The sequence below is a fragment of the Hemitrygon akajei genome, chromosome 10, assembly GCF_048418815.1.
Source record: "Hemitrygon akajei chromosome 10, sHemAka1.3, whole genome shotgun sequence".
NCBI lineage: Eukaryota > Metazoa > Chordata > Chondrichthyes > Myliobatiformes > Dasyatidae > Hemitrygon > Hemitrygon akajei.
Genome location: NC_133133.1, coordinates 101,238,948 through 101,527,305, shown reverse-complemented (window position 1 = coordinate 101,527,305; position 288,358 = coordinate 101,238,948). Strand labels below are relative to the sequence as shown.

At 42.0% G+C, this 288,358-nt stretch overlaps 2 protein-coding genes across 4 annotated transcripts; both read left to right on the top strand.

Moving 5' to 3' along the window:
* The first annotated feature begins 84,106 nt into the window (after positions 1 to 84,106).
* Positions 84,107 to 104,375, top strand: slc38a2 (solute carrier family 38 member 2). 2 transcript variants are annotated; one of them, XM_073058704.1, is made up of 16 exons: positions 84,107 to 84,445; positions 85,130 to 85,359; positions 85,578 to 85,656; positions 85,797 to 85,912; positions 88,196 to 88,269; positions 88,366 to 88,458; positions 88,627 to 88,708; positions 91,059 to 91,141; positions 92,033 to 92,091; positions 92,754 to 92,954; positions 93,894 to 93,973; positions 94,486 to 94,586; positions 95,348 to 95,472; positions 99,729 to 99,873; positions 99,979 to 100,076; positions 101,064 to 104,375. In XM_073058704.1, the coding sequence occupies exons 2-16, from the start codon at positions 85,256 to 85,258 to the stop codon at positions 101,163 to 101,165; spliced, it is 1,542 nt and encodes a 513-aa protein (XP_072914805.1). In that variant the 5' UTR covers positions 84,107 to 84,445; positions 85,130 to 85,255; the 3' UTR covers positions 101,166 to 104,375. The 2 variants fall into 2 exon arrangements, with proteins under 2 accessions (XP_072914805.1, XP_072914804.1); XM_073058703.1 differs by having other exon boundaries at positions 85,125 to 85,359.
* Positions 104,376 to 114,341: 9,966 nt separating this feature from the next.
* Positions 114,342 to 232,038, top strand: LOC140734560 (sodium-coupled neutral amino acid symporter 1-like). 2 transcript variants are annotated; one of them, XM_073058700.1, is made up of 16 exons: positions 114,342 to 114,575; positions 138,937 to 139,079; positions 144,220 to 144,277; positions 146,528 to 146,643; positions 163,968 to 164,041; positions 175,555 to 175,647; positions 177,928 to 178,006; positions 196,365 to 196,447; positions 205,566 to 205,624; positions 206,071 to 206,178; positions 211,319 to 211,398; positions 211,506 to 211,606; positions 223,293 to 223,411; positions 224,171 to 224,312; positions 224,427 to 224,524; positions 228,488 to 232,038. In XM_073058700.1, exons 2-16 carry the CDS (start codon positions 139,003 to 139,005, stop codon positions 228,602 to 228,604), a joined length of 1,404 nt encoding a protein of 467 aa, XP_072914801.1. In that variant the 5' UTR covers positions 114,342 to 114,575; positions 138,937 to 139,002; the 3' UTR covers positions 228,605 to 232,038. The 2 variants fall into 2 exon arrangements, with proteins under 2 accessions (XP_072914801.1, XP_072914802.1); XM_073058701.1 differs by lacking the exon at positions 114,342 to 114,575 and adding an exon at positions 137,474 to 137,552.
* The last annotated feature ends 56,320 nt before the right edge of the window (positions 232,039 to 288,358 follow it).

The window sequence follows — 288,358 nt, the reverse complement described above, 5'->3', positions numbered from 1 at the left end:
GAGTTGGCCAGAATTGATTGGGAAACAACACTGGCGGGGATGATGGCAGAGCAGCAATGGCTGGAAATTCTGGAAACAATTCAGAAGGCACAAAATATATACATCCCAAAGAGGAAGAAGTATTCTAAAGGATAAATGTCACAACAAGAAGAAAAAATGCTAACAAGAAAAGACGAATCCAACATAAAAGCCAAAGAGAGAGCATATTATAGGAAAGATTATGGCATGGATAAAGTAGTGCCTGATTGACAGGAAGCAAAGAGTGGGAATAAAGGGAGCCTTTTCTGGCTGGCTGCAGGTGATTAGTAGTGTTCCACTGGGGTCTGTGTTGGGCCTGCTTCTTTTTACGTTATATGTCAATGATTTGGATGATGGAATTGATTGCTTTGTTGCAAAGTTTGCAGATTATATGAAGATAGGTGGAGAGGCAGGTAGTTTTGAGGCTAAGAAACATAGAAACAAGAAATCGACAGCACATTACAGGCTGCGGAAGGACTTAGACAGATTAAGATAATGAGCATTGAAATGGCAGATGGAATTCAGAGTCAGGAAGTGTATGGTCATGTATGGTAGAAGTGAAAAGGTTAATTATTTTCTAAATGGAGAGAAAATACCAAAAAAAAACTGAAGTGCAAAGGTACTTGGGACTCTGTGCAGTTTTTCATAAGGGTTACTTTGCAGGTTGAGTCTGTGGTGAGGAAAGCAAATGCAATGTTAGGATTCATTTCAAGAGGACTAGCATATGGATGTAATACTGAGACTTTATAAAGTACTGGTGATGTCTCACTTGGTGTATTGTGAGCAGATTTGGGTCCCTTATCATAGAAAAGATGTGCCATTGGGTAGGAGATACAGAAACCTCAGGACACACACCACAAGGTTCAGGAACTGTTATTACTCCTCAACCATCAGGCTTCTGAACCAGTGTAGATAACTTCACTCACTTCAACACTGAACACAACCTATCACTCACTTTCAAGGATTCATGTTCTCAGTATTATTTATTTATTATTGTTGGCACAGTTTGGCTTCATTTGCACATTGTTTCTGTGTAGTTTTTCATTGATTCTATTATATTTATTTGTTCTTTTGTAAATGCCTAGAAGAAAATGAATCTCAGTGTTGTATATGTTGTCATACTTTGACATCAAATTTATTTTGAACTTTTACATGTACAAACAAGCTGAATGAACTCAGCAGCTTCCGTTGAAATGAGTAGTCAACAAATGCTGCCCGAACTGCTGAGTTCATCCAACTTGTTTGTGCGTGTTGATTTGACCACAGCATCTGGAGTGTACTTTGTGTTTATTTCGAACTTTGAACTTTGAAAAAGCAGGAAAATGGTTTTGTGACATTCAATCTTGCCAATCAGGATGATGTTACCAAGGTAACATTGTGTTCTTGGGATATTTTTGAGCACTTGGTCCATTGCTCTTTGCCAAATTGCTGAAGCTGATGTGACACCAAAGACAAGATGATTATACTGGAACAGTCCCCTTGTGAGTGTTGATTCTGAGGAACTTCCTGCTTGACTCCTCAATCTTCATTTGTAGATAGGCTTGTAACAAGTCAGTCTTCGAAAAACAAAGAAATACTCAAATGACAATATAGTGCAATGTGGCTAGTGAGGGAAATCAAAGCTAATGTAAAAGCAAAAGAGATGGCATATAATAAAGCAAAAATTAGTGAGAATACAGAGGATTAGGAAGCTCTTAAAACCCTACAGAGAGCAACTAAAAGAATCATTAGAAAGGAAAGATGAAATATGAAAGCAAGCTAGCAAATAATATCAAAGCTTTTACAAGAATATAAAACATAAGAGAGATGAGAGTGGATATAGGAGCTCTAGAAAATGAGGCCAGAGAAATAATAATGGGACCAAGGAGATGGCAGATGAACTAAGTGAGTATTTTGCATTGGTCTTCACTGTGGAAGACACTAGCAGTGTGCCAGACGTTGATGGGTGTGAGGGAAGAGAAGCGAGTACAGTGACTATTATAAGGGAGAAGATGCTCAAAAAGCTGCAAGACCAGAGGGTACATAGGTCACCCGGACCAGATGAACTGCACCCAAGGGTTCTTAAAGAGGTAGTGATAGAGAATGTGGAGGCGTTAGAAATGATCTAACAAAAATCATTGGACTCCAGCATGGTGCCAGAGGACTGGAACATTGCAAATATCACTCCACTCTTTAAGAAAGGATGAAGGTAGCAGAAAAGAAATTGTAGACTAGTTAGCCTGACCTCAGTCGTTGGGAAGATGTGAAGGATGAGGTTATGGAGTACTTGGTGACACAGGCCAAGATAGAACAAAGTCAGCATGGTTTCCTTAAGGAATAATCTGGCCTGACAAACCTGTTGGAATTCTTTGAGGAGATTACATGTAGGATAGATAAAGAGGATGCAGTGGATGTTGTATATTTGGACTTTCAACCCGGAGAAGTGTGAGGTGGTACAGTTTGGAAGGACAAACTCCAAGGCAGAGTACAAAGTAAATGGCAGGATACTTGTAGTGTGGAGGAGCAGAGGGTTTTGTGAGTACATGTCCACAGATCCCTGAAAGTTGCCTCACAGGTAGATAGGGTAGTTAAGAAAGCTTCTGGAGTGTTAGCTTTCATAAGTTCAGGGATAGAGTTTAAGAGTCGCGAGGTAATGATGCAGCTCTATAAAACTCTAGTTAGGCCACACTTGGAGTACTGTTTTCAATTCTGGTTGCCTCACTATAACAAGGATGTGGAAGCACTGGAAAGGGTACAGAAGAGATTTACCAGGATGCTGCCTGGTTTAGAGAGTATGGATTATGATCAGAGATTAAGGGAGCTAGGACTTTTCTCGCTGGAGAGAAGGAGGATGAGAGGAGACACGATAGAGATGTACAAGATATTAAGAGGAATAGATAGAGTGGACAGCCAGTGCCTCTTCCCCAGGGCACCACTGCTCAATACAAGAGGACATGGTTTTAAGGTAAGGGGTGGGAAGTTCAAGGGGGATATTAGAGGAAGGTTTTTTACTCTGAGAGTGGTTGGTGCATGGAATACACTGCTTGAGTCAGATACACTAGTGAAATTTAAGAGACTACTGGACAAGTTTATGGAGGAATTTAAGGTGCATATGGGATGCAGAGTTTAAGGGTCGACACAACATTGTGGGCCGAAGGGCCTGTACTGTGCTGTACTATTCTATGTTCTATGTTCTAATGTTAAATTGGAGTTTGATTAACCATTTCCCTTTTAACCAGTTGGAATAAGAACATCAGGAATTGCCTGAATTTTTGCCTTATTAAATGGAGGAACCAATTTAACCCCTGACTAGCAATGAACGGTTCCCTAGAACCAGAGGACTGATTCTCAGACCGTAACTTTGCTATCGCTAGCTCAAATTCCCTTTGTTTTTCTGCAGCTTCCAATCGACTTCATTCCAAATCAGCTTCTAATTGTTTTAGTTTTAACACAGCTTTGACTCTAAGTTTTTCTAATGCTACCTGTTCCAAGTGCAACTGGATCACCTCTTTACTGATAGGGAACTCTGCTTCAACAAAACATCCCACAGTTGTAAAGTGTTCCATGATTTTCCTCTGAAGTACTAGCTTTGTTTTAACCGTTAGTATTCCTTTAAGGTCCAACCTTCTAGCAATTTCCCGCACCTCATCCATTACTGCATACATTAATGCCGCAGGGGTTGGCAATGTCAGAAAGTCGTCAATATTCATTGTTGCCGAATTCCACCCACAAACCAATCAAACAAAAGGAATCGAGTATCTCCCTTTCCCAAATCAGATCGATAATTAGCCAAGCAATTAAGCTTAAAATGGGTTCAAATTTGGACGAGCCCCCACATTTGTTACGACTGCAGCAGCAATGAATATGAAACTGAGCCAGGATTTATAAACAAATCCCGAGATTTATTAACCTCTGCTCAAAACTTAGAAAAGTAAACAAACAACTAACTTAACCAGAAGTTAATATTTAGGCAACAATATCTAACAAGCAGTCAAATGTAGAAACTGTTTTTAATGAGTTCTCATCCAAATACAGATTTAAAGTGGTAAATTCAAAAGTCCATGTGATTTATACAGTCATTAAGTATTAATTAATTAATTAATTAAGTATTAAGACTTACCCGAAACAATGATTCCTTCGAAGTAACGACGATTCTGCTGATCCCACAGCCGAGAGTTGCCTTGTTCAAAGAAATCACGAGGAAATAAAAGGAGCTGACCTTTTGACTGGAGGGTGGTCACTGCACAAACCTTCCCGACCTTGCAGGGGTTTAACTCAAATGTGCATGCCACAACTCCTGAACGAAGTCTATCATTCCCAAGTCACTGAACGACATTAACTTTATCCAATCCTTTGAACTCGGATAACTCCGGTAATGCCTTCATTCTCCGATACTGGACTGTTAGGGAAAAATAAACGTGCAACAAGCAAAACCAGTGGAGTCTCCACATCTCCAACCGGCAACAACAACATTGCACAAAAATAAAAATGAGAACTGCGTCACAGTCCCATGCTTTGGTTTACATACCATTTGGAACATGCCATCACGCGACATAACATCACCCCACGGTCATGAGACAATTACATCATCCCACTCACAAGACCATTACATCATCCCACTGTCCCATGTTCAAACTATGAGTATGTAACACAACCAACACAATTTAGTGGATACACTGGGGGCAGCCCACAAGTGTTGCTACATATACCAACGCCAGCGTAGCATGCACACAGTGTTCAACACAAGGACACGTGTAACAAAACAATTTATGTCCCTTTCCTCCCTTTCAGCCACCCACTCACACATACATGCAGGTCTCCAAGCCCTGAACAGGCCACATTTAAGCTTCCAACCTACAGTCCCCAGCCCTGACTTACAGACATTGGACCTCTGACTTCCTGGCATGCCAACCCCAGAGGCCTCGACTTCCTGACACGACAACACCAGAGGCCTTGACTTCCTGACAAGCCAACACAAGAGGCCTAACTTCCGGGTACACCAACCCTAGAAGCCTTGACTTCCTGACACGCCAACCCTAGAGGCCTCAACTATCAGGCCTCTGACTTCCAGACTAGCTGACTTTGGTCTTGCTGATCATGAGCCTTTGACTCCAAACTTGCATAGGCCTTTGAATCTGGAACTCGGCAATCCAGGAGGTTGTTCCTGGCCCAAACTTGCAAACGTTGGGCCTCTGACTATCAGACACTCCAAGTTCGGTCTTCGAGGTTCAGGATTCAATTTTTGGTATTGACCACAGGATGTTTTATTTCAATAAATCTGACAATTCATGTCAATGTGCCTTTGCACTAAAACATACTTAGATATTATATCAATTAGATTATTTGCTCATTATGAAAGATAGCTCAGGTAGCCGAGTTCTAATCTCACCCAGATGAATTAATTGAAATTACTAAATATAATTATCTTATAGTCATATTATAGGAAGAGTGTGCCTTGATAATTTGCAACAGATTTATGTAAGTGTGCTGAGCCATTATTTATTTATTTGGTAATACAACAACTTTGAAGGTTGACCCTTCAAACCACACCACCCCAGCAACCCCCAACAACTCCAATTAACCATAACCTAATCACAAGACAATTTACAATGACCAATGAATCTAGCCAGTATGTCTTTGGACTATAGGCGGAAACCCAGAGAAAACTCACACATTCCACAGGAAGGACATGCAGAAACTCCTTAGGGACAGTGCCTGAATTGAACTCTGAACTTTGATGTGCCAAGCTGTAATAGCATCACACTAACCACAATGTTACTGTGGTGCACAAGTTAGTTAACTGTGAGTTCTGTTAATAAACATGCAAAACCACCTCACAGAACACTTTGATCCCTTGTGCCCTAGCATACCTTTGTCTGTTTTGGAAGATCTTCATTTAAGGCAGAGATTAGAAGCTGGGACAACTATGCCCACGTGGCAGGTTTTTGTGTCAGAGAAGCCAAGCCCTATATTTGTATTTGAGCAGAAGCAAAGGGCACCTGAGCACAATATTAGGCAGTATCAATTCTGCCTAACTTTAGTCCACTCAAACTATTTAATTAGAATTTCTTCTCAAAACAACACGCAAATTCAAAAGTCAAGTCACTTTTATTGTCATTTCAACCATAACTGCTGGTACAGTACATAGTAAAAATGAGACAACGTTTTGATGAGACAATGAGACAAAAAGAAGAGCTTGCAGCACAAAACTTCACAGCACTGTTAGGATGTAAACTGGCTGATTTCCCTTTGAACTTATTTATCTAACATGGAGTCAGATAACACAGTGACAGACCCTTCAGCCTGCTGAATGCATGCAGACCTCCAAGCACCCTTTTACACTAATTCCATTATGCTTAATTCCTCTCCCTTTTCTACTAATGCTGGATAGGCAATGATCTTCAGTCTGGCAGTATCCAGTATTTCATTCCTCAGTCAGATAACTACCCTGCCAAAGTTCTGATCAGAATTTCCAGCACTTACATCACTAAGCTCTGAGGATTGTCACGATCATTTAGCACTCCAACCTCTCTATATCCATGGCCCTTTTAATTGAAACTAATCTCCTGAATAACTGAACACCATGTTATTCAGCGGTTGTCTTTCATGTTTTAGGTTCTGCAGTTAAGGAAATTAAATGATCTTGAATTATATGATTTTTATTTTAAATGAGAAATTCTATTCTCTTATAGAAATAAATTTTGAGTGGCTTCATTCTTGATCTTTGATACTGGGAGTAAATTGCCCTCACTAAATGATTATTCCTACAAAGGGCAATTCAGCTTTCTCTCTATAGCTAGCTCAGTACCTCTATCTTTGTACTAATCTGATCTGGTTAGGCATGTCTATATTTTAGTCACATCAACATGTAACCAGGCAGCCTTGTTTTAATGTTTTACAATGTTTTGCCACAGTGATGAGTGTCCTCTTGTTATAGTTGTAAATGCAGGAATAGAGTTTAAAAACCCTTTGAATAATGGTCACAGGTAGAAAGCATAAGGTCAAGGAAGAGCAAGTTCACCAATATCATCTCTCTCTTAAACTACATCACTCTGCTCGCATCCTAAATGCCCCCAGTAGATCCACCCTTCTTGTTTTTTTTATCAGTTTGTTTTAAGTGTTTATTGCTTTGATGTTTTTAGCACATGTTACAATGTTGAACTTTCTTTCTATGCTTTACTGTACCCTCTGTCTCATTAATCTTTAAGTTCTACTTGGGCAGCATTATCCACATTGTTTAATATTTATGCGAACTAATGAAGCCACATCCTAGTCACTTTTTTTTGCCAGTGTAAATTCTTTCATCCCTTGTCATAGCCCCTCGCTTTATGGGCAGCACAGTAGCACAGCTGTGAGGCTAACACTGTCACAGTGCCAGTGACCTGAGTTCAATTTCCACCACTGTCTGTAAGGAGTTCCTATGTTCTCCCCGTGACTGCATGGGTTTCCTCCCACAGTTCAAAGATGTACAGGTTAGTAAGTTAACTGGACTTGTGGGTGTAATTGGGTGGCACGGACTCATTGGGCCAAAAGGGCCTGTTACCGTGCTGTATCTGTAAAGAAAATTAAATTAAGTTAAAATAGCTGTCTTTTTATCTACTTATTCTTCAACAATTCAGCTAGGATTTATTTTCATAATGTGGAACCCAATCTTGTTTGCGGTACTCCAGGACTATGTTCTCTTAAAAACTGGAATCAGAGGATGACATTCAGAAAGAGGGAGAAAGTATTGAAGGATTGAAGAGATATTTGCTTCATAGAGCACAAAAGTCAATAAAATAGGAACTGGAGTCAGCCATTCTAATATCCTCCTATGTTCTGTAAGATCATATCTGATCTTATACACTCAATGGCTACTTTATTACATATCTGCTGTACCTAACAAAGTGGCCACCGAGTATATGTTCATGGTCTTCTGCTGCTATAGCCTATACAAGGTTTGACATGTTGTGTGTTCAGAGCTCCTCTACAGTCCACTATAGTAACGTGTGGTTATTTCAGTTTCTATCGCCTTCCTGTCAACTTGAACCAGTCTGGCCAATCTGCTTTGACCTCTCTCATTAACAAGGCTAACTGGATTTTTTTTTTTGTTTTTCACACCATTGACTGTAAACTCTAGAGACTGTTGTGTGTGAAAATCCCAGGAGATCAGCATTTTCTAAGATACTCAAACAACATTGTCTGACACCAACAATCATTTTATGGTCAAAGTCACCTAGATCACATTTTTCCCCATTCTGATGTTTGGTCAGTACAACAGCTGAGCCTCTTGACCATATCTGCATGCTTTTATGCATTGAATTGCTGCCACATAATTGGCTGATTGGATACTTGCATTAACGACCAGATATACAGGTGTACCTAATAAAGTAGCCATTGAGTAAGAGATAGTCAAAAACCACAACTGTCCTCATAGAGACTGAAACAGTAATAGTATGAGAATCAAAAGGAAGAGAAGTGTTTGACATGTACTAAGGAAAACCTAACTGCTGAGTAGTTTATCACCTGGCAACGAAGCACAACTTGTTGAAATTTGTCCTGAGGATTTGCGCACCAATATCATTGGGAAAACTTTGAGAAAAAAAAGCAAAGTTTGAAGTATATTTATTATCAATGTCCTGGAATATAGTAATTGAAGAAGTTGCCACGTTCACCTTGGACACAGGTATGATTGAAGCCTGTTTGAAGCAGGTGGGCACCATAGACTGTTGGAATAAGAGGTTAAAGATCTCAGTAAACACTCCTGCCAGTTGATTCGTCAAGAAAAGGATGTAGACCAGTCCAAGGTGAAAACTGAAGAAGTGTGAGTTTAGATAGATGAGAAGAGATCTGATGTATGTTGAAGTCAGAGATTTGCAGGCAAAATGTTAAAAAAACGGGAGGCTTTTGAGGTGGAGATGTTTAAGCTACAACCATGAGGAACAAGAGTAGGGGAAGTGAAGCCAGGTGTGCTGAATGATCTATATTATAAGAAATAAAGCAGAGTAAAATTGATGAGCCCATGGCAGGTACCAACTTATTGACAAAGGTGAGAACTAGGCTTATTACAAAAAGTTCAAAAGAGGAACTGGAGTATTGGAGTATAGCTAGAAGTTGTGGGCCCATTATCTAAGAAAGGATATGAGGCGTTGGAGAAGGTCCAAAGAAGGTTTACGAAAATAATCTCAGGAACGAAAGGATTCTGGTATGAGGAGTGTTTAATGGCTCTGGACCTGTACACATTGGAATTTAGAAGAATGGGGGGGGGGGATCTTATTCAAACCTATCAAATATTGAAAGGCCTAGATAGAGAGGATGTGGTGAAGATATTTCCTTTAATGGGGGAGTCTCAGACCACAGGGCACAGCCTCAAAATACAAGGACATCCCTTTATAACAGATGTGAGAAGTAAGTTCTTTAGCAAGAAGTGGTGAATATGTGGAATTCATTGCCATAGGCCAAATCATTGGATTTATTTAAAACAAAAGTTGATGGTTAGTAAGGGTTCAAAGGTTCAATAGTTCAAAACACATTTCTTATCAAAGTATGTATACAGAATATGACCTACGATTTGTCCTGATGCAGGCAGCCACAAAAGAAAGAAACAACATGGAAAACACCCAACATAGGTAAACAAGAAAATCACGCAAAGAGCAAAAAGCAAGCAAATAGCACACAGAATATTAAACCACAAGTCCCTGAAAACAATCCACCAGTGACGGCTCTCAAATCAGTGAGTTTACTGCTGTGTCAATGACTGCAGGCCTCAGCTACAGAACCAATTCCACATTGATGCGTCTCCATCAAATCACACAAATAGCAAAAATGAATAACCAGAAACACATGGAGCATGAACAAAGGAGCCTTCCAAAAACAAGTAAATGGAGTGCATTCAGCTCTGAGAACACAAAACATCAAACCACAGATTCCCTCAAAAAAGAGACCTACAGCCAGGCCGGCATGGCGATCGAACCCAAGATTCCTGCACCTTCCTCTGGCAGGGACGAGAGGGAGACCAATCAAAAACAGGCAGCTGGCACTGAACACACGCTTGTCCTCTGCTCTTGTCCTCATTGATTTTAACCTCAGTCAATGTTTTAATCGCTGAGGAGTAATGGAGTTGGCTCCGGGTTCACGTTCCACCGTCAAGAAACGATGGATGCAGCCTACGCGCTCAACCTTGCCAAATTTCACAGTAGATAGCAAAGGCTCAGTCAACCCAAAAATACACCATCAAACTGAAGATTACAGATGGCAATCAATCGCAGTTCAGAAAAAGAAGCATGCTTAAAATAAAAAGATGAAGTAGTTTCATGAGCTGTTAGCAGGATGTCGCTGTTGGTCATGTTGGTCACTGAATTCGAATTTATTTAAATCTTACATCTGTCCCACAATGTGAGGGAGTAAAGATCTTTGTGTTACGACTCCATCGCAATGTACAGACATGTGAATTTATAGTCTAATGGCTTATAGAAAGCCGTCCTTAGCCTGTTGGTCCAGGCTTTAAAGCTGTGGTACCATTTGCCAGATGAAAGCAGCTGAAGCAGTTTACGTTTGGGGTGAATGGTGTCCCTGACGATCATCCAAGCCTTTTTTTCTGCACCTGTTGTTATAAATGTCCTCAGTGGAGGAAAGTTCCTGTCCACAGATGCGCTGGCCTGTCTGTACTACACTCTGCAGCGCCCAGTGATCAAGGTTGGTGCAGATCCCATATCAGGCAGTGATACAGCCAGTCAGTATGCTCTCAATGGTACCCCTGTAGAAGGTCTTGTAGATTTGGGGGCCCATGCCGAACTTCTTCGGTCACCTGAGGTGGAAGAGATGCTGTTGTGCGTTTTTTGCCAGAAAGCCGGTGTGTACAGTCCAGGTGAGATCATCGGTGATGTGTATACCGAAGAACTTTAAACTACTCACCCTCTCAACTGCAGACTCATTGATGTTGATTGGGTCGAGCCTGTCTCCATTCCTCCTGTAATCCGCAATCAACTCTTTAGTTTTTTGGACATTGAAGGAGAGGTTGTTATCCTGGCACCACTGTATCAGGGTGTTAACTTCTCCTCTGTAGGCTGACTCATTACCTAAATAAGGCCGGTCAAAGTCATGTCACCTGCAAATATGATCAGCAGATTGGAGCTGTGTATGGCAGTACTGTCATCGGTGTAAAGGTAGTAAAGGAGAGGACTCAGGACACAACCCTGGAGGGCACCAGTGCTGAGAATCAGAGGGGCAGGGGTGCCATCTTGCAGAGATTTTGCAGTATGTCAAAGGTCACTGGGAAAAGGCAAGAGCTTGGGATTGAGAGGGAGAGATAATAAATCAGTTATGATGCACTGGGGAGCTTCCATGATGGACCAGATAGCCTAATTCTGATCCTATGTCTTATTGTCTTATAATCTTATGAAAACAAGTGAGGCCAGGGGAAACCATGAGAAAGACTGGCAACAAAAATAAAAGGGAATCCAGAATTATCCCATAGGCAGGCGAATAAGAACAAAAATTGTAAGAGAAGGGAGGCTGATCAGGGACAAAAAAAATTACTCATTGAGATAGAGAGCATAGCTCAAGTATCAAATGAATAGCTTTTGTCAGTCTTTAACATGAAGAAGGATGCTGTTGGATTCTCAGCAAAAAAAGGTGTAATTCAGATTCTAGATAGGTTAAAAATTGATGAAGCAGACATATTAGAAAGGCCGCAATAAAAACAGAAAATGGTGCAAACACATAGTCAGTCACTTTTCATCTGTGGGAACATAGATTGAAAACTCTTCATCAGAAAGCTCTTCAGCCAGGGGTTGGCGAATCAGTGGAATTTGTCATCACAGAGGGCTATGAAGGCCAATTCATTGGTCCATGCCATTTGCCTTTGAGATTTTAGTTGCTTATGCACTGGAATACAGTAGCTAGATCTTTCAGTACTTCACTCAGTCGGAGACTCTTCTCTCTCTTTAGATAATATTCTTACTTACTGAAATGTATGACCTCACTCTTCCAAATATTAAGCTCCACTTGCCAGTCTTTTGCCCACTAGTTCAAATCATATATAGCTTGTTGCATCATCTCAGTATCCCTATTACAGCCTGCTCTTCCACCTAGTCCATCATCAACAAGTTTGAACATTTTATGCACTGTTGCTTCCTCCAGGTCATTAATGTAAATAGTGAACAACCACAGGAAGAGAATCGATCTACTACTTCCCTCCTTCCAGCCTTAACAAGAGTCAATTATTCCAACATAAATGAAATGCAAGGGGAACACAGCAGGTCAGACAGCATCTATGGAAAAAAGTATAGCTGAAGGGTTTTGGCCTGAAACATAGACTGGACTTTTTTTCCATAAATGCTGCCTGGCCTGTTGAGTTCCTCCAGAATTTTGTGTGTGTTTCTCAGAATTTCTCTTTTTGTGAATTATTCCTTACTCTCTGTTTTCTTTGTGTAATCAGGTGACCATAGGATATTCAAAAACAAACACGAGGAAATCTGCAGATGCTGGAAATTCAAGCAACACACACAAAATGCTGGTGGAACACAGCAGGCCAGGCAGCTTCTATAAGGAGAAGCACTGTCGACGTTTCAGGCTGAGACCCTTCGTCAGGACTGAGTCTTGGCCGGAAATGTCGACAGTGCTTCTCCTTATAGATGCTGCCTGGCCTGCTGTGTTCCACCAGCATTTTGTGTGTGTTGACCGTAGGATATAATTTTTATTGTAAAAGTGCACTTACCCATATGGCTGTCCACCTTAACATAAAGTACTCCTGCTTGAGTAATGTTGGGAGGGGATGGCCTACCTGGGGGAAGCAACAGTGGTTGTGCCTCTGGCACAGAGTCTGGTCCTGTGGCTCAGAAGGGTAGGGAAAGGAAGAAGATGGCAGCAGTGATAGGAGACTCCATAGTTAGGGGTCAAACAGGCGATTCTGTGGATGCAGGAAAGAAATCCCAGGTGCCAGGGTCTGGGATGTTTCTGATAGTGTCCACAATTTCCTGAAGTGGGAAGGTGAACAACCAGAGGTCGTGGTACATATTGGTACCAATGACATAGATAGGAAACAGAAGGAGGTCCTGAAAACAGACTACAGGGAGTTAGGAAGGAAGTTGAGAAGCAGGACCACAAAGCTGGTAATCTCAAGAGGATAAATGCATGGCTGAGGGATTGGAGCGGGAGCAAGGATTCAGATTTCTGGATCATTGGGACCTCTTTTGGGGCAGGTGTGACCTGTACAAAAAGGACAGGTTGCACTTGAATCCCAGAGGGACCAATATCCTGGCGGGGAGGTTTGCAAAGGACATTGGGGAGAGTTTAAACCAGAATTGCTGGGGTGTGGGAACCAAACTGAAGAGATGGAGGAAGAGACGTTGGCTCCCAAATAGAGAAAGCTTGGAGACAGTGCAAGAGGGAAGACAGGCAAGTGATAGAGCAGGGACACGCTCAGAGTGGTGGTTTGTGATGTGTCAATTTTAATGCAAGGAGTATTGTGAACAAAGCATGGATTAGTACTTGGAGCTATGATGTTGTGGCCATTACAGAGATTTGGATGCCTCAGGGGCAGGAATGTTACTTCGAGTGCCAGGCTTTAGATGTTTCAGAAAGGACAGGGAGGGAGGCAAAAGAGGTGGGGGTGTGGCACTGTTGATCAAAGATAGTGTCATGGCTGCAGAAAAGGAGGAAGTCATGGAGGGATTGTCTACTGAGTCTCTGTGGGTGGAAGTTAGGAAAAGGAAAGGGTCAATAACCCAACAGACCACCTAATAGTAACAGGGACATCGAGGAGCAGGTAGGGAGACAAGTTCTGGAAAGGTGTAATAATAATAGCATTGTTGTGGTGGGAGATATTAATTTTCCAAATATCGATTGGCACCTCCCTAGAGCGAGGGGTTTAGATGGGGTGGAGTTTGTTAGGTGCGTTCAGGAAGGTTCCCTGACACAATATGTTGTTATGAAGGATGAACAACTCTGATGGGCAGAAGGGTACAGAGTTGCCCATGTCCCCCTCCCCTGGGAGAATCACAAACTGTTACTGTTACCATGATGCTCATGAGAGAGAATGAGAGAGAGACACAGATAAGAGGAAAACAAGTTGGAACATCTGAGGCTGATAAGAGAGAGGAGAGGAGCCATTGATTTACTGTTATGTCTTTTGGAGAGGGCTGTTTACTTGGTACCATTCTGTTCATTAAAATTCCTCAGCGGACAGCCAGAGTGGGCTGGTTTGATGGGCTAAGCCATTCAAAACTGATTGACACCTGAGACCCCGTGAGTAGGGATAAAAGTGAGGTCTGGGGAGACACCCCTGAGACGCACCAAGAGACACACTAGTGAGCACTGCTTAAGTGTTGGAACCCACGAGAAAAGTGTGGGGCATCGAAGACCGAACGAAGGATTGGTCAATTTTAACTCACAGTGTTTATAGCGAGGCCGGTGGGGGCTTGTGTGTGTGTCCACCCTTGCCTGGGTGACGAATCCACCATAGAAGAACGGTCTAGCTAAAAGACAGAGGGGTCATACCTGAATGGCCATAACAACACATCGACGGATCAAGAATGTAAAGGAAGGTTTGACTGGCTGTCACTGTTCTCTCTCTCTCTCTCTCTCTCTCTCTCTCTCTCTCCAACAATTACAACACATCGACCAACAACTACCTCAGCCTGTATGAACTGAACTGAACTTTATATTCACATATGACAATTCATTATCCCCTAGACATCGATAGAGCTTGTTTATTATTGATTATTATTATACCCACACTTCTAGGTTTAGTATTGCTAATGTGTATTATCTGTATAGTCGCATTGTTGATATTGATTTGTATATTTTACTAATAAACACTGTTTTGAAAATAGTACCAGACTCCAACGGACACTTCTATCTTTGCTGGTAAGACACCCAGTTACGGGGTATGTAACAATGTAGATAAGCCTACAAGAGGAGAGGTTGTACTTGATCTGGTATTGGGAAATGAACCTGGTCAGGTGTCAGATCTCTCAGTGGGAGAGCAGTTTGGAGATAGTGATCACAATTCTATCTCCTTTACCATAGCATTAGAGAGGAATAGAAACAGACAAGTTAGGAAAGCGTTTAACTGGAGTAAGGGGAAATATGAGGCTATCAAGCAGGAACTTGGAAGCATAAATTGAAAACAGATGTTTTTGGGGAAACATACGGAAGAAATGTGGCAAATGTTCAGGGGATATTTGCATGGAGCTCTGCATAGATATGTTCCAATGAGACAGGGAAAGGATGGTAAGGTACAGGAACCATGGTGTACAAAGGCTGTTGTAATTCTAGACAAGAAGGAAAAAAGAGCTTATGAAAGGTTCAAAAAACTAGATAATGATAGAGATCTAGAAGATTATAAGGCTAGCAGGAAGAAGCTTAAGAAGGAAATTAGGGGCACCAGAAGGAGCCATGAGAAGGCCTTGGCGAGCAGGATTAAGGAAAACCCCAAGGCATTCTACAAGTATGTGAAGAGCAAAAGGATAAGACGTGAGGGAATAGGACCTATCAAGTGTGGCAGTGGAAAAGTGTGTATGGAACCAGAGGAGATAGCAGAGGTACTTAATGAGTACTTTACTTCAGTATTCACTATGGAAAAGGATCTTGGCGATTGTAGGGATGACTTACAGTGAACTGAAAACCTTGAGCATGTAGATTTTAAGGAAGAGGATATGCTTGAGCTTTTGGAAAGCATCAAGTTGGATAAGTCACTGGGACTGGATGAGATGTACCCCAGGCTACTGTGGGAGGCAAGGGAAAACATTGCTGAGCCTCTGGCGATGATCTTTGAATCATCAATTGGGACAGCAGAGGTTCCGAAGGATTGAACAGTTGTGGGTGTTATTCAAGAAAGAGAGTAGAGATGGCCCATGAAATTATAGACCAGTGAGTCTTACTTCAGTAGTTGGTACGTTAATGGAGAAGATCCTGAGAGGCAGGATTTATGAACATTTGGATGTGACTAAACACATTGATGATGATAGAGCAGTAGAAGTAGTGTATATGGATTTGAGAAGACATTTGATAAGGTACCCCATGCAAGGCTTATTGAGAAAGAAAGGAGGCATGGGATCCAAGGGGACATTGCTTTGTGGATTCAGAACTGGCTTGCTCACAGAAGGCAAAGAGTGGTTGTAGATGGGTCATATTCTGCATGAAGGTCGGTGACCTGTTGTGTGCCTCAGGGATCTGTTGTGGGACCCCTACTCTTCGTGATTTTTATAAATGACCTAGATGAGGAAGTGACGGGATGGGTTAGTAAATTTTCTGATGACATAAAGGTTGGGGGTGTTGTGGATAGTGTGGAGGGATGTCAGAGGTTACAGCAGGACTTTTGATAGAATGCATAACTGGGCTGAGAAGTGGCAGATGGAGTTCAACCCAGATAAGTGTGAGTTGGTTTATTTTGGAAGGTCAAATATAATGGCAGAATATAGTATTAATGGTAAGATTCTTGGTAGTGTGGTGGATCAGAGGGATCTTGTGGTCCGATTCCATAGGACACTCAAAGCTGCTGTGCAGGTTGGCTCTGTGGTTAAGAAGGCATACGGTGCATTGGCCTTCATCAATTGTGGGACTGAGTTTAGGAGCTGAGAGGTAATGTTACAGCTATATAGGAACCTGGTGAGACCCCACTTGGAGTACTGTGCTCAGTTCTGGTCGCCTCACTACAGGAAGGATGTGGAACCATAGAAAGGTTTCAGAGGAGATTTACAAGGATGTTGCCTAGATTGGGGAGCATGCCTTATGAGAATAGTTTGAGTGAAGATGGCCTTTTCTCCTTGGAGCAACAGAGGATGAGAGGTGATCTGATAGAGGTGTATAGGATGATGAGAGGCATAGATCGTGTGGATAGTTAGAGGTTTTTTTCCCCAAGGCTGAAATGGCTAGCATGAGAGGACACAGTTTTAAGGTGCTTGGAAGTAGGTACAGAGGAGATGTCAGGGGTAAGTTTATTTTACACAGAGAGTGGTGAGTGCTTGGAATGGGCTGCCAGTGACAGCGGTGGAGGTGAATGCAAAAGAGTCTTTTAAGAGACTTTTGGATAGATACATGGAGCTTAGAAAAATGGAGGGCTATGGGTAACTCTAGGTAAATTCTAAGGTACGGACATGTTCAGTACAGCTTTGTGGACTGAAGGGCCTGCATTGTGCTGTAGGTCTTCTCTGTTTCTATGTTTTTATGGTAATGCTAAAATAGCTGCCTGTCTCTTTAAGAGAAAGCGGTGTCGTTATTATGCGCATGTGGAGTAGAAAGAGTTGCCATGTTCTAGAAATGACGTCGAATGCTAGTGATGTGGTGAAGAAAGGTGAATAATAATTATTAATATTCATGTAGATTTGTTTATGCTGTTTGTAAATCTAGAATATCGGTAATTTGGCATGTTTTACTCGTAGATGCTTTAGATTTTCATGAGTAAATTGATCAGAGCTGCATAGCTTGGTTGTGCAAAGTTCCTTATCGACCTAGTAAGTTAGTCTTTTTAGTAATTTAAACTCCAAGGCAATATGTTGTAAAAGTTTTTGTAAAAGTTTATTTTGTCTTTCGTTATTGTTTCATGAGCGAATGTGAATGTAAGGGAATAATGTGAATATGTTAATCCCTGTTAACATAGTGTGAGCGAGGAAAACTCGTTTCAGGGTCTGAGCAAATGTGTGCCAAAGGTAAGATGTACTTATTCTTATTTTTGATGTTGTGGATAAAGTACAGGGTTGGTGGGATTCTAATGTTGTTTGTATTTTTTTTAGAATTGCCACTACCATATTGGATTTGTCCATTTTGTTTTCATATTACATACGTAACAGACAGACAGACATACTTTATTGATCCCGAGGGAAATTGGGTTTCGTTACAGCCGCACCAACCAAGAATAGTGAAGAAATATAGCAATATAAAACCATAAATAATTAAATAATAATAAGTTAATCATGCCAAGTGGAAATAAGTCCAGGACCAGCCTATTGGCTCAGGGTGTCTGACTCTCCAAAGGAGGAGTTGTAAAGTTTGATGGCCACAGGTAGGAATGACTTCCTATGACGCTCAGTGTTACATCTCGGTGGAATGAGTCTTTGGCTGAATGGACTCCTGTGCCTAACCAGTACATTATGGAGTGGATGGGAGTTATTGTCCAAGATGGCATGCAACTTGGACAGCATCCTCTTTTCAGACACCACCGTCAGAGAGTCCAGTTCCACCCCCACAACATCACTGGCCTTACGAATGAGTTTGTTGATTCTGTTGGTGTCTGCTACCCTCAGCCTGCTGCCCCAGCACACAACAGCAAGCATGATAGCATTGGCCACCACAGCCTTGTAGAACATCCTCAGCATCATCCGGCAGATGTTAAAGGACCTCAGGAAATAGAGACAGCTCTGACCCTTCTTGTAGACAGCCTCAGTGTTCTTTGATCAGTCCAGTTTATTGTCCATTCATATCCCCAGGTATTTGTAATCCTCCACCATGTCCACAGTGACCCCTTGGATGGAAACAGGGGTCACCAGTGCCTTAGCCCTCCTCAGGTCCACCACCAGCTCCTTAGTCTTTTTCACATTAAGCTGCAGATGATTCTACTCGCACCATGCGACAAAGTTTCCCACCATAGCCCTGTACTCAGCCTCAACTCCCTTGCTGATGCATCCAACTAAGGCAGAGTCATCAGAAAACTTCTGACGATGGCAAGACTCTGTGTTGTAGTTGAAGTCTGAGGTGTAGATAGTGAAGAGAAAGGGAGACAGGACAGTCCCCTGTGGAGCCCCAGTGCTGCTGACCACTCTGTCTGACACACAGTGTTGCAAGCGCATGTACTGTGGTCTGCCAGTCAAAATAATCCATGACACCAGGGAAGTATCCACCTGCATCACTGTCAGCTTCTCACCCAGCAGAGCAGGGCGGTAACAAGGGTGTGGTCAGAAAGTAGACTGAGACTGCAACAGCGGGAACTTTTTTTAAATTCATTTTGTCACTTTTATTTTGATATCCTCTTTCTGCATTAAAACATCTAACACATATAGCGGAATTAAAGACACGAAAAAGTATTTGTTGTCTGGCGTGTGTATTTTTCCTCAGGCTCCAAAATATGAGACAGCAGGTTTTCAGTCCATTCCTCCAATACCATGATTTTTTTTATTTTATGCAGCACGTGCCAACTGTTAGGAAATCTAAATGCACTCCCTCTACAATCTCTTACATGTACAAAGAATTAAAGCTAATTTGTAAAACACTATTTACCTTTCATAAAACCACATTGACTATGTTTAATTAGATTCAACATTCCTAAATGATGAGTGATTTCCTCTATGATTATTGACTTTAGCAAATTGACATTAATAACTGTTAAGACAGCTGGCTTGTAGTTTCCTGCTTTTTGCCCATGTCGGTTTTTTTTGTATAAGGGGTCTCATTAACTGTTTGCCAATCTCCTGGAGTTTAGCAATTGTGAAGATTGTTGACCAACCTTTACATTAACTTGTAGGCATTTTCTTTAAAACCCTGAATTGTAGTCCTGGTGACTTGTCCAACTCTCATAATTCAGGATTGTTTATTGCCATTCTTCAGTACAGAAGTGTAAAGGAGAACAAACTGATTGTTGTTCCCAGGAACCATCCTCCAACACCATCTCATAAACATAACCTAGGATCACTTTATGTACATACAATCATTCTACAAGTGTAATAGTTATATGGTGTTTCATAGGATTGCTTTTATATTTATTGTATTTATCTGTGTTTTTTTATTTGAATGGGACATCATGGTAGTGGAGCAATTAGCACAAAGCACCAGCGACCTAGGTTGAATTCCACCACTGTCTGTAAGGAGTTTGTACTTTTTCTCCATGACCACACAGGTTTTCTCTGTGTGCTCTGGTTTCCTCCCACAGTCCAAAGATGGACAGATCAGAAGGTTAATTTGGACACATGGCTGTAATTGGGCGCACAGGTTCGTTAGGGCAGAAGGGTCATTTACCATGCTGTATCTCCAAGCGAACAAATATTTGAAAGAGCCTCCAACACTTTATTCCTTCTAATTTGAATGATTGTAAGTTGTAACATGTTATTTGAAGTTTGCCTGTTTGATGACTTAGGGATATTTGCAATGTCTTCTATGGTGAACAATAATTCAAAAGTTTTATTTAACATTTTGCCATTTCTTTGTTTCCTACTTATTAAATTGACTGGCATTAGTCTCTGCTTGTATTTGTTATAGATGGAAGTTTTCTCTTTCTCCCAGCAACCTTTGCCACTTTGCATTCCCCACTCTTCAACTTAACATAATACTTTATCTCTTGTTTGCCACAGACTGTGCATCTTTCTCATGGAATCCCTCTTTTTAATCGGGATAAATTGCTGAACCTAGGCCAACCATTTGAATATCAGTCACTTACCTTGTTTACCCACTTCACCTCAGAATCAGTGTAGAAGACAGAGAGGTTAGAACAGGAGAGGGTGCAGAATTAAAGTGACAGGCAACTAGAAACTGGTAGTTAGTCCTTAGAACTTTGCACATATACAGGTTCTTACAAACTTGGGTACATACAGTACTTATTACCAGTTGAATATATTTACATTTTAGTATCTTATTGCTTATCAAATGAAACAAAGACTTGATCATTATTATCAAATGTTTCCAACACATCTTCGATTATCAGTCAAAGCAAAATAGTCTAACAAACCAATCACGTCTATCATTGACAGAAATGGTGTTAACATATCATGTGCATAATCCGAACAACTGAGGCATACAAGACAAATTGTCCTTTTTTTTTAAACATTGAGGATGCCAACCAAATCTCAAGGTTGTAGAATTTATGCATTCTTTAATCATAAAAGAACCTTGAATCTAGGAGACAGGTTGGAGGCAGAAAATAATTTCTTGAAATCACAAATGTATCATTCCTGCCAAATTTTAAAACTGTTATTATATTGATGGAAGATGCTTGGTAACCAGTCATAACAAAAGTAAAGGTGATAAAGATTAGCTTTGTTTGTCATGTGCTCATCGAAACATACAGTGAAATATGTCACTTGCATCGAGGTTGTGCTAGGGGCAACCTGCAAATGTCACCATATCAGTTTTGCTCAAGCTATTGGGGAGGGGTTAAATTAAATTGGCAGGAGGATGGGAACCAGAGTGATCAGCTGAGGATGGGGCAGCTAAGTACACAAGCAGATGTAGTGTGTAGTGAGAAAAATTGCAATCAGTGGAATGAGTTATAGTGTAACATGGTCAAAATTGAAAGGGGTGATGTATAGAGGACTAAAGGTTACATTTGGATGTACGCAGTATACAGAATAAGGTAGATGATCTTGCAGTGCAGTTAGAGATTGGCAGTTATGACGTTCTGGGTATTGCTGAGTCATGGCTAAAAGAAGATCATAGTTAAGAGCTTAAGATCCAAGACAGGCAGGTAGGCAGAAGGAGCAGTATAACTCTTGGTAAAAATGAAATCAAATCCTTAGAAAGAGGTGACATGAGATCGGAAAATGTCGTATCATTGTGAGTAGAGTTAAGGAACCGCAAGGGTAAAAAGATGTTGATGGGAGTTGTACACAGGCGTCCAAACAGCAGCCAGGATGAGGGTTACCAATTACAAAGGGAGATAGAAAAGACAAGTCAAAAGGGCAAATAAGGTGCCCAAAATACTCTCAAAACTCCAGGTGCAGCCTCACCAGTGCCTTATAAAGTCTCAGCATTACATCCTTGCTCTTATATTCTAGTCTTCTCAAAATAAATGCTAATATTGCATTTGTCTTCCTTACCATCAACTCAACTTGCAAATTAACCTTTAGGGAATCCTGCATGTGGACTTCCAAGTCCCTTTGCATCTAATAGTCACTTATAAGTGGCTAATACACTCAATTTCATTTCTAAAAGGGTTTATCTAACGAATTTAATATTAAACACACTGCGCATATTTGCCTTGCATGAATATAGTGATAAGTCAATTATCACTCACTTATAAGTCAATAGCATCATAACATTTTAAGTAACGTTTGGATATTAAACACACAATGCATATTTTCCTTGTATGAACATATAAAATCCTTGCAATACACTGGTGAGAGGACAAGGTAAAGGGTGGAGGTCCCCGTGCCGGGGCCGCGGCGGTCGCAGTCCGGAGAGAGCGATCGACCGAGCAAGGAGTGAGACATGGCGTGTGCCCGCCCTCCTTGTAGGTAGGTAGGATCTATCGGTCAACAAAACTTTGGCTTGGGGGATGACTTTCAGTAGATCGCAGCGAGGTAGCTGCTCTGCTACTTATGAAACCCTGAGCCCAAATTGGGTTGCCTGCGAATATTTTAGCACTGAGTTCCTCACAAACATTCAGTGTGCTAAACAGGTTTAGAGGTGGCGCCCATCTGTCTGCGCTCCACGTCAGTAGCATTGGCACTTCTCGCCGGCTGCGCAAGGCGGCCAGTTTTCTGACGCCAACCAGTGATCCCTGGCATGAGGGTATCACTGCATTTAGGTGATTGATGACCTCGCATAGGTAATGACTTCGCGTGAGTAATTACCTCGTTCAAGTTCAGCAGTGGGCATGACAGGGAATGAGGAAAGGTACAGCTGACTCATATCACTTCATATCGCCAAATCATATCATTTCCTCGCAGTCCAGTAGCACATACTTTGCGGCCCAGTACTGATCCGCGGCCCAGTGGTTGGGGACCACTGGTCTGAAAGATAATTTGATTTGATTTAGAACAGTGATGAATTATTGTCAAACTTCATAACCGAACACATGGTTTGGCCTATTAAGAAAACAAATAGCTCCTAGAGATTGGCTGTGTATTACAGGGTCACCAATCAATGTACTGATAAGCAACCATGCTAATGATCGACACATCAACCATTCTCAAAGCATTGAAATCATTTCACAAGTGGTTATTGCCACTTCAGGCTCTGTCCTGAACCACTGATGCCTGATTGTCAGCCAAGGTGAATGGAGAGCAATAGCAGTGGACAAGATTGTCACAAGGGTCCCACAACAGTCCAACTATATGACTCTAAGTCAGCTTCTGAGAGAACTTTGGATTGAAAAGCTTGAGCATATAGATAGATAGATAGATAGATAGATAGATACTTTATTCATCCCCATGGGGAAATTCAACTTTTTTCCAATGTCCCATACACTTGTTGTAGCAAAACTAATTACATACAATACTTAACTCAGTAAAAAATATGATATGCATCTAAATCACTATCTCAAAAAGCATTAATAATAGCTTTTAAAAAGTTCTTAAGTCCTGGTGGTAGAATTGTAAAGCCTAATGGCATTGGGGAGTATTGACCCCAATTAAGATTAAGAAAGAGGATGTGCTGGAGCTTTTGGAAGGCATCAATTTGGATAAGTGTCTGGGACCATAGGAGATGTACCCCAGGCTAGTGTGGGAGGCGAGGGAGGAGATTGTTGAGCCTCTGGCAATGATCTTTGCATCATCAATGGGTATGGGAGAGGTTCCAGAGGATTAGGTTGCAGATGTTGTTCCCTTATTCAAGAAAGGGAGCAGAGATAGCCCAGGAAATTATAGACCAGTGAGTCTTACTTCAGTGGTTGGTAAGTTGATGGAAAAGATCTTGAGAGACAGAACATTTGGAGAGACATAATATGATTAGGAGTAGTCAGCATGGCTTTTCAAAGGCAGGTCGTGCCTCACGAGCCTGATTGATTTTTTTGAGCATGTGACTAACACATTCATGAGGGTAGAGAGGTAGATGTAGAGTATATGGATTTCAGCAAAGCATTTGACAAGGTACGGTACCCCATGCAAGGCTTATTGAGAAAGTAAGGAGACATGGGATCCATGGAGACTTTGCTTTGTGGACCCAGAATTTGCTTGCCCACAGAAGGCAAGGGTCATATTCTGTATGGAGGTCAGTGACCAGCGGTGTGCCTCAGGGATCTGTTCGTGATTTTTATAAACGACCTGGATGAGGAAGTGGAGGGATGGGTTAGTAAATCTGCAGATGACACAATGGTTGGGGGTGTTGTGGATAGTGTGGAGGGATGTCAGAGGTTACAGCGGTACATCAATAGGATACAAAACTGGGCTGAGAAGTGGCAGATTGAGTTCCACCTAGATAAGTGTGAGGTGGTTCTTTTTGGTAGGTCAAATATGATGGCAGAATATAGTATTAATAGTAAGACTCTTGGCAGTGTGGAGGATCAGAGGGATCTTGAGGTCTGAGTCCATAGGACACTCAAAGCTGATGTGCAGGTTGACTCTGTGGTTAAGCAGGTATATGGTGCATTGGCATTCATCAACCATGGGATTGAGTTTAAGAGTCAAGAGGAAATATAACAGCTATATAGGACCCTGGTCAGACCCCTCTTGGAGTTCTGTGCTCAGTTCTGGTCACCTCACTACAGGAAGGATGTGGAAGTCATAGAAAGAGTGCTGAGGAGATTTACAAGGATGTTGCCTGGATTGGGGAGCATGCCATATGAGAATAGGATGAGTGAACTTGGTCTTTTCCTTCTTGGAGCAACGGAGGATGAGAGGTGACCTGATAGAGGTGTATAATATGATGAGAGGCATTGATCATGTGGATAATCAAAGGCTTTTTCCCAGGACTGAAATGGCTAATACAAGAGGGCATAGTTTTAAGGTGCTTGGAAGTAGGTACAGAGGAGATGTCAGGGATAAGTTTTTTTAAGTAGAGAGTGGTGAGTGTGTGGAATAAGCTGCCAGCGACGGTGGTGGAGGTGGATACGATAGGGTCTTTTAAGAGATTCCTGGATGGGTTCATGGAGCTTAGAAAAATAGAGGGCTATGGGTAACCCTAGGTAAGTTCTGAAATAAGTACATGTTCAGCACAGCATTCTGGGCTGAAGGGCCTATGTTGTACTGTAGGTTTTCTATGTTTCTAACTACCAACTATTGACTTAACCATCATCCAATATGTGGGTGATATCCTGTTTACGTGTGACACTACAAACCAACATAAACACAACAAATTTTCCTTACTCAATGATCTATCCTCCAAAGGCCACAATTCAAGTCTGGACTAAGCACAATGCAATAAGAGGAAGTAATTTATTTGGAACAAATAATTTCCCAAGTTAAGTGGGAAACCACCGAGGCTCATACACATGCTACCAAATAAACAAAACTGTCTGCAACAGTCCTGCAGCTTTGATCATTTCTGAGTTTGAATAAGTGCACTAGAGCATGGGTTGATTTATATTCTTAAATCGCACTAACACTCAACAATCTGCTGAAAGGTAGCAAATGCTCAGACAACTCCTTGACTATCAGTGATGAACAATTGATGGCATTTCAAACATGACAGGCAGGACATACATTAGGAATTCCTGGCACAGGTAAAGCATTTATCCCACATATCAGGGAGATTTGACATAAAAGGTTACAGGGAGAGGGCAGTAGAATGAGATTGAGAGGCAAAATACATCTGCCATAATTGAAAGGCAGAGTAGATTAGATGGGCTGAATAGCCCAATGCTGCTCTTATGTCAAATGGTGTAGTTCTTTATCACAAGCACTCAAACAAGGATATTTGAGAATTGAAACTCAGTGCTCTAATGAAGAGCATTCTTCCTTATCTGGCGCAGCAGATACACTCCCTTGGACATATTGGAGTGGAAAAGATGACCTGCAGGTTCTTCCAGTGGTGGTGGAATTCAATGTTCAGTACACAAGCCCAAGAAATATTGGATAGATGCATGTCAAGCCAGAAAATAAACCCTGAGCTACAGAGAAGCTAAGTGCTCAAAACCTACCTGCACCATTATCGCATCTACCAGTGGATCACATTACATTATGAAAGTGTCAAGATTACTCAGATCATCTGGTAATATTGGACAAGTTCTCAGAGTGGGTAGAGGCTTTTCCAACAAGGACAGCCATTGCCACAATGGACAGAAAGGTTCAAATGATGCTAAATGGCAACTCTTTTGCTTGCATCTTCAGAAACAGCTCTATACTATCTTTGATATCTCATTTTTTTTCCTTTTCAAGGTTCTTCTGAAGACCCTGACCTGGAGTTACACTTTGACTTTGGTTCTCTGTGGGAATGGGACCTGCTCTCAGGGCCTCCCGACCAGTAGCTTTTTGATGACTCAAGGTCATGGCCTGGAAGGCGAACATGCCTTCAGGGTTTCAGATTTTCGTTGCTCTGGAGTCATGACGATTCAAGGCCGGTGCCCCTGCAGAACACGGAGCAGCCAGTTAGCTGCTGGGGATTGTGTGTCCAGAGACCTGCACCTTTTTGGTGCCGACTCTCTGGGCATAGAGCTCAGCAAAAGCAACACAACAGACTTTTAACATTGTAAATCAGCAAGTTGTGAAACAGTGGACACCTCTTTTTTCCTAATTGGGCAGAGAGAGAGAAAGAGAGCCTATGATATGTTGAATTAGCAGGTGAATGACTAGTCTTTGGGGTACTGCAAGTCTGTGTCTTTATTGATACTTTGCTGCATGCTTGAGTACTCGGTGGAGGGCACATGTTTATTTTGTTAGTGGGGTGGGGGTCATTGCTGCTTGTGAATGTGAGGGGGAGTTGGGGGGCTTTGGGATTCTAATGGTTTAACTGCCATTTATTCTTTGGACACTCATCTGTTTTCGTGAATGTTTGCGAAGAAAAAGAATTTCAGGATGTATGGTGTATACATTTCTCTGACAATTGAACCTATTAAAATGGAGTAAAACCACAGATCATGAACCATATCCTTAGATGAGATTGCCACAAGGGACATAGTCAGCTGATTTTGTTCCATCGTTCAAGAGGGTAGCAGGACAAGCCAGTGAGCCTGACTTCAGTTGTAGAGAAGTTACGAGAAGGAATTCTGAGAGACAAGATCTACTATCACTTGGAAAGTCAAGACATCATTAGGACCAGTAGTTACGGTTTTATGTGTCAGAGGTCATGTCTGACAAATCTTCTTTGGAGTTTTTAAAGAAGTAATGAAGGGGACGGTGGGACTTTCGTAAGGCAGTGGATGTTCTCTATGTGGACTTCAGTGAGACCTTTGGCAAAGACCCACATGGCAGGCTGATCTGGAAGGTTTGGTTGCATGGGATTCAGGCGAAACCATTCAGGTAGACTCAGAAATGTTTTGATGATAGGTGATGGTTGAAGGTCTAATTCTATGACTGGAGGCCTGTGTTTAGTGGTGTTCCCCAGGGGTCAGTGTTAGGACCTATTTTAATCAAGATGGTAACAGGACCACCTATATCATTACCTGGAGCTATCAACCTCAGAGAAGCTGATAAATACATTATGACAGACAGCTTAGTGGACTATTGTGCAAAACTAAGCTAACCTGTTCAAACTGCTTCAGAGATTTCTGCTATCTGGAGTGATCCAGTGGAAGGAGGACATGTCTTTATTCGTGGTGAGTGAGTCCTGACCAAGAAACTACATAAAGAACCTGTTATGGTGAGCTGAAACAACCAAAGCCTGTTGGTCAGCTGACAATCAATCCAAAGCAGACTTTCACTAATTGGGTATTCCTAGCAAGGTCTTGCATGTTCTTGAGTAAACTACCTAAATAGTTGTGCTTTAGGATGTACAGTTGACTTGAGATTTTTGGTAGTTGCGTAGTTTTACGGAGTGACGGTTTGCAAGTTCTGCCATTGTTCTATCTCCTGGCTTCAGATTTCATCAATAGTTAATAGGCAAGTGAACCCAACAGCATTACTGGGTGTGAAGGATCTTATTAGGTGCTATTGATTACCAATTCAACAGTAAAGGTCAAAGGAAAAAAATAGGTGGATACACGCTAGCCACAGCAAATGAACTAATGTGGCACCAAGAAGTGTAGATGAAGACAGCAAGCACTGAGGTTAATATGATGATAACCTATACCACTGGGCAATGGTGAGTAAGTTGCTAACTAACCAGAAGATGTCGAGAAAAGTCATTAAGGATTGGACAGGACAAAACTCATCCTGATGTTGCTTGCTGTTGTACTTTTACCAATCTTGTCCATTCATAATCTGCCAATTGAAATGATTCATAGCCTATTCTTACAAGTTTGCAGATGGTGTCACTGCTTCTAGCTGTTGGATGTGCCAACACATACTGTACCACATACCTTACAATAATGAGGAGAGTGGCATTTGGTCTTTGTGTGACAGACTTCTCAGTCACTGCTCCAGAGCTTCTGCTTTCAAGTGGTCTCTCGCTCTCTCTCTCGCTCTCTCTCTCCGTTGGTGCTGTCAAAGGATGTTACCAAAGTTCTGGTCCTGCAATTTCAAATTGACCGTAGTTCAAATTGGACTCTTTCTCTTTGATGTTCTTTATATTCTGTGTTTTTGTCCACTCTTTCTTGTTGCTGCGGTGCGATTCATTCAGGTTTTTTGTGTAGGAAGTTTGGGGTTTGATGTTCTTGCTGTTTGCTCTATTTGTTTATCTGTGTGGAGGGGGTTGCTATTCTTCTTGCCGTTAGCACTATTTTCTTTCACATGGGAGGGGGTGGTTGATGATCATTTTGCCATTTGTGAGATTTGTTTTATGTACGGGGGGGTTTGAACAACATGAGTTTTTCTTTTGCAGCTGTCTGGAAAAGGTGAATCTCAGAGTTTTATACTGCATGCATACCTTGATAACAAATGAAGCTTTGAACTATCAACCATGATGGAATGATGGAACAGATTTGCTGGGCTAAATGGCCTAATTCTGTTCCTATGTCATATGGTCTATTTCTCTTCAATAAGCATTCCTGTAGACAGTGTACTCTTTTCCCTAACGTTCAATATAATGATCTAGCAATGACAATGTTGTATCCATCATACAACATGGAGAAGGAAGTCGGAGAATCAGAACAGGGGTGCGGCAGGAGCCATCTTGAATTTTTCTTATTCTCATTGGAGTTAAGAGAGGCAGGACTGCGCAGGCGTGTGACGGCGGACAGTGAAGCGGGGAAGATTTATAAAGGACACAGCCTTATACAGTGTCGTTTGCGGGCAGTGGAGTGAGCCGGGAGCAGAGTGAAGGCTTAAGGGCTTGGGCTCAACGGGCTTAGGTGGAAGCGGGCAGTAGTAATAGGGGACTTGATAATTAGGGGGTCAGATAGGCGATTCTGTGGATGCGATCAGGAGACCCAGATGGTAGTTTGCCTCCCTGCTGCCAGGGTTCGGGATGCTTCTGATCGCGTCCAAGATATCCTGAAGTGGGAGGGTGAGGAGCCAGAGGTCGTGGTACATATAGGTACCAATGACATAGGTAGGAAAAGGGAAGAGGTCCTGAAAGGAGAATATAGGGAGTTAGGAAGGCAGTTGAGAAGAAGGACCACAAAGGTAGTAATCTCGGGATTACTGCCTGTGCCAAGTGACAGTGAGAGTAGGAATGGAATGAGGTGGAGGATAAATGCATGGCTGAGGGACTGGAGCAGGGGGCAGGGATTCAAGTTTGTGGATCATTGGGACCTCTTTTGGGGCAGGTGTGACCTGTACAAAAAGGACAGGTTGCACTTGAATCCTAGGGGGACCAATATCCTGGTGGGGATATTTGCTAAGGCTACTGGGGAGACTTTAAACTAGAATGGTTGGGGGCTGGGAAACAATTTGAAGAGACTATGGGAAAGGAGGTTAGTTCACAAATAGAGAAAGCTAGTAGACAGTGTGAGGGAGGATAGACAGGTGATAGAGAAGGGGACCGCTCAGACCGAAGATGTAGGGGAGAATGAAGAAAAAGATAATGAAGTTGATCACATCGTTAGGGATAAACAAAGAGGAAGAGGTGGAAAGTTTCTTAAATGCATCTATTTTAATGCTAGGAGCATTGTAAGAAAGGTGGATGAGCTTAGAGCATGGATTGATACCTGCAAATATGATGTTGTAGGTATCAGTATATGATCAGTGAAACATGGTTGCAGGAGGGGTGTGACTGGCAACTAAATATTCCTGGATTTCTTTGCTTCAGGTGTGATAGAATCGGAGGGGCAAGAGGAGGAGGTGTTGCATTGCTTGTCCGAGAAAATATTACAGCGGTGCTTTGGCAGGATAGATTAGAATGCTCATCTAGGGAGACTATTTGGGTGGAATTGAGGAATGGGATAGGTGTAGTAACACTTATAGGACTGTATTATAGACCACCTAATGGGGAGCGAGAATTGGAGGAGCAAATTTGTAAGGCGATAGCAGATATTTGTAGTAAGCACAAGGTTGTGATTGTGAGAGATTTTAATTTTCCACACATGGACTGGGAAACCTATTCTGTAAAAGGGCTGGATGGTTTGGAATTTGTAAAGTTTGTGTGCAGGATAGTTTTTGGCAGCAATACATAGAGGTACCGACTAGAGAAGGGGCAGTGTTGGATCTCCTGTTAGGGAATGAGATAGGTCAGGTGACGGAGGTATGTGTTGGGGAGCACTTCGGGTCCAGTGATCACAATACCATTAGTTTCAATATAATTATGGAGAAGGATAGGACTGGATCCAGGGTTGAGATTTTTGATTAGAGAAAGGCTAACATTGAGGAGATGCAAAAGGATTTAGAAGGAGTGGATTGGGACAATTTGTTTTATGGGAAGGATGTAATAGAGAAATGGAGGTCATTAAAAGGTGAAATTTTGAGGGTACAGAATATTTATCTTCCTGTTAGGTTGAAAGGAAAGGTTAAAAGTTTGAGAGTGCCATGGTTTTCAAGGGATATTGGAAACTTGGTTCGGAAAAACAGGGAGATCTATAATAAATATAGGCTGCATGGAGTAAATGAGGTGGTCGAGGAATATAAAGAATGTAAAAAGAATCTTAAGAAAGAAATCATTTTCTTCATTGGTAATCATTTTCCAATGTTCCTTAAATTCAGGATCAGTTCCTGAGGATTGGAGAATGGCTAATGTTATTCCACTTTTTAAGAAAGGAGGGGGGGAGAAAACAGAGAACTATCGTCCTGTCAGCCTAACATCAGTAGTGGGGAAGATGCTAGTGTCCATTATTAAAGATGAAATAGTGGCATATCTAGATAGCAGTGATAGGATTGGGCCGAGCCAGCATGGATTTACCAAGGGCAAATCATGCTTGACTAATCTATTGGAGTTTTTCGAAGATGTAACCAGGAAGTTAGACAAGGGAGATCCAGTGGATGTAGTGTACCTCGATTTTCAGAAGGCATTTGATAAGGTCCCACATAGGAGATTGGTGGGTAAAATCAGAGCTCACGGCATTGGGGGGAAGATATTGACATGGATAGAAAACTGGTTGGCAGATAGAAAGCAAAGGGTAGCAGTGAATGGGTGTTTCTCGGAATGGCAGGTGGTGACTAGTGGTGTGCCACAGGGCTCGGTATTGGGACCACAGATGTTTACGATTTACATCAATGATTTAGATGAAGGCATTGAGAATAACATCAGCAAGTTTGCTGATGATACTAAGCTGGGTGGCAGTGTGACATGTGATGAGGATGTTAGGAGAATTCAGGGAGACTTGGATAGGCTGGGTGAGTGGGCAGATACTTGGCAGATGAAGTTTAGTGTGAATAAGTGTGAGGTTATCCACTTTGGGAGTAAGAACAGGAAAGCAGATTATTATCTGAGTGGTGTAGAGTTAGGTAAGGGAGAAATACAAAGAGATCTAGGAGTCCTTGTTCATCAGTCACTGAAGGTGAATGAGCAAGTGCAGCAGGCAGTGAAGAAGGCTAATATAATGTTGGCCTTTATTACAAAGGGAATTGAGTACAAGAGCAAGGAAATCCTTTTGCATTTGTACAGGGCCTGGTGAGACCATGCCTGGAGTATTGTGTACAGTTTTGGTCTCCAGGGTTAAGGAAGGACATCCTGGTTATAGAGGAAGTGCAGCGTAGATTCACGAGGTTAATTCCTGGGATGTCTGGACTGTCTTACACAGAGAGGTTAGAGAGACTGGGCTTGTACACGCTGGACTTAAGGAGATTGAGAGGGGATCTGATTGCAACTTATAAGATTATTAAGGGATTGGACAAGATAGAGGCAGGAAATATGTTCCAGATGCTGGGAGAGTCCAGTACCAGAGGACATGGTTTGAGAATAAGGGGTAGGTCATTTAGGACAGAGTTAAGGAAAAACTTCTCCCAGAGAGTTGTGGGGGTCTGGAATGCACAGCCTCGGAAGGCAGTGGAGGCCAATTCTCTGGATGCTTTCATGAAGGAGCTAGATAGGTATCTTATGCATAGGGAAATCAAGGGATATGGGGACAAGGCAGAAACCGGGTATTGATAGTAGATGATCAGCCATGATCTCAGAATGGCGGTGCAGGCTCAAAGGGCCGAATGGTCTACTTCTGCACCTATTGTCTATTGTCTATTGAAATTAGAAAAGCTAGAAGAAGATACGAGGTTGCTTTGGCAAGTAAGGTGAAAATAAATCCAAAGAGTTTCTACCGTTATATTAATAGCAAAAGGATAGTGAGGGATAAAATTGGTCCTTTAGAGAATCAGAGTGGACAGCTATATGTGGAGCCGAAAGAGATGGGGGAGATTTTGAACAATTTCTTTTCTTCGGTATTCACTAAGGAGAAGGATATTGAATTGTCTAAGGTAAGGGAAACAAGTAGGGAAGTTATGGAAACTATGACGATTAAAGAGGAGGAAGTACTGGCACTTTTAAGGAATATAAAAGTGGATAAATCTCCAGTCCTGACAGGATATTCCCTAGGACCTTGAGGGAAGTTAGTGTAGAAATAGCAGGTGCTCTGACAGAAATATTTCAAATGTCATTAGAAACGGGGATGGTGCTGGAGGATGGGCATATTGCTCATGTGGTTCAATTGTTTAAAAAGGGTTCTAAGAGTAAACCTAGCAATTATAGGCTTGTCAGTTTGACGTCAGTGGTGGGTAAATTAATGGAAAGTATTCTTAAAGATGGTATTGTGGTGACTCACTTCCCAGCGCACTCGAACCGGCTCACAACGCAGCGCGCGCCGGCATAGAGGCCGGTCCCAAATAGGGCGCCAAGCCTGCTTCACCAGCAAAGGGAAATGCCCACGCACAGGACGAGACTGTGAATACGCGCCCTCTACAGCATTCCCGCCCGGGAAGGGCAGGATCAGGAAGGCTTTAAAGCGAGGCCGCAAAGTTTGAATAAAGCTCTTTTGCAACTGCAGCTCACCGACTCCGTGTCATTATTGCAGTGCTGCGTGCAGCACACCGCTACAATTGGTGACCCCGACGGCCCAAACGATATTTGGGCCGAAGATGAACGACACCGCATCTGTTCATACAGTTTCGTTAAAACTGCCAAGCTTCTGAATGCTGCGACCTCACCTATGGTTCCAACATGCAAAAGCCCAATTCCACATTCAGCAGATAACCTCGGATGACACACGTTACTACTACGTGGTGAGCTCCCTCGAACAGGAAACAGCGGACGGCAAATACACAGAATTCAAAGCATTGCTCATAAGGACTTTTGAACTCTCACGGTGCGAGCGAGCTGCCCGCTTACTGCACCGGATGGTTTGGGAGACAAGCCGCCGTCGGCTTTGATGAACGAGATGCTCTCCCTGGCCAGAGGTCACAAGCCCTGCCTTATGTTTGAGCAGGCGTTCCTGGAGCAGCTGCCCGAGGACATACGCCTGCTGCTGTCCGATGCGGATTTCAGCGACCCCCGGAGGGTGGCGGCCCGGGCGGACGTGCTGTGGAAAGCCAAGAAGGAGAGTGGGGCGTCCATCGCACAGATCACCAGGCCACGCTCCCAGCAGCAAACCAGACCAGGCCCGGCCACAGAGGCAGGGGTGAGGAGCCCAAAGAACAATGGTGCTTCTACCACCAGCGGTGGGGCGCAGAAGCCTGCCGCTGTAGCCCGCCCTGCAAGTTCCCAGGAAACGCCAGGGCCAGCCGCCGCTGATGGCTACGGTGGCTGGCCATCGGGATAGCCTCCTGTATGTCTGGGACAAGCGGTCAGGACGCCGCTTTTTGGTCGACACCGGAGCCGAGCTCAGCGTCTTACCTCCGACGAGTTACGACACCCACAACAGGGCACCGGGTCTCACCCTGAGGGCCACGAACGGCAGCACAGTAAGGACCTACGGCACCCGTACGGTGCGGCTACAGTTCGGCTCCAGCCAGTTCACGTGGGACTTCACACTGGCTGCCGTAGCCCAACCGCTCCTGAGCGCGGATTTTTTGCAGGCTCACAGCTTACTGGTCGACCTGCAAGGGAAGAGACTGGTCCACGCCGAGATCTTTCAAACGTTCTCCCTGGGTGAAGCCCAGTTGCCGGTCCCACACCTAGACTCCATCACGCTGTCTGACAACGACTTCACCAGAGTCCTGGCGGATCTCCCATCGGTTCTGGCACCGCAGTTCACAGCAGCCATGCCCAGACATGGCGTACAGCACCACATCCTGACACAGGGACCACCCCTCCACGCCCGTGCTCGAAGGCTTCCCCCGGACAAGCTCCAACTGGTGAAGGAGGAGTTCAAGAGGATGGAGGAATTGGGGATCATACGACGGTCCGACAGCCCATGGGCCTCCCCCCTGCACATGGTGCCCAAAGCAACAGGGGGCTGGAGACCACGTGGTGACTACCGCAGGCTGAACGAGGCTACAACACCGGACTGCTACCCTATGCCGCACATTCAGGACTTTGCAGCAAACCTGCATGGCGCACGTATCTTCTCCAAGGTAGACCTCGTCCGGGGACACCATCAAATCCCGATGCATCCGGACGACATCCCCAAAACGGCACTCATCACCCCTTTCAGCCTTTTCGAGTTCCTCCGCATGCTGTTCGGCCTAAAGAATGCCGCACATACGTTTCAGCAGTTAATGGACGCGGTGGGACGCAACCTGGACTTCGCTTTCATCTATTTGGATGACATCCTCATAGCCAGCAGCAGTTGTCAGGAGCATCTGTCCCACCTCCGTCAACTCTACGCCTGACTGAGTGAATACGGCCTGACAATCAACCCGGCCAAATGCCAGTTTGGGCTTGACACCATCAACTTCCTGAGCCACAGGATTACTAAAGACGGGGCAACCCCTCTGCCCGCTAAGGTAGATGCGGTCTGCCATTTCCCCCGACCCAACACAATCAAAGGCCTTCAGGAATTCGTGGGTATGGTAAATTTCTACCACCACTTCCTCCCTTCAGCTGCCCGAATCATGCCCCCCCGTTCGCCCTGATGTCAGGTCCGGGCAAGGACATTACCTGGGACGAGGAGTCTGTCGCCGCTTTCATTAAAACCAAAGAAGCCTTAGCAAACGCCGCGATGCTAGTGCACCCCAGAATGGATGTCCCTACCGCCCTCACAGTGGACGCATCTAACACGGCAGTCAGTGGGGTGCTGGAACAACTCATCGAGGGTCGCTGGCAACTCCTGGTGTTTTTCAGCAAACACCTACGACCACCCGAACTCAAATACAGTGCTTTCGACTGGGAACTGTTGGCGCTATACCTGGCAATCCGGCATTTCAGGTACTTCTTGGAAGGTAGGCCCTTCACCGCGTTCACGGACCACAAACCGCTTACCTTTGCGTTCATGAAGGCATCCGACCCCTGGTCATCCCGCCAGCAGCGACATCTGTCCTACATCTCCGAATACACGACGGATGTCCGGCATGTCTCGGGAAAGGACAATGTCGTGGCAGACGCCCTCTCCCACCCTAACATCCAAGCCCTGTCCCAGGGGGTAGACTATGAAGCGCTGACAGAGGTGCAGCAGGCAGATGAGGAGATCCCTAGTTACAGAACCGCAATCTCCGGTTTGCAGCTCCAGGACCTCCCCATAGGCCCAGGTGAGAGGACCCTACTCTGCAACATCACCACCGGCCAATCCCCTCCCGTCGTCCTGACAGCCTGGCGGCGGCGCGTTTTCGACTCCATTCACAACTTAGCACACCCCTCCATCAGGACAACCGTCCGGATGGTAGCCAGCAGGTTCGTTTGGCACGGACTCCGCAAGCAGGTTAGTGAATGGGCCAAAACGTGCATGCACTGCCAAACAGCCAAGGTGCAGCGGCACACCAAAGCTCTGCCATAGTAGTTCCACCCCACCCGCCGGCATTTCGACCACATTCATGTGGATATCGTGGGCCCCCTGCCAGTGTCGCGAGGAGCGCAGCACCTCCTGACTATCGTGGACCGGTTCACAAGGTGGCCAGAGGCAGTCCCACTCACCGACACTACCTCCGAATCTTGAGCCCGGGCTCTGATTGCCACCTGGGTATCTCACTTTGGTGTACTGGGTGGTCAGCTATGGCCAGCCTTTTGGGGACACAGCTGCACCACACAACTGCCTACGACCCACAATCGAATGGACTAGTGGAGTGTTTCCACCGTCACCTGAAGTTGGCTCTCATTGCCCGCTTCAAAGGGCCTAACTGGTTGGATGAGCTTCCCTGGGTCCTGCTCGGAATCCGCACAGCGCCCAAAGAAGATCTGCACACCTCGTCGGCCAAGTTGGTGTACGGCGCACCCCTGGTCATCCCAGGGGAGTTCATACCAGCCCCAAGGGTGCAAGAGGAAGAACCCGCAGCAGTCCTGGGTAAACTACACGAGAGGCTCGGTAACCTGGCCCCCATACCCACTTCGCAGCATGGGCAGAACCTGACCTGCGTACCCAAAGACCTGCAAAACTGTAAGTTCGTTTTTGTACGACGGGGCGGACATCGGGCACCGCTACAGCGGCCCTACGAGGGGCTGTTTACGGTGATCAGAAACAACGGGTCCTCATTCGTGCTGGACATTGGGGGGGAAAGAGGAGGTTTTCACAGTGGACCAACTCAAACCGGCCCATGCGGACGTGGCACAGCCGATCGAGATTCCGGCACCGCGGCGCAGAGGCAGGCCTCCAAACAGAGTCCGACCCAGACTGTGAACATTGGGGGGTGTATCGCCGGTTCTAGGGGAGTGGGTTATGTGGCGACCTACTTCCCAGCACACTCAAACTAGCTCACAAAGCGGCGCGCGCCGGCATAGATGCCGGTCCCAAAAAGGGTGCCAAGCCTGCTTCACCAGCAAGGGAAAAAGCCCGCGCACGGGACGGGACTGTGAATACTACAGCATTCCCACCTGGGGAGGGCGGGATCAGGAAGGCTTTAAAGCGAGGCCGTGAAGTTTGAATAAAGCTCTTTTGCAACTGCAGCTCACCGACTCTGCGTCGTTATTGCAGCGCTGCGTGTAGCACACCGCTACAGTATATATAATTATCTGGATAGACAGGGTCTGATTAGGAATAGACAGCATGGATTTGTGCATGGAAGGTCATGTTATGAGGAAAGTTGATGAGGGTAAAGCAGTGGATGTTGTCTATATGGACTTCAGTAAGACCTTTGACAAGGTTCCGCACGGAAGGTTAGTTAGGAAGGTTCAATCGTTAGGTATTAATATTGAAGTAGTAAAATGGATTCAACAGTGGCTAGATGGGAGATGCCAGAGAGTAGTGGTGGATAACTGTTTGTCAGGTTGGAGGCCGGTGACTAGTGGTGTGCCTCAGAGATCTGTATTGGGTCCAATGTTGTTTGTCATATACATTAATGATCTGGATGATGGGGTGGTAAATTGGATTAGTTAATATGCAGATGATACTAAGGTAGGTGGCGTTGTAGATAATGAAGTAGGTTTTCAAAGCTTGCAGAGAGATTTAGGCCAGTTAGAAGAGTGGGCTGAATGATGGCAGATAGAGTTTAATGCTGATAAGTGTGAGGTGCTACATTTTGGTAGGAATAATCCAAATAGAACATACATGGTAGATGGTAGGGCATTGAAGAATGCAGTAGAACAGAGTGATCTAGGAATAATGGTGCATAGTTCTCTGAAGGTAGAATCTCATTTGGATAGGGTGGTGAAGAAAGCTTTTGGTATGCTGGCCTTTATAAATCAGAGCATTGAGTATAGGAGTTGAGATGTAATGTGAATATTGTACAAGGCATAGGTAAGGCTGAATTTGGAGTATTGTGTACAGTTCTGGTCACCAAATTATAGGAAAGATATCAACAAAATAGAGAGAGTACAGAGAAGACTTATTAGAATGTTACCTGAGTTTAGGTACCTAAGTTACAGGGAAAGGCTGAACAAGTTAGGTCTTTATTCTTTGGAGCATAGAAGGTTGAGGGGGGACTTGATAGAGGTATTTAAAATAATGAGGGGGATAGATTGAGATGACTTGGATAGGCTTTTTCCATTCAACAAGAGGACATGATTTGAGAGTTAGGGGACAAAAGTTTAAGGGTAACACGAGGGGGAATTTCTTTACTCAGAGAGTGGTAGCTGTGTGGAATGAGCTTCCAGTAGAAGTGGTAGAGGCAGGTTTGGTATTGTCATTTAAAGTAAAATTGGATAGGTATATGGACAGGAAAGGAATGGAGGGTTATGGGTTGAGTGCAGGCCAGTGGGACTAGGTGAATGTAAGCATTAACGTGGACTAGAAAGGCCAAGATAGCCTGTTTCCGTGCTGTAATTGTTATATGGTTATATGGTTATATCATTTACACTTTCAAAGGGAAACATAGACATACAGTGACCACGTGTGTGACACATCTTAGTCTAGATTGTTAGTTCTGGCAATATCTGTCTAACCAATTAAATTATATTGAGGCTACCTGGAGTAACTCTATACCAGAGGTCTCTGACACATTACCAAGTCCTTCCAGGTGTTCACTATAAAGGCTGCCTTTTGTCTGAGTTCAGAGGATACCCTTCCAGTAGAATATAACTTATGTTGATAAAGTATGTAAAGGGTTAACATGGTCAGTTAAACAATAGTAGTCTGTTTTTCTGTAAGAAACTGCTGATGATCAACAGATGTGCTAAGCCATGCTGACCCATATTTCTTCTTGGAGTTAAACAGTGTTTCAAGGTCCTTGTCTCCTTGTGCAGTCATGCACATAGTTAAGACCACTCCAGCCTGTTCTGTGTATGTGAGCCATTATGTCTATTATGTAATTTGTCTCTCAGTACTGTCATGCACATAGGTAAGTCTGGCTCCAGCCTGTCTTGTGTTGGGGATTTCTGAACAACAATGTCTATTCTGTAAGAAGAACTGCCAGTTAGTTGGTGGACTGAGTAGGAACAGTTACAAACTGTTCCTGTTTGAGCAACTAACTGAAGTGCCCCGGAGGCTCTGAACAAAGGGTATATACTTACATGGTCTCTGAGTGAGTTTATCCAGATTCGACTTCCATAATGTAGCTATGTATTATATTATCCTAAATGGAATAATGATTCTGGAACTTTTATTGACAGGGTCCATCACAATCAAATGAAGTTCTTGTCAGTTAGCAAGAAATAGTTTGAATTCATGAAACAATATGACCTTCTGTGTGGAGGTAGAGCTCATCTCACCTTAACAATAATTGGTTAGGCAGCTGTTATTTGGGTTATGTCTTTCCCGTTATGAGACACATAAAAACCTTATCATACAATCCTGAATTCCAATATAAACATGACATCTTAGAAGGAAGTCGTTTTACAACAATTCAATTCCCAATGTATGCTGTTGCAGTATCTATAAGGGAAATTAAAAATGTTCTGCAGCTCTACAAAGAGTTACCAGTGGCACGGCTGCTGTCTTACAGAAAATAGCAGAAATGGTAGCAATGCATAATATGGTTTTCCAAAATAGAATGGCATCAGATCTTCTCTTAGATATTAATGGGAAAATGTGCAGTCATACACTCAGTGGCCACTTTATTAGGTACATCCCTGACCTGAATGCTCATTAATGCAGATATCTAATCAGCCAAGCATATGACAACAACTCAATGCATAAAAGCATGCTGACATTGACAAGAAGTTTAGTTGTTGTTCAGACCAAACATCAGAAAAGAGAAGAAATGTGATCTAAGTGACTTTGACCATGGAGTACATGTTGGTGCCAGATGGGGTGGTTTGAGTATCTCAGAAACTGTTGATTTCCTGGGCTTTTCGCACATAACAGTCTCTAGAGTTTACAGAAAATGGTGTTTGAAAGAAAAAAAAACTAATGAGCAGCAGTCAATGGGTGAAAACACCTTTTAATGAGAAGGGTCAGAGGAGAATGGCCAGTCTAGTTCAAGCTGACAGGAAGGTGACAGTAACTCAAATGACCATGTGTTACAACAGTGACATGCAGAATTCTGTCTCTGAATGCACAATACATCAAACCTTGAAGTAGATGGGTTACACCAGCAGAAGACCATGAACGTACACTCAGTGGCTACTTTATTCGATATATAAGGTGGCCACTGGGTGTACAGAGTATTATGCCTGATGAATCTGGAGACGTACCTAATTTGGCTGATCATATCCATAAAGAAGCAGTGATAATAGATCAATCCAATGGGTAATTTCTTTGAGTGGAACATATTTGCCCATGGAGGTGAGGAGACTCGATGGAGTTGAATGCTTACTCCGGTGTGTCTAATTTACAACTTAACTACTTGTATAAGGAGCAAAAATAAACTTAATAAATGAAAAATTATCAAGAATAAAGATGCTGGTTTATTTTCCCAGCATTGTTAAAATTATTTGATAGTTATAAGATATATTGTGTATTGCAAAACTACGAAATACAACAATCTAGCCAGGGCATAAAATGGAACCCTAATCCTATACACTTACTCTACAATGGTGGTAGCACTCAGCAGATCAGGCTGCATTAGTGGAATGAGAAACAAAGTTAAAATATAAAATCAATGATCATTTATCAGGAAAAGTTAGAAAAGTAAGTTTCAAGTTTAAACCATGTTTTCACTTAAAATGTTGAACCAATTTTTCTTCCCACATGTACTGCCTGGCCTAAAGATATTGGAGCAGAGTTAGACCATTTGGTCCATTGAGTCTGCTCTTCCATTCAATGGTGGCTGATTTGCTGAGTATTTCCAAATGTTGCTTTTGTGCAAATTTCCAACATCTGCATTGCCTTTCAATTCCAGATCTGCATCTCATTCCCCAGCATTACTGTTATCTGTTTTCATCACTTTGGATTTTAGTCATAATTTGCCCGATTCACTTTCTTCAGTCATTCTGTTCTTTAATCTCCAGCCTATCGCAGCACTCCCCTTCTGTACTTCCTGTCACTTCCACATTCTCAGTATTAAAATCAGTTTTCATCTCTAGTGGTCCTGTCTGTAAGTGTTGTCTCCTTGTTCTACTCCCAGTCCTTAGTTATTATGCTTTATGTATTTCTAGAACCCAACATATATCTGGCAAGTTATCTCTGAGACCCCTTTGCTCCTGCTAAGCTTTTTTTCTCCATTTGAGATCACAGACAGCAAGCACAACTTTATGACATTTCTTATGCTGGTTCATGCATTAGAATTACTCTCATTTCATAGCAACCAAGACAGGATAGAAGCTGACAAAACTAACAGCAATGTTTAATCTCAGCTCACACTGACTAATATTGTTTTGGCTACATAGTTTAGATATCTGTTGGGTTTATTGACTTTGATTTGGATGGCTGATTTAGCACAGTATTTCATAAATCTCCCATGTCTTTTCCTATTACTGACTGTTCATTTCTATGGACAAAACATCACAGGTCATCAACTTCAGCAATTACATATTTTTGGTCTCAGAAGTGGTAGTAATGCCAACACAGAGAACGGAGACCATTTCAAGATATACAAAGATTTTAAGAGAGTTGTTTCAGAGATTCTAGCAGGTATAATGCAGTTTAGGACTATAGACCTAATCTGAATTACATTCAGTGGCCACTCTATTTGATAAACCTATACACCTCATTAATGCAAGTATGTATCAGCCATTCATGTGGCAGAAACTCAATGCATAAAAGTATGTAGACATGGTTGGAAATTTCAGTTGCTGTTCAGATAAAACATTATAATAGGGAAGAAATGTGATCTAAGTAACTTTGCCTGTGGAATGGCTATTGGTGCCAGACAGGATGGTTTGAGTATCTCAAAACCTGCTTCACACACAACTGTCTGTAGAGTTTACAGAGAATGGTACAAAAAACATCCAATGAGTGGCAGTTCTGTGGGCAAAAATTCCTTGTTAATAAGAGAAATCAGAGGAGATTCGCAATTATAGTTCAAGCTGACAGGAAGCTGACAGTAACTCAAATAACCACATCTAACAACAATGATGTGCAGAAGAGCATCTCTGAATGCACAACATGTCGAACTTTGAAGTGGATGGGAGCAGAAGGACAGGAACATACACTCAGTTGCCACTTTATCAGGTACGGGGGTTACATAATAAAGTAGCCACTGAGTTTAAACTCTGATACTGAATAAAGAGACAGTTTCATAATGATTGCAATTAAACTTTTCCATTTTCTTCTAACTCTGTAATCCTTGTCATTATTTCCAACAATTCAATTTCTTCAATATTGCCAATGGGAAGTAGCATAAGTTGTCCAAGAGATAAATATAACAAGGTGGTGAGCAGGCAGTAGGAGTCATGTTTACATAGCCAGTAATAATATGCGGCTGAGATTAATCCAGTTCATGGATTACATTGAGAACACGAGATCTCTGCACAGTTTCTAATGTAAGGTACTTCTCACCTGAGTCAGGCTGAAACAGTGCTCATCAGCAGAAGGTCACATGCACAACATTATGGGGCAGTCTAGACATAGCCAGTTTCTGTATGTCTTTGAAGTCCTGTAAGTGCATAGCACCATGAAATGCTGTGATTGTTCTTAATGGAATTATGCCACTTTAAATAAGGCTCAGGATACTGACTAGCTGTGATCATAATGGAACCCTGAAAAAGGATTAATTTGCAATAAACTAAAATGTGAGTGATCTATAGCATTCCAAAAAGCAAACATTATCTCTGGGGTGTTCAGCATCAGTTTTCTATCTCCATTTGCTCTGCAACCACTGGTGTAACACTTACTCTTTTCCTTGTTTCCTTCACATGTTCCAATGTCCTCACTATTCTTTCCACATTTAGCGATGCTTCTGTTGACAATCTGGTTCCTTTACACTTGAGGCAAGTGGGTTACTGTTTGACAGTTCAATTTGATATTAGAGAATGTATGTAGTATACAGAATCAGGTTTATTATCACCCGCATGTGACGTGAAGTTTGTGAACTTAGCAGCAGCAGTTTAATGTAATACATAATCTAGCAGAGAGAAAAAATAAATAAATAAAATAATAATAATAATAAATAAACAAGTAAATCAGTTATGTGTATTGAATAGATTTTTTAAAAACATGCAAAACAGAGAAACTTTTTTTTAAAGTGAGGCAGTGTCCAAAGATTCAATGCCCATTTAGGAATCAGATGGCAGAGGGGAAGAAGCTGTTCCTGAATCACTGAGTATGTGCTCTCAGGTTTCTGTACCTCCTACCTGATGGTAACAGTGAGAAAAGGGCATGCCCTGGCTGCTGGAGGTCATTTATAATGGATGCTGCCTCTCTGAGACACCGCTCCCTAAAGATGTCCTGGGTAGTACCCAGATGAAGCTGACTAGACCTTCTGCAGCTTCTTTCGGACCTGTGCAGTAACCCCTCCATACCAGACAGTGATGCAACCTTTCAGAATGCTCTCAATGGTACAACTATTGAAGTTCTTGAGTGGATTTGCTGATATGCCAAATCTCTTCAAACTCCTAATAAAGAATAGCCACTGTCTTGCCTTCTTTATAACTACAATATGTTGGGACCAGGTTAGATCCTCAGAGGTCTTGACACCCAAGAACTTGAAGCTGCTCACTCTCTCCACTTCTGATCTCTCTATGAGGATTGGTATGTGTTCCTTCATCTTACCCTTCCTGAAGTCCACAATCAGCTCTTTCGTCTTACTGACATTGAGTGCCAGGTTGTTGCTATGGCACCACTCCACTAGTTGGCATATCTCACTCCTGTAGGCCCTCTTGTCGCCACCTGAGATTCTACCAACAATGGTTGTATTGTCAGCAAATTTATAGATTGTATTTGAGCTATGTCTAGCCACACAGTCATGTGTATATAGCGAGTAGAGCAGTGGACTAATCACAGACCTCTGATGTGTACCAGTGTTGATCATCAGTGAGGAGGATATGTTGTTGAAGCAGGGGCATCCATTGTCGACAGAATTGTCACAATTTCAGCTCTCTGAGTGGGGGAGATGTGTTGAGTCATGTGAACAATAGAATCCATGGCATCTTCAGGATTGGCCTGCACCAGACTCCGTATCTGCTTGAGAATATAATCTCTGCTAATGTATTTGATGTTCTCATCAATGACCGACCGAGTGGCTTCCTCCTCCAGCAGCTGTTTTTCCAGCCATTCCACAACATCCTTGTTGTCATCCCATAGATAGGCCTTTACGGTGTCTTCGGCCTCCGCTAACCAGAGCGTCAGCATGGCCTGAATCTGCCCATCAGTCCATTCAGAGTTAGCATCCAGGATCTTTTTCTTCACTGTATCTTCCAGCAGCAGCAGGCGTAGATGCCAGTAGAAGAACGTACGTGATGTTGGCCAATCCAAGATGTTAACACCCATCCGCATAGATTGTGGTTTTCCGGTCGAGGATCCAATTGCAGAGGGAAGTACAGAGGTCCAGGTTCTGCAGCTTCTCTGTCAGGATTGTGGGAATGATGGTATTAAATGCTGAGTTATAGTGAATGAACAGCATCTTGACATAGGTGTTTATGTTGTCCAGGTGGTCTAAAGCTGTGTGGAGAGCCATTGAGATTGTGGCAATAGGCAAGTTGAAATGGGTCCAGGTCCTTGTTGAGGCAGTTCAATCTAGTCACGACCAACCTCAAAGCATTTCATCACTTTAGATATGAGTGCTGCCGGGCGAAAGTCATTAAGGCAGTTCACATTATTCTTGGGTACCAGTATAATTGTTGCCTTTTTGAAGTGTAGGAACTTCCGTCCTTAGCAGTGAGAGGTTGAAAATGTCCTTGAATACTCCTGCTAGTTGATTGGCACAGGTTTTCAGAGCCTTACCATATACTCCGTCAGGACACTCCTTGCAAGTGTTCACTCTCTAAAGACAATCTAACATCAGCCTCTGAGATGAAGATCACAGGGCCATCAGGTGCAGCAGGGATCTTCACAACTGTAGTTATATTGTCCCTTTCGAAGCGTGCATCTGGTAGTGAAGCATCGCTGCTATTCATGCTATTTGTATTTGCATTTGTATTTGATGCTCTTGCAGACCTTGCCAGAGTTGCTGTGCATCTGATGTCACCTCCAACCTCATTCAAAAATGTCTCTTTGCCATTGAAATAGGGATGAAATGTGATTCTAAGTGACTTTGACCATGGATGATTGTTGGTGCCAGACAGAGTGGTTTGAATATCTCAGAAATTTGGTGATCTCCTGGGACTTACACACACAACAATCTTGAGAGTTTACAAAGAGTAGAGCAGAAAAAAATCCAATGAGTGGTAGTTCTATGGGCAAAAAATTCCTTTTATAATGAGAGAGGTCAAAGGAGAATGGCCACTTTTGTCTTTTCATCCTTCCTGCCTTCTATTTTCTTTTAACTCACACATTTTGTTTCCTTCATCTATATTTGATGGTAACTTCAGGGTAGGGGAATCCAAAACTAGGGTGCATAGATTTAGGGTGAGAAGGCAAGATTTAAAATGGATTGAAAGGCAACTTTTTTGCCAAGAGGGTGCTGAATATATAGAAGGAGCTGCAGAAGTTGTTGATCAGGTTTAATTTCATTGAAGAAGTACATGAAGGGAAAGAGCCTGAAGAGGTATGTTGACTGGATATGGAACTAGCCAGGTATACAACGTAATTGGCAAGGATTCATTGGGCCAAAGGGCCTGTGGCCATGTTGTATTGCTATATGATTAGATAACACCCTGGATCTGAAAACTTAATCTTTCAATTTCCCCTATCCAGATCTACTTCTTCCTCAGTGTTTCCCACTTACTCATATCTTCAGCTACTTAAGCTTTATCAAATTTTGAAGGATCTGACACAAAGTGTAATTTGATTATTAAGAATTGCTTTTGGACTCAAGAGAATCATGACAAAATGTGTAAAAACTCTGCTAATATTGTCCACATTATTTTTCCACCATCCAGCACAAAAAAATTAAAGCATGAAAACAGGGACACAAGGTTCAGCAGATGCTGGAAATCTTGAACAACACACACAAAATGTTGGAGGAACTCAGCAGGTCAGGCAGCATCTATGGAGAGGACTAAACGCTGATGTTTCAGGCCATGGCACTTCACTGCCAAATCACAGTGTAATGTCCTAGTTATTGGTGACAAATTGGCTTGAATCTGGTAGGCTTTTGCTTTCGCATAGCTGAGAGTTGAAGTTATAAAATTCAGTAATTAGGATGGGCAATTATGGTACAGTTCTGAGTGAATTGCCAGATCTCATCCAACTTTAATTTATACCCAAGCCGTGCTTGAACTTTCCTCACAGTAGTTCATCCCTCTATGCCTATGACCCAAAGGATTTTTAGTACATCATTTAGTAAATAGCACTAAGTCAGGTTGTTTTTGTTGTAACTGCTAAAACAGTAGCAAATGAATTTTAAACAGGAATGATTTTAAGTGTACAATGCAGGTATTTATTTTAACACAGTCACCATTTCCTTTCACATCAACACCTTAATTTTTCAATAGATCCATCCAAAACTTGGCTATAGAATTGTGCTCCAGCTCCAGTGTTAAAATATGTTGGGTGTTTGCAACGATCTTTAATGTTTTCCATCACAAGCTTGGGAATAGAATAGTCAATGAATGTTACACCAGGATTTATCTACACTTCAGGTCTTATTTCTAAAATGCTTTATACTTCTGATATCCCTCAACTTAGAAATTCAGATTAGCTGAGGTTAAACTCTTCATTAAAATAGCACATTTTGTTTCTTGTTTTATTCCCAACTAGTAAAGCTTACCAGCTTTAAAGAAAATTATAAGACAGAACTTTCCCAAAAGCACGATTACGTGATTAAAATGGTCTTAACATAACTGATGTCTTCATCAATTTTGAGGATTTGGTTTCTCAGTCAGAGTTGCATGTTGTAACACCTACCCCGTCGTGTCTGTATTGTTTCTATGTTAGTATAACACAGACCCTGTCATGTCTGTACTATTTCTATGTGAGTGTAACACCGACCCTGTCATGTCTGTACTATTTCTATGTGAGTGTAGCTCTGACCCCGTAGTGTCTGTACTGTTTATATATGAGTGTAACTCTGACCCCGTCGTTTTTGTACTGTTTCTACATGAGTGTAACACCGATGCTGTCATCTCTGTACAGGTCTGTATCAGTGTAGCTTTGACCACGTCATGTCTGTATTACAAACGTGTATTGCTATGTGAGTGTACACCGACCCCATCGTGTCTGTACTGTTTATGTGTCTGTGTATAACAGTGACTCCATCGTGTCTGTACTGGTATCTCTGAGTGTAACACCGACCCCGTCATGTCTCTACTGATCTGTGTGAGTGTAGCTCTGACCCCGTCGTATCTGTAGTATTTTTATGTGAGTGTAACACCAACCCCATCATGCCTGTAATTGATTCTGATTCTGACATAAATGGCTGATTAAATGTTTGCATTGACGGACAGATGAACCTAAAATAGTGCCAACTGGCTGGGCTGTATGTTTTCTCCTTCAGTTCATGGTTTTCTTCCTGATGATCTGGTTTTCTCACACATTTTAAAGATGTACAGGTTAGTTGGTTGATTGGTCACATAGATGTAGTTGGATGATGGAGGTTCATTGAGGCAGAAGGACCTATTACCCTGCTGTATCTCTAAATTTCACTCCAAACTCCTGCCCTGGATTAGACATGAACAAATATTTGAACTCCAGAGATTATCATGCCTTTGATGTCAAGGCCTCACTTGAATGAGTGCAACATCAAAGGATCCTGTTAAAACTGGTTAATGAGCTTCAGGAAGAAAACTCCAATAGCTGCAATCACATCTAGCTTGAAATAGTTCTGATAATTTAAGGTTAATCTCCTTGATTCAGGAAGGTTACTGAATGGCTTGTCCATTTACAACTCAACATCAACTGAAGTACTACATATTTGCACAGATAGAGTAAATAACAGGCATTGGTTGATAAATTGCAAATAAGATTCCTGTCGCAGGCAACATCTATATCCGAAGAAGAAGAATAACCACCTACCTTTGACATTCTGAGGCATTAGCATACCTGTGCCTTAAAAAAACAACCTCCTGGTAAATTATCATTGATTGGGAGCTCAAAGAACAAACCATATAAACACAAGAGATTTTGCAGTTGCTGAAAATACAGAGTAACACACACAAAATGCCGGAATCACTCAGCAGATCAAGCTGAATATATGGAAGTGAATAAATGGTATATGTTCTGGGCCAAGACCCTTCATTAAAATTGTCAGAGGGTAGAAGCTGGAATTAGAATTTGGGGGGGGGGGAGAAGGAGTCAAAGCTGCCAGGTAAAGGGAGGGGGAGGTTGGGGGAGGGGGGATGAATTAAGAAACTGAGAGGGCATAGGTGGAAGAGATAAATGGACAAAGAAGGAGGAACCTAATAAGAGACAATATCTATGTAATGCTAATCCAAGAGGTGTGGAGTGATATTTACAGACACACACAGTAATAGGCCCTTCTGGCCCAATTAGCCTGTCCCGCCCAATCTTGTTGAGCTATTCGCTCAACCGCATAAAAACTGCCAAGAATAACAGTTCAGAGAGTGGGTTTCCTGCAGTGACTGACTCAATTCTCATTTCATGACACTTCAAACCTTTCCATAATCCACAAGACACAAGCCTGGAATGTGAAGGAAAATTCTTCACTGCCCTGGATTAGGGCAGGAATGATTGGGGTTCATTTGGAGGGTCACGAGTAGGTTCATTGGAGCTGATGGGACCTCAGTTGTTGTGATTGGGTTCTCTGGAGAAGAGTGGGACCTGGGTTGGTGGGTCACAAATGGGTTGTTTGGAGAGGGGTGGGACCTCTGCTGGAGGGTCACAAGTGGGTTCTTTGAAGAGAGGTTGGACCTCAGTTAGAGGCTCATGATTGTGTTCATTGGAGAGGAGTGCAACCTCGGTTGGAGGGTCATAGCTGGATTCTTTGGAGAGGCTTTGGATCTCATTTGGAGGATCATAATTCTGTTCATTGGAGAAGGGTGGGTCCTTGATTGGAGGGTTGTGACTGGGGGGTTATTTGGAGGGGGATGGGTCCTCAGTTGGAGGTTCATGATTGGGTTCATTGGTGAGGGCTGCTGTGATCAAAGATGGGAGATGGTCAGCCATACTCAGGATCAGGGAAAAGACCATGTTTTGGGGAAAGCCTGAGACCAACTGTCATGAGAAGCAACTTCTTAACTTAAAGCAAGATCCCAGATGTTGAATTCTGACCTATGATTTTTCTTTCAGGTGGGCTCCTGAATGTTAGGTGTTATTCATGAAAATAACATCTGGACAATGGACCTTCCAGAACATGGCCATTGAGAAATGCATAGTTTTCACCATTTACCGCAAAATTATATCAAATAAAAGTTGTGCAATATGACACAATTTCTAGATCAGTGTCTTTAGAAAGAGTAGAACAAATAAAGGAAATGTAGAGAAATAATGGAACAAATTAGAAAGATCAAAGTGTAAAATGTGACAATTGTTGGTCAAATAGATGCCATTGTTATCAGTTTTGTCCATTTCCTTCCCTGTCTGTCCCTGGTCACAAGCTCCTGTTTTCTGCTCTTCCTGCATGTGTCTATGCTTATTGAGAGTGGTGGGTTATGACAACTACATTATATCCTGTTTTCATCTACTTTGTATTTCCTTTCCAACAGCATAGTTGAATCATAAGGAAACATTCCTCTCTGCATTTCCCAGAGTGAAGTTACCTCCTTTACTAACAGGTTTCACTGTGTCGACAATTGCTCAAATACCCTAGTTTGCTCTGGGTACTCAAATTTTCCAGTTCACTCTGGAGGCTCAAATACCCCAGTTCACTCTGGGTGTTCAAATGGTCCCATTCACTCTGGGTGCTCAAATAGCCCAGTTCCCTCTGGGTGCTCAAATAGCCCAGTCCACTCTGGGTGCTCAAATGGTCCAGTTCACTCTGGATGCTATGGTAACATTATCACTGTGAATCCGTATGGGTGCTCAAAACACAAGGATGTCACACCTCACTTTGTACTGTCAAGTCATTGTTAACTGATGCAATTGTGTTGATGCAAAAGATTTACATATGATCTCCTATGATCGTGTCTGTTTCCTCCCACATTCCAACAATATATGGTTAGGTTAAGGTTAGGGACTGTGGGCATGCTATGCAGCTGATGCAAAATTTCAACACTTGTAAGCTGCCCCTAGCACAATCCTGGGACTGTGTTCATGCAAAACATCACATTTCACTATATGTTTTGATATACATGTGACAAAGATTTTCTTTCTACAAAAGTTATGTATAACATGTTTTATGTTTCTACAACAGTTAGACAGACTGGTTGGCCCTCACAACAGAAGCAGTTTCGGAGTAACATCTGCCGGTCTCAGTAGCTCTAGGTCATCACCTGCAGTCATGGCAATTTATTGTCACATTCACAGTTCATGCCTGCATAAGCACAATGAAAAAATTATCAGCAACAGGTTACAAGCTGCTTCATGGATTTTCAAATGCAAAGTCCATCTTTGCAGGAAGCACTGCTGTCAAAACCAGCTGCAGTTGATCATCTGCTTACTAATGCTGTCCATCAGCAGGTCAGTGCAGTGCTCATCATGCAGGTGTTTCTGGACAGTGAGGAAGAGGGAGAGCTGGGTTAGGATTTAAAGAGACCAAATTGCAGTGACACAAAGATTTACCAAGAATTCTGTAGAACTTGCTTAAATAAACCCAGCAGCATGTGTATGGAATTTCTTTTTCTAGTTATCAATCCTAGAAGGGGTATGAGAAGAGAGTGACTGAGGGATATATTTCCTGTGACAAGGTAGGTTGGGAAAGTGGTTTAAAAGACACAAATCCATCATTACGATGGATTCTACAGATGATAGAAATAAATCTTGGAGGAACTCACCAGATCAGGCAGCATCAATGGAGAGGAATGAAGAGCCAATATTTTGGGTGTGATGAAGGCTCTCAGTCTGAAACAGCAACTGTTTATTCCCCTTCATAGATGCTGCCTGCCATTTTGAATACCCCCAGCAATTTCTGTCTGTTGCAAAAGAGATCTTGAGTTTGAACAACAGAAATTTAAAAATCCAGTTTATTTAAAAAATAGACAATAAATATAATCAAGGCTTGCTTTCTCTCAACAACACTGTACCATTAATTCAATATACAACATAGATATCTACAGCACATTACAGGCCCTTCAGCCCACAATGTAGCGCCGACCATGTAACTTAGTCTAAAATCAACCTAGAGTTAGCCATCTGCATAGCCCTTTGTTTTTCTAAACTCCATGTACCTATCTAAGAGTCTCTTCAAATACTGTATTCTATCTCCCTCCATCAACATCACCGGCAGTGCATTCCACAAACTCACCACACTGTGTGAAAAACTTGACCAACGTCCCCCTTTTACCTACTTCCAGGCACCTTAAAACAAGCCCCCTCGTGTTAGCCATTTCAGCCCTGGGAGAAAGCCTCTGGCTATATTGTGTACAGTTCTGGTCACCGAATTATAGGAAAGATATCAATAAATTAGAGAGAGTGCAGAGACGATTTACTAGGATGTTACCTGGGTTTCAGCACTTAAGTTACAGAGAAAGGTTGAACAAGTTAGGTCTCTATTCATTGGAGCGTAGAAGGTTGAGGGGGGATTTGATCGAGGTATTTAAAATGTTGAGAGGGATAGATAGAGTTGACGTGAATAGGCTGTTTCCATTGAGAGTAGGGGAGATTCAAACGAGAGGACATGATTTGAGAGTTAGGGGGCAAAAGTTTAAGGGAAACACGAGGGGGTATTTCTTTACTCAGAGAGTGATAGCTGTGTGGAATGAGCTTCCTGTAGAAGTAGTAGAGGCCAGTTCAGTTGTGTCATTTAAGGTAAAATTGGATAGGTATATGGATAGGAAAGGAGTGGAGGGTTATGGGCTGAGTGCGGGTAGGTGGGACTAGGTGAGATTAAGAGTTCGGCACGGACTAGGAGGGCCGGAATGGCCTGTTTCCGTGCTGTGATTGTTATATGGTTATATGGTTATATGGTTATATCCATCTGATAAATTCCTCTCCTACACATCTCCTACAAAGAAACAACAGTGCTCAATTTCACTTAAGTATCATTCCCCAGAAAGAAAGTCACGATAAACCTTCATCAGATGGAGTATTTGTGTCCAGTTCTCAGTGCTACTCGTAAAAAGAATTTGCAAACTGAGTATAGAGCAGCTTTAAGAAAGTACTAACTCCAGACAAGACACAATCAGAGATGCAGTCAGCCAGGAACACAAGACATGATGAGCTCAGTGATACACTCATGGAACTAGCACAGTCACAAAGCAGTCAACGTTACAGTCACAAATCCCAGGACAGAAACAAAGAAGTCAGTTTTACACTCACATAGAAACAGTACAGACACAACAGGGTCTGTGTTATGCTCGCGTAGAAACAGTGCAGACACGATGGGGTCTGTGTTACACTCGCATAGAAAGAGAACAGATGGGGTCGCTGTAAAACTCACATATAAACAGTACAGATACAACGGGGTCTGTGTTACAAACACATAGAATCAGTACAGACACAATGGCTCTGTGATACATTGGATCAGTGTATGGGTACACCGATACTGGGTCAGTGTTACACTCACAGAGAGACAGTAGACACAGGATGAGGTCAGTGTTACACTCACATAAAAACAGTACAGACACGACGGGGTCTGTGTTACAAACACATAGAATCAGTACAGACACAATGGCTCTGTGATACAGTCACATAGACAGTACAGAAAAGACAGGGTCGGTGTTACATTCACATAGAAACAGTACAGACCCGACATAGTCAGTGTTACACTCAACTAGAATCAGTACAGACACAATGTGTTCGGTCTGACACTCACATAAAACAGTACAGATACAACGGGGTCCATGTTACACTCACATATAAATGGTACAGAGATGACGGCATCAGTGTTACACTGAAATAGAAACAGCAGACACAATGGGGTCCATGTTACACTCACATAGAAACAGTACTGACACGACTGGGTTGGTGTTACTCGCAGAAGAGACAGTAGAAACATGACTGGTTGGGTGTTACACTCACATAGAAATAGTACAGACACGATGGGGTATGTGTTACACACACATAAAATCAGTACAGACACAATGGTTCAGTGTTACAGTCTCATAGACAAAGTACAGAAAAGACGGGGTCGGTGTTACATTCACATAGAATCATTACAGGCATGATAGGGTCGGTGTTACATTCAAATGGAAACAGTACAAACACAAGGGAGTCAGTGTTATCCTTACATAGAATCAGTAAAGACATGACGGGGTTGGTGCTACACTCAAATGGGAACAGTACAAATACAGCGGGGTCGCTGTTACACTCGCATAAAACAGTACAAAAACGACAGGGTCTGTGTTATACTCACATATAAACAGTACAGAGATGACGGTGTCAGTGTTACACTGAAATAGCAACAGCAGACATGATGGAGTCGGTGTTACACTCACATAGAAAAAGTACAGACACAATGGGGTCAGTGTTACTCTCAGAAGAGACAGTAAAAACATGACTGGTTGGGTGTTACACTCACGTAGAAATGGTACAGACACGACGGGGTCTGTGTTACACACACATAGAATCAGTACAGACACAATGGTTCAGTGTTACAGTCACATAGACACAATACAGAAAAGACGGGGTCGGAGTCACACTCAAATGGAAAAAGTACAAACACAACGGAGTCCGTGTTACACTCACACAGAAACAGTAAAGACATGACAGGATCTGTGTTACACTCACACAGAGACAGTACAGACAAGACGGAGTCGGTGTTACACTCACATAGAGACAGTACAGACATGACATAGTCAGTGTTGCACTCAGATAAAATCAGTACAGACACAACGTGTTCGGCTTTACACTCACATAGAAACAGTACAGACATGACGGGGTCGGTGCTACCCTCAAATGCAAACAGTACAAACAAAATGGGGACGGTGTTACATACACATAGTATAGAATAGACACAAAGGGTTCGGTGTTACTCTCAGAAGATACAGTAGAAATATGACTGGTTGTGTGTTACACTCGCATAGAAACAGTACAGACACGACGGGGTCTGTGTTACACGCACATAGAATCTGTACAGCCATAATAGTTCAGTGTTAGAGTCACATAGACACAGTACAGAAATGACTGGGTTGATGTTACACTCACAAAGAATCATTACAGACACGACAGGGTTGGTGTTATACTCACACAAAAAGAGTAAAGACACAACGGTGTTGGTGTTACATTCACATAGAGACAGTACAGACACGACATATTCAGTGTTACACTCAGATAGAATCAGTACAGACAGGACGTGTTCGGTCTTACACTCACATAGAAACAGTACAGACACAACAGGTCAAATGGCTACAGTCAAATGGAAACAGTACAAACACTGACATAGAAACATGACAGACACAACATGGTCAGTTTTACACTCACATAGAATCAGTACAGACACAACGTGTTCAGTCTAACACTCACATAAAACAGTACAGATACAAAGGGGTCCATGTTACACTCACATATAAGTGGTACAGAGATGCACTGAAATAGAAACAGCAGACATGATGGGGTCCGTGTTACACTGACATAGAAACAGTACTGACCTGACTGGGTTGGGGTAACTCGCTGAGCAGACAGTAGAAACATGACTGGTTGGGTGTTACACTCGCATAGAAATAGTACAGACATGATGGGGTATGTGTTACACACACATAGAATCAGTACAGACACAATGGTTCAGTGTTACAGTCTCATAGACAAAGTACAGAAAAGACGAGGTCGGTGTTACACGCACATAGAAACAGTACAGACACAACGGTGCTGGTGTTACATTCACATAGAATCGTTACAGGCACGATAGAGTTGGTGTTACATTCAAATGGAAACAGTACAAACACAACGGAGTAAGTTTTACCCTCACATAGAATCAGTAAAGACATGATGGGGTCGGTGCTACACTCAAATGTACAAACACAGCGGGGTTGGTGTAACACTCGCATAAAACAGTACAGAAATGACAGGATCCGTGTTATACTCACATATAAACTGTACAGATATGACAGCGTCAATGTTATACTGAAATAGAAACAGCAGGCACGATGGGGTCCATGTTACACTCACATAGAAACAGTACTGACACCACTGGGTCAGTGTTACTCTCAGAAGAGATGGTAGAAACATGACTGGTTGGGTGTTACACTCACATGGAAATGGTACAGACACGACAGGGTCTGTGTTACACGCACATAGAATCAGTACAGGAAAAATGGTTCAGTGTTACAGTCTCATAGACTCAGTACAGAGAAGACGGAGTCGATGTTACAATCAAACGGAAACAGTACAAAAAGAACGGAGTCCGTGTTACACTCACACAGAAACAGTACAGACCGACGGGGTCTGTGTTACAAACATGTAGAATCAGTACAAACACAATGGTTGAGTGTTACAGTCACATAGACACAGTACAGAAAAGACGGGGTCGGTGTTACACTCACATAGAAACAGTATAGACATGACTGGTTCGGTGTTACATTCACATAAAAACAGTAGAGACACGACATAGTCAGTATTACACTCAGATAGAATCAGTGCAGACATAACGTGTTCGGTCTTACACTCACATAGAAACAGTACAGACATGACGGGTTCGGTGTTACACTCACATAGAAACAGTAGAGACACGACATAGTATTACACTCAGATAGAATCAGTGCAGACATAACGTGTTCGGTCTTACATAGAAACAGTACAGACACGACAGGGTCGGTGCTGCACTCAAATGGGTCGGTGTTACACTCACATAGAAACAGTACAGACATGACGGGGTCTGTGTTATACTCATATATAAACAGTACAGAGATGGTGGCGTCAGTGTTACACTGAAATAGAAACAGCAGACACGACGGACTCGGTGTTACTCTCAGAAGAGACAGAGGGCAAACACCAGAGGGCATAGGTATAAAATTAAGGGAGGGAACTTTAGGGGAGACATCAGGGGTAAGTTTTATACACAGAGGGCTGTGAGTGCCTGGAATGACTTGCCAGGGATGGTGGTGGAGGCTAAAACATTAGGGGCATTTAAGAGCCTTTTGGACAGGCACATGGATTAAAGAAAAATGGAAGGTTATGGGGTAGTGTGGGTTTAGTACTTTTTTTTAAGGATTATATGGGTCGGCACAACATGGAGGGCTGAAGGACCTGTCCTGTGCCGTAGTGTTCTATGGCTCTATGGTTCTATGGTGTTACACTCACATAAAACAGTACAGACACGATGGGGTCCATGTTATACTCACATATAAACAGTACAGAGATGACGGTGTCAGTGTTACACTGAAATAGAAACAGCAGACACGATGGGGTCAGACAGACAGACATACTTTATTGATCCCGAGGGAAATTGGGTATCGTTACAGCCCCACCAACCAAGAATAGTGAAGAACTATAGCAATATAGAAATATAGACCGTGTTACACTCACATAGAAATAGCACAGACACGACGGGGTCTGTGTTACATGCACATAGAATCAGCACAGACACAATGGTTCAGTGTTACTTTCACATAGACAGTACAGAAAAGACAGGGTCGGTGTTACACTCACACAGAAACAGTAAAGATACAATTTGTGTTGGTGTTACATTCACATAGAATCAGTACAGACACAACGTGGGGGAGCAATATCCTTGCAGGTAGGTTTGCTAGCATAGTTCAGGAGGGTTTAAACTAATTTGCAAGGGGGATGGGACCCAGAGCAGTGAAAGAAGAGTAAAGCCAGATGTAACATATAGAGAGGCTTTGATGAAAAAAAAGCAGAATAAAGGGTTTTAAGGTAGTAAGGTAGAAGGGCTAAAGTGTGTGTACTTCAATGCAAGAAGCATCAGGAACAAAGGTGATGAACTGAGAGCTTGGATACATACATGGAATTATGATGTAGTGGCCATTACGGAGACTTGGCTGGCACTAGGGCAGGAATGGATTCTCAATATTCCTGGATTTCAGTGCTTTAAACGGGATAGAGAGGGGGGAAAAGGGGAGGAGGGGTGGCATTTCTAGTCAGGATACTATTACAGCTGCAGAAAGGGTGGATAATGTAGCAGGATCCTCTTTTGAGTCAGTATGAGTAGAAGTCAGGAACAGGAAGGGAGCAGTAACTCTATGGGGGTATTCTATAGGCTCCCTGGTAGCAGCAGAGATACCGAGGAGCAGATTGGGAGGCAGATTTTGGAAAGGTGCAAAAATAACAGGGTTGTTATCATGGGTGACTTTAACTTCCCTGATATTGATTGGCACTTGTTTAGTTCCAAGGGTTTAGATGGGGCAGAGTTTGTTAATTGTGTCCAGGATGGATTTCTGTCACAGTATGTTGACAGGCCGACTAGGAAGAATGCCATACTAGATCTAGTATCAGGTAACGAACCGGGTCAGGTCACAGATCTGTCAGTGGGTGAGCATCTGGGGGACAGTGATCACCGCTCCCTGGCCTTTAGCATTATCACGGAAAAGGATAGAATCAGAGAGGACAGAAAAATTTTTAATTGGGGAAATTATGAGGCTATAAGGCTGAAACTTGCAAGTGTGAATTGGGATGATGTTTTCGCAGGGAAATGTACTACGGACATGTGGTTGATGTTTAGGGATCTCTTGCAGGATGTTAGGGATAAATTTGTCCTGGTGAGGAAGATAAAGAATGATAGGGTGAAGGAACCATGGGTGACAAGTGAAGTGAAAAATCTAGTCAGGTGGAAGAAGGCAGCATACATGAGGTTTAGGAAGCAAGGATCAGATGGGTCTATTGAGAAATATAAGGTAGCAAGCAAGGAGCTTAAGAAGGGGCTGAGGAGAGCAAGAAGGGAGCATGAGAAGGCCTTGGCGAGTAGGGTAAAGTAAAACCCCAAGGCATTCTTCAATTATGTGAAGAACAAAAGGATGACAGGAGTAAAGGTAGGGCCGATTAGAGATCAAAGTGGGAAGATGTGCCTGAAGGCTGTGGAAGTGAGCGAGGTCCTCAATGAATACTTCTCTTCGGTATTCACCAATGAGAGGGAACTTGATGATGGTGAGGACAATATGAGTGAGGTTGATGTTCTGGAGCATGTTGATATTAAGGGAGAGAAGGTGTTGGAGTTGTTAAAATACATTAGGACGGATAAGTCCCCAGGGCCTGACGAAATATTCCCCGGGCTGCTCCACGAGGCGAGGGAAGAGATTGCTGAGCCTCTGGCTAGGATCTTTATGTCCTCGTTGTCCACAGGAATTATACCAGAGGACTGGAGGGAGGCGAATATTGTCCCCTTGTTCAAAAAAGGTAGTAGGGATAGTCCGGGTAATTATAGACCAGTGAGCCTTACGTCTGTGGTGGGAAAGCTGTTGGAAAAGATTCTTAGAGATAGGATCTATGGGCATTTAGAGTATCATGGTCTGATCAGGGAGAGTCATCATGGCTTTGTGAAGGGCAGATTGTGCCTAACAAGCCTGATAGAGTTCTTTGAGGAGGTGACCACGCATATAGATGAAGGTAGTGCAGTGGATGTGATCTACATGGATTTTAGTAAGGCATTTGACAAGGTTCCACACGGTAGGCTTATTCAGAAAGTCAGAAGGCATGGGATCCAGGGAAGTTTGGCCAGGTGGATTCAGAGTTGGCTTACCTGCAGAAGGCAGAGGGTCGTGGTGGAGTGAGTACATTCAGATTGGAGGGTTGTGACTAGTGGTGTCCCACAAGGATCTGTTCTGGGACCCCTACTTTTCGTGATTTTTATTAACAACCTGGATGTGGGGGTAGAAGGGTGGGTTGGCAAGTTTGCAGACGACACAAAGGTTGGTGGTGTTGTAGATAGTGTAGAGGATTGTCAAAGATTACAGAGAGACATTGATAGGATGCAGAAGTGGGCTGAGCAGTGGCAGATAGAGTTCAACCCGGAGAAGTGTGAGGTGGGACACTTCGGAAGGACAAACTCCAAGGCAGAGTACAAAGTAAATGGCAGGATACTTGGTAGTGTGGAGGAGCAGAGGGATCTGGGGGTACATGTCCACAGATCCCTGAAAGTTGCCTCACAGGTAGATAGGGTAGTAAAGAAAGCTTATGGGGTGTTAGCTTTCAGAAGTCAAGGGATAGAGTTTAGGAGACACGATGTAATGATTCAGATCTATAAAACTCTAGTTAGGCCACATTTGGAGTACTGTGTCCAGTTCTGGTCGCCTCACTATAGGAAGGATGTGGAAGCATTGGAAAGGGTACAGAGGAGATTTACCAGGATGCTGCCTTGTTTAGAGAATATGGATTATGATCAGAGATTAAGGGAGCTTTACTCTTTGGAGAGAAGGAGGATGAGAGGAGACATGATAGAGCTGTACAAGATATAAAGAGGAATAGATAGAGTGGACAGCCACTGCTCAGTACAAGAGGACATGGCTTTAAGGTAAGGGGAGAGAAGTTCAAGGGGGATATTTAAGGAAGGTTTTTCACTCAGAGAGTGGTTGGTGCGTGGAATGCACTGCCTGAGTCAGTGGTGGAGGCAGACACACTAGTGAAGTTTAAGAGACTACTAGACAGGTATATGGAGGAATTTAAGGTGGGGGGTTATATGGGAGGCAGGGTTTGAGGGTCGGCACAACATTGTGGGCCAAAGGGCCTGTAATGTGCTGTACTATTCTATGTTCTATGTGGTTCCATTGTTTAAAAAGGGTTCTAAGAGTAAACCAAGCAATTATTGGCCTGTCAGTTTGATGTCAGTGATGGGTAAATTAATGGAAAGTACTCTTAGAGATGGTATATATAATTATCTGCATAGACAGGGTCTGATTAGGAATAATCAGCATGGATTTGTGCGTGGAAGGTCGTGTTTGACAAATTTTATTGAATTTTTTGAAGAGGTTACGAGGAAAGTTGACGAGGGTAAAGCAGTGGATGTTGTCTATACGGACTTCAGCAAGGCCTTTGACAAGGTTCTGCATGGAAGGTTAGTTAGGAAGGTTCAGTCGTTAGGTATTAATATTGAAGTAGTAAAATGGATTCAAAAGTGGCTGGATGGGAGATGCCAGAGAGTAGTGGTGGATAACTATTTGTCAAGTTGGAGGCCGGTGACTAGTGGTGTGCCTCAGGGATTTGTATTGGGTCCAATGTTGTTTGTCATATACATTAATGATCTGGATGATGGGGTGGTAAATTGGATTAGTAATTATGCAGATGATACTAAGGTAGGTGGCGTTGTGGATAATGAAGTAGATTTTCAAAGCTTGCAGAGAGATTTAGGCCAGTTAGAAGAGTGGGCTGAATGATGGCAGATGGAGATAAATGCTGATAAGTGTGAGGTGCTACATTTTGGTAGGAATAATCCAAATAGGACATACATGGTAAATGGTAGGGCATTGAAGAATGCAGTAGAACAGAATGATCTAGGAATAATGGTGCATAGTTCCCTAAAGGTGGAATCTCATGTGGATAGGGTGGTGAAGAAAGCTTTTGGTATGCTGGCCTTTTAAAATCAGAGCATTGAGTATAGGAGTTGGAATGTAAGGTTAAAATTGTACAAGGCATTGGTAAGGCCGAATTTGGAGTATTGTGTACAGTTCTGGTCACCGAATTATAGGAAAGATATCAACAAAATAGAGTGAGTACAGAGAAGATTTACTAGAATGTTACCTGGGTTTCAGCACCTAAGTTACAGGGAAATGCTGAACAAGTTAGGTCTTTATTCTTTGGAGCATAGAAGGTTGAGGGGGGACTTGATAGAGGTATTTAAAATAATGAGGGGGATAGATCGAGTTGACATGGATAGGCTATTTCCATTGAGAATAGGGGAGATTCAAGCAAGAGGACATGATTTGAGAGTTAGGGGGCAAAAGTTTAAGGGTAACATGAGGGGGAATTTCTTTACTCAGAGAGTGGTAGCTGTGTGAAATGAGCTTCCAGTAGAAGAGGTAGAGGCAGGTTTGGTATTGACATTTAAAGTAAAATTGGATAGGTATATGGACAGTAAAGTAATGGAGTGTTATGGGTTGAGTCCGTGACAGTGGGACTAGTTGAGTGTAAGCGTCAGCACGGACTAGAAGGGCTGAGGTGGCCTGTTTCCATGCTGTAATTATTATATGGTATCGGTGTCACACTCACATAGAAACAGTACAGACACAACGGGGTTGGTGTTACACTCACATAGGAATGGGACAGAGATGACGGGGTCGGAGGCACACACACATGGAAACAGGACAGACACAACGGGGTCGGTGTCACACTCACATAGAAACAGTACAGACACAACGGGGTTGGTGTTACACTCACATAGGAATGGGACAGAGATGACGGGGTCAGAGGCACACACACATGGAAACAGTACAGAAACGACGATGTCAGTGTCACACTCACATAGAAACAGGACAGACACAACGGGGTCGGTGTCACATTCACATAGAAACAGTTCAGATACAACGAGGTCAGTGTTACCCTCACAGAAAAACAGAACACGTACAACAGGGTCAGTGTTACACTCACACAGACCAGTACAGGGATCTGTGTTACACTCACATCGCAACAGTACAGACACAACAGGATTGTTGTTACACTCACGTAGCAAGACTACAGAAACGATGTGGTCGGTGTTACACTCATATCAAAACAGTACAGACATGACGGGGTTGGTTTTACATTCACATTGAAAAAGTACAGACATGACAGGGTCAGTGTTACACTCACAAAGAAATAGTTCTGATACAATGGGGTCGGTGCTACAGTCACACAGACCAGTACAAATATGACATGGTTTGTATTACCCTCACATAGAAACAGTACTGACTCGACGGGGTCAGTGTTACACTCATAGAGAGACAGTATAGACATGACGAGGTCAGTGTTACAGACACATTGACCAGTACTGACATGTCGGTGTTATACGCACATCAAAACAGTACAGTCACAATGGGGTCGGTGTTTTACTCACATATACCAGTACAGATAGGATGGGGTTGGTGTTACACTCACACAGAAACAGTACAGACACCATGGTATCGGAGCACCACTCACATAGAAACAGTACAGGCACTCACATGGAAAGAATAGACACGGGGGGGGGGGGTCAATGTTACACTCACATAAAAACAGAACACACAAGTCAGGGTCACTGTTATACTCTCATAGAAACAGTACAGACACGACAGGTTCAGAGTTACACTTACACAGTTACAGTTACAGTTAAAGGGGGTCGATATTACAGTCTCACAGACCAGTACAGAACACAACGGGGTTGTTGTTACACCCACATAGAAACAGTACAGACATGATGGGTTTGGTGTTACACTCACAGAAAAACAGTACAGACCCAACGTGGGTCGGTGTTTACACTGACGTAGAGACAGTACAGACACGACACAGTCAGTGTTACAAACACATAGACCAGTACAGACATGACAGGGTCTGTGTTCCCCTCACACACAAATAGTACAGACACGACGGGGTTGGTGTTACACTCACATAGAAACAGTACAGACACGACGGGGTCAGTGTTACATTCTAATAGAAACAGTAAAAAAAATGGCATGAGTGTTACACTCACACAGCAACAGTACAGGCATGACCGGGTCTGTGTTACCCTCACATAGAAACAGTACAGACACTACAGGGTCTGTTTTACACTCCTGTACACTAGTACAAACATGACGGGGTCGGTGTTATACACACATCGAAACAGTACTATCACAATGGGGTCGGTGTTTTACTCACATAGCCCAGTACAGACAGGAGGGTGTCTGTGTTACACTCATGCACAAACAGTACAGGCACGGCGGTGTTGGTGTTACACTCATATGGAAACAATACAGAGATGTTGGGGTCGGTGCTACACTCACATAGAAAGAGTACCGACCTGCTGAGTTCCTCCAGCGTGTTGTACGTGTTGCTTTAACCACAGCATCTGCAGTGTACTTTGTGTTCACTACAAAGTGCACCGTCTTGGAGAACCGGTCTTACACAGTGAGGACAACGGTGTTTCTGTGGGAAGGGGGTAGACCAGGTAGGGGGAACATGCCGAGACATAAGAACGGGTATCCGCCTCCATGGAAGGCCACCAAAGGTGTCTTTTCAGGAGAGCCAGGGTCCGATCACTCCCGGGGTGGCAGGCGAACTGAGATGTGTGCCCCACAAGAGAACCTGAGATCTGATGGAATCAGGCACATACAGGCGATTGCCGGGTCCATTGCCGGGGTCAGGGTCATCCCGTTGGACTTCCTTTACTTTGGACTCAATCTCCCAAGTGAGGGTTGTCACCACGCAGGATGGTGGAAGGATAGTCTCTGGGCTGGAAGTGTCCTCCTTGGAGTCGTATTGGCGGGAGAACGTGTCCGGCTTCCTGTTCTTGGACCCTGGATGGTATGTGAAGGAAAACTTGAACAGTCCAAAAAATAATGCCCAACAGGCCTGGCGGGAGTTCAAACGTTTGGCGGTCCGAATATAACCCAGGTTCTTCTGATCAGTCCACACAACAAATGGGTGCTCCAGCCAGCCAGTGCCTCCATTCTTCCAATACTAATTTGACCGCCAGTAGTTCCCGATTCCCCGTGTCGTAATTCTGCTCAGCGGGGGACAGTCGGCAAGAAAAGAAGACACAGTGGTGAAGCTTTTCTTCTGAACTTGATTGTTGCGACAAGACTGCTCCTATCCTGGAGTCAGAGGCGTCCACCTCAACAATGAATTGGCGGGAAGCGTCTGGATGGATCAGGATGGGAGCAGTTGTGAAACACCTCTTCAGGCCAGTGAACACTGAGTCAGCTTCAGAGTCCCAACAAAAAGGTGTGGTAGGCGAGGTAAGCCGGGTAAGCCACTCAACTGTAGTCCCTGATAAATCAGTAGTAGAAGTTCGCAAACCCCAGGAACCGCTGAAGTTGCTTGTGGGTCGTGGGTCTGGGCCATTCTTCCACTGTCCGAATCTTCTCGGGATCTGCCCTCACCTGCCCGCTCTCGATGATGTAGCCCAGGAAGCTGACTGAAGGAACATGGAACTCGCATTTTTCCGCCTTCACAAATAACTGGTTTTCCCACAATCTCTGGAGGACTCGACAGACATGGTGAATGTGTTCCCAGGGGCTGCTAGAAAATATCAAGATATCATCGAGGTAAACGAATACAAAGCGAATAATAAAATCCCTTAGCACATCATTGATTAGGGCTTGAAAAATGGCGGGAGCATTGGTGAGACCAAATAGCATGACCAAATATTCAAAGTGGACCACAGGTGTATTAAAGGCCATCTTCCACTCGTCCCCCTCCCTCATCCTGACTAGATGGTGTGTATTACGAAGGTCCAACTCAAGAAGATGGTGGCTCCGTGCAGTGGTTCAAATGCCGAACTAATGAGGGGTAGTGGGTACTTATTCTTAACTGTTATATTGTTTAGGCCTCGGTAATCAATAAAAAGATGAAGCAACCCGTCCTTCTTTTCTACAAAGAAGAGAGCAGTGCCTACCGGGGAGGATGAAAGTCTAATAATGCCCACCGCGAGGGACTCGCTAATATAGTTCTCCATGGCCTCTCTCTCTGGTCGGGATAGGTTATAAAGAAGACTGGTGGGTAGTGAGGCCACAGGGAGAAGGTCGACAGCACGATGATACAAGCAGTGCGGAGGCAGGGAAAGAGCCCTTTGTTTACAGAATACCTGTCCCAGGTCATGGTATTCTGTGGGGACTCTGGACAAGTCGAGGGGTTCCAAGACAGGCGGGGTCGCGGTAGTCTCCCTGGGAGATGAGACTGACTGCAGACAGTTGGCATGGCAAAATGGGCTCCAGCTGGCTATCCTCCTGGTAGACCCATCGATGTGGAGATTGTGGTGGTTCAGCCATGGGTATTCTAGAACTACAGGGGCTTGAGGCAAATGGATGAGATTGAACTGTACTTCCTCCCGATGGTTTACGGACAGAATCAAGGTCAGGGGTGGCGTATCCTGGGTCATTTGAGCCAGCAGTTTTCCGTCCAGTGCCCAGGCCTCCAAAGGGGTATTTAACGGCTCTTGAGTTATTCTGGCCTGGGAGACTACGTCTTCGTCCAGCAGATTGCCCTTGACACCGGAATCCACTAAGGCGGATAGGGACAGGAACTGTTGTTGATCATTCACGGTAGCTGGGATCTGCATTCAGGTTTGGGGAACAGAAGGGAGTGTCGTCTGACTCACCAGAACAGCAGGAGCGGGAACTCTGCAAGGAACAGAGGGGAAAGAGAGATAAGTGCTGGTAGAAGATGGTAAGGTGGGACATGGGCTGACCCGAGGACTGGCCTTTTCTCTCAGACGCTCTCGAAGTCGATTATCTAGCCTGGTGGCTAGAGAGATCAGAGTCCAGGCTGTCCGTGTCATCCCTCGCTACCAGTTCATCTTTTATCTTATCCGAGAGGCCCTGTTGGAACACCTCCTGTATTCCACCTGAGTGGGCCACTAAGGTTCAAAACTCGATGGAGTACTTTGCTACATTCCAAGAACCCTGACAAAGAGTCAGCAAGCGCCTTGCGGCATCCTTACCATGAATGCCGCATTTCAGAGACAAAGGAGGGGAAGGAGGAACAAACCTCTGGTCGGTTATCCCATATCGCGGTGGCCCATGTCAAGGCATCCCCTCGTAACTGCGTCATGATGTATGTGATCTTTGATCTATCTAAAGTGTACGTACATGGCTGTAGCTCAAAGACCAAGAGGCATTGCAATAAGGAAGTCCGGCACCTCCATAGGTCCCCAGCATAGGGTTCCGGCTTGGATACGTACTGCTCTCGAGGGGATTGTGCTGCCGATCCGAGGGGCGTAACAATATTGGGCTGTGCGGCTTGTGCATTCAGGATTCTTGGAGGGGACAGAGTAAGGGAAGCAAATAGCTGGTCCACTTGTTCAATGACCTTCCTCACAATCGTGGATAGCATACAAAGGTTTTCCGTGACCTCCCTGAACAGTTGGTCATGGGTACCCAGTAAGTAGCCCTGGATGGCAAGGGCCTGTTGCACGGGGTCCGTGTCCGCTGCATTCATTCTTGGCTAGTTCGTTCTGTTACAAGGACATGGCTGCAGGGGGAACGCAAATGCTGGACAAAGGCACAGAGGCAGGATCTAGAGGCGTTAGTACAGTCACAAGCATGGAATAGGTATCCAGGAGAGCCTTGCCATGGAGACAAGGTTCATGTAGAGAATCCAGGAAAACGATACGGAACTTAGAACTGACTGTCCTAAGGAACCATGAAACAAGGTTACTCATACAAGAGTCGACCAATGAACTGGCAGCTGCTTCTTCTTCTTCTTCTTCTTCTTCTTCTTCTTCTTCTTCTTCCTCTTCTTCTTCTTCTTCTTCTTCTTCTTCCTCTTCTTCTTCTTCCTCTTCTTCTTCTTCTTCTTCTTCTTCTTCTTCTTCTTCCCTCCACAGGATGTACAATTAATTACAGAATTTCAGGAAACTCAAATTCTCAAATATAACTAGTCGCACGTAGAAACAGAATAATAAACTTTTTAACAGAATAATAAACTTTTCTGGTCACCGAATTATAGGAAAGATATCAATAAATTAGAGAGAGTGCAGAGACGATTTACTAGGATGTTACCTGGGTTTCAGCACTTAAGTTACAGAGAAAGGTTGAACAAGTTAGGTCTCTATTCATTGGAGCGTAGAAGGTTGAGGGGGGATTTGATCGAGGTATTTAAAATGTTGAGAGGGATAGATAGAGTTGACGTGAATAGGCTGTTTCCATTGAGAGTAGGGGAGATTCAAACAAGAGGACATGATTTGAGAGTTAGGGGGCAAAAGTTTAAGGGAAACACGAGGGGGTATTTCTTTACTCAGAGAGTGATAGCTGTGTGGAATGAGCTTCCTGTAGAAGTAGTAGAGGCCAGTTCAGTTGTGTCATTTAAGGTAAAATTGGATAGGTATATGGACAGGAAAGGAGTGGAGGGTTATGGGCTGAGTGCGGGTAGGTGGGACTAGGTGAGATTAAGAGTTCGGCATGGACTAGGAGGGCCGGAATGGTCTGTTTCCGTGCTGTGATTGTTATATGGTTATATGTTATGTGGTTAATCGGATAGTCTCCTATTAGGAAACAGGACAGGTGACGGAAGTGTGTGTAGGGGAACACTTTGGTTCCAGTGATCATAACACCATTAGTTTCAACTTGATCATGGATAAAGATAGATCTGGTCCTCGGGTTGAAGTTCTAAACTGGAAAAAGGCCAAATTTGAGGAAATGAGAAAGGATCTAAAAAGCATGGATTGGGACAGGTTGTTCTCTGGCAAGGATGTCATTGTTAAGTGGGAGGCCTTCAAAGGAGAAATTTTGAGAGTTCAGAGTTTGTATGTTTCTGTCAGGATTAAAGGCAAAGTGAATAAGAATAAGGAACCTTGGTTCTCGAGGGCTATTGGAACTCTGACAAAGAAGAAGAGCGAGATGTATGACATGTATAGGAAACAGGGAGCAAGTAAGTTACTTGAGGAGTATAAAAAGTGCAAAAAAAAATTAAGAAAGAAATCAGGAGGGCTAAAAGAAGACATGAGGTAGCTTTGGCTGTCAAGGTGAAGGATAATCCAAAGAGCTTCTACAGGTATATCAATAGTAAAAGGATAGGAAGGGATAAAATTGGTCCTCTTGAAGATCAGAGTGGTCAGTTAAGTATGGAACCAAAAGAAATGGGGGAGATCTTAAATGGTTTTTTTGCATCTGTATTTACTAATCTGTATCTGGCATGGAGTCAGTGGAAATAAGGCAAACAGGTAGTGAGGTCATGGAACCTATACAGATTGAAGAGGAGCAGGTGCTTGTTATCTTGAGGCAAATCGGAGTAGATAAATCCCCAGGACCTGACAGGGTAAGACTAGTGTTGAAATTGCAGGGGCCCTGGCAGATATATTTAAAATGTCAGTATATACGGTTGAGGTGCCGGAGGATTGGAGGATAGCTCATGTTGTTCCATTGTTTTAAAAAGGCTCTAAAAGTAATCCAGGAAATTATTAGCTGGTAAGTTTGACGTCGGTAGTAGGTAAATTATTGGAAGGAGTACTAAGAGATAGGATTTACAATTATTTAGATAGGCAGGGACTTATTAGGGAGAGTCAACACGGCTTTATGCATGGTAGGTCATGTTCAACAAATCTATTAGAGTTTTTTGAGGAGGTTACAAGGAAAGTGAATAAAGGGATGGCAGTGGATGTTGTCTACATGGACTTCAGTAAGGCCTTTGACAAGGCCCTGCATGGGAGGTTAGTTAGGAAGATTCAGTCACTATGTATACATGGTGAGATAGTAAATTGGATTAGACATTGGCTCAATGGGAGAAGTCAGAGAGTGGTAGTGGAGGATTGCTTCTCTGAATGGAGGCCTGTGACTTAGTGGTGTGCCACAGGGATCAGTACTGGGTCCATTGTTATTTGTCATCTATATCAATGATCTGGATGATAATGTGGTAAATTGGATCAGCAAATTTGCTGATGATACAAAGACTGGAGGTGTAGTGGACAGTGAAGAAGGTTTTCAAAGCTTGCAGAGGGATCTGGACCAGCTGGAAAAATGGGCTGAAAAATGGCAGATGGAGTTTAATGCAGACAAGTGTGAGGTATTGCACTTTGGAAGGAAAAACCAAAGTAGAACATACAAGGTAAATGTTAGGGCACTGAGGAGTGCAGTAGAGCAGAGGGATCTAGGAATACAGATATAAAATTCTCTAAAAGTGGCATCACAGGTAGATAGGGTGGTAAAGAAAGTTTTTGCTACATTGGCCTTTATAAATCAAAGTATTGAGTATAAGAGTAAGAATGTTATGGTGAGGTTGTATAAGGCATTGGTGAGGCCGAATTTGGAGTATTGCGTGCAGTTTTGGTCACCAAATTACAGGACAGATAGTAATAAGGTTGAAAGAGTGCAGAGAATATTTACAAGGATGTTGCTGGGACTTGAGAAACTGAGTTACAGAAAAAGATTGAATAGGTTAGGACTTTATTGCCTGGAGAGTAGAAGAATGAGGGGAGACTTGATAGAGGTATATTATGATGGGTATAGATAGAGTGAATGCAAGCAGGCTTTTTCCACCGAGGCTAGGGGAGAAAAAAACCAGAGGTCTAAGGGTGAAGGGGTGAAGGGGGAAAAGTTTAAAGGGAACATTGGGGGGACTTCTTCACACAGAGATTGATGGGAGTCTGGAATGAGCTGCCAGATGAAGTGGTAAATGCGGGCTCACTTTTAACATTTAAGAAAGACTTGGACAGGTACATGGATGAGAGGTGTATGGAGGGATATGGGTCAAGTGCAGGTCAGTGGGACTAGGCAGAAAAATGGTTCGGCACAGCCAAAAAGGGCCAAAAAGCCTGTTTCTGTGCTGTAATGTTCTATGGTTCTATCACAAGACCCTGTTGGATTGACTGCTGTAGGCCTTATTTGGTGCTGAAACCTGCAATTAGGCAGCAATGTCGCCTTGGTTGTAGTGAGGGCTAGGCCTCAAGCCATGGGCTTGCGTTGCTGCGTAGCATCTGGGTTTGGTTGGGGGTGGCCTCTCCCAAATGGTGCTGCCCTCCAGTGTTGGATTGGTGGAATTACATGCTGGACTGCTGGGAACCATCACTTTGGCAGACTTCTCACTCAGAGTCTTAGACTTCAAATGTATTTCCTTACATGACTATATTCCTTTTTCCTTTCTTGTTGTTTTGAATGCTCATGCATGTTTTTGCATCTAAGCATTAAAGGTTCATTCTATCCATGTACGATTTAAATTACAATTAAGTTTGATTTGACTTGATCCATCAGGCCCCCTTTCAAATGATTGCTTTCAAAATTGACATTTTTTTCTACACTATCTTAATTTTAAAGCTGAGTGTCCTCTCTACTGCGTCCTCCCAATTTTCTTCTCTTGGTTCTGGTAAGCAAGATTATCCAAAACTTTAAATCTTCTCAAATGGTTTTATTAAACTTAACAGAATACCTATATTGATAGAAAGAAACACACAATCTTAAAATTTGTTCTATATTTTTAAAATCAGAAGGCCTGTTACGTTCTCCTAGTGCACACTAAATGGTTCATTTCCTGTAGAGAAGAGGTCAACAGTTGTTGTTAAACATGGTCTGTTCATTGATCACTGGTTAGTCTCCTTTTCTCATTTAGCTCATAGTCACATCCTTTCAGTAAGTTTCCACTGCCTTTTTCCCATGTCACACATGGTAAAACATCACCAAACTGTGTCTACTGTGTATGGTAGCTTTAAATAGTCTTTCCCTGGCAGCCTTGATCTGTAGTTTTCCAGACCATGAGTAACGTAGTCCTGAAGTTTGCTCAGCATGTGCTCTTTATTTTAAAATTACTTTTAATCAAACTCCATTCCTTAATAAGTAATTAATCCAAGTAAAGTTCACTTTCCTGCATTTCACTGGATCTCAGTAAACTGGAATGTTACTAAGTGTTAAGGATCATTCTAATCAGTACCAAGTCACCACAGTAGCATAGCAATTAGCGCATTGCTAATACAGCTCACTGCATCAGAGTTCAGAGTTCATTTCCAGTGTCCTCTGTAAGAAGTTTGCACCTCCTTTCCATCAGCGCAAGGGTTTCCTCTGGGTGCCCCAGTTTTCTCCCACTTTCCAAGGGACATACCAATTAGTAGGTTAATTGGTTATTATAAATTGTTCCATGTTCAGATTAGTATTAAGTATGTGGGTTGTTGGGCTGGAGGGACCTGTTTCATGCTATATTTCTAAATAAATAAACAATCAAACAAACAAATAAATACATTGGGTGCCATGGTAGAGAAGGGATTAATGCAGCTTCATCTGTCTGTACATCCTCCCTGTGGAACAAGTGGGTTTTCTACAGGTACTCTGGTTTCCTCCCACAGTCCAAAGACTACTGGATAGGTTACACAAAGTACACTGCAGATGCAACGCGTACAACAGCTGGAGGAACTCAGCAGGTCAGGCAGTATCTGTGGAAACAAGCAGTCAATATTTCGGGCCGAGACCCTTCATCAGGACTGAAGAGGGAGGGGGCAGGGCCCTAAGGATAGGTTAATTGGTCATTATCAATTGTCCTATAATTAGAGTAGGATTAAATCAGGTCTGTCGGGGTTTGCGGGGCGGCGGGGCTCGAAGGGCCAAAGGGTCTCATCCACACTGCATGTCTAAATTAATTAATGGCATTAGGTAAAGACTGCTGTAAATAGCTACAGACTTGGGAGGCCAAAGGGATTGTTTCTATGTTGTGTGACTCCCTGAATTAAACTGGTGGGAGTGACTGAATTACTTTACTTGGAGCCACAATTATTTCAGAAGATCAAATGACCTTTGTCAAAATGCTATGATCCCAGTCCAGCATTCTGTTTGAGGTACTGAATATTTCCAGTACTTCAGGCAATAATCTCCTAGACACTGCTGAAAATAACAGTAAGTCATAATGGTCATTAAGCTAATTTGCCTTGGTTCCTATTTCTGCAAATTTATTAATTATGCCAAAACCATTGGACAAGAAGGTTTCCACTAAGGTTTGCCCTTACTGGATGGTTGGAGATAGGAGATCATCTCCTGGTATATACCTTACAGAGTCATAGAACACTACGGCACAGAAACAGGCCCTACGGCCCAACCAGTCCATGTTGAACTATCAAGCTGCCTGAACCCGGACTATGGCCCTACATACCCTTCCCATCCATGTACCTATCCAAATTTGAAATCAAGCCCACATCCACTACTTGCACTGGCAGTTTGTTCCACACTCTCATCACCCCCTGAGTGAAAACGTTCCCCTAAAACATTTCATCTTTCACCCTTAACCCATGACCTCTAGTTCTAGTCTTACCCGACCTCAGTGGAAAAAGCTTGCTTGCATTAACCCTATCTATACCTCTCATAGTTTTGTGTATCTCTATCAAATCTCCTCTCAATCTTCTATATTCCAAGGGATAAAGTCCCAAACTATTCAACCTTTCCTTATAACTCATGTCCTCCAGACTCAGCACATCCTTGTAAATTTTCTCTTACTCTTTCAACCTTATTTACATCTTTTCTGGAGGTAGGTGACCAAAACTGCACACAATATTCCAAATTAGGCTTCACCAGTTTCAACATAACATCCCAATTCATGTACTTCATATTTTGATTTAAGAAGGCCAACATGCCAAAAGTTTTCTTTATAACCCTATCTACCTGTGACACCACTTTCAAGGAATAATAGATCTATATTCCTTCAGCCCTCTGTTCTACAGCACTCCACAGTGCCCTATGGTTAACTGTGTAAGACCTACCCTAGATGGTCCTCCAAAAGTGCAATACTTCATCCTTGTCCGAATTGAATTTCATCAACCATTTTTCCAGCTGATGCAGATCCCTCTGCAAGCTCTGATGGCCTTCCTCACTATCCACTACAGCCCCAATCTTGGTGTCATCCACACATTTGCTGATCCAGCTAACCACATCATCATCCAGATCATTGATATAGATGACAAACAACAATGGACCCAGCACTGATCCCTGTGGCACACCACTAGTCACAGGCCTCCAGTCAGAGAGGCAACCATCTACTACCACTCTCTGGCTTCCTTCACTAAACAAATGTTCACCAATTTACTTGAATGCCAAACGACTGAATATTCTTGACCAGTCTCACATGCAGGACTTTGTCAAAGGCCTTGTTAATGTTTAGACACAACTTACCATACACAAAGCCATGTTGAGTTACCCCTAATCAGTCCCTGTCTACTTATATACCTGGTCCGTTAGAATACCTTCCAATAAGTTTCCCACTGCTGATGTCAGTAATTTCCTGGCTTATTCTTAGAAACTTTCTTAAATGACAGAACATTAGCTTCCTTCAATCCTCCAGCACCTTACCTGTGGCTTACGATATTTTAAATATCTCTGCTAGGACTCCTGCAATTTCTACATTTGCCACCCACAGGGAACACATTGTCAGGCTTTGGGGATTTACTCCTTTAATTTGCCTCCAGGCAACAAACATTTCCTCCTTTGTAATCTGTATAGGGTCCATGTCATCATGGCTGCATTGCCTCATATCTATAGACTCTGTGTCATTTCCCAATTAAATACAAATGCAAAAAAATCCATTTAAAGACTCCCACCATCTCTTCCAACTCCATGCATAGATTACCACTGTGATCCTCCAGAGGACTAATTTTGTCCCTTGCAATCCTTTTGCTCATAATCTGTCAGTAGAAGCCCTTAGGATTTCACTTGCCTGTTCAAGCAACCTTATGTCTTTTTTCAGCCCCCTGATTTCTTTCCTAAGTGTTCTCTTGCATTTTCTCCTAAAAGTTGGACATCTCTGGTCCACTGTGTGGCCCAAGTAACTGCACCAGATCCTAAGTTGATGGTTTCCACTTGGTGCATATGTCTATAATATAAATATGGCAAAGGAAATCAAATAGTCCATTACCTCCATGATTTTCTCCTCAAAATTGAAAACAAAGTCAACTCCTCCAAATAGAAATATTTGAAAGAATGTTTTGCAAGACCTGCTTTTAAAGAAATATGTTGTTAAACCTGTCATATCACTCTGAATTGGAGTAAGAGTCTTCGCTCTCCCCGTGTTAGTGGATTTGCATGTTGCAATGGGCTTCACAATGAATTTCATTTGATTTCACGACTGACATTTCCCTGATAGATTCATTCTAGTTCGTAAGAACAAAACTAGAATGCTGAAATGAAGGCAGTTGATATTTCCTGCTGAGAGTCCGGAACATGAATGATCAGACAGTATATCAGGCCTGGGTGATAAGTGTCACCTTAAGGGGAGGAGATAATGGGTAGATGGAATCAGGTGGATGAGGGGACAGGGGAAATGAATAGAAGGAGAAAACAACTTTGTGGACATGTGTGTGTGTGTGTGTGTGTGTGTGTGTGTGTGTGTGTGTGTGTGTGTGTGTGTGTGTGTGTGTGTGTGTGTGTGTGTGTGTGTGTGTGTGTGTGTGTGTGTGTGTGTGAGAGAAAGAGAGAGAGTGTCAGTATGTGCATGAGCATGTGTGTGTGAGCATGCATTTGTGAGTGTGTCTGTATGACCATGTGTGCGTGTGTGTGTGTGAACAACACTAGGGTTGTGGATTGCATGCCATAGGATTGCCCAGCTCTCTAATATATACTGGCAATCTATCTTGTTCCCTCTCAATCCACTTCACTCCACTCTTTATGAAAGGAGGAAGGCAGCACAAAGGAAATTATAAAACAGTTAGCCTTACCATAAGACCATATGACATAGATGCAGAATTAAGCCATCTGGTCCATCGAGTCTGCTCCACCATTCAATCATAGCTGATAATTTTTTCTCCTCCTCAACCCCAGTTCCCAGCCTTCTCCCCGTAACCTTTGATGCCATGTCCAATCAAGAACCTATCAGTCTCTGCCTTAAATACGCCCAACAACCTGGCCTCCACAGCTGCATATAGCAACAAATTCCACAAATTCACCACCTTTTTGCTAAAGATATTTCTCCAATTCTCTGTTTTGAAAGGGCGCCCCTCAATCCTGAGTCTGTACCTTCTTGTCCTAAACTCTCCCACCATGGGAAACATCCTTTCCACATCTACTCTGTCTAGCCCTTTCAACATTCGAAATGTTTCAATGAGATGTCCCCTCATTCTTCTGAATTCCAGCGAGTACAGACCCAGAGCCATCAAACATTCCTTGCATGATATCCCTTTCATTCCCGGAATCATTTCTGTGAACATCCTCTGGACCCTCTCCAATGCCAGCACATATTTTCTAAGATGAGGGGCCCAAAACTGTTCACAATACTCAAGGTGAGGCCTCACCAATGCCTTATAAAGCCTCAGCATCACGTCCTTGCTCTTATATTCTAGACCTCTTGAAATGAATGCTAACATTGCATTTACCTTCCTCACCACTGACTCAACCTGCAAGTTAACCTTCAGGGTGCTCTGCACAAGGACTCCCAAGTCCCTTTGTATCTCAGAGTTTTGGATTTTCTTCCTGTTTAGAATATAGTCATCACATTTATTTCTACTACCAAAGTGCATAACCATGCATTTTCCAACATTGTATTTCATTTGCCACTTTCTTGCCCATTCTCCTAATCTGTTTAATTCCTTCTGCATCCTACCTGTTTCCTCAACACTACCAGCCCCTCCACCAATCTTCATATCATCTGCAAACTTGGCAACAAGTTGGCAACAAAGCAACTATACCATCATCTAAATCATTTATATACAGTATAAAAATAAGTGGTCCCAACATCAAACCCTGCAGAACACCACTAGTCATTGGCAGCCAACCAGAAAAGGATCCTTTTATTCCCACTTGCTGTCTCCTACCAATCAACCAAGGCTCTAACCATGTCAGTAACTTTCCTGTAATACCATGGACTCTAAACTTGGTAAGCAGTCTCATGTTAAAGGCCTTCTGAAAGTCCAAATATACAATGTGCGCTGCATCCTCTTTATCTATCTTATATGTAATCTCCTCAAAGAATTCCAACAGGTTCATCAGGCAGGATTTTCCCTGAAGGAACTTTGTCCTGCGTCACCAAGTACTCCATCGCCTTATCCTTAACATTTGACTCTAATGTCTTCCCAACCACTGAGGTCTATAATTTACTTTCTGCTGCCTTCCTCCTTTCTTAAAGAGTGGAGTAACTTTTGTGATTTTCTATTCCTCTGGCACCATACCAGAGTCCAATGATTTTTGAAAGATCATTTCTACTGCCACCACAATCTCTACCTCTTTCAGAACCCTAGAGTGCAGTTCATCTGGTCCAGGTGACTTATGTACCTTTAGGTCTTACAGCTTTTTGAGCACCTTCTCTCTTGTAATAGTAATTGCACCCACTTCTCTTCCTTTACGCACTACAACATCAGGCATACTGCTATTTTCTTCCACAGTGAAGACTGATGCAAAGTACTTGTTTAGTTCATCAGCCATCTCCTTGTCCCCTCATTTTCTAGCAGTCCTATATCCACTCTCATTTCTCTTTTATTTTTAACATACATGAAAAGAACTCCACTTTGATATTATTTGCTAGCTTGCTTTCATATTTCATCTTTTCCCTTCTAATTATTTTTTTAGTAGCTCTCTGTGGATTTTTAAAAACCTCCCAATCCTCTATCTTTGCACTAATTTTTGCTTTGTTGAATGCCCTTTCTTTTGCTTTTACAATAGCTGTGGTACTATTTTATCATTTGAGTACTTCTTTATTTTTGGAATACATATGTCCTGCACCTTCCTCATTTTTCCCAGAAATACACACCACTGCTGCTCTGCTGACATCCATGCCAGCAGCTCCTTCCAATTTACATTGGCAAACTCCTCTCTCATGCCACTGTAATTTCCCTTACTCTACTGAAACACTGCTACATCAGACCTTACTTTCTCCCTATCAATTTTCAAGTTGAACTCAGTCATACTGTGATCACTGATTCCTAAGGGTTCTTTTACCTTAAGCTCACTAATCACCTTTGGTTCATTATCTAACACCCAATCCAGTATAGTTGATCCCCGGCAGGTTCAATGACAAACTGCTCTAAAAAGCCATCTCGTAGGCATTAACAAACTCACTCTCTTGAGATCCATTACCATTCTAATTTTCCCAATTAACCTGCGTGTTAAAATCTCCTATGACTACCATAACATTGCCTTTTTGACACGCCTTTTCTATTTCCTGTTTTAATCTGTGGTACATCTCTCAGCTACTGTTGAAGGTCTGTATATAACTGCTGTTAATGTCCTTTTAACCTTGCAGCTTCATAACTCAACCCACAAAGATTCAAAATCTTCCGATCCTATGTCACATCTTTCTATTGATTTGTTGCCATTCTTTACCAGTGGACTCATACTACCCCCTCTGTCTACCTTCCTATCCCTCCAATACAACATGTAACCTTGGACATTCAGCTCCAACTACAACCATCGTTCATCCATGATTCAGTGATGTCCACAACATCACACCTGACAATCTTTAATCGTGCAACAAGATCATTCACCTTATTTCCTATACTGTGCACATTTAGATCCATCTTGAGTACTGTATTTGCTATCTTTTCTGATTCTGCATCCCTAATGATTTGATACTCAGCCTGCTGGCTGTAACTAAATCCCATCACCTGCCTGCCCTTCCTGACAGTCTGACAGCACACTATCTTTACTTCTTTACCATCCCTCTTATCCTGAGTGCCTTCACTCCGATTCCCACTGCCCTGCCAAATTAGTTTAAACTCTCTCCAAAAGCTGTAACAAACCTGCCTGCAAGAATATTAGTCCTCCTTGGGTTCAGGTGCAACCTGTTACTTCTGAACAGGTCATACCTCCCCCAGAAGAGATCCCAATGATCCAAGAACCTGAAGCCCTGCCCCCTGCACAAGCTTTACAGCCACGCATTTATCAGCCAAGTCGTCCTGTTTCTACCTTCAGGCAGGCAGCAATCCAGAAAGGTCCTGCTTCTCAACTTTCTACCTAACTCTCTAAATTCCCTTTTCAGGACCTCTGAACCACTTACCTCAGTGGTTGGGAAGATGTTGGAGTCAATTGTTAAGGATGAGGTTATGAAGTACTTGGTGACACAAGACAAGATAGGACAATGTCAGCATGGTTTCCTTGAGGGAAAGTCTTGCCTGACGAACCTGTTGGAATTCTTTGAGGAGATAACACATAGGATAGATAAAGGGAATGCAGTGGATGTTCTATATTTGGACTTTCAGAAGAGTTTTGACAAGGTGCCACACATGAGACTGCTTACCAAGTTAAATGCCATGGTATTACAGGGAAGTTACTAACGTGGTTAGAGCTTTGGCTGATTGGTAGGAGGAAGCAAGTGGGAATAAAAGGATCCTTGTCTGATTGGCTGCCAGTGAATAGTGGTGGCTGCAAGGGCCAGTGTTGGGATGACTTCTTTTTAAGCTGTATATAAATTATTTAAATGTTGGAATGGATGGCTTTGTTGCCAAGTTCGTAGATAATACAGAGATTGGTGGAGGGTACGTACAGAGAACAGGTAGCACAGAGAAGGACTTACATAGATTAGGAGAATGGGCAAGAGTGGCAAATGAAATACAATGTTGGAAAATGCATGGTCATGTGCTTTTGATATGAATGTGTTGATTATTTTTGAAATCCAAAAATCTGGGATGCAAAGGGACTGAGAGTCCTTGTGCAGAACACCCTAAAGGTTATCTTCAGATAGAATCAGTGGTGAGGAAGGCAAATGCAATGTTAGCATTCATTTCAAGAGGTTCAGAATATAGGAGCAGGGATGCGATGCTGAGACTTTAAAAGGCACCAGTGAGGCCTCACCTTGAGTTTTGTGAACAGTTCTGGGCTCCTCATCTAAGAAAGGATGTGCTGGCATTGGAGAGGGTCCAGAGGAGGTTCACAGGGATGATTTTGAGAATGAAAGGTTATCATACAAAGAGTGTTTGATAGCTGTGGGTCTGTATTCACTGGAATTTAGAAGAATGAAGTGGGATCTTATTAAAACCTTTTGAATGTTGAAAGGGCTACACAGAGTAGATGTAGAAAGGATGTTTCCCATGGTGGGGAGTCTAGGACAAGAGGACACAGCCTCAGGTTGGCTGGTGAACTTGTGGAATTTATTACTACAGGCAGCTGTGGAGGCCAGGTCCTTGTGTGCTTTAAAGCAGATTGATAGGTTCAGGATTGGACACAGCATCAAAGGTTATGGGTGGGGCAGGAGGCTGGAGAGTGGGGCAGAGGAGTGGAGAAAAGAATCAGCTAGGATTGAATAGTGGAGCAGAGTCAATGGGTCAAATGGCCTAATTCTACTCCTATGTTTTATGGTCTAATCCTAATTCAGTGTCTCCACTTCCACTTTTTTACCCCCAAAGATCCTGATCGACCTGCTGAGTTCTTCCAACTTTCTTTTCTGAGATTGTAACAACTACAGTCTCTTTTGTTTAACACCCGGATACATGGCATCGTGTACGTAAGATGACGCACACGCACATATATAAATGTTCACACCTTCCGGTGGAGTTTGGCTCGGTTTCCAGTAACAAGAACAGGCAGGTCGGATACCAGGGTAACGCGATGACACATTAGTCAAGGAAATGATGTCAGCGGGTTTCTTTTGTGTGCTGACTTACATTGCAGGAATTCATATTTCTGATAGCAGATAAATTTATATAAAAACTTTAAGATTCAATCCCATTTCTCCCAAGCAAAATAAAATTAATTCTAACTCAAAATCCGCGCATCAAAACGAAATGTTACGCTTGTGATAGAATTTTTTCTAGTTTCAGTGTTACACTAGAAATGTTGTTTTATCAAGTAACGAGCAGTTTCTTCACCCCTGTTACAAATTGATGTGAATTTCAGGCAGTTGAACGCCGTCGCTCGCTGACTACGGGCGTTTTTTTTAAAAAGGAAAACCCTTTTCAGCTCGAGTATTTTTAAAGATTTTCACATCTAACCAGATGTGCACGCTCTATGCCGACTTTGTGTAATTTGCATCATTTCTTCCAATTAAAGATTTACTCACATCCAGATCATACTTTCGATGTTTCGTGATGAACCTCCTTAGTCCCTGGCTTGTGATCCCATCAGTTGAAGATTAAACGTCAATTTCCGCACGTACTCTCCGTAAGGGTATATAGACAATAGACAATAGGTGCAGATGTAGACCATTCGGCTCTTTGAGCCTGCACCGCCATTCTGAGATCATGGCTGATCATCTACTATCAATACCCGGTTCCTGCCTTGTCCCCATATCCCTTGATTCCCCTATCCATAAGATACCTATCTAGCTCCTTCTTGAAAGCATCCAGAGAATTGGCCTCCACTGCCTTCCGAGGCAGTGCATTCCAGACCCCCACAACTCTCTGGGAGAAGAAGTTTTTCCTTAACGCTGTCCTAAATGACCTACCCCTTATTCTCAAACCATGCCCTCTGGTACTGAACTCTCCCAGCATCTGGAACATATTTCCTGCCTCTATCTTGTCCAATCCCTTAATAATCTTATAAGTTGCAATCAGATCCCCTCTCAATCTCCTTAATTCCAGCGTGTACAAGCCCAGTCTCTCTAACCTCTCTGCATAAGACAGTCCGGACATCCCAGGAATTAACCTTGTGAATCTACGCTGCACTTCCTCTATAGCCAGGATGTCCTTCCTTAACCCTGGAGACCAGAACTGTACACAATACTCCAGGTGTGGTCTCACCAGGGCCCTGTACAAATGCAAAAGGATTTCCTTGCTCTAGTACTCAATTCCCTTTGTAATAAAGGCCAACATTCCATTAGCCTTCTTCACTGACTGCTGCACTTGCTCATTCACCTTCAGTGACTGATGAACAAGGACTCCTAGATCTCTTTGTATTTCTCCCTTACCTAACTCTACACCATTCAGATAATAGTCTGCCTTCCTGTTCTTGCTCCCAAAGTGGATAACCTCACACTTATTCACATTAAACGTCATCTGCCAAGTATCTGCCCACTCACCCAGCCTATCCAAGTCTCCCTGAATTCTCCTAACATCTTCATCACATGTCACACTGCCACCCAGCTTAGTATCATCAGCAAACTTGCTGATGTTATTCTCAATGCCTTCATTTAAATCATTGATGTAAATCGTAAACAGCTGTGGTCCCAATACCGAGCCCTGTGGCACACCACTAGTCACCACCTGCCATTCCGAGAAACACCCATTCACCGCTACCCTTTGCTTTCTATCTGCCAACCAGTTTTCTATCCATGTCAATATCTTCCCCCCAATGCCGTGAGCTCTGATTTTACTCACCAATCTCCTATGTGGGACCTTATCAAATGCCTTCTGAAAATCGAGGTACACTACATCCACTGGATCTCCCTTGTCTAACTTCCTGGTTACATCTTCGAAAAACTCCAATAGATTAGTCAAGCATAATTTACCCTTGGTAAATCCATGCTGGCTCGGCCCAATCCTGTCACTGCTTTCTAGATATGCCACTATTTCATCTTTAATAATGGACTCTAGCATCTTCCCCAGTACTGATGTTAGGCTAACAGAGATAGTTCTCTGTTTTCTCCCTCCCTCCTTTCTGAAAAAGTGGTATAACATTAGCCATTCTCCAATCCTCAGGAACTGATCCTGAATCTAAGGAACATTGGAAAATGATTACCAATGCATCCGCAATTTCCAGAACCATCTCCTTCAGTACCCTAGGATGCAGACCATCTGGACCTGGGAATCTGTCAGCCTTCAGTCCCATCAGTCTACTCATCACCGTTTCCTTCCTAATTTCAATCTGTTTCATTTCCTCTGTTACCCTATGTCCTTGGCCCATCCATACATCTGGGAGATTGCTTGTGTCTTCCTTAGTGAAGACAGATCTAAAGTACTTATTAAATTCTTCTGCCATTTCTCTGTTTCCCATAACAATTTCACCCAATTCATTCTTCAAGGGCCCAACATTGTTCTTAACTATCTTCTTTCTCTTCACATACCTAAAAAAGCCTTTGCTATCCTCCTTTATATTCCTGGCTAGCTTGCGTTCGTACCTCATTTTTTCTCCCCGTATTGCCTTTTTAGTTAAGTTCTGTTGTTCCTTAAAAATTTCCCAATCATCTGTCTTCCCACTCAACTTAGCTCTGTCATACTTTTTTTTTTAATGCTATGCAATCTCTGACTTCCTTTGTCAACAACTGTGGCCCCTTTCCCCCCTTTGAATCCTTCCTTCTCCGGGGGATGAACTGATTTTGCACCTTGTGCATTATTCCCAAGAATACTTGCCATTGCTGTTCCACTGTCTTTTCTGCTAGGATATCCATCCATTTAACTTTGGCCAGCTCCTCCCTCATGGCTCCATAGAGTCCTTTGTTCAACTGCAACACTGACACCTCTGATCTGCCCTTATCCCTCTCAAATTGCAGATAAAAACTTACCATATTATGGTCACTACCTCCTAATGGCTCCTTTACTTCAAGATCGCTTATCAAATCCTGTTCATTACATAACACTAAATCCAGAATAGCCTTGTCCCTGGTCGGCTCTCGTACAAGCTGTTCCAAGTATGCATCCCTTAGGCACTGTACAAACTCCCTCTCCTGGGGTCCAGCACCAACCTGATTCTCCCAGTTCACCTGCATGTTGAAATCCCCCATAACTACTGCGACATTACCTTGGCCACATGCCAATGTTAACTCCCTATTCAACTTGCACCCAATATCCATGCTACTGTTTGGGGGCCTGTAGACAATACCCATTAGGATCTTTTTGCCCTTACTGTTCCTCAGTTCTATCCACACAGACTCTACTTCTCCTGATCCTATGTCCCCCCTTGCAAAGGACTGAATCTCATTCCTCACCAACAGGGCCACCCCACCCCCTCTGCCCACATTTCTGTCCCTACGGTAGCACGTATACCCTTGTACATTCATTTCCCAGGTCTGATCCCCCTGCAGCCATGTCTCCGTTATCCCAACAACATCATAGTTACCCATTCGCACCTGAGCTTCAAGCTCATCCGCCTTATTTCTGACACTTCGTGCATTCAGATATAGAATTTTTAGCCCATTTCTCCTCTCTCTGTTTAAATCGCTGCCTATTGTGCTTAACCCAGTTCCCTGAACTCCCCTCGGGCTATACGCCCCTAGAATTTTGTTGTCCTTCCTAAATTTACTTATACTTTCTGCACATTTAACTCCATGCTCTGTCAGACCATCCCTCTGTACATGTGTCCTCCTTATCACTTGTTTCGCCTCACCTTTCTCTACTACACACTTAATATTCCGGAACCGTGTAGTCCCCACCTGTCCTTTATTCTTCATCTCGCTATCCTCTCTCGCATTCTGGATCCCTGCCCCTGCAAATTTAGTTTAACCCCCCGCCCCCCCCCAGCAGCACTAGCAATCTTTCCTGCAAGAATGTTAGTACCGCTCCAGTTCAGGTGTAAACCGTCCCGTCGGAACATATCCCACCTTCCCTGGAAGAAAGCCCAATTATCTAAAAACCTGAAGCCCTCCCTCCTGCACCATCCTCTCAGCCATGTATTAATCTGTATAATCCTTCTCTTCCTTGCCTCACTCGCACGTGGCACAGGTAGCAATCCTGAGATTGTTACCCTGGAGGTCCTGCCCTTCAGCTTTGCACCTAACTCCCTGAACTCACTACGCAGGACCCCCTCACTCATCCTACCCACGTCGTTGGTCCCTACATGGACCACAACATCTGGGTTCTTGCCCTCCCTCTCGAGAATAACCTGCACCCGATCTGAGATGTCCCGGACCCCGGCACCAGGGAGGTAACATACCATCCGAGTCTCCCGATCTTCCCCACAAAATCTCCTATCTGCCCCCCTGACTATAGAATCCCCTATCACTACCGCTCTCTTCTCTTCCCTCCTCCCCTTCCTAGTCGAGGGTCCAACCTCAGTGCCAGAGACAGGATCACTGCAACTTGTTCCTGGTAGGTCATCCCCACCAACAGTATCCAAAACGGTATACTTATTTTTGATGGGAATGGCCACAGGGGTGCTCTGCTCTCTCTGTCTGCTCCCCCTGCCTCTCTTGACAGTCACCCAGTTGCCTACCTCCTGTCTATTTGGTGTGACTACCTCCCGATAACTCTTATCTATCTCTGTCTCTGCCTCCCGAATGATCCGTAGTTCATCCAGCTCCTGCTCCAATTCCCTAACTCGGTCTGATAGGAGCTGCAGCTGGATGCACCTTTTGCAGGTGTGGTCATCAGGGACAACTGTGTTGACCCTGACCTCCCACAATACCGCATACGGAGCACACCACTGCACTAACTGTCTCCCCCATTACCTGATCCCAGATTAGTCAGAATAAATGAAAAAAAAGTACCTACCAACCTTACCTGTTTACCTCAGCTAGCACGTACTCAGTACGTGTATAGTAAAGACACCAAAGTAACTCCGTTCTAAGACTTAAAACTGTCCCTTCAATAACTCAAATGACCATACATTCAGATGAAACTGATCACGGAAAACCCTGAAACACAGCTTGCATCAGATATTAGCATAAGGATTCTGATTTAAGAAGTGATGTAGAATAATTACATAAATTTTATCTTCGAACGTTTATCTTTCTAGTTGCAACCTATACCTATCACATTTAATATACAAAATATAGGACGGATTTGTTTACAAACATTGAAATTAGATACAATACACCCAAACACAATGGGGGAGTGGCGGTGGCAGTTCCCGCTCTGACGGATTTAGAAGGCTCCTCCCCCTCCCTTCCGCTTTCTGATGCAATTTCAAACACTCTTTATTAGTGGGAATTCGGAAACACCCATTACATTGAATTGACATACACACAGGAGAGGGTCGAGTTATCCTGTGAATGACTGGGATATAATCTGTTTAGTAAAAATAATTATACACACACATATATGTGTGTGTTTGTATATTTCAGTTGAACTAATATTCAAAGAGGCTCCTTTAGAGATAGTCTTCACAGAACAAGCCGCTTGAAATACATCGACCTTTGCTGAATTCTGCACTCTCTTATACTCGACATTTTTGGATGTAAATAACCATCTGTTTTTTTAAACGTCGGCTTGAATTACAACAGAAGAGCAGAAGTAAACCGCGTCCGAAGACTGTCGTATTGGAGGAGGTGAGCGATAGATTAAAACTACCTGCGTAGTTTTATTGTAGAAATGATTTCGTACATTTTCCAACCGTTCATGTAGGTACTTAATTTGTACTGTATTTTATTCAGAGATTTCTCTGTGACGTGTATTGCGGTAGCCGGCAGAGGAGGATGATGCAACTGGCCCAGTGCCGCCGATGCGTTATCCGGAAATTAGAATCTCCTTTCAACGATCACATCGTTTTAAATTGCGATATTTACTTTTCGTACATAATGTATGAGCACATAGCCCGATTTTACATTATTCTATCCATCCATTGTCTAAAATAAACTGGAGCTTTAATCAGCCATGTAGAGAAATTCGTGTTATTATCTCAGCCTTCCCCTGACGAGATGAATGGGACACGGTAGAGGGAGAGGCGACGTGTTTTGGTCGCAATTATTAGTTATTCCCCCTTCCCCTCACATTAGAAATTAACAGTAATGTGTAGAATAGTATATTTTAATGTTTAATGCGGGCTTCTCTCTTTGTTTGAATGGATTCAGGGCTTTGCTGATGATCGTGCAGACAATGGCATGTTGCTGTTCTTCAGTGTTTTTCCATTTGGGATCAGTGGGTGGCTGATACCTACCACAGGTCACGTGAAGAGAGACTATTAAGTCGCATATTGCAACGTTATTGACATTTCACTATTTCCCCCAGGATAGCCCGGACAAAGCTGAGAGAAAAGGCGTGTCACTGGCCGAAAGCACCCGAAACACACATTGCTGGCTGGCTGCACCAGAAAAGCAACAAACTTAAAATTGGAAGTGTTTCACTAAAGCCGTCTAACCATGACCATCACGGAGATGAACAGATTTAACATTACGCCTGATGATGACACTAGCAGCACTAACAGTAATGACTATCCTCCCACTAAAAAGATACCCATCAATAGGTAAGGGATATCTGCCGATTTCTGATCATGAGAAATATTCGTTTAACTGAATAAAATGATTAATTAATAGAAATGTTCTTACTGCATTATACGCGTCACGTGGCTTAATGAATAATTCAAACTCAACTCGTGATCTGAGCCGTTAAAAATTAATGATTTGCATTTAGTGTAGAACTCTATACCAGGAATAATACCACCATTTTGTTTTCCTTTTCCAGTCAATATGCCGATAATGATCCAGAAAGCCAGAATTTTCTGCCAAATGTAAACATTGGGAAAAAGAAATTTGAAGAATATGTGAGTACTCTATACTCTTATGCTGTTTATTGTCCTCATTTGGAATGTGCTCCAGCAGCCGTGACTTTCTAAATATGTTTATTATTCTCCCTCTCTCCCTCTCTCTCTCTCTCTCTCTCTCTCTCTCTCTCTCTCCCCAGAGGACTGGCAATACCTCGTTTGGAATATCTGCATTTAACCTCAGCAATGCTATCATGGGCAGTGGTATTCTTGGATTGGCATATGCCATGGCTAACACTGGCATTATACTTTTTGTGTAAGTGTTTGGAAGATGGCAAAACAAACGGCACATGCTTTGTAAGATGCAGTTGCTAACCTGCTGACACTGCAGTGCAGTACTGACTGCAGCAGAAGCCAATGCGGTCCTTTGCTATACGACTTCCCCACTGTTTAATCATGTGCCAAGGAAGGAGGAGCTATGACAGGGGTTTAAACTGTACATTTTTTCGAAAATAATTCTGCACTTTACACATCCTATTATTGCAGATAATTTCACTAGCAACACCAAATATGGGAGTTAATTAATCGTTGGTAGCTGGATATAAAACAGCTTTGGAGATAGTGAAGTAATAATTTAATTAAGGCTACAAATGAATGTAGAAAATGAATTTTTAACCTTAGTACATTAGAAAGTTCAGAGATAAATTTTATTCATTCTTTGACTCTGATCTCAGTGGGTAACTTAAATCTATTATTTTATCCCAAACTGGCACCTTAACCATAATAGAGTAAGCTACATGTGCAAATATTTGAAGAATAGGTTGAGTGATCATGGGACAGTTCTATTTATTCTGGCTTTGTATATTTTGTGAAGGAGAGGCTGAGTTCCATTTGGATTGCTTATCCAATCTTTTAAAGATGAGTCATTTTGGGAATAGCTTTCTCCTGTCACAGTCACTGGTGAAGATGACCTTCAGTAATGTATGCTGAGAGAGGCCTTGTAATGTTCTCCTAGTGTGGGAGGGAGTTAAATGTATTTTTACAAACAAAGGAGTTTGTGGCAACCAGTTGGATTCAGTTTTTAAGCTTAAGGAGTTTAGATTCATACAATGTCCAATGGTCATACAGGAGACACTACTGTAAACATGGGTTTATCATGTGACACAGAACAGCCAGCATAATGGCCCATGTGATTTACTTGATGCCTTTCCAAATCTAATTCATATACCTCTTGCTAACAAGTGAGATTATTGACCAATTCTCAATTGAGGTATTTAAAATATTTGTCGAGGCGGCTACCTGTTTAGAAAGGCTGTATTTCTTTGATGACTCAAGAGATAAAAATAAGGGCACTCCTAAACTTCCATATGAAAGCAAAGAATTTGGTGATTAACTGAATGCATAGGATTGTCTCTCCCATAGTGACAAAGATGTTGATACAGTGAGTCATCAATGAGAGGAATTGGTTTCTTGTGAGAATGATGTACATCTGAGTTCAATTAAAAAAAAGTTTAGAAACTATTGAGGAAGTTGCTATGTCAATGTACTGATTGATTGTAACATTAGCTTTGTACAAGTTCAAGAAAAGTGCTGCCCTTGTAATGGGAGGATAAAAATACAACAAAAAGATGAATTAATTTACCTCATATCATTAATTTACATATGCATTTTACCTTGTACATCTAGGGTTTTCTTTACATTTAATAATGCAGAGTTGTACAGTTCTATTGTTTATTCCAGGGTAACAGCAGAGAATGTTAATGTAGACTTAAAATGGAATCATTCGTCAGTGAGGGAAATGGGTAGCTAGTGTGCATCTCTGCAATGGTTTGATAACATAATGAGTGGTTGTACTAATGATCATTTGCTGAAATGTTATTCCTACAAAACCTCTGAGTAATCTTGGTATGACTTATGATGTTGCCATACCAACAGGAAAAAATGAAATTTCAGTATAAAATTGGATAAAGGCATAATGGGGTTATAGGGCATGATATTTCCGAAAATACATACTTACTGTTCATGAGTTAAGTTAGAAGCTGCTCTGAGGAACTGATCTTGCATTGTTTAAGTAGCAGAGACAGGGAAAGAATTGTGAAGGAAGTATCTTTTGAAATTGAGAAAGAAGACTATGTGAAAATTCAGTGTGACCTGAAATTCATTTGATGCTCATCATGGTGCAATAATGGAAATCAAACATAAAGATCACTTCAGAGTGTTAGAAATAACCAAGTTTCAAATGGGGAAAAATCTGCTAAAGTCTGATATTTCTTACAAAGTAAATTTCACTGTAAAATGTCCCGGTGTCAGTGGCATTCTAATAATTTAGAGAAAAGAAAGCTAAAACTTGTTTTCAACCCATAAATTTAACCTTCTAAATTAATTCTAAACTTTGATGCCAGCCAGCCAATGTGTTTTAAAGTGAAATGGTAACATTTCACACTCACTTTAGTTTCTTACAACCAAAGGCTTAATTTGATAATGTTGCTGTGAGGTACTTAGATGTTAATGTAAATTATATTTCAAACATTATTGAACAACATATGATCCCTTGTAAAGCTTCACGTAAGAGCAATGTTACCACTTTTCTATTTTCCAGTATCCTTCTGAGTGCTGTATCAGTCTTCTCGCTGTATTCTATACATCTTTTACTGAAGACTTCAAAAGAAGGAGGTAATTAATAAGCTTATTTGTTTAAAAGCATGGATCTATTGACTGGAATTAAACATATAAACAGAAACATTAATTTAACTTTTCTTTTTGTTCTAGGTTCACTGGTCTATGAACAGCTTGGCCTGAAAGCATTTGGATTGCCTGGTAAATTGGCAGCATCATTGTCAATCACAATGCAGAACTTTGGAGGTAAGGTTCCAGTAGTTCTGTAAAGTATTCTTTCATTTAAAAATAATTTCATCTTTAAGGTCTTCCTGTTTTAATCTGAAGACTTTTAAATGAAGCATTAAAGTGTAGAGAGTCCAAGTTAGTTTTATTTCTTATTACTCTTTATTTTTGCCCTGTTTCTTACTACAGCTACATCAAGCTACCTCTACATAGTGAAATATGAGCTACCAATTGTCATTCAAGCTTTCCTCGGACTTGAGGAAAAAACTGGGTATGTTGAATTGCAAGCTTAGTTTTCAGCACACTGTGTTAAACTGTGCACCAGAACATTTCAAAACTTTTCCAGAAACCTTTTCAATAAATACCTCAGTGATGATTATCACTGCAGTTAAAAGTCCAGCATGACACATAATGATAGAAAAATGCACAGGTTTGGATTAGTATGCAAAGGCTCAAGCTTGATTAATGTCATTTCCAGGACACAAGTGTAAAGGAGAGCAAAATGGGATATGTCCCATATCAAGGGATATGGGGACAAGGCAGGAACCGGGTATTGATAGTAGATGATCAGCCATGATCTCAAAATGGCAGTGCAGGCTCGAAGGGCCAAATGGTCTACTTCTGCACCTATTGTCTATTGTCAAAATAATAGTTACTCTGTTAATCGTTAAGTAGTAGTGGTGGTTGTTGGTGTGGAGCAGTGGGTGGAGGTGCTGATCAGCCTTACTACTTGGGGAAAGTAACTGTTTATGAGTCTGGTTTTTAAGGTAGTATTTAAGGATGTTTAAAATCCTTTACAGAAGCTGTCTTTCTAACAGTTGCAAGGCAAAGTAGAATGTTACATTTCGCTAAAGATAATTATGTTCTTGATGCCTTGTATTCTGCTGGAGATCACTATTCTAAGCACATCAATCCATTAGAACGTTCCTGAAGCACTGAGTTTTTCCAGTAAAGTCCCATTTCATATCTTATAAAACTCGTGTTTTTTGCAGGCTAATTTTAACATGTTTGAGGATTTCCAGCTGCAATGTGCACCCTTGCAACTCAATGATTAGTTTCCATGGAAAACTGTTAGTCAGCCTAAACACACAAGTGGTATAGTAGGAGGCCATGACATGTTTGTTTTCATGTGATACTTTGCATGTGCAGTGCCACACACATTGTTTTGTTCTTTTTGCAGGAAGTGGGAGAGGACAGTGTGTCTGTATGCCTGGCATATCAAAACAGAGCACTGAGATCATTCTGTGTAGTGGACAGCCTCTACAGATTGAGCAAATACATTTACACTTGAGCTGTGAAGTTTTCATAATATTCCCAATGAGGTCATTTAATGATTTTGTCCCACATCCTGACAAGTTAATTGTCCCAAGTAAATTATCAGTAATATATCTCTGAGTTATTTGATGTACAGTGATGACCTAGTGTGTTGACACAAAACCTCAACAAACAAGCTCACATGAATATAAATTCCCTCAAATCAAATAAAATGATATATTTGATAATCTTTAAAAAATAATGAGTTGCCTCAATAGAATAAAATGCTTGTTTCACTTTAGGAATTCTGTACTTTATCTGAGAACCTGCATTGTCATATCACACAGAGGCAAAATAATTCAAAATTAAAATCAGAATACAAAAATTTCAACTTTTTAAGTAATTTCAGTGGAAGGATTAGTGTACAATTATACATATATGAACAATACCAGTAATTGATAATATATTAAAAATAACATACTAGACAGTGTAATTGTCTATACAATAATTAATATGTTGCACAGATAAACAAACATGGAAGACCTCAAGCAGAACCTATGGATATATTGTGACCATTACTTATCTTGTGGCCACCAATGACGAGTGCCCTTCACCACTGGTAATGAACCAGTTAACTTGAATCAGTGAAATGATTGTCACATTCCTCTCAGCTTGAACCAGTCTGGCTATTCCTCTCTGACTCTCTCATTAACAAGGGTGTTTTTGTTCATGGAACTGCCACTCACTACTTGTTTTTGTTTTTTGCACCATTCTCTGTAAACTCTAAGAGACTTGTGTGTGAAAATCCCAGGGGATCAGCAGGTCAGTTCCTGAGGTACATGAACCACCACCTCTGGCACCAACAAGGTCATAGTCACTTGGGTCACATTTTTTCTCCCCTATTCTGATGTTTGCTGTGAACAACAACTGAACCTCTTGACCACGACTGCACACTTTTATGCGTGGAGTTGCTGCACATGATCGGCTGATTAGATAATTGCATTAATGAGCAGGTGTGCATGTGTACCTGGTTACAACTTGTTTTGCCAGTTTGTTGGAGTAGGTCTCAGGTGTCATGTGGTTAATGAATGTTTTGGATGGGTTTTATCTAGTACCATGTTGTGTGTGAGTTTGTTTGGTGTAAACCTACAATCTGCTTAGAACTGGTCCCATGTTTTTGATGTTTTTGCTTTCGTGGAATTTAGAGAAATCTAATGCAGCTGGGTGTTAACATGAAATTTAAATTGCAAAATCAACTAAGCAATTCATCCTACCATGTCTGTAATTGAGATGTTCAATACTAAAGTGAAAAATTCTCAGTCATAATGTTCAAAATAAGACTAATAATATTTGTTTTTCATTTTCAGACATTGGTATCTGAATGGTGACTACTTGGTCCTTATGGTGTCTATAATTATAATTCTTCCTTTATCCCTGCTGAAGAATTTAGGTAAGTTGTTTACTCTGAAAGAAGAGGGCAATAAGAATATACTTCTATAAATCTAGCACTTCATATAGGCATCACCTATTCAGTTTGGAAGTAGCCAGTTTGGTTTTGTGCAAGTCATTTGCCTAGGAATATCAAAGCTTGATCTTCACACCAAACTTACAGTCTTGTATACCAAATGCATCGTTTTCCTTTTACTTCAACATGTTGTGATATGCAGAACTTAGTTATCATAAAGACAAGAGATTCTGCAGATGCTGGAAATCCAGAGCAGCACACAAAATGCTGGAGGAACTCAGCAGGTCAGGCAGCATTTTTGGGAAGGAATAAACAGTCAACATTTTAAGCTGAGACCCTTCACCAGGTCCTGATGAAGTATCCTTCCCAAAATGATGATTGTTTATTCCTCTCCATAGATCCTGCCTGACAGAGTTGTCTCAGATGATTTAGGAGCAGCAGAATTCACGTCATATCCATCCACTTCTTACATGGCACATATTTTCGTGCATATACTGTAAATTTGGTCTTGATGCAAGACTGTCATTGAATGTCGCACAACTTTGGCTGCAAAATTGCACAAAGTTGAGGACTAATGTATTTAATTTATCAGATTTTTCAGGCAACTTTCCATCAGCTCAGATGAAGGGTCTCAGCCTGAAATGTTGATTATTTACTCTTTTCCATAGATGCTGCCTGTCCTGCTGAGTTCCTCCAGCATTTTGTGTGTGTTGCTTTCTATCTATGTATCTAACTACTTGAATGTTTATATATTTTAAGACCAATTGAAAATACCTTTATGAAGAATACACTTCCAATTTAATTGTTTAAATTATCCATTCAAAAATAATTGAAGTTTACTATTGTCACTTACAAATTTTTTCACTTATTTTTCAGGTTACTTGGGCTACACAAGTGGGCTGTCCCTTCTCTGTATGCTTTTCTTCCTAATAGTTGTAAGTATTGTTTGAAAAGTCTAGAAATAGTATAAAATATTGAATGACAGAATTATAATTTCAAAGAGTGTTATTGCCTTTAATTTTATGCTATTGTCCCTAATTTTAGTCCCTAATTGCCCTTGAGAATTTGTTGGTGAGACACCATCTCTGTCAGCTGCAAAGTTCTGAGATTTAAACCCAATGAAAACAAGTATAGACTGGTCCCATAAGAACCTGAAGAACGAGCTTTTCATGTCTATTTTCCTATGGAAATTGCATTATTCTCATAAGATTTTCAACATTTAAATCTATAAAATCATAATTGAGTATCACAACACTTTGATAATTATTTGGTAGCTTTGGTAGCCAAATTCAACATCAAAAGACTTTGGTAGTTATTTTATTTCCCCCAGGTAACCTCAATGTTGGTAGAAATCCTCTGGTTCACTTTTGAGGTATATTGACACAAAACATGCATTGAACTTGGACTCTTTCTGTTGTAGGTCACATTAAAACTGTCATCTGAGATTGTGAGGGGCAGGAGAATTTATAAAGTCGATAATAATGTATCTTTTGATGTCAAGGATAGGTGTTTACAATTTAACAGCACTCTCACCTTCTCTGCTGTGGTTTATTTTTATTTATCTGTATTTTAATTTTCACTTTCTAAATACTTGCAGGTAATTCTCAAACACTCTCAGATCCCTTGTCCATTGCCCCTTCTGGACCAGGAACTAGGGAACGCAACTTTGAATTTAACTATAATGATGACAGCAACATCTGCATATGAAGCAGTTGCCAGTGTATCAGAACCCAGCTTAGCACACAACACAACAGATGAAAACATCTGTAAACCACAGTATTTTGTCTTCAATTCACAGGTAAGGATAAGTCAATTGTAAAAATGTACTTTCACATTGATACAAAGGACAATAGTTTATTTTCTATGGGATTTATTATGTATTTATGACATCATTAAAAAAGTAAGTTTATTATTAACGTACATATATGTCACTATATACAACTCTGAGATACATTTTCTTGTGGGCATTCACAGTAAATACAAGAATAGAATCTATAAAAAGACAACATACAATACATCAACCAGTGTGCAAAAGACAACAAACTATGCAAATGCAACATACATAATGATAAAAATAATAATAAATAAGCGATAAATATTGAGAACATGAGATGAAGTGTCCTTGAAAGTGAGTCCGTAGTTGGTGGGTGAATAAAGCTAATCCCTCTGGTTCAAGAGACTGGTGGTTAAAGGGTAATAACTGTTCCAGAACTTGGTGGTGTGGGTCCTGAGGCTCCTGAACCTCCTTCCTGATAGTTGAGAGGTAATAACTGTTTTTGAACCTGCTGGTGTGTGTACAGTTCAGTGTTAGGGTGAGTGAAGTTATTTTCTCTGGTTCAAGAACCTGTTAGTTGGGGGGTGATAGCTGTTCCTGAACATGGTGATGTGGGTCCTAAGGCTTCTATACCTCCTTACAGATGGTTGAGGGGTGACACTGTTCCTGAGGATTCATGGGTGACGCCTTGTTACTGAGGGTTGAGGGGTGATGACTGTCCCTGAGGGTTAAGGGGTGATGCCCTGACCCTGAGGGTTGAAGGTTGACGTCCTGTCCCTGAGGGTTGAGGGGTAATGCCTGTCATGTGATTCATCATGGTACAATGATTTTACTATCAAGAGACAAAGTAAATATCACCGACGCCCGATTTTTATTTTGATAGCTCCTGTCTTGAATAGTTCTGCTATGATATAGTTTATCAAATAAATCTTACTGATCTTTCCATTTTCCTTTCTATTTCAGACCGTCTATGCTGTGCCAATTCTGACATTTGCCTTTGTGTGTCATCCGGCTGTACTTCCCATCTATGAAGAACTCAAAGAGTAAGAACCTTTTTATTGATACTGCACATGCCATGGGTTCCCAGGGATAAGGGATCTTTTCTCATTCAGTAGACAAGTTCTCCATTAAATCCGATCTATTTCATAGACTGCAGTTGTCTGCAGGTAAACTGGACACTGAGGCGAGAACTGAGGAAAGTCATAATCTGTGGTTGCAGTTGCTATTAAAGCATATTGGACAGATTAGGGTGGATCTTTCCCCTGTTTGCATTAAAATGTGCAATATCTGATGCTAACATTAGATTCTATGAGTGAAAAAAACATTCTGTTCTCCTGCAGGATGTTACTCATCGAAAGCACCAATAAAATTTGTCTGAAATGTCATGCTTCTGTTGATTTTCTAGATTAAATATTCAGTATCATATTTTGAAGCAGAAACTTGATAATAGGTTATTGAAATTGACTGTTAGCGATTTGTAAATATGTATCGCTCAAATTAATTGTTAATTACACTGGAATGAATTAATCAAAACAATATTTTCTTTCTCTCTTAGCCGATCCCGCAAGAAAATGCAAAGAGTTTCCAATGTTTCATTTTTTTTTATATTTGTTATGTACCTGTTGGCTGCACTTTTCGGTTACATGACCTTCCTTGGTAAGTCCCATATAACACTATCTTCTAATCTGTTAAACCAGCATCCGTTGCTCAACTAAAGTTCCCCTGGCAGTAGAGTATTATTGAGGTTAAGTAGCCATTCTCACATAAAGCATTTCAGCTGTGTAATCATGGAAAGTGTATTTGATGTGAGAAGAGTCAGGATATAGCTTCAGAAAAATTAAATTTTCACATTTGGATAGTCTGAAAGTCTGAATCATAAAATTTAATAATGGTATCTGTTGTAGTTTCACTACTGCTTTCCATTTGAGCCATGTCTAGTTGCAAGCACTTTTACCTCTGAATCAGAAAGCTATGGATTAATAGATTGGCGCACAGGCTGATACCAGTATGGTATCAAGACAGTGCATACTGTGTCATCTTTTTATTTGATGCTGCCTTAAAATCAAACAAATCTGGTGTCTCTGGTTGATGCAAAAGATTTTTGTAATATTTTGACAGCTGGGGGAATTTTCTCTAATTGAAATGGAAAAAAAAAGATGACAAATGCTGGTATTAAGTAAAAACAGGAAATGCAGGGAAAGCTCAGCAGCATATATGGTGAGAGAAACAGAGTTAATGTTTCAGTTTATTAACCCTTAGTCACAGGTATTTCTCTGAATATTTGCAAAGTATTTCAATTTAATATAACAAACTCACTAGAGACCTTTAAGAATTTTGGCTTGCGGTGTTATCTTTCATTATAGAATTAAAAAGAAAATCAAGTTTTAAATGAAACCTCATGATCTTCTCTTCCACAGGTGAAGTGGAGCCTGAGTTACTTCACACATACTCGAAAGTGCACCGATTTGACACGGTGCTGCTTGTTGTTCGTCTGGCAGTTCTTGTAGCTGTTATTTTTACAGTTCCAGTCGTTCTTTTTCCAGTAAGTACACTCCATAGGAAGAGATTGATACCAGACTAAAAATTGGCGTTCAATTACATATACTGGAAACATGACTTTCACTCGTATGAATTGCTCGCAGCTTCTGAAATTTAGTTTTAGGGAAGTGCACAGATCCAAATTTCAGAAGCAAAATACAACATATGCTACACACAATCAAGAAATAAGTTCTATCAATAATTTATCCTTTTTTTTACTTAAGTGCAGTTGTAAATTAATGTTAGTTCAGTAGTTTGTTCGCACTACAATGAATTATACATAATTTAAGTAAATCAAAAATGTATAAACCTGTTTGATTTAGAGTTAAAATTATACAACAGTTAAGCAGATAAAACTTTGTTATCTGATTTTTATCCCCTGGTATGAATTGAAGGCTGGTTAAAACTTGCGTCCAGTTTTGCACCCTATATCTCAGAAAGGATGTGTAGTCATTGGAGAGAGTCCAGAGGAGGTGCACAAGGGTGATTCTGGGAATGAAGGGGCATTTGGCAGCTTTTGTGCCTGTACTCACGGGAATTTAGAAGAATGCGTGGGGATCTCATTGAAACTTACCAAATGTTGAAAGGACTAGATAGGGTGGCTGTGGAGAAGATATTTCCTATGGTGGGGGTATCCAGAACTAGAAGGCACAGCCTCAGAATTGAAGGATGACCTTTTAGAACAAACATAAAGAGGAATATTTTTACTAAGAGAGTAGTGAGTCTGTGGAATGCTCTGCCACAGACTGCAGTGGAGGCCAAGTCTAAGGGTATGTTTAAGGCAGAAGTTGCTAGTTTCCTCATCAGTTAGGGAATCAAAGGATGTGCAGCTGTATGGGGCTGAGTGGGATCCAGGATCAGCCATGATGGAATGGTAGAGCAGACTTGATGGGCTGAATGGCTTAATTCTGCTCCAATGTCTTATGGTGTATCTCTTGCAGAGAATCTTTATTTTGGTTCACACTCAATGAACTCTGTGCTTTGTTCTCAAATTGCCATCATTCACAGAAATAAAAGGCAAATGTTTTTAATATAACTATAAAATGATTGTCCAAAGAGTACAGATTCCGTTTCTTTAGACTTCAGGAAGACCTCTTATTCTAGGAGTTAGCCTAGTGAATCCAATGTTAGAGTATCTTTTCCCAAGAAAAAGGAACAAACTGCATGGTATTCCAGGTGTAACCTCACCACCACCCATAACACCATAAGACATTGAAGCAGAATTAAGCCATTCAGCCCATCAAGTCTGCTCCACCTTTTTATCATGGCTGATTCACTTCCTTCTCAACCCCATTCTCCTGCCTTCTCCCGGTAACTTTTCACACCCTGACTAATCAAGAACCTACCAACCTCTGCCTTAACTACACCCAATGATCTGACTTCCACAGTCACATGTGGCAATGAATTCTACAGATTCACCACCCTCTGGCTGAAGAAATTCCTCATTATCTCCATTCTAAATGGACATTCCTCTATTCTGAGGCTGTGCCCTCTGGTCCTAGATTCCCGCCCACTCTCAACATCCACTCTGTCTAGGCCTTTCAACATTTGATAGGTTTCAATGAGATTCCCCGCCCCCCCTTCTAAATTCCAGCAAGCAGAGGTGCAGAGCCATCAAACGGTACTCATATTAACCCTTTCATTCCCAGAATTATGTACTTCCTCTGGACCCTCTCCACTGCCAGCACATTACTTCTTAGATACAAAACCCAAAACTGTTTACAATACAGTGTGGTCTGACCAATGCCTTATAAATCTCAGTATTACATTTTTGTTTTTATATTCCAGTCCTCTTGAAATGAATGCTAACATTGCATTTGCATTCCTCACCACCAACTCAGCCTGCGAGTAAAACTTTAGGGAATCCTGAATGAGAATTTGCACCTCTAATTTTTGAATAGTCTATGGCTTTATTCCTTCTTCCAAAGTGCATGACAATAAACTACCTGACACTATATTCCATCTGCCACTTCTTTGCGCATTCTGCTAATCTGTCAAAGTCCTTTGCAGCTTCCCTGATTCTTTAACACTATCTGCCCCTCTACTTATCTTTGTATCATCTGCAAACTTGGCCACAAAGCCATCAATTCCATCTCGTATGAGTTCTCTCTTTTGGGATCCAGCACCAACCTGCCTGCATATTGAAATCCCCCATGGAACCATAACATTGTCCTTATTGCGAGCCTTTTCTGCCTCCTGTTGTAATTTAAATCCCACTTCCTGGCTGCAGTCAAAAGCCTGTATATAATTCCCATCAGGGTCCTTTAACCCCTGCAGTTTCTTACCTCTTTGCAGAAGAATTCTACATCTTCCAATCCTATGTCACGTATTTCAAAGGATTTGATTTCATTTTTCATCAACAGAACCCCTCCACCCCCTCTGCCTACCTGGTTGCCCTTTTGAAGCAGTGTGTATCCCTGGATGTTAAGCTCTCAACTATGTTCCTCTCTCAGCCATGACTCAGAGATGCCCACAACATCATACCTGCCAATCTGTAAGGGTGCTACAAACTTATCTTCCTTATTCCATATCCTACATGCATTCAAATATAACACTTTAAGTTCTGTATTCATCACCCTTTTCAATTTTGTCCCCCTTTTAGACAGCAACTCATCTCACTGACTGCAATTTTTCCCTATCAACAGTCTGTCCTTGCCAGGAATCTCCCTACACATTGCCTCTGTTTGTAAACCAACTACCACATTCAGCCCTATCACCCTGGTTCCCACCTGCTTGCCAAATTAGTTTAAACCCTCCCCAGCAGCTCTAGTAAACCTGCCCTCAAGGATATTGGACACCCTCGGGTTCAGTTGCCACCTGTCCTTTTTGTATAGGCCATACCTTTCCCAGAAGGGATCCATTGATCCAGAAATCTGAATTCCTGACTCCTGCACCAGTTCTTCAGCCATGCATTCATCTGCCAAATCATCCCATTTTTACCTGCACAGACAGCAATCCAGAGATTACTACTCTGGAGGCCTTGCTTCTCAGCTTTTACCTAGCTCCCTGAATTCTCTCTTCAGGACCTCCTCGCTTATGATATTGGTTCAACTATGTACCAAGGCACTTCCACTTTGGAATGTCATGGGCACAATCTGAGACATCCCTGCCCCTGGCACCTGAGAGGCCTGGGTGGCAATATGTCATCCAGGTGTTTCTATCGCACCCACAGAATCTGGTCTCTGTTCTTCCGACTATGGAATCTCCTATCACCACTGCAATCCTCTTCACCTCTTTTTTCCCCTCTGAGCCACAGCACCAGATTCACTACAGTGTCTACTCCCACACCCCCTGGTAGGTCATCCCTGGCAACAGTATCCAACATCATATTGAGGGGAATGGCCACAAGTGTACTGTACTGGCTGTCTAGTTCCCTTCCTTTTCCATTTACCTACCTCCTTCAACTTAGGGGTGACCATCTCTTGTAGCTGCAATCTATCATCTCGACAATTTTCCATGAGTCGAAGGTCATCAAGCTGCAGCTCCAGTACCTTAGTACATTCTCTGAGGAGCTTCAGCTCGGTGCACCTGGTGCAGATGTGGTTATCCGGGAGGCTGCAAGTCTCCCAGATTTCCCACATATCACACAAGGAGCACAACACAACCCCCAGAGTCATTCTCAATGCTCTAACTATGCACTAAGAATGAAGAAGAAGAAGAAACTCGCCAAATACTTAACCTCGCTCAAGCCTATTCTTGCCAAAGCCTGATGAACCAAAACCTCTCCACTGTAATACTGGTCCACTCCAACAATGGCTGCTCCAAAAAATGGAACTCCACTTGTCCCTGTCTTATTTTTATTTGCCCTTGTTAATGAATTGCGACTGCCCCGCCAAAAACAGCCAAAAATCCTGCCAAGGCTCCTTATTTAAATCTCTCATTCATGGACCTCTTTCCCACCCTACACAATTTTAACAATATTTTTACTTCAAAACTCTAAATCCTTTCCAATAAAGACCAAAAATACCATTTACCTTCTTAACTACTTGCTGCATCTGCTTGCAAACTTACTGCAACTCATAAAGATCTTCTATGTGGTCACATAAGGGTCAACTCTGATAACACGTCTGATAAAAGGCATAACTTGTTAAGTCCCATGTTGAGAAGGAAAACACATTGCATCATCATGATGCTTTTACTGTTAAAGCTGTCTTTCTTTGTGACCTGCCATCAGTTCTTGGTGGCATAAAATTGTTAGTGTTTTAACAAAGGTGGTGTTGCATCAACAACGTGAAGTAATATTACCTTTTTTTTCTATAGATTCGCACCTCTGTTCAGCAGCTACTTTTCCCCAGCAAAAAGTTTAACTGGATACGTCACACTATAATCACTGTTATAATTCTGACTGCCATTAATGCCCTGGTTATCTTTGTTCCGACCATCCGAGATATCTTTGGGTTCATAGGTAAGTGTATGCATAAAATAATGTTTCCTATAATGCCTGCACTTGTTAAGCAAATAGATGGGACTTGATACAATATGACCTCTCTCCTTTCCATACTTCTTCTAGGTTCCTCTGCCGCGGCTATGCTAATCTTTATCCTGCCTTCTGCATTTTACCTCAGACTTGTAAAGAAAGAGTCAATGAAATCAATACAGAAGATTGGGGTATGTTAATAATCTAATTTTAAAGTGTAGTAAATAACAATAAGGATAAACTTCTATCATTTCAGCTTGTATTTAGAGATGTGTAGATCTGCTTAAGTTTACTTCTTGTTTTATTTTATATCAACTTACTTACTTCCTGACCGTTACATCACTGGCATTTTGGGCAGCAATGAAAATCCTCCATCTCCATCTGTCCTTGGAAATCAAAGCCAATTTTGGTCTTGATCTTAGCAGTGTTCACGGCTTCCTTCATCATGCTAGTAACTTTCTCTCGGTTTTCACTACTGTCAGTCATGCAAGACCTGGGTGGAGACTCAGGAATACCGTCACACTCAGATATAGAAGGATTCTTTATTGCTGTCTCCATAGCAATTTTATTTTACTAGTCATGGTTATTAGAGCTGAGCTGAACTACACCCCCCCCCCCCCAGCCTGGAGGACCGGTGGGCCACACTTAGTCTGGTCTCTACCCTTTTACCTGTTTGGCATGGGTGATCTTACCAAGAGTCAAAAGCACAAGGCCTGACTGCAGCCATCATAGCTCTCTGGGTCATTGAGGCACACAAGCCTCCAAAACCAATGATAACGATGGGTCCTCTTGGAAGTTGATATATAATTCTGCAGTAATAATTTAGATGAAAAATATGTCCTCACATTTTTCAATATACAAAGAGTCCAGTGGATTTTATAGCAGTTCTTAGAATATATAAAAATGTATGGCAAAAATAACACTTCTTCTTAGGCAGGCTACATAGTGGAGTGCTATTTATACTCCCCTGCCAAGATTAAATCTCTTCAGCCAACTTCACAAGTACATATGGAAAGAAATTTTCAAAAGCTGGGAAACTTATTGTATTCAAGCACACTGAAGTGATGTAATATGTAAAAAATGAACCCTTTTTAACTGGTTCTGAATTGGAGCAGTATACATTTATATAAAACTTGTAAAAGGAAGTACCATATTAACTATCTTTTTTCTTCTCTCAGGCATTAATATTCCTGATCAGCGGTATATTTGTTATGTTTGGAAGCATGACACTCATTGTTCTTGACTGGACCCATAATGCATCGATGAGTGATGGCCACTAAACTGTTACTGAAGAAAACTACATGTTCAATTAAATTATCACTCTTCAGAAGATTGATAATTATATTTATTTTCTCTGCCTTCAAATTCCTAAGAAGTTGGAAAGGCATTCATATTTACTGTCTTCCTAGAAGTTAGGAATAGTTGTCCAAAAAATTAAACCATTTATATTGGGATTGATTATTAAGAAACTGGTTCAGACAGTAATGATACCATTCGTAGAGAATGGTGTAATTGGTGTACAATATGTATTTATAAGGCCACATAAATGTTGGAACAAAATATTATAAGCCCTTAGAAAACTGATTCTTGTAGATACTGAAGCTAAATTCCCCAGGATGTGGCCATAGATTTTACTGTATGTTAGTAGATTTAAACAATAGCACGTAAGCATTCAGTATTTTTGACCATTTTTAAACAAAACTGTCTTGTGGACATAGACTTGAGTATTTAATTTCAAGGCAGCAGCCTGAATTTTTAGTTCAGAGTTTTAAATACTATTGTTTAAAATGTAGTGTTGATAAAAACAGCAGATTGACAGACAAGACACAGTGGAAAGTTTCTATTCTAGGGTAGCCTAGCTTGCCTTACAAAAGAACAGCACCATGATCAGCATGGACAAGGTGGGCCAGAAGGGCCTAATACTCTTTATTTTTGCCTGGCTTTTCAAATATTCCGTCTGTTCTGGATAATAGGTCCTTGGATAAAGAAATCATGTAGAACTGGAGTTAGTGTAACTCAATAGGATATCACTTGAGAGTTCTGGTTGTTCTTCACGTCCCCAAGCCAGTGGAACTAGAAAAGCCCAGCTTCCATCTGGGGTGTTAGATGAGTGATTTGGCTCTGATTTACCTTACCCCAATGCTATCTAGAAAGAAATGGTTATATTGGAGATATTTAAGTGTGGGTTTGATTGTTGTATATCTGTATAAAATGACAGTCTGTACCTTTCATACGAGAGGAATAAGGAGTGATTATCGTCTCTATGGAGTTTGCACGTTCTTTCTATGACCACGTGGGTTTCCTCCATGTGCTCCAGTTTCCCCCCCCCCACTTCCTAAGGATGTGCAGATCGGAAGGTTAGTTGGTCATTGTAGATTGTTGCTAGTGAATAGGTGAGACATAGAATTATGAAAATGGGAGGAATGTAGTGTCTGTGTAGATGGCCAGCATAGACACAGCAGGCAAAAGGGCCTAATTTCAATATGTATCTCTTTCATTGTAACATCATATGACTGCCTAATTACAGCATATTGGAGATTTAGGAAATTTAACACTTGCAACTATGTCTTGTCAAAGAATTTAGCATGTTTAAAGCATTTATTTGAAACCAAGCTTTCTTGTATAATAATGCTATTTATAGTGATGCATAATAATTGAGAATATTGCATCATGAATCCATTTCATAGTTAATGAGCTGATTGAAGTAGTTTTACAACTTCAGGTACGTTTTTACCATGTGGTGATGCATTTCTTCACATCTGTCACCTGTTCCACTTCCTGAAGGCCAATCTGTGAATGTCAATTGTAGACTGGAGAGAAGAGCCAATTTTGTTTTGCAGAGCCTACTTCTCTGCTAAATAAACATCAATAGTGCACTTTGTAGTGATGGAATTGAGCTGTTCACAAAGTGCACTCATGATGATTCATGGGCAGGAAACAAAGGAACATTGCATTCCTTCTGTATCACATGATGGAAGTCAAGCAGCAATTGTTGGGAGTTGATTGTAATGAATAATATGGTACTTAGAGCTAAAGCTAAAAAACACCACTAAAGCACTTCCTTTGTCTCCCTTTGCCACCTGTTGCCACTACAGAGAACAGCTATTGTTATCTAATTGACAGCAAGTAGTGGAATATGACAATGACAGAATTCAGTAGAGGAAAATGTGACATTGCTTTAAAAGTAATGCATAGTCAGTATTTACCTTTCAAATGTTAATAATCTTCTGCCTCCTGGAATTGAAGTGTTATTTTCTGCTGTTCCTATTTGGTTACTTGAAAGAAAACTTAACTATTGTGCTTCCTATGACAGTCCAACCTACTGCAATTTTTTTTAATTTGCTATTTGTCATAGAATATTTATAAAATTGAAGTAAATCAGTATAATTTAACATATTTATGACTGTAAATAAATGTACATAATTATTTGTAAATATGTTGTCAATATTTAAGAGGTATTATTGTTCCTTTTAAGTTTTCCTGAAAAAATTACTGGACTTTCTTCAAAGTCACAGGTGAAAGCTGCGCAGTGGCTGAAGAATTTCTGCTAACGACTGGTAGTAAAAATTCTGTTTCAGTGCTTTGTTTTTATTTTGTTCAACATAACACAGTCTTGAGTGCTAAAACAGTGTGACATTTAATGCTAGTAAATGGAAAGGCATAATATCATTCTTTGTACTGAGTTGACTGAACATCCGTTCTGTATTACTGGTTGTTGCTGTCAAACATAACCTCAGTTGTTCACCACGAAGTCATATCTAATTTTAATGCAAGTTTTAAATACAACACAGTCTACAAATGCTGGAAGTCCAGAGTAATACCATTCCTTTATGGAAATGAATAAGCAGTCAATGTTTGATCAGTCTTCATGAAGGTTCCAAAGCATCGACAATTTATTAATTTCCATAGATGCTGGCTGATCTGCTGAGTTCCTCCTGCATTTTGTGTCTATTCTTGATGAAATTTTGGTAATTAATAAAAGATGAATAATATTTTAAAGTTCACTGTTAGAGGAAGCTTGAATCATTACCGTTTGCAAAATTGCAGAACAATTATAAATTTGAATTTGCTTTTTCATAACATTTTTACAAAGTATGATGGTGAACTGTGACCTACAACTGAAGTTTATGTTTCACAGACAATCACTTGCAGACGAAGCTTGTGTATTAATAATACTTGTGTAATTCACTCTATTTGTACCAGTACAGACAGTACAGACAACTAACAAAGCATGACTGCTGACTTTGGCATATTCTTTTAATTGAATAACTGTTTGATGTATTTTCGGACACAATTAAAAAGGCTTTCCCTGACATTATCTAGGTTATCCTGTATGTATATTTCTATACCGTTAACTGTGAAAGGCCTCCATTTGAATGGGGGAATTTTGGTTGTTAGCAAAGAGAGTGCATTATGAACAATGCTACACTCTTGTTTCAGTGAAACACCTGTTGTATTGTACATATTGTAAATAAAGTTATACTCTTAAACACTTGTGTTTCAATATTGCTACAAATGCCTGTCTTAATTATTAATTATTTGCAATATTTTTATATGAGATACCAAGGGGTGTAGGAGTGTTGCAGGTAATGGCTTGTACTAAGTAGCACTTAGATTTTTCAAACTATGCAAAGGCTGAGCTAGCAAAGCAAATGTGATGCAAATCATGAAGATAATTTAGCTGTATTTCATTGGAAACGTGCAAGGAAAACTGGAACTTTGAGTCATAAATGATCATCTGTTTCAGTAAAAATCTATTGCCTCTTTCCTAAAAATGTTAAATGACTTGACCCTACTGCCTTCTGTGACAGAGAATTCCATGGTTCATCTCCTCTGAGATAAGGCATTTCTTCTGATTGCAGTAGTAAGTCTTGCCCTGTGACTCCTTGTAGAGCTCTCAGCCAAGGGAAGCATATTTCTCCTCTTGTTTTTTTTATTAAATTCCTTTTCATTCTTCTGAGGCAAGGCACCTAACCTGGGGTCTAATGGCTCCTCAGGGCTCCATTTGCAACAACGTATTTTTGCAAATCAGGATTTTCAACACCTGTAATCATTAAAACAAAAAGTTGAAATCCATGTGTGTGCTTTTGTCAAGACCATCCTGCAGTATAATGTTCTTATTCTAGCTAAGCAACACCTTGCCTATATTTTAAATGTAGTCTTATTATTGAATGTGTTAATAAAGAACATATTACAATTTTTTACTATTTTGATAACTTTCAATATAATTGGTTTCTTTTGTAATACTATGTATTCTATTTTATATATTTAAATATGTTATCCTGAGGAAGGGTCCATAGGCTTTACTTGTCTGCCAGAGAAGTCCATGGTATAAAAATAAGATTGAGAGCCCCTGATCTAAGGTCGGGTGAATAAAGATCTAGTTAACTTCAATATTATTGTGATCCTTCACAACATTCCCTCTTTGGTTATTGTACTGGTTTATTATTTTCACATGTACAGAGAAGCAGTGAAAAGCTTGTTTTGTTCATACAGATCAGATCATTCCACAGTGCATTGAGCTAGAATAAGGTAAAACAATAACAATGCAGAATAAAGTGTAACAAGCTGAGAAAAGTCCATCACCCACCATCCATCCTCACTGCATTTTACAGAGGATGTATCGAGAGTACCCTGAGCAGCTGTATTACTGCCTGGTTCAGAAATTGCACCGTCTCAGATCGTAAGACCCTGCAGCGGATAGTGAGATCAGCTGAAGGGATCATCGGGGTCTCTCTTCCTGCCATTACAGACATTTACACCACACACTCCATGCGCAAGGCTAACAGCATTGTGAAGGACCTACGCACCCCTCATACAAACTCTTCTCCCTCCTGCCATCTGACAAAAGGTACCGAAGCATTCAGGCTGTCATGACCAGACTATGCAACAGTTCCTTCCCCCAAGCCATTATAGACTCCTCAATTCCCAGAGTCGTATACTTGTTTGTTTATTTATAAGAATTATTCACAAAGTTTAATGAGATCGAACTTCAATTTTAAGGAAATGATATAAATCTTACCAAAGTCAAAACAGTCAACTCCTCATTTCTGTCCAAGTCACCGCTGTTTAAGCGCAACAATGGTCATCGTGACCTTCTACAATTGCCAAGACTTTCTGCGTTGAAAGGGAAAGAAGGAATACAGATGATGGTCTTCAAGCATACTGTGCTCACCTGGGTGAGCTGCAGAAAGACATGTCAGAGAGATTTCGGGATCTTCTCTGGATCCCAAATCCCAGATTAGGTAATAAATCCATTCCTGAACATGTAATGAGGAATTAACAGGAATGATGGAGGAAGTGCAGCAGCCATCGTCTGAGTGGACATAGAGTGGTGATCCTAAGTCTTTGGTTCTGAGGGTTCAGCAAAGATAGGCTTCACTCAGAGAAAGCGAAAAAAAAGAAAAGCATTTTTTTTGTTCTCTTCATTGCATCTGCTCAGCTAGGGCAGGAGAGTGAAATACTCCTCTTGCATGATGTGGGAAGTCAGAGAAACCTCCAGAGAAGTGTGAGAAGAGCATTCAGCTGCAGTTTTTAATAATCTACGATAAGGAGTTGGAGCTGGAACTGGATGGACTCCAGATCATTTGGGAGGCTGAGGGGATGATAGATAGGACATATAGAGAGGTAGTTACACCCAAGGTGCAGGACACAGGAAACTGGGTGACAGTCAGGAAAGGGAAAGGGATTAAGGAATCAGTGCAGAGAACTCCTGTAGCTTCCCCATCAACAACAGGTATATCACTTTTGATACTATCGGTGACGAAAGTTGTAGCTGGCAAGTCTCTGGCACTGTTTGCCTTTATGACTCAGAAGGAACAGAGAAGGAGAGGCACTCTGCGCTGATAGGGGATTCATTAGTCAGGAGAATGGGCAAAGTCAGGGTACTGTGGGTGAGAATGAGGTTCCCAGATGGTATGTTATCTCCTGGGTTCCAGGGTCTGGGATATCTCGTATCGAGTGGGAGGGTCAACAGCCAGAAGTCGTGGTCCCTGTAGATGCCAATAAAAAGTGTAGGATGAGGTTCTGCAGAGGGAGTTCAATAGGTTATAGAAACATAGAAAACCTACAGCACAATACAGGCCCTTTGGCCCACAAAGTTGTGCCGAATATGTCCCTACTCAGAAATTACTAGGCTTACCTATAGCCCTCTATTTTACTATGCTCCATGTACTTATCTAAAAGCCCCTTAAAAGACCACCGTTGCTGGCAGCTCAGTAAAAAAACTTACACCTGACATCTCCTCTGTACCTACTCCCCAGCACCTTAAACCTGTGTCCTCTTGTGGCAACCGTTTCAGCCCTGGGAAAAAGCCTCTGACTATCCACATGATCAATGCCTCTCATCATCTTGTGAACTCTATCAGGTCGCCTCTCATCCTCCTTTGCTCCAAGGAGAAAAGGCCAAGTTCACTCAACCTATTCTCATAAGGCATGCTCCCCAATCCAGGCAACATCCTTGTAAATCTGCTCTGCATCCTTTCTATGGCTTCCACGTCCATCCTGTAGTGAGGCAACCAGAACTGAACACAGTACTCCAAGTGGGATCTGACCAGGGTCCTTCATAGCTGCAACATTACCTCTCGGCTCCTAAATTCAGTTCCACGATTGATGAAGGCCAATACACCAAACGTTTTCTTAACCACAGAGTCAACCTGTGCAGCTGCTTTGGGTTATGTGCTCAGTTAAAGAGCAGGACCTCCAGAGTTGTGACCTCAGGATTACTACCCACGCCATGGGTGAGTGAGGCCTGAACTAGAAAGATTATACAGTTTAATAAGTGGCTAAGGAGTTGGTGTAGGAAGGAGGGCATAAGATCTTTGGATTATTGGGCTCTCTTCTAGGGAAGGTGGGACCTGTACAGAAGGGACAGTTTGCACCTAAACTGGAGGGGAACTAATATCCTAGTGAAAAAGCTTGTTAGTGCTGCATGGTGGGGTTTAAACTAGAGTTGCAGGGGAATGGGAACCAGAGTGCCAGAAGAGTTAGTGGAGAGGTTGTGGAGGTAGATGTTGGTTAGACCTCAGACAAGTTAGGAATCAAAGGCTCAGCATTATGTAACTCTAGACCTGAGCTGCCTGTATTCCAATCCAACAGGTATCACAGGCTTTGGTGATAATTTACCAGAAGTCTCTGGACTCTGGGCAGGTCCTGGCAGATTGGTAGAAGGCGAAAGTCATGTCACTGTTCAAAAAAAAGATGTAGGCAAAAGGCAGGTAACTATAGGCCAGTTAGTTTAACATTGATTGTCGGGAAAATGCTAGAAACTATCATTAACAAAGAAATTACAAGGCATCTGGAAAGAAATGGATCTCTCAGGCAGATGCAACATGGATCCAGCAAAGGCAGGTCCTGTCAGACAAACACTAAAGTACTTTGAGGACAGATGAGTACAGTGGATAGAGGGGAACAGATGGACATTATTTACTGTGATTTCCAAAAGGTGTTCAATCAAAGACTTATCCATAAGATAAGGATGAATTGAGGGTGATCTATTAGCATGGATAGTGGATTGGTTAACTAATAGAAAGCAGAGAGTTGGCATACATGGGTGTTACTCTGGTTGGCAATCAGTGCTCAGCATTATGTAACTGGTGTCCTGAGCTGCCTATATTCCAAATGTTATATTAACACTCTGGAAGAGGGAACCAAGTGTAGTGTATCTAAGTTTGTTGATGATACCAAATCGATTGGAAAAGCAAAGTATGCAGAAGATACGGAGAGTTTGCAGAGAGATATAGACAGGGTAAGTGGGTGGGAAAGGGTCTGGCAGTAGAGTACAATGTCGGTAACATGAGGTCATCCACTTTAGAAGGAAAAATGGAAGATCAGATTATTATTTAAATGGTAAAATATTGCAGCATGCTGCTGTGCAGAAGGACTTGGGAGTACTTGTGAATGAATTGCAAAAGGTTTGCAGGTGCAGTAAGCTATCAAGAAAGCAAATGGAATGCTGGCCTACATAGCTAGAGGGATTGAATTTAAGAGCAGGGAGGTTATGCTGCAACTGTACAGGGTACTGGTGAGGCTGCACCTGGAGTACTGTGTGCAGTTCTGGTCTCCTTACTTGAGGAAGGATATATCAGCTTTAGAAGTGGTGCAGAGAAGGTTTGCTAGATTGATTCCAGAGATGAGGGGGTTAAACTATGGGGAGAGATTGAGTCGCCTGGGACTGTACTCGCTGGAATTCAGAAGATTGAGAGGCGATCTTATAAAAACATATAAAATCATGAAAGGGATAGATAAGATAGAGGCAAGAGGCAGGCAAGATGTTTCCACTACTCGGTGAGACTAGAACTAGGGGACATAGCCTCATGATTCGGGAGAGTAAGTTTAGGACATGGATGAGGAGGAACTGCTTTTCCCAAAGAGTGGTAAATCTGGAAATCTCTACCCAATGAAGCAGTGGAGGCTGCCTCAGTAAATATATTTAAGGCACTGTTGGATAGTTTTTTGCATAGTAGGGGAATTAAGGTTTAAGGGGAAAAGGCAGGTAGGTGGAGATGAGTCCATGACCAGATCAGCTATGATCTTATTGAATGGTGAAGCGGGCTTGACTGACTCACTCACTGACTGACCAGATGACTGACTCCTGATCCTATTTCTTATCTTCTTATGTCTCATGATTCTTATTCTCTTTAAGAAGGGAGGGAGGCAGAAGAAAGGTACTTAAAGGCAGTTAACCTGATTTCAGTGGTTGGGAAGATTTTGGAGTCCACAATTAAGGATGAGATTTCAGGGTACTTGGAGGCACAAGTACATTCCTAACCTTTGTTATGCCATGGAGCCTTACCATGGAGCATAGACCCTAAGTAGGGAACCCCTGCCCTGAAGGGAAATCTTGCCTGAGATATCTGTTGGAATTCTTTGTGGAAATAATAGGCAGGATAGACAAAGGAGAGTCAGTGGATGTTCTTTATTTGCATTATCAGAAGGCCTTTGACAAAGTGCCACACATGAGGCTGTTTAACAGGGTAAGAACCCATGGTATTACAGAAAGGATACTAGCATGGATAGAGATTTGGCTGACTGGCAGGAGGCAAAGAGTGGGAATGGAAGGAGGTTTTTTGCTTGGCTGCCAGTAACAAGTGGTGTTCCACAGGGTCGGTATTGGGACAGCTTCTTTTCACACCATATGTCCCTGTTCAGGATTCCCTAAAGGTTAACTTGCAGGTTGACTTAATGGTGAGGAAGGCAAATGTAATGTTAGGATTCATTTCAAGAGGACTACAATATAAAAGAAAGGATATAATGCTGAGAATTTTATGAGTCATTGTTCAAAACACACTTGGAGTATTGGGCCCCTTATCTAAGAAAAGATGTGCTGGCATTGGAGAGAGTCTAAAGGAGGTACACAAGAATAATTCTGGGAGTGAATGGGTTAGAATGAGGGGGATCTAATTGAAAACAATCAAATATTGAAAGGCCTCAATAGAGTGGATGTAGTGAGAATGTTTTCTATAGTGGGGGAGTCTAGGACTAGAGGGGGAGTCTAGGACTAGAGGGCACAGCCTCAGAACAGAGGGATACTTATTTAGAACAGAGATGAAGAAGAAATTCTTAACCAGAGGGTAGTGGATTTGTGGAATTCATTGCCACAGACAGCTGTGGAGGCCAAGTCACTGGGTACATTTAAAGTGAAAGTTGATAGGTTCTTGATTAGTCAGGACATCAAAGGTCATGGGGAAAAAGCAGGGGAATGCGTTTGAGAAGGAAAATAAATCAGCCACATTGGAATGGTTAGCTGGCTGGTGTTATAGTGGTATCCACTGGACTTCCAAGAGAGCGGTCCTGGGTTTCAACCCCATTGGCTTCTTGTACGCTTTCCATGCATGCTGGGAATGGCACAGAAAGGAGCAGCAATATCATGGAATGGTGAAGCAGACTCGATGGGCTGAATGGTCTAACTCTTCTCCTATGACTTAAAGTCTCATGGTCTTATGCATTCAGAACTGAGATGAATAGAAATTTCTTCACTTAGTCGATAACGAACCAGTGGAATTTTCTATTACAGAAGCAATGGAGTCCAAGTTGCTGAATATATTTCAGAAGGCTGTACAGATTTTTGGACACATGACATTATGGATAACAGTAAGAGAGAATATATGATCAGAAGATGTAGGATAAGAATTAAGCTATTCAGCCCATTGAGTCTCTTCTGTCATTCACTCATTGCTAATTTTTAAATTCAATCTCCCACCCTTTCCATGTAACCCTTAACCCTTCACCAATCGAGAACCTATCAATCTCTTCCATTTATGCACCTAATGACTTGGTCTTCACAGTCCTCTGCAGCAAAGAATCCTACTGATTCTGCACACCACTGGCTGAGAAAACTCCTTTCAATTCAGTTTTAAAGGGATAAACTGAAGTATGAAACTGTGCCCTCAGATCTTACACTTTCCTACTAACTGTAAATCCTCTCAATGTCTACACTATCTAAGCCTTTCAGTATCTGCGGGAATATGGTTTGTTGTTATTGTTGCTCTGTGTGGCATTTACACTTATAGTTGAAGTGTGGCCCAGGAAAAGCAGACGTGAGTCTGTCCATTCGGGAGCTGCAGTTGGTTCGAACTTCATCTGACCATTCCAACATGTGTGGTCCTGAGTTGGCATCACCTGATGGAGTCCTTGAAGCACGCAAGCCTTTGCATGATGTCAACTTGTTGATCCAGGTCATGGAGGGAGAATATGGTAATAAAATACAAGATCAGTCATGATGGTATTCAACGGTAGAGCAGCATTCAGAGATAAATAGCTTATTCCTCCCCCTATTATCTATCTTTCTAAAAAAAAATCTCTGATAAAGAATTGAAGGAGCTGGGGGCGGTCATTAATAAATACTTTGCTTCAGTATTCACTCATGAGAGGGATATTAATAAATGTGTAGAAGGCATAGGTTTACATGCTCGAACATGTTGACGTTAAGAAAGAGGATATGCTGAAAGTTATTAAAAACATTAGGATAGAAGGGCTAGATGAAATATAACTCAGGTTACTGCAGGAAGAGAGGGAAGAGATTGATGTGCCTTTGGCAATGATTGTTGCCTTTATCACTAGCCACAGGAATGTTACAAGAAGATTGGAGAGTGGCAAACGTTATTCCTTTGTTCCAAAAAGATAATATGGATAACTCTGGAAAATATAGACCAGCGAGTCTTATGTCAGTGGTGGGCAAACTATTGAAGAGCTTTGTTAGAGACAGGATGTATGAGCATTTGGAGAAGCGTAGTCTGATTATGGATAGCCAACATGGCTCTGTGAGGGGCAGATCATGCCTCATGAGCCTGATTGAAGTCTTTGAAGATTTAACAAAACAAATTGATGAAGGTACAGCAGTAGATATAGTGTATACGGATTTTACTATGGTGTTTGACAAGGTTCTCCATGGTAGGCTCATTCAGAAAGCGAGCAGGTATGGACCCAGTGAAAATTGGCTGTGTGTATTCAGAAATAGCTTGGCCAATGAAGGTAGAAGGTGGTAAAGATTGAAAATATTGTGCTTGGAAGTCAGAGACTAGTGGTGTTCCACAGGGATCTTTCTGCGACCCCTGCTGTTTGTGATTTTTAAAAATAACTTAGATGAGCAGAAACAACACATACAAAATGCTGGAGGAACTCAGCAGGCCAGGCAGCATTTTTGGAAAAAGTACAGTTGATGTTTTAGGCTGAGACACTTCTCCATTTCTGAGGAAGGGTCTCGGCCCGGAACATCTACTGTACTTTTTCCACAGATGCTGTCTGGCCTGCTGAGTTTCACCAACACTTTGTGTGTCTTGCTTGGATTTCCACTATCTGCAGATTTTCTCTTGTCTGTGATTGGATGAGTGGAAGGATAAGTTAGTAAGTTTGCAAATGACACAAAGGTTTGTGGTGTCGTGAATAGTGCAGAAGGTTGTGGTAGGTTGCAATAGGACATTGATTGCATATAGAACAGGGATGAGAAGTGGCAGATTGAGTTCGATCTGGAAAAGTGTAAAGTGATACACTTTGGAAGGTCAAAATTGAAGGCAGTGAACAAGGTTAAATGCAGGATTTTTAGTGGTGTCGAGGAACAGAAGGATCTTGGGGTCCACAACATTTGATCACTCAGAATTGCTGTTCAAGTTGATAAGAAGGAATATGGGGTGTTAGTCTTCACTAGTTATGAGATTGAGTTCAAGAGCTGCAAGGTAATGTTGCAGTTATGAAACTCTGGTTATGAAACTTGGAGTGCCGTTGATACCTCTGCCCCCCCCCCCCCCTTACCACCATCCCTATCTATTGTTTTAGTCTGGTTCTCTTTCTCTCTTTTTTCCCCCCTCACTATAATCTCCCCCAGCCCTACCTTTCTTTCTCTTTTATTTCCCATAATTCTCCACCTTCCCCCTAGCCTATTTCCCTCCAGCCTATCACTTCCTAGCTCTCTACTTTATCCCTCCCCCCACTTCTTATCCCCCCTTGACCATCCCATCTTACTTTACCCCGATGAAGGGTTTCAGCCCGAAATGTCGTCACTACCTCCTCTCATAGATGCTGTCTGGCCTGCTGAGTTCTGCCAGTATTTTGTGATTTTATTTATTTCCAGCATCTGCAGATTCACTTGTGTTGCCCTTGGAGTTTTGTATTCAGTTCTGGTTGCCTCAGTATCGGAAGGATGTGGAAGCTTTAACAAGGGTGCAGAGGAGCTTTCCCCAGCTGCTGCCTGGATTAGAGAGCATGTGTTATAAGGAAAGATTCAGCAAACCTGGGCTTTTCTCTTTGGAGTGAAGAAGGATGAGTGCTGAATTGATAGAGGTGTTCAAGATGATAAGTGGCATAGAGTGGCCAACCAATAGTTTTTTTCCCAAGCCAGAAATGGCTAATAAAAGAAGGCTTAAGATTAATGAAAGCATGATGGGGATGTCAGAGGTTGAGTTTTTACACAGAGCAGGTGTGTTGAACACACTGTCAGGGATGTTGGTAAATGCAGATACACTCACTACAGACATTTAAGAGACTCTTAAGTAGGCATGTGGATAAAAGAAAAATTGAGGTCTATGAGAGAGAGAGAGCAGGGTTAGATTGATCTTCGAGTAGGTTAAAATGTTGGCACAACATGGTGGGCGGAAGACCCTGTACTGCTAATTTAGTTTGCTTAGTCTATCTATTGATTAAAGTGCTGCAAGATTATTGCATCATCCTTGTTCCAAACACCTCTAATTTTCTGTCTGGAAGTCTATATAAAACTGTCATAAATATCTCTCCACCCCTCGATAATTCTTAGCTCCACCCCAGATGATTAAATTTTATTTTCCAAACTAAAATTGTTTTGCTCAACTGCATTAATCTCGTTGATAAAATCACATCGCTCCCACATCCCCTCACTTTTCAGTTTGCCTCCTTTCTCCTTCCCAACCTTAGTCACAGTTCGCCAATGTGCGCTGAGGAGTTCCGCTGTTGACTACCGTGACAATCATTTTGCTCTGCCACATGTGATTCTGTTCTCACGAGTTCTATTGAGGTAGCTGCAGCAGGAAACTTGAAAAAAAAACACGACGGAAACTTCTATTCAACCGCACAATCTAACGGCACAAATTAAAAATTACCTTTCAGCAGCATCTAATTGGAATTTCATTCCCTTCATTGCTTTGGACGGAGTCCCACAATCATTCTACCTCGTGATCGCACCCATCAAAAAGCCTTCTGAAGAAGATTCCTTCACTCTTCCAGGTAGTTTTTAACTTTTTACATGCTATATGTCCGAGTGTTTGATTGTATCTTGCATTTTATACAGAATCAGAATCCGGTTTAATATCACCGGCATACATATGCGTGCAATGATAGATTGTGAATTTAATTATTGTTTTTAAATGGAAATCTACAACTCGGAGAAAATCATATCATTTAAAAAAATAGTTACACATTGGCTTTTACCAAATAAAATAAAGTTTATTTTATGAATACATTTGGATAACGAACAGTAAATCTAAAATTCAATATACAGTATTAAGGAAATATTCTTTGTAAAAGATGGGATTTTTTTTTCTGAATAGCGATAAACTAGCTCCTTCCTGTAGTGGATTTGAGGGTCTAAGTGTAGCAGCTTTCATGCATGGTTTGGTTGAAGTAAATCGTTTGTATAGTTGACTGTTTTAACACAACTGTTTTAACGAGACTGGGGGAACTTTTGTTCATCAGTCAGGTGCTGTTGGTTAGGCAATTCCAATTACTCATAGATTCTTTATCAAGTTCTCTCGAAGACGATTTTTTTGTGTAAGCAGATCGTCATTTGATATACACTGGTGCAAATGAAAGATTACTTTCGAACCTGAATCAGTCTCGCGACGTTTATGCATTAAAAACTTTTGCAATAGACTTTCTGTTACCTCTTTTTTCAAACTTCCTCTTTGGCTCCCTGTATTGAAGAGATTTACTACAACGAGGAGGAAACGTCTTCACTCAGAGGTTTGTGAGGGTGTGGGAGGAGCTGCCAGCACAAGTGGTGCATGTGCGCTTGATTTCAACGTTTAAGAGTCAGTGGATGTTGTTTATTTGGATTATCAGAAGGCCTTTGACAAAGTGCCGCACATGAGGCTACTTAACAGGGTAAGAACCCATGGTATTACAGAAAGGATTTGGTCCCGGTGAAGGTCCATAGGAGTAGCTGTTTAAATGGCACGGACAGTTTCTGACCTGTCCTTTGACTCAATGACTCTAAGAAGCAGTAGATGTGGACAACAATGCCCCCCTCTCCCATTCAGTTAGAACATGGCTGATCTAGAGCGAGCCTCAAAACTACTTTCCACAATTGCGCCATAAGCTTTTGCTCAATTGTCTGTCAATCTCTTCCTTAAATATATTCATCTATTCCAATACCACAGGAAGAGAATTCCAGCGTTGACTTAGGAGACAATAATTCTCCCTTATATCCATCATACATCAGCAGCCCCTTATTGTGAAACAGCACTGGTAGTTCTAGAAACCCCTTAGGGAGAAGTTTTCACTTTGTTAGTCCTCCTCAGAATCTCTTTGTTTCAATAAGATTACCTCTCATTCTTCTAAAATCTGCTGAGTACAACTTCTCTTCATAAGTCATCTCAAGAACCAAGTAAACCTTCTCTGCATTCTCTCCACTGCAGGTGCTTTCTTCCTCAAGAGTGGAGAGCACAGTACAGGAGTACACAGCTCTCTAATTCTAGCCTATCTAACACACTGACATTGCATCAAAACTTCCCAAATTTAATGTGCTTGTGCCCCTTTTAATAAAATACACCATTTTATTGGCCTTATTAATTGCTATCTGCACCCTACCTTTTAATATTACATGTACAAGGACACCCATATCTCTTTTGACTGTATGTCACTAATAACTTTCCTTTCATTTTTCCCCAAATTTCCCCACATCATCCTCCACCTACACACTTCTTGACCTCTCAGTTATCGATTTGTGGGTTCTTTTCTGTGCTTCCACATTTTATAAAACCGCCATCTGTATATGGTATTTGTGTGCACAGCTCCTTTTTTTTAATGCTTTTCGCTGATGTAGATTGTAAATAATTAATGCCTCAACTCTGATCCCTATGGCACCTCAGTAGTTAACAATGTCCAATTCTTTCTTCTGTTAGTCGGCTAATATCTTACCCATTCCAATATATTATCTCCATTCTTATTAATTAACCTTCTATGAAGGTGGTTTTTCAAACACCATCTAGGGATCTGAATATATGACATCTGCCTTTATCCACCCTGTTTGCTACATTCTAGATAGGTGATTTCCCAATGTCCGTTAATGAATCATTAATGAATCATCTCAACTCTATGAAGAAATTGTAGAACATCTCGGCGATAAAGAAAATGCCATTTTTACCGAATGGGTTGAGTAATCTCTCTCCATGCCGCTTTATTCAGTGATGAGATAGTCAGCAGCCAGTAATCTTTTTGATTTGCATCGACTAGGAATTAGACTTCATTTGAAATGTGTTGCAGTGCGCTGTATCAGAAGGCAGGCGTTTAAGTCATGTTTTGGGGGTGTTTTAGTATCGATGGCCCCCACCGAACAGTCGGTTGCTTTAGACTTCATTATAGCGAATTGCACAACGTTTCTTTCTTAACTGTGAAAAAGATGCAAAGTTACCCGGATATTCCTCCTTGTGCGAATTTCCGGAACCGCTGATTAACATCTTTGGCCGGCATCTGAGCCATATTCCCGCTCTGTCAGAGACTGTATGCTTTCCAATCTTGAACATGTTCAATATATTAAAAAATCCGGAATACTTGAACACACGAATAAAAGGTGTACATTGGTTGGTTAATCACTCAGTCCAACCTGGAGATAACCCACAGTAAATGGCAGGTACAGACGTGGTAGAAAGTTTATGAACCCCGTAGAATTTCTCTATTTCTGCATAAATATAGCCTAAAATGTGACCAGATCTTCATGTAAGTACTAAGACTAGGTAAAAAGAACCCAATTAAATAAATACGTACTTGGAAAAAGTATGCGAACCTTTGCTTTTAAAAACTGGTGTAACCCCCTTGTACAGCAATAACTTAAAACCAAATATTTGTGCTAACCATTGATCAATCCTGCACATAGGCTTGGAGGAACTTCAGGCCATTCCTCCTTGCAAAACTGCTTTAACCCTGGGATGTTGTTGGGCTTCCTTGCATGAAGGGCTTCCACAACATTTCTATAGGATTAAGGTCAGGACTTTGACTTGGCCATTCCGACACACAGATTTTCTTCTTTTTAAACCATTCTGCTGTAGTTTTGGATCATTGTTGCATTATCCAACTTCTATTAAGCTTCAGGTGAGGGATTGCTATCCTGATATTTTTTTGTAAAATGTCTTGATACAATTTTGAATTCATTGTTCCCTCAACAATTGCAAGCTGTCCAGTCCTGAGACAGCAAAGCAACACAAAGCACCATGCTTCACAGTTGGGACAAGGTTTTGGTGTTGGTGTGCAGTGTCCTTTTTCCTCCAAACATAGAAATATGCATTTCTGCCAAAAACTTCAACTTGTGTCTCATCTGTCCATAGAACATCGGTGCAGAAGCATTATAGAACATCCAGGTTTTCTTTTGCAAACTTGAGGCATGCAGCAGTGTTTTTTTTTGAAGAGCAGTGGTTTCCTTAATGGTGTCCTTCCATGAACACCATTCTTGGTGTTTTTCTTATATAGTAGTGGACACATGAATAGAGACTTTAGCAAGTTCTAGAGATTTTTACAGGTCTTTTGCTGTTAGCCTTTTTCACCTCCTTCTGCATTGCACATTGTGCTCTTGGTGTGATCTTTGCAGGATGCCCACTCCTAGGGAGAGTAGCAACAGTACTGAATTTCCTCCATTTGTAGACGATGTATCTTACCGTGGACTGATGAACTCTTACATCTTTAGGAATGCTTTTTTTTTTACCTTTTCCAGCTTCATGCATCTCTACAATTCTTCTATGGTCCTCTGAAAGTTGTTTTGAACAAGGCATGGTGCGCATAAACAGATCTTTCTTGTGAAGAACAGGCTCTGTCAGTAACCTCTATTTATGTGCCTTTTTTATAGGGCAGGTCACCTCTATACACCTCCAATCTCATCTCATTGATTGGAAGGACTGACTCCAAATAGCTGTTGTAGAAGGTATTATCCCAGAGGTTCACATACTTTTTCCAACAAATACATGTAATATTGGATCATTACTCCCAATAAATAAACAAGTATAATGTTCTGTGTTATTTATTTAATTGGGTTCTCTTTATTTAGTTTTAGGAATTGTGTGAAGATCTGATCATATTTTCAGTCATATTTATGCAGAAATAGAAATTCTACAGGGCTCACAAACTTTCTAGCACTACTGTAGCCTATGCACCAACACTAAGCTCTGGAGATTTCAGCATCTGAGGTAAACCAAGTGTGTTCAGTTGTGTTCACCCTGCAATAGGAAAGATGTCATTAAGCTGGAAATGTTGCAGAAAAAAATTGAAGATATTGCCAGAAGTCATATGGAATAGGTTATAGGATGGGTCGTTTCTTGGAATGCAGAATTCTGAGGAGTGATCTTGAGGTACCCAGAAAAGGTGAATGCACATAATCATTTCCCAAGGTTGGGGAACTGAGAACTAAGGGGCATAGGTTTAAGATGAGAGGGAAAGGATTTAAGTGGAACCCGAAGGACAATTTTTTTTTTAAGAGGGTTGTACTTTTACAATAGACAATAGACAAGAGGTGCAGAAGTAGCCCATTCGGCCCTTCGAGCCTGCACCACCATTCTAGGATCATGGCTGATCATCTACTATCAATACCCAGTTCCTGCCTTGTCCCCATATCCCTTGATTCCCCTATCCATAAGATACCTATCTGGCTCCTTCTTGAAAGCATCCAGAGAATTGGCCTCCACTGCCTTCCGAGGCAGTGCATTCCAGACCCCCACAACTCTCTGGGAGAAGAAGTTTTTCCTTAACTCTGTCCTAAATGACCTACCCCTTATTCTCAAACCATGTCCTCTGGTACTGGACTCTCCCAGCATCTGGAACATATAAAGAGCTTTTCTATAAAGAGCTGTCAAAAGTGACAACAATTTAAAAGACATTTGAACAGATACATAAATAGGAGATGTTTAGATGAATAAGGATCAAATGCAGTCAAGTTGAATTAAGACGGGAGGTATAGGTATAGGAGTTATCTGAGGTATAGGAGACATAAGACATAGGAGTATCTTTGTCCATAGGAGCAGTTAGGCTATTCAGCCCATTGAGTCTACTCCACTATTCCATTATTGCTGACTTATTTTCCCTCTCAATCCCATTTTCCTGCCTTCTCCCCCATAACCTTTGACGTTCTTACTAATCAAGGATCTATCAGCCTCTGTTTTGTAGCTACCTAGTGGCTTGGCCTCCAGAGCCAAGCCAAGCACTGTGTGTGTGTGTGTGTGTGTGTGTGTGTGTGTGTGTGTGTGTGTGTGTGTGTGTGTGTGTGTGTGTGTGTGTGTGTGTGTGTGTGTGTGTGTGTGTGTGTGTGTGTGTGTGTGTGTGTGTGTGTGTGTGTGTGTGTGTGTACACGCACACCCTTAACTCCTGGTGGAATCATCGGGGTGCAGTCATGACAAGCTTTTTTCACCAATCTTTTTGGTGATTGCTCATCATATGGCATGTCTTGGGCATGTGAAACCTGGTGGAGCCCATCCCTCTCCAGGTTTTTGGAGCCGGCTGGATTCGAACTCGGGAACCTTCGCTCCAAAATCCAGCTGATGCCACTACACCATGAGCCGGCCTTCTAATTCTATGACTTAGTGTAAACTGCTGACAGAACCTCCCAGTCCCAGAGACTAAGATTTGATGGAAAACATGAGTTAGCACTGACAGGTTTGCCGAACTTTCATTCAACAGTTATGTCATAAGGTGAGTGTTGAGAGTGGACCCAAAAGCAAGACACAGACACTGAACTACCAGGAACAGGACTAGGCTTGAGAAGGAAGCAAGGAAAGTGGGGAGGAAAGGACACTGGACATGACACCGGCCCCGGATGAGACAAGGACTCCAGGCCTGGGCTAGGACCTGACTAAGATAGGGAACTAGGACATGGAACTGGGGACAAGGAGCCTGGGCTTGGACTCCGAGCCAGAGACTTGACAAGGACCCAAAACCTGGGTCTTGACTCGGGCTCAGACTCCAGAACCAGGTGAGGACAAGACGAGGCTACAGAACAAAAAGAGGCACAGGACAGGACGAGAGACTCCTGGACGGGACAAGGTAACCCCAGCACAGGACAAGGGAATCCCAGCACTGGGCTGGGCAAGGTACTCCTGTGCTGGGCGAGGCACATGGACATGATGAGAACCCAGAACCCTGGTCGAGGGAGAGACATGAAGAGGGAGATCGGTGGGAAGGGATGGGGGGTGACGAGTGGACAAGGGAGTCACGTAGGGAATGATCCCTGTGAAAAACAGAAGGAGGGGGGAGGGAAAAATGTGCTTGATAGTGGGATCCCATTGGAGGTGGCAGAAGTTATGGAGAATTATACTTTGGACCCGGAGGGTGGTGGGTTTTTTGGGATCCTCAAAAGGTCCAAATTGAGAAGCTCGAAAAAGGATCCTGAAGCTTTTTGGGATCCTCAGAAAGGCCCTTCAACTTTTTGATCATATTTTGACCCAGACCCGCTATTACAGCCATATATTCTTTCTTGGAACATGTCTCCACTGCCAACTGACTCCAGTTGGCTTCACGATCTGTTTTCGAAGGGATCGCTCCCTACGCAACTCCCTTGTCCACTTGTTCCCCCCCCCCCCCCCCATTGCTTCCCACCGATCTCCCTCCTGGCACTTATCCTTGTAAACGGAACAGGTGCTACACCTGCCCTTACACTTCCTCCCTCACCACCATTCAGGGCCCCAGACCGTCCTTCCAGGTGAGGCAACACTTCACCTATGAGTCGGCTGGTGTGGTATACTGCGTCCGGTGCTCCCGGTGTGGCCTTTTATATATTGGTGAGACCCGGCGCAGACTGGGAGACCATTTCACTGAACACCTACACTTGGTCTGCCAGAAAAAGCAGGATCTCCCAGTGGCCACTCACTTCAACTCTCCCTCTCATTCCCATTCGGATATGTCCATATATGGCCTGCTCTACTGCCATGATTAGGCCAAACCGGTTGGAGGAACAACATCTCATATACGTCCCATTCCAAGTCCCATTCCTATTCTGATATGTCTATCCATGGCCTCCTCTTCTGTCAAAATGAATCCAAACTCAGGTTGGAGGAACAGCACCTTGTATACCGGCTGGGTAGCCTCCAACCTGATGGCATGAACATTGACTTCTCTAACTTCTGTTAATGCCCCTCCTCCCCTTCTTACCCCATCCCTGACATATTTAGTTGTTTGCCTGTTCTCCATCTCCCTCTGGTGTTCCCCCCCTCCTTTCTGTCTCCCAAGGCCTCCCGTCTCATGATCCTTTCCCTTCTCCAGCTCTGTATCACTTTTGCCAATTACCTTTCCAGCTCTTAGCTTCATCCCACCCCCTCCGGTCTTCTCCTATCATTTCACATTTCCCCCTCCTACTTTCAAATCTCTTACTATCTTTCCTTTCGGTTAGTCCTGACGAAGTGTCTCGGCCCGAAACGTCGACAGCGCTTCTCCCTATAGATGCTGCCTGGCCTGCTGTGTTCCACCAGCATTTTGTGTGTATTGTTGTTCGAATTTCCAGCATCTGCAGATTTCCTCGTGTTTGCTCTTTCCTTAAGAATTGTGGTTTCCCTTCTGCTGTCATCAATGATGCCCTCACTCGCATCTCATCCATTTCCCACACTTCAGCCCTCACCCCATCCTCCCGTCACCACAACAGGGACCGTGTCCGCCTTGTCCTCACCTATCACCCCACCAGCCTCCGGATCCAGCATATTATCCTCCACAACTTCCGCCACCTTCAACAGGACCCCACCACTAAGGACATCTTTCCCTCTCTACCCCTCTCTGCTTTTCGCAGGGATCGTTCCCTCCATGACTGCCTGGTCCACAGGTTCCTCCCCACAGATCTCCCACCTGGCACTTATTCCTGCAAGCGTAAGTGCTACACCTGTCCCTACACCTCATCTCTTACCACCATTCAGGGCCCCAAACAGTCCTTCCAGGTGAGGCAACACTTCACTTGTGAGTCTGTTGGGGTAATCTATTGCATCCAGTGCTCCCGGTGCAGCCTCCTCTACATCGGCGAGACCTGACGCAGATTGGGGGACCGCTTCATCGAGCACCTACTGTCCGCCACAACAGACAGGATCTCCCGGTTGCCACTCACTTCAACTCTCCCTCTCATTCCCATTCGGATATGTCCATATATGGCCTCCTCTACTGCCATGATGAGGTCAAACTTTGGTTGGAGGAACAACATCTCATATACCATCTGGGTAGTCTCCAGCCCCTTGGTATGAACATTCAATTCTCCAACTTCTGGTAATTCTCTCCCTCTCCCTTCCCCATCCCACCGCTACTCTGTCTCTTCTCCTAGCTGCCTATCACCTCTCATGATTCTGCCTTCTACTACCCATAGTGCTTTCCCCTTAGATTCCTTCTTCACCTCTCCTGCCTCTCCTCCCTGCTTCCCCTCCCCCACCCCTTGGTCTTTCCTCTGATTGGTTTTCCACCCTCCCCCTGCCTTCTTTATAGGGCCCCTGCCCCCTCCTTCTTTAGTCCTGACGAAGGGTTTTGACCCGAAACTTTGACTGCTTCTTTCCACGGATGCTGCTCGACCTGCTGAGTTCATCCAGCTTTTTTGTTCGTCTTGATTTGACCACAGCATCTGCGTGCACTTTGTGTTTACCATTTTATCCTTGCCTTCTTTCGGTATAACTGAGATTATCGCCTCCTTCCAGCTGTATGGTATTTATGCCTTTCTTAGAGCCCAGTTCAGTGTGGGGAGTAAAACAGGAATTAACTCATTTCTAAATTCTTTATAGTACTCTGCCGTATACCCATCTGATCCTGGTGACTTGCTTAATTTAAGCCTACTAATTGCAGTTTTTAGTTCAGCTTTAGTTATGTCAGCAGTCATTGTTCTATTTTGTTCTTTGCTTAAAGTGGGCAACTCTAAAGAATTCAGGAAGGTGTCAATCTGGGTTATGCTTACCCCTGGAACTCTGGAATATAGAGTTTTGTAAAACATTTCAAACACTTCTTGAATTTCACTTAGCTTTTTTTTAAATCACTTTTGTTCTTGGATCCCTAACTCTATGAATTGTATTTTCTGCTATCTTTTTTTTTCAGTTTCCACACCAGTATTTTCATAGATTTAGATCCACTTTCATAGTGTCTCTGTTTCAGAAACATTATATTTTTTTCTAATTTCTTGTGTAGCCAAACTATTAATTTCATTCTTAATTTTTAAAATTTCCTCTAGTGCATCCTGTGCCAAACTCAATTTGTGTTTCTTTTTCTAGTTCCTTCAGCTTATTTTGTAATTCCTCTAATGTTTTATTCCTTATTTTTTTCTTATATGAAGGTATCGCTATAATTTTCTGTCTTAAAACAGCCTTCAGAGTATCCCATAGAATGGGAGGTGAAACCTCTCCATTATCATTGAATTCTAAGTAAAGACCAATTTCTTTTTAAATTTGTTTTAAGTATTTAAGTAAGATTTCCAAAAATATTAGATACAGAGGAGATGTCAGGCGTAAGTTTTTTACACAGAGAGTGGTGAGCGCATGGAATGGGCTACCGGCGACAGTGGTGGAAGTGGATACAATAGGGTCTTTTAAGAGATTCCTGGATAGGTACATGGAGCTTAGAAAAATAGAGGGCTAAGGGTAACCCTAGGTAATTTATAAAGTAAGTACATGTTCGGCACAGCATTTTGGGCCGAAGGGCCTGTATTGTGCTGTAGGTTTTCTATATCTCTATACCCACAGTCTTGGCCTACACAGCTGTCTGTAGTAGGGCATTCCGCAGATTTACCACTCGCAGGCTAAAAAAATCATTCTTACCTCTGTTTTAAAGAATTGCCCATCAATTTTGAGGCTGTACCCTCTAGTTCCATCCATAGGAATCATCCTCTCCCCATACACCTTATCTAGTCCTCTCAACATTCAGTAGGTTTCGATGAGATCCTCACACATTCCTCTAAATTCTAGTAAGTACAGGCCCAAAGCTACCAAATGCTCCTGATATGTGAACCCCTTCATTCCTGGAATCATTCTCGTAAATCTCCTCTGAATTCTCTCCATGACAACACATCCTTCCTGAGATACAGGGCCCAAAACCGTTGGCAATACTCCATGCGGCCTCAGCATTATCTGCTTGCTTTTATACTCTAATCCCCTTGAAATGAATGCAAACATTACATTAGCCTTCTTTACCCCAAACTCAACCTGTAAATTAACCTTTTGGGAGCCTTGCACAAGGACTCCTAAGTCCCGCACAAGGACTCCTAATACCCTTTGCACTTCAGATGTTAGAATTTTCTCCCCATTTAGATAATAGTCCACACTATTGTTCCTTTTACCAAAATGCATCATCATACATTTCCCAACACTGTATTCCATCTGCCACTTTTTTGCTCATTCTTCCAATTGCCTAAGTCCTGTTGCAATCACACTTCTTCCTCAGCACTATCTTGCCCTCCACCTATCTTTGTTTCTTCTGCAAACTTTGCCAGAAAGCCTTCAATTCCATTATCTAAATCATTGACAAACAATGTGAAAAGTAGTGGTCCCAATACTGACCCCTGATGGACACTAGTCACTGGCAGCCAACTAGAAAAGGTCCCCTTTATTCCCACTTGTTGCCTCCTGCCTGTCAGCCATTCTTCTATCTATGCCAGTATCTTTCTTGTAACACCATAGGATTTTTTCTTGTTAGGCAGCCTCATGTGTCGCACTTCATCAAATGCCTTCTAAAAATCCAAGTAAATGACATCCACTGCTTCTCCTTTGTCCATCCTGCTTGTTACTTCCTGGAAGAACTCTTAACAGATTTGTCAGGTAAGATCTCTCTTTACAGGAGCCATGCTGACTTTGACTTATTTTATCAATTGTCTCCAAGTACCCCAAAACCTCATCCTTAATAATGAACTCCAATACTTCCCCAACCACTGAAGTCAGGCCAACTGCCCTATAATTTCCTTTCTCTTGCCTTCCACCATTCTTAAAGAGTGCAGTGACATTTGCAATTTTCCAGTCCTCTGGAACCATGCCAGAATCAAATGATTCCTGAAAGATCATGACCAATGCAGCTGCTATCTCTTCAGCAACGTTTTTCAGAACTCCAGGATATAGTCCATCTGGTTCAGGTGACTTATCCACTTTAAGACCTTACAGTTTGCCTAATGCTTTTCCCTTTGTAATAGCAATGGCACTCACTCCTGCTCCCTGACACTCACGGACCTCTGGCACAATGTTAGTGTCTTCCACAGTGAAGACTGATGCATAGTACTTATTAAGTTCTTCGCTATTTCTTTGCCCCAATTACTACCTCACCAGCATCATTTTCCAGTGGTCCAATATCAACCCTCACCTCCCTTTTACTCTTTATATAACTGAAAAAGCTTTCAGTTTTCTGTGTTGTATTATTGGCTAGTTTGCCCTCATATTTAATCTTATCCTTTCTTATGACTTTTTTTAGCTTATTGTCTTCTGCTGCTGTAGCCCATCCACTCCAAGGTTCGATGTGTTGTACACTCAGAGATGCTCTTCTGCATGGCATTGTTGTAATGTGTGGTTATTTGAGTTACTGTCACCTTCCTGTCAACTTGAACCAGTCTGGCCATTCTCCTCTGACCTCTCTCATGAACAAGGCATTTTTCACCACAGAACACCCACTGGATGTTTTTTTTTTTGTTTTTCACACCATTCTCTATAAACTCTAGAGATGGTTGTGCATGAAAATCCCAGGGATCAGCAGTTTCTGAGATACTCAAACCACCCCATGTGACACCAACAATCATTCTACAATCACTTGGAACACTTTTCTTCCCCATTCTGATGTTTGGTCTGAGCAACAACTGAACTTCTTGATCATGTCTCATGCTTTTTGACATTGAGTTGACATTGTTGACTGTACATTAATATCATTGATATGTGCTTTAATGAGCAGGTGTACAGGTGTACCTAATAAAGTGGTCACTGAGTATATTGCCCAATAGCATCACTGAGGTTATTTCTCCTGCTTCTCTGTTATTTCTGTACTGTCAATATGCATAGCAATTCACTCCTCGTTGCCTTCTTGAGTTTGTTTTGTTACCTGCAGACCTCCTTCTAGGTCTTTTCTGGGCACATGAAGCTTAGAAAAATAGAGGGCTATGTGGTATGGTAATTCAAGACAGTTTCTAGAGTAGGTTACATGGTCGGCACAACATTGTGGACCAAAGGGCCTGTAATGTACTGCAGATTTCTTTGTCCTATGTTCTATGTTCTCATCTGAAGCCTGATCTAATCCCACCACATCTACTGTACCCAGATCAGGCAAAGGGTTTTTAACCGGAAACATTAACTTATTTTCCTTTCCACAGTTGTTGCTGAACAATAAATGCAATGCTGAATCCTTTTTGCCTGTTTGAAAGGAACTCTTGATTGTGTTAGAAAGCAAAATTATAATATGCAATAGAGCCAATTAATTTTTGGTGTTAATAATGGAAAATCAAACATAAAAGGTTAATCCAATTCAGATACACAAGATTAAAGAGCAGGCTGCATGGAATTCAGCTGTGAGCAAACAGTGAAACATTGGTCCCATGGCAACACTCGCTTTAACTGTGGATTGGAGAGCTTCCATCCTACTGCTGGATTTTTTATGAATATCTAAAATGAGGAGACTGTCATTTCCCTTGCCGCCCATGTTGTATGTATGTATAAGTTAAGGAATTGCCTGCATCTGCAAAATTCATTTGTATTTTGTGTCTCATGAGTCAGAATTTTCCATGCCAACATGGTTGTGATGACACTTTACCTAAGTGGCAATGTGAAAGAAATTTTCAACTCTGCTAATAGCTTGAAAAATGTCAATGAACCACACACTAGCAGTCACATTTAAATGCTACATTCATATTTGGAACTGCTGTACTTCTGTCTCTGTATTTAATATGACAGATAATTCAAGAATAAGTGTTTGCTATACTCATGTATGGGCTGGTCAGTGGTGTAGTGACATCAGCACTGGACTTTGAGGTAGATGGAGCTGAGTTCGAATCCATTTGGACCCCAACCTGGGCAGCAGCAGTATCTACACAGAAGAAAGTCCTGGTAATCTACTTCTGTATCTTGCCACGAAAACGCCATGCCATGAATTGACAATGACTTGACAGCGCTCGACAACAACAATATTTATGGATGCTAAATAAGCAAGTGCATATTCATGTATTATAAATAAGTGAGCATATATTTATACATAGTGCTTTATTTCATCGCCGACAAGCCCAGCAATGCAGACAAACATGACTGAACCAATATTCTACATAAAGCTAGATGCTGATGAGACAGAGCAATGCTTTACAGGCAGCAAACAAAACCACTGACTTTTGCTGGACTAAGATCTCTGCAATTCATAGCCTGAAATTTCCCTTTAGTAGTTGTTGCTTTGAACTGTCTGCACAACCTGGTATCAGTTAACTGGACTCTGGAGAATGCAGAGCTGCCACGGCTGCCATTGCTGGAGTGCAGACATGTTAACTGGCCCACACAGTACATGTTGATGATGATGCTCCACATGTCTAAAGGTTCAGTTGAAGATAAGAACCTTAGATGTTGTCCGCTTGTGCCTACATTTTTAACTGAAGTGTTATACATGTATGCACTGACCAGCAAACCTGAAAAGCTCACCATTTACCAATTCTCAAAGACTCTGTCTTAGCTTGGAAGTGGACTCCCAGTTCATTGGCAAGGCTTAGCTAGCATAGCGTTGCTCTAATTTTAACTGTCAGGCTTCACCCAATGGATTGGCTTGACAAAAAATCAGGTCCCTTTCAAGCTCACTGATTATCAGAATCAGGTTTGATATCATCAACATATGTTGTAAAATTTGTTGTTATGCGATTGTATGTTTGCAAATGCCTTTGATAATGGCAGACATTTGGAAGCACAGATAATACCATTAATAAATCAGTAAGTGATTTAAATCAATTAATATCTCTAGACCACAATTAAAACACTTAAATACTCTTTGAATTGATTCAGCAAGATTGCCTAGGTGAAGTGCGGGGTATCTTGAGAAAGTTTGTACTCCCCTTTTTAGAGTCTCCATGCAACCAATAGGTCAACGAGTTGTAAACTCAAGAGAGTCTGTAAATGCTGAAAATCCAGAATAACACACACAAAATGCTGAAAACTCAACAAGGCAGGCAGAATAAATGGAAATTAATTAAGAGCTAACATTTCAGGCTGAGACCCTTCCTCAGGATTGGATAGGAATGGGGAAGAAGCCAGAAAACAAAGATGGAGTACAAGTTAGAAGGGAATAGGTGAAGCCAAGTTGGTGAAGGAGGGGAATGAAGTAAAAACTTGGGAGAGAAGAAATCTGATAGGAAAATAGAGTGGACAATGGGAGAAGGGGCACCAGAGGGAGGTGTTAGGAAGGTGAGGACAAGAGAAGTGGTGAGAGGGGAGCCAGAATAGGGAATGGAAAAAGAGAGAAGGGGGAGGGAAGAAATAAATGGAAGTTGGAGAAATTGATGTTGTTCTGGTATTAGTGATCAGCTGAGCAGAAGTGTAGCGCTTCCTCTTTATCTGAGAGTTCCACATTTCTCCTAGGGATAGAACAGTACAGTACAGCACAGCACAGGCCCTTCAGCCCATGATGTCCCTTTAACCTACTCCAAGCTTAATCTAACCCTTTTCTTCTACTTAGCCTTCCATTTTTCTTTCATACATGTGCCTAAGAGTCTTGTAAAAGTTTCTAATGTATCTGCCTCTACCACTATCCCTGGCACCACCCTCCAGGCATCTATCACTCTCTATGTAAAATCTCTGCCCTACTTCTGACATCCTTCCCCCATATTTTCCTCCAGTGTTACAATAGCACATACGGTCACAAAATAATAGTAGCTCAAGGTACTGAATGGCATGGCCTGAAGATTGATGATGCATAGGCTATTATCCTGGAGCCATGTTTCTGTAGGAATAAGCACACAGTAGTTCCTCATCTCCCGCTGGATCAGCCACAGATGAAGGCATTCCAGCTTGTCTTCCAGAGAGCGAACACTGCAGAGCAGGAATGATGGGAGAGTGGGCCTGCAGGGACTAGTTTCCAACTTAGCACTGATTCCAGCATGCCCACAGTGCCTCTGTTATCTCCCATACCACCTCTGGTGTCATCTTCACTATGCAGCATCAGGGCCTGGTCCGCACAACAACCGCCATGCAGCTCCTCTGCCATTGGTCTTTCCAATGAACTAATCAACTGCACTTACAGTATTTTGTAGTACCAAACCCCAACAGGGTTTTGCGATCACAAGAAAAATGTTTAAGACAAACATTGTTTGTTGGACATGGAGAGCCTGCTGCAACTAAGTGCGCCGCCATCTTACCGAAAGTCCACTCAATCTATGTCTCTTATCATCTTGTACAATTCTATCAAGTCCCCTGTCATCCTCCTTCGCTCCAAAGAGAAAAGACCAAAGATCAAGCTCATTCAACCTATCCTCATAAGACATGCTCTCTAATCCAGGCAGCATCCTGGTAAATCTCCTCTGCACCCTCTGTAAAGCTTCCACATCCTTCTTACAATGAGTGACCAGAGCTGAGCACAATACTCCAAGTGTGGCCATGTAAGAAGGGAAGATCTATCTCTTCAGTGTTATGAGACAACAGGTTTTGTTCACTGTGGACTGTCACTTTAAGAGACACTTGGATGAGGCAGATCTATGATGTCAGTATGACAAGCTATGACGGACTGCTGAGATTTTCAGTAAGGAGAGAGAGAGAGAGACAGAAACAGGCTGTTGGAACTTCAGCTTGTCACTACTATGGTTTGGATCTCTCCCATGCCCAAAAGATTGGATTGATTATCGGCACGCAGTGCACAACGGACGTGTAACTTTCACTTCGTATAATGTGTGGATTTGTTGGAGTATCCTGTGGTATCACTTTTGTTGGCCCTTACCTGGAATCAGGGTGTTCTGTGGTAACCACTTGAAGACGATATTCCTGTGAATGTCACCTAGTGATATTTCTAAGTGGATTTCAGAATGACTCAATGGATAAGATCTTCAGCGATTGTTATTTTGTTTACCCAGCATGGAATCTGTGATATTTTTCGTAATTGCCTTCTCTTTACATTTTCGTGTGGATTTATAAATCTCTCCCCTCACTCACTTATTCTGTGGATTACTGAACTTTTCTACTTTACCATTTTAAGACTGTAAGCATTGTTTCCCAAGCTTGATAATTTGGGAGCTATATATACACACATATATATGCATAAAACTGTTAACTTCTGTTTATTTTGTTTAATCTTTTATATTTGCAGTAGATACTAATTGTAACGTTCTCGCTCGGGTGTGAAGTAACGCCGAGGTAAACGTCGAGATAAACCAGAATCAATGCAAACGAGACCGCAGTAAGATTAACCATTTACTGTTCATTCTTCACATTAACGCATGGTGAAAACTGTTGAAAAACAATACAAGATTGGTACAGTGTTTGTTCCCTTCTAAATATCACATTTACATTGTGAATACTTGCAAAGGTAAAACTACGATAACTACATTACATTAAAGTGCAGCATACAGTCAGAATCTAGCTGCTCCATTGGCTGCTTTAGATACACTTCAATACAAACTATCCCGACTCTTTAACTGACGAAAAGGTAAACCTTACCGACCGTCGTTACTTTTAACAGAATCGGCGTTAACATTTTAACTCAAAATACCGATTATCTAATGACTTACAGCGTTGCTTTCACTGTGTCTTTGGTGCATAGAGAGACCCTAGTCAGCGTTATGGTGGCACATGTGAGTGACCCCCACCCTTGCGTGAATTTCAAACCGGTAATTTCCCACAAGACGCGGCGAACCCGGATGTGACGTCGTCGCAGCCGCGATGTATTACAGACAAATCAATTGATTTAAACAATCCTAACTTTAACTAAAAAAATGCTAACAAATTACTACGCGAAAATATTATAAACTAAATAACTGCCATAAAGGCAGCACACTCCCCGCTTGACCTTCGTAAGGTCACAATGAACATAATACAAACTTCAGTCTCTAAATCAGTCATTAGGTAGAAGTAGAATGACTTCTGTAACGGGCCTTTGGTAAATTGTCACATTGCCTTGGTCGGTAGTTTTCAATTCAACCTTCCTGACATGTCCATCCCTACTAGGGAATGTGGCAGTGATCCTGGCCATTGGCCAGCAGTTGCGGGCGATTTGCTTGTCCCGGAGCAGGACTAAATCTCCAACTTGAAGGTTCCTGTGGGGTTCTGACCACTTTTGTCTGTGTTGCAACAAAGGTAGATATTCCTGTCTCCAACGAGACCAGAATCGATTTGCCAGGGCCTGGACCTGTCTCCATTGCTTTGTGTACAGATCCTTATCGGAGAAGTCCCCCGGTGGAGGGGCAGCTCCTGCCTTCTGCGTAAGGAGCATTGATGGCGAGAGTATGAAGGGGTTTTCCGGGTCAGAAGACACGGGTAGGAGTGGTCGTGCATTCATAATGGCTGTGACCTCTGCCATTAGTGTGCACAGTACCTCGTGGGTCAGTCGGGTGCTTTGCTGCAGAAACATTGAATCAAGAATTCTTCTGGCGATACCAATCATCCGCTCCCATGCGCCTCCCATGTGAGAGGCGTGTGGTGTGTTGAACTCCCAGTTGCATCCCTGCTGACTGAGGTATTGTTGCACCGTTTTGTCCATCCCCAGCTCCTTTGATGCTCCAACAAAGTTCGTGCCGCGGTCAGACCTTAACTGTTTTGCAGGGCCTCTTAGTGCGAAGAAGCGCCTGAGAGCGTTAATGCAGCTGGAGGCATCCAAAGATTCGATGACCTCAATGTGTACCGCTCTCGAACTCATGCAGCTAAACATAATGGCCCACCGCTTGCTCTCTGCCTGTCCCCCTCTGGTACGCCTCGTAGTGATAGTCCAGGGACCAAACACGTCGAGCCCCACATATGTAAAAGGAGGACAGACCTCGAGGCGTTCAGGTGGGAGGTCTGCCATACGTTGAACTTCCAAACCGCCTCGCAGTTTCCTGCAGGTTACGCATTTATGAAGTACTGAATTGATCAGTGTTTTACCTCCCAAGATCCACAGTCCTGCTGCCCTTATTGCTCCTTCCGTCAGGTGACGGCCCTGATGCCTTACCTGTTCATGGTGATGGCGAGTGAGCAGTAAAGACACGTGGCTGTCTTTGGGCAGGATTACCGGACACTTTTCTGCAGCTGGAAGTTGGGAGTGGATTAACCGACCTCCGATGCAGATGATATCGTTCCTCAGGATCGGGCTGAATTTCCTCAGGGGGCTGTCCTTAGGTATTGGTTTATTAGCTTGGAGAGCTGAAAACTCCTCTGCGAAAGCCGCTCTTTGAGTTGCTTTAGAGATGACGTCCTTTGCCTGGGCCAATTCGTCCGCAGTGCGGGCTAGGTTACATTTGTGCCATCCCCTACATTTACTGTTTCGGGATGAACGTTTGTGTGATCTGGCCATGTGAATGAGGAACGCAAGTCCTCTCACTAAAGAACGCCAAGTGGAGAACCGTTGAAAGCGTTCGTTAGTACGTGTCAATTCTTCGAGGTAGGTGGCTCCTGTTTGTATTTGCGGGCGAATTTCCGAGTCCCTTTCGGGTTCGATCAGTTCAAATGTCTCACTCGTTTGAGTCTTACCCGTTGGTGACTGATACAAAAAGGGGGGTCCGGTGAACCAGGATGTCTGCGCCAGACGGGATGCAGGTAAGGATCTCGATGCATGGTCTGCAGGGTTATCCTCAGTATGTACATAATGCCAATGTTCGGGCTTTGAAGACAGGCGGATACGTTGAACTCTATTATGAACGTACGCGTAGAAGCGTTTTGATTCGTTATAAATATACCCAAGCACTACTTTGCTATCTGTGTAGAACTTGATCTCGTCGAACCCTAGGTCTAGCTCGTCCTGGATAAGATCTGCCATTTCCACGGCCAGGACAGCTGCGCACAGTTCAAGTCTTGGGATTGTCGGCTCGGGCTGGGGAGTGAGCTTCGCCTTACCGGTTACAAATCCTATTTCGACTTGACCACCCTGCTTGACCACCTTCAAGTAAGCCACAGCACCGATGGCCTTGGTAGACGCGTCCGAGAAAACACACAATTCTGTGTGCACTGCCGCGGTAGGTGAGGTCACGGTGTACCTACGTTGGATATGAAGCTGTTTTAGGTCTTGAAGTGAATCTCTCCAAGCCTCCCATTTACTGAGCTTGTCTTCTGGTAGGGGAGTATCCCAGTCAGAGAGCCCAGAGGTAAGTTCTCTGAGAAGGACTCTTCCTTGGATTGTAACTGGTGCCAGTAGACCCAAGGGATCGAAAACACTGTTAACAGTGGAGGGAACTCCACGGCGGGTAAATGGCTTGATCGCGGTCGGCACGGAGAAGGTGAAGGAGTCAGTCATAATCTCCCAGAGGAGACCCAAGCTCCTTTGCGTGGGTATGGTTTCTCCGTCTAAATCTAGGTCTTTGATTGCTGGAGCACAGTCGTCGTGTGGAAAGGCCTCCATTACTGCCTGACAGTTTGATGCAAACTTATGCAAGCGGAGGTTTGACTCGGCAAGAGAGGCTTGTGTACGTCGGAGCAGATCGATTGCTTCGTCTTCTTTCTGTAGTGATATCAAGCCGTCGTCGACATAGAAGTGTCTTTCTACAAACCGAACGGTGTCGTCGCCGTGCTCCCGTGCGCCCTCTCTGATGGCTCTTCGCAGCCCGTAGATGGCCACAGCGGGCGATGGACTATTGCCGAAAACGTGGACTTTCATCCGGTACTCGATGACTTCCTTGTTAATGTCGTTGTCCTTGTACCATAAGAAACGGAGGAAATCGCGGTAGTCCTCCTTTACTAAGAAACAATGAAACATCTGCTGGATGTCCGCTAAGATTGCGACCTTCTCCTTCCGGAAGCGTAGCAGGACCCCGAAAAGGGTATTGTTTAAGTCGGGGCCTGTAAGGAGGACGTCGTTAAGGGAGATGCCAGCGCACTGAGCACTGGAGTCGAAGACCACCCTGATCTGATTGGGCTTTTGTGGGTGGTAAACCCCAAACGTTGGGAGGTACCAGCGCTCCCCGCCCTCCCTCAGTGGCGGTGCCACTTCGGCATGTCCATTAGTGAAGATCTTCTCCATAAATGCTACGTATTGTTGCTGCATCTCGGGTTTCCTTTTCAGGGTTTTTTGCAAGGATGTGAACCGCTTGACCGCCTGCTCTTTGTTGTTTGGCAAGCACTGGCGTGGTTCTCTGAAGGGTAGTGGGGCAACCCAATTATTTGCTTCATCCTGGAAGACCTCGGTGTCCATTATTTTTAAGAAAATGGTGTCTTGAGCTGATGGAGCGAGTTTATTATCGTGCTCAGTTTGAGCGAAGACTGACTGACCCAGCGTCTTGTCGGTTACTTTACATTTGTTAAAGCCTTGTCGTGCTTCCTTTATACACATGAAACTTGTGCAGGGTTGAAAAATTGAATGGCGGCCACTCTCTAGCACATTGGTCTTGAGTGTATTAACTGTTGGTTTGTGTACGTCGCCGAGGCACACCTCTCCTATCACCACCCAGCCCAGATCCAGGCGTTGCGCAAAGGGGGCGTCGTGTGGTCCATTGACCTGCTGCCTAACCTTGTGCACCTGGAGAACATCTCTTCCTAATAGCAGGAGTATTTCTGCTTCTGGATCCAGCTCTGGGATGTGTTTGGCAATGTGGTGGAGATGGGGCTGGTGTAGCACCGCACTTGGCGTCGGGATCTCGGTGCGGTTGTTCAAGATTTCATTGCACTCTAAGAGCGGAGGGAGACGGATGACGACTTTACCATCCAGGGACTCGATCTGGAAGCCTTCGGCCTTCCTTCCGTAAGTTTCCATGTTGCCTGAGCAAGTTCTAAGGTAGTATGGGAACTGCTCGCTCTCGATGTTGAACAAGTCAAAGAACTCTGGACGGGCTAGCGAGCGATTGCTCTGATCATCCAGAATTACGTAGGCTTTGGTGGCCTTGTCTTTGGCTCCCTTAGGGTACACCTTAGTGAGACAGATCTTTGAACAAGAACGGCTTGCCTGAGCTTGACCGCAAACTTCCGTACAGCTCGAGCTGACAACAGGTGTCCTGGAGTGAGCTTCTCCCTCCCCGCCGTCCTGTTGTGGGGGTGAAGGAGCTTCGTCGGTTTGCGGTAACGGGCCAGGATGCATGGCCCAGTCGTGATTAGTGCTATCACATTCCAGGCACTTCACGGCGATCGTACACTCTCTCGCACAGTGAGAGGTCGAGGAACAGCATCTAAAACATATTCCTTTCTCCTTGAGAAGGGCCTTCCTCTCTTCGAGGGGTTTTTCCCTAAACGTTCTGCATCTTTTGAGAGGGTGGGGTTTGTTATGCAATGGACAATTCTTGCTAGGGTCGTTGTTAGTTGTAAGGACTTGAGTCTTAAGCGCTGAGACTGGTTTAGTAATGTTGGAATTATTCGAAGTGGATTTATCTGGCTTGGTGTAAATTGTACTGCTTCCTGGACCTATGAGGCTAGGATCGTTTCGCTTCTTCGCCTCCTTGCACACAAACCTGGTGAAATACTCGAAGGGAGGAAATCGACCTTCGTGTTCTTCCTTGTAATCTGAGGCAACGGACAACCACCTGTCCTGCAGCCCAAATGGAAGTTTGTCCACGAGTTGTCTAATCCCGGTTGGAGTGTCTAGGTATACTAGACCAGCTGAGTGGCCATCTTCTTTGGTGCCTTGAATCTCCATGAGTAAATCTCCGAATTCTCTTAGCTTGGTGTGTTCCTTGGCTGACACCTTAGGAAAATTTCCCAAATGTTGGCATAGCGCCGCCTCAATAATTTCGGGGGCTCCGTAGCCCTCCTGAAGTCTCTCCCATGCTTTCTTCAATGCTAGCTCGGGTTTGTTGATGTACACTGAACGCATGCGTCTTACCTGTTCGCATGATTCTTTTCCCAGCCATTTTGCCATAAGATCCAACTCCTGGGTTGCTCTGAGCTGGACTCCGTCGATAGCGTTGGTGAAAGTGGAGTGCCATGCACGGTAATTTTCAGGTTTATCGTCGAACTGGTATAGTCCTGAAGTGACGAGATCCCGTCGTGCGAAATACCGTGCTACGGATTCGTCTGCAAGTGGCGTGCGGGCTGAGGGAACATGTCTGCAGGTACACGACTGAGGGCGTACATCTGTTATGGAATTTGCTGGTCTGGACTCAGTCTTTGCCTCTCTTCTCCCCAAATCCGGTAAGTTCGGTGTCGAGAAGTACTTGTCGTGAGCCCTTGCATTCCTGGGTTCATCGCGGAGTTGCGAGGGTAAATTATCTTCCTCGGATGGACGTGATGCCGTCGGGCCTCTCCAAGACTCCTCATGAAGTGGGACGTTATCGAATAAGTAAGGAGAGGAAGAAAGAGTCTTCCATTCCATTTGAGATTGGACATAGTCCCTTGTACGTTCCAATCCGATCTTTTCTGAGGTAGATTTTCCGTCCTTCGGATCATGCATTTCTTCGGCGTCTTCTATTAACTCTGCTTCCACCTCGGCAGCTGCTGCTTCTCGTTCTAGCTTCAGCGCTTCTAACCGTGCCTCTACCCTTTTCCTTTCCAATTCGTTTTCGGCTTCTCTGGCAGCCGCTTCCTTCTGGTTTTCGGCTTCTCTGGCAGCCGCTTCGGCTTCTCTGGCAGCCTTTTCCTTCTGGTTTTCGGCTTCTCTGGCAGCCTTTTCCTTCTGGTTTTCGGCTTCTCTGGCAGCCGCTTCGGCTTCTCTGGCAGCCTTTTCCTTCTGGTTTTCGGCTTCTCTGGCAGCCGCTTTCATCTTTACTTCTAATTCTTCTTTGGCAAAGCGCGCTCGCACCTTGGCGGCTTCTGCTTTCGCTCTTGCTTGGGTGGCCTTACTTGATGCCCTACTGCCCCTGTCGCAGGATGACGACGACTTTGACAACGACTTGATGCTGGATCGGGTTGACATGGCTGCACTTTAAACACCTGATAATGCCGCTTTTTCACTGTAATGTTCTCGCTCGGGTGTGAAGTAACGCCGAGGTAAACGTCGAGATAAACCAGAATCAATGCAAACGAGACCGCAGTAAGATTAACCATTTACTGTTCACTCTTCACATTAACGCATGGTGAAAACTGTTGAAAAACAATACAAGATTGGTACAGTGTTTGTTCCCTTCTAAATATCACATTTACATTGTGAATACTTGCAAAGGTAAAACTACGATAACTACATTACATTAAAGTGCAGCATACAGTCAGAATCTAGCTGCTCCATTGGCTGCTTTAGATACACTTCAATACAAACTATCCCGACTCTTTAACTGACGAAAAGGTAAACCTTACCGACCGTCGTTACTTTTAACAGAATCGGCGTTAACATTTTAACTCAAAATACCGATTATCTAATGACTTACAGCGTTGCTTTCACTGTGTCTTTGGTGCATAGAGAGACCCTAGTCAGCGTTATGGTGGCACATGTGAGTGACCCCCACCCTTGCGTGAATTTCAAACCGGTAATTTCCCACAAGACGCGGCGAACCCGGATGTGACGTCGTCGCAGCCGCGATGTATTACAGACAAATCAATTGATTTAAACAATCCTAACTTTAACTAAAAAAATGCTAACAAATTACTACGCGAAAATATTATAAACTAAATAACTGCCATAAAGGCAGCACACTAATAAAGGTAGTGGTTTTAATATCGAAACCAGACTCCATTTGTGATCTATTGCTGCTGGTATGAAAGATCAGTCATTGTTGGCTGCTTTTGCTGAATTCACTTTTCCATCTCTATTTCATAATCAAAATCTAAAAACCAATTTACTTTACCATAGAACCATAGAACACTACAGCACAGTACAGACCCTTCAGCCCTCCATGTTGTGCCGACCCATATAATCCTTAAAAAAAGTACTAAACCCACACTACCCCATAACCTTCCATTTTTCTTTCATCCATGTGCCTGTCCAAGAGGCTCTTAAATACCCCTAATGTTTTAGCTTCCACCACCATCCCTGGCAAGTCATTCCAGGCACTCACAACCCTCTGTGTAAAAAACTTATCCCTGATGTCTCCCCTAAACTTTGCCCCCTTAATTTTGTACATATGCCCTTTGTTGCAGTCTCTGCCCTTAATGCTTCGATCACTTGTTTTTTCAAATGCCATCAGAAAAAAGGAATGAAGGAAAATAGTCTTGAAACCAGAAAATCATATGAACTGCATCTCACACCAAAATAATTCTGTGCTTCAAAGAACCTTCATTATGTTGCATGGCCAGAAATCTTGGTACAGTGTTAACGAATAATTTTATACTTTAGAATGCCTGTTTTCCTAGGTGAAATTATACAAGCAAGTTACTCAGAGGCCAAAGTCAGTATGACCAAGCAGACGTTTTAACAGTCTTTCTCTTCTAAGTGTTTCATTTCTGTTTTCAATGATTAAACCTAGTCTTTTGGTTTCTTATAGATAAACTAACATCTGACACATCATTGAAGAATTTTTCTGAATACTCCTGTCAATCACTGAACTGGAATGGCAAGTTTGGAACATAAGGCCAGCACCAAATGTAATGCAGTTGAATTAGACACTTTAGAAGATGGAGTGAAAAGGTATTGTACGTAGAAAATAGCAATTCCAAAATGTCCACATTTTAGAGTATCATTAGAGCTTTATCCTGATGAACTTAAATTAAAACTCAGTATCAATTAATACTTTGTAAGGAATATTTTGGATTCCCAGAAACATAGAAATCCAGGTTTGATTTTCAGGAAAATGAGGTTTACAAATTGTAAAATTTAATGGAATGGCTTTGTTACAAGATCTGGAGATTATTCATGTTAAGTACCACCCCTGTCAAACACATTGGGTCAGAATGCACATCTACATTCTGTAGCTGATCTTTCTATTGGGAGCTGGCTGCTAGCTGCACTGGATGCATTAAAATGGCAGAGTGGTGCAACAGTTAGTGCCACTGCTCCTGCCGACTCACATCTCCAGCAACTGAGGTTCGATTCTGACGTCTGCTCCAGTCTGTGGAGAGCTCATATTCAAGATTTAAGTTTGTTTATTGTCAATCTTTCTTACACAATTGTAAAAGAAAATTGCTACTCCAGACACGATGCAGCATAAAAAAGCAATAAGCATTAAGAAGACAATGAATAAACATAACAAAAATAAGGTTACATAGACTAATTGTATCAAAATTGAAAGACTTAAAGATTTCAAGATCAAAATCTCGCTGTGATTTTTATAAATGACAAGGATGAGGAAGTGAAGGGATGGGTTAGTAAATTTGCTGATGACACAACGATTGGGGATGTTGTGGATAGTGTGGAGGGCTGTCAAAGCTTACAGTGGGACATTGAAAGGAGGCAAAAATTGGGCTGAGAAGTGGCAGATGGAGTTCAACCCAGATAATTGTGAGGTGGTTCATTTTGGTAGGTCAAATATGATGGCAGAATACAGTATTAGTGGTAAGACTTGGCAATGTAGAGGATCAGAGGGATCTTGGGGTCTGAGTCTATAGGACACTCAAAGCTGATGTGCAGTTGACTCTGTGGTTAAGAAGGCGTACGGTTCATTGTCCTTCATCAACTGTGGGATTGAGTTTAAGAGCAGAGAGGTAATGTTGCAGCTACATAGGACCCTGATCAGACCCCACTTGGAGTACTGTGCTCAGTTCTGGTTCCCTCACTACAGGAAGGATGTGGAAGCCATAAAAAGGGGTACAGAGGAGATTTACAAGGATGTTGCCTGGATTGGGGAGCATTCCTTATGAGAATAGGTTGAGTGAACTCGACCTTTTCTCCTTGGAGCGAAGGAGAATGAGAGGTGATCTGATAGAGGATGATGAGAGGCCTTGATTGTGTGGATAGTCAGAGGCTTTTTCCCAGGGCTGAAATGGCTAACATGAGAGGGCACAGTTTTAAGGTGCTTGGAAGTAGGTACAGAGGAGATGTCAGGAGTGAGTTTTTTTTACGCAGAGAATGGTGAGTACCTGGAATGGTCTGCTGGCAACAGTAGTGGAGGCGGATACGATAGAGTCTTTTAAGAGACTCCTCAATAGGTACATGGAGCTTAGAAAAATAGAGAGCTATGGGTAATCCTATGTAATTTCTAAAGTAAGTACGTTTGGCACGGCATTGTGGGCTGAAGGGCCTGTATTGTGCTGTAGGTTTTCTATGTTTCTATGTTTCTAAAATAATTGTTACTCAGGATTCAATGCAGCCCGAAAATGTACAATACAATAAAGAACACAATGGTGGAAAAAAACACAATAAATAAAAATACCTAAGATAGCTTCTATACCGATTGATTGTATGTAAGGATTACATACAGTATGTACGTAAAGTGATGCTAGGCACAGGAGTGTCTGTACGTAAGGTAACTGACAGGCAATGATAAAGAGGTGGCGGTTGGGGATGTGGTGGGATGGGTTAGTCAGTGGAGCTGTTGATCAGCCTTACTGCTTGGGGCAAGTCATGATATTGCTGGCTTTTTCCAACACCCTTCTGGATATGTTTTTGATGGTGGTTAGGTTGATACCAGTTTGAACTACCCATGTAGAGCCATGTAGAGTCTGCTGCAGTGCAGCTTCTGTACCATCTTGTCAATATGTGGGTTTCACCTGGGTGCTGCACTGTGTGATAGGTTAATTGGCCACTGTAAATTACCACTAGTGTAAAGGAGAATGGGAGACTTGTCCTGTGGAAGAATACATTAGAGTGAAATGTGAGTCTTGGGGAGATGGTATTGTTTACAGAGCTACATATACTCCAGCCAAATCGTTGTCACCCACTGTATGTTGCAGAGGAGTCTGAGAAAGCTGACCTCTGGAGGTACACAACAATTCACTGCACCTTAGTATTATGAAGTGCATTAAAGGTCACATCAATCCTTTCACTCCACGAGAGAACTCAAGGTATTCCATAACTTACAAGGTGGAGATGGCAGACTTGATTTGCATCTGCTCTCTTGGTTTTATGCCAGTGATTGCTAGCACCTCCATCCTTCATTTAAAAGATGTTTTGATTTAATTGTACTGTGATGCTCTGGGGTGGGACATCCCTGCATTTCTAATAACCAGTACTGTTTATTGATTCTTGTGTTAAAATGATTTTGTGGGATTATGGTGGGAATTTCCAGTTCATTTATTGTTGCATTTTGGCTTGGGTTGTACAGTTATTTGCTTGCGTATTTGTGGGTCACCCTGACTGTAACTGGGATGTGTGATTGTCACCTCCCCCGTCGGTGTGAGACTGGTTGAGTTCACTCTGTGGGTCAGGGTGCCTGGTCTGTTTTGTGTCTATTACAGTAAAACAGTTGTTGAGTTAAAGAGCTTCTTTGTCTGTTATTATGGACCAAATGCTCGCCACATTGGTGTCAGGAGTGGGATGGGAGATCGACAATGAGACTGAAGAGCTACAACGTCGGATAGAGTGCCTTAAGACCCAGGAATAAGACGAGGGACCGAGCAGTATGCCTCCCTCACACTTACAGGCAGGGCTCATGAAGATGAGATTTGGAGGGAGGACCTGGGAACTGAACATTGTGCCTTCCCAGGGAGCCCCGACTGAGCGAGCATACCTGGGTTCCCAAACCCAGGGGGCAGAGCGGAGCGCATCAATTGCCTCTGTAGTGACCCACACCGGAGAACCCAAGACGCTGTAGCCATGGGAGGATGGGCACCATGGCAGACACCACTCAAGCAACAGGAAGATCAAAGGGCCTCAATGACTTGCACCTCAGGGTCCACCCTGAAGCTCCCCAGATATAATAATACCAGCTGCCTGAAGCCTTATCTGGCGCAGGTCAAACTTGCCACATGGCACAATGTGTCCCACCGAGACAGCAGTGCACTTTGACCTGGCACTGGAGGGAAATGCCCTGTAGACCTAACGCCGATGGAGAAGTGTGACTACAGGGCCCTCGTAGTGACACTGGAGTGGCATTTTGAGTGAGGCCATTGGCAGAAGCAATGAGGGAAGATGGCATCATTTGGGAGAAAGCTTGGGGGCACTTGCAACAGATTTCTGCCACTGTGCTCGGCATGGCTACCCCCACTTTCCTCCCGTCGCCCAGGAAGAGCTTGCCATCCATGCTTTTGTAAAGCTGCTGATGCTGGAGTGCCTTCGGCAGTATGTTTGCCTGATGTCACCATCATCGCTGGCCAAGGCGCTGGCTGAGGCAGAGAGGGCAGAAGCAACTTGAGCCCCTAAGTTGTTCCAGCGTTGCCCCGCATGCCATGGGCCCAGGCTTGTGTCACTAAGGGTGAAGAGGAAACTGACGAGGAGGAGCCCATGAGACAGGCCCGACCCCGCCGTGGGCTATGAAATGACCTCTGCTACCAGTACAGGAAGGTCATTTGGCCCAGGAATGCCCCGCCACAGCTCAGTGCAGCCATCGGGAAATGCTGAGCAGGCAGTGCCACCCAAGACTTCCAGCACATCCCAGAAGGGTCCAGGCTGCCAGTCTAGCATGCTAATGCAGCAGTACATGGTGGTGGCCCCAGTATGGGTCTACTGCCCCTCCTGGAAGAGGGGACTATCCCCCAAGATGGGTAGCCACTGGAAGAGGTGCTCGACCACATCTCTGATGTGGTATATTGGGTGTGATTGCCTGAGCAGAGGAAGGCAGTCGTGCTGTACTGGACCTGTTGGTACTGCGTTGGCCCTTGGCCACCACTAACCCAGCGAGGCTGAAGGAAGGTAGTGGCACTCCGGGTGACCTACCTCATGCAAACTGGGCCTTCCCTGGAGTGGGCAGCAGCATCCACACCCATTGGGACTTTTGGACTTTGCTATGGACACTGGAGTTGCCAGAGATGGCTGACCCCTCGGGTGGGGAAGTGTGACGCTCTGGGATGGCCGTGGTTGACAGCCCCGCTCCTACATTTATAATAACCAGCACTGTTTATTGTTCTTGTGTTAAAATGCTTTTGTGGGATAATGGTGGGAAGTTCTAGTTCATTTATTGTTACATTTTAGCTTGGGTTATGCAATTATTCACTTGTGTATTTTTGGATCATCCTGACTGTAACCAGGGTGTATGATGGTCACCTCCCCTGTCTGTATTAGACTGGTTGGGTTCACTCTCCAGGTCATGGTGCTAAGTCTGTTTTGTGTCTACCATAATCAAATGGTCGTTGAGTTTAACGAGCTTCCTCATCTGTCGTTATGGACCAAATGCTTGCCACAGTATATTTGTGACTTTGATGAAGGGTGGGCTGGATGACTTAATTATGTTGCTATGTCTTCTGGTCTTTTTGGTAGTTTACAATGATTTATATCTTTCTGTTTTTTATTTTTTTCTTTCATAATAAAATATTCAAATTGATTTCAGTTGTTTTGACCATCATCAGGCAGGTGTCAGAGCTGATAAGGGTGGAAGCCTCAGTTGTGTTAACTACTTGGGACTTCTTCCACATGAAGAATAGTGAGGGAACTGGAGCACAATAGGCCCAATAGTTTAATTGATGTTAAGAGGATTAGAAAAAGGTCTACAAGTTGAAAGATGCTTTACACTATTTCAAAGACAGTTTTACCTTAGTGATAAAGAATATTTACATTGATTGGTCATATAAATATGTTTATGAGAATTGACAATTTTCAAGTAAATAATATTACTTATTTCTTATTTGTCATTTAAATATAACAGATATTCATTTTTAAAGATGTGAAATAAAGCAAAGAATAATTCAAATAAATTTATAAAATAGTTTTAAATAATTCTTACATTATTGTTTTGCAGAAAAAGAATTCATAATGATACTGCTGAAAGCACAAGTTCCCTTCCAAACGAGGGGGAAGTAAGTTGTTGCTAGTTTAATGATGTCGACTATCAGAATGTATATAGAACCTTTGAAAGAAGAGATAAGATGCAAATATTGGTTAGAAAACTGTTGATATGTGTGATTATATGGCCCAGAAATAAGTAAGGTTGGGGTAGGGGAGTAGGAGATGAACCCACTAGTTGTGACGGTGAATGAACTGTAGGTGTTAAGAAATCTTTGCTCAGCACAAGTTAACCATTGGGAGGAGGCCTGGTGAGTGAATTGCCTGGAAGAATCTTTCTGTGCTCAGAATACCCCAAGGCTTTATACTCTTGATGCAAGAAGGTAGTAGAAGATGATTAAATATAGTTTCAATAATTATAGTTACTCAGTTTATTTCAATTTTAAGGTGTAGACAAATGGTTCCATAAAATAATACATTAATAACCAGAGCACAGCTCAATTGTCAGGATACCTCAGAATAATCAAACACTTGATGGGAATCCAGACACCCAAAACAACTTCTTTCAAAGTTATTTATTATCAAAGTACATATTGTCGCCATTTACAACCCTGAGATTTGTTTTCTTGCGGGCACACTCAACAAATCCAATAACCACAATTGAATCAGTGAAAGAACATACCAGCAGGGCAGATACCAGTATGCAAAAGGCAACAAACTCTGCAAATAGAAAAAGAACAAATAATAATAATAAATAAGCAATAAATATGGAGAACATGAGATGAAAGTGAGTCCATAGATTGTGGGAACAGTACAGTGATAGGGTGAGTGAAGTTATCCCTTCTAGTTCAAGAGCCTGATAGTTGAGGGGTATAACTGTTCCTGGACTTGGTGATGTGTATTCTGAGGCTCCTGCATCTTCTTCCTGATGGCAACATTGAGAAGAGAGCATGACTTCGCCAGTGTGCGGCCTTGATGATGGATGCTGCTTTCCTGCGACAGCTCTCCATATAGATGTGCTCATTGGTGGGGAGGGCTTTCCTCGTGATGGACTGGGCTGTATCCACTACTTTTTGTAGCAATTTCCATTCAAGGGCATTAGTGTTTCCATACCAGGCCATGATGCTGCCAATCAATATAAATTCCATCACACATCTATAGAAGTTTGTCATAGTTTTAGATGTTATGTTCATTTGGACTTCACAAAAATATCCTGATGAATGGTCTCAGCCGGAAATGTTGACTGTTTCATCCTCTCCAAAGATGCTGCCTGACCTGCTGAGCTCCTTTATTGTTTTTTGTGTGTTAAGTCTGGATTTCCAGCATCTGCCAAATCTATTGTGTTAACAGTCCCTCACACCAGGACTCCTCTACTGATCATAACTGGAAGGCATCAGTTAAATAAAAACATCCCAGTCTACATTTGGTCAGATTGACAGACGGTCATGGATGAGAGGCCATAGCAAACGGTAGTTAGTGGGAGACTATAACAGGGCAGAATTGAACTACAAACAAGCTCTGTACAGGTTTAAAAGTCCAGGATGCTTTGTGTATAGTAGGAAGGAATAGAGAAATCTTTCACACTAGTAGAGTGGGAGGCTCTCTACACAGTCTTGGAATTGCATAATGGAGGGAAGGGAGGATCTGTGAGTGGTCAAGGCAATGAAGGAGCCTGTGTATCTGATTGGGGAGGAAGATGTTTTCTACACAATCCTGGGCTGGAGGGAGCCAAAACTTACCCATGGGAGAGATAACTCTGAATCCCATAAGGGAAGGTAGATTAAGAATGTAACCTATCTCTTTAACATTATTTAGTTCTGTTATATTAAGTGTTTAGCTATTTAAATTTCTGATGATCACCAGGGGAAGAGTTTGATAGAAGTATACAAAATTTTGACGGGTATAGATTGGGTAAATGCAAGCAGGCTTTTTCCACTGAGGTCAGGTGAGACTAGAACTAGAGGTCATAGGTTAAGGGTGACAGATGAAAAGTTTAAGGGGAACCTAAGGGGGAACTTCTTCCCTCAGTTGGTGGTGAGAAGTTGGAATGAGCTGCCAGTGGAAGTGGTGGAAGCGGGTTCAATTTCAACATTCAAAAGACATTTGGATGAGAACCTGCTCCAAATTCAGGTCAATGGGGCCAGGCAGATTAATAGTTTGCAATGGTCTAGTTGGGATGACAGGCCTGTTTTTGAGCTGTAGTGTTCAATGACTCACTCATAAGCCTTGTACGCAAAATGACATAATTTAGCTAGACATAAAATAATTCCAACTATCTGTTATGCTTGATTGTCAAAGTAACATTATATCTCTGTTTTATTCAGCAGTCTGGATCTACCTCCATGAAAATGTCCATCTTTAACCTGAGCAATGCCATCATGGGCAGTGGGCTCTTGGGCTTATCATATGCCATGGCCAACACAGGGATTATACCATTTATGTAAGTTTGGAAGGTGGATATGACAGTAATGTTATGTTTCATTGCTTTCTACAGTGAGGGTCATCAAAATTGAAATCATCTTCAAATATAATATTTGGTAGTCTGGTGCAGGGAAGAGGTAATTGTTTAGAAGAAAGGATTTGCAAATTTACTAAATAAGATTGCATTTGCCTTTCTTACCACCAACTCAAGCATGCAAGTAAAACTCTAGAGAGTCCTGAATGAGGTCTCCCAAGTCCCTTTGCACCTCTGATTTCTGAATTTTCTCCCTAGTTAGAAAATTGTCCACATTTTTATTCCTTCTGACAAAGTGCATGACCATATACTTCCCTACATGATATTCCATCTGCCACTTCTTTGCCCATTCTCCTAATGTGCCTCCACAATCTCTTCAGCTACCTCATTCAGTACCCTGGGATGTAGTGCATCTAGTCCATGTGATTTCTCTACTGTCAGACATTTCAACTTCCCAAATATATTCTCCTTAGTAATATCAATTAAACTCTCTTCTGCCCTGACACTCTCAAATTATTGGCATACTGCTATTGTCTTCCACAGTGAAGACAATCGAACTTAAGTTCTTCCACAATTTCTTTGTCTCCCATTACTACCTCTCCAGTATCATTTTCTAGCAGTCCAACATCCACTCTCACCTCTCTTTTACTCTTTATTTATCAAAAAAACATATTGTATCCCCATTTATATTATTGTTAACTTACCTTCATATTTCATCTTTTCTCATCTTATTGCTTTTTTAGTTGCTTTCTGTTGGTTTTTAACAACTTCATGGTCCTCTAACTTCCCACAAATGTGTGCAATATTACATGCCTCTCTGTTGTTTTTCTGCTGTCTTTGACTTCTCTTATATTTAAAGTGATACAATGATTAACAGTCTCCTTCTATTGCATTTGAGTTTACTGAAGAAACATTGTGCGATGATAAGAACAATCAACATGTTGGTCAGCACCTGTAGAGGGAGAAGCATGGTTAATATTTCAGATCAGGACAGGAAGAGAGAAAATATGACTGTGTTTAAAGTTGCAGAAGAGAAGGAGTGGGGACAGCTAAGCTGACAGATAGATAAGCTGCTTAAAAGTCTTCAGTTAATAGATGAATGAGGATAGTTAGGGAAAGAAAACCGAACATGACAGATCTTCACTTAGTTGGCACTTCCTGTTCATGGTCTTCTGCTGTTGTAGCCCATCAACTTCAAAGATTGATATGCTTTCAGTTCCCAGCACCTTCTCTGCTCCTCACTGTTGGTAACACATGATAATGTGAGTTTTCATCCATAGAACTGCCGCTCACTGATTTTTAAATTTTTTTTTGCATTATTTGTTATAAATTGTAGAGACTGTTATGGGTAAAAATCCCAGGAGATCAGCAGTTGCTGAGATACTCAAACCATCCTGTCTGGCCACAACAATCATTCCATGGACAAAGTCACTTGGATCACATTTCTTCCCCAATTTGATCTTTGGTCTGAACAACAGCTGAACCTCTAGACCATGTCTGCATGCTTTTATGCATTGAGTTGCTGCCACATGATTGGCTGATTATATATTTGCATTAACAAGCAGGTGTATGGATGTACCTAATAAAATGAGCACTGGGTTTATGAGCTGCAGAACACAGCAGTTTCTGAAAATCTGAAACAAAACGGAAAGTGAGGAATACCCAGCAGTCATTCAGCATCGGTGGGTTGAGACAAACCAAGTTACTTTTTCAGGTGGACAGTTTTAAATCAGAAGAGTGATTGGACTCTATTTCGAGCTCCATTGCAGCTGTCTGACCTGCTTAGAATCTCCATTATTTTATTTCCAATTTCCAACGTCTGCAACATTTTTAGTAATTCTATATACATAGGAATATTGAACAATTCTTACTGTGAGCATATACTGTTTCTGTAAAGGGTAAAAAGGCATTTTTCTGTGTATTACACAGTACATCAGCTATCTTGCTAAAAAGAGGTAATTAAATTCATTTTTAAAAATCAAATTACAGTCGTCCCTTCTTATCCGCAAATTCAACCAGCCGTGAATCGAGAAAACATGGAAGTGCTCTTCCAGCAGTTGTTGTTTGAGCAAGTGCAGACTTTTTTTCTTGTTATTATTCCCTAAGCAATGCAGTATAACACCTATTTTACATAGCATTTACATTGTATTAGGTATTACAAGTAATCTAGAGATGATTTAAAGTATACAGGAGGATGTGCATGGGTTATCGTGGATCAGGATCGAAAAAAATCGGAAATTCTCTTACTAAGTAAGTTGGAACAGGTACATCCAGTATTATTTAGCGCCAGTTAGTCAAATGTTTTTCTTAGTATACAGTATATATTTTACCTTTCTATGCATATAAAACACTTAAGAACGTATGTTTCAGCGCCAGGCTCGGGAGCCAGTGACAGACCGCTTTTGAGTGCGCTCTCCATCCGTGCCGGTTTGATGTGGAGGATCAAAAACTCAGAACCCCAAAACCCAATAATTAAACCATTGCATTGCTTAGTAATAATTGTAGCTATCATCGGGGCAGGGCCTTTCTCACTTTATTCTTTAAAATTGTTCTGATCATTGACCGACGTAGCTTAACGCTTTTCCAATGACCAATGACGTTTCACCTTTTTCCGATCGCTTTATTATTTCCACTTTATTTTCAACCGTGATCGTGATTATTTTCGTGAACAGAAACACTGCGGATTCAGAGCTCCGCCACCAGGTCCTAATGTCCACCGCACTGAGACAGGTTAAATAAGGTCTGGGTTTCCACTGGGACGTAAGGTCCACGGCATTGAGACAGGTTGAATAAGGGACTCGAGCATCCGTGTTTTTTGGTATCCGCAAGAGGTCCCGGTACCAATCCCTCACGAAAAAGGAGGGCCGACTGTATACTGAATTGAAGATACACATTTTGATTTGCATGTTGCGTGATTCAATCAAAATGATATTTGTAATTTATCTCGATGGTGGTGGTTTCCTTCATAAAATGTTAATTGAATTTATAAAGGATTGTCTGATTGCTCAAAAGAATCAAATAGAGATTAACTGACACTGAATTAGATGAATGGCTCATTATGTAACACTCAACCCAAGACCAGACAATCCATTCAAGCTCTCAAATTCAGTAAAACGGAATTGAGAGTGAAATCAATATTTGCCATATGTGCAAACAATTATTGTTCAGTGTTCTTAACCAATAACTTGATATTTTTGTTTCAAGAATTATAGAACTCTAATTGAGAGTTTACTATCTCTTCATTTCATGAATTGTTTAATCTCCTATTGGAACTAATCCCGTAAAGTAACTGCAGGGTTGTTGTTTTAACAGACAGTAGAAGGACTATTTAACTATTTGGGCCTGAACAATAATTTGATTTTTAATCATCCATATCAGAGTATCCCACTATTTTGAAAAACTTAAAGGTAACACCACTTTCCTTTCATTATTAAATGATAGAATCAAAATCAAAAATTATTTCAGTAATTTCTATTCATGATCAGTTTGCCCATTATAATGTTCTACCAGAACCACTTTTGCTCACTCTCAAGAGGGGGGATAGGCAGGTGATAAGGAAGGAACGTGCTCAGACCGATGGTTTGAGATGTGACTATTTTAATGAAAGGAGTATTATGGACAAAGTGGATGTGCTCAGAGCGTGGATCAGCACTTGGAGCTATGATGTGGTGGCCATTATAGAGACTTGGATGGCTCAGGGACAGGAATGGTTACTCTGAGGGCCAGGTTTTAGATGTTTCAGAAAGGACAGAGAGGGAGGCAAAAGAGGTGGGGGTGTGGTACTGCTGATCAGAGATAGAGGCACAGCTACAGAAAAGGAGGAAGTCATGGAGGGATTGTCTACGGAGTCTCTGTGGGTGGAAGTTAGGAACAGGAAGGGGTCAATAATTCTACTGGGTGTTTTTTACAGACCACCCGATAGTAACAGGGATTTCGAGGAGCAGATAGGGAGACAGATCCTGGAAAGGTGTAATAGTAACAGAGTTGTCATGGTGGAAGATTTTAATTTCCCAAATATCGATTGGCATCTCCCTAGAGCAAGGGGTTTAGATGGGGTGGAGTTTGTTAGGTGTGTTCAGGAAGGTTTCCTTACACAATATGTAGATAAGCCTATAAGAGGAGAGGCTGTACTTGATCTGGTATTCAGAAATGAACCCGGTCAGGTGTCAGATCTCTCAGTGGGAGTGCATTTTGGAGATAGTGATCACAATTCTATCTCCTTTACCATAGCATTGGAGAGGGATAGGAACAGACTAGTTAGGAAAGCATTTAATTGACGTAAGGGGAAATATGAGGTTACAGATGTTCTCCGGGATGTCGCAAATGTTCAGGGGATATTTGCGTGGAGTTCAGCATAGGTGGCAAATGTTCAGGGGATATATGTATGGAGTTCCAATGAGACAGGGAAAGGATGGTAAGGTAAAGGAACTGGGGTGTACAAAAGCTGTTGTAAATCTAGTCAAGAAGAAAAGAAGAGCTTACGAAAGGTTCAAAAAACGATAGGTAATGATAGAGATCATAAGATTATAAGGCTAGCAGGAAGGAGGTTAAGAATGAAATTAGGAGAGCCAGAAGGGGCCATGAGAAGGCCTTGTTGGACAGGATTAAGGAAAATCCCAAGGCATTCTACAGTTATGCGAAGAGCAAGAGGATAAGATGTGAGAGAACAGGACCAATCAAGTGTGACAATGGAAAAGTGTGTATGGAACCAGAGGAGATAGCAGAGGTACTTAATGGGTACTTTGCTTCAGTATTCACTACAAAAAAGGATCTTGGCGATTATAGGGATGACTTACAGTGGACTGAAAAGCTTGAGCATATAAATTTTAAGGAAGGATGTGCTGGAGCTTTTGGAAAGCATCAAGTTGGATAAGTCACCGTGACCGGACAAGATTTACCCCCAGGCTACAGTGGGAGGCAAGGGAGGAGATTGCTGAGCCTCTGGCGATGATCTTTACATCATCAATGGGGATGGGAGAGGTTCCAGAGGATTGGAGGGTTGCAGATGAAGAGAAGTATTCATTGAGGACTTCACTCACTTCCATAGCCTCCAGGCACATCTTCCCACCTTTATCTCTATTTGGTCCTATCTTCACTCCTGTCAACCTTTTGTTCTTCACATAATTGAAGAATGCCTTGGGGTTTTCCTTTACCCTACTCACCAAGGCCTTCTCATGCCCCCTTCTTGCTCTCCTCAGTCCCTTCTTAAGCTCCTTTCTTGCTTCTCTATGTTCCTCAATAGACTCATCTGATCCTTGCTTCCTTTTTTTTTGTAATTTTTTTTATTGAAGTTCATCATCAAACAAACATTTCCATAAGATGCATTTCAGACATTGTACATATATATCATATAATCATATATATCACAAATCTCCACAAAGTATTTATCTGAGGTATACACTTATAGAAAAGAGTGGAAAGAAAAAAACAAGCAAAATGAAAGAACTATGTACTAGTAGCAAGTGATTTTTTTTTTACAACATATTCATTGATTTGTGAGAATAAAATCAGGCCTATGAGGCATTATGTAGTTAAACCATTTTTCCCAGTATGAATCAAATTGTTCCAGCTTAATTAACAGATGCTGTTATCTTCACCATTTTGTAAATGTCCATTGTAATTTCCATCCATGATAACCATTTCCTAGTAAGAGTCTTTTTACCATAAATAAATATTCATTAAATATTTATCTCTTTTCAACCATTCTTGAGGTATATATCCAAAATATATGGTCTTACTCTCTAAGGGTATTTCACATTTAAAGATGTCTTGTAGGGCATTGTGTATCCCTCTCCAATAGTTTTTGATAACAGGGCAGTCCAAAAAATATGATAATGATATGCATTTTGATTTCCACAATTTCTCCAGCAAACAGGGAGGTTACTATCATAATGGGATTTCTGAGAGGCTGTAATAAAATATCTTATCAAGTTTTTCCATCCAAACTCCCTCCATTTCTGTGAACTGGTACACTTCCATTGATACCTCCATATTGTTGTCCATTCTTCCTCAGATATAATTATCCCTCCTTCCTTCTCCCATTTTGTTTTAAAGTATGAAGTTGAATGTGTTTTAAGATTTGACAACCCCTTATATATGCTTGAAATGATTCTACTACCATTATCTGAATTATATGCTTTTCTAAATAGCTCTATCAAGCATGTACTTGCCTTGGTTACATTTTTAAGCATCTTATTAACATATTGTCACATCTGTAAATACCGATAAAAATCTTGTTTTTCTAATAAGTGTTTCTCTTTAAACATTTCAAAACTGAACAGTGTTCCTTCTTTCATTATGTTGCAAAGAACTGTTATTCCTTTGCTGTCCAGTCCTTAAATCTAGCATCCAATTTATTTGGTGTAAAATCCGAGTCATATGCACACCATTTAATAATTGCAATATCTCCCTACAGATTATATTCTTTTATAGTAGTTTTCCATATTTTAAGAGTCAATTTCACCCATGGGTTATCAATAGTATTTATGTACCTTTGCAGGTTGTTATCAGCCAAAATTGCTTGTTTGGGGATGGGAAGTACCCGCTCCTCAATGTTTCTCCATTGAGCGTCATATGATGGGTTGCACCAACATATCACAGCTCTCAACTGAGCTGCAAAATAATAATCTCTAAGAGAAGGTAGGCCCCACCCACCTTTTCTTCTGCTAATTGCAAAGTTTTGAGATGAACTCTAGGCCTTTTACCCTGCCAAATATACCTTGATAACATCTTGTTCCATTCATTGAATTGATTTTGATTAATATCTATTGGTAGGGTCTGAAAGAGATTTAATAGTCTGGACAGTATGTTCATTTTAATAGACTCAATCCTTGAACTGAGACTGAAAAAAAGGGATCAGGTTCCATCTTGCCACATCTTCCTTAATTTTTTTATATAAAGGCTAATAATTACATGCTGATAATTTTGCCAAATCTTTTGGCATAATGATGCCCAGATATTTGAAAGACTCAGTGTGCCATGCCCAAGGGTATCTACTTTCAATTTCTCTTGATAGGCTATAGTAATATGAAAGTAATTGGGTTTTATCTATGTTGATCTTGTATCCTGATAATTGACCATATTGTTCAAAGGATTGCATCAATTTAGGTAAAGAGTATGTTGGTTGCCCTAGATAGATCAAAATGTCATCTGCATAACAAGCCAATTTATGCTCTGTCCCTTTAATAATAATTCCCCTGATATCTTCATTTTGTCTGATGTATTGAGCTAATGGTTCCAGATATAATGTGAAGAGTTGCAGTGGCCATGCACAACCCTGTCTCGTGCCCCTTTCTAGGGTAACACTATTTCATAAATATCCATTGATTTTAATCCTAGCAGTAGGATTGTCATAAAGTGTCTGTATAGTTTTAATAATTGTGTCTTGGAAACCAAATCTATGTAAAACTCTGTAAAGAAAATTCCAATTAACCGAATCAAATGCTTTTTCAGAGTCCACACTTATCACTATTGCTTCGATTTTATTTTTTTGTATATGATCCATAATATGAAGTGTCCTTCATATATTGTCTTGTGTCTGGCATTGTTGTATAAAACCTGTCTGATTGTTACGTATCAGTATGGGTAGAAACTCCTCTAATCGTTTGGCCATGATGGAAGTAAGTAATCTATAATCTACATTAAGAATGGATATTGGTCTAAATGACCCGCATTCCATTTTATCCTTGCCTTCTTTCGGTATAGCTGAGATTATTGCTTCCTTCCAACTGGGTGGCATTTGTGCCTGTTTTAGAGCCCAGTTCAATGTGGGGAGTAAAACAGGAATTAACTCATTTTAAAATTCTTTGTACCACTCTGCCATATACCCATCTGATCCTGGTGACTTGCTTAATTTAAGCCTACTAATTGCAGCTTTTAATTCAACTTCAGTTATGTCAGCAGTCATCGTTCTATTTTGTTCTTCACTTAAAGTGAGTAACTCTAGAGAATTCAAGAAGATGTCAATTTGGGTTATGCTTCCCCCTGGAACTTTGGAATATAGAGTTTTGTAAAACACTTCAAAAGCTTCTTGAATTTCACTTAGCTTATTTTTTATCATTTTCATTCTTGGGTCCCTAAGTCTATGAATTGTATTTTCTGCTTTTTTTTTCATTTTCCATGCCAGTATTTTCATAGATTTCGATCCACTTTCATAATGTCTCTGTTTCAGAAACATTAAATTTTTCCTGATTTCTTGCGTAGCCAAACTATTAATTTCATTCCTAATTCTTTTAATTTCCCCTAATGCATCCTGTGCCAAATTCAATTTGTGTATTTCTCTAGTTCCTTCAGCCTATTTTGTAATTCCTCTAATGTTTTATTCCTTATTTCTTTCTTATATGAAGATATCGCTATAATTTTCCCTCTTAAGACCGCCTTCAGAGTATCCCATAAAATGAGAGGTGAAACCTCTCCATTATCATTAAATTCTAAGTAGAGACCAATTTCTTTTTTAATTTGTTCCTAAAAGTACGGATCATTGAGCAGACTTGAATTTAGTTTCCAAATAGTATTCTTTGGTTGTAGGTCAAAATCAACAGCTAAATATATAGGGGCATGGTAACTTACATCTATTGTCCCAATTCCACAAGTGTTTATTTTGTCTTTGTCTTTTCCAAATGTTATGAAATAGTCTATTCTTGTATATACAGAATGGAGGGCAGAATAATGAGTGTAATCCCTTCTGTCGGGGAAAAGGTCCCTCCGTATATCAATTAAACCAACATCCTCAAAACGTGTATTAACTTTCTTATGTAAAGATTTTGTTTCATAGGTTTTTCTATTGGAAGAGTCTCTTACAACATTTGGTTGTAATTGTAAATTTAAGTCTCCCCCACATATCAGGAGACCTTCTGTTTCCGCTACCATAATATCAGTAATTTTCTGAAAGAAACCAATATCACATCCCGGGGGTGCGTATATATTCAATAGAGTAACTGAATTGCCATCTATATTCCCCCTTACCAGAATATATCTGCCCTCTTTATCTCCCATTTTGAATACTGTTTTCAAAATTCAGTTTACTTGAGATAAGAATAGCAACTCCTCTCCTATGTCCTGATTTATATGAGGAGAAAAACAAATTAGTGAAGCCCATTCTCTTTAGTTTTTTATGCTCATTATCACTTAACTGAGTTTCCTGTGAATATACTACATGGACTTGTTCTTTTTTCATTTTGAATAAAATTCTATTACGTTTGATTGGATTTAATAGCCCATTGACATAAAAAGAAATTAATTTTACCTTGTCCTTAGCCATCTGTATTTATCTGTCAATGTATCATTGAAATTAGAATAAAACTTAATCGATCTACTCCCTGAACAAATAAGAACCAAGAAACGCAAGTAATAACAAAAATGGCAATGAACGTGTTATTCCAAGGCTGAGGTCTCTAGTAGATGACCCTGCGTTGAGCTAGAGGAAATGTCTAGCTGTGGGGGATAACTCCTCCTACTTGTGAGTTGAGGGCCCCCATTGCAGTATTCATAAAAGTCAGTGAACAAATCCATTACACAGAAAAGATTTCTCTGTGTACTCCTATATATACATATATATATGTGTGTGTGTGTGTGTGTATTCTTCTTACCCCAGGTAAGAAGAATCTCCGCCTTGGTGCTGTACCGAAGGAATTTAATTATTATTGAATGTGGTTTATCTTGGGTAGACTTCAGGACTAATGCGCGATACGTCCTCTCGACTTCCTGCTCCATAGTTGAGGGAAGCTCCAGTGATTTTCCACTTCACTTGTCACCCATGGTTCCTTCACCCTACCATTCTTTATCTTCCTCACCGGGACAAATTTATCCCTAACATCCTGCAAGAGATCCTTAAACATCGACCTCATGTCCATAGTGTACACACACACACACACACACACACACACACACACACACACACACACACACACACACACACACACACACACACACACACACACACACACACACACACACACACACACACACACACACACACACACACACACACACCTTCTCAACATTTTTAAAGTTAGCCAAACCTTATAGCTCTTCTAGAGGGGGTGAGGGCTGTCTTTGGGAAACTCCCAGTCACTTCCTGATATACTTCTCTCGCCCTCCTCCCATCTCCTGCCTTCTCGATTCTCACACTATTTCCCAAGCTGAGCGGGATAATTCCTCTTCCAGGCTTTCCCTCAGTTTGATCATATTGACGGGCAACCCCCTGGCCTTCATGTCTGTAGTCGCCTCTTCCACTGTCTGATACAGTTGGATCCCATCTTGATAAAACACTTGAAGTTTAGCAGGGTACGGAGTTTGAAATCTAATCTTTTTTTGCTTTAGTACTCACTTCACTTCAGAGTATTCTTTACACTTCTGCAGGACCGCTGGGGGGTAATCTTGGTCAAAATATATTACTTTATCATCTAAAAACACTCTCTTCTTACCCCAGGTAAGCAGAATCTCCGCCTTGGTGCTGTACCAAAGGAATTTAATTATTATTGAACGTGGCTTATCTTGGGTAGACTTCGGGACTAACGTGCGATGCGTCCTCTCGATTTCCAGCTCCATAGTTGAGGGAAGCACCAGTGATTTTCCACTTCACTTGTCACCCATGGTTCCTTCACTCTACCATTCTTTATCTTCCTTACCGGGACAAATTTATCCCTAACATCCTGCAAGAGATCCTTAAACATCGACCACATGTCCATAGTACATTTTGCTGCAAAAGCATCATCCCAATTCACACCCGCAAGTTCTAGACTCATATTTGCCCTTCCCCAATTAAAATTTTTCCTGTCCTCTCTGATTCTATCATTTTCCATGATAATGTTAAAGGCCAGGGAGCAGTGGTCACTGTCCCCCAGATGCTCACCCAGTGACAGATCTGTGTCCTGACCCGGTTCATTACCTAATACTAGATCTAGTATGGCATTCAAACTAGTTGGCCTGTCAACATACTGTGACAGGAATCCGTCCTGGATGCACTTACAAACTCTGCCCCGTCTAAACCATTGGAACTAATCAGATGCCAATCAATATTAGGGAAGTTAAAGTCACCCATGATAACAACTGTTATTTTTGCACCTTTCCAAAATCAGCCTCCCAATCTGTTCCTCGGTATCTCTGCTGCTACCAGGGGGCCTATAGAATACCCCCAGTAGAGTAACTGCTCCCTTTCTGTTCCTGATTTCCACCCATACTGACTCAAAAGAGGATCCTGCTACATTACCCAACCTTTCTGTAGCTGTAATAGTATCTCTGACCAGTAATGTCACCCCTCCTCCCTTTTTTCCCCCTTCTCTATCCCTTGTAAAGCACTGAAATCCGGGAATATTCAGAATCCATTCCTGCCCTGGTGCCAGCCAAGTCTCTGTAATGGCCACTACATCATAATTCCATGAATGTATCCAAGCTCTCAGTTTATCACCTTTGGTCTTGATGCTTCTTGCATTGAAGTACATACACTTTCGCTCTTCTACCTTACTACTCTTGGCCCTTTATTCTGTTTCTCTTTCCTCAAAGCCTCTTTATATATCAGACCTGGCTTTACTCCATGCACTATACCTGCAGCTCTCGCATGTCCTTTATCCTCCTCCACCTCACCATCTGCTCTAACACGCTGGTTCCCCTGCCCCGGCAAATCTAGTTTAAACCCCCTAGAGCAGCACTAGCAAACCTTTCTGCAAGGATGTTAGTCCCCCTCTAGTTCAGGTGCAACCCGTCCCGTCGGAACAGATCCCACCTTCCCTGGAACAAGGCCCAATTGTCCAGAAACATGAAACCCTCCCTCCTACACCAACTCCTTAGCCATGTATTTAGCTGTATTATCTTCCTATTTCTAGCCTCACTAGCACGTGGCACAGGTAGCAATCCTGAGATTACAACCCTGAAGGTCCTGTCCTTGAACTTTGCATCTAACTCCCTAAATTCTCTGTGTAGGACCTCCTCCTTCTTCCTATCCACATCATTGGTCCCTACATGGACCACGACATCTGGCTGCTCACCCTCTCTCTTGAGAATACTGAGAACTCGATCCGAGATATTGTGGACCCTGGCACCAGGGAGGAGGCAGACCATCTGGGATTCTCAATCTCTTCCACAGAACCTCCTATCTGTCCTCCTAACTATCAAATCCCCTATCACTACTGTTCTCCTCTTTTCCCTCCTTCCCTTCTGAGCTGAGGGTCCAGTCTCGGTCCCAGAGATACAACCACTGCAACTTGTCCCCGATAGGTCATCCCCACCAACAGTATCCAAAATGGTATACTTATTATTGATTGGAACGGCCACAGGGATACAAAGAAGAATACAAATACTTTATTGTCACCAAACAATTGATACTAGAGTGTACAATCATCACAGTGATAATTGTTTCTGCGCTTCGCACTCCCTGAAGTACAAATCGAAGTAAATATAATAAAAATTTAAATTATAAATCATAATTAGAAAATAGAAAAGGGAAAGTACGGTAGTGCAAGTCAGGTCCAGATATTTGGAAGGTGCGGCCCAGATCCGGGTCAGGATCCGTTCAGCAGTCTTATCACAGTTGGAAAGAAGCTGTTCCCAAATCTGGCTGTACGAATTTTCATGCTCCTGAACCTTCTCCCGGAGGGAAGTGGGACAAAAAGTGTGTTGGCTGGGTGGGACTTATCCTTGATTATTCTGGCAGCACTGCTCCGACAGCGTGTGATGTAAAGTGAGTCCAAGGATGGAAGTTTGGTTTGTGTGATGTGCTGGGCTAGGTTCACGATCTTCTGCAGCTTCTTCCGGTCTTGGACAGGACAACTTCCATACCAGGTTGTGATGCACCCTAGAAGAATGCTTTCTATGGTGCACCTATAAAAATTAGTGAGGGTTTTAGGGGACAGGCCAAATTTCTTCAGCTTTCTCAGGAAGTAAAGGCGCTGGTGGGCCTTCTTGGATGCTCTGCTCGTTTTGTCTATTCCCCTTCCTTCTCCTGACAGTCACCCAGCTACCTTTCTACTGACTCTTAGGAGTGACTATCTCCCTGTAACTCCTGTTTTTTTCTGCCTCTGCCTCCCAAATGATCTGAAGTTCATCCAGCTCCAGCTCCAGTTCCCTAACTCAGTTTGTCAGGAACTGCAACTGGATGCACCTTTTGCAGGTGCAGTCATCAGGGAAAATTGTGCTCACCCTGACTTCCCACATACTGCAAACGGAGCACTCAACTGCCCTAACTGCTGCCTCCATTACCTACTCCTAAGCTAATTAGATTAATTAAAGGAGCTTACCTGGTCTTACCTCACTGGGAGCAAGCTTGTCCTCAGCCTCTCAAGCCAAAGCCTTCCTACTCTGTCTTCCACTACTCTGTCGCCCACTCCGTTAATCTGCTCGCTTTTTAAACTCTCCCACGCTTGCACAGTCATGCCTCATTCAAACTGCCGAAGAAATGATCCAATATGATGGTAGAATATAGTATTTGACTCTTGGAAGTGTAGAGGATCAGAGGGATCTTGGGGTCCGAGTCCATAGGACACTCAAAGCTGCTGAGCAGGTTGACTCTGTGGTTAAGAAGGCATATGGCACATCGGCCTTCATCAATCGTGGGATTGAGATTAAGAGCCGAGAGTTAATGCTGTAGGTATATAGGACCCTGGTCAGACCCCACTTGGGAGTACTGTGCTTAGTTCTGGTTGCCTTACTGCAGGAAGGATGTGGAAACCATAGAAAGTGTGCAGAGGAGATTTACAAGGATTGGGGAGCATGCCTTATGAAAATAGCTTGAGTGAACTCTTCCTTTTGTCCTTGGAGCGACAGAAGATGAGAGGTGACCTGATAGAGGTGTACAAGATGATGAGAAGCATTGATTGTGTGGATAATCAAAGGCTTTTTCTCAGTGCTGAGAAGGCTAGCACGTGAGGGCACCATTTTAAAGTACTTGAAAGTATTTAGAGAGGAGATGCCGGGGTAAGTTTTTATGCAGAGAGTGGTGAGAGCGTGGAATGGGCTGCGGGTGACGGTGGTGGAGGCGGATACAATAGGGTCTTGTAAGACACTCCTGGATAGGTACATGGAGCTTAAAAACCAGAGGGCTATGGGTAACCCGAGCTAATTTATAAGGTAAGGACATGTTGAGCACAGCATTGTGTGCCAAAGGGCCTGTATTATGCTGATAGTTTTCTGTGTTTCAATGTTTCTCATTAGCTCTTTGCCAGTAAAATAACATTATTGTTAGGTTCCTAGATCAGCATCCAGAAACCTGAGTTTCAAATCCCATTACAGCAGCTGGGAAATTTAAGTTCAAATAATGATATAAATCTGGAATTTAAAATATACGCTCAGTGGCCATTTTATTAGGTACACCTGTACACCTCCTTGTTAATGATTTGGCAGCAACTCAGTGCCTAAAAGCATGCAAACATGGTCACAAGGCTCAGTTGTCATTCAGACTAAAAATAAGAATGGAGAAGTGATGTGATCTAAGTGACTTTTACCATTGGTGCCAGATGGGGTGGCTTGAGTATCTCAGAAATTGCTGATCTCTTAGGATTTTCATGCATAGAGTCCAGTGAATGGCAGCTCTGTGGGTGAAAATGCCTAAATGCCTTGTTAATGAGAGAAATCAGAAGAAAATGGCCAGACTGGTTCAAGCTGACAGAAAGGAAACAGTCTCTCAGATAACCTCATGTTACAGCAGTGGTGTGCAGAAGAGTATCTGTAAACACACAGCATGCTAGACCTTGAAGTGCATGGGCTACTGCAGCAGAGCATCACATCAGGTTCTATCCCTGTGGCCATTTTATCAGGAACATTCCTATTCTTAATTAGTAACCACTGAGTGTAGTATAAGTAATAAACTTAATAAGAGCCTGGAGCCTTTCATTTCCTTTTGGTGGGCGGCAATCATCATGAGCAGTTGTTCTTTGGCTGAGGTGATGTGAGATTTTAAAAAGAACTGACCACTTTTAAGAATTTTTGGCAGATTGTAATCATAGAATTTCTTAGGTACTTGGCAAAGGCCATAAAGAGAATTAAGGAAGAAGTGGAGCAGCCATTGTTGGAGAGAACAGTGTTAGAGTGATCAGGCTTTGGCTCAACAGGCTTAGGTGAGAACAGGCAGAGGCTCTAACTAAGTTTCTTTTTCCTTCTCTTTCTTTGTCTATTACTACATAGCCAGTGCACTGAGAATGAATCCAGAGTTAGACGTATGTTCTTTGAGTGGTATTAATTTATTTATTAATTTATTGAGATACAGTGTGGAACAAACCCTTCCAGACCACTCAGAGGAAACCTACGTGGTCACAGGGAGAACATACAAACTCTTTAAAGGTGGTGAATGGAATTGAACCTGGGCTACTGATACTGTAAAACATTGCACTAACCACTATGTTGCTGTGTCCAATGTGGGAACTTTAGGAGACCTCCCGTCTCCCTGGTAACTACATCTAGACAAAGTACACTGAGCCACAGCTCCATAAAGACCCTGTGAAGGAGCAGGAGCTACATCTTGCTCTTGGGGGGAATGAGGAGGTGATAGTTAGGAGCTACAGGGAAGTAATCACCCATAAGTTGCAGGCGGCAGGTAGCTGTGTGACTGTCAGAAGAGGGAAAGGAATCGGCAGCCAGTGCAGAGTACCCCTGTGGCTGTTCCCTTCAGTAATACATATAACACTTTGGATTCTGTTGGGGACAAACTATCAGGAGGAGGCTACTGCGACCAGGTGTCTGACATTGAGCCTGGCTCTGTAGCTCAGGAAGGATTGGGGGGTGGAAAGAAATGCAGTAGTGATAGTGGATTCCATAGTTAGAGAAGTAATGTTTGATGTTGAAAGGATTGAACAGAGTAGATGTAGAAAGGCTGTTTCTCTTGGTGGGTCAGTCCAGGACAAGGGGCCGTAGTCTTAGAATTAGAGGGTCCCCATTTAAAACAGAGATGAGGAGAATTTTTTTTTTAGCCAGAGGGTCGTGGATTAAGGTTAGGGTTAGGGTTGCCACATGCAGCTGTGGAGGCCCAATCATTGAGGGTGTTTAAGGAGGAGATTGATAGGTATCTAATTAGTCAGGGTATCAAGGGACATGGGGGAAAAGCCAGAAATTGGAACTAGATAGGGGAATAGTTTAGCTCATGGTGGAGTGGCGGAGCAGACTCGATGGGCCGAATGGCTCCTTTGTGCTTCTGCTCCTTTGTCTTGTGATCTTGTAAAAAAAAGTAGACAGGGGAATCTGTGAATATCCCTTCTCTCAATTCCAGGCACCCAAATGGTATGTTCCTTCCCAGCTGACAGTGTCAGGGATGTCTTGGACTGGGTTAATATTGGTACCAATGACAGAGGTAGGAAAAGGGATAATTTGCTGAAGAGAGAATAGAGGGAGTAAGATAGAAAGTTGAAAAGCGGAACCTCCAGGGTAGTAATCTCTGGTTTGCTGTCTATGTGACATGCCAGTGAGGGTAAGAATAGGATGATTTGGCAAATAATTACACGGCTGAGGTATGGTGTAGGGGCCAGGGTGTCAGATTTCTGAATCATTAGCATCTTTTCTGGGGAAGGTATGACCTGTACAAAAAGAAAGGGTTATTCCTGAACCCAAGGGGGACCAATATCCTTTTGGGGAAAGTTTATACTAATCTGGCAGGTGGATGGGAATTGGAATGATAGGGCTGAGGATGGAGCAGTTAGTTTACAAGAAGACACAGTGGGTAGCAAAACTGTAAGGAAAGATAGGCAGATGAAAGGACAAAATTGCAGTCAGTGGAATGAGTTAAAGTGTAACAGGGGCCAATATCAAAAAGGGTGATGAATGGCAGTGTTATATTTGAATGCGTGCGTAAAACAGACTAAGGTAGATGATCTTGTAACACAGTTAGAAATTGGGAGGTATGACCTTGTGACCAAAAAGGATCATAGTTGAGAGCTTAACATCCAAGGATGCACCTTGTATCAAAAAGACAGGCATGTAAGCAGAGGAGGTGGGGGGGAGAAGGAGTACAAGCTGAGAGTGATGAGTAAAACCAGGTGAGGAGGAAGGTGGGTGGGTGGGGAGAGGGAGGATGAAGTGAGAAGCTGAGAGGTGATTGGTGAAACCAGGTGAGAGGAGGGACGTGGGAGTGGGGGGGGAATGAAGTGAGAAGCTGAGAGTGATGGGTGAAGCCAGGTGAGGAAGAAGGTAGGAGGGTTGGGGAGAGGTGATGAAGTAAGAAACTGAGAGGTAATAGGTGGAAAAGGTAAAAGGCTGAAGAAGAAGGAACCTGGTAAGAGATTTTATTAATGTTTTATTTCTAATATAACTTTCTATTGCTTTATGACAATAAGTAAAACAATGTTGCTTTTTACAACATAGAATTACCATTCATTTTAATTTTTTTTCAGAATCCTTTTAATTGTCATTGCTCTGATGTCACTATATTCAATTCACCTTTTGCTCCAAATTTCAGATGAAGCAGGTAAGTTAGCATGGACTCTTTCCAAAGCACCTGAATTCCTTGTCAAATTGTCCAATCTTTTTAATACTCCACACTTACGGAAATAAACAACAAAACTAATGTTATTTCTGCATTTGAAACTAGACAGTTGGTTTTGGTCACATTAGTCATGTTCACACGTTGTTAGAAGACACATTATATGTGCATTCTATCTACAATTATATCTGCAGTAGTCTTCCTATATTATCTGGACATAGTTTCTCCACAGAAGAGATAAATGTACAGAAATAAATTCATAATTTTAACAAAATCAAGCAGTTAAATTTACCTGTGAAGTAAAGAAAAAATGCAAAACAAAACAGAAAATTGAGAAATAATTCACTTCATTTAACATTTCTTAAAGTAGTAACTGAATGATCAGGAATAGCTTTCATACTAACATCTTGAGGCCTAACTATTGATCCAGAGACAGTAGCTTAAATGGCATCACAATAGCTGGGGTATTTAACTTAACCAAATGTCTTGGTGTTCACCTGGCGGAGAATCTCACCTGGTGCCTTGACACCAGCTCCATAGCAAAGAAAGCCCAGCAGCATCTGTACTTTCTGCAAAGGCTGAGGAAAGTCCATCTCCCACCCCCCCATCCTCATCACATTCTACAGGGGTTGTATTGAGAGCATCCTGAGCAGCTGCATCACTGCCTGGTTTGGAAATTGCACCATCTTGGATCGCAAGACCCTGCAGCGGATAGTCAGGTCAGCTGAGAAGATCATCGGGGTCTCTCTTCCCGCCATCACGGACATTTACACTACACGCTGCATCCGCAAAGCAAACAGCATTATGAAGGACCCCACATACCCCTCATACAAACTCTTCTCCCTCCTGCCGTCTGGGAAAAGGCATCGAAGCATTCGGGCTCTCGCGACCAGACTACATAACAGTTTCTTCCCCAAGCTATCAGACTCCTCAATACCCAAAGCCTGGATTGACACCTTACTGCCCTATTGTCTTGTTTATTATTTATTGTAAAGCCTGCACTGTTTTGTGCACTTTACGCAGTCCTGGGTAGATCTGTAGTCTAGTGTAGTTTTTTTCTGTGTTGTTTTTTACCTAGTTCAGTGTAGTTTTTGTACTGTGTCATGTAACACCATGGTCCTGAAAAACGCTGTCTTGTTTTTACTATGTACTGTACCAGCAGTTATGGTCGAAATGACAATAAAAAGTGATTTGACTTGACTTGACTTAACATAAGCACAAGAGATTCTGTAGATGCTGAAAATCTAGAGCAACACATGCAAAATGCTGGAGGAACTCAGCAGATCAGGCAGCATCTATGAAAAGGAATAAATATTTGATGTTTTGGATCAAGACACCTCATTAGGACTGGAAAGGAAAGGGAAAAAAACAAGAAAGTGGGTGAGAGCAAGGAGTACAAGCTGGAAGGTGATAGGTGAAGCAAAGTGGATAGAGGAGGGGGATGAAGTGAGAAGCTGGGAGATGATAGGTGGGCAAGGTATTAAGTTAGTGAATATCAATAACCATGAAGTCCATAAGACATTGGAACAGAATTGGGCCATTTGGCCCATCGAGTCTGTTCCACCACTTCTTCATGATCGATCCATTTTCATCTCACCCCCAATCTCCTGCCTTCATCCTGTAACCTTCCAAGCCCTAACTAATTAAGAATCTACCAATCTCTGTGTTAAATACATTCAGTGACGTGCCCTTCACAGCTGTCTGTGGCAATGAATTCAGTGTTATATCAGCATTACATCCTTGTTTTTATATTCTAGTCCTCTCAAAATGAGTGCTAACATTGCATTTGCCTTCCTCACCACCGACTCAACCTGCAAGTTAACCTTTAGGGAATCCTGCATGCAGACTCCCAAGTCCCTTTGCACCTCAGATTTTTGAATTTTTTCTCTGTTTTGAAAATAGTCCATGCTTTTATTCCTTCTACCAAGGTGCATGTCCATATACTCCCCTATACTGTATTCCATCTGCCATTTCTTTGCCTATTCTCCTAGTATGTCTAAATCCTCCTGCAGCGTCTCTGCTTCCTGAACAGTATTTGTCCCTACACCTATCTTCATATTATCTGCAAACTTGGCCACAAAGTCATTCATTCGGTTATCCGGGTAATTGACATACAATATAAAAAGAAGCAATCCCAATACCGACGCCTGCGGAACACAACTAGTCACCGCCAGCCAATCAGAAAAGACTCTCTTTATTCCCACTCTTTGCCTCCTGCCAATGAACCAATGCTCTATTCATGCTTTCCTGTAATACCACACTCCTATTTTGTCCTCATATGGAATCTTGTCAAAGGTTTTTTGAAAATCCAAGTACACAATATTCACTGATTCTCCTTTGTCTATCCTGCTTGTTATTTCCTCAAAGAAGTCCAACAAATTTGTCAGGCAAGATTTTCCCTTTAGGAAACCACACTGCCTTTGGCCCATTTTATCATGTGCCTCCCCAAAACCCTACTCTTAACAATTGACTCCTCCATCTTCCCAACCACTGAGGTCAGGCTAACTGGCCTATATTTTCCATTCTCTGCCTGTCTCCCTTATTGAAGAGTGGAATGACATTTGCAATTTTCCAGTCCTCCAGAACGGTACTAGAATCTAGTGATTCTTGAAAGATCATTACTAATGTCTCAACAATCTCTTCAGTTACTTCTTTTCAAGCCGTGGGGTGTCGTCCATCTGATCCAGGTGACTTATCTACCTTCAAACATTTCAGCTTCCAAAGCACCTCCTTCCTAGTAATAGGAACTGCACTCGTTTCTCCCCTGACTCTCTCGAATATCCATTATGCTGCCTGTGTCTTCCACAGGGAAGACTGATGCAAAATACTTATTCAGTTCATCCATTTCCTTGTCCCCACTACTACCTCTCTAGTGTCATTTTCCAGCAGTTTGGTATCTACTTTCACCTCTCTTACTCTTTATAAATCTGAAAAATCTTTTGGTATGCTCTTTAATATTATTGGCTAGCTTGCCTTCATATTTTTTTTTTATTTTTTTATTAGTTTTTCAAAACATTTTACAAAATTAAAAACCCCAAATCCCAATGAGGAGCATTAATACAGTGCAAAATTAAGCATACAATAACAATATGCTACAAAGGAAGAGAATTTAACAAAAAAGCACCTAAATTAAAGACAAGTGAGCTTAGTGTCCTCCCCAAGCCCCACAACACAAGAAAAAAACAACAACTCCAGACCAACCACCACACAATATAGAGAGTATAAGTCAGGACAGTCAAACTCCCAGACTGTGAATACACTTAGCAACAGAGGATAATAATGCCTACTACCAGAAAAAAAAGGGAGCTGAAAGCAAGGGACCGAAAAGAAGAAAAAAAAAGAAAAAAAAACCCTAGTCAAGAGGAAGGTTATGAAAGTACTCGATAAAAGGTCCCCAGACCTTATGGAACTTGAGATCCAATTCAGAACTGAATAATGAATTTTTTCGAGGTCCAAGCAGGCCATAATGTCGTTAAGCCATTGCGCATGAGTGGGCGGGGCAACATCTCTCCATCTAGGGAGGATCAAGCGTCTCGCCAGGAGAGAGGCAAAGGATAGTATTCGGCATTTGGTCGGACCCAGACATAAATCTGTCTCGCCCCAAAAACCGAACAGAGCAATTAAGGGGTTAGGTTCTAGGTGCTGATTCAGAATACCCGATAATGTAGTGAAGACATCTTTCCAGAATTTCTCCAAGCTAGGACAGAACCAATACATATGGATGAGAGAGGCCACACCCCTCTTGCATTTATCACAGAGCGGACTAATGCCAGGATAGAATCGAGATAGTTTAGATTTAGACATATGGGCTCTATGAACAATCTTAAACTGTAAAAGGCAATGGCGAGCACAAAGGGAGGTTGAGTTAACCGATTTGAGAACTGAGTCCCAGCTCTCCTCGGATAAGAAGATATTTATATCCTGCTCCCAGGCCATTTTAATTTTATCTACAGGGGCCCGTCAAAGGCTGCTAGTTTATCTCGGATAATTGATATTAAACCTTTACCTAGTGGATTAATGGAAAGAAATAGGTCCATAGCATTTTTCGCAGGCATTTCAGGAAAGTTAGGAATTAAAGGAGCAGTAAAGTGTCGGATTTGGAGATATCTGAAAAAGTGAGCGTTAGGCAGGTTGAACTTAACAGAGAGCTGCTGAAAAGAAGCGAAGCGATTATCAATGAAGAGATCTTCAAAATGTCTAATGCCCTTCCTGTGCCAAACATGGAATGCTGAATCGTACGTAGTAGGTAAAAAAAGGTGATTATGTGCGACAGGGCTAGAAACGGAAAACCCCTGGAAACCATAGCATTTCCTGAACTGAGCCCATATACGCAAAGTGTGTCTAACAAGAGGATTAGCTATTGATCTGGGCAGACTGCTAGGGAGTGCAGAGCCAAGAAGTGCAGATAAAGATAATTCTTCAGTGGAGCTCAGCTCCATTGCCACCCAGTTAGGGCACTCGGGTTGACCGTGGAAGAAAGACCAGAAGGCAGCACAACGTATATTAGCTGCCCAGTAATATAAGCGAAAGTTAGGTAAAGCCATGCCACCCTCTTTTTTAGATTTTTGGAGGTGGAATTTATTAATTCTAGAGCGCTTATTCTGCCACAGATATGACAAAATAATAGAGTCTAAGGAATCAAAAAAAGATTTAGGAATAAAAATTGGGATAGATTGAAATAAGTATAAAAATTTGGGGAGAACATACATTTTAACAACATTAATACGACCTACCAAAGACATAGATAGAGGTGACCATTGTACCAGACTCTGTTTTATAGCATATGAAAGATTGACAAAGTTTTCACGAAAGAGATCTTTAAACTTCCTTGTGACTGCAATTCCAAGATAAGTAAATTGATTATGGACTGCTTTAAAAGGGAGATCACAAAATATTAGTTCTTGTGCTTCTTTATTAATTGGGAAAAGTTCACTCTTATGTAAATTGAGTTTATAGCCAGAGATCTGGCTAAACTGGTCAAGAAGTGAAAACATTAGAGGTAAGGATGTAGACGGATTTGAGAGAAAGAGTAATAAGTCATCAGCATAGAGAGAAACTTTATGCTCAACATCCCCTCTCCAAATCCCGGTCAATTCAGGACAATTTCGAAATGCTATCGCCAGAGGTTCTATAGCCAAATCAAAGAGAAAGGGACTTAAGGGGCATCCCTGACAGGTGCCACGTTTGAGATTAAATACTTGGGATTTCTGAAAATTAGTTAGAACAGAAGCAGTAGGACACAGGTACAGCAATTGGATCCAAGAGATGAAACTTTGGCCGAGGTCAAATTTTTCTAAGACTACAAAAAGGTAGTTCCACTCTATACGATCAAATGCTTTCTCCGCATCAAGGGAGATAACACATTCAGGAGTCCCAGTTGGAGCTGAGTATAAAATATTAAATAGACGCCGAATGTTAAAAAAAAGGGAGACGGTTTTTAATAAAGCCTGTTTGGTCATCAGAGATAATGGAGGGAATAACGGTTTCTAATCTATGAGCCAACACTTTAGCTAAGATCTTTACATCAACATTGAGCAGAGAGATCGGCCTGTACGAGGAACACTCTGTTGGGTCTTTGCCCTTTTTTAAAAGAAGAATAATAGATGCCTCATTGAAAGAGGGTGGCAATTTGCCGTAATTAAACGAGTCAGATAATACTGAAAGTAACTGAGGAGAAAGAAGTGAAGAGAATGATTTATAAAATTCTACAGGGAACCCATCAGGTCCAGGAGATTTCCCTGAGGACAGTGCAGAAATTGCAAAAGATATTTCTTCTGGTGATATAGGCGCATTGAGTTTGGCTTTGAAATCAGATGAAAGTGAGGGGATATTCAGATTCTGTAAAAATTGATCCACAGAGATATTGTCATTCAGAGATTCAGAGGAATAAAGCCGAGAATAAAAATTTTTAAATGCGTCATTAATTTCTAAATGATCCGATGTAAAGTCTCCGTTCTCCTTCCGGATCTTTGTAATATGTTGCTTGGCTTTGGAACGCCTCAGCTGATTGGCTAGGAATTTACCAGACTTATCCCCATGAATGTAAAAGCGACTCTTGCTTTCGAGATGTTGGCGTTCGACAGGTTGAGTGGACAGAAGGTTAAATTTAGTTTGGAGTTCAATGCGCTTCTTGTATAATTCAGGGTTCTTATTTTGGGCATATATTTGATCCAAGTCTTTAATCTGGTTAATGAGGTCTGCTCGATCTGCACGGGATCTTCTATTGAGATTTGCTGTGTAACAGATTATTTGACCCCTCAGATATGCTTTCATGGCATCCCAGACAATCTGGGATGGCACTTCAGGTGATGTATTAGTGTTAAAATAAAAGGTTATCTGATCCTTAATAAATTTTACGAAATCATCGTCCGATAATAAAGTTGAATCGAACCGCCAGTGTTTATTCCTCTGAGGGAGACCAGGAAAGTTCAGAGAGAGAGTAATTGGGGCATGGTCAGAAATCAGTATATTCTGATAGTCACAAGAGTGGGCAAATGGGATAAGTTGGTTATCGAGTAAGAAATAGTCAATTCTAGTGAAGGTATGGTGAACATGTGAGAAAAAAGAATAATCTCTCTCCGTAGGATGGAGGAAACGCCATATATCAGAGATACCAAAATTAGAGAGAAACGATTGAATAGCTAAGGCAGATTTAGTAGGTGATCTGGTAACAGAGGACGATCGGTCCAGTTTAGGATCCAACCAACAGTTGAAGTCGCCACCCAGTATAAGAGAGTATGAGTTTAAGTCTGGTAGTGAGGAAAAAAAACATTCAAAAAAGTTAACATCATCAAAGTTGGGGGCATACAGGTTTGCTAGTGCAACTTTAGTGTTATATAGTTTACCAGAAACAATAATAAAATGACCATTTGTATCAGATATTTTATTATGGAGTTCAAAAGGAATATTTGAGTTAATAAGAATGGAGACTCCCCTAGCTTTAGCGGCAAAGGATGAATGAAAATGCTGACCCGCCCACTTTGACAGAAGCCGGGAGTTATCAAAACAACGAATATGAGTTTCTTGGAGGAAAGCAATGTCAGCTTTGAGTTGCTTGATATGTGAGAATACCTTCCTCCTTTTAACAGGGTGGTTCAAGCCCTTTACATTCCAGCTCACGAATTTAAGTGCACTAGCCATTATCAATTACTAATGCATAAAAGGCAGCAGGCATATAAAAAGTCAAGCAGTACAATAGCAGTCTGGGAGCAGAGATGTAAACATAGATTCGTAAAGTCAAAATATAAACATGTCCTGAGCAATAAAGGGAAACAATAAATACAGTGAGTGATGTTGGAACTGGAAAAATCACCCCATCTGCACAACCCAAAACTAGACGGCTACCAAAACAAGTAGCTAGCTCTACCAAAAAAATTAACCCAAATACAACTTCCAGATCTGTGTCATTAACAACAGTTCCGTATAAATACTATAGCAAATAGTAACTAGTTTATGCACTAGAAAACATAACTACAGATTAGAACACCTTCTGCAGAAATATAAAACTTAATACAGAGAAAATCGGAAGAAGACCAAAACTAACCTACCCGTGAAAAATTATAGAAGAGTAAAGTAAGAGAAAGGGAAAAAAAAGGTAAGAAAGAAAAAGAAAAAAGAAGAGGAAGGGGAAAATTATAAATTCAAGACGAGTATTTATCAACCATTTACAGAGAAGGGAGAGAAAAATTCAGAGATTAGAAAAAAGGGTGAAGAAAAGAAAAAAAAGATAAAATAAATAAGTATTAAAAAAAAGGAAAAATAAATCAGCAATTAAACTGTGAACCACAAACAGGGAGGCCTTCACTAAAGACTTCGAACCTCCAAAACAAGTTAGAGTTAGTTGTAGAACTCTGTAGGTAAAGTTATACAAGAATAAAAATAGATTACACACACACCAAATCCCGGGAGAGATTGTCAACAGCCCTTAAAGTTTCAATGAATAATGACTGAGTGATTCAAGTGAAGTCTGAGTCCAGAAAAAGTAATTTTACTACGAGGAGTACTTATCCACCATTTTAGGAGGTCCGATCAGATTCCGAAGATGACTGGATAGCCGGAAGACTTGCCACAAACGCTTCAGCTTCCTTCGCTGATTTGAACCACTTGTATTTCCCGGTATTAAGCTTGATTCGTAGATCAGCAGGATTGCGAAGAGAAGGTTTGAAACCACGATCAAAAAGCACTTTCATTGCGCCTTTAAACTCAGCACGCATCTTTAAGGTCTGGGGTGCAAAATCTTCCACAAAGCGAATGGTTGTATCCTGGAAAGGAAAAGACCCCCTACAATCAGACTGTGTTTTACCTGATATTGATGGAAACACAAGACTACTGGTCGTGGACGGGATCCCAGAATTCCGGGGGGAACGTAAACTCTGTGTGCCCGTTTGAGCTCGGGTGGCTTCGGAAGCAAATCTTTCCCGAATATCTCACAGAGAAACTCGGTGAAAAACTTCACGGTTGATCCCTGTTCGGTCGCCTCTGGCAATCCAAGAATTCTGAGGTTGCATCACCTGTTGCGATTTTCGAGATCCACCATTTTGGAAAGAAGTTTGTTAGATTTTTCCTCTAAGCTGGAACAGAGAGTCTCCAAGTATCGAACACGACTTTCTAAATCTTCAGAAGTCAAATCGATGCGAGAAAAGTGTTCAGCATGTTTGTCCACTTTATCGTTGATCCGATCTAGTTTGTCTTCTAACTGTTTGAAAGCGGTTTTACATTCCTTTAAAATTTCGTCTCGGAGCTTTCCGAGCGCAACCAGAGTCTCGTCCGAAGGGGTCATAGCTTCTTTTCTCCCGGATTTAGAACTCTTGCTAGACATTGTAAGTTAGATATATTCACAGGCAAGTAAGAGATACCGAAATAATTCCTAACTAAGGTTTAAAAAATTGAGACATTTAGTGTAAAGATAGCGACAGTAACGGAACAAAAGTTCGGAGCAGCTAAACAATCGCCATCTTACCGGAAGTCTTTACCTTCATATTTCATCTTTTTCTTCTCATGGCTTTTTTAAAGTTGCGTTCTGTTGGTTTTAAAAATCTTACCAATCAACAAACCTCTCGCTAACTTTTGCATTTATGTTGACTTTGACTTCCTTTGTCAGCCATGGTTGTGTCATTCCACCTTCTTTGGGATGTACACTATCTATTCTGTGCCTTCCAAGTTGTCCCCAGAAACTCCAGCTATTTCTGTGGTGCTGTCATTCCTGCTAGCGTCCCCTTCTAATCAGTTTTGGCCAACTCAACTCTCGTGCCTCTGCAATTCCCTTTACTGCACTGTAATACTGATACATCAGATTTTAGGTTCTCCTCCTCAAACTGCAGGGTGAATTCTATTATATTATGTTCACTGACACCGAAGGGTTCCTTTGCCTTGAGTTCCCCAATCAAATCTGGGGCATTACATAACATGCGATCCAGAATTATCATTTCCTAGTGGGCTCAACCACAAGCTGCTCTAAAAATCCCTCTCATAGGCATTCTACAAATTCCCTCTCTTGGAATTTAGCACCAGCTTGATTTTCCCAATCTATTTGCATATTGAAATCTCCATGAATATTGTAACATTGTCCTCTGACATGCACTTTCTATCTCCTATTGAAATTTGTAGCCACATCATTGCTACTGTTTTGAGTCCTGTATGTAACTCCCATCAGGGTCTTTTTACTTTTGTAGTTCCTTAACTCTACTCACAAGATTCTATATCTTGCAGTGCTCTGTCACCTCTTCGTAAAGATTTGATTTTGTTTTTTACCAACACCACCCCCTCTGCCTACCTGCCTGTCCTTTTGATACAATGTGTATCCTTGGATGTTAAGCTCCCATCTATCATCTTCTTTCAGGCCATAACTCAGTGATGTCCGGAATGTCATACTGCCAATCTCTGTGCCGCAAGATCATCTACCTTATTTTGTATGTTGTGTGCATAACATCTTCAATCCTGTATTAGTCATCCTTTTCAATTTGGTCCCCTGAATGACTACAACTCATTCTACTGACTGAATTTTTGCCCTGTTGCTCCTGACAGTCTCACTACACACTGCCTCTGCTTGTAAACCAACTAGCCAATCCTCAGCCCTATCACTCAGCTTCCCATCCCCCTGGCAAATTCAATTAAACCCTCCTGAACAGTTATAGAAAAGCTGCCCACAAGGATATTGGTCCCCTTGGGTTCAGGAGTAACCCATCCTTCTTCTACAGGTCATACTGTACCTTCCCCAGAAGAGATCCAAATATCTGAAGCCTTATTGCTGCACCAGTTGCTCAGCTATGCTTTCACTTGCCAAGTCATCCTATATGTAACTTAAGATGCTTGATTATTTTATTAAGTAATTCAAGGACCAATCGAGGATAAACGATTGAAAAATCCTCTACTTTTGAACGAATAATTAAATGTGGCTGTGGGCAGGACCAACTTTATTTAATTTAAAACCTATTAATTACATTTCTTCAAACCTTTAGGTTTTATTTATAATTTGCCTGCAACTTGCTTGGAAAAGCTGAATCTAGATCAATAACCCAGGAAAAATACCCTTTCAATGCAGTCCTCAGTTTTTATCTCAGTGACAATTTCATTAGGTACACCTGGACACCTGCTCATTAATGCAAGTATCGAATCAGCCAATCATGTGACAGCAACTCAATGCATAAAACCATGCACTGTAGATCAGTAGATCAGTTGTTCTGCAGACCAAACATCAGAATGGGAAGAAGTGTGATCCAAGTGACTTTGACTGTGGAATGATTGTTGGTGCTAGACAGGGTGGTTTGAGAATCTCAGAAACTGCTGATCTCCTGGGATTTTCACATAGAACAGTCTCTAGAGTTTATAGGGAATGGTGCAAAAACAAAATACATCAAGCAAGCAGCAGTTCTGTGGGCAAAAGTGCCTTATTATTGAGAGAGGTCAGAGGAGAATGGCTAGGCTGATTCAAGCTGGCACGAAGGTGACAATAACTCAAATAACCACACGTTACAACAGTGATGTGCAAAAGAACATCTCTGAATGGACAATTCATCGAATTTTGAAGTGGATGGGCTACAGCAGCAGAAGACCATGAGCATACAGTACAGGAAGTACCTAATAAAGTTACCACTGAATGAAGGTGAGGAAAGTATAAGATCAAACCATTGAATTGAAAGCCAGGAACATGGACATGAACTACACAACACCATTTAGAAAGATATTTAAGTAAACAGACAATCCAGTGTTAAAATTGAGCTGATTTAATTATGTGTTATATTCTTCCAGACAATTGAGGGTATCTATTTGTTTTCTAAAATTGTACATTTCCATTAATATTGATGACATTGGTAATCTTCCATCAGTGAAGTTGTATGGAATATTAATCATTCATAATTTTAAGATCATTATTAGTGTAAATGAAAAAGTACAGCAAACTGATCAACAATTTCACAACCTTTAAGCAGAGAAAATCTGTGAACATATTGAAGTTTTAAATTGAAAGATGAATGTATTTGTAAAACTTTTTCTGTATTTAGGTTCAATGGTTTATGAAACACTGGGTCAGCTAGCATTTGGGAAGCCAGGGAAATATGCAGTTTTTGGATCAACGTCTTTGCAGAACTTTGGAGGTAATGTGTACTGAATTAAGAACATTATTGTTCAAGTGTAAAATTTGTTTTCAATTGACTAGTTTTGTTTGGAGCCCAGTCTATGGAAAGCATCGGTGGTGGGGAAAATGCTAGAGTCGGTTATCAAAGATGTGATAACAGCACATTTGGAAAGAGGTGAAATCATTGGACAAAGTCAGCATGGATTTGTGAAAGGAAAATCATGTCTGACGAATCTTATAGAATTTTTTGAAGATGTAACTAGTAGAGTGGATAGGGGAGAGCCAGTGGATGTGGTATATTTAGATTTTCAAAAGGCTTTTGACAAGGCCCCACACAGGAGATTAGTGTGCAAACTTAAAGCACATAGTATTGGGGGTATGGTATTGATGTGGATAGAGAATTGGTTGGCAGACAGGAAGCAAAGAGTGGGAGTAAACGGGACCTTTTTAGAATGGCAGGCAGTGACTAGTGGGGTATTGCAAGGCTCAGTGCTGGGACCCCAGTTGTTTACAATATATATTAATGATTTGGATGAGGGAGTTAAATGCAGCATCTGCAAGTTTGCGGATGACACGAAGCTGGGCGGCGGTGTTAGCTGTAAGGAGGATGCTAAGAGGATGCAGGGTGACTTAAATAGGTTAGGTGAGTGGGCAGATGCAATTTAATGTGGATAAATGTGAGGTTATCCACTTTGGTTACAAGAACAGGAAAACAGATTATTATCTGAATGGTGGCCGATTAGGAAAAGGGGAGGTGCAACGAGACCTGGGTGTCATTGTACACCAGTCATTGAAGGTGGGCATGCAGGTACAGCAGGCGGTGAAAAAGGCAAATGGTATGTTGGCATTCATAGCAAAAAGATCTGCAGGGAGGTTCTACTGCAGTTGTACAAGGCCTTGGTGAGACCGCACCTAGAGTATTGTGTGCAGTTTTGGTCCCTTAATCTGAGGAAAGACATTCTTGCCATAGAGGGAGTACAAAGAAGGTTCACCAGATTGATTCCTGGGATAGCAGTACTTTCATATGAAGAAAGACTGGATCGACTAGGCTTGTACTCACTGGAATTTAGAAGATTGAGGGGGGATCTTATTGAAACGTATACAATTCTAAAGGGATTGGACAGGCTAGATGCAGGAAGGTTGTTTCCGATGTTGGGGAAGTCCAGAATGAGGGGTCACAGTTTAAGGATAAAGGGGAAACCTTTTAGGACTGAGATGAGGAAAAACTTCTTCACACAGAGAGTGGTGAATCTGTGGAATTCTCTGCCACAGGAAACAGTTGAGGCTGGTTCATTAGCTATATTTAAGAGGAAGTTAGATATGGCCCTTGTGGCTAAAGGGATCGGGGGTATGGAGAGAAAGCAGGTACAGGGTTCTGAGTTGGATGATCAGCCATGATGATACTGAATGGCGGTGCAGGCTCGAAGGGCCGAATGGCCTACTCCTGCACTTATTTTCTATATTTCTATATTACTCCTCGTAATGTAATAGTGACAAGCCAAGGAGAAAGAATAAATTGAAAGAAAGTCAATTAGAGACAATGAATGAAACTTAATTTTAAAAGCTTCCCTCTCTGTCTTGAATAACAGACAAGAGAAAATCTGCAGATGCTTGAAATCCAAGCAACACACACAAAATGCTGGAGGAACTCAGCAGGCCAGGAAGCATCTATAGAAAAGAGTACAGTTGACGTTCAGGCCACCTGCCGAAGGAGTCAGCCCGAAACATTGACTGTACCCTTTTCCATAGATGCTGCCTGGCCTGCTGCATTCCTCCAGCATTTTGTGTATGTTGTTCTTTATTTTGCAGGTGCATTTCTGACAAATGTCATGGAATTAAATACTGACTTACAATTTCCTTGATACAACATTGAACATATTGCGCTATTGGTTGTGATGAGTCTGTAACAAGCAGAATGAGTCCGAATCCGAATCAGAGTTATTATCACTGACATATGTGAAATTCGTTGTTTTGTGCAGTGGTACAGTTTAATACATAAAAAGTTACTACATATTATAATAAGAATGAATAAATTAATAGTAGAAATGAGAGCAAAATCATGTTCAGGGGCTCATGGACACAATACTACTGTGAATGTCACTTTTAATCTCCAGTAATTCTGGCTTGATCTTGCTTTGCTGATGACTATCCTACTCTAGTGATCAGCAACTCATTGTGAGCAGTTTCACAGTGAATCACTGAGAACATCATTTATATTGAGTGGTATTCTTGAAAGAAGGTCAGTATATTTGTTCAGAAGAAATGAATGAATGTTAACGTGGTCTTCTCTTTATTTTAGCTATCCTGAGTTATCTGTTAATTGTCAAGAATCAACTGCCAAATGTTATCCATTCATTTATAACCCAAGAAAATCATGAGTAAGTATAATTATTTTGTAAAAATTTTTGTCCATAACTGAGAGATTCAAAAATCTTCACAAATATTATGGGACAAATTAGAATCTAGATTGTTCAAACCATTAACAGGAAGATGCATATGTGGGAAATCCAGAGAAACACACACAAAACACTCGAGGAACTCAGCAGGTCAGGCAGAACATATGGAAATGAATAAACAGTCAATGTTTTGGACTGAGACCCTTCATCAGGACTTATAAAGAAGGGTCTCAGCCTCAAACTTTGACTGCTTACTACTTTCCATATGTACTGCCTGACCTTCTGACTTCCTCCCGTATTTTGTACACATTTATTATTTATGTATTTAGAGAAACAACTTGGAACAGGCACTTTTGGTCCGACGAGCCTCACAGCAACTCCCCCATTTAACATTAGCCTATCACAGGTTAATTTACAATGACAAATCAACCCTACTAACAGTATGTCTGTGGACTGTGGGAGGGAACTAGAGCACCCAGAGGAAACCTATGTGGTACAAACTCTTGACATGTGGTGCTGGAATTGACCTCTGAACTCCAGAACACACTAAGCCGTAATAACGTCTCGCTAACCATCAAGTTGCCATGTTGTTCAAATCATTCCAGGGATTTCATTTGTAACTTATTTTGACAAATAAATTAACATAGATATTTGGCAATATGAAATGAAACCCTAATAACTAAAAGTTCCAATTTTGTTCACATTTTATATTCAAGAAATGGAGTAGATTTTCTTCTGTGCAAAATGATACAGCATCATCAAACATTTCTACTTCAAGATTTATCTTTCAAAATTTATCTGTGCAATCCTTCAGCCTGGTAGAGCACAAGTGAACTGTGAACTGACCACTTATAGTTCCACACCTACCACCCTACCGGCCTCTGTGTCCAGCACATAATTCTCTGTAACTTGTGCTATTTACCACCAAGCACATCTTTCCCTCCCACACCCCCCCCCCCACTTTCCACTTTCCACATCACTTTCCTAAGCGACTCACTTGTCCATTCGATCCTCCCCATTGATTTCCCTCCTGGCACTTATCCTCGCAAGCGGAACAAGTGCTACACTTGCCCTCACACGTCCTCCCTCATGACCATTCAGAGCCCTGAATAGTCCTTCCAGGTAAGGCAACACTTCACCTGTGAGTCTGCTGGGGTTATTTACTATGTCTGGTGCTCCCAGTGTGGCTTCCTGTATATTGGTGAGATCCAATGTAGATTGGAAGACTACTTAGCCGAGCACCTACTCTCCATCCACCAGAAAAACTGAGATCTCCCAGTAGCCACACATTTTAATTCCACTCCTCATTCCCATTTTAATATGTCAGTCTATTGTCGCAATGAGGCCACACTCAGGTTGGAGGAGCAACACCTTATTCTGTCTGGGTAGCCTCCAACTTGATAGCATAAACATAGATTTTTCAAAATGCTGGTAATGCCCCCCCCACTTCACCATTCCCAAGCCCTTTGCCCTCTCTCACCGTATCTCATTATCTGCCCACCAGAAGTTATGGAGGGATGGTCTACTGAGTCAGTGTGCATGGAAGTCAGAAACAGGAAAGGGGCAATGACTCTACTGGGTATTTTTATAGACCCGCCCCCCCCCATAGTAACAGGGTTGTCGAGGAGCAGATAGAGAGGCAGATTCTGGAACAGTGCAATAATAATAATAATAATAGGTTTGTTGTGATAGGAAATTTTAACTTTCCTAATATTGATTGGTATCTCCCTAGTGCAAGGGGTTTAAATCAGGTGGAGTTTGTTAGGTGTATTCAGGAAGGTTTCCTGATGCAATATGTAGATAAGCCAACTAGAGAAGAGGCTGTAATTGATCTGGTATTGAGGAATGAATCTGGTCGGGTGTCAGATCTCTCGGTGGGAGAGCATTTTGGAGGTGGTGACTACAACTCTATCTCCTTCACCATAGTGCTAGAGGGATAGGAGCAGACAATTTGGGAAAACATTTAATAGGGGCAGGGGAAAATATGATGCTATTAGGCAGGAACTTGGGAGCATAAATTGGGGGCAGATGTTCTCAGGGGAATGCCTGGCAGAAATGTGGCAAATGCTCAGGGAACATTTGCATGGAGTTCTGCATAGGTATGTTGCTTGAGGCAGGGAAATGATGGTAGGGTTAAAGAACCAAAGTGTATGAAGTGTGGAGAAAATCTAGCTAAGAAGAAAAGCATATGAAAGGTTCAAGAAATAGAAATCAAAGCATGAGGCTGAGAGTGAAGGACTAAAGATATCTCGGAGAGAAGCCTGTTTTTTTACTGATCAGGGAAAAGAGGCTACACTGCGCAGGCGTGTGACGTAGCGTGCCAAAGGTTTAAAAAGGAGAGGAATTTTTCAACGGTCTTTTAAATCGAAGCAAGAAGCTGAGAGTGAAGAACCATAGAACATTACACAGAACAGGCCTTTTGGCCCTTCTTGGCTGTGCTGAACCATTTTTCGGCCTAGTCCCACTGACCTGCACCAGGCCCATATCCCTCCATGCACCTCTCATCCATATACCTGTCCAAGTTTTTCTTAAATGTTAAAAGTAAGCCCGCATATACCACTTCATCTGGCAGCTCATTCCAGACTCCCACCACTCTCTGTATGAAGAAGCCCCCACCCCAAAGTTCCCTTTAAACTTTTCCCATTTCACCCTTAACCCATGTCCTCTGTTTTTTTTCTCCCCTAGCCTCAGTGGAAAAAGCCTACTTGCAATCACTCTATCTATATCCATCATAATTTTATATACCACTAGCAAGTCTGCCCTCATTCTTCTATGCTCCAGGGAATAAAGTCCTAACCTATTCAACCTTTCTCTGTAACTCAGTTTCTCAAGTCCCAGCAACATCCTTGTAAACCTTCTCTGCACTCTTTCAACATTATTAATATCCTTCCTGTAATTTGGTGACCAAAACTGCACGCAATACTCCAAACTCAGCCTCACCAATGCCTTATATAAACTCACCACAGCATGCCAACTCTTACACTCAATACTTTGGTTTATAAAAGCCAATGTACCAAAAGCTCTCTTTACTACCCTATCTACCTGTGATGCCATTTTCAGGGAATTTTGTATCAGTATTCCTAGATCCCTCTGTTCTACTGCACTTCTCAGTGCCTTGTATGTTCTACCTTAGTTTGTCCTTCCAAAGTGCAATACCTCACACTTGTCTGTTTTAAAATCCATCTGCCATTTTTCAGCCCATTTTACCAGCTGGTCCAAATCCCCCTGCAAGCTTTGAAAACCTTCCTCACTGTCCACTACACCTCCAATCTTTGTATCATTAGCAAATTTGCTGATCCAGTTTATCACATTATCATCCAGATCATTGATATAGATGACAAATAACAAAGGACCCAGCATTGATTCCTGTGGCACACCACTAGTTACAGGCCTCCACTCGGAGAAGCAATCCTTCACTACCACTCTCTGACTAAAGGACTAAAGACATCTCGGAGAGAAGCCTTTTTTTTTACTGATCAGGGAAAAGAGGCTAGACTGCACAGGCGCATGGTGTAGCATGCCAAAGGTTTAAAAAAAGAGCGCCATGTACAGCGGTCATCGTCGGAGTGGACTGAGTCAGAGTGGGATGGCTTTGGTTCAACAGGCTACGGCGTGAACAGGCAGAGGTGAGGGTGGGTACTGGTAAGTTTTGTTCATTTAGAGTAGAGAGAATGCCAGGCAGTATGTTGGAATGCTCCTCTTGCAGGATGTGGGAAGTCAGGGAGAGTAGACGTGCATCCAGCTGTAACTCCTAACAAACCACGTTAGGGAACTGGAGCAGGAGTTGGATGACCTCTGGATCATTCAGAGAATGAGGAGTTTATAGATAATAGTTTCAGGGAGGTAGTTACGCCAAAGGAGCAGCGCACAGGTAATTAGGTTACCATCAGGGGAAAGGGCAGGCAGAGCAGGGTTCCCCTGTGATCATTCCCCCCAACAACAAGTATACCGATTTGGATACTGTTGGAGAGGATGACTCATTGGGGACAAGCTGCGGCAGCTGGATCTCTGGCACTGAGTCTGGTTCTGCAGTGCAGAAGGGAGGGGGGAAGAACCAGGATGCTGCCTGGTTTAGAGAGTATGGATTATGATCAGAGATTAAGGGAACTAGGGCTTTACTCTTTGGAGAGAAGGAGGATGAGAGGAGACATGATAGAGGTATACAAGATATTAAAAGGAATAGATAGAGAGGATAGCCAGTGCCTCTTCCCCAGGGCACCACTGCTCAGTACAAGAGGCTTTAAGGTAAGGGGAGGGAAGTTCAAGGGGTATATTAGAGGAAGGTTTTTCACTCAGTGCGTGGTTGGTGCGTGGAATGCACTGCCTCAGTCAGTGATGGAGGCAGATACACTAGTGAAGTTTAAGGGACTGCTAGACAGGTATATGGAGGAATTTGAGGTGGGGGGGGTTATATGGGAGGCAGGGTTTGAGGGTCGGCCCAACATTGTGGGCCGAAGGGCCTGTATTGTGCTGTACTATTCTATGTATATGTATATCTAAGAGGAGAGCGGTAGTGATAGGGGACTCAATAGTTAGAGGTACAGACAGGAGGTTCTGTGGTCGCGGCAGAGACTCGTGGATGGTTTGCTGCCTTCATGGGTGCCGGGGTCAGGGATGTTTCTGATCGCATGCACAGCATTATGAAATGGGAGGGTGAGCAGCTAGATGTCCTGGTACACATCGGTACCAATGACGTAGGAAGAAAGAGTGAGGAGGTCCTGAAGAGTGAGTATAGAGAGCTTGGTAGGAAGTTAAAAAGCAGGACCTCGAGGGCGGTAGTCTTAGGATTGCTACCTGTGCCAGTGAGGGTAAGAGTAGGATGCTCTGGAGGATGAACACGTAGCTGAGGAACTGGTGTAGGGGGTAGGGTTTCAAATTTCAGGATCATTGGGACCTCTTCTGGGGCAGGTGGGACCTGTACAAGAGAGACGAGTTACACCAATATCCTTGCAGGGAGGTCTGTTAGTGCTATGGAGGGGGGGGTTTAAACTAGATTTGCAGGGGGATGGGAACTAGAGTGCCAGAGTAGATAGTGGAGCGGGGGTGAAAATAAATGATGTTAAAAGTTCACGCAAAGTCACAAATAGAAAGGTTGTGTGTGGTGGTAATAATCTTCTGAGGTGTGTTTATTTCAATGCGAGGAGTATTGTGGAGAAGGCTGACAAGCTGAGGGCGTGGTTAGACATGTGGAATTATGACATTGTAGCCATTAGTGAAACTTGGCCACAGGAGGGGCAGGAGTAGCAGCTTAATGTTCCAGGGATTCCGATGTTTCAGACATGATAGAGGCATAGGGATGAAGGGTTCGGGGGTGGCATTGCTAGTCAGGGAAAATGTTCCAGCAGTGCTCAGGCAGGACAGATTAGAGGGCTTGTCTACTGGGGCCATATGGATGGAGCTGAGAAACAGGAAAGGTATGACCACATAAATGGGGTTGTAATATAGACCACCCAATAATCAGTGAGAATTGGAGGAGCAAATCTGCAGAGATAGCAGACAACTGCAAGAAACATAAAGTTGTGATAGTAGGGGATTTTAATTTTCAACGTATTGATTGGGACTCCCATACTGTTAAAGGTCTAGACTGGTTTAGAGATTGTAAAATGTGTTCAGGAAGTTTTCTAGATGAATATATACAGGTACTGACTAGGGAGGTTGCAATTTTTGATCTCCTATTAGGAAACGAGTTAAGGCAGTTGATGGAAGTGTGTGTAGGAGGAACACTTCGGTTCCAGTGATCATAGCGCCATTAGTTTCAACTTGATCATGGATAAAGATAGATCTGGTCCTTGGGTTGAGGTTCTAAACTGGAAAAAGGCCAAATTTGAAGAAATGAGAAAGGATCTAAAAAGTGTGGATTGGGACAGGTTGTTCTCTGGCAAGGATGTCGTTGGTAAGTGGGAGGCCTTCAAAGGAGAAATTTTGAGAGTGCAGAGTTTGTATGTTCCTGTCAGGATTAAAGGCAAAGTGAATAAGGATAAAATACCTTGGTTCTCTAGGGATATTGGAACTCTGATAAAGAAGAAGAGAGAGATGTATGACATGTATAGGAAACAGGGAGCAAATAAGTACTTGAGTATAAAAAGTGCAAAAAGAACTTAAGAAAGAAATCAGAAAGGCTAAAAGAAGACATGAGGTAGCTTTGGCAATCAAGGTGAAGGACAATCCAAAGAGCTTCTGCGGGTATATTAAGAGCAAAAGGATAGTAAGGGATAAAATTGGTCCTCTTGAAGATCAGAGTGGTCGGCTATGTATGGAACCAGAAGAAATGGGGGAGATCTTAAACGGGTTTTTTGCAACTGTATTTACTAAGGAAACTGGCATGGAGTCAATGGAAATAAGGCAAACAAGTAGGGAGGTCATGGAACCGATACAGATTGAAGAGGAGACGGTGCTTGCTATCTTGAGGCAAATCAGAGTAGATAAATCCCCAGGACCTGACAGGGTATTCCCTCGGATCTTGAAGGAGACTAGTGTTGAACTTGCAGGGGCCCTGGCAGATATATTTAACATGTCAGTATCTATGGGTGAGGTGCCAGAGGATTGGAGGATAGCTCATGTTGTTCTGTTGTTTAAAAAAGGGTCTAAAAGTAATCTGGGAAATTATAGGCCGATAAGTTTGATGTTGGTAATAGGTAAATTATTGGAAGGAGTACCAAGAGATAGGATCTACAAGTGTTTAGATAGACAGGGACTTATTAAGGAGAGTCAACATGGCTTTGTGCGTGGTAGGTCATGTTTAACAAATCTATTAGTGTTTTTTGAGGAGGTTACAAGGAAAGTGGATGAAGGGAAGGCAGTGGATGTTGACTACATGGACTTCAGTAAGGCCTTTGACAAGGTCCCGCATGGGAGGTCAGTGAGGAAGATTCAGTCGCTAGGTATACATGGTGAGGTAGTAAATTGGATTAGGCATTGGCTCAATGGGGGAAGTCAGAGAGTGGCCTGTTTCAGTGCTGTAATGTTCTATGGTTCTAGGTACTATTAGAGCTCTAGAAAATTACAAGGTTACTAGGAAGGAGCTTAAGGATGGAATTAGGAGAGCCAGAAGGGGCCATGAGAAGGCCTTGGTGAGCAGCATTAATGAAAACCCCAAAGCATTCTACAAGTATGTGAAGAGCAAGAGGATGAGCCGTGTGAGAATAGGGCCAATCAGGTGTGATAGTGGTAACGTGTGCATGGAGTTGGAGGAGGTAGCAGAGGTACTTAATTAATACTTTGTTTTAGTATTCACCTGGGAAAAGATCTTGATAATTGTGGGGATAGCTTACAGTGGATTGCAACGCTTGAGCATATAGACATTAAGAAAAAGGTTGTGCTGGCGATTTTGGAAAATATTAAATTTGATAAATCATCAGGAGTGGATGAGATATATCCCAGGCTACTGTGGGAAGTGAGGGAGGAGATTACTGAGCTTCTTGCGATAATCTTTGTGTCATCAATAGGGACGGGAGAAGTACTGGAGGATTGGAGGCTTGCAAATGTTGTTCCCTTGTACAAGAAAGGGAATAGAAATAACCCAGAAAATTATAGACCAGTGAGTTTGACTTCAGTGGTGGGCAAGTTGCTGGGGAAAATCCTGAGAGGCAGGATTTATGAGCATTTGGACAGCATAATCTGATTAGGGATAGTCAGCACGGCTTTGTCAAAGGCAGGTCGTGCCTTATGAGCCTGATTGAATTCTTTGAGTATGTAACAAAACACAATGATGAAGGTAGTAGAGCAGTGGATATATTGTATATGGATTTCAGGAAAGTATTTGATGAGGTTCCCCATGCAAAACTCCTTCAGAAAGTAAGGAGACCTTGCTTTGTGGATCCAGAACTGGCTTGCCAACAGAAGGCAAAGGGTGGTTGTAGATGGTTTGTCTTCTGCATGGAAGTCGGTGACCAATGGTGTTCCATAGGGATCTGTTCTGGGACCACTGCTCTTTGTGATATTTATAAATGACGAAGAAGTAGAAGGGTAGGCTAGCAAATTTGCTGATGACACAAAGGTTGGGGGAGTTGTGGATAGTCTGGAGGGTTGTCAAAGGTTACAGCGGGTCATCGATAGGATGTAGAACTGGGCTGAGAAGTGACAGATGGAGTTCAACCCAAATAAGTGTGAAGTGGTTCATTCTGTTAGGTCCAATTTGAAGACAGAATATAATATAGATGGTAAGACTCTTGGCAGTGTGGAGGATCTGAGAAGTCTTGGGGTCTATGTCAATAGAACACTCAAAGCTGCTATACATGTTGACAGAGTTGTTAAGAAGGCATTTGGTGTGTTGGCATTCATTAACTGTGGGATTGAGTTCAAGAGCCATGAGGTAATGTTATAGCTGTATAAGACTTTGGTCAGACCCCACTTGGAGTGCTGTGTCCAGTTCTGGTCACCTCAATACAGGAAGGATGTGGATAGTACAGAAAGAGTGCAGAGGAAATTTACAAGGATGTTGCCTGGATTGGGGAGCATGCCTTATGAGAATAGGTTGAGTGTACTTGGCCTTTTCTCCTTGGAGTGATGTAGGATGAGAGGTGACCTGATAGGGGTGTATAAGATGATGAGGGCCATTGATCGTTTGGATAGCCAGAGGCTTTATCCCAGGGCTGAAATGGCTAACACAAGGGGCATAGTTTTAAGGTGCTTGGTTATAGGTACCGAGGGAATGTTAGGGGTAAGTTTTCACACAGAGAATGGTGGATGAATGGAATACACTGCTGGTGGCGGCGGTGGAAGCAGATACAATAGGGTCTATTAAGAGCCTCTAAGATAGGTACATGGAGCTTAGAAAAATAGAAGACTATGTAGTAGGGTAATTCTAGGCAGTTTGTAGAGTAGATTACATGGTCGGCACAACATTGTGGGCTGAAGGGCTTGTAATATGCTGTAGATTTCTATGTTCACCACCCTCTGGTACTCTTTCCCTCTTCTTCTATCGTTCTGTCTTTTTTCTGCCTTCTGTTCTCTCCAGCTTCCTCCTTCTCCAGCTCTGTATCTCTTTCACCAATCAACTACCCAGTTCTTTACTTCCCCCTTCCCCCTCCCCCCCCCCGCACTCCTGGTTTCATCTTCCACCTTGTGTTTCTTCCTCCCGTTCCCCAACTTTCTTAATCTGACTCCTCATCTTTTTCTCCAGTCCTGATGAAGGGTCTCAGGCTGAAACATTGACTGTGCTCTTTCCCAAAGATGTTGCCTGGCATGCTGTGTTCCTGTAGTATTGTGTGTGTGTTGCTTGGATTTCCAGAATGGGTAGATTTTTTTCTTGTTTGTGATTAGTTCCACATTTGCTCATTTTTTTCCATGTATATGCTCCAAATTCTTTTATAAAATATTTTATAGATTCTACTATAAAGGATTTTGTGGCAGAAATTCCTCTAACCAATCACCATAGGATTTTAAAATAATACAGAAGAAAGGCATTCAATCCATTGCATTTATGCTGGCTCATTACTGTCCTGTTAATCCAACTTGGAGTTGCTTTCCTTTCAAATAAATATCAAAATCATTTTGAATTTTATGATTGAATATGCCTCTATCTGGCCTGGCCGGTGGTGTAGTAGCATCAGCATTGGACTTCGAGATGGATGGTCCCAAGTTCGAATCCTGCCTGGACCCAGCTTAGGCAGTAGCAGCAAGAAAGGCCTAGCAATCTACTTCCATACGTTGCCACAAAATCTCTGTGAAGAACTACACTATCCATGAGTTAATGGTCACTTCTTGGCACTCAACAACTACAACATGTTTCCATCTACACTGTGCGTCCTGAATCACACAGGATTCAGGATGCTTGGAAAAATCATTTCTACTTACACCAGTTCCATTAAATTAGTTCATGTCCTTCTGACATTGAAGTTAGCTTCCTCTTATTCATACTCTGAAATCTGATCATTAGATTGAACATCCTTTGAAAATCCCTTCCCACTTTAATATTCATTGTTTGTTGAATGTTATTTTATTCTCCTTCTAAAGAGATTTCGGAATGTGTGATATCCTTAGATGCTGAGAAAGCCTTTGATCGGGTTGAATGGAATTATCTATTTAAAACTTTAGAAAAATTTAACTTTGGGCCTGATTTTATTCAATGGATTAAATTACTTTATTTATCGCCCTCCACTCAGGTTCTTGCTAACTCTCAGTACTCTAAACCACTTAAAACTTCATTGTGGAACTAGACAAGATTGTTTTTTGAGTCCTTTGCTTTTTGATTTGGTTTTAGAACCTTTAGCTATTGCTTTCCAGGAATCTAATGATATCACTGGTATTTTAAGGAGGGGTATTACCCATAAAGTTTCGCTTTATGCTGATGACCTTTTGCTCTACATTTCTAATGTGGAGTCTTCTTTGTCTTCTCTACTTTCTTTACTCTCCTGCTTAATACAGTTTTCAGGATATAAACATAACTTTCGTAAAAGTGAACCTTTTCCTTTGAATAATTTGGTTTTAGTTAATACCAAAGGTATTACTAACCTTCCTTTTAAAATTGTAAGAAATCATTTTACTTATTTGGGCGTAACAATTACCAGGAATTATAAGTTCTTTTTTAAAGAAATTGTATTTACACTTTTGAATTATGTTAAGAAGGCACTATCAAGTTGGTCACCTCTCTCTTTATCGTTGATTGGCCGAATCAATTCTATTAAAATGAATATTTTGCCTAAATTTTTATATTTATTTCATGCCATACCTGTTTTTATTCCTAAATCTTTTTCTGATACTGTTGGATTCTATTATATCTTCTTGTATACGGAATAATAAAATTTCTCAATTAAATAAAGTTCATCTTCAAAAAGCTAAAAGGAATGGAGGTTTATCCTTACCCAATTTTAGGTGTTATTACTTTGTAGTCAATATACGGAATCTTATGTTTTGGTTATATTATATTAATCAAGAGGAGTCTGGGTTTCTTTATAAGCTAACTCTGTTAATAAATTTTCTATCATCTCTGTTCTCGGATCTTCAATTCTTTTATCTTTAAGTAATTTAACTGATAATTTTTTAGTTAAACACACTTTGAGGATTTGTGTACAATTTAGAAAATATTTTGTTTTATTGAGTTTTTCACTCTCCAGTCCCATCTTTCTCTAACTTTTTTTTTAAACTTCTATGTCTGATGTAGTTTTTAAAGAGTGGAATAGATTGGGTATTAAATGTTTTCATGATTTGTTTGTTGGAGATAGTCTCTTCATTTGAACAACTGCCAGTTAAGTATAGTCTACCAAAACTTACTTTTTTCAATATTTACAAATTAGAGACTTCTTGCGTTCTCAAGTACATACATTTCCTAAAAGTCCAGATAAAAATTTACCTTGATATAATTTTTAATTTGAAACCCTTCCATAATGCATCTATATCTAATATGTATGGTATGTTGTTGGGAATGAGAAATATTCCTTTAGATAAAATTAAAAATCTTTGGAAACAAGATGTACAGGTTTCAATTTCTGAGGACACTTGGAATGAAATTTTTAAATTGGTTAATACCTCATTGTTATGTGCCCATTATTCCCTTCTACAATTTAAAGTAGTTCATAGAGCTATTATGTCTAAAGATAAGTTGTGTCATTTTTATTTGGATATATCTCCCTCTTGTGATAGATGAGAAGCTTCACTAATCCATATGTTTTGGACTTGTCTGAGTATTGAAAAATATTGTAAGGAAGTATTTCAAACTTCATCGGTGCTTTTAAAGTAAATTTTAAACTTAATCCTTTGACTGCCTTATTTGGTATCGTTAGAGGAAATGATATTATTTTGGAGACACATGATTTGCATATTTTGGCCTTTTTTCTCTTATAGCCAGGAGGGCATTGTTGCTTAAGTGGAAGGATGCCACTCCGCCTAATCATACTCATTGGTTACATGATATTATGTCTTACTTAATTTAGAGAAGATTCGCTGTTCAATTTCTGAACCTAGACAAGATTTTTTAACACTATGGGGACCTTTTTTGAATTACTTTCAAAATCTTTGATTTGCTATTAAGGGCAGATGTTGGCTAGTAATATGTTTTACTATATGTTAAGGATTTTTTCCTTTTTTTTTTAACCAAACAGCTGTTTTCTTTTCAGTAGTGGGTTTAGATTTTTTTATTATAATAATTTTTTTTCAATTTTATGTTTAAATTTAATTTAAATGGAAAATGGGGTAATTACACTTCATCTGTGATTTCAATATATTGTAATCGATAAATATTATATATCTTATTGTACTCTGTATCCTTTTATGTAAGAAATTAATAAAAATATTGAAAAAGAAAGAAAAAGAAAATCCCTTAAGGGCAAACTGACTACCAGGAAACACAGGAGACTACAGACATTAGAATCTGGAACATAAAATAGACTGGAAGATCTGTGGCTCTGGAATCAGCTATAGGAGCAAATGAATAGTCAATATTTTGGATCAAGAACACTACACCAGGACTGAGAGAAGATTCCTCCCTTAAACCCTGCACCAACACAGAGGGAAAAGATCTAGTATAAAGAAGAGAGAGGAAGGAATGATGAAGATGCCGGAAGGTGATAGGTGGAACCAGATGAGGGGGCGGGCAGGAGAGGAATTAGGCCATCGTATTAAGACAGAAGATAAAAGGCAATAAGATAAGCTCAGCTTTATTTGTCAGATATATCTCAAAACATCAGTGAAATGTGTAATTTGTGTCAAGTTAAACCAGCAAGGGTTGTACTGGGCAATCACAAGAGTCGCCACGTGTCTGGTGTCCGCAACTCTCAAACTCTAACTGTATGTTCTTGGGATGTATGTAAGAAAACAAAAATAGACAGGGAGAAAATGGCAGTAAGAATCCGAATCAGGTTTAATATCACTGGCATATGCCGTGAAATTTTTTGTTATGCAGCAGCAATACATTGCATTGCAATACATAATAATAATATTAAATAAAAATGACAATAAGAAATACATACTTAAACATTCAATTAAATAAGTAGTGCAAAAAGAAGTAAAAAATAGTGAGCCAGTGTTCATAGGTTCATTATCCATTCAGGAACCTGATGGTGAATATATTCAATCAGAGCATTGAGTATAGGAGTTGGGATGTAATGTTAAAATTGTACAAGGCATTGGTAAGGCTGAATTTGGAATATTGTGTACAGTTCTGGTCACTGAATTATAGGAAAGATATCAACAAAATAGAGAGAGTACAGAGGAGATTTACCAGAATGTTACCTGGGTTTCAGCACCCTAAGTTACAGAGAAAGGTTGAACAAGTTAGGTCTTTATTCTTTGGAGCGTAGAAGGTTGAGGGGGGACTTGGTAGAGGTATTTAAAATTATGAGGGGTATCGATAGAGTTGACGTGGATAGGCTTTTTCCATTGAGAGTAGGGGAGATTCAATCAAGAGGACATGAGTTGAGAGTTAAGGGGCAAAAGTTTAAGGGTAACATGAGGGGGAATTTCTTTACTCAAAGAGTGATAGCTTTGTGGAATGAGCTTCCAGTAGAAATGGTAGAGGCAGGTTCAGTATTGTCATTTAAAGCAAACTTGGATAGGTATATGGACAGGAAAGGAATGGAGGGTTATGGGCTGAGTGCAGGCCAGTGGGATTAGGTGAGAGTAAGTGTTTGGCACGGACTAGAAGGGCCAAGATGGCCTGTTTCTGTGCTGTAATAGTTATATGGTTATATTGCGTGCGTGTCTTCAGACTCCTGCACCACCTCCTTGACGGGAACAGTGAGAAGAAGGCTTGATGCTGGGGTTACTTGACGGATACCATCTTTTTGAGCCATCACCTTTTGAAGATGTTCTTGATGGTGGAGATACTTGATAATGGATACCAGCTTTTTTGAGTCATGGCCTTTTGAAGATGTTCTCAATGGTAGGGAGACTAGTGCCCATGGTTGATCTTGCTGAGTTTTTTGCAGCTTTTTCCAATTTTTTGCAGTTGCCCCCACCTCACCCCCATTCTAGATGGTGGTGCAAACAGTTAGAATGTTCTCCGTGGTGCATCTGTAGAAATTTGTGAGTGTCTTTGGGGACGTACCATTTCTCCTCAACTCCAAATGAAATATAACCACTGCCATGTCTTCTTTGTAGATCTATCCTGGGCCCAACATATTGGTGCAATTACAGAGGTGTGGACACTCAGGTACTTGCAACTGCTGACCCTATCCATTGCTGATCCCTCAATGAGAACTGGTGTGTGTTACCTCAGTTCCCCCTTCCTGAAGTTCACAATCAATTATTTGATTTTACTGCTGCTATGCAAGGTTGTTGTTATGACACCATTCAACTAGCTGATACACCTTGCTTGATCTATTTCGCTCCTGTACCCTTCCTCATCACCATCTGAAAGTCATGCTGCCCCAGCAACCCTGATTAACCTTAACCTAATAATGGGACAATTTACAATGACCAATTAGCCTTGGACTGTGGGAGTAAACCATAACTCCAATCTCTGGAATGCCCTGAGCTGTACAGCATTGCACCGTCCGCTACGCTACCGTGACACCCGTGTTTTTGATTAGAACTGAGGGTATGATTGGGTTGAATGCTGAGCTGTAGTCAATAAACAGCAGCTTGACTTATTGCAATTCTTCAGGTAATCCAAGGCCGAGTGGAGAGCCAGTGAGATTGCATCCACTGTAGACCTATTGTGGCAATAGGCAAATTGCAGTGGACCCAGGTCCTTGGCTAAACTGGAGTTGTTCAAGCTATACCAACCTCTCAAGGCATTTCATCACTAAATGTGAGTGCCACTGGGTGATAGTCATTGAGGCAGCTTACTCTACTCTTCTTGGGCACTAGTCTAAATGTTGCCCTTTTGAAACAGGTGGGAACCTCCAAACAGAGATCACAGAGCTATCAGATATGACAGGGATTCACACAGGTGTAATTTTATTCTCCCTTTCAGGCATTGGACTCATCTGGGAGTGAGGCATCACTGCCATTCATGATATTAGGTTTCACTTTATTGGAAGTAATAGTCTGCAAACACTGCCAGAGTTAATGTGCAACCGATTCTGTTTCTAACCTCAATCAGAATTGTTTTCTCACTCTTATAATGCGTTCTGTAGGTCATACCTAGATTTCTTGTATGGTCTGGATCATCACTCTTGAATTTAATCTAGCCCACAGAAGACTATGTATCTCCTGGTTCATCCATGGCTTTTGGTTTGGGTATGTCCAGTATGTTCCCAAAGGCACACAGTCATCCACATGGGTTAGAAACATAGAAAAGATACAGCACAATACAGGCCCTTTGGCCCACAAAGCTGTGCCGAACATGCCTCTGCCTTAGAACTACCTAGGCTTTACCCATAGCCCTCTATTTTTCTAAGTTCCATATAGCCATGCAGGAGCCTCTTAAAAGATCCTATATTTTCCATCTCCACCACTGCCGCTGGCTATCCATTCCACGCACTCTCTGTGTGAAAAAATTTACCGCTGACATCTCCTCTGTACCTACTTCCAAGCACCTTAAACCTGTACCCTCTTGTGGCAGCCATTTCAGCCCTGGGAAAAAGCCTCTGGCTATCCACATGCTCAATGCCTCTCATCATCTTAAACACCTCTATTAGGACACCTCTCATCACCTCCGTCGCTCCAAGGAGAAAAGGCCAAGTTCACTCAACCTTTTGATGAAATTGGTGACAACTGTGGCATATTCATTCAGATTCAAAGATGAATCCTTGACTATTGCTAGGTCCACTGACTCAAAGCAGTCCTGTAAGTGCTCTTCTGCCTCCCTTAACCATAGGTCCTCAGGTGATCAGACCTTCCAATGTGTGGGCTTAGGATGGCAGAGTAAATGTTCTTGATGGTGGTAATATAGTGGTCGTGTGTTGGAACCTCTGCTTCCACAGGTGATATGTTGGTGGTAGTTGTTCAGAGTCTTCTTCCAGCTGGCCTGGTTGAAATCTGCAATGATAGAAAGGCATTGTTTCATCATTGCTGTTCCCAGTCCTCAGTTCTTCCAGTGCCTGACAGATATTGGCCTGAGGTGGAATGTATATCACTACTAGGATAATGGAATAAAAATCCCTTGGCAGATAAACTAGACAACATTTGATTGCTCAATGTTCCAGATCAGGTGAGCAGGACTGAGACAGAACTGGCATATCTGTGGAACACAATGAGTTAATCATAAAGCATACTTCACCTCTTCTACCTCTAAAAGGCAGAGTGGTCCTGTTTTTGGAAAGTGTGGTGAAGTCATCAGGCTGCAGCGCTGCATCTGAAATGGTGGGAGATAGCGATATTTTTGTAAAGCAAAGCACACAGCAGTTTCTGATGCCTCTCTGGTAGAGTAATATTGCTCTGAGATCTTCAATTTTTTTCTAGCGATTGTACATTTGCCAAGCAGGATAGTTGAGAGCAGGAGGTCTAAGACCTCGGTATTTCAGTTGTAGTGGTAAACCAGTGCACCACTTCTATTTCCTTGAATGGGAACTGCACTCGTGTCCTGAGTCTGCATTCTAGGATCTGTCGATGTTGAATTCAGGGTGTTTACACATCTTAGAAAGGGTGGAGATGAAGGCTGATGGTGATGGGTAGAGCCAGACAAGGGAGAGGTGATGTGCAAATGGAACCAGGTGTCCTGCTGTAGAGGAAGTGCAGCGTAGATTCACGAGGTTAATTCCTGGGATGTCTGGACTGTCTTACGCAGAGAGGTTAGAGAGACTGGGCTTGTACACGCTGGAATTAAGGAGATTGAGAGGGGATCTGATTTGGACAAGATAGAGGCAGGAAATATGTTCCAGATGCTGGGAGAGTCCAGTACCAGAGGGCATGGTTTGAGAATAAGGGGTAGGTCATTTAGGACAGAGTTAAGGGAAAACTTCTTCTCCCAGAGAGTTGTGGGGGTCTGGAATGCACTGCCTCGGAAGGTAACGGAGGCCAATTCTCTGGAGCTAGATGGGTATCTTATGGATAGGGGAATCAAGGGATATGGGGACAAGGCAGGAACTGGGTATTGATAGGAATTGATCAGCCATGATCTCAAAATGGCGGTGCAGGCTCGAAGGGCCGAATGGTCTACTTCTGCACCTATTGTCTATTGTAAGACATAAAAAAAAGTGTAGCAAGGGAGAAGAAACATAACAGATGGATATATGAGTGATGGGTATTGGAATCATGTGGGAGAAGATGATGAGTGGGTAGAGAGACCTTGAGCAGATTGGTAAGAGTGGGAAAAAACATGGAGGATTGAGTTACTTGAAATTGGAAATGTCAAAGTTCAAACCGTTGGGATATAGTCCACCCAAGAGGAATATAGGTGCTGTTCTTCTAGTTTGCATTTGATCTTGCCATGGCAGTTGAGAAGGCCAATGATAGACAGGTCAGTGTTGGGAAGCACCAGATGACCATTGTGGATAGAGGCAGCTGTTCTGCAAAAAGACTACTCATTATCCAGACTCATACATGGTAAATGGTAGGGCATTGAAGATTGCAGTAGAACAGAGTGATCTAAGAATAATGGTGCATAGTTCCCTGAAGGTAGAATCTCATGTGGTTAGAGTGGTGAAGAAAGCTTTTGGTATGCTGGCCTTTATAAATCAGAGATTTAATGTAATTGGGATGTAATGTTAAAATTGTACAAGGCATTGGTAAGGCCAAATTTGGAGTATTCTGTACAGTTCTGGTCACTGAATTATAGGAAAGATGTCAACAAAATAGAGAGAGTACAGAGGAAACTTACTAGAATATTACCTGGGTTTCAGCACCTAAGTTACAGAGAAAGGTTGAATAAGTTAGGTCTTTATTCTTTGGAGCATAGAAGTTTGAGAGGGGACTTGATAGAGGTATTTAAAATTATTAGGGGAATAGATAGAGTTGACGTGGATAGACTTTTTCCATTGAGAGTAGAGGAGATTCAAACAAGAGGACATGAGTTGAGAGAGGGGGCAAAAGTTTAGGGGTAACACGAGGGGGAACTTCTTTACTCAGAGAGTGGTAGCTGTGTGGAACGAGCTTCCAGTAGAAGCGGTAGAGGCAGGTTCGATTTTGTTATTTAAAAAAAAAATTGGATAGGTATATGGACAGGAAAGGAATGGAGGGTTATGGGCTGAGTGCAGGTAGGTGGGACTAGGTGAGAGTACGGCACGGACTAGAAGGGCCGAGATGGCCTGTTTCCATGCTGTAATTGTTATATGTTATATGGTTATATAACCTTTCCCCATCTGTACCTCTATTTGAAACGTTGACCAACCCTTTGGTTCCTCAGATGCTGCTTGACTCACCAAGTTCATCCAGTTGTTTAGAATCCAGGATCTTCAGTCTCTAGAGTCTTATAACTGCCACCTATTCTCAAGTCTATCACAGTATGGTTTCTAAGTAATAAATGGTCATAACTGATCTCCTTCAGTACTTGTAATAAAGCCCATTTCTTTTTCCTTTTCAGAGTGTGGTACTTAAATGGCAACAAACTCGTTATATTTGTGACATTAGTCATCATCCTACCTCTGTGCCTATTGAAGAACTTAGGTAGGTATCTAATGTTATTTAAGCAATATTTCTGAAGATGCCAGAGATGACAGTAATCAAAAATACTTTATTGTATATATTCAATATTTGGGACCAGGGCAACAACATCACCAACCAGGGCAAGTATATCACAGCAACCATGGCAAGTATATCAGAATGACCAGGACAAGTATCACCAACTAGGGCAAACATCAACAACAAGAGAAAATCTGCAGATGCTGAAAATACAAGCAATAAAGCAGGCCACGTAGCACCTCTGGAAAAGAGTACAGTGAACAATCTGGGCCCGAAATGTGACTGTATTCTTTTCCATAGATGCTGCCTGGCCTGCAGAGTTCCTCCGGCATTTTGTGTGTGTTGCTTAAGTATTACTAAATGGTAATATCCCGACCAGGGCAAATATCACCAACCAGGGAGTATCGCCAAACAGGGCAAATATCACCAGGTCCCTCTACACCTCTGATGTTTGAACCTTCTCCCTATTTAAATAATAGTCTGCACTATTGTTCCTTTTATCAAAATGCATTATCATACATCACCCAACACTATTCCATCTGCCACTTCTTTGTCCATTCTTTCAATATGTCTAAGTTCTGCTGCAGTCACATTGCTACCTCAGCACTACCTACCCTCCCCTATTTTTGTATCATCCGCAAACTTTGCTTCAAAGCCATCAATTTCATTATCCAAGTCATTGACAAACAATGTGAAAAGTAGAGGTCCCAGTACTGACTCTGAGGAACACCACTAGTCACTGGCAGCTAACCAGAAAAGGCCCCCTTTATATAACCATATAAAACAATTACAGCACGGAAACAGGCCATCTCGGCCCTTCTAGTCCATGCCGAACGCTTACTCTCACCTAGCCCCACCGACCTGCACTCAGCCCATTACCCTCCATTCCTTTCCTGTCCTTATACCTAACCAATTTTACTTTAAATGACAATATCGAACCTGCCTCTACCACTTCTACTGGAAACTTCTTCCACACAGTTGCCGCTCTCTGAGTAAAGAAGCTCCCCCTCGTGTTACCCCTAAACTTTTGCCCCCTAACTCTCAACTCATGTCCTCTTGTTTGAATTTCCTCTACTCTCAATGGAAAAAGCTTATCCACGTCAACTCTATCTATCCCCCTCATAATTTTAAATACCTCTATCAAGTCCCCCCTCAACCTTCTACGCTCCAAAGAATAAAGACCTAACTTGTTCAACCTTTCTTTGTAACTTAGTGCTGAAACCCAGGTAACATTCTAGTAAATCTTCTCTGTACTCTATTTTGTTGACTTCTTTCCTATAATTCAGTGACCAGAACTGTACAGAATACTCCAAATTTGGCCTTACCAATGCCTTGTACAATTTTAACATTACATCCCAATTACATTAAATCTCTGATTTATAAAGGCCAGCATACCAAAAGCTTTCTTCACCACTCTATCCACATGAGATTACACCTTCAGGGAACCATGCACCATTATACCTAGATCACTCTGTTCTACTGCATTCCTCAATGCCCTACCACTTACCATGTATGTCCTATTTTGATGTCCTACCAAAATGTAGCACCTCACACTTATCAGCATTAAACTCCATCTGCCATCTTTCAGCCCACTCTTCTAACTGGCCTAAATCTCTCTGCAAGCTTTGATAACCTACTTCATTATCCACAAAGCCACCTATCTTAGTATCATCTGCTTACTTACTAATCCAATTTACCACCCCATCATCCAGATCATTAATGTATATGACAAACAACATTGGACCCAGTACAGAACCCTGAGGCACACCACTAGTCACCAGCCTCCAACCTGACCAACAGTTATCCACCACTAGTCTCTGGCATCTCCCATCCAGCCACTGTTGAATCCATTTTACTACTTCAATATTAATACCTAACGATTGAACCTTCCTAACTAACCTTCTGTACAGAACCTTGACAAAGACCTTACTGAAGTCCATATAGACAACATCCACTGCTTTACCCTCGTCAACTTTCCTAGTAACCTCTTCAAAAAATTCAATAAGATTTGTCAAACATGACCTTCTACGCACAAATCCATGTTGACTGTTCCTAATCAGACCCTGTCTATCCAGATAATAAAATATACCATCTCTAAGAATACTTTCCATTAATTTACCCACCACTGACGTCAAACTTACAGACCTATAATAGCTAGGTTTACTCTTAGAACCTTTTTTAAACAATGGAACAACATAAGCAATACTTTATTTCCACTCGCTGCCTCCTCCCTGTCAGCCATTCCTCTATCCATACCAGTACCTTTCCTATAACACCATAGGATGTTAAATTGTTAAGCAGCCTCATGTGTGGCACCTTATCAAATGCCTTCTGAAAATCCAAGTAAATGACATCCACTGTCTCTCCTTTGTCCACCCTGCTTGTTACTTTCTGGAAGAACTCTAACAAATTTGTCAGGCAAGATTTCCCTTCACAGAAACATTGCTGACTTTGACTTATTTTGTCATTAAAGTACCTTGACACCTCACCTTTAATAAGAAACTTTCCCAACCACTGAGGTTAGACCAACTGGCCTATAATTTCCTTTCTTATGTCTTCCCCTCTTTTTGAAGAATGAAGTGACATTTTCAATCTTCCAGTCCGGGACCATGTCAGAATCATGTGATTCTTGAAAGATCATGACCAATGCATCCGTTATCTCTTCAGCAACCTCTCTCAGGATCCTGGGATGTAGTTTATCTGGTCAAGGTGACTTGTCCACCTGAAGCCCTTTGAGTTTGCCTAGCACTTTTGGTATCCTACTTTATATTATTGGCTAGTCTGCCCTCATATTTCATCTTTTCCCTTTTTACGTCTTTTGTTGGATTTTAAAAGCTTCCCGATCATCCAACTTCTGGCTCACTTTTGCTACCTTGTATGCCCTGTCCTTGGCTATTATGCAGTCTTTAGCTTCCTTTGTCAGCCACGGTTACCTACTCCTGCCATTTGAGAACTTTTTCCTCTGTGGGACATATCTATCCAGCACTTTGTGACCTATTCCTAGGAACTTTAGCCATCTCTGCTGTGCCATCATCCCCACCAGTATCCTCCTCCAGTCCATCTAGGCAAGCTTCTCTCTCATGCCTCTGTAATTCCCTTTATTCCATTGTGATACTGATACATATCAGTTATGCTTCGCCCTCTCAAATTGCAGTATGAATTCAATCATATTATGATCACTGCCTCCTTTACGTTAAGATCAGGGTTATTATTCAACACCCAATCTAAGATGGCCTTTCCCTGAGTAAGTTCAATCCCAAACTGCTCCAAAAACCCATCTCATAGGCATTCAACAAATTCCCTCTCTTGTGATCTGACACCAACCTGATTTTCCCAATCCCCTTGCATATTGAAGTCCCCCCCAATTGTGATATTACCTTTATTCCATGCCTTTTCCAGCTCCCCTTGCTCTTGGCTACTATTTGGAGGCTTATGTATGATCCCCATAATGTTTTTTTCTTAACTCCACCCACAACATTATCTGACCCTATGGAATCTCTTTCTAAAGATGTAATTCTATCAGAGCCACACCACCGCCTATGCCTTCCAACCTGTCCTTTCAATACAGAGTATATCTTTTGACGTTAAGCTTCCAACTAGAGCAAGTATCATAGACCACAGCAAGTATCACCAATCAGGGCAATCATATCAAGACAACCAGGGCAAATATCACCAAACAGGGCAGTATCATCAGCCAAGGCAAATATCCATAAGACCATACACCATAGGAGCAAAATTAAGACATTTTGGCTCATTGAATCTGCTCCACCATTCGACTATGGCTGATCTTTTTTTCCCTCCTCAGTCCCATTCTTCAGCCTTCTCCCTGTAACTTTTGATGCCATGTCCAATCAAGAACCTACCAACGACCTGGCTTCCACAGCTGCCTGTGGTAATAAATTCCAGAAACTCACCACCCTCTTGCTAAAGAAATTTCTCCACATCTCTGTTTAGATGGACACCCCTCTATCCTGAGGCTGTGCTCTCTTGTTCTGGACTCTCCCACCATGGGCAATATCCTTTCCAATTCTACCATGTCTAGCCTATTCAACATTGGAAAGGTTTCAATGACAACCAGCTAGTACAGACCCAGAGATAGTAGAAAGTCACTTGTATGATAACCCTTTCATTCCCAGAATTATCCTTGTGAACCTCTTCTAAACCCTCTCCAATGCCAGCACATCTTTTCTAAGATGAGGCGCCCAAAACTGTTCACAGTACTCATGGTGAGGCCTCACCAATAAAGCCTCAGCATCACATCCTTGCTCTTGTATTCTAGAACTCTTGAATCGAATGTTAACATTGCATTTGTTTTCATCACCACCGACTCTACCTACAAGTTAACCTTTAGGGTGTTCAGCACAAGGACTACCAAGTCCCTTTGCATATTTTTTGGATTTTCTCCCCATTTAGAAAATAGTCTGCGCATTTATTTTAAATGCACATCACAATGTATTTTCCAACATTGTATTTCATTTGCCACTTTCTTGCCCATTCTCCTAAGCTGTCTAAGTCTACCTGGTTCCTCAACACTACCTGACCCTCAACCAATCTTCTTATCATCTGCAAACTTGGCAACAAAGCCAGCTATTCCATCATGAAGATTTTTTATATACAGCATAAAATAAAGCCTCCCCAACAACGAGCCCTACGATACACCACTAGTCACTTGCAGCCAACCAGACAAGGATCTTGTTACTCCCACTTGCTGCCTCCTACCAATCAGCTAATACTCTAACCATGTCAGTAACTTTACTGTAATACCATGGGCTCTTAACTTGAAAGCAGCCTAATGTGTGACAACTTGTCAAAGGCCTTCTGAAAGTCAAAATATATTACATCTACTACATCCCCATTATCTACCCTAAGAATTCCAGTAGGTTTGTCACGTAGGGTTTTCCCTTAAGAAAACTACGCTGACTTTGTTCTATCTTGTCCTGTGTCACCAAGTTGCAGCTATATAGGACCCTGGTCAGACCCCACTTGGAGTACTCAGTTCTGGTCGCCTCACTACAGGAAGGATGTGGAAGCCATAGAAAGGGTGCAAAGGAGATTTACAAGGATGTTGCCTGGATTGGGGAGCATGCCTTATGAAAATAGGTTGAGTGAACTCGGCCTTTTCTCCTTGGAGTGACGGAGGATGAGGGGTGTCCTCATAGAGTTCCTCTCATAGATGATAAGAGGCATTGATCGTCTGGATAGTCAGAGGCTTTATCCCAGGGCTGAAATGGTTGCCACAAGAGGACACAAGTTTAAGGTACTGGGGAGTAGGTGCAGAGGAGATGTCAGGGTTAAGTTTTTTACTCAGAGTGGTGAGTGTGTGGAATGGGCTGCCGGCAATGGTGGTGGAGGCGGATACAATAGGGTCTTTTAAGAGACTTTTGGATAAGTACATGAAGCTTAGAAAAATAGAGGGCTAAGGGTAAGCCTTGTAACTTCTAAGGTAGGGGCATGTTCAGCACAACTTTGTGGGCCGAAGAGCCTGTATTGTGCTGTAGGTTTTCTATGTTTCCATGTTAAGTACCCCATAACTTCATCCTTAACAATTGACTCCAACATCTTTCCAACCACTGAGGTTAGGCTAACTGGTCTATAATTTCCTTTCTGCTGCCTTCCTCCTTTCTTAAAGAGTGGAATAACATTTGCAATTTTCCAGCCCTCTAGCACCATACCAGAGTCCAATGATTTTTAAAAGATCGTTACTAATGCCTCCACAATCTCTGCCACTACCTCATTCCGAACCCTAATGTGCAGTACATCTGTTCCAGGCAACTTATGTACCCTTAGTTCTTGCACCTTTTTGAGCGCCTTCTCCATTGTGATAGTAACTGCACTTACTTCTCTTCCCTCATATCCATCAACATCTGGCATACCGCTAGTGTCTTCCACAGTGAAGACTGATGCAAAATACTCATTTAGTTTAACTGCCATCTCCTTGTACCCCGTTATTATTTCTCTGGCCTCATATTCTAGCAGTCCTATATCCCCTCTCATCTCTCTTATTTTTTATATACTTGAAAAAGCTTTTGCTATCCACTCTGATATTGTTTGCTTTCATATTTCATGTTTTCCCTTCTAATGATTCTTTTAGTTGCTTTAGTTGGTTTTTAAAATCTTCCCAATCCCCTATCTTCCCACTAGTTCTTGTTTTGTTGAATGCCCTCTCTTTTATTTTACATTAGCTTTGACTTCCTTTGTCAGCCATGGTTGTACTATTTTGCCATTTGAATATTACTTTGTTTTTTGGAATACATCTATCCTGTACTTTTCTCATTTTTCCTAGGAACTTACACCATTGATACTCTGCTGCTATCCCTGCCAGTATTTCCTTCCAATTGACTTTGGTCAACTCCTCTCTCATACCACTATAATTTCCCTTACTCCACTGAAATACTGCTACATCTGAACATCACTTCTCTTTGGACTGGAGAGACCACATTGTCTTTTTTTCTATTTCCTGTTTTTATCATTGTGATTGTACTGTTTGGTGGTGGCATTTATACAAAGGACACAACAAATGACAATGATGACCGTACTGTTCCAGTGAGGCCACACTGTCAATCAGTGCTAAGATATCTTTCTGATACCTCTCCTCTTTCTAAAATAAATCGCCAGCCTAGTTCTTGGTAGCTCTTCTGTGTGTATATATGTTCATGTTCCACTCTTGTCTGAGTCAGAGGGACATGGCTGAGGGCAACTTTGTTTTAGGAGTGACCTTTCAGATGAAGTGCAGACGAAATAGGCTTACAAGGTCAGATAGAATTGCTAAACAGCATAATATGAAGCTCTTAAAAGGCTATAAATTATGACAAATTAGACCTTAATGAAGAATAACTTTATTGAATTTGTTCCTTTCTCTGAGATTACATGAGGAATTCAGGGCTGAAACTGAGCTGTGTCGATGAACTTTCCATCCTTTTTGCTAACATGATCTGAGCCCACTGTCCAGAGGTGGTTCACAAGAATGATACAGGGGATTCAAAGGGTTAATGTATAAGGAGAGTTTGATGGTATGAAGTAGAAAGCTGGGAAGTTTATTGGTGAAAGAGACAGAAGGCCATGGAAGAAAGAAAAAGGGGGGAGGAGCACTAGAGGGAAGCAATGGGCAAGGAGATGAGGTGAGAGAGGTTGATAGGTTCTTGTTCCTTTTGATCTGTTAGTCTGCTTCACCACTTCTCCTCTCTCACGTTATCTGCTTATCGCCCAATGTCTCCTTTGGGTGCTCCTTTCCCTTTTTCTTTCTTCCATGGCCTTCTGTCTCTTTCACCAACTTCCCAGCTCTTTACTTCATCCCTCTCTCTCTAGGTTTTACCTGTCTCCTGATGTTTCTCTCTCTCTCTCCTCCCCCCACCTTTTAAATCTACTCCTCAGCTTTTTTTCTTTAGCCCTGCCGAAGAGTTTTGGCCCAAAACATTGATTGTACTTTTTTCTAGAGGTATCTGCCCTGCTGAGTTCCTCCAGCATTTTGTGTGTGCTAAAGAAAAACAGATAATGTTTCAGTTTGAAAATCCTTCAGAGAGAAAATAAGTTAATAAATAACTTAAATAAGAAAATAAGAAAATAATGTATCGAGAGCATCCTGAGCAGCTGCATCACTGCCTGGTTCGGGAATTGCACCGTCTCGAATCGCAAGACCCTGCAGTGGATAGTGAGGTCAGCTGAGAAGGTTATTGGGGTCTCTCTTACTGCTATTACAGGCATTTATACCACACGCTGCACCCGCAAAGCTAACAGCATTGTGAGGGACTCCACGCACCCCTCACACAAACCCCTCCTGCCATCTGGCAAAAGGTACCAAAGCATTCAGGCTCTCATGACTGGAATGTGCTCAGTTTCTTCCCCCAATTCATCAGACTTCTTAATACTGATAGACTGACATTGTAATTTGTCCTCTACTGTGCCTATTGTCTTGTTTATTAATTATTGTACTGCCCTGCACTGTTTTGTGCACTCTATGCAGATCTGTAGTCTAGTGCAGCTTGTATGTTGTTTTACATAGTCTAGTGTAGCCTTGTGCTGTCTCACATAGCCTAGTGTAGTTTTGTGTTGTTTCATGTAACACCAGGGTCCTGGAGGAACGTTCTTCATTTTTACTGTGTACTGTACCAGCAGTTTATGGTCAAAATGACAATAAAAGCAACTTGAGCTTGAACTTGAACTTGGACAGGCGGGCAAGGAGGGAAATGATGGGCAGGTGGAGCTAGGAAGAGAACAGGGGACCAAAGTAGAGCCAGAGTCTGGAAGGAGACATACAGACACACAAGAAATGGAATAGATGTATTATTGTCACATCTATGGAAATAGAGTGAAAAGCTTATCTTGTATACTGGTCATACAGATCAGATCATTACACGGTGCATTGAGGTAGAATGAGGTAAGACAATAAGAGAATGTAGAATAAAATGTTAGACAGCTACAGAGAAAGTGCAGTTCAAGTAAACCATAAAGTGCAAGGTCGTAATAAGATGGATTGTGAGGTCACAAATTAATCTTATACAAGAGAAATTTTTAATAATCTTACAACAATATAATGTGCATATAAATTAGTATTTGTTTACAGGAAGGGATTATTTTCAATAATCCCAAAAAGCACATTAGATTTCAAAGTTCAAAATAAGTTTATCATCACCATATAGTTCCCTGAGATTCATTTTCTTGCAGGCAATTACAGAAAAGTAAATAAAATAGAATTTATTAAAAAACTAGAAAAACAAAAGACTGACAAACAACCAATGTGCAAAAGAAGACAAATTGTGCAAGTAATTTTAAAAGTAAATAAATAATATTGAGTTGTAGATTCCTTGGAAGTGACTCTACTGTTTGTGGAGTCAGTTCCATGTTGAGGAGAGTGAAGATACCCACAGGAGTTCAGGAGCCTAATGGTTGAGGGGTAATAACTGTTCCTGAACCTGATGATGTGGGACCTAAAGCTCCTGAACCTCCTTCCTGACAGTAGTAATGAGAAGAAAGCATGGCATGGATGATGGGGTCCTTAGCTAGGGTTCATTGAGGTGCAAAGGATGAATGTAAACGTTCTGCTTCATCTGAACTGAAGAGATGAGCATCGATATTCAGGGTAACAGTTGATTCTTCCTTTTTACAGGATACCTAGGATATACCAGTGGATTTTCACTTGTCTGTATGATCTTCTTTTTAATTGTAGTAAGTATTCTCCATGTACAGTATCTTACAATCAAAGCAATTGTATTGCCATAAGCATTACTATAAATATGTGCATCATTGTATAGTGTAAAAATGTGCCTAGTAATTAGAATTCAAAGCCACAGATGGCCGTGGAGGCCAAATCATTGAGTATATTTAAAGAAGTTGATAAGTTCTTGATCAGCAAGGGCATCAAAGGTTACTGAAGGCAGGAGAACGGGGTTACAAATGATTATAAATCAGCGATGATGGAATGGCATATCAGACTCAATGGGCTGAATGACCTAATTCTGTTCCTATGTCTAATGTTCCTATGGTCATTGAAAAGTAAATACGAGGTTCTGCAGATGCTGGAAATCTATTGTTAAATATATTTGAGTTATAATGTTTGTAAATGACTGAGGACAGAAAAGGAGATTGCAGTGATTTATTTGTCTTTATTTCAGGTCATCTATGAAAAGACACAACTTCCCTGTCCTTTGATATCAACTAATTCTTCAAACGCTTCTTGCACTGACATGTGCTCACCCAAGTATTTTGTCTGGAATAGTAAGGTAGAGTAACAGTCCATGTTTCTTTTAATTAATGATTTTTTTTAAAAAAATTGGCAGATGTTAGAAATCTGAAGTGAAAACAGGAAATGTTGAAAACATTTAGCAAAATCATCAGAGATATGGAGGTGGCATTATCTGTAGCACTGAGTACAGGCTGAGTGTTTATAAAGCATACACATTACTATTATGAAGGGGTAGAAATTTGCCCTCAGTTGCAATCTTTAAGTGTATGTATGATAATTTCCTTCCACTGAAGTCAAAAGAAAGGAACTTCAGATTCAATGTATAAGTAGTGCATATTTGCCTTTGTATTGAACATGTAACCAGAAGCAAATTTGTAACTCTACATATCTGTTTCAGGAGGCTTTGATTTAATAATTGTGACTGTAAAACTTAATTCTATGTATCTAGTGGTATGGCAAAGGGAAAAATTAATAAATATTAATTGAAGCCCTTTTGCCTTCAGCTGGATGCACCTAGGGACAAAGAACATTAGATCTTCAACTGCAAACCTATTACGCTTTTGTTAGATTTAACTTCATATTTCAGCATTTAATCTCTGTTATATTGAAACTTAGCATTTCATTGGAGATTAAATAGCAAACATTTGAAATCTTGATTTTATTGTCTTGTTGACCTGCATTGCAAAACCCTCTGTTCCTCAAACAATACTCATTCAGTGAATGATTATTTACATTTTCATCCAAAATAGACTACTCTATAGGCCCTGCAACATGCAAAATCTATGTCCTATTTTATGACCACCTGACCATACTTCTGTCACCCATCAGAGCTTTTGACCTTTTAGTTTCAATTTAGCATTTCTGTACAAAGCAGGTCTGAATGGCATTGGGAAGTGAAATTCTCATTTCATCTTGCTGGTAATTACTTTGCCATTATTCATTCAATTTGTTGTTGCAAGTATAATCAGTAATGAAGAAATTAATCTTGCTCCATTTTTCATGCAGTGAGATGCTAATCAATGAACCTGTAATAGAAATCCCAGTAGTAGTGTAATTGTGATATAACTTTCTCTTCCTTATCTAGTTAAACAAACCACATGCTTTTGACCAGTTGCAGACACAAATATGGCAGAGGGATGGGACCCAGTATGACAGAGCAGAGGATGAACCAACAGGTTTACAAGTAGATGATGGATGTAATTTAAATGTAAGAAAGGACAAGCCAATGACTGTGTACAACTGTAGATAGAACAAAGAGTTAAATTATACCACAGAGGCAAAATTCAAAGGGGAAAGAATGCAGGACTGAAGGTGCTGTATTAAAATGCGTATAGCATCCGGAATAAGGTGGACAGTTCGTGGCGCAGTTACAGATTGGCCAGTATGATGTGGGCATCACTGAGTCCTGGCTGAAAGAAGGTCATAGTTGTCAGTTTAACATCAAAGGATATACCCTGTATCGAGAGGACAGGCAAGAAGACGTAGGCGGTGGTGTGGCTCCGTTGGTAAAAGATGAAATTACATCTTTAGAAAGAGGTAACATAAGGGTGGAATGTGGAATCTTTGTGGGTGGAGTTAAGAAATTGCAAGCGTTAAAAAACCATTATGGGAATCATATATAGGCCTCCAAATAGTAGCCAATATGTGGGGCTGAAATTGCAAAGGAAGCTGGAAAAGGCACGTAATAAGGGTAATGACAGAATTGTAATGGGGGACTTCAATATGCATGGGGAATGGGAAAATCAGGTTAGTGTCAGACCGCAAGAGAGGGAATTTGTTGGATGCCTATGATGTGGCTTTTTAGCCACACACATAAAATGCTGGAGGAAATCAGCAGGCCTATGGAAAAGAGTACAGGTGACGTTTCAGGCCGAGACCCTTCTGCAGGTCTGGCTTTTATTTCTCCAGTCTTGCCGAAGGACCTTGGCCTGAAATGTTGACTGTACTCTTTTCCGTAGATGCTGATTGGCCAGTTGAGCTCCTCAGGATTTTGTGTGTGTCACTTGGACTTGCAGCATCTGCAGATATTCTCTTGTTTGAGATGGATTTTTAGAGCAGCTTGTGCTTGAGCTTTCCAGGAAAAAGGCTATCTTAGATTGGGTGTTGTGTAATAACCCAGATCTTATTAGTCAGCTTAATGTAAAGGACTCGAGGCAGTGATCATAATATGATTGAATTCATACTGCAGTTTGAGTGGGAGAAGCACAAGTCACATGTATCAGTATCACAATGGAATAAAGAGAATTACAGAGGCATGAGAGAGGAGCTTGCCCAGGTGGATTCGAGGAGGATACTGGCGGGGATGACCGCAGAACACAGGTGGCTGAAGTTTCTGGGAATAGCTTACAAGGCACAAGATAGATATGTCCCAAAGAAGAAAAAGTTCTCAAATGGCAGGGGTAGACAACTGCAGCTGACAAGGGAAGTTATGGGCTGCTTTTAAGTCAAGGAAAGGACATATAAGATTGCAAAAGTGAGTGGGAGGCTGGATGATAAAGAAGCTTTTAAAATCCAACAAAGGCAACCAAAAAAGCTATAAGCAGGAAAAAAGATGAAATATGAGGGCAAGCTAGCCAATAATATAAAGCAGGATGCCAAAAGTTTTTTTTTCAGTTATATAAAGAGTAAAAAGGGGGTGAGAGTTGATATTGGGCTGCTGGAAAATGATGCTGGTGAGGTAGTAATGGGGGACAAAGAAATGGCAGATGAACTTTAAGTACTTTGCTTCAGTCTTTACTGTGGAAGACACTATCAGTATGCCAGAAGTCCATGTGTGTCAGGGAGCAGGAGTGAATACCATTGCAATTACAAGGGGAAAAGTGCTAGGCAAACTCAAAGGTCTTTAGGTGGATAAGACACCTGGACCAGATGGACTATATCCCAGAGTCCTGAGAGAGGTTGCTGAAGAGATAACGAAAGCATTGGTCATGATCTTTTAAGAATCACTTGAATCTGACATGGTCCCGGAGGACTGGAAATTTGCAAAGTCACTTCACTTTTTAAGAAGGAAGGAAGACAAAAGAAAGGAAATTATAGGACAGTTAGCCTAACCTCAGTGGTTGGGAAAGAGTTGGAGTTCATTACTAAGGATGAAGTTTTGAAGTAATTAGAGATTAATGATAAAATAAGTCAAAGTCAGCATGGTTTCTGCAAAGGGAAACCTTACCTGACAAATCTGTTAGAGTTCTTCAAGGAAGTAACAAGCAGGGTGGACAAAGGAGACACAGTGGATTTCACTTACTTAGATTTTCAGAAGGCATTTGATAAGGTACCACACATGGGGTTACTTAACAAGATAAAATCCTGTGGTATGATAGGAAATATACTGGCGTACGCTGGTGGTGTAGTGGCATCAGTACTGGACTTCAAGGCAGATGATCCTGAGACCCAGCTGGGTCCCAACCTGGGCAGCAGCAGTATCTGTGTGAAAGAAAGGCCTGGTAATCTACTTCCGTATCTTGTCATGAAAACCCTATGGACCTGACAAAGGTATCACAATTATTGTATTAAGGCATTTGTCTAGTGATCTGAAGGTCGCTAGTTCGAGCCTTGGCTGAGGCTGTGTGTGTGGCCTTGAGCAAGGCACTTAACCACACATTGCTCTACAACGACACCGGTGCCAAGTCCTAATGCCCTTCCCTTGGACAACATCGGTGGCGTGGAGAGGGGAGACTTGCAGCTTGGGCAACTGCCAGTCTTCCATAAAAAAAACCTTCCCCAGGCTTGTGGCCTGGAAATTTTCCAAGGCACAAATCCATGGTCTATCGAGACTAACGGAGGACTGCACACTACACACGCTGGCATGGATAGAGGAATGGCTGACAGGCAAGAGTCAGTGACCAAGAATAAAGGTGGCTTTTTCTGAGTCGCTGCCAGTGATTAGTGATGTTCCTCAGGGGTCAGTGGGGTCAGTATTGGGATCATTATATTTCACATTGTTTGTCAATGAGTTAGATAATGGAATTGATGGCTTTGTGGCAAAGTTTACGGATGATATAAAGATAGGTGGAGGGGTAGGTAGTGCTGAGGAAGCAATGCAATTACAGCAGGACCTAGACAAATTGGAAGAATTGGCAAAAAAAAGTGGCAGATGGAATTCAGTGTTGGGAAATGTATGAAAATGCATTTTGGTAAAAGGAACAATAGTGCAGATTATTATCTAAATGGGGAGAAAATTGAAACATCAGAGGTGAAAAGAGACTTAGGAGTCTTTGTGCAAGACTCCCAGAAGGTTAATTCACAGGTTGGGTCTTTGGTAAAGAAGGCAAATGCAATGTTGGTATTTATTTCAAGGAGAATACAGTAGAACATAAAAACAAGGCGATAATGCTGAAGCTATATAAGACACTATTCAGGCTGCACTTGGAGTATTGTCAACAGTTCTGGGCCCCATATCTCAAAGGATGTGTTGTCATTAGAGAGAGTCCAGAGGAGGTTCACAAGGATTATTCTGGGAATAAGGAGTGTTTGGTAGCTTTGAGCCTGTACTCACTGGAATTTAGAAGAATGTACGGGGATCTCATTGAAACCTACCAAATATTGAAAGGCCTAAGTAAGGTGGATGTGGAGAGATGGGGGTATCCAGAACCAAAGAGCATAGCCTCAAAATTGAGGGGCGACCTTTTAGAACAGAAGTAAGGAGGATTTTTTTTTTAGCCAAAGAGTGGTGAATCAGGAATTTTCTGCCACAGACTGTGGTGGAGGCCAAGTCCGTGGGTATATTCAAAGTGAAAGTTGATGGATTCCTGATTGATCAGGGCATCAAGGGATATGGTGAGAGGGCAGGTGTATGGGTTTGAATGGACTCCAGGGTTAGCCATGATGAAATGGCGGAGAAGACTCAATGGACTGAATGGCCTAATTCTGCTCCTATGTCTTATGGTCTCTCTTATGGTCTTATAAATTTGGATTGAAATCAATGTTGACATCCTGTAAACCACCATGAAACCACTGTATGCCATAAACTTCCCTTTTGTTACCATAAGGAATAGACACCCGACAAATCTAGACTCAATATGGTTCCTCTTTTATAATTTGGTGATTGTCATTGAACTGCCTTCTGCTCCCTGAATAAGCTGATTCAGGGGCAGATAGGGATGGGCCTTATTATCAATCAGCATACTGTAAATTCAGCAAATTTAATCTGATTGACTCTGAAATGTTGATTTCCTGTACAGACAGTCTACTCGATACCCACCATGGCCTTTGCTTTTGTTTGCCATCCATCTGTATTGCCCATCTATAGTGAACTTAAAAAGTAAGTGTGCTCTTTTAAAAAATGTTAAACATATACAAACATATATATATATATATATTTGCAAGTGTTGTGAGTTCACTACAAATGAAACAATCTTTCTCTTTCAGTCACTCATGCAAGAAAATGCAGTTAGTATCAGTTTATTCCTTTGGATCGATGATAATCATGTACCTGTTGACAGCAATCTTTGGGTATCTCACTTTTTTTGGTAAGTGTCATAAAATATTTAATCCTTTTTTGTCTAAGCCTAAACCTCTGATCTTAAATTGCTTTGTAGCTTATTGTTACTATCTCATGGGATATAATAAATAGTAAACATTAGCAGTAACATCCACCACCTACATTGCATTCTAGAGGATGTAATGATGAGGCTTTATAAGGCATTGGTCAGACCACACTAGAGGTCTGGTTTTGGGCCTCTTATCTGAAAAAGGATGTGCCAGGATTGGAGAGGGTCCAGAGGAGGTTCACAGAAATGATTCCGGGAATGAAAGGCTTCATGTATGAAGAGCATTTGATAACTCTGGGTCTGAACACATGGGAGCTCAGAAGAATAAGAGGGGATCTCATTGAAACCTATCAGATATTGAGGACCTAGATATTGGAGATCTAGAAAATAGACATGGAGAGGATATTTCCAATAGTGGGAAAATCTAGGACCAAAGCCTCAAAAAAGAAGTATGTCCATTCAGAGCACAGATGAGGAGGAATTTCTTTAGCGAGAGGGTAGTAAATCTGTGGAATTCATTGCTACAGGTGGCTGTGGAGGCCACTTATTGAGCATATTTAAAGCAGAGGTTGATATAGTCTGAAATTAAGAACCTCCTGGATAGGTACATAGAGCTTAGAAAAATAGAGGGCTATGGGTAAGCCTAAGTAATTTCTGAGGTAAGGACATGTTTGGCTCAGCTTTGTGGGCTGAAGGGCCTGTATTGTGCTGTAGGTTTTCTATGTTTCTATATTTCTCATATTATAAAAACTTTTATCAGGTCTCCCCTCAGTCACCAATGCTTTGGAGAAAATAACCCAACTTTCTCTACCTTTCCTTGCACCTCACACCCTCTAATCTAGGTAGCAGCATGGTAAACCTCTTCTGTATCCTTTCAAAATTTTCCACGGTAATATTGTGGCCAGAATTGTACACACAACTCCAAGTGTAGTTTAACCTAAGTTTTATAAAGCACACACCACTCTCTGCGTATATAAAAAAAAAAATGCCCCTGCCATCCCCTCTATACCTACTTCCAAGCACCTTAAAACTGTGCCCTCTCGTGCTAGCTATTTCACCCTTGGGAAAAAGCTTCAATAAGCCTTGCATGGGGTACCTTGTCAAATGCCTTGCTGAAATCCATATACTATACATCTATTGCTCTACTTTCATCAATGTGCTTAGTCACATCCTCAAAATATTCAATCAGGCTAGTAAGGTACAACCTGCCTTTCGCAAAGCCATGCTGTGTATTCCTAATCATATTATGCCTCTCCAAATGTTCATAAATCCTGTCTCTCAGGATCTTCTCCATCAAATTACCAACCACTGAAGTAAGACTCACTGGTTTATAATTTCTTGGGCTATCTCTATTCCCTTTCTTGAATAAGGGAACAATATCTGCAGCCCTCCAATTCTCTGGAACCTCTTCCATCCCTATTGATGATGCAAAGATCATTGCCAGAGGCTCAGCAATCTCCTCCCTTGCCTCCCACAGTAGCATCTGGTCCTAGTGACTTATCCAACTTGACGCTTTCCAAAAGCACATCCTCTTTCTTGATATCTACATGCTCAAGCTTTTCAGTCAGCTGTAAGTCATCCCTACAATTGCCAAGATCCTTTTCTGTAGTGAATACTGAAGCTAAGTAGAGATAAGGTAGACAGTCCAAATCTTTCACCCAAAGGTGGAAGTGCCAATTATGAAAGGGCATGTATTTAAGGTGAGAAGGGGAAAGTTTATCAGAAGTGCTGAGCAAGCTTTTTACATAAAGAATGGTTGGTGTACAGAATAGGTTGCCAGGGATAGTGGTGGAAGCAGTTGAGTTTAAGAAGGATTTTAGGTAAATGCATGAATGTACTAGAATATAGAATAACATACAGGCAGAAGAGACTTATTTGAATATGGTATTGTGTTCAGCACAGACATTCTAGGTAGAAGGGTGCTCTATGGTCCGTGAATGCAGTGTCAGCTTAGACAGCCTTTTAGAGGGAGTGACCATAACTCTGTAAATTTCAAGTCAGTTATGGAAAAGGTTAAGGATGGACTGAAATTGCTCTTACCCTCTAATTGAGGCTGCAGCATGGTAAACCTTTTCTGTGTCCTTTCGAAAGTTTCCACAGGTAATAGTGTGCACACACAACTTCAAGTGTAGCTTAACCTAAGTTTTCGGGCATCAAAGGGTATGGGGTGAAAGCAGGGGAGTGGGGATGACTGGATGAAGTGGATCAGCCCATGATTGAATGGTGGAGCAGACTTGATGGGCCGAATGGCCTACTTGTGCTCCTAAATCTTTTGGCCTTATAAAGCACAAACTGACTTCCTCACTCTTGTACTCAATGATGGCAAACATGTTGTGGGTCCTCTTTACCATTCTTTATGATTAGTTCCAGTACTGGCTTTTCTCTAGTACAATTCTCCACATACTGACTGAACAGACTTTCCTGGAAACACTGTAAAGATCTTCCTCCTTCACACTGAGGCAATTCCAGTTAATATTGGGAAAGTTGAACTGTATATACAGCCCTCTTTGATTTGCCTCATTTCTGCTCCTTTAACACTGAAAGATGTTAAGACATAGGAGCAGAATTAGTCAATTTGATCTGCTCTGCCATTCCATCATGGCTGATCCATTATATTTCTCATCCCTGTTCTCCTGCCCAAATCAAGGAAAGGCTGATTTAGTTTCATAAGATTGGAAATGGGAAAAGTGGGATGCTTGCACTCATCTACCTCTGACAAATTGAAGTTATTCAAAAGTGAATTATTGAGGATTTAAGGTCATCATGTTTGCATGAGGATAAAAGATACGGACCAAGATTCCTGAATGTGAAGCAATATTGGGGGTTAGAAAAAAGGAAGAAAGATTGTAACCAATCTAAAGAATTGAAAACTCGGGAGGGTCAATGAGGGGATAGGAAATGTAGGAGGTGCCTGCAAAAAACTATCAGGACAGATGAGAGGAAACACATATCACTGGCAGACAAGATTTAAAGAAAAACCCTATTTTTTTCATAAGTAAATTAAAGGCACATGGTAACCAGAATAACAGTATGGCATATTGGAGGCTGTAGGGTTAACCTGTGCTTGGAGCCAGTGGATATGGGTGAATCCTTAAATTAATACTTCTTAGCTATATTCATTAGAGATCATTACTTTGGTTAAATAACTTGGGGAGGGTTATGGTGAAAGTCTAGAACAACTTGCCAATAAAAACATAATACTTGCAGGACTATATGTAGATAAAGTACCAAGGTCTGATGAAATATGTCCCAGCTACTATTGTAGGGAAGGGAGGAGTCCTCAAAGAAACTTAAAATCCTCATTGGCCACAAGTAAATTCAAGACGATTGGAGGAAAATAAATGTGGTACCTTACTTAAAAAGGGCTGCATGAATATGCCAGGTAATCAGAGGCCTGCGTATCTAACATCACTGAAATGTCCTTGAGGTTATTAAAAAAAATCTGAGGGAAAGAATTCGGGATAAGTGAAAGAAAGGTAATTTGATCACATTTTTTGAAGAGGTAAGAATGACAAGAGTGGTGTTGTTGACAATATGGGTGGCATGGCAGCGTCATAGTTAGCACAACACTTTACAGTACAAGCATTCAGGGTTCAATTCCCCCCACTGCCTTTATCTTTGAATAGTTCTGTGCTATCAAGTATCACCACCCTTCTGGAGCCAACCATAGCTTGCCCATAACTCTTAACCCTAACCATACATCTTTGGAACATGGAAAGAAACTGCAGCACTCAAAGGAAACCGACGTGGACACAGGGAGAATGTACACACTCCCGACAGACAGTGACAGGATTGTACCCGATTGGTAATCGCTGTAACTAACCACCGTACTATCATGCCACCCTATTAAATATTGATGAGTATCAATATTTGTCATGGGCAGAGTAGACTGAAGGACCACCCTATTGAATATTTATGAGTCTCTTTCTTTCTTTCTTTTTAAATCTTTTTATTAATTTTAAGAAAAACATAAGTGAAATATGAATACAAAATGTTTGAGAGTACATAATTAATAGTTTAAATAGACAATCAGATATATAATAATCAATATATATCAAACTCATAGTATTAATGTAAAAGAATCGAAAAAGAGAAAAAAAACCCCAAAAAAACTAAAAGAAAACTTAAAAAAAAAACTAACCAACATGGGCAATTGCATAATGTTAAATACATACAGTAGTGCCGATAACTCCGAACCTCCATCCAAATAATTAAGGATAATAACAGTAAGGTTTAGGATCAGACCATTTAACTCATATGAAAATGTTGAATAAATGGTCTCCAAGTTTCCTCAAATTTAACTGAAGAATCAAAAACCACGCTTCTAATTTTTTCTAAACTCAAACAAGAAATAGTTTGAGAAAACCACTGAAATACAGTTGGAGGGTTAATTTCTTTCCAATTCAGTAAAATAGATCTTCTAGCCATTAATGTAACAAATGCAATCATTCGTTGAGATGAAGCGGATAGACGATTATTATCCATCATTGGTAAACCAAAAATTGCAGTAAAAGGATGCGGTTGGAAATTGATATTTAAAACTCTTGAAATAATATTAAAAATATCTTTCCAATAATTTTGTAAACAAGGACAAGACCAGAACATATGAGTCAATGAAGCAACATCAGAATGACATCTGTCACAGGTTAATTAACATAAGAATAAAATCGAGCAAGTTTATCTTTAGACATGTGAGCTCTATGTACAACCTTAAATTGTATTAGGGCATGTTTAGCACAAATAGAGGACGAATTTACCAATGATAAAATTTTTTCCCATTGCTCAGTAGATATAGGACAATGCAACTATTCTTGCCATTCCTTCTTAATTTTTTCTGATACATCTGGCTGTACACTCATAATCATATTATAAATGATAGCTACTAAACCCTTTTGACAAGGATTGAGGGCTAAAATTCTTTCTGTAATGTCCAATGGACATTCTTTCGAAAAAAGATTCATTATACAAAAAATAATTCATTATACAAAAAATTTCTGACTTGCAAATATCTAAAAAAATGGGTTTTAGGTAAATTATATTTATTCGATAGCTGTTCAAAGGACATAATGTTATCATCCAAAAACAGATCACGAAAACATGTTATACCTTTTGTTTTCCAAAAGAGAAACGCTTGATCTATAGATGAAGGCCGAAAGAAGTAGTTAGATATTATAGGACATGACAGCATAAACTTATTCAAGCCAAAAAATTTACGAAATTGAAACCAAATTCGTAATGTATACTTGACTATGGGATTTGTTTATTCATTTTGAATAACGAAAAAGGAAGTGAAGATCCTAAGATTGAAATCAGTGAAAAATCATGCACAGATTTACATTCCAAATTTACCCATTGTGGGCAAGCAGCTGTAGTCGATTCTTGTGTCCAGAATATTAAATACCGTATATTAACTGCCCAATTGTAAAATCTTAAGTTTGGTAGAGCCAAGCCGCCCTCCTTCTTAGGCTTCTGTAAATATTTTTTGCCTAGTCTAGGATTTTTGTTCTGCCACAATTAAGAAGATATTTTAGAGTCAACCATATCAAAAAAAGATTTAGGAATAAAAATTGGTAATGCTTGAAATAAATATAAAAAATTAGGTAGTATCATCATCTTAATGGCAGTAACTCTGCCTACCAAAGACAAAGATAGTGGAGACCACCTATTAGCAAGTTGCTTAATTTGATCGATTAAAGGTAGAAAATTAATTTTAAATAAATCTTTATGTTTTTTGGTAATTTTAATACCTAAATAAGTAAAATAATCTAACAATTCTATATGGTACATGATTATAAATTGGAACATACATATTTAATGGAAATAGTTCACTCTTATTAAAATTCAATTTATAACCAGAAAAGTTACTAAATTGAGCAAGCAAAGAAGAAATAGCAGGAATAGATCTTTCAGGGTCAGATATATATAATAACAAATCATCCGCATATACTGATACCTTATACGTCGTCTCCCCACGGGTAATACCAAAAATATTGGGTGATTCACGAATAGCTATAGCCAAGGGTTCTAAAGCAATGTCAAATAATAAAGGACTTAAAGGACAACCTTGCCTTGTACCACAAAATAGCTGAAAAAAGGGGATCTTTGATTATTGGTAAAAACCGAAGCTAAGGGTTTATGGTATATTAATTTAATCCATGATATAAATTTTGAACTAAAATTAAAATGTTGCATTGTATTAAATAAATATGGCCATTCGACTCTATCAAATGCTTTTTCGGCATCTAAAGAAATGACACATTCTGGTATTTTAGATGAAGAGGTATAAATAATATTAATTAATTTTCTAATGTTAAAAGATGAATAGCGATTTTTAATAAATCCAGTCTGATCTTCAGAAATAATTTGAGGTAATATATTTTCTAATCTAATAGCCAAAATTTTACTAAAAATCTTAAAATCCATATTCAACAAGGATATAGGCCGATAGGATGCACATTCAGTAGGGTCTTTATCTTTTTTAAGAATTAAAGAAATAGAAGCTTCATAAAAAGATTGTGGTAATTTGCCTATACTTAATGCATCTTTAAAAATTTTACAAAGCCAAGGAGAAAGTATGGAAGAAAAAGATTTTAAAAATTCTGTAGAAAAACCATCTGGACCAGAAGCTTTACCCGAATTCATTGAAAAAATAGCCTTTTCTATTTCAGACTCCGTAATAGGTGTATCCAAAAATACACTATCCTCAACAGTTACTTTTGGAATATTCAATTTCCTTAAAAATTCATTTATTATAGAAGAGTCCTTAGTACATTCTGATTGATATAAGGAATTATAAAAATCTTGAAAGGCTTTATTTATCTCTTTGTGATCGATCGTCAAAGTACCATCTTGTTTACGAATCCTAGTAATCTGTCGTTTATCCGAAGCAATTTTCAATTGGTTAGCTAGTAATTTACCAGACTTATCTCCATATATATAGAATTGGGCTTTTGATTTAATTAACTGACTTTCAATCGAGGAGGATAATAATAAGCTATGCTCCATTTGAAGTTCCACTCTTTCTTTATAAAGTTCTTTGCTAGGGGTCATTGAATAAATCTTGTCAATTGCTTTGATTTTATCAACTAGTGTTAATATTTTAGAATTAGTTTGTTTCCTAACTCCAGCAGAATATGAAATAATCTGTCCACGAATATATGCCTTAAAAGTATCCCATAAAGTTCCACTAGAGATTTCTGCTGTAGAATTTGTTGAGAAAAACAAATCAATTTGCTGTTTAATAAAGTTAACAAAGTCAGAATCCTGCAATAAAACAGGATTAAACCTCCAACCTTTAGTATTAATATATGAATCCATCATCTTAATAGATAACTTCAAAGGTGCATGATCAGATATGGTAATAGAGTCATATTTACGATCCATAACATCTGTAAGTAAATGGTGATCAATGAAAAAGTAATCAATTCTTGAGTAATTATGGTAAACATGGGAAAAGTATGAAAGCTCTTTGTCATTAGGGTGTAAAAAACGCCAAATTTCACAAATAGCTGAATCAATCATAAAAGAGTTAATGAGAGAAGCCGATTTATTCGGAAGAGTTTGGGTAGGCTTGGATCTATCCATCAAAGGGTTTAAACAACAGTTAAAATCCCCACCCATTATCAATCTATATTGATTCAAATTAGGAAAGGATGTAAATAAACATTTAAAAAATTCAGGACAATCAGTATTTGGAGCATAAACATTAACTAAAACAACTTTTTGATTAAAAAGTAGACCAGTAATAAGCAAAAATCTACCTTGCGGATCTGAAATTGTTTCATGATGTATAAAAGAAGTTGATGAATCTATAAAAATGGAAACACCTCTTACTTTGGCTTGCGAATTTGAGTGATACTGTTGGCCCTTCCAAAACCTAAACAACCGTTGACTATCCACCTTCCTTACATGAGTCTCTTGTACAAAAATAACATCAGCATTCATTCTATGGAATACTTTGAATGTTTTTTTCCGTTTGATCGGATGATTTAAACCATTAGTATTCCAAGAAACAAAGTTAATAGTCCTATCCATATTGACAATATTTATTACAGTTAACACATAAGTTTGAAAAAAAAGTGATCTCATGAACCTGGAAGAAGGAAGTAAGTTCAAGGAGAAACTGGAAGTCACGGCACTGCGACCATTTTTGTAGTTTCATATAAGCCCATGAAATAAAACTAAGCAGAAAGCAAGCAAAAAGAAAAGAGAAAAGAAAAATCCCCCTCCCTCCACCCTCAAAATCCCAGGAAAAAAGCCAAAAAGAGGCAAGCAAGCAATCTAATAGTAAAATTACCCCCATGTCTCAAGACGGCAACTCAGACACAACAAAGTTAAAAAAAAATACAAACAACCCACATTATAAGAGAAGGTTGGTGTAACAAAAGTTAAAATATATATGAGTCTCAATACTGGTCATGGGCAGAGTAGACTGAAGGACTAGTCTGTATGCTGTATGATTCTTTATCAGGAAAGGATAGATTTTTAGATATTTAGGAAATTAAAGAGCTTGATATAGGTGTAGGATGTGCTGCTGAGGCAATAATTTAGCTATGATGTTATTGCATGGTGGAGCATGCCCAAGATTTCCTTGTATTTTTTAAGTTCATAATAAAATATATGTTAAAGTCAAATCAGCAAAACTCAAGATGACAATTTGCCTTCCAGAGAACAATTGAAGCTGAGGCAGGCATTTGACAAAACGCAGGCACGAATATGAGTCTATACTATCTCTAGCTATATTATATTCAGTTATTTTGTTGAATGATTTTGTTTGAAGTGAAGAATTCTTAATAGGTTTCAATAGGTCCACTTAATGTCAGAGAAATGTATACAATATACATCCTGAATTCTTCACAAACATCCACAGAAAGAGGATTGTTCCAAAGAATGAATAACAGTTAAATGTTAGAACCCCAAAGCACCCCCCCAGCTCCCCCCGCACACAAAAGCAGCAGCAAAGAATTGACTCCCCTCCCCCACCAGCGCAAAAGCAGCAGCACCCCCACTGAACACTCAGCACGCAGCTAAGCATCAATAAAGACAGAGACTTGCAGAGACAAAGACTACTCATTCACCTGGTAATTTGTCATACTACAGGCTCTCCCTCTCCCTAATAAGGGAAAAAGAAGAGTCCCTGAGAGGGGAGACATAACAAAGCAGTTCATTGGTTTATGGTGTTAAAAGTCCGTTGCTTCACTTTTTCCGAGCTCTGTGCCCAAAGAACTCTGGTTTGAGCAGAGATGCTTCCAGAGACACGAAAGTCTGGCACCCTGAAGGTGCGCTAGTCTTCCAGGCCGTGTCCTTGGTATATTGAAAAGCAGCTGGTCGTGAGGCTCTGAGAGCAGGTCCCATTCCTGCAAAGAACCAAAGTCAGCGTGTAACTCCAGGTCAGGGTCTCCAAAAGAACCTTCAAAAGGGAAAAAAGAAATATTAAAGATAGAAATAGAGCTGTTTCCAAAGACGCAAGCAAAGGAGTCACTGTTAGGCACCGTCGTCCTCCTAATTCTACAGACTTCAATCAAAAGTATTTATGACTTTTGTTGAAGCCAAAAACCACAAAGCAAAACTAGATTTATAATCAAAATTCAAATGCAGTTTTTCTTATTCAGTCCAGTTCAGAATGAAGAAATGCTGAGATTTATGAATGTTATAACTGGGTTTAGAGAGGCCATTGCATTAAATTAGAAAATGGTCATTTATCTTCAAACAAAATTTTTAGATGGGATATACTTCAATATCCCCAAATGAATGCTTCAAGAATCAGTTTTGTTATTGAACTAAAATGACTCTATATTTTTGTACTGTAAAGGGAATTAGTGATTAAGTTAGATAACAGTGGTGCTTCAGTGGGCTCCGTGTGTCAGTGAATTCTGGGCTTCAACTCTTAAAATACACCCTACAACATGGCAATACTGCATGAGCTGGAAGTCAGACCTCCCACTGCACCTCTGAGACCAGGAGTACTGGATTGTCTTCAGCTGAGGGACCAAATGCACTCAGTATACATTGTGTCAGCTTTACAACACTTCTGAGACCAGGAGTAGGGTGAGGGGCCAGATGCATTTGGTGTGCATTGTGTCAGCTTTACCCTTAAAGCTATCACATGTCTCTTTCTATCAGAGTGGCGACAAGATAAGAATAGCTGAATAGTTTTCCTCATCTTTTGTATTTATATTAATATTTCACACATGAGTCTTGCCCACTCCATTTCATAAGGCAGCTTTGGGAATTATATTGTTGGAAACTGCACAGAAAACCTGTGTGGTGTTCCTTCAGAGGATTTTCTGCTGTACAGATTTAAGTACAAACAGCAATCTGATGCCTTGTATTTTGTGGCATTTCTATTGGAATGTCATAGGGAAATAAGTATTTACATTTAAAGGAACTTGTTTTAAAGTAATGAGATAGAAGGAGAATTTAATTCCAACAAGGAAAATTTGTTTATGTTCTGTTTAGATCCAAGTTACCTGTTTGTGTAATTATTCAGTGTCTCTGTTGATCAGAGATGATTATGGAGAGTCCATAGCTACCAAAGAGCCATTGTGGTAGTCCGTTGGTGGAGCCCCATGTTGCATCTTCTGAGGCTTAGCCTTCCTTCAAAGCCTGCTCCATTTCATGAGGTCGCTTGTGTTACGTATTCAGGCAACAATAAATATATATGAGTTAGGCAAGGGTTTTTATAACAAATAACACGTTTATTAATCACTGAAAACAAACCCCCTCAAAAGTAAACAAACCCAAACGTAACCGGAACTCAGCTGCTGTGCGACACATTCACAGTTCTTAATAGCACTGCAATTCAAACAGTTCTTAAAGCGGTATTGAAAAAAAACAGTTCTTTAAAGCGGTATGCCGAGAGTAAACAGTTCTTTAAAGCGGTATGCCGAAAGTTCAAAAGCTCACGGTCCTTTTAAAAGGAGAGACTTTTTAAAACAATTTAAATTCTCTTCCATGTCGATGTCCTTCGATTCCCCGGCGTTGAACTTTCCCACGAAGAATTTTATAAAATATAACGGCTTAAAGGAACTGACCTTCTTTCCACACTATTCTCAACCCTTTTTGGTCAAACCCAGGGATTAACAGCAAGAATAGTCAACGAAATCCCTCCGAATGAGGATCACATAAGGTCGTAACCAATCCACCGTCGAAAATCGATTCTCCTCGATTTTTATCTTCCAAACTTTTCTTCACTCTCCACCAGCAAAGAAACCGCTGGCAATGACCTTTTAAACTTTAGGCATTATATAAAACTTCATTTTTAACTAAACTGCGTCATCACATTAAATCACGCAGGGACATGAAGTCATCTTGGCAAATCCCGCCACGAACTGCCCCACCTGACAGGGTGGGTCTTCCTTTTATACCCTGTAAAAAAAAACCTGTCACATGACCTCTACTGGCGGGAAAATGACATCACTCCACCATCACAAGACCATTACCTCAAGTCCATTATAACTTCAACCCCAGTCACGTGACCAGGGTACCACTGTCACGTGTCACAGGTACGTAACACTTGGAGAGTTATGTCTCCAGCATTTTGGAAACTGCACAGAGAATGCATTCCAGACTCAGGCTGTCCGAACAGGTTTACACTTTGAAAATTAATCCAGTGCTAATGAAAACAATGACAACTTCTGATTACTTTGTTTCCTTTTTCACACAGGCAGTGTTAAAGAAGAGCTGCTTCACTCTTACACGGATCCCAGTGACAAACTGATTTTGCTAATTCGTTTGGCTGTCATTATAGCAGTAATACTGACAGTGCCAGTCCTTCTGTTCACTGTGAGTACTCGTGAGTCAATCAGTTTTACAGATTTGTTCCAAATGAACACCACTGCCTAATTCTCCAATCCAGTAGTTTTGCCAGTAGGTGAGTTCAGTCTGAGACAGTTCGGTTCCTCAAATGGCACCACTTCATGCATTTTTACTGTTGTTAAATTTATTGCCTTTGTTGCACAGACTGGAATCAAATGAGGCAGCAGATGCTGGAATCTGCAACACTGTAAGGATTGACCAGCATTCTTCCAGCATTCCACTGATTTTGTGGCCAGGACTGCTCTTGGAAGGGGGAAGGCTCCCATACCACCTTTCCAATGGCAGCTGTGAGAAGACTGCATGGCATGGATGGTGGAGGCCCTTGATGATGGATGCTGCTTTCTTGTGGTAGCGCTCCATCTAGATGTGCTGAATGGTAGAGAAGGCTTACCCTGTAATGATGGGTCTGAATCCCCTCCCCCTACTTGTTGTAGGCTTTTCCGTTCATGGGCACCAGTAGAACTGAAGTTTAGAAACACAAAGGGCTGAATGTGGCTAACACTGTCAGTCAGGAATGTATTCAGACATTAATGAGAACTATTTTTAATGAAACTTAACTTTATTGATTTGAACTAGTAAAGAACGTCTTTCATATGTTGCCTGAACTATTCACGCTGAAAATGATTATGAAATCATTTAAGATGGATTTGTGTATAGTTTTAGTGTGGTGGTAATTAACAACTCTGAAATTTGCTAAATACTTGTTTGTAACTTCTATTTACATAGGTCCGCCTTTCAATTGGCTTGTTGTTTTTCAAGGCAGAATTCAACTGGATTCAACATGTTGCAGTCACAGTCTTTCTGCTAACTCTTGTTAATATTTCTGTAATATACATCCCAACAATAAAGGATGTATTTGCTGTTGTTGGTAGGTTGTGATATTATTTCTGCATACATTTACCCTATGTTCCAATATAATTTTCAGTAACTTCATTTAATTTTTGTTGTGCTGTGTTCAAACATGTGTATTTCTGTCTTACAGGCTCCACGTCTGCTAATATGTTGATATTCATTCTTCCTGCCTTGTTATATTTAAAGCTTGTGAAGAACAAGTGTCTGGGAAAATTCCAGAAAATTGGCGTAGGTACCCTTTATACAACATGTAATCAATTTGATTAATTCTGAATGTGTATGTTAAATTCTGGTTTTATATTGAATAATCCAATTTTATTACTTTAAAAATACTCTTCTAGAGTCACTCTTGTAGAGTCACTACAGCACAAAAACAGGCCCTTCAGCCCATCTAGTCTGTGCCAAACCATTTATCTGCCTACTTCCATCAAACTGTACTGGGGCTATAGCCCTCCACACCCCTCCCATCCATGTACCTATCCAAATTTCTCTTAAATGTTTAAATTCAACTTGCATCCACCACTTCTGATAACAGTTCATTCTACACTCTTACCACCCTCTGAGTGAATAAGATCCCCCTCATGTTCCCCTTAAACATAAGATGATGAGAGGCATTGATCGTGTGGATAATCAGAGGCTTTTTCCCAGGGCTGGAATGACTAGCACTAGAGGACACAGTTTTAAGCTGCTTGGAAGTAGGTACAGAGGAGATGTCAGGCGTAAGTCTTTTTTTATGCAGAGAGAGGTGAGTGTGTGGAATGGGCTGCCAGCAATGGTGGTGGAGGCAGATACGTTAGGGTCTTTTAAGAAACTCCTGGATAGATTCATAGAGCTTAGAAAAATAGATGGCTATGGGTAACCCTAGGTAATTCTAAAGTAAGTACATGTTCGGCACAGCATTATGGGCCAAAGCATTTGTATTGTGCTGTAGGTTTTCTATGTTTTCTGAACATTTCATCTTTCACCCTTAGCCCATGATCTCCAGTTCTAGTCTCACCCAACCTTAGTGGAAAAAGCCTGATTACATTTACCCTATTTGAACCCTTCATAATTTTCTGTCAAATCTCCCCTCTTTTTTTTTGCACCTTATGCAAAAATTGGTGAGTGAGTGAGGCCAACCGAGTTGTCTAGATTCGCAAGCTGTTGCCCATGCAGCAAGCTCCCCCTCTTCACGTATCTGATGAACCCAAAAGAACGGCACAGATCGATACAGTTTGGTACCAGCTGCATCACAGGAGTTGCCAGTTAGCATTGAACTCAATGTAGGACTGCCTTAGGGACTCCACCTCCAGATTTCTCCCTCCAAGTTTACTCCCAAATCATTCCCCATGAGTGAGCATAGCCACAAGGCAGTGGAGGTTTGAAATAAGTTTTCCTTCCAGATGAGCTGCTAACCATGGCTGACGATCCCCATCTGCCCAAAGTGACTGGTTTCAAAGTACCAGTAACCCGCCTTTGCCCCTCCTCCTGTCAGTAGAAATGGTTAATAGCTAAGCCACACGTGAAGGCCAGGAGCTTGACTTGGTTGACTAGTTCTGCCTCATGCCATTAGGAGTATTTAATAGGTAGTGGGAGTTTGTCCCCATTACCACCCCTGGCTATAACAAACATTGAAATTGGCACACAGATGCCTTGAGGACAACAATTCCGCTTTTCACATTTATTTCTTCATACCCCTTAATCACTGTGATTGTTTGAAATTAACTGCAGGAAGTAACTGTAGATTAAGATGATTTGATACAAATTTGTTTTGCATCTCTCAACATAAAAAACCCTGTGTTTCATGTGATCTTTTCTGAATGGACTTGACTATTGCTAATTGTATTTCTAATGTCGTGTGAAAAAGAATCTCGGAATCAATGTGCACTCCAATATCACCCATTCAGAAAGGCATTATTAATTTGTAAACAAAATGGTTTGCTTTGATCATTTACTGCTACCATTAATTCTCATCCTTTTATTCGTGAATATCATCTTCCTCTTGTAGAATTCAACATTCAGAATTAAACATAGAACATAGAAAGGTACAGCAGAGGACCAGGTTCATCAGCCCACAATGCCATGCTGAGTAATCTAATCCCTTCTGCCTACACAATGTCCATATCCTTCCATTTATGAGCAAAGTTATTTACTGAACTTCATATTTTAGTTTTGAAATCTATCCACTGATGCTTCAGGCCATATAAATTGATTTATTGCTGTTATACAATCGGAACAGAGGTACCTGCATAGCCATGGTCAGTTCATCACACTCTCACTTTTATACGGCGTACAAGTCTCGAGATTTGATCACAAAATCTCAGTTGATGCTTCCACTCCAGAATGAAGGGATATTCACTGTTCAGATGAGATATCAAACCCTTGTCTATCTATTTATTTATTTATTTAGAGATGCAGCATGGAACAGGCCCTATAAGCCCCATGAACTGCACTGCCCAGCAACCTACTAGCCTAACACTAGCTTAATCACGGGACAATTTACAATAACCAATTAACCTACTAACTGGTACATATTTGAACTGGGAGGAAATCAGAGCAGACAGAGGAAACCCACATGGTTATGGGGAGATCATACAAGCACCTTACAGACTGTGTCAGAATTGGAATCTAAGCTCTAAAATGCCCCGGGCTGTGATAGCATCACACTAACTTCTACACTACCGTGATCTCCCATGATTTCATGGCACCCCTTTGAAAAAGATAGAAAGAGTATTTAGACCAATATTCAGTCCTCAGTCAGTTTCAAGAACAGACTGCAACATTATATGCTTGCAGTTTATGCTTGCTGTGTACCTTTTGGAATGTGTAAGGAGCGTGATAGAAAAGTACAGGGAGCATGTGTGAACTGCATAGTCAGCACACGATCAAAATTGAACTCTGATTGTTGGAGGAGTGAGGCACTAATTTTATCTACTGAGCCTTGCCACAATGTTCCTCTGCTACTAAGTAAGCACCTCACACCAATTTTTAGCAATAAATTTCTAGTCATCTCTTTCCAAAAATACACATCAAATCCCACAAAGTTGATTTCACCTATATAGAATACTACATAGGCAATAAGAACATAGAAATCTACAGCACATTACAGACCCTTGTTGTGCTGACCATGTAACCTACTCTCGAAACTGCCTAGAATTTCCCTACCGCATAGCCCTCTATTTTTCTAATCCCCAAATACCTATCTAAGAGACTCTTAAAAGACCCCTTGTATCTGCTTCCACCACCACCGCAGGCAGAACATTCCATGCACCTACCACTTTCTGTGTGGAAAAACCTACCCCTGACATCCCTTGGTACCCATTTCCAAACACCTTAAAACTATGCCCATTCATGCTAGCCATTCCAGCACTGGGGAAAAGCCTCTAGCTATCCACATGATCAATGACTCCCATTATCTTGTACACTACAGCACAGAAACAGGTCCATGCCAAATTGTTATTCTGCCTAGTCCCATCACCCACACCCAGACCACAGCCCTCCACCCCCTCCCATCCATGTTCCTATCCAAATTTCTCTTAAGTATTGAAATTGAACCCATATCCACCACATGTGCTGGCAGTTTGTTCCACACACTCACCACTCTCTGAGTGAAGAGGTTCTCCCTCATGTTCCCCTTAAACATTTCACCTTTCACCCTTAATCTATGACCTCTAGTTCTTGTCTCACCCAACCTCAGTGGAAAAAGCCGGCCAATACCCCTCATACTTTTGTATACGTCTATCAAATCTCCCCTAAAAATCTAACCTATTCAACTTTCCCTATAACTCAGGTCCTCAAGTCACTGGCAACATCCTTGCAAATTTTATCTGCATTATTTCAGTCTTAATAATATCTCGCTCGTAGGTAGGTGAGCAGAACTGCACACAACTTCAACTGAACGTCCAAACTCCTGTATTCAATAAGCGCACAAAATGCTGGAGGAACTCAGCAGGCCAGGCAGCATCTACGGAAAAGAGTATACTGTGGGTGTTTCAGGCTGAGACCCTTCATCAGAACTTGGAGAATACTGTATTCAATACTTTGATTTATGAAGGCCAATGTGCCAAAGCTCTCTTTACGACCCTATCTACCTGTTACAGCTACTTTCAAGGAGTCAAACACTGAGTCTGATGCGAATATTGTTATGAAATTATCATTTTCACTTATCCTATCAATGGAGGAGAAACTCACCTTTTAACATTTGTTTTCTAGGTTGTAATATTTCTCCTTGTTGGGATAATATTTATGATCACTACTCTGCCACTGGTCATTCTTGAATGGAATGAAAGACATAGCAACTCCTCAATCATGGAAAACTGCTCAAAATGACACTGGCACTTGTAATCTGAGAAGATTTGTTGCCAGTCCAGAGTGCAGAGTGCTCAATGAAAAATTTGATTGATTAACCAGGAATTGTCACACCTGGTAGCTTACCTGCTACAATTTGTATGATAATGCCAACAGACTACTGTGAACCCGTTGCACCAGAACAGAATGTTTTAAAAAGTTCACTATCATAAACAATTATTTAAAATATTTGTCCATAATTACTGATTTTAAAATATCTGACAGTGGTTTGATACTGAAATTCTAGCCTGTGATTATTTACAGTAATCTCCATCCATTTTGCTAATTATTCCATTTTAATTATTTAAAGGGCATTTACATTCTGTATGCTACTTTATACCTTAAAAATTTCCACATCATCTTTGAAATCTATTGTAAAATGGCATATTGTCATCAATCAAGGAAATAACCTCCATCTCAACAGGGTTTGAAATGTTGTCATGAAACGTGAACAAATTAGCAAATAACACATTCTTGGTACTCTTGTCAATATTGATAAATGTAAGCTGTGCAGGAATGCACTTAAGGCCGTATTACAAGACCATAAGACATAGGAGCAGAATTAGGCCATTTGGCTCATCTAGTCTACTCCATTGTTCAATCATGGCTAATCCTTTTTTCTCCTCTTCAACCCCACTCCCCAGCCTTCTCCCTGTAACCTTGGATTCTGTCCAATCAAGAACCTATCAATCTTTGCCTTAAATACACCCAACTACCTGTCCACAGCTGCATTTGGCAACAAATTCCACAAATTCACCACCCTCTGGCTGAAGAAATTTGTCTGCAATTCTGTTTTAAATGGACGCCCCTCTATCCTGAGGCTGTGCCCTTTTGCCTTAGCCTTCCCCACCATAGGAAACATCCTTTCACATCTACTCTGTCTAGGCCTTTCAACACTCAAAAAGTTTCAACGAGATTTCTTCTGCCCCCTCCAATCTTCTAAATTCCAGTGATTACAGACTCAGAGCTATCAAATGTTCCTTGTATGATAACCCTTTCATTCTGAGAATCATCCTTGTGAACTCCGATGCCAGCACATCTTTCCTTAGATGAGCCCAAAACTGTTCACAATACTCAAGGTGAGGCCTCAGCAGCACCTTATAAACCCTCAACATCACATCCGTGCTCTTGTATTCTAGACCTCTTGTAATGAATTGCATTTGCCTTCCTCACCACCAACTCAACCTGCAAGTTAACCTTCATGGTGTTCTGTACAAGGACTCCCAAGTCCCTTTGCATCTGTGAATTTTGAATTTTCTTCCCAATTTGAAAATAATCTGTTCATTTATTTCTACTACCAAAGTCAATGACCATGCATTTTCCAACATTGTATTTCATTTGCCACTTTCTTGCCCATTCTACTAATCTGTCTGTCCACCTGCAGCCTACCTGCTTCCTCAACGCTACTGCCCCTTAACTAATCTTCATATTATCTGCAAACATGGCAACAAAGCCAACTATTCCATCATCTAAATCATTGATATACAGCAAATCAGCAAGGAAAGACTTTGTTGTGCCTTTGGCGATGATCCTTGCATCCTTACTAGTCACAGGAGTAATGCCAGAGGACTGGAGGGTGGCAAATGTTTAACAAAGGTAATAGATAGCCCTGGGAATCATAGACCTGTGAGTCTTAGAATAGTGGCAGGCAATCTATTGAAGAAGATTCTTAAAGACAATATTTTACAAGCATTTGGTTTGATAGTTAACATGGCTTTTTGAGAAGCAGACCATGCCCCATGAGCATGAATGAATTCTTTGGGGATATGTTGAGTGAACTAGGGTTTGTCCCTTTGGAGCGAAGGAGAATGAGAGGTGACTTGACAGAGATGTACTAGATGATAGGAGGCACAGATAGAGCAGATAGCCAGACAGTTTTTCCCAAGGTGGAAGTAGCTAATAAAAGAGAATGTAACTTTAAGGTGTTGGAGGTAAATATAGGAGGAATTTCAGAGGTAGTTTTTATAAAAATAGAGAGTGGTAGGTATGTGGAATGAGTTTCCAGGGGTGGTGGTAGTGGCAAATACATTTAAAAGACTCTTAGATAGGTACATATGAATCAAAGAAAAATGCAGGGCTATGTGGGAGGGAAGAGTTACATTGATCTTGGAGTAGTTCATTGTGGGTTGAAGGGCCTGTACTGTTCTATATAAAGCAGGATAGTGGGGTTGAGAGGATGGCAGAGAAAAGTCAATGGGCTGAATGACCTAATACTGTTCCTATGTCTCATGGTCTTGTAATATTTGTTTTAAGGAAGTAATGGGCCTTGGAACATTAGGGTACATAATCATCTAATTACAATCTCAAAATACATACCTATGAAACACACTTTTACTTATATAATTTTTACCTGCTTTGTTACCAAGTTTGCAGATGATACAAAGATTCTTACAAATGGGTCAACGATGCTCACAATACTGCAAATAAGGTCTGACCAATGCATTCAGCATTACATCCTTGGTTTTATATATCCTCAAAACAATAAATATCATGACATATGCCAGCGATATTAAACCTGATTCTAATTCTGATTCTTTTGAAGTAAATGCGAACATTGAATTTGCCTTCCTTACCACTGATTCAACCTGCAAGCTAAGGGAATGCTGCACTAGGACTCCTAAGTCTCTTTGCCACTCTTATGATAGTGGAGACACAGCCAGTAAATGTTAATAACTTATCTCCTTCTCCTTAGACCACGAACTTATCAAACACCCCTGATGAGTTATTAAGTGATGAGTTATTGACTTCAAACTTTTCGCATAATCAGTCAAAGAGTTGAACTGCATGTGCATGTAACGAGAGCTGTATAACTCATATCCTTCGGCCATGAACTTATCAATCACCCATCTGTGGACACTTTCTGGAGGTCCAAGATCCACAACCACTGGACGAAGTGTGTAAATGTAGGAGGGGACAATGTTGAAAAATAAATGTGCTAGGTTTTCTAAAACGGACTCCTTCTACCTTAGGCCACAAACTTATCAATCACACTTCGTACTTTGTTTTTGAGGTTAGGTAACATTTCTATAAATGATTTAAAGAATTACAATTTCAATGAATTTCTGTTCATAGCAGATGTGTAATTGGATCTAGTACATTATGCAGTTTTCAATATGTAATTATCTTACAATAGGATATAGAATTTTGATATGTTTTTAAGTTATATATAAATTTGCTTCTGTGAAATGCTTTTATTGGTTTTAGTATGGAGTACTGCTTTGGAAATAAGTCTAAATGTTTTTTTTATTGATGTTGAAATGTTGTATATGCACTTGCAATTCAGAAAACAATTTTATTGGTTATGGGGAAAATTTTGGAATTTTGTACCTGCAATCATGTTTAAAAAGATACTTTGCTTTTTCCATTATTTATGAAAATGAACTGCATACATTGAGATAAATGTAATATCAAAACTTATAATATTATTATTTGAACTTTTTAAACCCATATGTCAATAAAGAAATATTCTATACTTAAATTGTATAAGGATACTTTTATTCTGATATTAAAATTTCCACACTGTAGTCAGTTCTTTTCTGCCATGTGATTGGTTAATGTAATCGGCCCAGTACCAGAGGGCATGGTTTGAGAATAAGGGGTAGGTCATTTAGGACAGAGTTAAGGAAAAACTTCTCCCAGAGAGTTGTAGGGGTCTGGAATGCACTGCCTCGGAAGGTAGTGGAGGCCAATTCTCTGGATGCTTTCAAGAAGGAGCTAGATAGGTATCTTATGGATAGGGGAATCAAGGGATATGGGGACAAGGCAGGAACCGGGTATTGATAGTAATTGATCAGCCATGATCTCAAAATGGCGGTGCAGGCTCGAAGGGCCGAATGGTCTACTTCTGCACCTATTGTCTATTGACTGTTAATCTTTGAGATTTGATGAAAGTACTTGCATATTTTCATGTTTCCCCTTTGGAGTCACAAACCTGTTTCTAGCTGATGGAGAGGCCATACAACTAAAAGATCCTTACATCATTTTCAGTAAGAACATCACAATGCACTGAGATAGCACTGTCATGGTTTAGTGCAGTAGGTGATCCAATTTCAATCAAATATCATTGAAGATTGGGGATTCGATGCAAGTTATATAAAATACATGATCGTATTTCATGTCTTCCTTGATGTCTTCCTTCATACTAAAGGATGTGCCCAAATTGGTGATAATCTTCTAAAAAATTCTCTCATGTGCCATGGTAATTTTAAGCAAATATTATCAATGATTTATAAATACCTTTATCCCTTCAAAACTAACGAATAAACTTCAAAACCTTGGCCTCAATACCTCATTGTACAATTAGATCCTCAATTTTCTCACCTGCAGTTCAGATTGGCAACAACAGCTCCTCTACAATCTCCATCAGCATAGGTGCACCAAAAAGCTGTGTGCCTAGCCCCCTGCTCCACTCACTTATGACTGTGAGCTAAGCACAGCCCCAATGGCATTTTTAAATTTGCTGCCAATACACTGTCATTGACCACATTATAGGTGGTGGTGAATCAGCATATTGAAAATCTGGCTGAGTGGTATCACAACAACCTCTCACTCAATATCATCAAGACTAAATAGCTGATTATTGACTTCAGGAAGAGGACACTGGAGATCCATGAGCCAGTCCTCACTAGGGGATCAGCAGTGGAAAGGGTTAGCAACTTTAAATTCTTCTGTGTTATCATTTCAGAGGACCTGTCTTGGGCCAGCACATAAAGTGCCATTACGAAGAAAGCATGGCAGTGTGTCTTAATTTATTAGAATTTTTCAAAGTTTTGGTATGTTATCTAAAACTTTGGCAAACTTCCATAGATATGTGGTGGAGCCTATATTGATTGGTCACATCATTGTTTGCCTTGTATGGAAACACCAAGGCCCTTGAATGGAAAAAACATTCAAAAATGGAAAAAATGAGGATAAGAGTAAGGAAGTCATGTTGTAGATATCTAAAATTTTAGCATGCAATTCTGGTCACCTTATACAGGAAGGATGTGGAAACTTTTGAACGGTACAGAAGAGGTTTACCATGATGCTGCCTAGAATCAGAGAGTCATAGAACATGACAGTACAGAAACAGGCCTTTTGACCCATCCTGTCCATGCTAAACTATTATTTTGTCCAGTCCCATCTACCTGCACCCAGACAATTGCCTTCCATACTCTTCCCACCTATGTACATATGCAAATTTCTTTTAAATGTTGAAATCAAATCCACATCCACCACTTCTGCTGGCAGCTTGTTCCACACTCTCACCAGCCACTTCTGAGTGAAAACCGCATTTGAACCACCCTCCAGATTAGAGGTAGGAGCTAGAAGGTGAGGTTGGGCAAAGTTGGGTTCTTTTCTCTGGAGCAAAGGGCACATCTGATAATGGGCACTTCTAAGAGCACATCTGATGGAAGTTTAGACAATAAAGAGGGGCATACATAAAATAGACATCAGAATGTTTTAAAATTATGTTCAGCCTGTAACAGGAAGGATATGATGGCTTTGAAAAGAGGGCGGAAGAGGTTTACTGGGTTGCTGTCTGAACTGAAGGGTATGAGGTAAAAGTAGATGTTGGTGAAACTTTGGTTGTTTTCTCAAGAGCTGTGGAGACTGAGGGGAAACCATACAAAAACTTATATAGTGTCTATGAGAGACATAAATAGAATGCAGAGTCGGAATGTTTTTCCCAGCATAGGAATGTCAAATTATAGAGGACATGTATTTAAGATGAGAGGGTGTATGTTTAAGGGAGATGTTTGAGGCAAGTAGCACAGAGTGCTGGGTGCCTGAAGAGGGTGGCAGAAGATATATCCACTACTGACATTTAAAGGGTTTTACAAAGACATATTAATTTGCAGGGAATGGATGGATTGGGATCAGTGCAGGTGAAAGAGCTATAATTTAATTAGGTATCAAGTTCAGCCCAGACACCAAGTGCTTCTGTGCTGCACTGTTCTATTTTCTACATTCTATATAAGCAGACCCTACATGTCCTTCAGCACTCGTGGGATTATTTTGGTTGAAGTCATTCATTTACTTCTTTGGCAGCAGCACTTCTGAGGTAAAACACCCAATGAGTTTAGAACTATTTGAAAAGATTTACTACAATTGATCAAAATCAGTTTTAATACCACAGTATGCTCTGAAATTTGTTGTTTTGCAGCAGCAGTACATTGTAATACACAAGAATGAAAAAAACAAATTACAAAAAGAAATATATTAAGTAAGTAGAGAAATTATATTAAGTAAGTAGAGCAAAACAAAAGCAAAATTAAAAGAAGGTATGGTTCATGGGCTGAATATCCATTCAGAAATCTGATAGCAGAGGGGAAGTAGCTGATACTAAAACATTGAGTGCCACCAAAGACTACTTTTTAACCTAAATTCAGTGAGACAAGTTTGTGAGTTCCATTATTTTCCACTGAAAGTGGCTGAAGGGCATGATATCTCATGGGGAAATTCCCAGAATTTTTGGTGACATACTAGCTCTGTGCACAATGCTTCTCCACAGCTCCAGAGATCAGAGTTTGATTTCCTTCTCCAGTGCAAGGTGCATGGAGTTCACACATTTTCCCGATGACCATATGCTCTGGTTTCCCTCCACACCCCTAAGCCATTCTGATTCATATATCAATTGCCCTCTGTAAACTTCCTGTGGAGTAGGAGGGCCTTAGAGAATTTGGCATGGGGTTGGTGGGTGCTGGAGAATCTAGAGTGGAGTTGTGGTGGGTGTTGGGGAATTTGGGTGGAGTTGTGGTGGGTGGTGGGGAATTTGAGGTGGAGTTGTGGTGGCTGTTGGGGAAATTTGAGGTGGATTTGTGATAGGTGCTGGGGAATATGAAGTGGAGTTGGTGGGTGTTAGGGAATTTGGAGTGGAATTAGTTGTTGTTAGGGAATTTGGGGTGGTGGTGGTAAGTATTGGGGAATTTAGAGGGTATATGGTCAGCGTTCTGCATTTGGAGTGAGGTGAGTGGGTGTTTGCAAAGTTGGAGTGGGGTTGGAGGGTGTTAGGGAATCTGGAGTGGAGTTGTTGGGTGTCAGAAAATTTGGAGCAGAGTTAGTGGGTGTTAGGAAACAGATAGGAAATGGAGTGAGTAGTGGGGGCGTTAGGGAATTTGCAGTGGAGTTGGTAAGTGTCAGAGAATTTAGAGTGGTGGAGGGTGTTAAGGAATTTGGAGAGGTATTGGGATTGGGATTATGGAGAGGAGTTAGAGGGTGTAAGGGAAGTTGGAGTGCATTTGGAGGATATTTAGGAACTTCAAGTGGAGTTTGAAGGTTTGGGGGGATTTGTAGTGGAGTTTGAATTGGAATTAGTGGTTGTTAGGGAACTTGGGGTGTAGTTAGTAAGTATTAGGGAAGTTGTAGGGGCTTGATGTATGCTGAGCACTTAGAGTGGAGTTGGAGGGTGTTATGGAATTTGGAGTGGTGTTGGAAGGTATTAGAGAATTTGGAGAGGAATTGGCGGGTGTTAGGGAAATTCTTTTGGAGACTGTGGGTGTTGTGGAGCTGGTGGGTGTTGGGGAATGTGGAGTCTAGTAGGTGGGTATTGCTGAACATGGAGAGGAGGTGGAGGGTATTAGAGAATGTGCAGTGGAGTTGGTGGGTGTTGCTGAATTTGGAGTGGAGATGATGGTTGTTAGAGAATTGGAGTGGCAGTCAGGTGGGTGTTACGGAACCTTGAGTGGAGTTGGAGGATGTTTGGAAATTCTGAGTGGAGTTGGGAGGTATCAGAGAATTTGGAGTGGTGTTGCTGGGCTTTGGCAGATTTGAAGTGGAGATGGGATGGGTGTTAAGGAATTTTGAGTGGCTTTGGTGGATGTTGGGGAAATTGGAGTGGAGCTGGTGAGGGTTAAGGAATTTGAAGTGGATTTGGTGGATGTTAAGAAATTTGGAATGGAGTTGGAGGATCTTTAGGAAGTTGGACTGGAGTTGGAGGGTGTTAGGGATTTCAGAGCAGAGTTGGTGGATGTTGGTGAATTTGGAGTGGAGTTTGTGACAGGGAAGTTGGAGTACTGTTGGAGGTTCTTAGACAATTTTGTAGTGGAGTTGGAGGGTATTAAAGAATGTGCAGTGGAGTTGGTGGATGTTACTGAATTTGGAATGGAGGTGGGGAGTAATAGGGAATTTGGTATGGTGAGTATTGGGAATCTGGAGTGGAGTTGGTGGGTTTTTGTGGAATTGGAGTGGAGTAGTGGAGTTGGAGGGTGTTTGGAAATTTGGAGTGGTGTTGGTAGATATGAGGGACTTTGGGATGGAGTTGGTGGGTGTTGAGTTTGGAGTGGAGATGGAGTGTTTTAGGGAATTTTGAGTGGAGATGATGGATGTTGGAGAATTTGAAGTGGGGTTGTCATGGGTGTTCAGGTATTCGGAGTGGAGTTAGTGAGTGATAGAAAATATTTACTGGTTTTGGAGGGTGCTATGGATTTTGAAGTGGAGTTAATGGGTTTTGGAAATTTTGAGTGTAGTTCCAGGGTGATGGTGAATTTCAAGTGGAGTTGGTTTGTGTTTGTGAATTTTTCGTGTACTTAGTGTTAGAGCATACCGAGTGGCATTGTTGGGTGTTGCAGTGGCGTTGATGGGTGTTGGCGAATTTGGAGTGCCTTTGAAGGGTGTTGGGGAATTTGGTGAGCAGTTGGTGGGTGTTCGAGAATTTGGAGAGATGGTGGTGCATGTTGGGGAATGTGGACTGGAGTTGCGGTTGGGTTTTGGGAATTTAGAGTGGGTTTGGTGTGTGTTAGGGAACTTGGTGTTGAGTTCATGAGTGTTATGGTATTTTCAGTAGAGTTGGTCGGTGTTGGAAAATTTGAAATGAATTGGTGAATGTTGGGGAATTTGCAGTAGAGTTGTTAGGTGCTAGGGAATTTAGAGTGTGAGGGTGTTGGGGAATTTGGAGTAGTAGTTGGTGAGTGTTAGGGAATTTCGTGTGCAATTTTGCCTGTTAGGGAATTTAGAGTGGAGTTGATGTGTGTAGGGGTATCTGGAGGGAGCTTGGAATGGAATTGGTTGGTGTTGGGAAACTTTGAGTGGAGTCATAGAGATTTGGCGTATTTGGAGTGAAGGTAATGGGTGTACAGAATTAAAGTGGAGTTGGAGAGTGTTGGAGTACTAGGAGTCAAGTTCGTGGGTATTACAGAATTTGGTATGGTGTTTTAAGAGAATTGGAGTGTAGTTGTATTGGGTATTAAGGTATTTGGAGTGGAGTTTGTGGGTGTTTTGGGGCATTTAGAGTGAAGTTAGTGAGTTTTACGGAATTTGGAGTGGAGTTGGTAGGTACTGGTGAACTCGGAGTGGAGCTGGTGGATGTTAGCGAATTTGGTTGGAATTGCAAGCTGTTGGAGAATTTGGATTGGAGTTGGAGGGTGTTAAGAGAATTCAGAGGCAGAGTTGGTGTGTGTTGATGATTTGGAATGGAGTTGGTTGGTGGTAGAGAATTTCGAGTGGAGTTAGTGAGTGTTTCAGAATTTGGGGTGGAGGGAATGGTGTTAGGGAATTGGGAGTGGAGTTGAGGTGGGTGTCAGGTAATTGTAGTGGTGTTGGTGGGGGTGTGGAAATTTCAGAGTTGAGATGCTGGCTGTTTGAGAATTTGGAGTGTAGTTGTGTTGGGTATTATTAAATTTGAAGAGGAGTTGGTGTGTACTTGGAAATTTGGAGTGGAGTTAGTGTGTGTTAGGGAAGTTTGAGTTCTGTTGGAGGGTGTTGGGGAACTTGGAGTGGAGTTAGTGGGTGTTAGGGAAGTTGGAGTGTATTGGAGGGTGCTGGGAAATTTGGGGTGAAGTTATTAAGTGTTACATAATTTGGAGAGCAGATGGCATGTGTTGGGAATTGGGAGTTGAGTTAGTGAGTGTTGGGGAATTTGAGTGGAGTTGGTGGGTGTTAGAAAATCTGGGGTTGTGTTGGAGGTTGTTGGGGAATTTGGAGTGAAGTTGGTGGGTTTTATGGAATTTGGAGTGGAGATGGATAGTTCAAGAGAAGTTGGAGTGGGGTCAAAGTGTTTAGGATTACTTGGAGTGGAGTTGGTCAATGTTGGGGAATTTGGAGTGGAGATGGAGAGTGCTGGGTAATTTGGAGTGGAGTTGGAGGGTTTTAGGGAATTTCAAGAGGAGTTGATGATGGGGAATAAGAAGTGGAGTAGGGGTGGGTGTTAGGGAACTTGGAGTTGTCTTGGTGTGAGCTAGGGTATTTGGACTGGTGTTGGTGGGCATTAGGGACTGAGGTGTAGTTGATTGGTGATGAGGAATTTTGAGTGGAGATGGAGTGTTTTAGGGAATTTTGAGTGGAGATGGTGGGTGTTGGGGAATTGGAATGTAGGTGCAGGGTGTTGGGAAATTTGGAATGGAGTTATGATGGGTGTTATGAAAGTTGAAGTGGAGTTAGTGAGTGTTAGGGAATATGGAGTGGAGTTCATGGGTGTTAGGAAATGTAGAGTGGATTTGGTAGGTGCTAAGGAATTTGCAGTAGAGTTGGTGGGTGTTGGCAAATTTGGAGTGGAGTTGGTAGATGTTTGTGAATTTGGAGAAGTGTTATAGGGATTTGGGGTGCAGTTGGTGAGTGTTAGGGAACAGAGTTGTATTGGTGGGAGTTAGAGAATTTAGAGTAGAGTTGGAGGGTAGCGTATTTCGGAGTGGAGTTAGTGAGTGTAAGGGAATTTGGAGTGAAGTTGGTGAGCATTAGGGAATGCGTGGAGTTGGAGGCACTGGTGAAGATCAAGTTGAGTTGGTGAGTGTTAGGGGATACGGAGCAGTGTTTGTGGGTGCTGGGGAATTTGCAGTAGGCGTGGAGTGTGTTGGCGAATTTGGAGTGGAGTCAGAGGGTGTAGGAATTTGGAGAGGTAGTGGTGCATGTTGGGGAATGTGGACTGGAGTTGTGGTGGGGTTTTGGGAATTCTGAGCGGAGTTTTTGTGCATTAGGGAATTTGGAGTTGTGTTTGAGGGTGTTGAGGAATTTGGGGTGGAGATAGTGAATATTAGGGAATTTGGAGTTAGGTTGGTGTTAGGTAATTTAGAGTGGATTTGGGGGTTGTAAGTGATTTAGGAGTGGAGTTAGTGTTGCAGAATTTGAAGTGGAGTTGGAGGGTGTTTGGGAATTTGGACTGGAGTTGATCAGTGTTAGGGAATTAGGAGTGGATTTGTTGAGTGTTATGGAATTTGGAGTAGAGTTGGTGAGTGGTAGGGAATTTGGAGTTGTGTTGGTGGGAGTTACAGAATTTAGAGTGGAGCAGGTGGGTAGGGAAATTTGGAGTGAAGTTGGTCAGTGTTGGGGAAATTAGGAGTTGTGTTGGAGTGTTTGGGAATTTGGAATTGCATTGGTGAGAGTTTGGGAATTTAGAGCGGAGTTTGAGATTGTAGGACAGGGATGGTCAACCTATGGCGCATGCGCCAAAAGTGGCGCATTGCACCCCAGTGATGCAAAAAGTATTAAACAAAAACTGATTTGTAGAAAAAAAATCTATAACAGGAGTTCAAGTAGCTGAGAGCTAGAAATGGGTTTTACTGAGAATAGGTTTTTAGGAATTTGGAGAGGAGTTGGGAGAGTAATGGAGATTGGAGTTGAAGTGGGTGTTAGGTAATTTGGAGTGGAGTTGGTGAGTGTTGGAGAATTTGGAGTTGTTTTGGTGGGAGTTAGGGGACTTACAGTTACAGACTTACAGTGTGTTGGGGGTTTGGGTAGTGTCGCAGTCTTTGGGGAATTTGGAGTGGATTTAGGGATAGCTAGGGAATTTGAGGTGGAGTTGGGTATTTTATGAATTTAGGGTTGAGTGTGTGGGTGTTAAGGAATTTGGGTGGAGTTGCAGGTAGCTGTGTATTTTGGAGTGGAGTTAGTGATTGTTAGGGAATTTGGAGTGGAGCTGGAGGGTGTTAGGGAGTTTGGAGTGGAGTTAGTGAGTGTTAAAAATATAGAAACATAGAAATCTACAGCACATCACAGGCCCTTTGGCCCACAATGTTGTGCTGAGCATGTACCCTACTTGAGAAACTGACTAGAATTTCCCTGCTGCATAGCCCTCTATTTTTCTAAGCTCAATTTACCTATCTAAGAGTCTCTTAAAAAGACCCTATTGCATCCACCTTTACCAGCTTTGCTGGCAGTACATTCCACGCACCCACCACTCTCTGTGTAAAAACTTACTTCTGACATCCCTCTTGTACCTACTTCCAAGCACCTTAAAACTATGCACTCTTATGTCAGTTATTTCAGCTCTGGGAAAAAGCACTGGCTAGCCACACAATCAATGGTTCTCATCATCTTATACACCTCTATGAGGTCACTTTTCATCCTCTGTCGCTCCAAGGAGAAAAGGCCAAGTTCACTCAACCTATTCTCATAAGGCATGCTTTCCAATCTAGGCAGCATCTAGGCAACTTTGTAAATCTCCTCTGCACTCTCTCTATAATATCCACATCCTTCCTGTAATGTGACCAAAACTCAACATACGACCATGTGGGGTCTAACTAAGGTCTTATATAGCTGTAACATTATTTCACGGCTCTTGAACTCAGTTCCTCAGTTGATGAAGGCCAACACTCAATACGCCTTCTTAACAACACTGTCAACCTGCGAGCAGCTTTGAGTGTCCTATAGACACAGACCCCAAGATCTTGCTGATCCTCTACACTGCTAAGAGTCTTACCATTAATATTATATTCTGTCTTCAAATCTGACCTACCAAAATGAACCACTTCACATTTATCTGGGTTGAACTCCCGTCTGCCACTTCTCAGCCTATTTCTGCATCCTACTAATATCACTCTGTAACCTGTGACAACACTCCAGACTATTAACAACACCCTCAACCTTTGTGTCATTGGTAAACTTACTAATCCACCCTTCTACTTCCTCATCCAAGTCATTTATAAAAATCATAAAGAGTAGGAGTCCCAGAACAGATCCCAGTAGAATACCACTGGTCACTGATCTCCATGCAGAATTTGAACTATCTACAACCACCTTTTGCCTTCTGTGGTCAAGCCAATTTTGGATCCACAAAGTAAGGTCTCCTTGGATCCCATGCCTCCTTACTTTCTGAATAAGCCTTGCATGGGGCACCTTATCAAATGCCTTGATGAAATATATTAACAGCTCTACCTTCATCAATGTGTATTGTTACATCCTCAAACAACTCAATCAGGTTCGTAAGGTATGACCTGCCCTTCACAAAGCCATGGTGACATATCCCTAATCAGATTACGTCTCTCCAAATGTTCATAAATCCTGCCCCTCAGGATCTTCTCCAACAACTTGCCCACCAGTGAAGTATAGTGAAGTACAGTGAAGCTAATTTTCTGGGCTATCTCTACTCCCTTTCTTGAACAACATTTGCAACCTTCCAATCATCTGGTACTTCTGTTCCTATTGATTATGCAAAGGTCATCACCAGAGGCTCAGCAATTTTCTCCCTCACTTCCCACGGTAGCCTGGGGTATACCTCATCCAGTCCAGGCAACTTATCTAATTTAATACCTTCCAAAAGCTGTAGCACATCCTCTTTCTTAATGTCCATACACTCAAGCGTTTCAGTCTACTGTAAGTCATCTTCATAATTTCCGAGGTTCCTTTCACTGGAGCAAAGTATTCATTAAGTACCTCTGCTACGTCTTCCGGCTCCATGCACATGTTTCCACTCTTGCTCCTGATTTGTCCTATTCTCACACGGCTCATTCTCTTGCTCTTCACATACTTGTAGATTGCCTTGGGGTTTTCCTTAATCCTGCTCACATATACCTTCTCATGGACCCTTCTAGTTCTCCTAATTTCATTCTTGAGCTCCTTCCCTGGCACCCTTGTAATTTTCTAGAGCTCTAACATACCTCATTTCTTGAACCTTTTGTAAGCTTTCTTTTTCTTCTTAATTAGATTTTCTACATCCTTTGTACAACATGATTCTTCAACCCTACCATCCTTTCCCTGCCTCAATGGAACATACCTATGCAGAACACGAAGCAAATGTTCCCTGAGTGATTGCCACATTTCTGCCGGGCATTTCCCTGAAAACTTTGGCTCCCAATTTATGTTCCCAATTTCCTGCGAATAGCATCATATTTCCCCCTACCCCAATTAAATGCTTTCCAAAATTTTCTGCTCCTATCCCTCTCCAGTGCTATGGTAAAGGAGACAGAATGTTGGGGAATTTGCAGTGGTGTTGGTGGGTGTTAGGGAATTTGCAGTGGAGTTGAAGGGTTTTGGGAAATTTGGGGTGGAGATGGAATTTGTTGGGGAATTTCTAGTGGACTTGGGATGGTATTGAGGAATTTAGAGTGGAGTTGGTGTGTGTTGGGGAATTTGGAATGGAATTGGAAGGTCGTAGGTAGTTTGGTGAGGAGTTGGTCTGGGAGTTATGAATTTGGAGTGCAGTTGGAGGGTGTTAGGGAATTGAGCATGGAGTTGGAGGGTGTCAAGGAATTTGGTGTGGATTTGGTTTGGGTGTTATGAAGTTGGAGTTGAGTTGGAGGGTGTTAGGGAATTTGATGTGGAGGGAGGGTGTGGGGGACTTTGGCATGGAGTTAGAAGGTTGTAGGTAATTTGGTGTGGAGTTGGTCTGGGAGTTATGAATTTGGAGTGCAGTTGGAGGGTGTTAGGGAATTTGGCATGGAGTTGGAGAGTGTTAGGGAATTTGGCATGGATTTGGTTTGGGTGTAATGAATTTGCAGTAGAATTGAGGTTGTTAGGGAATTTGGTGTGGAGTTGGTTTGGGTGTTATGAATTTGGAGTGGGGTTGGAGGGTGTTAGGGATTGGAGTGGACTTGGAGCATGTTAGAGAATTTGGAGTGGAGGAGTTCAGGCCAATATACAAGTGGAATATGTTATTTCTGCAGTAGAACAGTGTTATAAATCAGAGAGAGGAAGTGTGATTAAGGGACTTTTGCATGCTTGCAAAGTCTGTTCAATCTTTTGCCTCAAAACCTGTAGTTACCCTTTGGAATGTGGATAGCCCCAGCAGGTTGCAACTGTCACTTAAGCTACATCAACAAATGGCTGTTTTCAAAAGACTCTTGCAGAATTATAAATTGACAAAAGCAAAAATAAATCAGTAGTTCAAAATATCTAAAATAACGTTCTCCTTTTAACCATATTAGACTTTGTAAAATATAGTTTCTTAAAATAAGTGTCTGCTCGGAAGTGCAATGCTGTCATACTAAGAGCTGTCAAAGATTCTGGTGAGACTTTTTTTTATACCAGAAGATATAATTTAAGTTTATACTTTCTATTAAGTGTCAATATTACTGTGAACACCAGGGAACTGAATGCTGCTTGCAACTTTTCAATCACTTGAAAGAGAATTAATGTTTACAGCTCACAATTGCTTTCAGTTGTACGGAAGACTGTGGATGATATCTGTGATGGAAATATGCAGGAAGATTGTGAGAGCTGACGAGCTTTTATCAATTAGCATCTTAGAAAAAACAGTATTTGAATAAGTGACAAACATTCTGCAAAATGTAAATGTTGTTCTCCAACAGAAATACAGGTATACCGTTTTTATATAACTCTATTCCGAGAATTAGAAGGAGGGGAAGCAAACTGTTAGCCTCATAATTCTGCTGAGCCACTAGTTGATCCATAATCGTGATTTGGTTGTCTGCCTTTACTTCTGATGCTTTGGATTAGGAATTTTACCTGACTGTAGGGTAACAGGTTTGAAGGGATCATTTCCCACTCCAGAAGGGTCAGAGCTACACAGCCAAACATCAGAATTCAGGACTTCTGAAAGTCAGCTGCCCATTCTGTTGCTTGACTCACCAGTGAGCCCAGGGCCAGAGCAGTGACATACTGAGGCAAGGTACCAGGTGAGCTTTGTGACAACCTCACAGAGGGATATGAAACAAGCTGCCAGAGGAGGTGATTGAATGTGTGTGTTTGGGGAGGGGGAGGTGAGGTTCATTTCTCACAGAGAGGTATGGAACAAGCTGCTAGAGGATTTGATTGAGGTCTGCCAATTGAACCTCAAACTCCATATTTGGAACACTCAATCATCTGCACCATTCGAACACTTACAAGCTTTGTCAACACATCGCAGAGTCCTGGCATGCCTCTAGGTGATCTGAAACCAAAACTACCATCCTTATTCATGGTGTGTAGAACTGAAATCATTAGTTTGTATACAGTCTAACCGGTGTCCTATAACAACTTATTTAACTTATTTACCTTTCATTGCACTTGATGTAAAGACAATTCATTTGAAAATTGTGCTCGTTTCACCAGTTGTTGATTTCTGTACATGTTTTCAAAACTCCCTGCTCCACCACAGATCACAGTCTCTTATCTAAAAATAAATTTACCTCTTTTCCTGGGTACAGACAGACTAATCTCACACTTCCCCACAATGAGCTCCACTCTGTAAGAATTTCCCACTGCTTTATCAGATACATAGGAACATAGAAACATAGAAACCTACAGCACAATATAGGCCCTTCGGCCCACAAAGTTGTGCCAAACATGACCCTACCTTAGAAATTAGTAGTCTTACCCATAGCCCTCTATATTTCTAAGCTCCATATACCTTTCCACAAGTCTCTTAAAAGACTATCATATCTGCCTCCACCACCATTGCCGGCAGCCCATTCTACACACTCACCACTCTAAGTAAAAAACTTACCCCTGAAATCTCCTCTGTACCTATTCCTCAGCACCTTAAACCTGCGTCTCCTTGTGGCAACTATTTCAGCCCTGGGAAAAAGCCTCTGACTATCCATATGATCAACACCTCTCATCATCTTATACACCTCTATCAGGTCACCTCTCATCCTCTATCACTGCAAGGAGAAAACGCCGAGTTCATTCAACCTGTTTTCATAAGGCATGCTCCCCAATCCAGACAACATCCTTGCACTCTTTCTATGGTTTTCATATCCTTCCTGTAGTGAGGCACCCAGAACTGGGCACAATACTCCAAGTGGGGTCTGACCTGCGTCCTATATAGCTGCAACATTATCTCTCGGCTCTTAAACTCAATCCCACAATTGATAACAGCCAATGCACCATATGTGTTCTTAACCACAGAGTCAACCTGCGCAGCTGCTTTGAGCATTCTGTGGACTCAGACCTCAAGATCCCTCTGATCCTCCACACTGCCAAGAGTCTTACCATTAATACTATATTCTGCTATCATATTTGACCTACCAAAATGAACCACCTCACACTCATCTGTGTTGAACTCCATCTGCCACTTCTCAGCCCAGTTTTGCATCCTATCGATGTCCCGCTGTAACCTCTGACAGCCCTCCACACTATTCACAACACCTCCAACCTTTGTGTCATCAGCAAACTCACTAACCCATCCCTCCACTTCCTCATCCAGGTCATTTATAAAAATCACAAAGAGTACGGGTCCCAGAACAGATCCCTGAGGCACTCCACTGGTGACCGACCTCCACACAGAATATGACCTGTCTACAACCACTCTTTGCCTTCTGTGGGCAAGCCAGTTCTGGATTCACAAAGCAATGTCCCCTTGGATCCCATGTCTCCTTGCATTCTCAATAAGCATTGCATGGGGTACCTTATCAATGTCTTGCTGAAATCCATATACACTGCTCTTCCTTCATCAATGTGTTTAGTCATATTCTCAAAAAATTCAGTCAGGCTCCTAAGGCACGACCTGCCCTTGACAAAGCCAAGCTGACTATTTCTATTCATATGTTCCTCTCTAAATGTTCATAAATCCTGCCTCTCAGGATCTTCCCCATCAACTTACCAATCACTGAAGTAAGACTCAATGGTCTATAATTTCCTGGGCTATCTCTACTCCCTTTCTTGAATAAAAGAACAACATCCGCAACACTCCAATCCCCTGGAACCTCTCCCGTCCCCATTGATGATGCAAAGATCATCACCAGAGGCTCAGCAATCTCCTCCCTCACCTCCCACAGCAGCTGGGGTACATCTCATCCGGTCCTGGCAACTTATCCAACTCGATGCTTTCCAAAAGCTCCAGCACATCTTCTTTCTTAATATCTACATGCTCAAGCTTTTTAGTCTGCTGCAAGTCATCACTACAATCACCAAGATCCTTTTCCATAGTGAATACTGAAGTAAAGTATTCATTAAATACCTTTGCTGTTTCCTCTGGTTCCATAACACTTTCCCAGTCTCACACTTACAGGTTCTTAGTAGTTTTAATGTGCCTCCTAAACCACCAATAATAAACTCCTTAATGAAAAACTGGAAGTCTGCTACCAATTTCTAGAATATATTACTACCTAGATACTAGATTGCTCCTGTTTTTGGCAGATTACAACATGCTTGCAATGTGTAATGCAATGGAGTGCAAAGAAATCACTAAATTGACTAAAATACATTGAACATAGAACATAGAACAATACAGCACAGGAACAGGCCTTTCAGCCCAACCCACCTGTGTTAAGCATAAACCCTTCTGCCTGCACATAATGTACCTCCATTCCCTATAAATTCATGACCCTATCCAAAAGCCTCTTAAGAGCCATTATTGCATAGAGCGTTAGGATGGTTTACACCAGGAAGTCAGCTGTGGAACCCCACTCATCTCCAACAGTTAACCACACAGTTTCTAAAGAAAGGAGTCAGTCCTTAAAGGCACACCCCATTTGGCACTTTCGTTGTTATTACTTAAAGAACTAGGCAAGTTCTAGACTATAAGACATATACTCAATGGTCACTTTATTAGGTACTTACTGTACTTCCTGTACCTAATAAAGTGGCCACAGAGTGGACGTTTATGGTCTTTTACTGATGTGTCCCATCCACTTCAAGGTTGAATACGTTGTGCATTCAGAGATGCTCTTCTGCACACCACTGTGTACACACAGTTTCTTGAGTTACTCTGGCCTTCCTGTCGCCTTGAATCAATCAGGACATTTTCCTCTAATCTCTCTCATTAATGAAGTGTTTTTGTCCACAGAACTGCCATTCATTGGATTTTTTATTGTTTTTTACATCATTCTCTGTAAATTCTAAAGAACATTGTGCATGAAAATCCCAAGAGTTCAGCAGTGTCTGAGGTACTCAAACCACTCTATCTGGCATCAACAATCATTCTATGGTCAAAGTCACTTAGATCACATTTCTTTCTGTACTGGTAAGTGTATGGGTGAGATGTGTGGGTCTGAAAAATGGATACAGCAAGGAAATGGTTAACCATTAGGAATTTGTGGGTCTGTCCTGTTTTGAAGGTCTACCTGCTTGTTGGGCAAATTGACCCTTGATACTAGATAAGGGGAGAAAGAACGTGACTCCTGGTCTACCTGATAACATGGCCTGAAAGCAAACTAAAAGCGCTGATTTTTGTTAAAGTAATGGATCACCTTGACTCTAAAGAATTTTTTTTTTACATTGTTTGGTTGTAAGATTAATAGAATGCATTGTCCCTGAGGAGGCAGTGGCCAATTGCTGAAGGTCACCCGACCAAGAGGTTAGGGTCAACCTGGGTCCCAACTTCGGGCCGAGCAGCTGAACCGGCGGCAAGGTCCTCCACCCTAGCCAGTCCACAGTCGATCGCCTGCCTCAGGAACCATGCAGACATTGCTAAGTATACTTGGCGGTGTAGACTACTAGGGGTTGCTTAAGTTAGCCCTACCTATTAGTGATGCAGGTAGTGTATAATATAAAGCATTTCTCACAACTCTCTATTTTTCTTCTCTGTATTAACAATAAAGTGAGTCTCAGAGGAACTACCGAGTCTGGGTCTATTTGTTCGAGCGAAACCAAATAGTTGCAGCATCCACTTGTTACGATTATACTTATTTGGGTATCAGTTTTTGTGGAACACTTCCCCATTCTGATGTTTGGTCTAAACAAAAACTGAACCTCTTGACCAATGCTTTTATGCATTGAGTTGCTGACATATGATTTGGCCGACTACATATTTTCATTGACAAGCAGGCATATATGTGTACCTAAAAAACTGGCCACTGAGTGTATGTCATGAAGAAGGTCCTGTGTGCCTGAGGAGGTAGAAGACTCACAAGGCAACAACAAGAAGAGGGCAATTAGAAATGGCTAGTGTTTTTTTCCAGGAGAGAGCTCCCCACACAATGGAAAGTAATACCTTGATCTCACAGAATGTGACAGGTTGATTTATATATCACAATTTACACCAGGTCAGTGACACATCTCGTAGAGCTGCTGCCTCAGAGACTCAGGTTCTGTAATGGTATTGGATTTGCTGACCGTGAAGTTCTAAACTCAAACAAAGACCTTATTCCCTATCGGATATAAATAGCCACAATGACTCTAAAGCAAGGTTATACTATAACTTCAAAGAATAGTTTATTTCCCTGTTTATTCTCCATGGCAAGTTTAGCTGCTAGTACCCACTATTCAAGGGGTAGGTTCTCTCTCAACAAGGAGCGATACTTCCAGCTAACAAAATAGTTTAAAACCCAGTTCATTTATTTTCAGTGATATACATTTAAATCCACATAACATCAATAATGTTTAAGTAATACTGTATTGTAAATGTGAACCCAAGATGACTACCAACATGTTGAAGCTCAGTGAGACATTCGAGTTTATAAAAAATTGCGTTAAACAGATGAAACTTGAGGATTCATGAACAATGAGCACCAAGTGATAATACTAATAATATATAAATAAAAGTAGAAATGGCTGCTACATTGGAAAGATAGACACATGCGATGGCACAAGAGATAACCAGATATTGTATACTGAATGAATTGAACAGTTTGAAACAAATTCATTTTGAAGTAAATGAACTAGACAATGAAAAGTGGACACCAGTCTTATTGAGTGCAATAGGTGTAAAGCATACAGTCTGATAAAAAAGTTTAACTGCTCCAACAAAATCAGCCAAAACAAGCTTTGCTAACACTGTGAACATAATGCAGGAACATTTAGAACCAAAAACATTGATGATTGCAAAATGCTTTAGGTTTCGTAAGTGGAATCAAGAGGAAAGGGAGTCCATTTCAGGATATGTAGCTGAATTTAAGAGCTTGTTTGAGCATTGTCAGTTCAGTGTTGGGCTTAAGAACAAAGAACAATACAGCACAGTACAGACCATTCGGCCCACAATGTCATGCCAACCATTAAACCCTGCCTCCCATATAACCCTCCACCTTAAATTCCTCCATATACCTGTCTAGTAGGCTCTTAAACTTCACTAGTGTATCTGCCTCCACCACTGACTCAGGCAGTGCATTCCATGCACCAACCACTCTCTGAGTAAAAAACCTTCCTCTAATATCCGCCTTGAACTTTCCTCCCCTTACCTTAAAGCCATGTCCTCTTGTATTGAGCAGTGGTGCCCTGGGGAAGAGGTGCTGGCTGTCTACTCTATCTATTCCTCTTATTATCTTGTATACCTATATCATGTCTCCTCTCATCCTTAATCCATAATCTCTGATCACCCTTAATGATGTATTGAGAGATCATTTAGTTTGTGGAATCTTACAACAATGCATTCAAAAACAGCTCCTAACTGAAGCATAACTCACATTTAAAGGAGCAGTAGAAATTGCTGTATCAATGGAAACAGCAGCCAGAAATTCAACTGAGTTGCAGCCAAGAATGAAAGTGCGCATGGAAAAAAATTGCGGTGTCTAAACAGAAACCTGCCTGTCCAAACAAATTGTGTTACTATTGAGGCAGGGGCTCACAAACACCAGACCAATGCAGGTTTAAAGGTGAACTTGCAGAAAATGCAACAAAAGAGGACAGATACAAAGAGCATGTTGGACAATAAATGGATTGCACAGGGTTAAAAAAAAAGATAAAAAGTCCAAGTTGACAGTTTCAAAGAGGGCACTAATCTGCATGCTGTTAATGAAAAAATCTGATAATGATGGGAGTGATACAAGACTAGGTAGCCTTAAAATTTGCAATGTGAAAACTGACCAGAAACAACCAAAATGGCTTACACCTGAAGTGAATGGAAAATTAATTAAAATGGAATTTTGGACACTGGCTCAGCTGTTTCAGTCATTCCACAAAATGAGTTTGAACAGCCTTTCAAAGATACTGAACTGGAGCCGACAGATATCTAACTAAGAACTTATATTACAGAAAAGATAACTCCTATGGCATACAGTGTAACAGTGTAACATATGTAACAGTGAAATACAACAATTAACAAGCCACACTGGGCTTGTATATGGTAAAAACAACAAAGCCAGCAATGATGGGTTGTAAATGACTGTGCCATTTATATGTCACATCCCCTGCAATGGAATAGATGATGTCCCAAGTATTCAATGATGGCATTGAAAAACTCATATCAAGGGTAAAATAATGTTAACTGAAAATTCCACACCAAAGTTTTACAAAGCCTGTCCAGTTGCTTATACCATACATAATATGGTAGCCAGTGAACTAGATTGCATGGAACTGAAGGCATTCTTTCCAAGACTGAGTGGAGCCATCAGCAACTCCAGTGTTCTCAGTAGCCAAGAAGGTCTGTCAGGATATGTGGTGATTTTAAGGTCACCATCAAGCCAGTAGTGAAAGTAGATCAATATCCTGTGCCGAGGATAGAGGATATTCTTGCAAACCTCTTTGAAGGAAAACACCTCATCAAAGTGGACATCTGAGGCCTACTTACAGATGGAGATGGAAGAAAAGTCCAAAGTATTTCTCACTATAAACACTCACAAAGAGTTTTATCACAACAATAATAGTTCCTAGCTCCCATGTTTTTTTCTTTTGAGTAGTTTCTGAAGTTACAATACATAACAGGTCCCCTCTCCTAACAAGGAGAAGATACTTGTAGCTAACAAAGTAGTTTAAAAGACAGTTAATTTATTTTCAGTTATACACATGTAAATCAACACACAACACTCTTAAACATAGAAACATAAAAAACTTACAACACAATACAGGCCCTTTGGCCCAAAATGCTGCACTTCCTTTAGAAATTACCTAGGGTTACACATAGCCCTCTAGTTTTCTAAGCTCCATGTACCTATCCAGGAGTCTGCTAAAAGACCCTATCATATCCGCCTCCACCACCATTACCAGCAGCCCATTCCATGCTCTCACCATTCCCTGTATAAAAAACCTTATTCCTGACATCTCCTTTGTACCTACTTCCAAGCCCTTAAAACTGTGCCCTCTCATGTTAGCCACTTCAGCACTGGGAAAAAGCCTCTGTCTATTTACATGATCAATGCCTCTCATCATCTTATACATCTCTATCAGGTCACCTCTCATCCTCCGCTGCTCCAAAGAGAAAGGGGCAAGTTCACTCAACCTGTTCTAAGAAGAATAAATTTTCAAAGTCAGAGCCAAAGTACTGTAAAAGAAAAAGAAAGGGCATACAAGGGAGCCAGAGCCAGTGGGAAGGAGATTTTAAACACTTGCAGAAGGAAACTAAGAAGGTCATTCAGAAGGAAAACATGAATTATGAGAGGAAGCTGACAAGTAATATTAAAGAAGCTACAAAACATAGAACATAGAATAGTACAGCACAGTACAGGCCCTTCGGCCTACAATGTTCTGCCGGACCTTAAACCCTGCCTCCCATATAACCTCCCACATTATATTCCTCCATATACCTGTCAAGTAGACTCTTAAATTTCACTAGTGTATCCGCCTCTACCACTGATTCAGGCAATGCATTCCACGCACCAATCACTCTCTGAGTGAAAAACCTTACTCTAATATCCTCCTTGAACTTTACACCCTTTACCTTAAACCCATGTCCTCTTGAATTGAGCAGTGGTGCCTTGGGGAAGGGGTGCTGGCTGTCCACTCTATCTATTCCTCTTAATATCTTGTATACCTATATCATGTCTCCTCTCATCCTCCTTCTCTCCAGAGAGTAAAGCCCTAGCTCCCTTAATCTCTGATCATAATACATACTCGCTAAACAAGACAGCATCCTGGTAGATCTCCTCTGTACCCTTTCCAATGCTTCCACATCCTTCCTATAGTGAGGCGACCAGAACTGCACACAGTACTCCAAGTGTGGCTTAACTAGAGTTTTATAGAGCTGCATCATTTTATCGCGACTCTTAAACTCTATCCCTCGACTTATGAAAGCTAACACCCCATAAGCTTTCTTAACTGCCCTATCTACCTGCGAGGCAACTTTCAGGGATCTGTGGACATGTACCACCTAATCCCTCTGCTCCTCCACAAAACCAAGTATCCTGCCATTTACTTTGTACTCTGCCTTGGGGTTTGTCCTTCCAAAGTGTCCCACCTCACACTTCAACACACACAAAATGCTGGTGGAACACAGCAGGCCAGGCAGCATCTATAGGAGAAGCACTGTTGACGTCTCGGCCCGAAATGTCAACAGTGCTCCTCCTATAGATGCTGCCTGGCCTGCTGTGTTCCACCAGCATTTTGTGTGTGTTGTTGTTTGAATTTCCAGCATCTGCAGATTTCCTCGTGTTTCCACCTCACACTTCTCTGGGTTGAACTCAATCTGCCACTTCTCAACCCAGTTCTGCATCCTATCAAGGTCTCTCTGCAATTTTCAACAATACTCTACACTATCTACAACACCACCAACCTCTGTGTCATCTGCAAACTTGCTAACCTACCCTTCTACCCCAACATCCAGGTTGTTAACAAAAATTACGAAAAGTAGAGGTCCCAGAACCGATCCTTGTGGGACACCACAAGTCACAGCCCTCCAATCTGAATGTACTCCCTCCACCATGACCCTCTGCTTTCTGCAGGCAAGCCAATTCTGAATCCACCTGGCCAAACTTCCCTGGATCCCATGCCTTTTGACTTTCTGAATAAGCCTACTGTGTGGAACCTTGTCAAATGTCCATGTAGATCACATCCACTACCCTCATCTATATGCCTGGTCACCTCCTCAAAGAACTCTATCAGGCTTGTTAGACACGATCTGCCCTTCACAAAGCCATGCTGACTGTCCCTGATCAGACCATGATTCTCTAAATGCCCATAGATCATATCTGTAAGTATCTTTTCCAACATCTTCCCCACCACAGACGTAAGGCTCACAGGTCTATAATTACCCTGACTATCTCTACTACCTTTTTTGAACAAGGGGACAACATTTGCCTCCCTCCAATGCTCCGGTACCATTCCCATGGACAACGAGGACATAAAGATCCTAGCCAGAGGCTCAGCAATCTCTTCCCTCACCTCGTGGAGCAGCCTGGGGAATATTCCGGCAGGTCCCGGGGACTTATCCGTCCTAATGTATTTTAACAACTCCAACACCTCCTCTCTCTTAATATCAACATGCTCCAGAACATCAACCTCATATTGTCCTCACCGTCATCAAGTTCCCTCTCATTGGTGAATACCAAAGAGAAGTATTCATTGAGGATCTCACTCACTTTCACATTCTCCACCATTTCTGTAGCTGTAATAGTATCCCTGACCAGTAATGCCTTTTAAAGCACTGAAATCCACGAATATTGAGAATCCATTCCTGCCCTGGTGCCAGCCAAATCTCTGTAATGGCCACTACATCATAATTCCATGTATGTATCCAAGCTCTCAGTTCATCACCTTTGTTCCTGATGCTTCTTGGATTGAAGTGCATGCACTTTAGCCCTTCTACCTTAGTACCTTTACAACATTTATTCTGCTTCTCTTTGCTCAAAGCCTCTCTATATGTTAGACCTGGCTTTACTCCATGCACTTTTTCCACTGCTCTATCGCTCCGGGTCCCATCCCCCTTTCAAATTAGTTTAAACCCTTCCAAACCATGCTAGCAAACCTACCTGCTTTTTTAATACTTTTATATACTTAAAAGTTTTTTTAAGTATATAAAGGGGAAAAGAGAGTTGAGGGTAGATATAGAACCAATACAAATTGATGCTGAGATTGTAATGTAAGATGTAGAGATAGCCCAGAGGAACTGAATGCGTATTTTGCATTTTCTTCACAGTGGAAGACGTCTGCAGTATGCCGGACATTCAAGAGTGTCAGGGAAGTGAAGTTTGTGCAGTGAAAATTACAACTGAGAAGGTGCTCAGGAAGCTTAATGGTCAGAGGGTAGAAAAACCTCCTGACCTGATGGAATGCACTCTCGGATTCTGAAGGAAGTAGCTGGAGAGATCGTGGAGGTATTAACAATGATCTTTAAAGAATCGATAGTTTCTGGCATTGTGCTGGAAGACTGGAAAATTGCAAATGTTACGCCGCTACTAAGAAGGGTGGGAGGCAGCAGAAAGGAAACTATAGACCAGTTATATACAAAATTAAGGGAGGGATGTTTAGGGGAGACATCAGGGGTAAGTCTTTTACACAGAGGGTTGTGAGTGCCTTGAATGACTTGTTTGGGATGCTGGTGGAGGCTAAAACATTAGGGGTATTTAAGAGCCTCTTTGACAGGCACATGGACGAAGGAAAATAGAGGGTTATGGGGTAGTGTGGGTTTAGTACTTTTTTTTAAGGATTATATGGGTCGGCACAACATAGAGGGCTGAAGGGCTTAAACTGTGCTGTAATGTTCTATGGTTCTATGGTTATCCTGACATCACTGGTTGGGAAGTTGTTGGAATCGATTGTTAGGGATGAGATTATGGAGTACCTGGAGGAACACGACAAGATAGGCCAAAGCCAGCATGGTTTCCTGAAAGGAAAATCCTGCCTGACAAACCTACTGCTTGAGGAAATGACAAGCAGGGTACACAAAGGAGATGCAGCAAACGTGGTGTACTTGGATTTTCAGAAGGCCTTTGACAAGGTGCCGCACATGAGGCTGCTTAGCAAGATAAGAGACCATGGAATTATAGGGCAGTTACTAGCGTGGATGGAGCATTGGCTGGTCGGCAGAAAACAAAGAGTGGGAGCAAAGGGATCCTATTCTGGCTGGCTGCCAGTTAACAGTGGAGTTCCACAGGGGTCAGTGTTGGAACCACTGCTTTTATGATGCATGTCAATGATTTGGACTACGGTATTAATGGATCTGTGGTTAAATTTGCTGATGATACAAAGATAGGTGAAGGAGCGGGTAGTGTTGAGGAAACAGAGAGCCTACAGAGAGACTTAGATAATTTAGGGGAATGGGTCAAAAAATGGCAAATATTTTCCAAGATGGCGGCGCAATGCAGCTTGCAGCGGCCACTCCAGAGCTGATTATCTGTTATTTGTGAAGCGGGGTGTCGTGCGCAATCATAATCGATTGAAAACGGATGCGGGAGCACGGAGGAACATCGGGAAATCTCCAGGAAGACCTTCTTCATTGCTGCTACTGCTGTGAGGTCCAGGACTCTGCTGGGAAGAACAAGTCCCCAGTCCTCGGGGTCGCGTTGCCAATGGCCGTTGGTGGGGCTGTCTTAATACACTCGGCAGAGGATGGTGCTTGGAGAAGCTGTGCCGGAAGGGATGGTCGTCAGCTCGGAGGTTCGACGGACTTCGAGTCCGCTGCTGTCAGGTCGCTTTCCGTGTGTGCTGCGTCTGCGAGGCTGAGTCGGGCGGCGCCATGGAAGTCCATAGCGGGGGTATTCCCTTCTGCCGCTGGCGTGGGATGGCAAGTTTGTTGGGACCCTGGGGACTTGTGGAAACTGTGTGGTGATTTCTTTTGAACTTATAGTCCTTTAACATCTTTGCACTATTTTTACTGTGCCCATAGTCTGTTTTTTATCAATTATGCTATTGTTTGCACTGTTGTAACTATATGTTGTAACTATGTGGTTTTGTGCAGGTCTTGTAGCTTTAGTTTTTGGTCTTGTTTGTCTGGTGGATTTGGAACTCCTTTCCGGAGAACGCGCTAAGACAATAGCGCGATATTAATACGCAGCAGTCTCTCCAGACTCTGGATTGGGGATTGCCAAACGTTATGTGGATTTTCTAGTGTAGTCTGTTTTGTCATATGCTTTTGTGATATCATTCTGGAGGAACGTTGTCTCATTTTTTAACTGCATTGCATTTGTGGTTTCTAAATGACAATAAACTGAATCTGAATCTGAATCTAAATCTGAAATGAAATACAATGTTGGAAAGTGTATGGTCTTGCAATTTGGTAGAAGAACTAAATGGGCAGATTATTATTTAGATGGGGAGAGAATTCAAAATGCAGAGATGCAAAAGGACTTGGGAGTCCTTGTGCAAGATACCCTAAAGGTTAACTTCCAGGTTGAGTCGGTTGTGAAGAAGGTGAATGCAATGTTGGCATTCATTTCGAGAGGTATAGATTATAAGAGCAGGGATGTGATGTTGGGGCTCTATAAGGCACTCATGAGACCACACTTGGAGTATTGTATGTAGTTTTGGGCTCCTTATTTTAGAAAGGATATACTGGCATTGGAGAGGGTTCAGAGAAGATTCATGAAAATGATTCCAGGAATGAAAGGGTATGAGGAACGTCTGGCAGCTCCTGGGCTGTATTCTCTGGAGTTCAGGAAAATCAGGGGGGATTTCAGTGAAACATTCCAAATGTTGAAAGGCCAGAAAAGATTAGATATGGCAAAGTTATTTCCTATGGTAGGGGATCCTAGGAAAAGAGGGCACATCCTCTTAGAACTGAGATGCGGAGACATTTCTTTAGTCAGATGGTGGTAAATCTGTGGAATTTGTTGCCACTAGCAGTTATGGAGGCCAAGTCATTGGGTATATTTAAGGCAGAGATAGATAGGTTCTTGAATAGCCAGGGAATCAAAGGGTATGGGGTGAAAGCAGGGGAGTGAGGATGACTGGAAGAATTGGATCAGCCCATGATTGAATGGCAGAGCAGACTCAATGCCCTACTTCAGCTCCTATATCTTATGGTCTTATGGGCTATGGTCTAAGCTCATAAGGCATACACCCCAATCCAGGTGACATCCTTGTAAATCTCCTTTGCACACTTTCTATAGTTTCCATATCCTTCCTGTAGTCAGGTGGCCAGATCTAAACACTGTACTCCAAGTGGGGTCTGGCCAGAGTCCTATAAAGCTGTAACATTACCTCTCAGCTCTTAAACACAATCCCACTGTTGATGAAGGCCAACGCACCATATGCCTTCTTAACCACAGAGTCAATCTGCTTTGAGTGTCCTCCATACTGCCAAGAGTCTTACCATTAATACTATATTCTGCCATTATATTTGACCTACCGAAATGAACCACCTCACACTCATCTGGGTTGAACTCCATCTGCCACTTCTCAGCCCAGTTTTGCATCCTATCGATGTCCCACTGTAACCTTTGACAGCCCTCCACACTATCCACAACACCTTTGTGTCATCAGCAAATTTACTAACCCATCCCTTCACTTCCTCATCCAGGTCATGAAGAGAAGGGGTCCCAGAGCAGATCAAGAGAAAGGGTCCCAGAACAGATCCCTGAAGCATACCACTGGCCACCAACCTTCATGCAGAATATGACCCATCTACAACCACTCTTTGCCTTCTGTGAGCAAGCCAATTCTGGATCCACAAAGCAAGGTCCCCTTGGATCCCGTGCCTCCTTACTTTCTCAATAAACCTTGCATGGGGAACCTTATCAAATACATTGCTGAAATCCATATACACTACCTTTATTGCTCTACCATCATCTATGTGTTTAGTCACATCCTAAAAAGATTCAATCAGACTCAGAAGGCACGATCTACTCTACTCTCTATACACCCGTGACTGTGCAGCGAGGCACAACTCAAACTCCATCTACAAATTTGCCAATGACACAACCATTGTCAGAATTTCTGATGGTGACAAGGAGGCATCCAGAGGCAAGATAGATCAGCTGGCTGAGTGGTGTTATCGCAGCAACAACCTTGTACTTAATGCCAGTAAGACCAAGGAACTGATTATAGACTTCAGGAAGGGGAAGTTGAAGGAACACACTGCAGTCCACATCAAGGGATGTGCAGTAGAAAAGGTGAGCTTCATGTTCCAACATCTCTGAGGATCTATATTGCGCACTGCATTTGAAGCAATTACAAACAAGGCATGACTCTTTATTAGGAGTTTCAGGAGACTTGGGATGTCACCAAATACCCTTGCAAATTTCTACAGATGTACTGTGGAAAGCATTCTAACTTGTTGCGTCACCATTTGGTATCGAGGGGCCACTACATAGGATTAGAAATTGCTGCATAAAGTTGTGATCTCTGTCAGCTCCATTATGGGCACTAGACTCCACAGTATCAAGGACACCTGTAAAAGGCGGCATCCATCATTAAGGACAGCTATCACCCAAGACATGCGACCTTCTCATTGCTACCATCAAGGAGGAGGTATAGGATCCTGAAGACATACACTCAATGTTTTATGAACAGCTTTTTCCCATCTGCCATCAGATTTCTGAATGGACAGTGAACCCATGAACATTACCTCGCTATTTTTTCTCTCTCTCTTTGCACGATTTATTTATTTTTATGTCTACTTACTGTAATTTATAGGTTTTTTATCATTATGCATTGCAATGTCTTGCTGCCACAAAATAACACATTTCACAACATATACCAGTGATATTAAACCTGATTTTGAAATCTCATCTTCTGGAGGTTCAGATTCAGATTCATTTACTTAACACATGTACATCAAAACTTATAGGGAATTGCATAATTTGTGTAACACATCTTGGGATATTGTGGGGGCAGCCTACAAGTATCACCACAAATAGTATGCCCACCTTGTTCACAGAACACAACAAACAACAAAACAAGAACAGCAAAACAAGCAGCTTTCCTCCTTCCCATCCTCCAACTGCAGAACAGGCCTCTGCAACTCCAGACTCCACGCTCCGGGCTTCAGCCATTGAGCATCGATTTCTAGACTACCAAGCTTCCGAATGATCTTTGGGATCTGATCTTCAATATCAACCTCCAGACTAGCCAATCTTGGGATGCTGTACTCTGAACTATGGGCATGTCAGCAGACCTCCTGCAGCATGCCTCCTGCTTGCACTGACCCATCTGAACCTGGGACATGCTGACTTCCACAGATATTGCTGGAAGTCCACTACAGTCATGGTAGTCCAGTGCTTCCCTTTGTAATTGTGCCTAACAGCTGCGGTTATGAAGATCATTCGTGTGAGGAGCCAGGAACATTCCACTTCACCCCCACCCTCCCCACCACACACACTCACAATTCATCATTCCAGCCAGTGCCAGCTATTGACAATGTGTGGTAGTGCAGACTCCCTCAGGAGTTACTCATTTCTGAAGGTGCCTTCTCTCTCTATCTCAACATTGAGTCTCTTTTAAAACCACACAGAAGCAACAAACTAGCATCTGCATGAGGCCAGAGTGCTCCTATATCTGTTTGCACACTTTGACATAAAGAGAACACATCAGTCGCCAGTGATTTCCAGCACAATCTATTCCAAGGTAGTAAACAATCCAATTCCATATGCTCAAGCCGCATCTTCCTAATTGGATTGTCTCCCCATTATCTTGGTCAAATGCTTCCTAACTCCTAACTGATTTCCTAATCATATCAATAAATTGGCTCCAGTTTCAAGTATTTTCTAACAGCTCCACCTACTGTATGTGACATCTACTGATTCTTCTAAACGATAACTGTTGACTCTATGTTATTTGTGTTACGGATTCAGGCAACAATAAATATATGAGTTAGGCAAGGGTTTTTATAACAAATAACACGTTTATTAAACGCTGAAAACAAACCCCCCAAAAGTAAACAAATCACTAACGTAACAGGAAATCAGCTGCTGTGCGGCAGCTTGAACAGTTCTTAAAGCAATGAAGCTTACAGTCCATAAAGCGATGTTGCAAGAATAGTTTTTTAAAGTAGTATTGCCAAAAGTTCAAAATGCTCACAGTCCATTTAAGGGAGAGACTTTTTAAGATGATTTAAATTCTCTTTCATGTCGTTTTTCTTCAGTCCCTGAAGTCGAACTTTTCCCAAATTTTACGAAACGAAACGACTTAAAGGCACTGACCTTTCCTTTATCACACTGTCCTCAATCTTTTCTGGTATTTACCAGAGATTAACACGAGAACAGTCAACAAAATCCTTCCGAATGAGGATCACACAAGGTCGAACCCGTTTCACCGTTGAAATCGATTCTCCTCGATCTTTAACTCCCGAACTCCTATCTTCACTCTCCACTGATTCTCAACTAACAGTATTGCAAAGAAACTGCTGGCAATGACCTTTTAAACTTCAGGCATTAGATAAAACTTCATCCTTCAACTAAACTGTGTCATCACATTAAATTACGCAGTGGCATGAAGTCAACATGGCAAATCCAGCCACGAACTGCCCCTCCTCACAGGGAGGGGTCCTCCTCTTATACCCTGTAAAAAAAACCTGTCACATGATCTCTACTGGTGGGAAAATGACGTCACTCCACCATCACAAGACCATTACCTTAAGTCCAGTATAGCTTCAACCCCAGTCATGGGACAAGGGTACCACTGTCACGTGTCACGGGTACGTAACATTTGCTTGGCAAGGTTAATTCGACATGACTTTCTCATTACTAATCTCCCAGCTGAGTTTGTATTTTTCCAGAGTTCAGTCATCCCGTCACATTGAATCCTTGTTAAGTATTCTTCTGTTGCTTAGCATAATGGTGTAAAGTCAATTATTTCAACATGTGTTATGGAAATCACAAGTTTATTTTGAAAGGTGATAAATAATTGGGCTAAGCATTTCTGTTCTTGAGCCTGGGGCTTTTCAAATTCATTGAAGCAGCAAATAGAGTAAATCAAAGAGGAGCACCATTCGATGAGAGGACTTGATATTTTTTTAGATTCCTATGGATACAGACCAAATTATTTCTATGCTATTATTTCTGTATCTTAGGCCATACTTGAAGTATTGTGAGCAGTTTCGGATTCTTTATCCAAGAAAGGATGTGCTGGCATTGGAGACGATCCAGAGGAGCACGGGAATTATCTTGGGTATGAAAGGGTTAATGTATGAAGAGTGTTTGATAACTCTGAGCCCGTACTTGCTGGAGTTTAGAAGAATGGGGGAAATGGGGATACTGAAAGGCCCAGACAGAGCATACATAGAGAGTATGTTTTCCTTAGGGGGAAGACCAGGAGCAGAGGGTACAGCCTCAGAATAGAAGGATGTCCCTTTAGAACTAAAATGAGGAGGAATGTTTTTAGCCTGAGGGTCATGTATCTGTGGAATTTATTGCCACCGGTGGGAGTTGAGGACAAGACATTGGCTATATTTAAAGAGAAGGTTAAGGTTCTTGATTAGAAGGTGTGAAGGTTACAGGAAGAAAGCAGGAGAATAGGGTTGAGAGGGACAATGAATCATCCATGATGGTATAGTGGAGTAGACTCAATGGCCTCATTCTGTTTCTATGTTTTATTGCCCTATATGCCAGGAAATTTATCGTTTTGTGACGGCAGTACAAGGCATGGCATAAATTACTATGTTGTAATAAATAAATAAATAAAGATAGACAGGTAGATACAATAGATGGATAGTTATAGACAGATATAATAGATCTTACTGGGAAAGGTATTAAAAAGTAAATTGAAACAACATTTCCTTTTTTAATTCTTACCAATGCATGGTTAGTATATGGTGGCTGGCATTGATTAACTGTACAATTATTTCTGGTTTTGCCATCAAAAGGGATGATGATAAAAATTCTATTTTATACCTTTACATGTAGCATTGAAATGTATGGGTGGCAGTGTGATCACTTGAAGCAACTACGATGTTCTCCTAAGGGGACTGTTTACTTTACATGCATGCAATTTGTTTGACCTTTGTACCAGTGACCAGTTTGGTGAGATTCACTGAGTTAATACTCTACAAAGGTCACTGGCCTTCTATCATGCTTGATCCATGATACACCTTTCTCCTTTCTATCAGATCCAAACTGTCAGACGTCACTTCTGATGAAATTATAAAGCTTTCTTTTTCAGAATTGATGGGCATACAGTGTAGATTTTGATGTCATGTAAAAAAGTCTTTCGTGCATAAAGATCTGGATTCTTACAGGCTTCTTCAACTGAAGAAGGTTTTAGCTGATGAGTTGAGCACTGTTTTTGCACTTGTTAAAATGAACTTTACCATTCCATTTTCAGTTGGATACAGAGTGCTCCAAGACAGATAGTGTCATATATCTATGATAAATTAAACTCCCAGAAATATATGCCCACATCAGGAATGAAGGGGATAATGCTGTTGGTGCTTCAAAAAACCCAAATCATCAGTATATACACTTGAAATTTTGTCATAGAGCATATCTAACACAGAGAATTAGACATCAAATGGGATTGGTTCCTGTCCCATATTGCTCATTTTGCCCCCACAGAACCGTTGGCTTTTTTATACATGTTGTATGGGAATGTCCGGGGTTTTTGGTTTGTGGGGGAAAGTTATCAGTACTCTTACAGAACTATCGGGGGTACAATTACCAATGGACCCCGCTGTACATCTTCTAAATGATGACTCCCACCTTTCCCTTACAGAAAAAACACACAAAATCCGGCTGGCAGGCCTGACCGCTGTTAAGAAGATTGTAGTCCAGTGTTGGAAACCTCCTCATGATATTTCAAGTAATCACTGGCTTCGGAGCTTTTTGGACATTTCTTACCTGGAATTATCATCAGCAAGAGTAAATGATGCGTGACCAAACACAATCTTAATGTGGACAAATTTGATATCTAACTTAAAAGAATGGAAAATGCGGTTTCCGATTTGGCACGCTCGCCTGTACTCCCCTTCTCCCCACAAGTATGGACAGCCCACAGCCCCTCCTCTCCCAGAGCCCCAATAGTACCAGGCAGATCCACTGCCATTATGTCAGTGCTAGTCTGAACTAAAACAAAGACTTTGCCTGCCATTTTGTCAAACCTCCACTCCATGATCATAACTGTTCCTACTGCTTTAAGTACGAATTAACAATTCATTGGAAATACAATTGTGTACCCCACTCAATATTCATGTCCTCATTACTGGTAACCCCATAATTCACACCACGGCTCAACTCCTGCAGCATCCATAACCATGTATCTTAATCACTTTACCGGACAGTAGTTTAATACAGGCTTAAACACACAACCCATTGGATCAATGTTCACGGCATCCAACGAAATTGATCCTGGACAAGCCCCCCCCATAAATGAAACCCCACTGGTTATCTTGGCTGCATAAGTCTAGGGACTACACACTCTGGTCCTAACAAACTTATTACATTGAGACAGCTCTCCCACCCCAAACCCAGGTTTGTGCGGATGCTATGTAATTTGCTACCCTGTTACAACTCAATGCCAAGAAATAACAGACAGCTGTTACGTACCCCGTAACTGGGTCACTTACCAGCAAAGATAGAGAGGTCCGTTGAAGTCTGATGGTACTATTTTTAACAGTATTTATTGATAGAAATACACAAAAATAATATCAATGCAAACACACAGATAATATACATCGTCAATACTAAATCTAAAAGCGCGGGTATAATAATAATCAATAAGAAATAGCTCTATTGTTGTCTAGGGGACAATGTATTGTCCGATGGAAATATAAAAGTCACTTTAGTTCAGTCAAGCTGTAGGCTGCAGCCTTTGGTTGGAGAGAGAGACGGGTTAAAACTTGCCCATTCCTTTTATGATGTCAATCCTTCGAGAGTCGTTGGGAGTTGAGTTCCCTGTTGTTAGCTAAAAACCGTTTTTCCGTGGCAAAGGTCACCGATTCCGGGCAAATGGAAGCGGACACACGTGGCCTTCCACCGGCTTTCGCTATTACAGCATCGCTAGCGTTTCTTCTGGTGCGTCTGAGGGGCTGTTCCCACAGACCCTCTTTTTATCCTGACTCACAGGGTCTCAGGTGTCAATCAGGTTGGGATGATGCAATCCCTCCACCAACCTCCTCCTTGGTTCATTGCCTGGGGCTTTGATTGCATCGTCCAGGATGCAATACACAAGTCTGTCTCCAAGAGACAATAGCCGGTATCAATGGGTCCGCCTTTCGGAGGCCAGGACACATTCCAACCCTTTTGTGGATTCTGCATGTCTTCCTCTCATTTCCTGTGTCCCCTGAACTGACTTAATAGTGATCTTGCGATTCTCACAAAGGAGGGGGCTACCCCGCACCCTTCGGCCCCTCAGAGCTGTGGCACATTCGTAACACAGCACACTGTATACAATTAAGTGAATTATGTTTATGAATCTTAACTAAAGGGTTAGCAAAGAAAAAGAAACAAAAAGGGTCCATTATAATTCAACCATCAAATGTGCACAAGTTGGAGCTCAACTCTTCAAAAGTAACATTCACCAATCCTCAGTCAACTGCAGCACCTCTTCCATCAAATCATCGTCCTCTACCAGGTCGAATCCTGTGACCAGTTCTCTCCAGTGTCTTCCCTCTTCATCACCCGCCGAACAAAGGACACAGCTCACATTCCAAAGCACCTGTTACCTCCAACCATAACCCAAACACTGCTTCTACAGAAAGACAATTATGTTAGCTGTGAAACCTTTCCCAGAGTGTTACATAAGATTGGTACCCTACTTCAGGGGAGCTGTTTGGAACAATTTATTGTTTAGTGCTCTTGTTGCTCCAATGTGAGAGAAAGCAACAAACAATTTCCAGAATTAGCAAATGAAATTTAAGTGAGCCTTTCTTTATGAAGGAAACTAAAGTGCTTGAATTTCAGGTTGGTGTGGGCAGCGGAGCAGGAGTAAGGAGTCCTCGTGATCGACAGACGACTGGAGATCGGAGGATCGGAGGATCAGCCGTTGTAGGTAGGCCGAGACCCTCGGAACTACCTGGAGAGTACCTGAGGAGGAAGGTAAAACTGCGCAGGCGCGGGTGACGTCAGCAGCGAGCGCGGGCTTTAAAAAGAGGCCCACTTTCAGGAGCGGGCAGCATCGGTGCGGGCAGCGGAGTGCGTGGAAGCAGAGTGCTGGGCTTTGGCTCAGCGGGCTTTGGCGCAAGGGGACTTCGGTGAGAGGAAATCAGTGAGCCTGAGTATGTGTTTGCTGAGGTAAAAAGGTAAGGTCAGTAGGTTCTTATTTCATTTATTCTGACTAATCTGGGACAGGTAATGGGGGAGACAGTTAGAGCAGTGGTGTGCTCTGTATGTAGTATGTAGGAGGTCAGGGTCAACACAGTTGTCCCTGATGACCACAACCGCAAAAGGTGCATCCAGCTGCAGCTCCTATCGGACCGAGTTAGAGAATTGGAGAAGGAACTGGATGAACTACGGATCATTCGGGAGGCAGAGGCAGAGATAGATAGGAGTTATCGGGAGGTAGTCACACCGAAAAGTCAGGAGGTAGGCAAATGGGTAACAGTCAGGAGAGGCGGGGGGGGGGGGACAGACAGAGAGAGCAGAGCACCCCTGTGGCCGTTCCCATCAACAATAAGTATACCGTTTTGGATGCTGTTGGTGGGGATGACTTACCGGGAACAAATTGCAGTGGTCCTGTCTCTGGCACTGAGGATGGACCCTCGACTAGGAAGAGGAGGAGGGAAGAGAAGAGAACGGTAGTGATAGGGGATTCTATAGTCAGGGGGGCAGATAGAAGATTTTGTTGGGAAGATCGGGAGTCTCGGATAGTATGTTGCTTCTCTGGTGCCGGGGTCCGAGACATCTCAGATCGGGTGCAGGTTATTCTTGAGAGGGAGGGCAAGAATCCAGATGTTGTGGTCCATGTAGGGACCAACGACGTGGGTAGGATGAGTGAGGGGGTCCTGCGTAGGGAGTTAGGTGCAAAGCTGAAGAGCAGGACCTCCAGGGTAACAATCTCAGGATTGCTACCTATGCCACGTGCGAGTGAGGCAAGGAACAGAAAGATTATACAGATTAATACGTGGCTGAGAGGATGGTGCAGGAGGGAGGGCTTCAGGTTTTTAGATAATTGGGCTTTGTTCCAGGGAAGGTGGGATCTGTTCCAAAGGGACGGTTTACACCTGAACTGGAGCGGTACTAACATTCTTGCAGGGAAGTTTGCTAGTGCTTCTTGGGGGGGTTTAAACTAAATTTGCAGGGGGCAGGGATCCAGAATGTGAGAGAGGATAGCGAGATGAAGAATAAAGGACAGGTGGGGTCTACACGGTTCCAGAATATTAAGTGTGTAGTAGAGAAAGGTGAGGCAGAACATGTGATAAGGAGGACACATGTACAGAGGGATGGTCTGATGGAACATGGAGTTAAATGTGCAGAAAGAATAAGTAAATTTAGGAAGGACAACAAAATTCTAGGGGAGTATAGCCCGATGGGAGTTCGGGGAGCTGGGATAAGCACAATAGGCAGAGATTCAAACAGAGAGAGGAGAAATGGGCTAAAAATTCTATATCTGAATGCACAAAGTGTCAGAAATAAGGCAGATGAGCTTGAAGCTCAGGTGCGAATGGGTAACTATGATGTTGTTGGGATAACGGAGACATGGCTGCAGGGAGATCAGACCTGGGAAATGAATGTGCAAGGGTATACGTGCTATCGTAGGGACAGAAATGTGGGCAAAGGGGGTGGGGTGGCCCTGTTGGTGAGGAATGAGATTGAGTACTTTGCAAGGGGGGGATATAGGATCAGGAGAAGTGGAGTCTGTGTGGATAGAATTGAGGAACAGTAAGGGCAAAAGGACCCTAATGGGTGTTGTCTATAGGCCACCAAACAGTAGCATGGATATTGGGTGCAGGTTGAATAGGGAGTTAACATTGGCATGTGGCAAAGGTAATGTCGCAGTAGTTATGGGGGATTTCAACATGTAGGTGAACTGGGAGAATCAGGTTGGTGCTGGACCCCAGGAGAGGGAGTTTGTACAGTGCCTAAGGGATGCATTCTTGGAACAGCTTGTACGAGAGCCGACCAGGGACAAGGCTATTCTGGATTTAGTGTTATGTAATGAACAAGATTTGATAAGCGATCTTGAAGTAAAGGAGCCATTAGGAGGTAGTGATCATAATATGATAAGTTTTTATCTGCAATTTGAGAAGGATAAGGGCAGCTCGGAGGTGTCAGTGTTGCAGTTGAACAAAGGAGACTATGGAGCCATGAGGGAGGAGCTGGCCAAAGTTAACTGGTCGGATATCCTAGCAGAAAAGACAGTGGAACAGCAATGGCAGGTATTCTTGGGAATAATGCACAAGGTGCAAAATCAGTTCATCCCCCGGAGAAGGAAGGATTCAAAGGGGGGAAAGGGGCCACAGTGGTTGACAAAGGAAGTCAGAGATTGCATAGCATTAAAAAAAAGAAAGTATGACAGAGCTAAGGTGAGTGGGAGGACAGATGATTGGAAAATTTTTAAGGAACAACAGAACTTAACTAAAAAGGCAATATGGGGAGAAAAAATGAGGTACGAACGCAAGCTAGCCAGGAATATAAAGGAGGATAGCAAAGGCTTTTTTAGGTATGTGAAGAGAAAGAAGATAGTTAAGAACAATGTTGGGCCCTTGAAGAATGAATTGGGTGAAATTGTTATGGGAAACAGAGAAATGGCAGAAGAATTTAATAAGTACTTTAGATCTGTCTTCACTAAGGAAGACACAAGCAATCTCCCAGATGTAATGGATGGGCCAAGGACATAGGGTAACAGAGGAAATGAAACAGATTGAAATTAGGAAGGAAACAGTGATGAGTAGACTGATGGGACTGAAGGCTGACAGATTCCCAGGTCCAGATGGTCTGCATCCTAGGGTACTAAAGGAGGTGGTTCTGGAAATTGCGGATGCATTGGTAATCATTTTCCAATGTTCCTTAGATTCAGGATCAGTTCCTGAGGATTGGAGAATGGCTAATGTTATACCACTTTTTCAGAAAGGAGGAAGGGAGAAAACAGAGAACTATCGACCTGTCAGCCTAACATCAGTAGTGGGGAAGATGCTAGAGTCCATTATTAAAGATGAAATAGTGGCATATCTAGATAGCAGTGATAGGATTGGGCCGAGCCAGCATGGATTTACCAAGGGCAAATCATGCTTGACTAATCTATTGGAGTTTTTCGAGGATGTAACCAGGAAGTTAGACAAGGGAGATCCAGTGGATGTAGTGTACCTCGATTTTCAGAAGGCATTTGATAAGGTCCCACATAGGAGATTGGTGGGTAAAATCAAAGCTCATGGCATTGGGGGGGAAGACATTGACATGGATAGAAAACTGGTTGGCAGATAGAAAGCAAAGGGTAGCGATAAATGGGTGTTTCTCGGAATGGCAGGTGGTGACTAGTGGGGTGCCACAGGGCTCGGTATTGGGACCACAGCTGTTTATGATTTACGTCAACGATTTAGATGAAGGCATTGAGAATAACATCAGCAAGTTTGCTGATGATACTAAGCTGGGTGGCAGTGTGACGTGATGAGGATGTTAGGAGAATTCAGGGTAACTTGGATAGGCTGGGTGAGTGGGCAGATACTTGGCAGATGAAGTTTAATGTAAATAAGTGTGAGGTTATCCACTTTGGGAGTAAGAACAGGAAGGCAGATTATTATCTGAGCGGTGTAGAGTTAGGTAAGGGAGAAATACAAAGAGATCTAGGAGTCCTTGTTCATCGGTCACTGAAGGTGAATGAGCAAGTGCAGCAGGCAGTGAAGAAGGCTAATGGAATGTTGGCCTTTATTACAAAGGGAATTGGGTACAAGAGCAAGGAAATCCTTTTGCATTTGTACAGAGCCCTGGTGAGACCACGCCTGGAGTATTGTGTACAGTTTTGGTTTCCAGGGTTAAGGAAGGACATCCTGGCTGTAGAGGAAGTGCAGCGTTGATTCACAAGGTTAAATCCTGGGATGTCAGGACTGTCTTACGCAGAGAGGTTAGAGAGACTGGGCTTGTACACGCTGGAATTAAGGAGATTGAGAGGGGATCTGATTGAAACATATAAGATTATTAAGGGATTGGACAAGATAGAGGCAGGAAATATGTTCCAGATGCTGGGAGAGTCCAGTACCAGAGGGCATGGTTTGAGAATAAGGGGTAGGTCATTTAGGACAAAGTTAAGGAAAAACTTCTTCTCCCAGAGAGTTGTGGGGGTCTGGAATGCACTGCCTCAGAAGGCAGTGGAGGCCAATTCTCTGGATGCTTTCAAGAAGGAGCTAGATAGGTATCTTATGGATAGGGAAATCAAGGGATATGAGGACAAGGCAGGAACTGGGTATTGATAGTAGATGATCAGCCATGATCTCAAAATGGTGGTGCAGGCTCAAAGGGACAAATGGTCTACTTCTGCACCTATTGTCTATTGTCTTAATGAGGACTGCTATGGCTTAAGTTAAAAAGGATGTAACATTATTGTATTATTGTAAGACTCCCAACTTCTTCCAGGTTGTCCTCTTCCAAATGTTTTCCTTAGTGATTCTGATAAAATCTCTCAAATTCACAATGGTCTATTGGAACGCAAAGTGAACATGGAATGATGAAGCACTGTGGTAAATGCTTAGCCTGAGCTTGGTGTATTAGAGTGAATACTTAGTCTCATGATGAGCCAGCAGAACAAAGATCCAGTCTGTGCAATGAATCAGAATCAGAATCAGGTTTATTGTCATCGGCACGTGTTGTGTGATTTGTTAATTTAGCAGCAGCAGTACAATGCAATACATGATAATACAGAAGGGGAGAAAAAATAAATAAATTAATTACAGTAAGTTTATATAAGTATATTAAATAGTTTAAAAATAGCACAAAACAAAAATAGTATTTTTAAAAAAGTGAGGTAGTGTTCATCGATGGGTTCAACGTCCATTTCAGAATTGGACGGCAGATGGGAAGAAGCTAGTCCTGAATCACTGAGTGCATGCCTTCTTCCTGATGGTAACAATGAGAATAGATCACGTCCTGGATGATGGGGGTCCTTAATAATGGACGCAGTTTTTCTGGGGCGTGTCTCCTTGAGGATGTCTTGGACACTATAGAGGCTAGTACAGAAGAGGTGACTAATTTTATAACTTTCTTGTAGCTTCTTTCAGTCCTGTGCAATAGACCCCACCCCACTTCACCAGCCAGAATGTTCTCCATAGTACACTTGTAGAAGTTTTTGAGTGTTTTAGGTGACAAACCAAATATCTTCAAACTCCAAATGAAATATAGCCGCTACCTTGCCTTCTTTGCATTGGTATGTTGGGACCAGGTTAGAGATCGTGACACCCAGGAACCTGAAGTTGCTCACTCTCACCACTTCTGATCGTTCTATGATTGATTCATGTTCCCTTACCCTTCCTGAAGTCCACAATCAGTTCTTAGACTATGGACTATCAAAGTGGACAAAGCTTTCACACTACTGAGTCCAGATGAAAGGTCACTAAAGACTCCAGGATGTTTGCATGGATGTATCGTGGAGAGCACTCTGACTGGTTGCATCTCCACCTAGTTTGGAGCCTCCAATACACAGGATTGTGCAGAGGAGTTGTAAACTCAGCCAGCTGCTTCATGGGTATAAGCCTCCACACCCTCAAGGACATCCTCAAGTGCCTCAAGAAGGTGGCATCCACCATTAAGGGCCCCCACCATCTGGGACATGCCCTCTTCTCATTGCTACCATCAGAGAGGAGGTAAATGAACCTAAAGGCCCACACTGTACAGTGGCATGCAAAAGCTTGGGCACTCCTAGTCAAAATTTCTGTTACTGTGAATAGCTAAGTGAGTAAAAGATGACTTGATTTCCAAAAGGCATAAAGTTAAAGATGACACAATTCTTTAATATTTTAAGCAAGATTACTTTTTTATTTCCATCTTCTACAGTTTCAAAATAACAAAATAGGAAAAGGGCTCAAAGCAAACGTTTGGGCACCCTGCATGGTCAGTACTTAGTAACACCCACTCTGGCAAATATCACAGCTTGTAAATGCTTTCTGTAGCCAGTTAAGAGTCATTCAATTCTTGTTCGGGGTACTTTCACCCATTCTTCCTTGCAAAAGGCTTCTAGTTCTTTGAGATTCTTGAGCTGTCTTGCATGCACTGCTCTTTTGACGTTTAAGTTGAGGGACTGAGTGCCATGGCAAAACCTTCAGCTTGAGGTAGTCCATTGTGGATTTTGAGGTGTGTTTATGATCATTATCCTGTTGTAGACACCATCCTCTTTTCATCTTCAGCTTTTTTACAGACGATGTTTTGTTTGCTTTCAGAATTTGCTAGTATTTAATTGAATACATTCTTCCCTCTACCAGTGAAATGTTCCTCATGCCACTGGCTGCAACTCAAGCCCAAAGAATGATCGATCTACCCCTGTGCTTAACAGTTGGAGAGGTGTTCTTTTCATGAAATTCTGTACCCTTTTTTCTCCAAACATACCTTTACTCATTGCGGCCAGAAAGTTCTATTTTAACTTCATTAGTCCACGGGACTTGTTTCCAAAATGCATCAGGCTTCTTTAAGATGTTCCTTTGCAAACTTCTGCCGCTGAATTTTGTGGTGAGTATGCTGGAAAGGTTTTCTTCTGATGACTCTTCCATGAAGGTCATATTTGTGCAGGTGGCGTTGCACAGTAGAACAGTGTACCACCGCCCCAGAGTCTGTTAAATCTTCCTGAGGTATTTTGCAGTCAAACGGGGGTTTTGATTTGCCTTTCTAGCAATCCTATGAGCAGTTCTCTCAGAAAGTTTTCTTGGTCTTCCAGACTTAACTTGACCTCCACCATTCCTGTTAACTGCCATTTCTTAATTACATTATGAACTTAGGAAACAGCTACTTGAAAATGCTTTGCTATCTTCTTACAGCCTTCTCCTGCTTTGTGGGCATCATCTTTATAATACTAAAACTCTCATGCTCTGTCTGTCTGTTTGTGATCTCCAGTTAGTGCAAACGGTGCATTACAGCGGTACTATTTTTGGATAAATCGACTTAAAATGCACTAACTTTCAGAATGCAGGCAAAATTCAGGGTTATATTATTTGTATAAAATTGTTCATTCATCAAAATCCAACTGCCCCATCTTGACTCGAGAGCCAATGTCAGCCATCATGGAAATCGGAACGCTGTAGCGATGTGCTACACACAGAGCTAGAAATAATGACACATAGTCTGTAAGTTGCACTCGAGACTAGTTTATTCAAACTTCGTGGCACTGGCTTTTACGCAGTTCCGTTCCCGCCCTCACCGGGCAGAAATGGCGTCAGAGGTGCATTACAAAATTCTCTTCCCACATGCAGGCTTTCTCCCCTTGCTGGTGAAGAAGGTGGCCCAGTGCCATTTTGTGAGCTGGTTCGCCTGTGTAGAAAGTGGATCGCCACATGACCCCCCCCCCCCCCCCAGAACCAACGATACACCCCTCCACAGTCCGGATCATCTATGTTTGGGTGATCTGCCTCTGCGCCGCAGTGCCTGAACCCCGACCGGCTGCGCCAAGTCCACACGGCCAGTTTGAGTCGGTCCACCATGAAAACCTCCTCTTTCCCCCCAATGTCCAGAACTTACGTGGACCCGTTGTTCCTGATCACCTTGAACGGCCCCTCATACGGTCGCTGTAGCGGTGCCTGGTGTGCACCCCTTCGTACAAATACAAACTTACAGTTCTGTAGGTCTTTGGGTATGCAGGTCGGGATCTGTCCGTGCTGTGAAGACGGTACAGGGGCCAGGTTGCCGAGCTGATCATGTAGACTATCCAGGACTGCTGCGGGTTCTTCTTCTTGCCCCCTTGGGGCTGGTATGAATTCTCCTGGGACGACCAGGGGCGCGCCGTACACCAGCTTGGCCGACAAGGTGTGCAGATCCTCTTTGGGTGCTGTGCGAATTCCAAGCAGGACCCAGGGAAGCTCGTCCACCCAGTTAGGCCCTTTCAGGCGGGCCATGAGAGCTGACTTCAAGTGATGGTGGAAGTGTTGCATTAGTCCGTTCGACTGTGGGTGGTAGGCAGTTGTGTGGTGTAGCTGTGTTCCCAACAGGCTGGCCACAGCCAACCACAGGCTGGAGGTGAACTGGGCACCTCTGTCGGAGGTAATGTGGGCCGGTATCCTGAAGAGTGCTACCCAGGTTGCAATCAGTGCTCAGGCACAGGAATCGGCGGTGGTGTTGGTGAGCAGGACCGCCTCTGGCCATCTCATGAACAGGTCTACCTTTGTTGGGAGGTACCGCGCTCCTCACGACACTGGCAGGGGCCCCCACGATATCCACGTGAACATGGTCGAACCTCCGGTGGGTGGGTTCAAACTGCTGCGGCGGGGCTTTGGTGTGTCGCTGCACCTTGGCTGCTTGGCACTGCGTGTACGTTTTGGCCCATTCGCTGACCTGTTTGCGAAGTCCATGCCACATGAACTTGCTGGAGACCAGCCGGACGGTTAACCTGATAGATGGGTGCACCAAGCCGTGTTTGGAGTTGAAAACTCGCCGCCGCCAGACTGCCAGGACAATGGGGCGAGGTTGGCCGGTAGCCATGTCGCACAGGAGAGTCCTCTCACCTGGGCCTACGAGGAAGTCTTGCAGCTGCAAACCCAAGACTGTGGTCCTGTAGCTGGGCATCTCGTCATCTGCCTGCTGCACCTCTGCCAGTGCTGCATAGTCCACCCCCAGGGACAGGGCCTGGATAGCAGGTCTGGAGAGTGCGTCCACCATGACATTGTCCTTTCCCGAGACATGCTGGATGTCCGTCGTGTACTCGGAGATGTAGGACAGATGTCGCTGCTGGTGGGCCAGCCAGGGATCGGACACTTTCGTGAACGCGAAGGCCAACGGTTTGTGGTCCGTAAACATGGTTCTAAGAAGTACCTGAAATGCCAGATTGCCAGATACAGTGCCAACAGCTCCTGGTCGAAGGCACTGTACTTGAGTTCGGGTGGCTGTAGGTGCCTGCTGAAGAACGCCAGGGGTTGCCAGCGCCCCTCAATGAGTTGCCCCAGCACCCCACTGACTGCTGTGTTGGATGCATCCACTGCGAGGGCGTTTGGAATGTCCGTTCTGGGGTGCACTAGCATCACGGCATCTGCCAAGGCTTCCTTGGCTTTAATGAAAGTGGCCGCGGCCTCTTCGTCCTAAGTAAAGTCCTTGCCTTTACCCGACATCAGGGTGTACAAAGGGCGCATGATACCGGCTGCTGAGGGAAGGAAACGGTGGTAGAAGTTCACCATGCCAACAAACTCCTACAGGCCTTTGACTGTGTTGGACCGGGCGAAGTGGCAGATTGCATCTAACTTGGCGGGCAGAGGTGTTGCTCCGTCTTTGGTAATCCTGTGACCCAGGAAGCCGATGGTGTCGAGTCCAAACTGGCACTTGGCCAGGTTGATCGTGAGGCCGAAATCACTCAGGCAGGAATAGAGCTGGCGGGGGTGGGACAGATGCTCCTGCCGACTACTGCTGGCTATGAGGATGTCGTCCAAATAGATGAACGCAAAGTCCAGGTCGCGTCCCACCACTTCCATTAGCCACTGGAATGTCTGTGCGGCATTCTTCAGGCCGAGCGTCATTCAAAGGAATTCGAAAAGGCTGAACGGGGTGATGAGTGCTGTCTTGGGGATGTCTTCAGGGTGTACCAGGATTAAATGGTATCCCCGGACGAGGTCTACTTTGGAAAAGACGCTTGCCCCATGCAGGTTTGCTGCAAAGTTCTGTATGTGCGGCATGGGGTAGCGGTCTGGAGTTGTAGCCTTGTTCAGTCTGCAGTAGTTGCCACATGGTCTCCAGCCCCCGGCCGCTTTGGGCACCATGTGCAGGGGGGAGGCCCATGGGCTGTCGGACCGCCATATGATCCCTAATTTTCCATCCTCTTGAACTCCACCTTCGCCAGGCAGAGCTTGTCCGGGAGGAGCCTTCATGTGCGGGCGTGGAGGGGTGGTCCCTGGGTCGGAATGTGGTGCTGTACTCCGTGTCTGGGCATGGCTGCCGTGAACTGCGGTGTCGGAATCGATGGAAAGTCCGCCAGGATTCTGGTGAATTCGTTGTCTGACAGCGTGATGGAGTCCAGGTGTGGGGCTGGCAACCTGGCTTCACCCAGGAAGAACGTCTGGAAAGTCTCGGCATGTACCAGTCTTTTCCTTTGCAAGTCGACCAGCAGGCTGTGAGCCCGCAAGAAGTCCGCCCCCAGAAGTGGTTGGGCCACAGCAGCCAGTGTGAAGTCCCACATGAACCAGCTGGCGCCGAACTGCAACTGCACTGTGCGGGTGCCGAAGGTCTGTATTGTGCTGCCATTTGCAGCCCTCAGGGTGGGTCCTGGCTTCTTGTTGCGGGTGCCACACCCTGTCGAGGGTAAGACGCTTATTTCCGCTCTGGTGTCGACCAAGAAGCGGCATCCTGACTGTTTGTCCCAGACATACAAGAGGCTGTCCTGGTGGCCAGCCGCCATAGACATTAGCAGCGGCTGGCCCTAGACCTTGCAGGGTGGGCGACAACGGCGGTCTTCTGTGCCCCACTGCTGGTGGTAGAAACAACACTGTTCATTGGTCTTCTCACTCCTGCCTCTGGGTTGTGTGCGCTCCGTTGCCGGGCCTGGGCTGGCCAGCTGTTGGACACAGGGCTTGGTAATCTGTCCGATGGATGTAATCTGTCCAATCTGCTCTCCCTCTTGGCTTTCCACAGCACGTCTGCCCTGGCCGCCACCTTCCGTGGGTCACTGAAACCTGCGTCAGCCAGCAGTAGATTTAAGTCCTCGGGCAGTTGCTCTAGGAACGCCTGCTGAACATGAGGCAGGGCTTGTGTCCTTCAGCCAGGGCCAACATCTCATTCATTAATGCCGACGGCGGCCTGTCTCTCAAACCGTCCAAGTGCAGCAAGCGGGCACCTCGCTCACACCGTGAGAGGCCAAAGGTCCCTATGAGCAGTGCTTTAAATGCTTCATATTTGCCTTCTTCCGGGGGTGACTGTATGAAATCCTCAACCTGGGCGGCTGTCTCCTGGTCAAGGGAACTCACCACATAATAGTAACATGTGGAATCAGAAGATATCTGCCGAATCTAGAACTGGGCTTCTGCTTGGTCACACACACGTGGTCGCAGCATCCAGAAAGTAGGCAGGTTCAGCAAAACTGCGTGAACAGATGAAGAGTCCATCATCATTGGTCCAAATCCTGTTCGGACCCTCGGGGTCACCAATGTAGCGATGTGCTACACACAGAGCTAGAAATAACGACACGCAGTCTGTAAGTTGCACTCGAGACTAGTTTATTCAAACTTCACAGCACTGGCTTTTACGCAGTTCCGTTCCCGCCCTCACCAGGCGGAAATGACTTCAGATGTGCATCACAAAAGTCTCTTCCCGCGCACGGGCTTTCTCCCCTTGCTGGCGAAGAAGGCCCAGCACCATTTTGTGAGCCGGTTCACCTGCATAGAAAGTGGGTCGCCACAACGCCACACCAAGACGCAAGCACAGGCCCAGCCTCAGCAGTGCCTCACGATGCTCACAGAGCAGATTCTACCTTTGAGTGATCAGGCAATTCTTTCAGTGAATAGAGAAGATGAAATCACACAGTATTTGACAGGCAGATATATCAGGCCCTCTGAAACTGTCAGATCAATACTTGGATTTCCAATTCACAAGAGGGAACCAGCCATCGCTCGCCTTCAAGTGCACCTTCCCCAACAGCATCAAGTATTCTTTTGAGATAATGCTGCTGTGCAACTGAATAATGATATGGCAAGAACCACTTTAACGGAATTCATGGATCTGCACTCGTGATCCATTTGTAAGAACCCTGTAATGTGCAGATATACCCAGATTCTACACTTGGACTAATAAGAGATGGGAAAGAAGGAGAATGGGGAAAAGAGTGGAGGACTACTCCAGGATTTTTGAAGCAAAAGTTCTGGGTCGAGTGTATACCATATCTCCATGAAGTGGTGAACTCTACTATTTGAGACTTCTTCATCACATAAAGGGACCAGTATCTTTCGAATCATTGAAAACACATGATGGAGATATCCTTCTATCATTCAAAGATGTCTGCAGAGAGAGGGGATTGTTGCAAGCTGACGATCATTGGCAGCAAACTGTGGAAGAAGCAGAGAGAACAAGAATGCCCAGAGCAATGAGAGATTTGTTTATTGTCTTGCTAACACTGAAACCAACAATTCACAGCAATTTTGGAACTGGTTCAAGAATGCAACGTCTGAAGATTTCTTACAAATGGAGAGAACTATCAATGATTTTAATATCATGATCAATGAGAGGCATCATGGACAAGCTCTTCTGTATTTCCAAGAGGAACTTGAGAACTTGGGCAAAACACTTGAAGAATATAACTTGCCAACACCTAAAAACGGAACAATTACTCAAAGTGCTGGCAATCTGGAATTATTGCAATACAACAGAGATGAACAGCAGGAATTTGTTTCACAGAAGATGCCCCTATTGAATTATGAGCAAAGAGAAGTATATGAATATGTGTGCGACTGCTTGGAAAGAAATCTCTCTTCAATGATTTTCATTGATGCACCAAGAGGAACAGGCTAGACATTTATCATCAACTTGACCCTCACTAAAGTTAGGGGAGATGGAGGTGTTGCTATTGCTGAGCATCATCAGGTATTGCATCAACATTCAAAAATACAACTGCAGATGCTGTGGATCAAAGAATACGTACACAACACTGGAAGAACTCAGCAGGTCAGGCAGCATCCGTGAGAAAAGAGTAGCCAACGTTTCGGGCCGAGACCCTTCATCAGGAATGGGGGGGAAGAGAGGGCTGAAGCCCAGTAATAGAGATAGGGGAGGGGATAGAGCCTAGAGGTGCCAGGTGGAAAACCAATCAGAGGAAAGATAAAGGAGGGAAGGGGAGGGGATAAGCATGAAAGAACTGTAGAGATAAAGAAGCAGAAAGTTGAAAGGTGAGAGAGAGGCAGAGAGGGACCTGGGATAGGGGAAGGAGGAGGGAATTACCAGAAATTGGAGAATTCAATGTTCATACCACCAGGCTGGAGGCTACCCAGACGGTAGATGAGGTGTTGCTCCTCCAACCTGAGTTTGGCTTCATCATGGCAGTAGAGGAGGCCATGTATGGACATATCTAGATGGGAATGAGAGGCAGAGTGGAAGTGGGTGGCAACTGGGAGTCCTGTCTATTGTAGGTGCTCGACGAAGCGGTCCCCCAATCTGCGTCGAGTCTCGCCGATGTAGAGGAGGCCGCACTGGGAGCACCGGATGCAATAGACAACTCCAGCAGACTCGCAGGTGAAGTGTTGCCTCACCTGGAAGGACTGTCTGGGGCCCGGAATGGTGGTAAGGGGGGAGGTGTGGGGACAGGTGTAGCATTTGCACTTGCAGGGATAAGTGCCGGGTGGGAGTTCTGTGGGGAGGGACATGTGGACCAGGTAGTTGTGGAGGGAATGATCCCTGCGAAAAGCTGACAGGGGTAGGGAGGGAAAGATGTGCTTGGTGGTGGGGTCCTGTTGAAGGTGGCGGAAGTTGCAGAGGATAATATGTTGGATCCGGAGGCTGGTGGGGTGGTAAGTGTGGACAAGGGGAACCCTGTCCCTGTTGTAGTGACGAGAGGATGGGTTAAGGGCTGAAGTGCAGGAAGTGGAGGTGATGCGTTTGAGGGCATCTTTGTCCCCACACCTCCCCCCTTACCAGGTCCCTCTCTGCCTCTCTCCCCTGTCAACTTTCTGCTTCTTTATCTCTACAGTTCTTTCATGCTTATCCCCTCCCCTTCCCCCCTTTATCTTTCCTCTGATTGGTTTTCCACCTGGCGCCTCTAGGCCCTACCCCCTCCCCTATCTCTATTACTGGGCTTCGGCCCTCTCCTCCCCCCCCCCCCCCCATTCCTGATGAAGGGTCTCGGCCCGAAACATTGGCTACTCTTTTCTCACGGATGCTGCCTGACCCAGATCCATTGATGTCAATAGGGATTAGCCTGTCTGCTTTCCTCCTATAATCCATAGCCAGCACCTTTGTTTTTGCGACATTGAGGGAGAGTTTGTTTTCTTGACAGCATTGTGTCAGGGTGATGACTTCTTCTCTGTAGGCTGCCTCATTAGTATTTGAGATAAGGCCAATCAATGTATCATCTGCAAATTTAATTAGCAGATTGGAGCTGTGAGTGGCAACACAGTTATGGGTGTACAGAGAGTAAAGGAGAGGGCCTAGGACACAGCCTCGAGGGACATCTGGGTTGAGGGTCAGAGGGGCAGAGGTGAGGGAGCCCACTCTTACCACCTGCCAGTGATCTGACAAGAAGTCCCGGATCCAGCTGCACATGGCAGGGTGAAGGCCGAGGTCTCTGAGCTTCTTGTCAAGCCTGGAGGGAATTATGGTGTTGAATGCTGAACTGTAGTCCAAGAACAGCATTCTCACATAAGCATCCTTCTTCTCCAGATGTGTAAGGACAGTGTGTAGAGCAGAGGCTATTACGTCATCTGTCGATCGGTTGTGTCGGTAGATGAATTGTAGGGGGTCCAGTGTGGGTGGTAGCATGCTGCAGATATCTATAAGGTAAGTACATGCTGGTATTTATGTACATTTGATTCCATATGCATAATTTAACCTCTAACTTTATTTTTATATAATATAGAAAAAACGGCTGTTTGGTTAAAAGAAAAAAAATCCTGGACATATAGTCGTAAATTCAAATTTATAATAGCCATCATCATTGCTGAACAAGTCAAAGATTGTGAAAGTAGTTCCAAAAATGTCCCCATAATGTGAAAAAAATCTTGTCTAGGTACAGAAATAGAGCACCTAATCTTCTCTTAATTTAAACATGATATAATATCAATCAACCAATGGCCATGACTATGTGCAGCGACATCTTTCCATTTAAGCAACAAAACTCTTCTGGCTAGAAAAGAAATAAAGGCCAAAATATGCAAATCATTCAGCTTAAGAATAAAATCATTTCCTCCAACAATGCCAAACAAGGCAGTCAGAGGGTTGGGTTTAAAGCTTACTTTAAAAAGCTCCGAGAAAGTTTGAAATACTTCTTTCCAAAATTTATCAAGCCGCGGGCAGGACCAAAACATATGAATTAGAGAGGCCTCGTCAACATTCACCTATTATAGTATGGAGAAAAATCCGAGTAAAAACGAGAGAGCTTATCTTTAATCATATGGGCTCTATGAACCACTTAAAATTACAAAAGAGAGTGATGTGCACATAACAAAGAGGTGTGAACAAGTTTAAAAATTTTAATTCCAAGTATCCTCATCTATTGAAATCTGTAGGTCTTGTACCCAGAGGTTTTTAATTTTGTCTAACGGAATGTTTCTCATTACCAACAACATACTATATATATTAGAAAAAGATCCATTATGAAAAGGTTTCAGAGTAAAAATTGTATCAATTAGATTCTTATCTGGACATTTAGGAAATGTATGAAGTTGAGTCTTTTAATTTGTAAATATCTAAAAAAGTGAGTTTTATGAAGATTACAGTTAATAGATAGTTGATCAAATGAGGAAAGACTATCTCCAACAAACAGATCCTGAAAATATTTAATACCTAGTGTAGTCCACTCTTTAAAAACTACATCAAAGTTTTAAAAAAATAATTAGAAAAAATGTGACTAGAAAGTGAAAAACCAAATTACCCAAAGAATTTTCTAAATTGTAACCAAATCCTCAAAGAATGTGTAACTACATAATTATCAGTTAAATTACTTAAGGATAGAGGAATTGAAGAACCAAGAAGAGAAATAATAAAAAATTTATTAAGAGAATTAACTTCTGAGGAAACCCAGACCAGACAGTCTTCACGATTAATATAATATAGCCAAAACATAAGGTAGTGTATGTTGACTGCCCAGTAGTAAAACCTAAAATTGGGTAGGGCTAATCCCTCATTTTTTTTTAGTTTTCTGAAGATGAACTTTGTTTAATCGGGGTGGGGGGGGGTTATTCTTCCATAAATAAGAAGATATAATCAAATCTAAAGAGTCAAAAAAGGATTTAGGAATAAAAACAGGTAGGTCTTGAAATAAATATAAAAATTTAGGCAAAATATTCTTTTTAATAGAATTGATATGTCCCAATCAGCAATAAAGAAAGGGAAGACCAGTTTGATAGTACCTTCTTAACATACTCCAAAAGAGTGATAAAGTTTCTTTAAAAAGAAATTTATAATTCCTAGTTGTTATACCCAAATAAGTAAATTGATTTCTTACAATTTTAAAAAGGTGATACTGATACCAAATTATTCAAAGGAGAAAGTTCACTCTTATGAAGATTAAGTTTATATTCTGAGAACCGACTAAATTCAGAAACTAAGGAAAGTACTGAGGGTAGAGAGGACTCCACATTAGAGATATAGAGCAAAAGGTCATCAGCATAAAGAGGTAACTTATGAGTGATACCCCTTCTTAAAATACCTGAGATGTCAATAGATTCACGAAATATGATGGCTAAAGGCTCTAAGGCCAAATCAAAAAGCAAAGGACTCAAAGGACAGCCTTGTCTGGTTCCACATTGGACACTAAATGGTTTAGAACTCTTGAGTGTTATTAAGAACCTGTGCAGTGGGAGATAATTAAAAGTAATTTAATCCATTGAATAAAATAGGATCCAAAGTTAAATTTTTCTAATATTTTAAATAAATAGAACCATAGAACATTACAGCACAGAAACAAGCCTTCTGGCCCTTCTTGGCTGTGCCGAACCATTTTTCTGCCTAGTCCCACTGACCTGCACCTGGCCCATATCCCTCCATACACCTCTCATCCTCGTACCTGTCCAAGTTTTTCTTAAATGTTAGAACTGAGTCCACATTTACCACTTCATCTGGCAGCACATTCCACACTCCCACCACTCTCTGTGTGAAGACACCCCCCCCTAATGTTCCCTTTAAACTTTTCCCCCTTCACCTTTAACCCATTTAACCTTTAACTGATTTCTTTCTCCCCCCTCAGTGGAAAAAGCCTGCTTGCATTCACTCTATCTATACCCATCATAATTTTATATACCTCTATCAAATCTCCCCTCATTCTTCTATGCTCCAGGGAATAAAGTCCTAACCTATTCAACCTTTCTCTGTAACTCAGTTTCTCATGTCCCAGCAATATCCTTGTAAACCTTCTCTGCACTCTTTCAACTTTACTAACATCTTTCCTGTAATTAGGCTCCAAATTCAGCCTCACCAATGCCTTATACAACCTCACCATAACATTCCAACTCTTATACTCAATACTTTGATTTATAAAGGCCAATGTACCAAAAGCTCTCTTTACTACTCTATCTACCTGTGACGGCACTTTTAGGGAATTTTGTATCTGTATTCCTAGAACTCTCTGTTCTCTGCACTCCTCAGTGCCTTACCATTTACCTTGTATGTTCTATCTTGGTTTTTTCTTCCAAAGTGCAATACCTCACACTTGTCTGTATTAAACTCCATCTGCCATCTTTCAGCCCATTTTTCCAGCTGGTCCAGATCCCTCTGCAAGCTTTGAAAACCTTCCTCACTGTCCACTACACCTCCAATCTTTGTATCTTCAGCGAATTTGCTGATCCAATTTACCACATAATAATTCCATTCAACCCAGTCAAAGGCTTTTTCAGCATCTAAAGAAATTATGCATTCCGAATTTTCTTTAGAAGGAGAATAAATAACATTCAGTAAACGATGAATATTAAAATGAGAATAACGAGTTTTGATAAATCCGGTCTGGTCAACAGAGATAATAGAAGGCAGAATGTTTTCCATCCTATGAGCCAAAAGTTTAGATAAAATTTTAGTGTCAACATTAAGTAAAGAAATAGGTCTGTAGGAATAGCAATCAATTGGATCTTTATTCTTTGTGAGAATAAGCGAAATAGAGGAGTCATAAAAGGATTGTGGCAACCTGCCTAATTCAAAAGAGTCAAAAAGAACAGAAAGTAAGTGAGGAATAAGCAAAGGAGCAAAAGCCTAATAGAACTCTCCCGAAAATCCGTCAGGACCGGGGGCCTTCCCCGAACTCAGAGAATGGACAACCTGGGTAATTTCCTCAGAAGAAAAAGGTTGATCTAACCATTTTCAATTAACCTCAGAAAATAAGGGAATGTTTAAACAATCTAGAAAATTATTCATAGCAAAATTGGCATTAGGGGAATCACAGCTATACAGTTTATAGTAAAATTCTCTAAAAGTCTTGTTTATTTCTAATTGATCAGAAGTTATATCACCACTCGCTTTGGAGATTTCCTTAATTTGACATTTAACTATTAAAGTTTTAAGTTAATTAGCCAAAAGTTTGCCTATTTTATCACCATGAACATAAAATTAACTTTTATCTTTTAAAAGTTGAGTTTCAACAGGGTAAGTTAAGAGCAGATCATATTTAGTTTTAACTTCAACACGTCTTTCATATAAGACAGGATCCGGCTTGAAAGCATACTTTTGATCTATTGTAAATGCCATTAGGCTTTACAATTCAACCGCCAGGACTTAAGAACTTTTTAAAAGCTATTATTAATGCTTTTTGAGATAGTGATTTAGATGCATATCATATTTTTTACTGAGTTAAGTATTGTATGTAATTAGTTTTGATACAACAAGTGTATGGGACATTGGAAAAAAAAGTTGAATTTCCCCATGGGGATGAATAAAGTATCTATCTATCTATCTATCTATCTATCTATCTAAATGTTTCAGCTGATTGGCTAAATCAGTTCTCTCTTTATTAGCTTTTTTCTTAATACTTGCTGTATAGGAAATAATTTGGCCTCTAATATAAGCCTTGAAAGCATCCCAAATAATAAGGCTAGAAGTGCCATCTAGCGTATTCTCTACAAAGAAAAAAGTAATTTGACTCTCAGTGCAAGCTGCCTGTTACAGCCGCTCCAACTAGTTTTCTTCCTTTTCTAACTTATGTCATTTGTATTTTTTTCTTTCACGGTAACATGTCGAAGCTGCACCCTCTTTAACATGCTGGTGGAGAGAGTTTTATTCTGGTTTTTAGCACTGGAAATATTTACATTCGGACACGTCTCATTAGCAGAGCAGCAGTATGGTCACATTATTTATTCCAGGGACCAGCTGATCGCGCTTAAGCCGGCCGGGTGAGCGAACAGAGCGGCAGATACCCCTGCTGAAATCTGGAGGAAAACACACAGAGAATGCAGAGGGGTATCAAAAAGGCGAGGGAAGAGGACCGGGTCGAGACAACAGAGACTTATGGAGAAGAGGAGTTATAAGCCGTGTCTCCCCTCTCTCATTATGGGCAATGTGAGATCACTGGGTAATAAAATGGACGAGTTGACAGCGCTAGTCAGGAGTCAGAGGACTTTTTGGGAGAGCAGTGTTATGTGTTTTACTGAAACGTGGCAGCACGAGGACATACCGACCAAAACGTTTCCATAGTGGGCTTCCAGACCGTTCAGGCCGATCAGAATTTCACTGAGAGCGGTAAGCGTAAAGGAGGGGGGGGCTTGCTGTTCTGGTTAACAACAGATGGTGCAATCCTGGTCATATTACAATCAAGGAACGTGTCTGAAGCCCGGATATTGAACTTTTTGCTGTTGGACTCTGGCCATATTATTTGCCAAGGGAAATCTCACATGCAATCGTGGTTATTGTGTACATCCCTCCCTCTGCCAACCCGATGATGGCGTGTAACATCATTCACACTGTCATAGCCAGACTACAAACCCAGCACCTGAGTGCCCTCATTACCATCTCGGGGGACTTCAACCATGTTACCATGGCTAGAACACTGCCCAACTTCACGCAGTATGTGAGCTGTACAACCAGAGGGAAGAGGACCTTGGACTTGATGTATGCTAACGTTAAGGATGCATATAGCTCCTCTCCCCTCCCCCACTGGGAAGGTCAGATCACAACCTGATGTATCCCAAACCCTGCTATGTGCCTCTGGTGAAGAGTAAATTGCAACCTCGAGGACAGTGAGGAAGTGGTCGGGGGATGCTTATGAGGCACTCCAGGGTTGTTTTGAGGTGACAGACTGGCAGGCACTCTGTGAGCCACATGGAGAGGACATTGATGGGCTCACAGAGTGCATCACTGGTTACATCAACTTTTGTGTGGACTGCAATGTTCCAGCAAGAACTGTCCTTTGTTATTCAAATAACAAGCCATGGGTAACAAAGGACATTAAGGACATCCTGAACGCTAGAAAGAGGGTGTTTAGAGATGGAAATAGGGAGGAACTGAGAACATTACAGAGGGACCTGAAAGCCAAGATCAGGGAGGCTAAAGACAGGTATAGGAGGAAGCTTGAGTGGAAACTCCAGCAGAACAACATGAGAGAGGTCTGGAGTGGGATGAGGACTATCACTGGGTTCCGGCAAACTAGCAACAGAGGAGCTGAAGGCAGTGTGGACAGGGCCAACGAACTTAACCTGTTCTTCAACAGATTTGACACTGTGGCCCTTGCCCATCCCCCACAATTCATCTGTTGTCATCCCCCAACCAACACATACCCCACTCTCCCCTCCTATCTCTCCTCACAGCCCCCCACCCTGCTCTCATGACTACACTCCACCGCACCTGAAACCACCACGGTGAGCTTCACAGCTGAACAGGTGAGAAGACAGCTGAAACGTCTCCACCCAAGCAAGGCTGCAGGCCCGAAAGCCTGCGCCCCCCCAGCTATGTGGAGTGCTTCACCATGTCTTCAACCTGACCGAGTCTTCAGAGCGTTCCTGTGCTGTGGAAGACGTCCTGCCTCGTCCCTGTACCGAAGACGCCACGCCCCAGTGGCTCCAATGACTACAGACCGGTGGCATTGACCTCCCACATCATGAAGACCCTGGAGAGACTTTTTCTAGAGCAGCTCTGGCCTATGGTTAGGCCACACTTAGACCCCCTCCAGTTTGCCTACCAGCCCCGACTAGGAGTTGAGGATGCCATCGTCTACCCACTGAACCGTGTCTACACCCACCTGGATAAGCCGGCGAGCACTGTAAGGGTCATGTTTTTTGACTTCCCCAGTGTGTTCAACACCATCTGCCCTGCTCTGCTGGGTGAGAAGCTGACAGCAATGCAGGTGGATGCTTCACTGGTGTCTTGGATTATTGATTACCTGACTGGCAGACCATAGTACGTGTGCTTGCAACACTGTGTGTCAGACAGAGTGGTCAGCAGCACTGGGGCTCCACAGGGGACTGTCCTGTCTCCCTTTCTCTTCACCATCTACACCTCGGACTTCAACTACTGCACAGAGTCTTGCCATCTTCAGAAGTTTTCTGATGACTCTGCCATAGTTGGATGCATCAGCAAGGGAGATGAGGCGGAGTACAGGGCTACAGTGGGAAACTTTGTCACATGGTGTGAGCAGAATCATCTGCAGCTTAATGTAAAAAAGACTAAGGAGCTGGTGGTGGACCTGAGGAGGGCTAAGGCACCAGTGACCCGTGTTTCCATCCAAGGGGTCAGTGTGGACATGGTGGAGGATTACAAATACCTGGGGATACGAATTGACAATAAACTGGACTGGTCAATAGACAATAGACAGTAGGTGCAGGAGTAGGCCATTCGGCCCTTCTAGTCAGCACCGCCATTCACTGTGATCATGGCTGATCATACACAATCAGTACCCCATTCCTGCCCTCTCCCCATATCCCTTGACCCCACTTTCTATAAGAGCTCTATCTAACTCTCTCTTGAATGCATCCAAAGACTTGGCCTCCACTGCCTTCTGGGGCAGAGCATTCCACATATCCACCACTCTCTGGGTGAAAAAGTGTTTCCGCATCTCTGTTCTAAATGGCCTACTTCTTATTCTTAAACTGTGGCCTCTAGTTCTGGACTCACCCATCAGCGGGAACATGCTTCCTGCCTCCAGTGTGTCCAATCCCTTAATAATCTTATATGTTTCAATCAGATCCCCTCTCATCCTTCTAAATTCCAGTGTATACAAGCCCAGTCGCTCCAATCTTTCAACATATGACAGTCCCGCCATTCCGGGAATTAACCTTGTGAACCTACGCTGCACTCCCTCAATAGCAAGAATGTCCTTCCTCAAATTTGGAGACCAAAACTGCACACAATACTCCAGGTGGGGTCTCACCAGGGCCCTGTACAGCTGCAGAAGGACCTCTTTACTCCTATACTCAATTCCTCTTGTTATAAAAGCCAGCATGCCATTAGCTTTCTTCACTGCCTGCTGTACCTGCATGCTTGCTTTCAGTGACTGATGTACAAGAACACCTAGATCTCATTGTACTTCCCCTTTTCCTAACTTGACTCCATTTAGATAGTAATCTGCCTTCCTGTTCTTGCCACCAAAGTGGATAACCTCACATTTATCCACATTAAACTGCATCTGCCATACATTTGCCCACTCACCCAACCTGTCCAAGTCACCCTGCATTTTCATAACATCCTCCTGACATTTCACACTGCCACCCAGCTTTGCGTCATCAGCAAATTTGCTAATGTTACTTTTAATTCCTTCATCTAAATCATTAATGTATATTGTAAACAGCTGCGGTCCCAGCACCGAACCTTGCAGTACCCCACTGGTCACAGCCTGCCATTCCGAAAGGGACCAGTTAATCACTACTCTTTGTTTCCTGTCAGCCAGCCAATTTTCAATCCATGTCAGTACTCTGCCCCCAATACCATGTGCCCTAATTTTGCCCACTGATCTCCTATGTGGGACTTTATCAAAAGCTTTCTGGAAGTCCAGGTACACTACATCCACTGGCTCTCCCTTGTCCACTTTCATAGTTAAAGAACACTGAGGCTGTCTACAAGAAGGGTCAGAACCGTCTCTACTTCCTGAGGAGACTGAGGTCCTTTAACATCTGCTGGATGAAGTTGAAGTTGTTCTACGAGTCTGTGATGGCCAGTGTTTGCTATCATGTTTGCTATTGTGTGCTGGGGCAGCAGGCTGAGGGTAGCAGACACCAACAGAATCAACAAATTTATTCGTAAGGCCAGTGATGTTGTGGGAGGTGGAACTGGACTCTCTGATGGTGGTGTCTGAAAAGAGGATGCTGTCCAAGTTGCATGCCATCTTGGATAATGTCTCCCATCCACTCCATAATGTACTGGTTAGGCACAGTACATTCAGCCAGAGACTCATTCCACCGAGATGTAACATTGAGCGTCATAGGAAGTCATTCCTGCCTGTGGCCATCAAACTTTACAACTCCTCCCTCAGAGTGTCAGACACCCTGAGCCAATAGGCTGGTCCTGGACTTATTTCCACATGGCATAATTTACTATAGTTAATTTATTATTTATG

What these genes read in the sequence shown, in the direction of transcription:
- LOC140734560 (XM_073058700.1), top strand. Translation starts at nt 139,003, where the DNA reads ATGGCAAGTTTGGAACATAAGGCCAGCACCAAATGTAATGCAGTTGAA. An exon ending in TTAGAAGATGGAGTGAAAAG is followed by an intron (nt 139,080 to 144,219) that starts GTATTGTACGTA and finishes ATTGTTTTGCAG; the next exon opens with AAAAAGAATTCATAATGATA. An exon ending in ATCTATAGTGAACTTAAAAA is followed by an intron (nt 211,399 to 211,505) that starts GTAAGTGTGCTC and finishes TTTCTCTTTCAG; the next exon opens with TCACTCATGCAAGAAAATGC.
- slc38a2 (XM_073058704.1), top strand. Translation starts at nt 85,256, where the DNA reads ATGACCATCACGGAGATGAACAGATTTAACATTACGCCTGATGATGAC. An exon ending in CACAATGCAGAACTTTGGAG is followed by an intron (nt 88,459 to 88,626) that starts GTAAGGTTCCAG and finishes TTCTTACTACAG; the next exon opens with CTACATCAAGCTACCTCTAC. An exon ending in TTCCAGTCGTTCTTTTTCCA is followed by an intron (nt 95,473 to 99,728) that starts GTAAGTACACTC and finishes TTTTTTCTATAG; the next exon opens with ATTCGCACCTCTGTTCAGCA.